The 212,853-nt window shown below is 50.8% G+C and overlaps 7 protein-coding genes and 1 long non-coding RNA gene across 21 annotated transcripts in view; 5 read left to right on the top strand and 3 right to left on the bottom strand.

Annotated features, from left to right (window-relative positions):
* The window catches only part of MAP2K5 (mitogen-activated protein kinase kinase 5), a 129,535-nt gene extending 96,252 nt beyond the window's left edge, over positions 1-33,283 (top strand). For all 7 annotated transcript variants that reach the window (XM_083851239.1, XM_083851244.1, XM_083851243.1 and 4 more), the window contains 3 exons: positions 10,285-10,346; positions 12,975-13,020; positions 32,633-33,283. In XM_083851239.1, the coding sequence (XP_083707365.1) occupies positions 10,285-10,346; positions 12,975-13,020; positions 32,633-32,737 (213 nt within the window). In that variant the 3' untranslated portion in view covers positions 32,738-33,283. The remainder of the gene's footprint in view (positions 1-10,284; positions 10,347-12,974; positions 13,021-32,632) is intronic.
* Positions 33,284-41,376: 8,093 nt separating this feature from the next.
* SKOR1 (SKI family transcriptional corepressor 1) lies at positions 41,377-47,206 on the top strand. Its single transcript, XM_083851228.1, has 9 exons — positions 41,377-41,528; positions 42,143-44,138; positions 44,226-44,325; positions 44,781-44,888; positions 44,979-45,050; positions 45,337-45,411; positions 45,509-45,583; positions 45,894-45,959; positions 46,083-47,206. The coding sequence occupies exons 2-9, from the start codon at positions 42,159-42,161 to the stop codon at positions 46,178-46,180; spliced, it is 2,574 nt and encodes an 857-aa protein (XP_083707354.1). The 5' UTR covers positions 41,377-41,528; positions 42,143-42,158; the 3' UTR covers positions 46,181-47,206.
* A 195-nt stretch (positions 47,207-47,401) lies between these two features.
* On the top strand, positions 47,402-59,070 carry LOC310904652. Of its 3 annotated transcripts, XR_014588500.1 has the most exons (5): positions 47,402-47,800; positions 51,179-51,380; positions 54,668-56,363; positions 57,678-57,823; positions 58,201-59,070. It is a non-coding gene; the product is annotated as an uncharacterized lncRNA (long non-coding RNA). The 3 variants fall into 3 exon arrangements; XR_014588501.1 differs by lacking the exon at positions 54,668-56,363 and having other exon boundaries at positions 47,682-47,800; XR_014588502.1 differs by lacking the exon at positions 54,668-56,363 and having other exon boundaries at positions 47,682-47,800; positions 51,179-51,414.
* Positions 59,071-65,829: 6,759 nt separating this feature from the next.
* Positions 65,830-121,631, top strand: PIAS1 (protein inhibitor of activated STAT 1). 4 transcript variants are annotated; one of them, XM_083849708.1, is made up of 14 exons: positions 65,830-65,895; positions 86,541-86,985; positions 100,363-100,447; positions 101,050-101,097; positions 101,569-101,659; positions 102,307-102,441; positions 105,336-105,441; positions 106,943-107,016; positions 112,285-112,445; positions 114,023-114,153; positions 114,469-114,646; positions 115,556-115,698; positions 116,022-116,059; positions 117,753-121,631. In XM_083849708.1, exons 1-14 carry the CDS (start codon positions 65,872-65,874, stop codon positions 117,786-117,788), a joined length of 1,695 nt encoding a protein of 564 aa, XP_083705834.1. In that variant the 5' UTR covers positions 65,830-65,871; the 3' UTR covers positions 117,789-121,631. The 4 variants fall into 4 exon arrangements, with proteins under 4 accessions (XP_083705834.1, XP_083705831.1, XP_083705833.1 ...); XM_083849705.1 differs by having other exon boundaries at positions 117,553-121,631; XM_083849707.1 differs by lacking the exon at positions 65,830-65,895 and adding an exon at positions 65,921-66,195 and having other exon boundaries at positions 117,553-121,631.
* A 1,025-nt stretch (positions 121,632-122,656) lies between these two features.
* CALML4 (calmodulin like 4) lies at positions 122,657-127,832 on the bottom strand. The gene is made up of 5 exons (XM_083849711.1): positions 127,311-127,832; positions 127,160-127,190; positions 126,176-126,316; positions 125,530-125,718; positions 122,657-122,957 (listed from the first exon to the last, which is right to left on the bottom strand). Exons 1-5 carry the CDS (start codon positions 127,311-127,313, stop codon positions 122,860-122,862), a joined length of 462 nt encoding a protein of 153 aa, XP_083705837.1. The 5' UTR covers positions 127,314-127,832; the 3' UTR covers positions 122,657-122,859.
* A 140-nt stretch (positions 127,833-127,972) lies between these two features.
* Positions 127,973-136,548, bottom strand: CLN6 (CLN6 transmembrane ER protein). Of its 2 annotated transcripts, XM_083849709.1 has the most exons (8): positions 136,324-136,458; positions 135,079-135,271; positions 134,731-134,845; positions 133,960-134,058; positions 131,341-131,529; positions 131,169-131,224; positions 129,823-129,945; positions 127,973-128,641 (listed from the first exon to the last, which is right to left on the bottom strand). In XM_083849709.1, the coding sequence occupies exons 2-8, from the start codon at positions 135,246-135,248 to the stop codon at positions 128,353-128,355; spliced, it is 1,041 nt and encodes a 346-aa protein (XP_083705835.1). In that variant the 5' UTR covers positions 135,249-135,271; positions 136,324-136,458; the 3' UTR covers positions 127,973-128,352. The 2 variants fall into 2 exon arrangements, with proteins under 2 accessions (XP_083705835.1, XP_083705836.1); XM_083849710.1 differs by lacking the exon at positions 135,079-135,271 and having other exon boundaries at positions 136,324-136,548.
* A 2,741-nt stretch (positions 136,549-139,289) lies between these two features.
* Positions 139,290-146,428, top strand: FEM1B (fem-1 homolog B). The gene is made up of 2 exons (XM_083849697.1): positions 139,290-140,106; positions 143,344-146,428. Exons 1-2 carry the CDS (start codon positions 139,859-139,861, stop codon positions 144,977-144,979), a joined length of 1,884 nt encoding a protein of 627 aa, XP_083705823.1. The 5' UTR covers positions 139,290-139,858; the 3' UTR covers positions 144,980-146,428.
* ITGA11 (integrin subunit alpha 11) lies at positions 145,489-193,367 on the bottom strand. 2 transcript variants are annotated; one of them, XM_083849696.1, is made up of 30 exons: positions 192,554-193,367; positions 186,723-186,834; positions 175,693-175,802; positions 173,783-173,874; positions 173,378-173,492; positions 172,337-172,464; positions 171,093-171,241; positions 170,250-170,394; positions 169,829-169,994; positions 169,063-169,133; positions 168,099-168,243; positions 165,966-166,114; positions 165,637-165,777; positions 164,695-164,898; positions 164,031-164,161; positions 163,210-163,376; positions 161,929-162,071; positions 160,933-161,043; positions 160,264-160,349; positions 159,062-159,269; positions 157,786-157,884; positions 156,812-156,888; positions 155,872-155,961; positions 154,648-154,738; positions 154,452-154,565; positions 153,442-153,528; positions 153,148-153,258; positions 152,670-152,765; positions 152,316-152,429; positions 145,489-147,683 (listed from the first exon to the last, which is right to left on the bottom strand). In XM_083849696.1, exons 1-30 carry the CDS (start codon positions 192,603-192,605, stop codon positions 147,669-147,671), a joined length of 3,519 nt encoding a protein of 1,172 aa, XP_083705822.1. In that variant the 5' UTR covers positions 192,606-193,367; the 3' UTR covers positions 145,489-147,668. The 2 variants fall into 2 exon arrangements, with proteins under 2 accessions (XP_083705822.1, XP_083705821.1); XM_083849695.1 differs by lacking the exon at positions 145,489-147,683 and adding an exon at positions 151,157-151,955 and having other exon boundaries at positions 192,554-193,366.
* Between the last annotated feature and the right edge of the window lie 19,486 nt (positions 193,368-212,853).

The raw sequence follows: 212,853 nt of genomic DNA, 5'->3' as shown, positions 1-212,853 counted from the left end.
TAAAACTCACAGGAGGCAGGATCAGAGCCCCTCTCCTGCAGCCGCGCTGTGCAGCCCATCCCCAGGGGAGCCCCAGAATCCCCCACCTCGCCTAATGACGGTCGTGACAGCGAGGGGTGATGGTCTGTAGCTTGCTGCTTCCTCCAAGCAGATAGTGCACAGCAGTGGTCCTGTAACGGGGTGTTTCCTAGAACTTGTTTCTCAAGCCCCTTAATAAATATTTTTATGTGACAGAACATGTTTGGGACTTTTGGCTCCTGAAATTTGTGGTTAAATAGCTCATACTGAATATCTCTTTGCACAACTATTTTATCTCTTCACATAGCTTGGAACAGAGCATACGAATCCAAGAAGGAATCATATCCCCAGTGCCCCAGGCTGGCTCCAGGCTCACCCAGATAGATGGGGAGACAGCACCAATGGCTAAGACCGGTGGGGAAGGCTTTCAGCAGGCAAGGTGGTTATCAGAGGCCTTTGAATAGACCCGAAGTACTTGATAGAAACATTTTTTTTTTATGTTCCATTATTGGAGGCCTAAATTGAGCAAATAACCAGGTATGTTGATCTTAATTTATAAAAATTTGGCAGCAACAAGACTTAAGCATCTGCCTTCATTAATTCGGTGTTACATTATATGTGTGATGAACTTCATTTTCATAGATCTGATTAAAAAATTATACAAGTAGATTAGAAAAAAGTAATGATATCTTCTCGTGTTTTGGTCAGTTTGAACAGCAATTTTAAGAATATATTTTTGGGAGATGGAAATTTATTCTGCTCTGTTTTTAACATAAGAAATGATCCAAAAAATCCAACTTCTCTTGAAGTTCAATATACAGAAACTAAAACAGGTTGTCTTTAAAAATGATGAAACAGAAGTAACATTAAGGCCTTGATTCTTGATAAAAGTTGCTTATTTTATTGGCAGTTGATGTGTTGTTTTTTTAGAACTGGCCCACATTCTACCAAAATGTAGAGGTAATCCAAAAGTTAATGTTCTGCTCATTCATAATCATCTTTAATTCGTAGGATTTGTCGATGACTGAACTAGTCAAGAGGTTGCTTGTGTGTTACCTACCTATCCTGGACTTACCATGCTCTGTAAGGTGGCACACGATGGAACAAAAACCATCCATGGGAGTTTTTAGACGTTCTGCAGTAGTGAGATTTTTTAAGCCGGCCTTTTTTTTATTCTTTAAACTCTCAGTGAAATATGTGAGACGTAGCAGGTGACTTTTGCAGTTTAAAAAGTCTGCCTGTTCATTTCCTAGGACTTAAATTTACTTTGCAGAAATTCTGCAGAATGAGCAAGTGATTTGAGAAGCATTGTAAACTCTGCCTGACAAATTTTTGTTAAATTATGTTATCGGGCTTTTAATGACATTGTTTCTGGGATGTTTTTTTTAATGCCAAAATTAGCGAGAATCATTGTGTGAATGGGATGCATGCCTGCCAGGACCTTTATTTTTTAACATGTGGTAACTTACAGTGAAATCTGATCCAGCTACAAATAAGACACGCTCATTTAAGCAACAGTCCTAATCATAGCAGCATCTCCCACCATGAGAAGACTCCTGCTTCTGGTCCAAAGATGAGGACAGACTAGTTGTTAATGTGGTTCATCCTGCAATACAGCCAGCAATAAAGGCAGTCTGCTGTTATTTGAGATCTGAGAGTAATTTAATATTCTAGCACTCAACTTAGTTTGTCTCCAACTCACCGAAATGGTATATGGAAAGCACTGAGCAGTGCAGATGAATCCCTATTGGGAAGGACATGCATCGCTTGCTGTGCACAGGGTCTTTCCAGAAACACTCCAACATGAAGGAGAATGGAGTCCTGCTGGAAGCAGGAGCCACTGCCTGGCTTGGAAGATGTCCTAGATGTGCCCCTATGTTTCAGGATCACGCAGCCAAAGAATTTGCAATGCAGTCTACTCAGCAACAGGACCATGCTCCAAAAGCTCTAGGTGCATAAAAAAAAAAGTTTGTGTCATCTGAGTCTATTCCAGGCAATAAATTAGAAATATAAACAGCAGAACCCCAGAAAAAATGCCATTAATATTGCAGGCCCAGAAGAGATGCATCAGAGAAATGCAGGCCGCCCAATTTCGCTTAGTGGGTTGACTCTGAAACCTGAAGATTGCAATTAAAATTAGCGTGCTCTTTAGCCTTTCTTGCTGCTCACAGTCTCAGAATGCCTCCCGTGATTTTTTAATTGACAAAACACCTTAACTGCTCCCTGCCCAGCCTCCAGAACTCCAGCAACCTCCCAGGCACCAGCATGGTCTGGTTTTGTGCTCACTTTGCTGATGTTTGCAGGAGTCACTCGGTAAATCAAATTCCACTTCCAAGCAGAGATTGAGAACCTTAGCTTTGATTATAATTATGCATTTTCCTTTTAATTCGTTAGAAGATTCTAAGTTTAAAAGGTAAATGAGGATGCTGTAAATGTCCAGTTCAGTAAGCAGTGGGTTACTGGGCTCTGCAACCCTGCAGCAGAAGGCAGGTTTAAGTTTTCAGGAAAAACAGGGCTATGATCATAGCGTATTTTTGTAGTCAGTTGAAAAGTAGCATTGTTTTCGAGCTTCTCCTGACCTGTAGTTATTCATTTCACTGTTATCTTGGTGTCAGAATGTATTATGTCGGAAATTACTGTTTAGTTGCTTCCTCAGTTGCGTTCCAGATGCAGTATTTCTAAAACCTTCTAAAAATGTCATTTTTCCTGATTGCCAGTCAGATCAGCAGTTAGTAAAACACGTAGGTGATTGCAGGCTTGCAGATGAAGATCCCAAAAGGCCAAACCCGACAGCTCTCAGTTTTTCAGCACGTCAGCTTCCCAGCCTTTCCGTCCTGTGGTTTCTGGCTTGGCAGGTAGCTGCTCTGTAGCTGGAGATGGCTGGATAAACAAAACTTGCCCTGTGGAATGCATCCAGTATGCTGCCCTCCTGATTTAAGCAACTACTTCAAATTTTCCTTAAGCTCTCCAGGGCTATTTTGTTTGACCTTTATTTAGTTAGAGTATCCCTACTAGGAAACCAATTATTGCCAGCCCCTTGGGTGGTTGCTGTAAACTGGGTTTCTCTGTACTGGAGCAGTTGTGGTCACAAGCTCTGTAGTTAAGCATCAGCTCTAGTTTGTAACCCTTTCTTCTTCATAATCTGAAACAAATTAATTTTGATTTCAAAGTTTCCATAGCTTGTCTCAGTGTAATAGTGTCTTAGGTGTTGGTTTTGGTTTGTTTGTTTGTTTGTTTGTTTTTTAATATGTTGAAGTAGAAAAAAAGAACCTTATTTTTGTCCATCAATTTTAGTTAACATACTGGGATTAGTGGACATCCAAATTAATTACATTAGAAGCTTTAGGAGGAAAGGCTTTCAGGAGCAAGTCCTATTTTTGCACATAGGAGACAGCATTGAAAAATATTCATATTTTGATGAGTCAGGCAGAAATTTAAAAGAAAAATTAATTAGTTGTACTCGTGAATCCTCACCGTGACAGCTTCATGAGTGAGTAGTGAGAAGCTTTCCATGAGTTTCTTGAACATTTCTGTTAAGCGCCCCCACAGAGATACTCGGTCTCACAAGACTGCAGTTTAATCTAGCTCAAGGACTTTACAAACTTCACAAATCAAAGACCTCTTTTTTTCTTTTTAAATTCATACTCGAGAAACATTTAGCAGCATCAGTTAATGCTAGCGTAGTGTTAATGTTGAGCTATAAAGCATTTCAATGTCAATAAATTTTCAAATTTTTTCATGGAAAAAATAACTTGGACTTAATACATGTATCCTGTATAGTTATTTCTATTCCCTTTTTTTCCTCCTGGTTAAATACATCCCTCTATTTATTGCTACAGCATAGCCTTAAAAATTCACAGTATGTTCAGCTTGATCAAATAACACAATGAAGACCATTGCCTCTTGAGTGCTGAATTTCTTAACCTTATGCATCAGTGCTACATTTTGCTATTTCTATAAATGAAGTAGAAAACTTGACAGGCTCTGAATGAAACAAGATTTTGTTTTTTCTTTGGGAATTTCTTCTTAGAGTCTCATGAATTGGTTCGAATGTATGGATATCTCTATTTAACCCTGAAAATTGCTGGAGTTTTGAAGATTTCCATACAAGAAAAGGTGGTGTTAGGGGATACCCACATGTGTGTGCATGTGTACGCATACCCACCGTAATTTGTCCTGTGGATAAGTTGTTTTGGGGTATGCTTTTATTGAGACAAAAACTGTGACCTTACTAGTGTATGAGATTCAGGGACTTATATAGGAACAAGGTAAAACCACAGGTAGGAATTGCTGAATAATTACCTTTAGACCAACCTGAGCAAGAACCTTCCCAAGAGGGCAAGCTCATTTAATGGTTCCTAAAACTCAATCTTGTGGATGTCAATGGTCATGCTTGATTATTTGCAGCAGTGTTTTATGAAAAAGCAATAAAAATGCATTGGGAGTGTACAGAGGAAAAAGGGAACAATAAATGGGTTTAGTTTTTCAATTGAGTCCCTTTGGTGCAAACAGGTAGAGGCTACGTTTCATGCTGCTGTGCCTTAGCTATTTGAAATGTGCGTATGTGTGTGTATCTACCCAAAACACTGCTGTGCTCTGCTAGCTTATGATCGACAAGAGACCAGCAATGAGAAGAAAAAATTCTTATGTTTGTTTTAGAGAGAAAGCAATTACAGTTACGGTTAAAGGATTAACCTGTTTTCCAGCTACCTGTACACTTATCTGCAAGGCCCTTTAGAGAGCCTCACTAACAAGTACAAAGCTTGGTGAGAGGTAGAAAATGTCATGTTGTACAGTCTAGATTATTCCTAATGTTAATTACACTCCTCGGCTTCTTTCCTTGCCTGTCCTGGGCTCTGAAAAACATCCCACAGCAGCCAGTGCTGCAGAAGTGACAAGCGAATAGCTCCAAGTACCTGCCGACGAATTTAACCACGAATGTCTGCGTGCCTCCCGTACAAATGTAGGTTACTCATATGGTGTATTTTCAAGAACTTGGGGTGCACGTAGTTCTGCCTGAGAGAACAGCTGGTTCTCACGTGATTTGAGGTGTTAGAGGTAGGCTGAGGGTTTTGGTGGATAAAACACTGGCCTTTCGACCTTGGTTCCAGTCCAGCTAGAGATCTGGAAATAAATGAGTTTACTGCTGACACTCCAATCCCAGCAGACAGAAGTTCACAACAAAATGCCCCCACATATAATTTGTCACATTTGGCATCTGCTACTAAGAAAAGAGCAAGAAGCGACCTGGCGCAGAGATGTAATCATCTTTCACCTTCCTGCTAGGGGTGGGAGTATAATGGGGACAATCCAGAAATTCTTTTAAGTCTGGGCCTCTGAGCCCCCTCCAGACATCCTTGCTTTCTGCAAACTTGTTACTTGTAAGAGTTCACCTGCCATTAGGCTGGTGCAGGGCTTTTGAAGTAGATGGCTAAAAGTCAGCAATGGAATTTTTTTTGTTAGGAATGCTGTAAAAGGAAGTTGACCTTGAAGGAGTAAATCTGAACATGTACAATATTGTAATTCGCTGGTCTCGTTGAAACAGCTCTGTAACTGCAGTGCGGTTATTACACATAATTGCAACTGGCAGCATTTCTGGTACAGCTAAAACTTAAGTTTGTCTGAAAAAAAATCACTATTTGGCCACAAAGTAAAAAACAAGTAAGTGTATTATGTGAAAGCTTTAGCAACAGGGAAGCAGGAGTGCATACAAATTCTTCAGTCCTAGAGATTTGTCTAGGCTGAAGTGATAAGCCAAAAATGCTTTGTAAAGCGCACACATGATTTATTAAATGCTGCCATTTCGGCGTCAATGGACAAGTTGCAGAATAGGAATATCTGCCCAGAGGAGATGATAATTTCAAAGACAGGGTGTGCTGGGGAAACCCAGAGGAGAGAGTAACTGAAGTTTGGTTTACTCGGTTCTGCTAACTTCCCTCTTGTGGCCATGGAGCCATAGGACCATGGCATTTCCTTCTGCACAAGCACGCACACTGAGGAGAGAGTATTGCAAAATCGCAGTAGCTCTGGAGCTGTGGGGAATGGGGAATTTTAACCCTTCATGGAGAGGGAGTTAGCAGATGAGGAGGCAAAACTACTTGTGAGCTGTATCTGTTGATTGAATTTGGGTTTACCCAGACAAACTTTCAAGTTGGACAGAAAGGAGAGGAAGGTGCCTCATCCATATTTATTCTTCTTTCCATCATTTGTGAGTTTGCTGTACATTGTTTTTCCCTGAGCCTCAGCAGAATCTCTGCTACTGCTCTGCTTGATGAGAGCAAAACAGATCAAAAGACATTTCGGGTAGCAGATTTGAGAAGCAGGTGAGAATAATGCTCAGACCTGTCATTTGAACTCTTATTGCACAGACGGGAAAGGATTGGTTGACTTCTGGACACATTACTAGGTTGTTCACTCTTTGTTCAGACCTGTGGGGGAAAAAAAAAAAAGACGCAGATAGTAATGCCATCAGTCCCTTCAAAAGAGAGGGCTTTTGAAGGGATTGTCACAGTGTTCATCTTCCCATGTCTTCATCTAAATAATGTGACTTCCCTTAACTCCATGGAAGTCAATAAGGTTTATACCAGAGCATTGGCACTCCATAAATTAAATATTAGGATCAGTGTTTGAAGTTTAAAGCCCTCCCTCCTCCTGCTAGCTCAGATTTTCTGCTGCTGTGCTTTTTTCTTTATGCCTGAGCACCTTGCTGACAAGTGCTAATAACAAAATGCCAAGAGAGGGTCCAGTCGGAGTTACCACACATTAAACATTCTGAACTTGTCCTTTTGCTCATAGATTGTGCATAATTAATAATTAAACGGTTTCAGTTGTAATGGGTTGACCTTCTTGAACTGTTCATTATTCACAAGGTAAAGGCATCACTCAAACTTTTTTTCCTATTGCCCTTCCCCGTTCGCACCGTATGTGCACGGTTTGGCTGGTTTTGAGGCTGATCACGGAGAAATCATAGAGGCTGATCCTGTCTTCTCCTGCAGCAGATCCCAGTTGCAGAAATGTTGCTCGGAGGCTTGGGACAATAGCCAGCCTTGGGAATAAGCAGCCAGGGGATGTAAGAGGCAATGAGTACGTTGCCCTTTGCAACCATTTGTGACTCTACTGCCATTTTTGCGGCATCCTCGATATATTGTTCTTCAAGATATTGGTTAAATATGTGGTCTTTAATGAAAATGAAATGTTCTCATTCCTTTGAGAGTTAGCCAGAGTCATAGTCTGGAGAATATCATGATAAAATATAGGCTGTACTTATTTTGTGTAGTTTGGGAAATTTTTGCTTTATACCTGATGCAACAACATCGTAATTGCTCAAGTTTCAGAGGCAGCAATAGGAACACTTCTCTCACTGGAATAGCTCAAAGTACAAAATACTCTCATCTTTCTACTACTCAAATGTTCTTGAACAGAACAATGGCAGAAACAGAAATATTTCAGTCACCAGTTTCCCTGGGTAGATATCGTAACTGAAGGGATGTTTTCTGTTTTGAGTTGTTTTAAAAAGGGAACTTTTCAGTATTTACCTTCGTAAGTAGTTGAGAGCCCATGCTTTCCTGGTTCACCTAAACCCAAAATCTGCAGCCTCCTCCCCTGACTTACCTAGTGCTGTAAAGTAAGAACTGGCTCATATTTACTGGAGTGGAATTATTTCTTTCCACTGATCTGTTTGCCCTCAAACGCACTTCCTAGCGAGTATTTTCTTGAGATCGATGTATCATCCCAAAAGACTTGCAATTCATCAAGTGAACGACCAACAAATGTGTGGGACGTGCAGTCTGAAATCCTTGGGAAGGCTGCATGAAAGCATCTTGTTTTCATACTGCTGAGATGTAGGTGGTGTTTATCTCCCTGCCTCCACAACCTCTTCCTGAGCTCCCGAAGGAAGGCCAGCGGAGGCCTGGCCACGGCCGCCAGGCCTGGGCAGAAGAGGCTACGCCCAGATCAGGTTAAAATGCTTGCGTTTTGACAGAAAGCTGTGCCAAAATGTAGCGTTTGGGGTTTACTTTCACCTGCCTGTGCCAGAGCACCTCATTTTCTGGCTGTGCTGCGGTTCGGGAGCCGCTGGGTGAAGGCACCCGTGCGGGTCTTCATGACCTGGTCCTTGCCACCGGCTTCGCTTGGCGTAGCCCAAGGCTGGTGGCTTCAGAGCAGTTCATCAGCCTCTCTTCGGCTCTCATAATGAAGCTTCGCTCTATTACGGGTCCGTCATCTCTCTGCGATTGCAGAAATTATCACCTACCAAATTGGTGCGAAGTGCCGCGTGCCCGTCCTGCTCCCCCAGCGCGCACCATCCGCGCTGGCAGCCCCGCCAGAGGGACGCTCGTGAGGAGCTCCTCGCTCCCATTGTGCTGAAACAGCGGGGGAACATGGCTGGGCAGGGCCACTTCCCCACGGAGAGGGCTCCGGTAGCTTTGCCGTACAGTTTTCAGTGATCTGTGATGTGTGCCCAGCATCTTTCGTACGTTCCTGCCCCATGGGGACCGCGGTGTTTGCCACCTCGGGTGGCAGCGCGGGGAAGACTTCTGCAGGACGAGAGAAAAGGATGGGGAGAGGCTAAACCTGCTGGGCTCCACGCAGTGGAAGCAAGCCTGACACTTGGCTCTGCGTTCTCTGTGTTAATATGAATAATTTTCATGCACGGTTCTTTGAAGTGGAGAAAGTTTAATTGCGCTGTTTATTTCCTTGTGTTCCTTCCGCTCTCCAGTGCAAACCTTCCTATATTGATGTCATTTATAAGTTTAGAAACAATAACCTCTCCCTCGCCCGGGCTAAGTTCAAAGAGAATTTGGGCATGTTATATCAAACAGTCCTTGTATTTAATAGAACTCTTTGAAAATTGTAAAGCAATTTTGGCTTCTCCTTTTACTCTTCACTTACTTTTGATTTAATTGTATTTTCCAGCAGTTTCCAATTGTTTGAATTGGAAACAAAGCCTTAATAAGAGTTCTAGTTAATTTTCTGTCTTGTAATTACCGATCTCATTTTTCTGATAATTGGCCACAGCAATTATATGTATATTTACTAATCACATAGGAGGCTCTGCAGTTGTGTCTATCTGCCACCATTGATAATGGCACACACATTGCAGAGGTGCTTTTATCATCTTCTTTTTTCCACTACATCAAAGCTATTTCCTCACATTCTCAATAATGAATACATGCATGCATTTGACACAGTTGTGTGCTAGAGAAATTGTTTGGCTCCCACCAAATGCTGCACGCTCTGAGTTTCTTGCCTGCAGCGCTGGAAGGTTGTATGTAATGATATATTGCTCATCCAAATGGCCAAAGCACTCCAAAGCACAGTGAGATTAAAATAAGTCATTCCTTTGTTAATTTAAATAGGTGCATGTATCATACTTTGCAGGGTACTTTGTGTAGGGATGTCAGGGAGGAAAAAAGCCGCCGAAAGGTATTTTTAATAGCAAATGAGAATAGATGAGAATGGAGTCATTTGCAGCTGCCTGTTTTATGTGGCTCTCTTGTTCCAACTGTAGGTCTAATGAGATGACACTGTTAAAGTACTCTGCAGTGTAATTTCATTACATCCTGAGCTGTTACACTATAAACACAGTGGAGCTCTCTGTCATTCTTGGAAAAACTCCTAAATTCGTAAAGCCCTTCTTTGCAAATGGTGATGTTGTTTGTTCCCCATTTCTATATTTTTTCCTTGTGCTCTTAATTTTTTTTTTCTTTCATAAACACTGAGTGGTTATTTTCACTAGACTGGTAAATCTTGCATATTTTCCCCCTAAAAATTATTTCGTCTTTTAAATCTAGAACAGACTGCGAATTAGGAGAGCCTCTAAAATGAATAAGTGTAAATAAACATGAGTGTAAATAAATAGCAAATGCAGTGAAAGAAACAAAGGTCAACACAAGAATAATTTCACAGCTCTTTGTTAATTACAAGACCATTTGTGTGTTACTTAAATAATCATTAATTTCTCATTTACACTTTCCCTACCTTCCTTTTTACCCTGTGGCTATCATTGTCCTTTTTTCACCTCCCCTCAGTGTCTTTCCACATGTTTTTACCCATTGTGTAATACTCATTAGTTGAAATTCAGTGTTTTATAACACATTCTCGGAAGAATTTGTACCTTTCTCCCTCAAATTCTCTGTGTGAAAAGGAGGCTTTGTTGATTCCTTTTTTTTTTTTTTTTGGCTGTTGTTGTCGCTGTTATATTATTCTCCTTCTAAAAAATTGTCTTCTCTGCTTCTGACTCTGCTTCTTGTTTCAATCCAATCCCAGGAATCGCCCGTCCTTCCAGTCGGGGAGTTCTCTGAGCCATTTGTACACTTCATCACTCAATGGTAAGCTCAGTTTGCAAACATGCCATGCCCTCAATGTAAATGATACATGCCATTAACTCTGCAGCTCTGCGAGACCTTATGGCTTTCCTTGCATCCTTTCTGAGAGAAGAGGGACTTGGGGGCCTTGGGCAGATGGGGCAGCAAAGCTAAGCAAACTGTTTAAATTATGTAAACGTTATTTACACAAAGGGTCGTAAAAGTACTTACAAGGGTTTTTCCTGTTTTAATAAACCTGCCCTGGATGTGGGTGCAGTCTTGTGCAATGAGACTCTTAAGAATTCATCTGAGGGTAAAGAGGCCACAAAAACCCAGGTGTATAATATCATTATTTAGGGCTTTTTAAAATATTACTTATAAAATTGCCACAATGTTTAGAAAGGCAAGTAGCCTTGATTAATTCATTGGCTTTTCAGTAAGTAATTTTTACTGGGAATCGTATTTTAAAACACACCATTGGGTATATTTTCTTTCCTTAAACTGAATAGTTCTTTGAAGACCATTTAAATTAAAGGAGAATAGGCAAGGAGGAATTTGTAGAATAAAGAATACACTTCTCTAGTGACAAGAGAATGGAAGTCTTATGGGTAAGCTATCCTAAAGAAACGGAATGAAGGGAATATCTTTTTAAACATTCATTCACTTTAATAATAATAATAATTAATAATTAATAATTAATAATTAATAATTAATAATTAATAATAATAATAATAGGCAGTCATTTATGTATGGCAGAAGAAACAAGCTTGAATTTTGTACAGATAAGATTTGTTTGACAGAGAAGTATCCCTTTTGTGAGCATGCACTTCCAGGATGCTCAGCTGTGCTAAATCAGATGGAGCCATCTCAGTGTGTGCCACTGAGAGCAGCAGCCGCGTGGACGAGAGGACTACTTCAGGGATGCTTTCTCAGTGAAAACAAGGCACTCGAAACCCTTGGCTCCACGCAGATCTGTAGGTCGGGCTTCACAGCGTTTTCCAATTCTCTGTACTGCGTGCGAGAGCCACTGCAGAAAAAGCCATCTAAAATATTTCTATTTTGAATACCTAACCTAGGAGAGAGTGCCTTCCAGGTCTGGCACAGTATGTAACAATCAATACAGAAACAAAAAGCAGTCTGATTATCAGTTAATTAAAGCAAATAAATAATTCAAGTTTGCATAACGTAGGCCTCCTTTTTCAATAGTTTCAGTTTACAAAGAGCACCTCCATTCGGGGGATTCTGCACCACAACTGATGTGCATGAAGCTGTATATTTTTAATCCCTTCAAAAAGTAATGACAGGCTGGTTTTTTTTGTTGTTTTTTTTTAAAAAAAAAATCTCATTGAGGCTGGGGGAGGGATAACCTGTGTTAAAATTTCCACAGATGTCAAACTGAAGCATAACTGATGGTGGCTAATAGCCTTGTTTTCCCTGGGGACGCAGCTACTTTGGACTGTCAGATTAGAACTGTTACCAACCTACTCGTCAGACAGCTTGCTTTACTTGCTCATGCCTGCATTATTTGAGGTGCGTGTAGTTATTTGTAGGGAAGGTAAATCGTGTAGTTATTTGTAGGGAAGGTAAATCGTATCATCAATGCAACCTAACTGCTTCACAGATTATCTAATATTTTAGATATAGTGTTATGTAGGCTGTACAGCACACAGCTCTTTTTAGAATGAGGCGTTACTGTTTAAAAAAGCAAACAAACGCAAAGAAATTCCGAACGCTATTTAAGCAATCAATTTCTAATAAGCATTAGAGATGTCAAGTGAGCAGCATATCAGATGTTATGACTTTATACCAGAGACGCCATAAACACTGGCTGTTTGGATGTAATCCAATTAGTCAGTAGGCAGCTCCTGATGGTCACCTCTGTGCCATGTTATTGTGTTCCTTCATGCAGCTAAGCACAGTCTTCAATAGCTAATTGCACCTGTTGCACAGAAAACTAGGACTATTTGGATGAGAAACATGATCTTATAAACAGCTTAATGCTGTGTAATGAACTATCACCCTGCAGTGTAATGGAAATGAATGTGAAAAAATTAAGGTAGAAACCCCAGGGTATTGTGTGTTTTCCTGAAGCTGTTTAGTGTTAGAGTTAAATTTCCCACCTGTTTGTATAATATGTTGTGTCAAGCTATGTAATAATCCCTAGCAAAATGAGAATCAACTTACTATACCTTCTGAGCTGGTTGGTTTTCAATGATCTTTATATTTACACATATTCATGGTTACAAGCAGTATAGACCTATAAATAAAAGGGAAACGGTTGTCTCTACGTCTCATTCAGAGGAAGGCATTAGTAGGTATGACGTCTTTCGAAAATGATGAGAGAAACCTAGACATTTGTAGGGAACTTCAAAGACACGCACATACAGAAAAGATGAAAATTGGCTAACAGTCAACAAAATATTAATAACAGAGAAACATTGACCGCGAGGGAGGGAGAGGAGAGGAGAAGTTGATTAACGTCTTGGCCACCGTTAGTAACCCTGTCTTCCATCGCTATGTGATGAAGTTAAGAAATACATTGAAATTCTAGACACAGTCTGTCTCTGTTAAGGGAGGATGTCTTCGCTATTTAAGCAAATGGAATAAATAAACACTTGTTTATATGTGAACATTTTGTTTTATGTCACATAGCATGAAAAAGCAACCAAAGGAAAGACCAGCTCCCGAAGATTTAATGGTAAGTAAAACTTCAGAGCCCTCCAGTGTGGTTTTCATATGAATGCTTTTTATTAACGTATAGGGAAGTGGAGTTTTTGCCATTTTTTGTGTTGAGTTTTTTTTCAGCATGTACAAATTTAAATCTGAACTGTTTCTGGCTTGTGCAGCAATTACACACTTAGAGAGAACACCCAAACAAAAGGTGGAATTCTGATTCCACTCAAGTTAGTGGATATTTTGCTGTTACATTCGTTGTGGCCAAAGCTTCACTTGTGATTTGGGGAGTTAATACAGAACTTTCACAGCCCGTATCAAGTTTCGATCAAAAAGATTTTGATGCTTAATACACATTTTTTTCAGTCTGTATGTCCAGGGATTACAGCTTAATGTAGGTCACTCCTTGTCATCGTTTGCTAGTCTTAACCTTTCATACTCTGAAGATTGAAAACATGGGATATGGTCAAAATATTGTATATTTAATGAAATGCAGAAGCTACTGTTTTCACTTATATTCATGTAAAATGAAATTAGTTTGGCTACAGAAGATTGAGTTAATATGTGGCTTTGGTCTTCCCATAGAAAGACTGTCAGTGTTGGAATCTGAGCTCAGAGACCACTTCTTTTTCTAGCAAGAGTCGTTTTTTCAGTAAGGCTATAATGGGGTACCTGCTCTTGAGCTGGTCCCTTGTGGCTGTGCATTTAGTGCAGAGTACTGTTTTTTAGCTACTAGAAAAATACAGAATCAAACAATTGCTTTAAGTATTTACAATAATTTATATTGGAGATAGGAGTTGTAGTTGAGAATCTTCTGATTTGCAACAAATCTTTGTTTTTTAAGTGTTTCATTACTTTTTGTATGTGCTATGTTTCCTGTCACTTGGAGATTTCTGTAAAATCATTGTAATTTATTTTCTGTGCATTGAATATGTAGGAATAATTTTAGCAGACTTCAACGACATACGGAACACGTTTGCGTCATTTCCTTTCTTGCTTACATGCTACGAACTACAAGTAAAATAAACAATTGTTTCTACTGCAGCGATTCTCTAGTTAAAGGCTAATCTCCGCAGATGCCCTGGGGCAGATATCTCACAATCCAGACTAGTCTCAGTGTAGACCCTGGTTAGTAAAGTATTTAACTGTGAATCTCATTTTAAGGATATTAACTTAAATAGATCCACATTTGAAGTTAGGCACCTGCTTAAATACCTTGGCAAAATGAGGCCTTGAAGTTTATCAGAGCCCCTCCACTTTGTGGTGGTGTGCGTCTCGTCTGAAAGGCTTACTCTGCCTTATTTTGTCTTTTTTATTAACTTTTGATGGTTGGAAAATTCTTGCAGTTAGTCACATCTGAGAAAACTTGGAACAGGTTCTAGAGATGTAGACACATTTACCTTGTGCACTATTATGCTATGGCTGGATAGCTTAGCTATTAAAACAACGGAATAGGGTTTCATAAAACCTGTATCTGTTTGTAAATGCATGTTTCAGTGATGCAATAGGCCTGCCACTTATAAATAAAACATCTGCAGATCGCACATACCCCCATAAGTATATATGTATGTTTGTAAGCAATAACACCACTCCAGGGTGTAGAGTCATAAAAATGAGGCCAAAGGGTGAGTGCCTGCAGTACCAGGGAAGTGCACAGATTTATCTTTACAACTACATGCCCTGGAGTGTGCTAGTCCCCTTTTAAGGAGTTATTTTGTAAAATAATTTTAAAATTATAGCAGCCCAGGAAAAAGAAACAAAAAAAAATTCCTACTTTTTAAACAAAACCTTTTGTTTAACACATTTTTTCCCTCATGCTACTTTCTATTCAATTATAAATGAACTTGCAAGAGCAAATACTAAAGCATGAAGTAGACTGCTGCTGAAATAGAGAAGTGACCCAGTCCTTGCCTGCGATGTGGCTGACCCCCATAAGCTGGCCTAAATTCCCTCTCCCAGCCGGATGGGCTCAGAGCACCCTGCGCTTTCCTGCAGCAGGCTCACTGCTAGCTCAGTAGTTGCTCTCCGGTCGGGTCCTTTGCATTCTTGCACTGACCCAGCCTTGTCAAGGAGCACTTTATTTCTGATATTAATATGCATGTCTACATTTGCATATGTATGTAATAAATACACATACATAGGCATATCAGAACATGCATATACATATGTGTACGTGTATTTCCCTGCTTAGCTGGAAAACGGGGCCAACACTGTTAAACATCCTCTGAATTCTGGAATTTGTGACCGCAGTAGCCTTTCTAATTCCCCGTCTTCTGTTTCTGAAGCCCCTGTTGTAATTCTGATGGCTGTCTCTGTGTTAACTAGCAGTAGCAGGTAGAGGGTTGCAGATACTATCAGTGAAATCCTGGACCTCTCAAGGTCAGCTTGCCGTTGATTTCACTGAGAGCAGGATTTCACGTTGTTCGCTGTTTGTTTTGATTTAAAGGAAATGTACTAGCAAGGACGAAAGGTGTAACATGTAATCATCGTTAGCTTCAGACAAAACAGCAGAGTGCAAGTTTTCTCCCCTATGGACATTAACCGTACTGGAAGTCACTATTTTGTAACCAATTTAGTATAATTAAAGACTGGAAGCAAAATGAAGGGAGCAGAACATCAATCTTTTTCTGCTCTCCTGATAATCAGTGAATTGTTAAATGCATTTTAAGAGCCAACTAACAATACCTGGAGTGCCAGATTGGCAACTCCAGTGAAGTCACAGGGTTACATCAGGGATGGATTTACCCCGTCTATCATGCTAAGAAGCCCTTTTTTTTTTCCTTTTTTTTTTCTTTTTATAAAAGTCACTGCACACATTTTGTTAGAAAATAGGGCCAAAGCCAAGGCTGTATGAAATTCCTGTATAATATCAGGCTTTCTAGTACCATAGGTATTCTTGTGGAAGCGAACACCAGATTTCCATTACAGCTGACAAAAATTAACTTCCTCTGTTTACACCCAGTCTTCCTTACACCTGTCCACAAAAAAAAAAGATATATTTATAACACCAGTTTCTCTGTGTAGACATAATCAGCAATTTAGTTGATTCAAAGTATTTCCAATTAGCAGACTTTTTCCACGGAAGTGTTTAAAAAAAAAAAAAAATGTAATTTCACCAGGCAATGGGAAAATTGTCCATTCTGTGGAAGGAATGATCTTTATAATTCACCAGTGGTTATTCTGAACATTGTTCTTACTGCGTCTGCTCTTTTGTTTCCAATTTGTTCCTTCTTAAGACAAGAAGAGCACAGAGTCAATTAAATTGAACCTGCTCCTGTTTCAGCACCACGGAAATCTGCACATCTTAGTGTATTCCTCTGTCTCTCTTCTCTCCCCTTCCAACAAGAAAAGGAAGATCTCAGCAATTCTTCTCTGTAAAGATAATTTTTTCCGTGAACTTCCTGCTCTCATTTAAACCACGGAGCCATCTGGCATTGCAAGCCGGGCTGCCGGGGAAGCACGGACAGGCACGAGTGGGGTGCGTGCAGTTAGCGGGCGCGACGTGGCAGCACGGGGAAGGTTCGAGCTCCTGCTTGTGCCGAGTGTATGGGTAGGCATCCGCACGCTGGTTTGGCTCAGGAAGCTGTAGATCTGACTGTATTTACGGTATTTTTCAGAAGCTTTCCATTCTAAGCTCTATTTAATGGAATCTATGCATAGTAAGTAATCAGGTCAGAGAGAAGCAACATCCCCTGTTTGAGATCAATCGCTGGCTAATACTTTATCTAGGCCACTTTATTATCTCATGCTGATTCCATTCCCATTCTCCTCCTCCTTTGTACATGCACTTCAGCTGTGGTAAAAGTACGTATCGCATACATATTAAAAACATATACCCATTCTATCTGTATGTAAATGTGTGAGACACAGCTGGATATTGCAGGAGTTTGATTTACTAATAGTTATTATCTGTTCTAGCTGTTCAGAGGCAAAGAGAGTTTCAGAAAACAAGCTAGCGCAGAAATTGCCTTTATGATATCACTATCCCGCTTTGGTAATTGTTTAAAATCTCTTCTTTAGCTGGAAGCTTGGCCTTTTATTTTGCAGATTGTATGTGCTTTTCAAAAAACCAGCAGATTTGTTGAAGTCTCCGGTTGAGTTTTTTTGTTAGTACAGCACTGAACTCTGCTATGCTACATATTGCTGTATAAATGAGGGCGATTTACTTAAGGAAATTGTATTTGAAATACTAAAAGTCAAGCATGTAGCATTTATTTCTTTATGCTTTCCCATGGATGCCTAAAAGTACAGTCATTAAGATGCCATTTGGATTTCTTGAGGGACATACTGGGCAAATAGAGGCCATGTTTTTGGCCAAAGATCCAGTCAGCTTCCGCACTTGATTCCTTTTGTACAGATCTTCTCATTTTTGTTTAGGTCTCCAAATAGGAATTACAACTTCTAGCTTTTCTCCTTTTTTAACTTTAAATTACTGATGCTGCTTATGTTGGCATGCGATTAATTCAGAATTGTGTGATAAAATTGTACATCATCTGTGTCAAAACCACTGACTTGCTGAAAACGTTTTTTATTTTTTTTAATTATTATTATTATGTTGTTGTTGTTTGTTTGTTTGTTTAAATGCCTAATGCAATATTGAAGTTCCCTATTCCTATGCATTCAGCAATCCCTCTGTACACTTCAGGAATGGCATTTAGATCAGGCACCTTGGTCTTATTAGCTACAGTGGGCATTTTTTCTCATAGATCACTTGTTATATTTAAATATGTTTTCATAAACATTGCAGACTGTCAAAAATGGATTCTGGTTCTGTGTTCCCCTACCTGCAACAAATACAGGGAATCAGAAATGAGACGCATTTAAGTAGCACTATTTTAAGTAGTCATTTCCTAGAGAGTCTGACCAGTAGCAGTTCTTACCAGGTAGAGCTAAACTTGTTTGCAGCTTGTTGTGTTAAACCATGGTTTGCAGCCTGTGGGAAATACTTTTTCGCTTTAAGCAAACAAGTGGAGGATCAGTGTAATCCTACCTGAATTTCCATGTAAACCTTCAGAATAAAGCCAATAGCGTACTTCCACTCGTCTTTGTCAATAACAGTGTTTTCCCCCAACAGCTAATTTGGCTTTGCGTTATAGCAGTGGCATCACTGAGTAGCTGAGAGCACTGAACAGGCTGGGTTTTTTGATGACCTTACATTTTGACAAAAAGCAGAGGGCTGTCTGCACTTTGCTTTTCATAGATGCATCCAGTAAATCTTCTGAAGACAGCTTACAGATAAATGTTTTCTGTCTCTATCTGTCTAGATGTTTATGCATCATTGCTGGATCACATTGAGCCAAGAATTTTCACTCTTTGGCTACTTACAAGCATATTTTTTTTCCCGAGCCAGTGCAGGATCACCTATCAGAGATGATTTGTCCAGCATAAAATTGTCAGTGCTTGAACCTGTGATGGATAGCTTTGTTTGCAAACATTTAGGCTGTCCTCTGTCACAATGATCCCAGTTCATTCACCCCATGACAAGGAGAAATTCTGACAGACGCCAAAACACATACCAGATGTAAAGGAAAGGGCTTTTTCCTGACTTCCGAAGGAAAAATAAAGTACAAAGCCAGGTATTTCAGCTGCTGTAAACATGATAAATATTAATCTGTGTCCTCAATCGATCACAGACACACAGTGGACAAGGAGTCCTGGATGAAATCCTGGCTACGCTGTCAATGAAGAATTTAGATTGACTTCACTGTTGCTGGGATTTCACACTAGGATTTGGGGTGTTCCTGTTACTGTGTGTTTGTCGTCTTCCTTGGTCAGAGTAGTTGAAGATTTGGAGGAAAAAAGTATATTATTTCAGGAGGCTGCATTACTCAACACACTGCTGAAATAGGGGAAGGTGGGTTATGGATCTTCCCTTCTCTCTCTTTCCTTCGCTCTCTCTCTGCTATTCCTGTCCTTAGGGATATGATTTGCTCTTCTTTGTCACTTGAGAAATCAGCTATCGAAATGGAGAAATATATTCTATCAGTGTCACTAAATCCAGCAATTACAGAAGACTAAGATTGTGACAAGGTTAACTTGTTAACATTAGAGTTTTAAGGTGTTATATTCATTCACTGTCTTCTGCAGTCCCATTGCTCATACCACTGCTGCTTTTTTACGGAAAATGTGAAAATCTGACTCTGTCTTTCTAACATGCCCTAAAGCTGCACAATATAGTGGCACTTTTCAGTGAAATGTGAAAAGAAGTAACTTGAGCTGGCACAAAGAAGTATTGAAAATCTAAGGAAACTGGGCAAAAACAAATTGGCAACAGCTTAGAGTGATGCAGCTTAGATGATAGTTAATATTTTTGGTGACTGGAGTCTCTTGGGCTTTGCAGTTTAATTTGAGCAAATGTTTCATTTGGCACTTCTAGTTGTTCTGTAGTTCTCCAGACACTTAGGCAAATATTTACATCTCACTCATTTTGGTAGCAGAATTAGAAGTCTTTGAATTATGATACACTGAGAAGTTGTGCATTTATGATATTAGTATTTCTATGTCAATTGTCTTTCCTACGTATTTCTTTTTTAAAAATGAAAGAAAATGTTAATGGTTCCAAAATAAGAGGCATATCTGTAACTCCTAGAATACTATCTTTCCTTTTTGTTCCAAATTCATCACAGAATTTGCTGTAATGGGCGGCTCTGGAAATCTATGTACAGTATTTATTTGGGTAATGAAACTGGAATTTTAAATTGATTCAGACCTGCTGGATAGATTGAAATTGCTGAAATCGGTATAGTACCAGCAACAGTGGGCCTGCGTTCTGATTAGCACCTCAAGATTCTCCTGCAGTATTAAGTAAGAGTAGTAATTGCCTATGAATGAGCAGAGTATAAAGCAGGAGATACAGATATGGCTTCCTATGACCTGTGTGCATTATGCCTCAAATCCCTAAATCAGATTTGTGCCAGTTGATTCTTACATCCACAGAAATTCAGCTGGAGGATCAGGGCCTAAAGTAGTAAAAAATCAATTAATACGACTTTCTAATTTGTGCAGTTGACAAAAACGCATATAAATAGGGAACATTTTTCTACTTAAGAGGGCTGCACTGAAAGATTTTTAATTGGATTTTCATTGTGATTGACAGCACTTGATTATGACAGTAACTTTATTTGGCTGGACTGTTATAGCCCTCTTGTTCGGATTTTTTCCATCAAAGCTCTTTTTTATCCGCTGAATTCCCAGCGGAGCAGCAGTGGCTGTGAAAGAGCCTTTTAGCACCTTTGTTGCAGCCATCCCTGGTGATGATTGGACCCAGCTGGTAGCAGATAAGAAAATGTCCCTCTCACAAAGAGGTTGCATCTCCCGTCCCCATGGCTTCAATAATTTTAAGAGCCCCAGAAACCTGTTGAGGATTAGAAGTAGCTTTAGATGTGAAATGAGTGTTAAGTATTAGTAATCGGGAGATTAGGGCCCCGGGGACAATGGGAGATAAACAACTGCAATTAAGGCAAATCTGCCAGAGTAAACAAAATTTAGCAGAAACAGATGCCCTAACCATTTTGGGGGATTGATTGGAGGGCACCGAGGAATCGATTTTTGTCTTGTTTACACTTTCAAACCCCTGTGATAAACTGGGAGGCTAAATATTTCATACAGCCTGATTTTAGTTAATTTTTTTCCAGCTCCTCACAGTAGGTCTGCTCTCTTCTAACAGTGACCAGGCCTGAGTTTATTCAGCGTTCACAGGGAGCAGCTAATTGTCTATGAAGGGCCCCTGTGTTTAAATGGGCTTGACAGGAATTTAAATTTTGTTTCAATCAACCTCTGCGCTCACAGCCTGCTCCAGTTTCTAATTTTTAAATTAAACATGATTTTTTGAAGCCGCGGCCTCTCCTCTGGAAGCGGCTGCCCGCGCTCCCGCCGAAGGCAGCTGCCGCAGAGCGGGAGCGCGCGGGTTTATTAAGGCCGTAACGGCAAAGCGCGACGAGCCGCGGCCCTGGAAAAGTTCATTGTCCCATAAACACGCATCTGCCCGTTCCAGTTTAATGGGGGATGCTGGGGTGGATGCTCAGCTGGTGTAGGCCCTGCCAGAGCCTGCCTCTGCCATGGGGAGCCCAGCCCTGCCGGCCTCAGAGCCGAGCTTGGCTCCCAGTGGGGTCTGGGGGAAGTGGTCGAGGTGGCCCTGGTCGTTTGCGCGCTGACCTTGTGAGGGATTCAAAGGATTTTTTTTTTTTTTTTGCCAAGCCAACTAGTGGTTATTTATTGTATGGCCTTCTCTGTATTTTTAGTAGGGTTCCATACATTTATTTACACATAGTTTTATACCTGTTCGTCAGCTCCTGACACAGTATGATTTGACTGTATGTTTGTGCTTCGTCATTTAATATTTATTCTATTTAGTCCTTTTACTGAAACCTGGCAAACATAGGTGTGTTATTTTGCGCTAGATGGTGTTTAGGCATGTAATGGGATGTGATCTTGTGGAGTACTTTTAAAAACAACTTGTTCGTGTGCAGAAACTTCCCTATCCCAGTGAAGTGTGGGATGGTTCTTTATTAGTTTTTGTTTCCAGTCAAATCATCTTCTGTTTTGTTGTCATTGTTTTGGTTGTTGTCAGCGTGTATGTGTACGCACACACGTGTATTCACACAGCATTTTCTACTCCAAGGTTGGAGGATACTGTTCAAATTTATTTCAACTCAGTCAGTAGAAAAGTTTCTCGAAACTTGGAGAAAACATATTTTTTTCTCCCTTCTTTCCCTGTCTGGGAAATTTGTTTGAAGGAAATACTACATCAGTTTTTAGTGTTTGACTCTGTCTGCTTGGTGTCAACAAGACTGTCGCAGTAAGCCAAGAGCTAAAGTACAATGCTGAGGATGCATCTGAATTAACATTAGAGTTTAGGTCAGGTGTGCATTTTGGTTTGAATCTACAGATCTTTCAGAGCTACTGCGCTTTCATTCTCATCACAGATGGGTCTTGAAGCTCATGAATTGAATCAATTTCAAATGAAACCAAAGCAGAAGATGTGCTCCGGGCACACACCTCATGTGCTCCAGCTACTAATAGGCGCTGCATCCATAGACCAGACCAGAGCTGGTCAAAAGTAAAACCTCTTCCATCCCTGAAACACTGCACCAACCATTTCACTCTGCAGATCTGCTTCTGTTGTCGACAGCTTGCTAATGTTGACATACTCTATCAGCCTTGGGCCACTCTCTCTATTCCTCTTCTACAGCTCTTCTTAACCTCAGCAACACTTGCAAAAGCACGTTCCAATTACATTTCGGTTGCCTTAGTTTTTTTTAAGAGTCATCATGAAAAATACCTTTGCTGGGAGTTAGCTCATTTTGTTAGCTAAGCACCAAGAAGCATGCCAAGCACAGTTATTGGTTTAACGGCAAATATCAAAAGCAAAACTGCTGTGGAAAGAATGATCTGCAGATGGGTGAATAGATTTGCCTGTGCCACAGCCAAAACCAAAACTCCATTGCACATTTAAGACGAGTATGCACAACAGAAAGAGCGTAGCAAAAATCAGACTCACTCGTGCGCACCCTGGGGTTCTGCAGTATGGGGGAATTGAATTACAAAGTCAAGTCCGTACTACAGAAGTCAGAGGAGCTGTACTTGTTCCTGCTAACCTGATCTGAAAGCAAATCACCTCTTGACTCCAAGTCTGGTGATGAGTTGCTGTCCTGAGTGGCCAGCCCAGACACACTGGTCAGGGCTGCTTTTAGGGCCACCAGCACGTTATTCGGCTATGGCCAACATCCAGAGCTTCAGAAGAAGGTTAAAAAAGGGGTTTTAATCATAATGGAAGATGTATCTTACTGTTTAAAAGTGGAAATTTGGGTGTGATTTGTGCACAGCTTGTCTTCAGGTTAAGGTTTTCAGGTTCAAGTTAGGCTGTTGTTCCTCTGGGTCCATCCATTGTGCTTGGAAACTGTTATTATGTAAAGACAAGTTCTGCAAATCGCAGAAGAATTTTGGTGCATCAATAAAACTACTAAACCTGCTGAAAATCACTTGCCATTAACTTTATTGTATAAAAACTAAAAGTGCACTGGAAAAAGTTCATCTACATTCAGAGAAGTAACATGGAAAAAAGTGAAAGGAGTCTTCATCAGAGGAAAAAAAACTATATATATAGGAAATAGAGCTCCAAGACTTCAGCATTTCATAGTGTTACTCACTTATCATTGTTTAATACATTTTGTATCATCTCTTCACTATCTTAAATATTATCAGAGGGATAAAATCATTAGTGTGCTAATCTAGATAGCCGCAGTTCTAGCACTGACCTAGGCTAATCTGCCTTTGCAATTTCAAGAACTATGTTTGACTCCTCTGAAAGTAACCTTAAATTGTAGTCTTGTAAGAATTCCAGAGCTGTATCCTTCACTCCTTCTCCTAATGAGGTTATGACCAAATGCTCATTATAATTGCTTTAGACTCCTTTTAATTTTCAAGCTTATTAATCATAAGAAGAGTTATTTAAAATTGCATAAATTAATCTTAGATTAAAAGCCCATCAAAGCCTCGAAACAATTAAGAATAAGTAGGATTTCCCTGGGGCAGCAAGTTTTATTTTAATAGTGTAGTCAGGTGGATATCAGAACATTGAAGTATGGTAGTGATTAATGTATGCAAAATTTAAATGAGAGTTTTTAAATGGCAAATCTAAATCACATATTGACCTAACTGTAGGCTTTAACTGCATTGTCTGTCATATATTTAAACTGTTTAGTAATCAACATTTTAATTACAGTGTATGTTAGGGAGGCCATGCAACAAACAAAACTCACCACTTTCCGACGCTCCGCGTGGAACTGTTTAGCAGGTGAGGGCTGTGCTATTAACTGCTCAGAATAAGGAATGAGGAAAGAGAGCACAACCTTCAAGGAGACTAATGATACTTGATTTTGCTTATAGATGTGCTCTTGTCCCTGCTTCATCTACACCCAGGAAAAGCCACTGATCAGTGCATTTTCTGACCTACTTCGATACCCCCACCATACCCTAGACAAATGGGTCCTTTCTCCAAGCTGGCAGAAGCTACAGGTGATGTCCCCATGGGGTGGGAAATTCTGGGAAAACATTATCTTCTGGATGCTTTCATCTTCTGATTCCTGAAGTCTCTCTGCCATCCACAGATTTGTAGGTCTATTTGAAGACCTCTGTCTTTGGCCCCTGCTATGGGACATTTTGCTGTAGCAGCCAGTTGAGGATGGGCTTGTGGGCGTGCTGAGTTCTTCGCCAAGTGCAGTGAGAGGCAGCGCTTGCCCAGAGTAGTCAATGTGCTGAGGGTGGCAACTTGGGGAGAGATCTTGGCCAGTAAACACTTGGTACCAAATCAAACACAGCCATGCAAGTACATATGCAAAGCTGATACTTTATGGCTAAACTTGCTGTCATCTGGCATATGGGGACCCGTCACTGCAGGTATTGCGTGAGAGACAAGGAGGTGACATTTCTGGGTAGCTGTGTCTATTAAAGCAGGGGCTGACCTTGCTGGAGCTTTAGGTAACTGGGGGCTTGCTTTCTAGACACTCATGCTAAGCCTCTCGGTCACTGATGTTTCAAGCACTTCAGCACCCACCCTTTTCTCTAAAGGGTTGCCTGCCATGGGCAAAACACATCCTAAAATTGCAAAAGTGAAGCAAGGGATGCAACAGCCAGATCATACTTAAGTAGTGTCTGGCAGGGTCTTCCCACTCGTGTATGTATCCGGTGTCTCCACGGATCAATGTGAGCATGTGAAGCCTTCAGATTTTTTACCCCACTTGAGCCTTAGAAGAGAGCGATGGAAGGAAGGCAGCTGCGTGGCGCAGCCCCTGAGAAGGACTCTGACACCTTCTGTGCCTGTGAATTAATGTTTTGGGAGTCAGCAGTAGAGTATTGGCCTGAGGATTCCTCGCTGCTATTCCTGGCTGTGGGAGCAGAAATCGGCCTTGTGGATAGCTAGCACAGATAATTAGAACAGCGTTTAGTTTGGCTTGTCCTTGGAGGCAGAAGCTCTAGATGTAAAATCCTCCACTACTGGAGGCAGTAGTAATGAAATCCTGCGTGTGCGGAGGGGGACGCAGGGTCAGTTTGGGGTAGTTTGGGTTACTTGAGCACTTCTTTGTCTCTCCAGGCATCCGGGGAGGTAAAACAGCTCCAGAGCTGAGGTTCGTATTTGTCATTTTGGAGGTCTGACTTGTATTCCCACTAAAGATGGGAATGGGCAAGAATTTCCTCTTGAATATGTGCCCTCATTTAATTATAAGAGCTGTAAATAGCATAAAAACGTCAGTAGCAATCGGAGAACTAGCTGGGATGATAACTGTGGTGCACTAGTTTACAGCCAAGTTCTTGTCTTCCAGAATTGCAGGGCTTGCACTCCTTCAGACAGCTAGGGAAGAGTTGCCAAGCAGACTTTTTACAATCTGATCAAGCCTGCCTTCAAACAGAGGGCACCTCCAGTGGAATAAGACATGAGACATCCCAGCTGATTCAGGAGCAAAAGTGGTGTGGGGTGGAAACGGGTCGCAGGTGTCCTGCGGGCAGCGATGGGGCTGTGCAGGGCTGGGGCAGAGGAAGTTCTCCCTAGGTCTTAACTCCACCTGCCAGGGAAGCCTTACCCGTGTCATCAGGGATGAGGGAAGGGCAATGATTTTTTCATTTTTTTCCTAAAAGATGCCCCAGCGCTCAGAGCTGCCATGTTTTTGCAGGAAAAGCTCTGTGTTGAAGCATCTGATGCACCACGGAGATACTCGGTGCTGCAGAGCAGTGACATGCCGGTTCTAATATTGCCTAATAAACTGCTGCATTGTCTTTTCCCTCCCCCTTTAAAAAATGGCATCAGAATCGCGTGTTGAGCGGAGAGTGAGCTTCCCTTAAAGCAGCCTGTAGCCATCAGTAATATTTATTTTCTCTATTTGTTTTAAGCCTGTGAAGACTGTGGTTTCCTCCATACTGTCCTGATGGAGCCCTGACCAGAAAGCGTGCAATGCCCCTAGCCCTAATGTGCCATTAATGATAGGTTAATGTACAGTATAATGTTTTTTGGACTATGGGTTCATTACACTTCTGAGTGCAAGGTCCTTCTGCAGAGCGCCCAAGGTCCCATTGCATTATATCATGCAATAAAAATACCCTTTTCATATCACAGGCTAATAAACTGTATTTGAAATGCTGTCTAAGGGCACTGCCATCGTCTTGATAGTCTATGTCTGCAACAGTTGGGATCTTTTTATTATATTTTTTGTTACGCTGAATTCAAATTTTTAAATGAAATGCATAATTTGTCTGTGCCTCTCCGTAATAAATGGAGCACAGTGCTTTTACTACACAATCTGGGAGGATTCCTGTAAAAGAGAGCGTGAAAAGGCTCGCGCTGGTGCAACCAACAGCAACGCTGCCTATTTCCTAACATCCCTTGCGTAAGCGTCAAGTCTTTTATTGTCGTTTCTAATTTGCCAGGTGTTGTGGTTACGTTGGGGTGGCAGACAGTTGTTGCCATGAGGCTTTGGGCCCTGAAGAGGTGTCCCTCCTTCCTCCTCCGTACCCCTCAGGTTCACAGTAAGGTCTGTCTTTGCAGCTCGCTTCTGGCTGTAGGGAGGACCGCTTGCAGGACGCCAAGAGGCAGCCCCAAGCGCTGGCCCTGGCCACGCAGGATTGAAAGTCAGGGCATGGCTCTTTTTGGCCGGGAGGAGGAAGGAGGGAGGGTGGGCATTACCCCAGGAACCCGCTGCTGCTTTACGCCACCACCGAAGTCAGAGGCGCCGAGGTGGTGCCGTGGGGGCACCTGGCTGTGATCCTGGCAGTGGTATGGGCAGGACAGGCACAGCGCTGCTCATCCCTGTGCAATCTGCTGCTCTGGCCAGAGCCATCCCTAAGCTCGAGGGGCCACGGGATGGCATTCCCAGGTGTCCTCCCCTTAACCTTCGTGTCCTCCTGCGGGGATGCAGCTCTCCGTGCAGGTTTGAAGGCTCACGTGCCCCTGAGTAATGAAGTGAGCCAGCCCTGATCCCAGCACGTTCTCCAGGATAGCCAGGAGCAAGTTGTGCTGCCCCAATTAACCTCTCACCGCCCAGCAAAAAAAATTAAGGAGGTGATGCTGGGGTTGGATCTGACCGTATTATCAAAATAAGAGCAGTGTCCCTGGGCACCGTTTGGAACTAACGTTTGTCTCCGTGTCCTCCATGTACCCGCCATGTCTTCTGCTCCAGGAGACCCCACCTAGCCATTTTTGCAGATTTGCAAGGAGATAGGTGGCTGACGAGTATTTCAAATTGGGAATCTGCTTTTTCACCATCCTGGCTAAGGTCAGCAGCTGCATATCTCATGGACCCTTTAAACCAGCCTGACCCACACTTGCTTTGTGCTCGGAAAGTCCTCTGAAATCACAGGAGCATTGCTCAAGCAACGTTATTTATTGTCTGCCTGTCCTGTGGCAGTGGTTAGGGACCTGGGTGTAGGTCTAAACCTCCGTGGTGCTATCCAAACGTGGACAGTTTGTAGTCAGTGGCAGAGGAGATACAAGCAGAGCCACAGCAGAGCTGCCCCTGGGTGCAGGAAGCGCCCCATGTGCCTGCAGCCCTGCCAAGGACGAGATTCAGGGTCCGCAGCGATAAGCTCTGCACAGGTTAATATCAAAAATGAAGATTTCTTAGGCCGGAGGAGAAGACCACAAAAGCAGATTACTGAATTTTAAGGGTAGGTAAAATTACGGAACTTTTACCCTTGAATAATGGCGATTTAATTGACTGGGCTAAATGATTGATGGTGTGTGGGCAACGAGTTCGAATTACCAGGGCTGCATGTTCAGGGGGCGCTGCCCTTTTAATTTCATGTCAGATATTTAAATCATTTATATCCCCCTCTGCGAGGTGCTCCCCTTTGAAAGAGTTAACCTGTCTGATGGGACACTGCAACTCGAGAAATGTACCCTTTATCAAGAGAACGAGATGAGACAAGTTCATTTAAAAAGCCTGGTTTGTCATTGTTTATCTAATTTTCAGAGTTGACACACAAAATTAGGCTGGCTGACACTCACTCTCTGGCTATCCCCGGCCCCGTCCTGCCTGACCTTTTCTGCTCCGAGCCACCGGCAGCAGAAATCGCTGCGGGCTGTGCCCAGCCAGACCCCAGGGCTGGGGCAAGGCGGGTCAGTGCCTGGCCGGGATGGGGGAGCGGTTTGGTGGTGGCTTTTGGGCGTATTTTCTGCTGCTTGGGTCTGTTGGGCGTGCTGATCGCCGAGTGTTTGTCACGGTGAGTATTTAAGAATTGGCATTTGCAAGAATGAAATGTGTCCCAAAAAGGGTGGCAGCTGCAGCAAGGTAGGTACGCCACCCAAACCGAGAGTGCCGTCCTACTGCTGATAACCATCCACTGCAACAAAAGAACCCCACACATTTCAAGCCTCCATGCGCTCCCCCTTCATCGGTGTTAGCTTGCAAAGCAAAGTAAATCTACGTGGGGATTTTAAGTCCAGTAGGTTTGTGTTTATTTTAGAAGGCATTGCTCACTGTTGTAGCGAGGGCTGGGATCCTTGTTTGCTGCTGAGACGCTCAGTGGCCAGAATTCACTAATAGCTGGCCTCCGAGCTGTTGCAGCTTGCCTTGGCTTTTTTGTTTCCTCAAGTGACAGTTCAACCCAAGCCCTGTCCTGCAGCCTGGGCATGCACTGGAGCAGTGCAGCTGCATTTCTCCTCCAGCAGTGTTTTTTTTTTTACCTTTTTTCCCTCGTTTCTTCCTTCCCCCCCTCACCTAATCTCCCTTCCCCTTCTTTCCACACTCCCTTCCAAAAACGTCTCCAGTTTAATTCGCCGCTTTCTGAGGTGCGTGGTTTGGTCTGTGGGATTTAATGGTTGCTGTTCTCTCGGTGCCTGAAAAGGGAGGGAGTCAGGGACTGGATGCTCTGGATGCTGAATAGTGGCAGAATGTGGAGAACCCGTCAGGGTGACCTTGTGAAGAAGTTGCGAAGAGTAGAGGAGACCGCTGCTGGTGCAACTATGGTGATTTGAGCCTTCGGAGGAAACTTTAATTGTTCTCCCCGCGACATTTCTGGACGCCGAGCTGACTACAAGCACCTCTTGCATAGTTTGTATTGCATCGCGACTTAAACGTTGCTGTAAGCAGGCCAAGGGCAAGTTTGATGAATTTGAGTGCGTGCATTGTCCACAGTTCTGTGCTCTTGGTGTGTTTTTGTTGCAGTTGCAGGTGTGACTGCAGCAGCAAGGGGCTTCTGAGCGAGGTGTGGTCTGGTGAGGCCAGCTATTAGAAGCAGGAAAGTGATTTGGGGCCATCCCGTGGGCCTTGTGCACCCTGTGCTCGTGACTTCCCTGCTTGATGTGCTTGACCTCAACGTGCCATGGGCTGGCTACCAAGATCTGCAAATACAGGTCCCACTGACACTGTAGTCTTAGCTTTGGTGGAGATGTCTGTTCTCAAATTCCCCAGTAAAAAAAAATCAGCAACAACAAAGAAAGAGCCTGGTAAAAACATCCCTTCAGCCTGAGAGAAATCCTCGCTAGGGCAGTATAAAAACAGGAGAAATCTAAACAGTGGTTTCAAGTGAAACTTATTTCTAGGGAGAAAAATGAGTGCGTAAAACCCAAGGCTTCAACGGAATAGCCTCACAAAACAAAGCAAACAGGGCGAGCAGCGTGGCTAGCTGGCGGTTTGAGCCTTGCGCAGCCTGCAGTTCTCCCTGCGTGTTGTGAGCAGCGTAACTGCAAGGATGTAGTGGGTGTGAGATGTCTCCTCTGCGGGGAGCCTCTCCGTCGTAAAGGAGATTCATGGGAGAAGCGGACTGTCTTTTAATAGCTTTTTTTTAATTGCCCCAATGCATCTGCTCTTCCTTGTCTGTGGGCTCAGTTGTTTTTCCCTAGTTCTAACTGGTGTCCTTGGCTGCTGTTTAGTGTAAGAGGCGAAGCAGCTACCTCTGGGCTGTGTTGCTAATAATAAGCCTTTCCCTTCGTCTTGCACCTTTTGCACCCGAAAAGGTGGTAGCGCTGTGCAAAACACGCTTGCACTGATCCTTCCAGCACTCCCATGAGAGAGCAGGATCACGTATTCCCTTTTAGCCGTAAGGCTGCGGGAGATGAAGCAGCCATGGGAAGGTCGCGCTGGAAAGTCTGCGGCAGCCTGGGGAGAAACTCCAGGACTCCTGCCTCCAGGTCCCAGGTCGTGCTCCCTCCCGGATTGTGTCCTAGGTATGAATCGAGGCAGATTTCAAAACCAGGAACGTTTCAGATTGCATTTGTTTACTTAAACAGTAAAACCCAAATGTTTGTGGGATATCTGCAGTGAGGAAAAAAACAGAGGGTGCAGTCTTTCTCCATCGTTGTTCCTGACGTTAGACATTCAAGACCAAAGCTAAAGATTTTTAGTAGCCAGGTGTTGGAAGGGAAAAGACGTTGTCCATATGCTCAGTGCCGCGAGCGTCTGTGTACTCAAATGCATCATTTGAAGATCATCCATCTTCTCTCGGTAGCATTGAAGTGTCTGCTGCCATCCTCCGAGCTCTCGAATGGACTCCGGTACCTCTGGGCATGTTCTTCGTCCTCGGCGGGCCGTTTTCCCGGCAGTGACGGGGGCTGAGCTCACACGTGTCTGCCTGCATGTGAAATTCAGAGCCCTCAAACAAACTTAAAGTTGCTCTCTGAAGCCAGGCATGCCTGAAAGGAGGCGGTTCGCTTCAAGAAAATTGAATATTGGGGGGAAAATATCTACTTCTGTAGCAGTTAAAAAGAGCAAATTTGGAGCACGGCTGTGGCTGGCAGGGGCTCGTGCTTCAGAGAAACGCGGCGCCGGGGCTGTTAGGCAGCTGTCAGGGCACCAGAGGCCGGGCTGTGAAACAAAACACTTGAGACATTTGTAGCTCTTGGTGGCACGGTCTGCGTGTGGTGTTCCCCTGGTGGTGGACCTCCAGCTCAGCCGAGCGCCTCCACCAGAGGATTCCTTCCATCTCCTCCCCAAGGTGAACTGGGAAAGCAGTCGAACTGGTCCCAGTAAGACTCGAAGAAGGGCTCCCCACGTCTCCGACTTGTCCCCAAAAAGTTGTAGCCGAGACTCCGGCCGTCCCAAAGGGTTGAAGCAACAGCGTCTCGCCCTTCCTGCCTGCATCTTGCAGATGACGGTGTATTTTATTCCTGCGCCTCCCGCGTTTGCTGGCCCTGGCCCGCCGAGTGTTTTATTGCTTCAAGCTGGTGCTGCGAGGATTTATTGTGCTCTATTTAGCCCAGTCGCTTCTTCATTGTTCCGCTCAGTGCCATCCTACCCCGGCCGACCGCAGGCATCCCGGGCCCCGCGTCAGACCCACTCTCGCTCTCAGCGTGCCGACCGCCGCCGCTCGCCGCGGTGCTCCGCGCCGGTAATTCCCGCATGTACGTCACCGTCCCCACGGGCTCCCCGGCAGATCGACTCTGATTACTTTCAGGCACTGTTTGCGAGAACCATGAAGTTTAGTGTTGCAAAAACTAAGCTGCTTTTGAGTGATTTGGAGGAGAGGTTTTCATCATCTGTGATGGTTTCTCCTGGCGATTGCTTTCTTTCAGCCATTTATGTAATTGCGGTACTTGGTTTCCTGTGGATTTTTATACTTCATTTGAGATTCATCTGAAGATGGCATGTTCCCATCTCTAGGAATGGGGCCAGATTGAGGCATGAGCTGCCTAAGCTGGCTGCTGAAATTGCAGGCCATATTTTTGTTTAATCCTGAGATGCTGTTCTGATTTTCGGAGGTGTCTAACTCTTCCGCGGTGTCTGCGGTAGCCGTATAATTTCATGGGTGAGAATATTTTATCGTCGTCCCTCTTCCCATCATACTCTGGTTCTTGCAGTAGCTTCTCCTGAAGGCCTGTTAGGAGTTCTGCTTAGGTGAGATTTCAATTTCTTTGTCAAATGATCGCTCCAAAGGACTTGTGCTTGCACGCGTGTGCATGAGCAATGCCTCTCCTGATGGCTGCTGAGTGCTGCAGAGGCTGGAGCCTGGTCCTGCTGCATCTGCAAGCACAGAGCTCGTTGACCAAGGAATTGGAGGAATTTAACACCGGGAAGGGCATCGCTTTTCCTAGGTAGTTCATATAGCCATCCGTGTAAGGGTGAGGGATGTACGCAAGGTGGGGAGGAAGGTTCCTACTGGCAGAAGTCAGGGGTCTTACAAGTCCGCTGCACAAGGGATTGCATTTTGTTAATGAGCGGGAGAGTTGCACCGAGGGGATGTTAGAGAGGGAAACCTAAGAGATCGTGGACCTTTACAAACAGACTGGTGGGTTAGTGTTTTTGTCAGAATATCTTCATATTAAAACGTGATTGTGTAGTTGAAGAGCCTAGCAGGCTGTTCTAGTAAGGCGCTGTTCTAAACCATGGTGAGCTCAAAATGTTTTTTAAAAAAAAAACAAAAACCTAGTGTTTTCAAGGCATGCTAGGCTAAGGCCTCAGGAGAGAGCTTGGGTTCTCCCAGCCTTCCCTTTCCTGTATAAATGATGTACATGGATAATATGGATCCAGCTGAAAGTCCAACCAGTCACCTACTGGTTTGAATGGATGTTTTATTGCATTTTTATGAATGTAACTGCAGCATGTTCCAATGTATTTTTTCCAAACATAAAAGACAATAATAAAGCAACTATTTGGGTTCTGTTTGGAAGAGTTGTGTTCCTCTTGGCTAACTCTGCCTGTCCCGTTCTCCAGGGCCACCCGTTCATCATGCAGTACAACGACGGGAACGCAGAAGTGGTGTCCATGTGGGTGTGCAGGATGCTGGAGGAGCGGCGATCGACGCAAGGACCACAGTGAGCTGGGCGGCTCACGGCGGCGCCCACGACTGCAGCTCGCCGGGGACTAGCACAACCAGTCCCTCGCTTCGGACTCTCGGTCTTTCTGGATCATATTTTGCTAAAAATATTTTCTAGAAGCATCAACAAAATCTTTCAGGATGTTTGTTGATGCCTTCCTCCCTCCCATACACACATTAAGGAATTTCCTTCACACATTTCTTTTATTGCTGAGCAATTTAATGTCCTCAAATTAATCTTCAGTTAAACTGTACACAGCCTTAAAGCAAGTATTTTTATCTATATTTTTTGTTATCGAATGTACTGTATATTTCATGGCTCCAGAGTATTTTTTAACTGTTAGTCTTTTGCTATTGTAAGAATGACGCGCTGACGGTTTGGAGGATTTCGTAAGGAGTTGTTGGCTGTCTTCTGAGTGCAGACATCCACAAAAGGCTTGTTTGAGATTGTTTGTTTTTTTAAGGAAAAAAAAAAAAATAAGAAAGTGTCCGGATTTGCCCATCCTGCGAGGAGGTGAGGGAATAAAAGCATGTCAGGTGTATCAGCAGTCGGGCTCTCGTGTGGCGGGCGGCGCTCTGTGCTCCCGGGTGCTTGCTGCTGTGGCTCGGGCTTGCTAGGAGAGCCACGCAGGAAAGGCAGCGCCCAGCTCTGCGCGGAGAGCACCCAGCCGTGGCTTGGGCACCTCGGGGTGCTCCACGTGTGCAGGAAGGTGACTTCAGCCCCCGCCCCACCGACGTGGTGGCTTTGCGGAGGTGCAGAGGGAGCAACCGCGGGCAGCCCTCTCCTACAAGGGGAGCACCAGGCGGGCACGGGGAGCTGGCAGCAGCGCAGAGTGGCTGTGAGGTGCCGCTGCCGCATGCACGAGGAGGCTGAGAGCATGGCACAGGCTCACGGCATCCCCTGACCTCGTGGGGGAAACAGAACTGCACGGAGGGGCACGAGCCGTGCTGTGCTGCTTGCCCTCAGGGCCAGAGCGCGGGCTGCAGTGTTGTACTGATCATCACAGCAGTTCGTGGCTTGCTTGGAAATGCCTCGCCTCTCTCCGCTCTACCTTGATCACTTCTTTTCTTATGCCCAAGCAGCTGCAGGATGGGTGGGGGGAGCACCCAGCAGCCCCAGCCACGCAACAGGAGCTGCTGGCGATGTAGGACAAGGCGCGAGCAGCAGGGGCGAAGCTGGCCCAGTGCTCCCCACGTGCCCCCGCTGCCTGGGCTGGGGAAGGGGCTTGGCACGGGGGGGACGAGCGAGCGCGGTGGCCGCCAGCAGCCGGGGAGCACCGCTCGCCGCTGCGGCATCGCTGCCACGGAGCAAAGCTCCTGGCCTTGCTCTTACCGCACAGGAAAAAAGGACGATCGCATTTCTGCTGTGTTTGTCAACCCTGCAGCGTCTGTGTGTGTTTTCACAACAGGTTGGCACCCGTTTAATCACTCCTTGTGTTAGGTGCTTCCTGCAAAAACACAGCAGAGAGGAGGAGGGTGACAGGCAGGCTTGGTGTGTAAACGGAGGGTTAGGTCAGCAAATCGAGCACTGGTGCGACGTGGGCAGGGGAGGAGGTTGGGGGTTTTGTTTGCTTGTTTCTGCATTAGAAATAAACTTTTGCTAAAAGGAAAGCTCAGGTAGTTTATTATGTACCAGCAGCCTGAAAAACACGCAGTGAAAAATTCCCACCGATCCGCTACAAATCCTAAATGTTACTTTGGAAGCAGCCTGGAAAATATTTGTTTCCTTCCTTGGAGGGATCGTTTGTCTTCTTTTGATGTATAGAGGTTGCAGGCATGAACTTATAGACTAAAGTTTGTCTTAATTGCTCTGATGTCACAACCTCCCTGGCAGATAACAGTACAATGAATGAGTCGACAGGACCAATACCTTCAGGTCCTTTTTCTAAAGTGAGACAAATTTCTTCCCTTTGAGCCAACCAGACTACAAGCAGCCCTTTCATTTATTTATCTCTAACAGTTTGCATTAGCTTTCTCTGGTTAAAAAGTCTCTCCCTCAGATTTAGTTAAAAAGTCAGTAAAACCAAGGCTTTTCCTCTCACTCGTGCTGGCAGGGAGGTCGGGAGGGGAAGACGTCGCCCTGAAAACCTGCGCTGGATGCCAGCTGATGGAGACGTGAAAAATCTGCCAGCTAGCAGAGTGACAGTGTTGTAATTCACCGGCACGTGTATTAACCTTGCCGTCTTCATCAGTGTACTTAATCAACCCAGCGATCGTGGGGGAAGTGTGGGGCCTCTGTCCTCTTTCCCTCCCCAAGTCCTTGAATTCGGTCCTGGCCTCCCCGAGCTCCCTCCTCGTGCCTGGGGGTGGTGGTGGCTCTGGGTGGCCGCGGGGACCCGGGCACCAGGAGAGCCTGGTCTGGGGTCTGGGTGGCTGCGGGGCCCCCCGGCACGGCTCCTTCCACCCCATGTCCTGGCCCTGCTTTGCACGCGCGTGTGCAAGCCCTCAGCACCCAGAGCACCCAACTCGAGCAGTTCTGTGCCGTTCTCACCACCGCCCACCAGCGCCAAGGGGCCAAAGTAGCGGGGGGAGCGATGAAATCGGGCCAGGATCTGGGCGGATGGAGCTCCGCTGGGTGCTCCCAGCCGCGGCAGGTGGGTACCTGCTCCTCTGGGCTCCTCTCCCTGCAGCAAGTGGGTGCTGAGCCCACACCGGTGCTGTGTGGGGCAGCGGGAGCTGGGATAAGCCTGGGGGGGGGCACCCATGCAGAGGGACAAAGGAGCCCCCCCGGCATGCACCCTGCAAGCCGCCGTGCTGCATTTCAGCCGAGGAAATCCTGCCTCGGCCGGGCTCTGCGCGCACGCAGAGGTGACTTTGCTCTCAGCAGGACACGCACAACGTGCTGCTGCGAGCCCAGCCCCGGGCTGCTCTGCCTCCAGCCCTGCGCCTAACGTCATCCCAGCCCTGAAACCCGCTCCAGGGATGGGAAACGAACAGGCAGGGAGAATTCCCCAGCCACAAGGCAGAGCTCGAGGCGCTGGGTGCTGCTGCAGGCGCTGGGTGCTGCCCTCCGTGCGCGGGGGCTGAGCTGGGGCTGCCGGGGGATGGAGGCCGCTGTTCCCCTTTGCTCCTCCCTGCTGCCGCTGCCTGGGCTCTGCCTCGGGGCTTTTCTTGGCTGAAAACCTTCTGGAAAATGCAACACGGATACACCCCACGGCCAAGTCACAGCAGTGGCTGCTAGAGGTGCGTTAACCCCCTCTTTACCCCCCCCCAGTCCCATTCCTCATTTTACCAGCTCATGGGGACTCCACCGGCGGCCCCACACCAGCCCCGCCGTGCTTTGTCGCCTCTCCCCCTAAGTCACAGCGGTACCGGGGGGGGGGGGTATGGGGAGCCCCCAGGCTCTGGGAAAAACTGGGCATGCCCGTCGGTGCCAGGGCCTCAACTTTTCCAGCTTTCTCTGCCCGTGATCCTTGCCAGGTGAAGCTCATCCTCTGAGACGAGCCCGGGGTGGTTCGCCCTTAAACGCGGCGCAGAATTAGAGAAGATTTTGTTCCTTGTGTCCTGTGGCCAAGTCCATCCTGCTGTCAGCTTTCCAAAGGCAAAGCGGCAGGCTTTGTTTTCTGAATAACAGCCTGAAAAGCTGCCCGTGTGTGTCTGCGTGCACGCGTACATCTGGCAAAGACACCACAAAGTGGGGACCGCGGCCGGCTGCGGCTTCGAGGGCTGCGTGCTGTCCCCAGCCCGTCCCTCGCCGTGGGCTTTTAACGTCTGTCGGGCAGGGACAGCACCGACCTGCCGCCCGCTCGGATTAATAACCGAGCAATCACTGGAGACAGCGCTGAGGAGCTTCGTTTGATCCTTCTGACATCAGAGAGCAAAAGGAAACCGGAGCGTGGAATCCGGGAGCAGGTCGTGGAGCTCTGTGGTCCTACAGGGAAAGTTCAACTGGAGGCGGCAAGGGGAAGGGGATGGACCGCGGGGGACCCTCCCCGTGATGCAGGGAGCATGGGGGGCATGTCTGAAGTAAAACCTGGGGATTTGGGTCTTTGTGGCAACAGAAAATAAAATAATCTAGCCTGCAGGGAGCCGAACCTGCTGGCTGAGAGCGAAGGCTCAGGGCAGGAGCTGCAGCCTGGTGGAGGGGGGCTTGGGCTGCCTGGGGGGGGGGGGGGGGGGGCAATGATGCTGGTGCTGGTGCTGCACGCTCCGCGCTCAGCACCCATCCATGCTCCTGCTGCCTTGGGGCAGGATGGAAGAGGGGAGCCACCGGCATCCAGCCCCCAGGGCTGCACCCAAGGCCCCCAGGCAGGCTGCGGCCTCAGCCGGAGAGGAAGAGGAGGGAGGAGGCAGGCGGGGGCTGCTGCAGGAGCCACGGTGCCCCCAGCCAGCAGTCGGCTCGGGGGGGGTCACTGTCGGTGGCTGCTCCCTGCAGCGCAGGGGCCAAGGGCAATGGAGGCACCCTCGGGCTCAGGGAATCGGAGCCGCAAATCCTTTGCCTTTGCAGGGATTTGGAAGCAGGCGGCCCCCGCGCTGCTCCCTGCAAGAGCTCCGCAAGGCGCAGAGCGGCTCGGCCTCCCGGGGACAAAGCGTCTTTGTGCAGAGGCTCGTCCTCCGCTCGCACGAAGGTGTGCAGCCAGCAGACCCCACGGGTGAGACCCCCACGGGTGAGACCCCCCGCTTAAGGAGCACCGCCAGGAGCCGGCCTGTGCAGGGCTTGGCACCCGCTGGGCTCCGACGGTGCCGAGTTAGAGGCGTTACAGACGTCCCCAGCACCTGGAGAGCCGCAGAACAACAAGCTCCGGACTCCCACCTTCTCCAGAGGGTGCTCAGGGTCCCTCTTCGGTTGCGTGAGGTTATTTGTGGGTGGCTTTCCATTGCCCGCTGCGGCACAGGAGCAGGGCTGCAGCCCCGCACAACGCCCTTTTGTCCACTTTCCCTCGGCCCCCCTGCCCCGCACAGCCCCCCCCTGCCCTGAGCAGAACCAGCCTGACCCCAAAAGCCCCAGCCGGGGGGGCAGCAGCAGGAGCCGGGCCCTGGGCAGCGGAGGGAGCTCTGTGGCCCCGAGCAGGAGCCGTGCCCCGCAGCGTGGCGGTGGGGTGCTGAGTCACAGCAGTTATTTTTGGATAACCCATCCTCAGCCTCCGCTGGGGACTATTTCAAGCTGTGGGACTCGCGGGGCACAAATCCAGAGGGATCCGAGGCTGACCCCGCTCACCCAGCTTGGCGGTGCTGCAGTGCCAGGTGGGTGAAAGTCTGGTGGGGGAGGAAAAAAAAAAAAATAGAAAAAAAAGAAAAATCTCCAAATATTTTGGGCCGCAGGAGGCTGCAGCGGGAGTGCTGCGGTGTGGCCGCCGCGCTGCCCCGGGGCTGTTTTTACCTCCAGCCAGTAAAGGGACGGCCATAAAGCACCGGGGGGCGCCCAGCCGGGATTTATGGGGTGAGCCTCACTGCCTCCCCGAGCGGCTGCCGCTTCCCCGGTCCCCCCCCCGCCACCGCGGCTGCTCTCGCCGCGGGGTCCTGCAGCGAAAGTTCAAGGTTTATAAGGAGCCGCTCAGCCCCGGAGCCGCTTAATGGCAAATGGGTGGCGGGGGCTGGCCGGGGGCTTGTTGGGGCGCGGGGGGGGGGGGGAAACTTCGTGGCAGCGGAGACAAAGCTGCAGGGGCGGCGCCTCCCGGCCCGTCCCGTCGGGGGCCGCAGCTGCGGGGTGCCGGGAGCTCGGGAACGGCCCCGCAGCCCCCGAAGAAATGAGGGGGGGGTGGTCCCGAGGCAGGGCCCGAGAGGTTCGGGGGGGTCGCAAAGGTGAGGGGCAGCGCTGCCGTCGGGGGGCGAGGTGGGAAAGCAGAGGGGGGCGAGGGGCTGAGGAGCATCAATAGGGGTGCCTGCGGGGGGGGAGGTGCAGAAAGGGGGGCATCGTGGGGGGGGGAGCAGCCGGGGGGGGTCACAGTCAGGGTGCTGGGAGGGGGCCCCGGGGGTACCCCCGCGCCCCCCCCGCCCAGCGGGAGCTGAGCACGTCGGGGCGGGCGGAGTGTGCCCGGCTTGCAGAGAGCCGCCGCCCGCTTCCTTTGTCAATGTCCAGTAATTAAAATGTCACCGTTTAATTTTCAGGCCTCTCGGAGCAATCTTTTCCTAATAAAGAGTCTAATCGAAACGCTCCTTCCCCCCCCCCCCCGCCTCCCCGGGAAGGGCCGCGGAAGAGGCTGTAAATGCGCAGAGCCGCTGCGGATCGATAGAGAGAAGCCCGGATTGATCGGCCTCTAAAATTAAATTTATTGGGGTCATGGTTTTATATGGTGCTGATACAACTGTTAAATGGGGAACATTCATTTCCAATAGGAGGCGTTTATTAAACTTCCACTGAATTAGACCGCCGTGATTTATGTGGCAATCTCGGCGCAGCCCTCCAGGAGAGAAGGGCCTTTCGCGGCCGGCCCCGGGTGATTATTTATTTATACACCCGTGACACGGCTCCCTAAGTTTTAACCTAAATTATCCGCCGGCCTCGCCCGCCAGCGGCACGGGCGCGGGGGTCCCGTCGGGGCGCAGCTCCCTGCCCGCAGCCCCTCGGCGGCCGCGCACCCCCGGGCCGGGGGGGGGCTCCCGGGGGGGGGGCCCGGGGCGGCGGCGGCGCCCGCAAACGTCCCGGCTCTCGCGTGCGGCGATCGTTGAGCGTTAATTAGAAATTCATTACAATTAAAAGCCGCGCGCACACGCCTTAATTACATCTGATTTTTAATTCCGAATCCGTGTTTACACAGTAAGCGAGACGTACCTCCTGATTATCCCCAATACTCTTTATACTGTACTAATTATGTAAATTAAACCTAATTAACTGACAAAAACTGCAGTCAATTCAACTGTTAAAAGATACGGCGAGGAGCGGGGCGCCGGCGGGGAGAGCGGCCGGACCGGAGCGGCGGGGCCGGAGCGGAGCTTCCCCGGCCCGGGGCTCCGCGCTGTCGGGGCGGCCGCGGCCGGCTCCGGTGCGGGGAGCGGCGCCGTGCGGGGAACGGAGCCCTGCGGGGAGCGGGGACGGCCGGGGCACGGCCGAGGGGGCCGGGGCACAGCCGCAGCTCCCGGCCCCTTGGGGACCCCCGACGTGCCGCCCCCCACCCAGCCCGGGAAGGGGCCGCCGGTGCCTCGCAGCCCGGCGAGGAGCGGCAAAAGGGACCGGAGCCGGGCTGCCGCGGCGCGGAGAGGGGGGGGCTCGGCAGGCACTGCGGGCATCCAGCCCCCGGGGACCACCCGGAGCCGGCGGCGAGAGGGGCAGCGCCGCCAGGTCTCCCGCCGCCGGCTCCCGCGTCCGCCCGGCTGGAGGACGGGGAGCGGATAAATAATTAAAAGGCGAGGAATAATTACCGGCTCGGGTTGCCATCACCGCGGGAAGGCCGCGCTGCAAGGCCCGGCCGGCAGCACCCATCCCGTGTCACCCCCCCCACACCCCCCGACGGGGCGTCCCGGCCCCCCGGTGCGGCGGGGCCCCGGGGGCAGCGGCGGCGGCCGCGCTCCGGCCCCGTGCTGCGGGGAGCGGGGGGCGCGGAGTGGGGTCGGCCCCGGCCCCGCAGCCTCCGGGACCGCGGCATCGGCGGCTCCGCACCTGCGTTTCGCTCCGCGCCGGCTCCGCCGCATCCTCCCGGCGCCGGGGACAGAAGTGATAGCTGGGGGCGATCCGCGCCGTTATTAACTTCTGTTTGATCAGTGTAATTGCGCCGATCGCGGCCGGACGCGATGATTAATTACAGTTTAATTAACGTGGCCGTGACGAACGCTGCATGCGGGAACCCACCCAGGGCGGAGACGCGGCTGCGGGGCCCCCTCCGCGCCGGTAGGACCTGGGGTCCCCCCCCCGCTCCGGTGGCCGCCGGTGCTGCCGGCGTGGAGGGGGCCCCCGGAGCGAACGAAAACCCGCGGCCGTGCCCCCCCCGCCGCCTCCGCCCGGCGATTTCGTTGCCGGCCCGGTGCCCCCCCCCCTCCTCCCATCCCCGCCCGCATCCCCCCGCGGCCGGTCCCGCAGCCGCGCAGCCCCGGCGGAGCGCTCAGCCCGGGGGCGGCGGCGGCGGCGGGGGGGGCCCGGCGGCAGCAGCGCGGCGGCGATTTCGATGGGGCCCCTCCGCCGCCCCCCCCGGGCTCCTCTTTTCGTTGCCTCCCTCGCCCCTCGCCAACTCGCAACGAGCCGCGGCCCCCCGCGGCTGCCCCCGCCGAGCCCCTCCCGGTGGCGGCTGCCGGGGGGCGCGGGGGGGGGGCTCGGCGGGGGGGGGACCCCCGGAGCCCCGCGCAGGTGGGGCCGGGGCCGGGCCGCGCTCTTACCTCGGGCAGCCCGGGCGGGTCCCCGCTCGGTGGCGGCCCCCCGCGCCCCCCCCGTGCCTGGGAGCCGCGCCGTGATTGACTGGAGCGCGTCGGTGATTGACGGCCGCGGGGTCCCGGAGGCAGTTAATGTAAATATGCTGGTGCTAAGTGGGTGTGTCTTCCCGTTATTTTAGCTGTCACCGGATCAATGTGCGGCGGCTCCAAGTACGGCTCCGGATCCTCCCTCGGCGGCGCGGCTGGCCACTCGCTCTTGTTGCATCTCGCCCGGGCGGACGCGGCGCCGGGGCGGGCGGCGGCCCCGGAGAGCGGCCGGGAGCCTTCAGCGGGTGCCCGAGGCCCGCCCGGCTCCCCGCGGGGGCGGCTCGGCGGGGCCGGGGCCGGGGCCGGAGCCGGGGCGCCCCCCCCGCCCGCCCGCCGCTCGGCGGAGCGCGGCCCCCGGCGGATGGCGGCCCCGGCGGCGGGCAGCGGAGCTCCGGGGCTGCGCGGCGGCCGCTAGCCCCGAGGAGAGCCCGCCCGGCCGCCCGTCCAGCCGGGCTCGGCGCCCCGGTAAGTGCCGCGGGGCGGCGGGGGGCCGGGGGGGGGGGGTCTCGCGGGGCCGGGCGCGTCCCGGGGAGCCGCTCCCGGCGGTTCGCGTGATGGCCGCGGAAGCCGCTTAGTGCCCGGCTAAGCCCATTTGTTGTCGTCCCCCCCCACCTCGGGCTCCGTGCGGAGGCTGCTGCCCGCCCCGGGCCCTGATCCGCCGGCACCGGGAGAAGGGGCGCCCGCCCCGCTCCGAGCGGCAAGTTTCGGCCCCGCCGCGCCGGGACGCGCCGGGACCCACCGGCAGCCTCCGCCGGTGCCTTTCGTTGGAGCCCTCCCGGGGCTCCCGGCAACGGCCCGGCTCGGTTCGGCTCGGCACGGCTCGGCGAGCCGGCACAAAGGGACGCGGCACGACCCCCCGGGGCGAGCAGCGGGGTCCCCCCGCACCCCCCGGGCCGTCCTTGCCCCGGGCGGCCGCTGCCCCCCCCCGGGCTCCCGGGGCCGCCCGGCTGCGGCGGGGCCGGTACCGGCGGCGCTGGGGATGCGCGGCGGCCCCGGGCCGGGCCGGGATGGGGGCGGCGGCGGCGGCGGGGCCCCGGGAGCGGTGGTAACCCGCGCCTTTCCCCGATTTTGTTTCGCAGGGGCGTTTTGGGGGGAATGGAGGCGATCGCCAGTCAGATGGGAAATGGGAGAGATGCAAGCTCCTCCCCAAATTCAAAGCAAGAGCTGCAGCCGTACCAGGGCTCCAATACCCTCAAGCCCAACCAAGTGGGTGAGACCTCTCTGTACGGAGTGCCCATCGTGTCCCTGGTCATCGACGGGCAGGAGCGGCTGTGCCTGGCGCAGATCTCCAACACGCTGCTCAAGAACTACAGCTACAATGAGATCCACAACCGGCGGGTGGCCCTGGGCATCACCTGCGTGCAGTGCACGCCGGTGCAGCTGGAGATCCTGCGGCGGGCCGGGGCCATGCCCATCTCCTCCCGCCGCTGCGGCATGATCACCAAGCGGGAGGCGGAGCGGCTCTGCAAGTCCTTCCTGGGCGAGCACAAGCCGCCCAAGCTGCCCGAGAACTTCGCCTTCGACGTGGTGCACGAGTGCGCCTGGGGCTCGCGGGGCAGCTTCATCCCGGCGCGCTACAACAGCTCCCGCGCCAAGTGCATCAAGTGCAGCTACTGCAGCATGTACTTCTCCCCCAACAAGTTCATCTTCCACTCGCACCGCACCCCGGACTCCAAGTACACGCAGCCCGACGCCGCCAACTTCAACTCGTGGCGCCGCCACCTCAAGCTCAGCGACAAGACGGCCACGGAGGAGCTGTCGCACGCCTGGGAGGATGTCAAGGCCATGTTCAACGGCGGCACCCGCAAGCGGACCTTCTCCCTGCAAGGCGCCCCCGCCGCCGGCCCCGGCGGCGGCTCGCCGGCGGCCAAGGCCTCGCTGCACCCGCCGCCTCCCGCCGGCCCCGAGCTGGCCCCGGCGCACAAGAGCCTGCGCTGCAGCGGGCAGGAGCCGGCGGGCGAGCGCGGAGCGCTGGGGCTGCCCGCGGCGCACGGCGGGGCGGCGGGGGCGCACGGCGGGGCGGGCGCGGTGCGCAGCTACCCGGTGATCCCGGTGCCCAGCAAGGGTTTCGGCATGCTGCAGAAGCTGCCGCCGCCGCTCTTCCCCCACCCGTACGGCTTCCCGGCCGCCGCTTTCGGACTGTGCCCCAAGAAGCAGGAGGACGCGCTGGGCGGCGCGGGCGGCGGCGAGCCGGGCAAGGGCGGCGCGCTGCCGTCGGGGATGTTCTGGGGGCCGCCGCACCCGCACCCGCACCAGCCGGCGCAGCCGCCGCACCAGCCCGGCGCCGCCAAGGACGGCGGCGTCTACCCGTCCTTCCCCATGTTCTGGCCGGCCGCCGGCAGCCTGCCCGTGCCGCCCTACCCGGCGCAGAGCCAGGCCAAGGCGGCGGCCACGGCCGTCGTGGTGGCGGCGGCGGCCGCGGCGGCGGCGGCGGCGGCCGAGCCGTCGGGGCTGGCGGGGCGGCACGGCGAGCCGGAGGGCTCGGAGCCGTCGGGCAGCGGGCGGAGCAGCGCCACGCCGCAGGAGGGCTCCGGGGCCGACGGCGAGCGCTGCTCCAGCGCGCTGTCGAGGGCGGCCGGCGAGGAGGAGCGCTCCGGGGACGAGGCGCTGCTCGGCCCGCTGCCCCTGCCCAGGAAGGGCAGCTACCTGTCCGCCTTCCGCCCGGTGGTGAAGGACACCGAGAGCATCGCCAAGCTCTACGGCACCCGCGAGGCGTACGGCGGCGGCGGCGGGGCCGCCCGCGGGCCCGGCTACCTCTCCCCGGACTTCCTCAGCGAGGGCAGCTCCAGCTACCGCTCGCTCTCCCCCGGGGGGGACACGGCCGAGGAGCCCGAGGTGGACGTGGAGTCCAACCGCTTCCCGGAGGACGACGACGAGGACGCCGCCGCCGCCGCCTCCGCCGCGGCCCCGGAGGAGCGGGAGCCGCCGCCGCCCCGGCTGCTGGCCGGGCCCGAGGAGCCGCTGCCCGCCGCCGCCGACGGGCCCGAGGAGAAAGCGGGCGAGGCGGCGGCGGAGGAGGGCGGCCAGCCCCCCGACGGCAGCCCCGAGCGGAGCAGCAGCGGCAGCGCCTACGAGGTGCGGGGCCGGCCGGGCTCTGCCCCGGGGGGGGGGGGGGGGCGGGCTGCGTCCGGACCCCCCCGGCCCTGACTCGCTCTTTTGTAGGTGTACGCGCCGGAGCGGGGGGAGCAGCACCTGCAGCCGCTGAAGACCGCCGCCTCCCTGGGAGCCTCGGCCGCTTACCTGTGCACCCCCGAGGCCAAGGGTAAAGCGCGCCGCGGGGGCTGGGGGGCGCCCGGCCGGGGCCCCGCGGGGGGTGGCGGCGCGGTGCCCATCGACGGCGCGGCCCCGGGCACCGCCTCCCCCCGCCGCTCGGCCCCGGGGGGGCGCCCCGGCCGCCGCTTTCGTTTTGGGGGGCTTAAGGGAGAATAGCGAGAGCAAACGGTTTCCGGAGAGGGGCCGGGCCGAGGCCCCCCGCCGGGCCCGGGGGTGCCCCCGCCGGCGGCGTCGGACGGGGCCGGGGCTGCGGGGCCGGGCTGCGGGGCCGCGCGGCGCGGCGGGGCCGAGCTCCCGGCAGCAAGCTACTTTCCAGCGGCAAAGCGATTAGGATGTCCGCTAAGAAGGCTTTAACGAGGGCTTTGTCCTTAATTATGTAATTAAGGATATATCAGGACCATACTTTCATTGCTTATGGTTGAAAAGCGGTTTATTAACTTTAAGAGCAAGATAAAGAAGACAATCACTCGACGGCAGAGGATTTAGAGACCAGAAAATCCTATCAGGACCAAAGGAACGTCTCGCATCCCAGCCCTGTAAATACCGACAGAGGTAAGCGCCGGCCCCTCCGCGGGGCTCTGCGCGGCCGCGGCTCCCCCGACGGCGGCGGCGCTGACCCCGTGCGCGCCCCCGACCCCGCAGGAGAGGACGGCCTCGGCATGGACGTGGCGGGGACGCAGCTGGTGGAAAAGGACATCGAAAACTTGGCCCGAGGTGAGGCGGGGGGCGGCGGCCCCCGACGGGGCGGGCTGGGGGGGGCGGCCGCTCCGCGGAGCTCCGCGCCCCGACGGCGCCCGTTGCGGCCGCCCCCTCCCGCCGGGCCGGGGGCGGGCAGGAGGGACCCCCCGGCGTCTCCTCGCGGCTCGAGGTATTTAGGTTTTCGGCAGGAGCGATTAACTCCTGTGATTAATGTAACGTAATGCGATTAGCGCCGCGCTGAGCCGCCTCCATATGGGAAGGCGCGGGCTGCCCCCCGACCCCGCCATGTATTTTTAAACAGACGAGTTGCAAAAACTGGTCCTGGAGCAAATGGAGCTGAGGAAGAAGCTGGAGAGGGACTTCCAGAGCCTGAAAGGTACCGGCGAGCCCCCCTCGCTGCCCCCCGCCCGCCCCGCGCCGGGCAGCGGGAGCCGGGCCGGGGGCGGGCGGCGCTGACCCCCCCTGCCCCGCAGACAACTTCCAGGACCAGATGAAGCGGGAGCTGGCGTACCGCGAGGAGATGGTGCAGCAGCTCCAGATCGTCCGAGGTATTTTTTTTTCCTTTTATTTATTTTTTTTTAATTTTACGCCTGTTTTTGTTTCCCTCCGCACCCTTCCGTGCGCTCTGATTCCCTCGGCAGCTGCGAGGCGCCGTCACGCTGCGAACCTTCCGAAGGCAGCGATCTCCCTCCCGGCTTCAATGCCAAAAATTAAAATCCGAGCCGCAAAATGAGCCGGGAGCGGTGCCCGGCCGTCCCCCCCCGCCCCCCCCCGGCGGCCGCGCAGCCCGCTCCCCCCGACGGGGCGGTCGCACCGCGCTCCCCCCAGCCCCGTTGTGATGCTCCCCCCCCCCCCCAGATACGCTGTGCAACGAGCTGGACCAGGAGAGGAAAGCGCGCTACGCCATCCAGCAGAAGTTGAAAGGTACCGGGGGCAGCACGGGGGGGGGGGGGGGCGCGCAGCAGCCGTCTAAGGAGAGGGGAGAGACCCCCCCCCACCCCCCTCGACCCCTCCCGGCGGTGGGGTGACGGCGTTGTCGCTTTGCAGAGGCCCACGACGCGCTGCACCACTTCTCCTGCAAAATGCTGACCCCGCGGCACTGCACGGGGAACTGCTCCTTCAAGCCGCCGCTGCTGCCCCAGTGAGCCCCCCCCCCCCCCCCCTCCGGTGTCCGTCGTGTCCCGTCGCCCCCCCTCCGCCCCCCCCCCGAAGCCATGCGCCCTGCGGCGCGCCGCAGCCGAGGGCAGAGCCCACACAAGCCATTTCCACGAGGAGACACTTGTACATAGAGGACTCGGAGCTCGGCCCTCTCGGACTGGCAATACGGCGGGGAGAGGCCCCGGGACGGCAGGGGGGGGGCCGCCGTGCCCCCCCCACCCCGCCTCCGCCCCGCGTCCCCCCCGCTCCGCGTCTTCCCCTCCTTCCCTGTGTGTCCGCTTCTTCCACCACCCTCGTCCAGACTGGAAACAAAAGTGGCTATGTGCAATGGATATAAATGTACTGTGATTCTCTTGGTACAGTATTTGTTGGATTTTAATTTATTTATGATGTATATTTATTTTTCGCCCTCCCCCCCCCATCCCTCCATCCCCCCCCCCCCCCCCCCCCCGTACGTTTATGGATGTAACAGCACTTTAACGGGCGGTTCGCGACTCCGCAGACAGAGACACCACCGCGCTCGCCCGCCCGAGGGAGAGGCACCTCTGTACGCGGTTTGGGTTCTTTAATAAAAGCCGACTTTACGAAGCCGCCTGGTCCGTGGGGCCGTCCCCGGGGGTCGTGGCCGTGGGGTCCCCGCGGGCACTGCGCGGGGAGGGCGGGGGGAGGGGGAGGGAATCGCGGTGGCCCCGCACGGCCCCGGTGCGGAGGACGCGGACGGGGCCGCCCCGTCGGGGCGCGCACCCCGGGGGCTCCGGCGGTGCCTCCCCGGGCCCGGGGGGGGGTCCGGCTCCGGCTCTGCAGCCTCGGGGGGGCCGCCCGCTCCCCCGCCAGGTTCCCCGCTCCCCCTCCTCCTCCTCGCCGCAGCCGGGAGCTCATTAATGCCCATTTATATGCTCGTTTCACACATGAAAGTATTACGTTAATGAGCTCCGGGAGCGGGCTGGGAGGGGGCTCGCACACCTATTAGCCCGAAATACCTGCTTCCAGCCCAGGATTAACCTAGCACGGCCCTCCCCCCCCCCCCAACCCTCCCCCCCCCCCGGCGGCAGGGGGTCGGGGGTCGGCCCGGGGAGAGGGGCTGCGAGCCGGGGTCCCGCGGCGCCCCCGGGCTGCGGTACCGGGAGCGCCCCCGGGGGTCGGGGCCGGGGGTGGGGGCACCGACGGGGCCGGGGGTGTGTGTATGGGGGGGGTGAGGGGGTGTTCGGGGGGCGGGGGGGTGCGCCGCGCCTTGCCCGGTCCCGCAGCGCGGAGCTGCCGCAATTAGCGGCTCGCACTCATTAAGCATCCCGGGATCCGCGGGGCTGCGTCGCCACCGCGTGGGCAGAGCCGGCGGTGCAGCCCCCCCCCGGCGGGCAGGGGGCTTCGGGAGAGGCTTTGGGGGGGTCCGGGGGCTCTCCCCACGAAAACGACCGGGCCGGGCCGGGCCGGGACAGGGCAGGGGGGGGGCGGTGCCCCCGCACCTGCCCGGCACCACCTGGGGTGGGGGCGACTGCGTACAAAAGGGGGGGTCGAGGGGGGTGGCTGCCTCTCCTGGGCTCCCCTCGGGGCCCCAGCGAGGCTCTGAGGGACTCTCCGAGGACTTCTCCTGGGACAGACCCGAGCAGGTGCCTGCGGTGCGGGACCCCGGTGGGATATCTCGGGGGGGGGGGCGTCCTGCTGGGGCGCAGGAGGGGGGCTGAGCTGGGGAGGCTCTGGCAAAGAAGTAAAGAGAAAGTTAGAGCCGAGCTCTGCACGTCGAGAGGTTGGTGGCTCGTGGGGATGGGGTGGTTGGGCCTTGGGAGCTGGCGGGGGGGGTGGCTGAGACTTTCCTCGAGTGCCTCCCCTGCTGCTCTCTGGGGTTTGCTGCTCCCCCGGGGGCTGGATGTGGCGCAGGGCGACCCTAGGGGGGAACTGCGCAGGATTTTGCCCCCAGCTCCCATCCCTCGCTGCGGGGAGAAGCGTGCCGCAGCACCCCCAGGGGCTCCTCTTTGGGGTCCCAGGAGAGGGGTGATGGAAGGGCCCCATCCCCTCCCTGCTCCTCTTTTCCCAGCTCCAGGCACCCGGGGCCGTGTCCCTGCTGCTCCCTGGCGCTCACCTGCCCCGCACGCTGCGCGTGGCACCGGCGCATACCAGCGTGGGTGCAAAAATCAACTCTTGCCTTGTATTAATATTTTCACACTACTTAGCTCTCATTAAAATGTACTTTGCTGAATTTAATATGCGACTTCAAATGACACAACGTATTAAGTGCTTAATATACTAGAAATTATGAAACTATTATAGTCTAAGTAATATGAAATAATTAGAGTGAATTAAACTTCAGTAGCAGAATGAGGGAGAGGCTTCAAATATTTTTTTTTTTTTTGGTCTTAAAATAATTGAACGCAGTAACAGTCCATGAAAATAAACAGTCAGAGTTAGGATTTTTAAATAATTAAAGCAGGAAAAAGCCTGGAGTGTCTGTATTTGAGCCTGTGATGAATTCTGAATTGGGGGAAGCAGAAGGTCTGCTTGCTGCAGCTGATGGAGTTGTTCTTTCAGGCCAGTGGCAGAGCAGCTCCAAGGAGCTGATCACCAGACCTCCAGCCTTGCCAAGGCTTCTCCCCATATGCTATTTCCCTCTTGTGCGAAGGCTGTTTGTTTGGAGGCAAGCAGACGTGATGGCTCCCAGTGACGGAGCGGCGCCTGCTCTGGGTTTTGCTGCCACGCTGCCTCTTAGCTGAGAGCCCCCCTTTGCAGAGCCGCTCTCAGAGGGGATGCAAATGCCAGAGACCCCAGCGTTAAACTCCTGGCAGCTGGCTGGAGCCTGGCCTCGTGTTCCGAGAGGTGCTCAAAGCCCTCGGGGTGAAGCTGGGGTGCCACCGCAGGTGGGAGCGTGGGCGCACGCCGGGGCTGCTGGAGGCCCTCGAGCAGGTCTGCGGCAGCGATGCGAAGCATCCCGGACATCCCCTCTCCGCTTCAGGCTCCCGCGGAGGATGCGGGATGTTCGCGCTGTCGTGCGAGCGCGTGCTGGGACCAGCCGAGTGTCCCCACGTGGCGTGGGGTCCTTGAGCTTGGCCACCAACCTGCGCGCAGTGGGGTCAGCTCAGCCGTGGCTGCCTCGCTGGCTGGAGGCAGAGGACGCCAGGAGATGGCGTTCCCAGCGCCGCGCTGGGCTGCTGCTCGCTCCTGCCAGGGCTCTCGGCCAAGGGGCTCTGCAGGCTCCTTGGAAAAATACTAAAATTACCCCTCGAGGAAGCAGCCTGGGCCTGGGGGGGAGCAGGCAGAGCACCCCGGCTGGGCAGCGCTGGGCCATCGCCCCCGGGTGAACAGCGAGGGAGGTGTCGAGTCCCTCCTGAAGCAGCTTCAGGGGCAGGAAAGGGAATGGGGGCACAGGAGCTTGCTGTATGTGGGGTTTTGGGGTGATGGGTGTTGCCCCTACGATGTGGGGCAGCGGCCATCAGCGAGTAAAAGCATGCTTGTGAAATATTCTGCATGAGGGGAGGAAAAAGAGCAGTGGGTGGATGTAGGTTCCTGTCTGTGCGGTGCTGTGCTCCCTGTCCTGAGAGGTTCCTGCGTCCCTCACGGGTTTGCTGAGCCCCCAACACCTCAGAGAGGGACAAGCAGCTCTCCTGTGAAATGCTGGTGTCAGGCGAAACCCAGGCTGAACCGAGGTCACGGACCTGGCTCTGGGCATGGCCCAGCAGTCCTGCTATGGATAACTTCAGATTCTCTGTCCCCAGGTGAGGAGTGATCGTTCTTTAGTAAGGGTATTAGGCTCCTAGCAGATCTGTGGAGCAGTGTCAGAGAAGCAGTGCTGTTCTCTAAGTCAAGTTAAAAGTGAAGAAAATGATCCTTAATTTGCCTTCTTGGATTATTTAGGTTCTACCAACTGTATCATCAAAAGACATGTTTGCTTGGAAAGTCTAATCATTAAGTACAAAGAACTTGCCGGCAAGCATCTTAGAAGTGTTAAATTTTTATATATGGCTCTTTGATTTCCAGCTCCTATTTGCTGTTGGTGACAGGGAGGAAAAATAATCACCTGTTCTTTTTTTTTTTTTTGAAAATGAGTCGGTCTAATCTTCAGCTAGCGTGGTATGCTTCTGTAAAGCATAAAAGAGAGGTGCTTGTAAGATTCATCCGACTTGGAGTGTGCCCTTCCCGTGCAGTTTTACTGCTGTAGGAGGTGCTGTCCCAGGCTCTGGGCCCATGAGTTGCCTCTCACCATGCTCCTGTAAGAGTCAGGCTCCATCTCATCTGCACCCTCCCATTTGGGACGCGCGGACAGCAGCGAGCCCTCCCCTTCCCCTTTTATTCTCTGGGCTGAACAAAGCGGCTCCCTCTGCATCTCCCCATCCATCGTGTGCTCCTGCCCCGGCATCACGTCCCACCGGGACCCTTCCCGTGGGGCTGCTCTCCAGCCGCTCACCCCCAGGGGCAGGACGCGGCGTTGGCCTCCCCGAGGCCGCGTCACTTCTCCAGCCTCCCCAGCACCGACTGCTCCTCCCGGTTTGCTGTCACCTGCCGGCACGGTGGCACCCTGGCACCGTGGGCGTTCGTTTGCCTGGGTGGCCACGGCGGAGCCGAAACCTGCAGCTGCGGCAGAAACGGCCCTTTTTTTTAGGGGGAAAATCCCATCTAGTCCAGGGTCCGGTCCTTGCCGGGCTGGAGGCTGCTCCTGCCCTCATCTCGAGTGCTTTGGGTGAACCAACTTGGTCTGGCTTGTGCAGGGGGCGTGTGGCTGGGCTCCTCTGGGTTTAAGTCAAGTATGTCAGGGACAAGTGTGAACAGGACGGCCGTGAGCTGTACGTAAACAGGCTGGGGCGTCCGCGTGCAGGGAGGAATGGCTTTGATTAACTTGGCGGAGGTTTGGGCGCAAACAGGACTTTGCGTCGTACGGATGAGAGGCTGGCGCGTGGCAGCTCCGCGCTGCTTCCAAAATCGCACGTTTACGCTCATGTAACAGTGAACTCTGCGGTTTCTTGGAAACTTAAAACATGTTTTCCCGTTTTTTTTTTAAGCTGAGAACTCCTTCCTTTGATCTCCTCTCCGACTCGTAATGAAGTTGCAGGCTCTGACATCCCGCGCTGTGCCCGTCGTATGCGCTTCACTTCGCTGCCTGCGCGCCGCGGCGCTGAGCTCGCCGCTCCGAGCATCTCACACCTCCCAGCGCCGCCCGGCTTCAAAGCGCGCTGCAGACACCGAAGGCCCACGTCGGCACAGGTGAAGGCCAGGCTTTCATTGAAGTCCGTACGAGGTGAACACGCGCATCCGAAGGCATAATTTGACACTAACAAATTAATTCTCACTATTTTTTCTGTGCGGGAATTAAGGCGCTGCCGCCCTGGTGTAGGTGGATTCCCGAGGAGGGGAGGGCTGGGGAAGGGATGCTCTCCAGCTCTCCAGCCCATCACGCGTTGGATGCAGCAGCAGGATGACTCTGACAGTGGCTTCTCTCCCATTGCAGCTAAATTAGTGCTAATTGCCCCCCTAGGAAACGAGCAGCGGGCACCGTGCATTGCGTGGGGCTTGCACGGAGAGCTGTGGGGATGTTGCTCCTGCTTTGCTCGTGGCCAAAGCCCCCTGTGGGGGGACTTCTGGTTTGCCCCCACCCCTGGCCTGTCTGGGGGTGATTTGTGGTGGGTTCCCCATCCTGAGTTGCCAGCAGGGAGGACACAGGCTCACGGTGCCACAGCAGCTCTTGCACCCAAGGCAAAACCCTTCTGGGAGAGGAAAGGAGTGCTTTTAGGGAAGGCTTTGCTGCTCCTGCTTGTGCTATCCCAGCTCTGGAAGAAAGAGCGGCCTTCAGCTGCTAGGGCCGTTAATGTCACCTTTCACGAGTGCTACGCTTGCAAAGGAACCTGCCAAGTATAGCACGTTTTAATTTGCTCTTTTCCCATGCATTCCTGGATTTATGGCTTAGTTTAGTCTGGTTACTGCTTGCTGCGGAGATGTAAAGCCCCTCCAGAGGGTCGCTCCGTGCTGCAAGCCCCGTGGGTTCCCTGGAGGAAACCCATGTGCTATTCCCTGAAGGGCGTCCACCTAGAAAGGGGGTCCGCGTTTGATTTTGCAGAAACTTGATCTTAGAAAGCTGCCGGGGAGATGTGTCTATCCAGTGCTTACACCTAACAGCCTTCTGTCTGAACACTGATGTGTTACTCTGCATTCTCTCCGTGCCTCTAAATGCTTAGCTGTTTTTAGGTAGTACGGGTTTGGCAACACGTTAATAATGTGTAAAATGACGAGGAAAACAGCTTAGACGAAATGCGTTTTCAGTGATGCCTGCACCAGGCTGGGAAGTACATTTGCAGTTGCCTGCCATCTGTAGCAACTTGTCCAAAGCAAACATTACCAGTCAGTCCAGGTTTGGCTGCATAATTGCCATAAACCATCGCAAGGGCATCCAGCATAGCACAGCCCTGGAACTACTTCTAGGATTAGGTCCTACTCCCTTGAAAAATAAACCTTGGCAAAACCTCAGTTCTCCCTAATAAAAATTCCATTTTCACAGCTCTAATCAAGTTTTCCAGAGCTGTGGTCCAAATTAGAAACTGCATGCAGAATATCTGACCCAGGAGAACAAGATGGAGATTTTCATTTAAAGCAGTGCCAGGCTGGAAATTTCCAAAGTTCTCAGCAGTTCACCTACAGCAAGAGCACGGACTGTGTCCGAATAACCCCGTCCCTTCCACGGCAGAGCTCTGGCAGACCCAAGCTCCTGCTCTCCCGTGCGATAGTCTCCGCGGGGGGATCCTCTATGAGAAATGACCTCTCCCCTGACAGCACTGCAGCTATTTCTGGACTGATGTTGGGGCCAGCTGTTCATGGCCTTTTGAACGGGGGGGGAAAAGGGGTGATGGAGCTGAAGGCACCTTGCGGAGCAGCAGTGGGCATACCAGGGTCAGGCGCACCCATGGGTGCTGTGCTGAACCCTGCCTGCCCAGGTGGCGCTCAGCGTCACAGACCTCCGAGATCCACGCCGTGGTTCCCTGAGCCCTCGTCTGCATGAGATGCTGCTTTTCCCTTAGGATCCCTCCTCGTTTCTCCCCCACCCGCCTTCCTCGCCCAGGCGCTGGGGTGTTGCTGGGGTGTGATGAGTGCTGGCTGTGCGTGCTGCCCCCAGCCTGGCTAAAGAGCAAATCCCCACATTTTCTGGAGAGGGACGTTCAGAAATACAGGGCTGTCTCCCGGGAGGGTTCCGAGGTTTTTGGGTAGTCATCTGGAGCTGGGAAGCACCGAGTGTTGTAAGGGCTGCTCGTCAAGTGAACAGCAAGGGCAGTTTTATATTTCACCCCCAGAACTGTTTTCTACCATTGTCTTTCCAGCCTTAGGTCCAACTGTCCATCAGCAGCTTTCAGAGCAAATGTATTTTGCTTTTAACGTGGTAAATGCTTGTCTTGCAATAATTTCCGAACAACGAACCTGTTAGTGTCTTGACAGATAATCCAGCTATATGTAACCGTGGGGTAAATCTCTGTTTGTTCTGGTGAACAGCGCACAGGATTCAAACAAAGTATGTTTATTTTTTTTAAATGCAAATGCAGAGGAGATCCGTGCTGCACGGGCCACAGTTGAACTTGGCCGTCAGTAAATGGCAGCGTAGTTTGCAGCAGAGCAGAGGAAACCGCAGCCACAGCTCATCTCTGTATCTTGGGCTGGCTGGGCTGAAAGATTCGCAGAAAAACCCTGGGCAAGATCATTGCTTAAATGCTCACGTGGACTCCTAATTGTGGAAACATGCTGAATTATGTGATACAATGCAAAGTTATATAACACCTTTTATGAAATTCTTGGCAATAAAATAATGCATAAAAATAACAGATGTGGCAAATCACGACCACGTTCTGAAATCTTTCTGTAGTTCAGTTTAGTGAAAACAATGGAGTTGATTTAAGTGGATTTTTTTTCCCTTTCCCCAAAATGTCCATGGGCAAAGAAATATTTGAAAGAAAAGCGAAAAGGCTAAAAGTGCAAGCGGGGTTTCTTGTAAAGAAATCTGTGCGCGCCTGTTAACTCCAGCACAGCGCAGGGAGGGCTGCGGGAGGGAGCAGAGGCTCCAGCCCTGCTCGTGTGGCTCCTGCTCCCTTCAGCGTGGCCACCCTCGTGGGCCAGGCAAGGGAGTTGCGTCCCCAGTGGTAAACTGGCACGAGCACCCTGAGCAACACCGGAGCGTGCAATAGTCTTTGTAGGGTCCTTGCTTCAGCCAAACCTAGCGGGGTGCCCGAGGCGAGCTGTGGGGGCTCCTGCAAGGGCAGAGAAGGGCTTGCGGGGTCAGTGTTGATGGCTGAGACCTGGTGGATTTCCGTGGGTTAAATAACAAGAGCTTTGCCACGGTGAAAGGGCTGAAGCTGTGGGCTGGCTACCCGATTGCGCAGTGATCGCAGCGCTGGCTGTGGTCAAATGGGGCACGCAGCCCCGGTGCAGGGCCCTGAGGGTACGCGGGCCTGATCCTGCTCTTTGGGGGGGAAACAGGTATGTGAAATAGGGGCTCTCCATCTTCCTATTTTTAGGACGGAGCGCCCTTTGCCGAGCTGCCGTTTGCGTCAGGCACTAAAGCAGTAGAAGGAAAGCCTGGTGCCACCGCAGCGCAGATCCACTGCCGAGGAGCACGCGGGGCTCTGGCTGTGCCCTCGGCCCCTCGCCGTCCCCAGAGGCTGCCAGGGGGACACCAGAGGAGGGCTGGCGGTGCCCCAGGGGACAGGTCTGGGGCTCAGCTCTGCCTGTGCTGCTGTGGAGCTGCGTGGTGATAACGGGCTCTAATCAGGGCAGCATCTGCACGCGAGCGAACGCTCTGAGACTCCACGGAGCTGATAAAGAGGAACAGGCCCCAGTTAAACACTGACCATTTACTCCTGTTTGCTGGGGGACACGGTGTGCTGAACACGGACAGCCCACAGCTCGGGAACGCCTAAAAGCAGACCCAGAGCTTTAAACCATGAGGCAACTCTGTGCCGCTGCTGTGCATGCGGGAGGACATCGAATATTGCTGATATTTATTGCTTTATTATTTTTTTTAATCCTCTTTTTTGCTTTTTGGCTATTAGCCTTGTCTACAGCTGATTTTAACATCAGCTCAAGACCTGGCCCCATGCGGGACCATCCCTGACACGGTATCTCCGCAATAACCGTGCTTCCCAAAACAGAATTTGGCCCCAGGTCTGCTCCGTGGTGTCCCAGTAGCACCCTGAGCACTGCCTGGCAGCCCAGATGTGGGCACAGGACCGTTTCTGAGCGATCTGCCTAAGAGGTGCCAATTATTTCTTGGTATCATTTTAAGAATTTTTGTTCCTAGACGGAAGAAAACGGCAGGACATCTTCAATGAAAGAGGGGAAAAATGGTATTAATAGCTGACTTTTAATAGTGGAGAAAAGAAAGACCTTTCGGTGAAAGGCTTCCAACTTTAAAAGAGGAAATTTCAACCAAAAGAGAGAACTTACTGTTTTGAAAGAGTTTGCTGGGTGGAGACGTCAGAATGAAAGGATCTTGTGCAACCCTGCTTTTTAGGCCTAATACTAAATTCACCCATTTATTCCTTTGCTTCGCACAGGAAAATCACTGCGGAATGCTACGGGGAAGGCAGATTTCTGGTCATGTTGAGAGCACTTCCAGGGTCAGGAAGGCCACGCAAGACGTGTGGGGGGTGCTCTGTGCAGGTGGTGGGAGCTGGGGGACTGGGGCACTGTGTGCCTGCCCCTAACCCCGAGGATGGAGAGGTTCGTAACGTGAGAGGCGCTGCTGGTGCAGGGTTTCCCCTTCTCTGCCCGGCACGTTGAGCTTTGGGCTTGCTGCCCGTCCTCCCCCTTGCGCCACCCCAGCGTGGCCCGGCTGCCAGGCTCTGATAAGGCTGAGGGGAGATAAGAGGCTCGTTGCCTTCTCCCTCGTCTGCAGCACCGGCGAATGGCGAGGGTCAGCTCTCAAAACCCTGCGAGTTCTGTGAAATACAAGGGAAAGTGGCTCCCGAGTGAGACGGGTCACACACAGCCCAGTCTGTGGGGGACGGGTTTGTTAAACACAAAGCCTCGGTGAAAGAATTGAAAGGGGAAAAGGAATTAAAGGGCACTAGAAGAGAGCAGGTTCCCCTTTTCCCCTGCACACCACCACGTCCCTCAAGAAGACGCCTTGAAGCTCCGGGACGGTTTCACCTTGAGCAAAACCCCAGGTCGCTGGTGTGGCAGAGGGGCGAAGGCACACCCTGAGAGACACAGGTAGGAATTTGGCTCTGGAGCTGTTTCCGCTGGAAAACAAAGGGGTTTCTGTGACAGTAGGGAACGAGTGCCAGTTAAAGGGCATGAGCTCCTCTCGTGCTGCGTTCAGCCGCAGAACCTCAGCAGCGAGGTTCACCCAAGCCAGCAGCAGCCCTCTGCGCCCTCCTTCCTTAGGCAGGCTGAGCGCCACGTGGCGCTGCGCTCCAGCAAGCTGAGAAAGCTTGCTTCTTACTGCCTCTCGGCTTCTTCCTCGGCAGTGCGTTTTTGGGGTGACTGGGAAAGTCCTGTTCTCTGCCCAGAACACGGCGTTTCGCCGCACTGCATCCGCGGCAGGGCTTTAGGGAGCAGCGCACACGGAAACGGCGGCGGGGCGCGGAGCTTTGGGGCCAGTGCGGTTTCTCCTGCAGCACGTGCTGCCTCCCGAGGAGGCACGAGAGGCAGAGCATAAAGCAGCAGCAGCTACGGACTGCCTGGGGTCTTCCCTGCCCTGAGCTGTGGTGTTGGAGGCTGCTGTCGTTGCAGTGCCCGTGGCGGTGCCCGTGGCACCAGCGCCGGAGTGGATCGGGTTCAAGGGCTTTTTGCCAGTAGAGCTGCACAAGGGATGAATTATGATGTCAAAACAGAGCGATGTTGTCACACAACCACCTCCCCTCCTGGGGTCAAGGTCCTGTTTTATAGCTTGGGAGCCCATTAGTCCGTTTAAAAGCATACGGCCAAGCACGGCCACAAAAATCTGGTGTGTTTGGGTCGGAGCTGCGGACAAAAGGCTCTTTGTGCGAAGAGCTGACAATGACAAATAAAGAGGAACCTGTTGATCTAGGAGAGAAATGGAGGATTATGAAAAGATCACATGGTTATAAAAAGACCTTGGCTGTTTGTCTGGATGTCAGTCTTGTCTGTCATTAAACTGCTTTCTGCAGCTATTTGCTAATAGAAATACTGTCTCCTGCCCGTGCGTTTTGTCTGTCCTGCAAGATGCTACCTGTGTCTAAGCGTGCCAGCCTCGTGAGACCGCATCAGAGAGGAGATATGCTCTTAACTGGATCCTTGCCATGTGCTAGGTGTTGCATAAAATAGTTAATGCTTGCAAATTCTTCTGAAAGCCCTGGTAGTACCAGAAACAGTAAATGCTAAAAAACAGCGCCTGTCCAACCGTGATACATCAGCACAGGACACACGGACACACACACAAAACACCAATAACAAAACCCTTATAATTCAGCAAAGTTATTGGAGGCTAAACCAAGAGCTATGTCTAATGCTAATAACAAGCATATTTCCCAAAGGTAACATTTGATTTCTATCCAAACCCAGACATATTTGAAGCTTTGCCTGAAAGTCGTTGCATCGCAGATTAACTGGGACAATGTACTCTGTGAATAACTTTGCAAAGCCTTCAGCCAGCTCTGAAGAAACAGCAATACAGTCTTGACGAGACTGGGCTACAAAACACTTCACAGGTAATGTGTTTTTTTTTTTTTTTTTTCACAGTAAGTCTGGAGAAAATAGAGAATTGCTTTGGCTTTGTGGGACACACATCTGGCAAGTGCGTAGTTCTGATCGGCGTGCAGAAAACACTCTGAACAAAACCATTTATATCGAGCATTGATGGGCTGCCTAAAATGACCTCCAGAGTCTATGAAGTGCAGCATAGATTTAAAAAAAAAAATCTATTATAGTCCATTATGTTCTGGAATGTATCCGAGCACATCATGCTAGAGAATGCAGCGACTCTGTATTTCCTGGAGTAAAGGAGACCCATGGAAACGTGTTTAATTCAAAATAAACGGGGTAAAATAACAGAATGCCTTTTCTCTGCTTTTATTTATCTTTACAGCTGAAGAAACTGAGAGGGGGAAGGTGGCTGGAAGTTGAAGCACAGAGGGAGATGTCCCTTGCTGTTCTTTAAGCACTGGTTTGAAATCAATGCAGATAATGCACTTGGACGGACTGCCTCATTTACTGGTTTTCAGTAAATTGCTGGGCTGTGTTTCCCAGTGATAACGTGATAGTGATGTCTATGCCGGTAAGAATATACTTTAGAAAGAAAAAAAAAAAAAGTCTGCAATTCCTTGCAAGCAACGTTTGGCTAGTTTAGTCTGGGATGCCCTGAATTCTGTACGTTGACAGTAAATATCTAGGGCTGCTGCATGTCGCTCCCGGTAGCACAACGTGCTTCTGAGTTATCTGCGGCTTCTTCCAAAGACACAACAAACCCTGTTTCAGCACAATAGCCTCCTGCAGTGTCAGGCAGCGAGAAATGCCGTTGCCTGCTCACTGCAGCCTTGCACAACCCTCCCCAGCACAGCAGAGGTGTCTTCTAACCAGGGCTCTTCCTTCTTCCTTAGTCCTGATTTTTTTCCCTGGAAGTCAGTGATAAACTCCCAGTGACTTCACTGCTGCTGGATTAGACCTGGGGTCCAATTATCCTCCTTAAAAGTACAAACTAATAATTCATAGTTCTAAGTAGGCTTGCTATGGACAGCACCACTAGGGATTTAGTGCACAACACTGGCGTTGGTGCTTGTGTTTTCTCCTAATAATATTTTTTAACTGGAGGCAGGTCTATTTATATATGCACTGGGAGAATAATTTTATGAGTAAATATGACCTTCATTAATATTTTTTTGTTAATTCACTGATGCTAGTAAAGAACTTTGAAGATGAAAGCACTGTATGCAATAAACATTAAGATTATTTGAATTTATTTTAATGTTGCCAGCATTCCAGCTCCATCATCTTTCATCCAAGAATCTCAAAGTACTTTCCAAGTGCTAATAAATTTTCTCTCAACAGTCCCGGGAGATATTTATTATCATCATCCCCATTTCATAAAGGAGTCCTTCTGAGTGCATTTTACTTGGTCAAAATCGGGTCGTATGGCAGGAATCTATTTGGGAAGGAGCCAGCAATCCCTGATTCCCATTCTCCTGCTCTTGCTGCTAGACCACATTCCCTTCTGGGGAGTGTGGTGCGACACTCACCCGCGGCGCTTGCCTTCCTTTGTCAGGTGGTTGCTCTTAAAACAAAAAAATAGACAACAATAACATGCCCCACCCAGGATGGGAGAGGAAATGAGACTCTGCAAAGTCAGAATGATCGCAGTCGTTCATCGCACCCGGTGGGCTAGGGTGAGGTTTGCTGGGAGTCCTGGTGCCCACCCGCCTGCCTGGTAAGCGTGGGGACGAAGGGGCTGCTTGGAGGGACAGAATGGACACGCGTCCTCTAACGTGCAGGAGTAAACCTTAACTGGAGGCTGTTTTAGAGCCCTGTTGTCATGTCAGAGTCTTATAATCCATACTCAAAAGACAGTTAAAATGGAAATGTTTTCTCAAACATGGCATAGGTGAGGGTGTATAGAGGTGGAGAGTGCAGCCAAGCATAAAAGATCTGGGCTAAATAGCACACGGTGCAGCTGCGCTTCTAAAGCGCTCTCCCCAAACCAGAGGCTAAGCTAATGATGAGAAGACCGTTTAGAGACAGCATGACTCCAGCAATCCATGAGAACAATGCAAAGTTCAAAAATAGCAGTATCGACTGGTGGAAAAACAGCATACATATAATTTTCAGGTAATTACTATAGTATAATTAGCTCTGTTGTTTTCATAAGAGCCATCTGAAATGAACTCTACTTGCTACTGGAACCCAGCTTTATTTACAGCGTTCCCAGGACTAAAGTGATTCTTTAAAAATAGAGATTAGGTTAAAAAAAAAATAAAGATGCGAGTGCTTTGTGTGTGATACCATCTGCATGCAGTGGGTGGAGGCTACCTGCTGACGTCTCGCTCAGCGTTTCATCCGCCCTACTCCGAGCCACGTTAGGCAACACGAGAGCTGAAGGACTGAGGAGCAGAAGCAAAATCGACTCCTAGGCTGTCCGTATGAGGGGGAGTAACGTGTAGCATCGTAACAGGCACTTACTCTCAATGCTACGGAAAATTTAGCACCTTGATTTATTTCTTTTTATTTTTTATTTTTTCTTTGCCACAGAACTTTGCTTGTTAGGAATTATTCAGTATCAGTAGAAAGTAACTTCTTGAGCGCTGGGGCCTTGCAGTCTCACGTAAAAACACTTTTTATTGGAATGAAAGAGTTTGTCACAGTTAAAACTTGTTTTTTTGTCCGTGTCATAAGTCCGTGCGGCTTAATTATAAACCTGCCTCACCTCTCTGAAGATATCCTGGAAGTAGATGTAACTTTCTGTAGTTTTCTGTCATTGTGTTCGAATTGTTCTTGGCCAGTTTTGAGCTCCTGAACGCTCTGACACTCGAGGTGGTGCTTGGCTTTGGTACAGCACTGCACACTTCACGGCTCACTCTGAATCGGTTACGGCCTGCTGCAGTTGCTTTACTCTTTCGTCTTGTACTGTGCCTACGTGTTATGAAAATGGGTGCTAATGGGGAAAAAAATCACAATTGTGACTCAGTGAAGTGGAATTTTGTTGACAAAATCCGAATTCAGCTCAGCCAAAGGAAATGCTTTTTGAAGTGTAGATGAATATCTCAGGAATGACCATTTCTTCTAGCTTTCATGGAAAGAAAAATAAAGGAAAGAAAGAAAGAAACGCAAATTCAAATAAAAGACCAGAGAAAAGTGAGAAATGTATGTACAGAAATAGATCCACTCCACAGGGGCAGTTTTCCTCGGATACAAGCTACAGAAGTTAACTGTTGGTAAGTTAATGTTGGAAGGCCAGTGGGATGCTGTCACCTTCTTAGCTAGGACTGTCTGTAGCTCCTGTGCCTCCTCTCAGTACAGACCACAGTTCTCCTACGGCATAAAATCACCTCGTGTAAACACGTTTTGCTGTTGGGACTACTGTCATCCTGCACAAAATCCAACAAGGCTGCACGAATGCCTTTTCTTGTGAACCCTTGGCTCCTGAACCCTTTTTTCCCCCCGCACCTTGCTTTATGAAGGTGTAAAGCCCCAAACGCCCCAGAGAGCAGCAAACCACCGCTGGGATCCGGGGGCTACGTGGTGCGGTGGGACTGGTCCCCAGGGAGCACCGCGGGGAGACCTCCTCCTCTTCGGCCTCGCCGAAAACCGTGGTCTCCGCTTGACATCACCGATGCTTCCTTTGACACAATCCAAATATAGAATAGGTTAATTATGAAGGACGGGCCTTAAGGACATCAGCAGGGCTATGAGCAAGCACATATCACCCGCTGATATTAGGGCGGAAAGGGCTAAGCAAATAGTTGTAGAGAATGGGCTAATTGTTGTGCCTATTACTATTGTCCTGCAGCTGCAACACTTTGTATGGCAGCAAAGCACACAGGGAGCCGGGCTGGACTTGGCATCCGTAATTCCAGGCAGGGAACACAATATACAGGGCATTCAAATAGCAGCGAGCACAATTAAAATTTTGAAAGATTAAAGAAAAATTGCAATGTGAAAAGAGTTTTGTATCATGGCCAAGGTAGGCTACGGGTGCTTGGTGTTGTAAGCTGCACTCGTATGTGTACAGTAATAAGGCAAGGTGATATTTAGGAACTGAAAAAACAGGAAATACGCAGATGAAGCTTGTATGTGTCACACTGTAACGCTGCATATGTAATTAAAGATTATAGTAACTCATTTACATACGCTTTCCATACTGCAATAACATTGTTATACTAGCAAGTCTAAGGATATAAAATAGGTAATGTTAACAAAATGCTTCGGTATCTTTTTCTAATTTAGGATTTTAGGTGATTAACTACCTCTCTGTAAATTTTAATAACACTGCTGGCAACGATGTAGTGAATGTTCTTTTTCTAAATAAGCAGCAGCCCTTGTTTTTGGCCTAATTGGAGAGAGGGTGATACTATATGATATGATATGATATTGCACTTGGATGTGCATTTAGAAGGAGATGTGTATACCAGCTGAATTTGAGTTACTCTACCTTGTTGAACTTATGGTATAGCACATTGGTCAATTCCACGTGTATTTCATGTAAAGAATTAAATGGACTTATCTTATAACCTGATGTACTGGCTACTCCATTATTCAATTTCTTCACATATATTGAAGTAATTTCCACTAAAATGTACCTCTGCAGCCTTTTTATTTTTATTTTTATTTTTATTTTTATTTTTATTTTTATTTTTATTTTTATTTTTATTTTTTCACCAGTGACACATCTAACAATTTTTTATGCTTCCAATAATCTCAGGAATAAAAGATGGTTTTGATTGTTTTTAATGGCTTGATTGTGTTTTTTCTATCAAAAAAGACAGTCATTGAGAATCTTTCTTTAAGTGACTTTTAACATTTATATTTAGGACCAAAAATGCTCCCCCTCCTCTGCTTTTGAGCAGAAAGCAAGTTTGGACTACTGGAAAAAGGGGAAAGTCTTGGAGACTCAGATTAATGAAAACAACATGTCAGTAGAAAAACTGCATATCTGTATAAAAATGTTATTGCACCTGAACATGGTTCTCAGAAGGTGAGTTATGTGACATGGAGCATTTTTGGGAAGGTTACAGAGTAGGGAAATGGAAGATATCAGGGTGAAAGGTATATTTTGGCAGTCATTTACCGCAGTCTGGCAAAAAGCAGGAAATGAACTTCTGAAAATTGAAAATTTTAAATACCCAAACTTTGAATGTTTGAGGAAAACCCTTGATCTTCATATTCATCTCTCTTCTCCTCCCTTGGCGGATGTTTGTGTGTGTGTGTGAGGTTAAAAGAAGGAAATATTGCAGTTTTTGCTCAGAAAAACAGAGGTGACTAACAAGTGGAAGTCTGTTTTGTAGGTGTTCTTAACCTGCTCTGGTAGCAGCCTTGTTGCACTGCTTGAGGGCCATGTCCTCTTGAAATGAAGACAGAATTGTGACAAATCTGAACGTTGCTATCACTGACAGAACTGCAGTAGAGCTGGAACAACTGAGAGCATCTCTGGAAATTACTGTCTGTTGACAAAGTCTTTTCTTGGCAAAGAAACCATCATTTAAGTCTCAGGAGTAGAGAGGAACAAAGTTTCATTACTTGTAAATAATTGTGTAAAAATAGAAGCACAGATTGTTTTTCACATTAAGTTCCTTCTTCAAACCAAAGTCTATACTGCATTAAAAAAGAAGGGACTATCAAAAGTCTTAACTCAAGAACAAAGGGCCTGTACTAGCTTTGTTTGTAAAAATACAGTACTTAGGGAGGACTATTTTGAACTGAATATTCTGTACCCTCTCATTTAGTTTGCTTCCTGATTTTAATGTATCTGAAGACATTCTCAGCCTGTTTTATTTAAAGCGATTTTTGAAAGAGGACACGGTGGTTTATGGCCATGTGTCAGGTTTGATAGTGTTATGCCATGATTTAGCAAAGCACTTAAGCACATGTCCACATCCCACTGAATTTGGTAGGAAGTGAAGAAGCAGAGAAAAAAACTGTTTGCTGTGCAGCAAGCTTCTTTCAGGGAAAAAATAAATGAAAAGAGGATTCATCTTTATATGATTGTAGATCTTTTTGCCAAATTCTTTAAATTAGACACAAACTAACATATTAAGATCGTGTTTATTAAACATATTCAATCAATTGAAATGAAATATTCTAAACTGGGCTGGTTCAGACCACTGAAATAGATCAGCTAATTATGGTACATGTGGGTGTACTGGGTAGTCATCTGACTTTTATTTTTTTAGATATCTTGCCTAGCGCCCTCCCCCTTCCCCAAACCAGCCTTTTAGACACCAAGATAACTCTTCATTACATGCAGTATTAAGCCAGAGTATCTGAGTATCACTTATCAGCCTTTGCTAATTGCTCCTCATTTTCTGAATGTTTTATTCAATATGCCAATGCTGAACACCAAAAATGGTAAAAGAAATCAATGAAAATGGTGGCTACTTGGCGTATCTGCAACAGAAATGGGATGTACACATGACCTGGAGAAGAAAGTGGGGTACCAGAGTAGTCAAAAAATGCACCCGGGACTTTCTGTCAATCTGGTCTTGAGACCAAGCTAGGTAATGTTTCTGGATGAAATGCTTAGAAATTAAATGTTTGTGAAGAGATGGAGGTTGTTTTCCCTTGTTCAGAGAAACAGGACTTCGCCTATATTCTTACCGATAACAGGATGGTATCAAAAAGCTACTTAGTAGAAAGATATTTGATACTGCTATCACATTTTTCCCTCAGTGGAAACTGCCTAATTTTAAATTGTGGCTAACTATTCAGGTCATATGGGAGATATAAATTATAATTCAGTAATAATCATGAGTGGTAATCTCTTCACCACTGATTCCCTGTGTGGCCTCAAGCATGCTTTCTTCAATCTGTAGAGTGGAGACATTAATGCTTTTATATCTGGCAATGCAGATAATGTGAGTGCTTTCTGAATGCATGATGATGAATTTTATAGAAGCTATGGAAAACTAGCAAATTTGGTCTCTATCGCACACTTAAAAGGATGTACAATATTGACCTTGTGTTCCAGAAAACTTTTTCATCCTATACTCTGAGGTGAAGGCCAAGTGGAGAAAGTGTCATGGTGATCAGTAATTAGAGTAAGCCACAAGTAGAAGGCAGCCGAATCGAGGTAAGGTGCATGACAGATGCTAGCGTTGAAGCTGATTGACTTCACAACTGCTGCAGTCATCTTGTCAGACAGCATTTCTGGTGTGTATTTTTCCCTCTATATTATCTGGTGTGCTGTTGTACAGCTTCTACCCCAAAATGATATGACATGGTCAATTACAGACCTTAAAGCTCTGCTCTGGTTCTTTAGGCCTTCCTAAAAAGATGCGAACAGCAGGCACTCGTCGCTTTTTGCGATTTAAGAGAAAAAGCCAGGGAAGCTTGTATCGATTCCCCAAACCTCCTGTGCAGTGGCTCAGGAAAATAAAACGATCGTGTCCCCTGTTTTCGGATCCAGGTACTGGGGGACGGAGGGCAGCCCCAGCAGGGCACCCCGCTCCCTCAGCCCGCAGCTCGGCCGCCAGGCTTTGGGCTCCCCGGCTCGCCCCGGGTTGTTTCACTCCTCAGGCATTTAAAGCCGCCGATGAAGTAGCAGGAAGCGGAGTTGCGAATTCCAATTTTAATCAACTTATAACTGCAGGAACGCGTATCCACCTCTCCCCTCCGGTGCTCCGCTTCGGGAGCCCCAGCACCCCGGGGGCGCGGGGGGGAAAGGCTCTGCCCGGCGCCTCTGAGGAGAGCCCGGGGAGCCCTCAGCGCCCCTCACGGCACCGGGGGGGGGGGGGGGCTGCATTGCCGGGGTGTGTGTGTGGGGGGAAACTTTCCACACTGGGCTCTGCCCGAGGGGCTGGGGGGGGGGGGGGGCTCATCGGCCTCCTTCCACAGACCCCAGCACCAAGAGCGGGCACCCAGGAGGGGACGGTGTGCGGCGAGGGGGGGGGTGCTGCGATGGCCGCCCCCCCCGGTGGGGAGGCACAAAATGGCGCCGCGATTCAAACGCTGCGTGCCGCCGGGGGGGCGGCGAGGCAAGGCGGGGAGGGGATGGGGGGGGGGGGGGGGGCGGTGTCCCGGCGGGGTTCACTGCGCCTGCGCCCGGACTTGCAAGATGGCGGACAGTGCGGAACTAAAGGTAGAGCGCAGCGCCAGTCCCCCCGCCGAGCCCCCCGCGGCCGCTTCGTCCCCGCTCCGTGCCCCGTGGGGGGGGCGAAGCGAGCCGCTGCCGGCCGAGCTGCCCCGCCGGGGGGACGGGGGGGCTGTGGAAGGGCCCTGCCGGCTGAGCGGGGGCTGAGGGACGGAGCGGGGCGGGGAAGGAAGGGAGCTGTCCTCCGCTCCCTGCCGGGCAGTGCCCCCCGCGCGCGGGGAGCCGCTGTCGCCGGTGGTGGTGGTGGTGGCGGCGACGGGGGACAGTGCCTGAGTCGCTCCGGGCAGGGTGTGGAGGGCGGAGGGGGAGGTTGGGCTCGGGCCGGGCCGGGCAACCGGGGCGAGGGCGGCGGCCGGGAGCCCCCGGGGGCGGCTGGTCAGGGGGTGGCGGGGTGCGGGGGGGGACACCGGCACCGCTCCCGGTATCCCCGTAAAGTTTCCAGGGGGGGCTCCGTGAGCGGCCCCGGGCCGGGGGAAGCCTCCGGGCAGGGGCCGGTGGGCGCTGACAGGCGGCCTGAGCCGGGGATGGGGTGGTGGGCAGCCCCCGGCGGGGTGTCAGAGCGGAGTTATTCGTGCCCTAAACGCCCCGAAACAAAGTTATTTCTGCCCTAAACGCCCCGGAGCGAAGTTATTTCTGCCCTAAATGCGTGAAACTTGGCGGGGGCCGCCCCGCTGGGCGGCGGAGGCTCGGTAGGAGCCGGCCGGGGATGGAGGAGAGGATGCGGCTCGTCAGGGACTTAGAGCGGGGTGGGTGGCGGGGGAGACACGCTGTGCGAGGGGGGAAAAAAAAAAAGAAAATTAAAAAAAAAAAGCAAAACTTTCCAGTCGCTTTGCGTTGGCGAGGCGGGGGTGCGGGCTCTGTCTTGCACGCATGTGTTGGAAAGTTTGAGAATTTCACTGCGGTTGTCGCAGGGTCGCTATTCGGCAGGAGGGCTTCGTTTTGGGAGCCTTAAAGTTAGTGTGACAGAAGACGCGCAGATCAGAAGCGTACCAAACATAGCACGGACTTCAGAACCTATAAAGTATGAGCAGGGAACCCTTTGTCTTTCCCTAGAAACTCTCAGCTCTCTGCACCAGAGGTCCTTGTGCTTTCATTTTGAGGTGCTTGTAGAGCCGGCAGGATGTAAAGAAGTAGAAATATTGTGTGCGTGTTCCACCTTTTTGGGGTCTGTGTCTGCCAGGTCAGGACAAACGCTTACAATTCCTCCTCTGTTCTTTGTTTTTCAGGGTGTCTTGCAGGGTATGTTGCCCCCGAGATTTTTTTTTTTTCTTTTAAATTATGCTTCCCACATAATGGGATAAAGGGTTGAGGTTTAATTCCAGCGTTAAACTTTTGTTAATCTTGGCATGCCAAGTGGAGTAGTTTGTTTTGGTAGCTGGCTCTAGAGCTTTCGGTGCACAATAGCTGGTTTGGGTACGCGCGATGCCTTTATGAGCAAGGCTGACCTGAGTGGAGCGAGAAGAGGCAGGAACTAGGGGATGAAGTTTTTTCTTTTAATATGCGATAAGGTGGCAGGATGGTGGTCCATGGACAGTGCTAAAAGGCATGGTTTTACTATGAAAATCAACAACTTATTGATCTCGGGAGCTTTGAAATATGAAGCCTCTCGTCCCTCGCAGGGCCGCCGGGCTCTGCGTCCATCTACGTGTTGCAGAGCTGTCTGCCAGCACGGCGGAGAGGAGAGGCCCGTCCTGCTCTCCCTCTGCAGTTAGAGCTCTCCTAGAAGTGTGTTTGAGTCCGCTTGTCATCCCTGACTTCTTTATTGATCTCTTTCTGAAACCTGCTTCTCGAGAACCAGTGGAGGGAAGTTATGATTTTTTTTTTTTAAAGTACTGTTGCTACCTCAGGGAGCTGAAGGGTAAATGTCAAGCTGACTAGTTTATTTTCAATTTCGCTTTGCTGCTCAGGACATTTAGTGGTACTTGCAAGCTGGGACTGTAGGATGGTAGCTCTGCGTTCCGTGAAAAGATGTTTTTTGGTAGCTATGAGGGCTTGGCAGTTTACATAAGGGGGGAAAAAAGTTAGTTCGTAAATCCCTACTTGAAAGACTTCAGCGTGGAGGGGCCTGAATGCATTTTTTCTCTAGTCTGTACAAATTAAAAGAGGCGTGTGGATGTGTGCCTGCCTGGGGTGTGAGGAAAAGATGGGGGGCATGATGCTTCTGCCCAGAGATGTGGCTGTCACATACCGGGCTTTCCAGAATTAGTCCAGCTGGGTTATCGGGCACTGGGTGAGGTGGGTGATCCTTGGAAAAATGAGGCTAATGGAGAGCTGTTACCTGCTGCACCCAGCTCCGAGGTATTTGCAGGCAGGAGTACATCCCCAGAAAGCGCACTTCTACATTTTTTGGGTTTTGAATGTTGAAAGGAGACGTAACTAGGAGAGGGTTTGTGATAAAGGCTCTGCTATTTGAAGAATGAACGGCAAATTCCTTTCATTATTTTAATTTTCTTAGGTAGAATCTTTCCACATTTCTCTTCTGATCAATTAGCGAGCGGCATTGATTTTAGATCTAGTGACCTTTAAAACTAAAATCAAAGGTAAGAGCTGCACGGCAACTCACTTGGCTGGGCAAGGTAAAGTTTGTCAGAGAAACTTGGTCAAATTTTTGTCTCTAAAACTTTCTCGTCTTCCTGTGTAAAGAACCGTGGGGTAACGTGTGGGTGTAGTGGACGTGTGTAAATAGGAGAATGACATACAACACGTGTTGTATGTCAAATGCACAAGGTAAAATAAAAGGTTTTGCTTCCTCGAGGAAGAATAGCAGTCGTTCTTGCTTGCCACAATTTTAAATCACAAAATGATGTTTCCTGTAATGTATTCTTGCCATGATCAGGAGTGTTTCAGCGTTTTGCCCCGTTTGAGAATGTTTGTCCTGCTGGAAAAAGAAGAAAATGAGATAAGATCAAACGTACTTTGCAGATCCCAGACTTGTGAGGTTGCTGAATTCCTTGGTACTCTCGAAGTTTTGGATTAATTGAACCAATATGTTTTCATTATTGTTGATGAAACAAGGTAACTGGAAAGTCTGTTCTTCTCAGGATTACCTTCCTAACTATAGGCAGAGACATATGTGAATTTTCCTGATCTTAATTACTATTCCTGTATAATTGCATACAGACTCTAATTTATCTCAAGGTAAGCTATTTAAAGCTCTTTCTAATTGGAAGGAGTATACTTGAGTGATTAAATCTTTCCTTCAATATTTCTTACATCTCCTTAAATTGGTTATTAGATTGTTGTGATCTTTGCCTTCTACTCAAGTCTTTTGGAAATCATTACACAGTTTGCAATAATCAATTCAATTATACATGGATCAAAGAATGAAAAAGAAAAGCTAATGTTCCAGTATTGTCATTCTTGATACTGTCCTAAGAAGCTGGTTTGGAAAGCACATGCTGGGAGGTTTTCTCCTTTGTTCTCTCTCCTTTTAAGAAAGTGCCTTTGGGGATTGAAGAGATCCCTGGTGTGTTTCTTGTTAGACACAATTTATACTTTTAAAAAAAAAAAAAAGTGAGCCAAGAGTTTGAATGAAAATTCATAATAGCATTTCCACACAATGGTGATGAAAACAAGCCATTTAAAAGCGTGCGGTTGGGAAATACCCCTCCCCTAAATGCAGGGGAGCAGTTCGGTGAGGGGAGCGGCCAGCTGCCTGGCTTTCAGGTGGGGGTGGTGGTGGTGCCAAGTGGATCTCCGGTATGGAAATGCGTTTGTGCTAGACTACGTTGTCAATGCTAATAAGCATAAGCTACCTATTTCAGCGTTCAGTTAGAATTTTACTCTTCTGTATTATGAGCTATTTTTGCTTAATCCTTTTATAAGTTGCTGGGGTTGCGTGCTTCTGTGATTAAAGGCAATATAATCCACTTTTCATTGTTATGTGAGTCCACGGATTACGTTACTTTCGTTCCTATAATTTGGCGTGTGCCACTATAATTGTATTTTTAACTGTATTTTGGTCTAAGTATCTTTTTTCTGTGTTTTTTGGTCTTCAGTGCTGGAATTGCAGATATCAGACGACTAAAATTGGCAGCTGTGCATCACTGTTTAGCTGTCAGATTCCCAATCCATAACACTTCTTTATGGCCGATAAAAACAGATTGCTTATTGTACACACGTAAATACGGTGTCAGCACATTTCTCGTACAAACCCCTCCCAGGCGCTAGGGGCCATCCTGGAAGTATTTCTAGGCTGTGCAAATAGAGTTCTTATTTATTGCCACTTGTGAGGAGGAGGAGGAGGAGAGGTACAACAGCCAGTCGGTCAGAGTAGTGGGCTTCTGGTTGGTTTGGGTTGCAAAGGTATGTAGTGATCACGGTTAAAAAGCTTAGGTGGTAAGAAATGAGCAGGTAAAAAGGCACTTCGTTTAGCTTTATGCCGTTAAAAAAGGGAAAAGTGCCACCCTAGGTATTGGAGAGGCTGAGGACAGCTTGTCTGCTGGTGAGGATGGGTATGGATCAGCCACAGAAGAGCAATATTTGAAAGCATCCCTTGAAGCAGCATGTAGATGTTGAAGATGTCTTCAGATACCGGGGGTATTTGTAGGGCGGCAGATGATCGGTATGGTTCAGACTCCGACCCGCGCTTGTGCGGAGCACACAGATAAGCGCAGACCTGTCGCTAATGTGCTTGGCACGGCGGGTTTTGTTTCCTGTCATCTCTTCTTGTAGAAATCAACATCTGATCATTTTTCTCTTTAGTGCCATTATAGTGAAAAACAAAAGGGAGCTTCTGAACGCTTGAGACCTGAGCGCTGCTGTAATTGTTCTGAGATACCCCGGCCCCTGCTGCGCTTCCCTGGTCCTGAGCCCCGCGGCCGCTGGGCTCCGTCCCCTGCAGCAGCTGGTTTTGGGGCACTTGTACCTGTCTTGCTCTGACTCAGTGCTTTGGAAGGGTTGCTTGTGGGGCCTCGGGGTTGCCTGTTGTTCAGGGGATTCGTGGCTGGGAAACGGATCGGGTCTCTTGCAGCTCTTCTCTTACACCGTGATCCTGGTGTTTGGCCCTTCGGCTCCACGGGGAGGGCGTGCTACCTGCAGGCATCGAGTTGTCTCGGAAACGTTTGTTTGCTGCTGTGCTTCCACTTCAGAAACTTCTGCTTTGATGTAAGACGTTACAGGTGCCCTTCTAGAGGAAGGCTCTGCTTTATTGGCCTCCATAAAAAGAAATAAAAGTCTTAAGAAAGCTGTGAGTTCCATGAAGAATGTGGATGTGGTTTTATGTTAAAGAGTGGTCGATATTTACTGTGTGCGCTTTGCAGTCCAGCTGCCTCAGCTCGGGCTGTCCGCGGTAAGTGGGAACTTCACCGTTGGGTAACACACAGATGTGCCTGCAAGAATCAGAAGTGTTTGTCCTGGTCTTAACAGGAGATAAAAGGGAAATTGTGTTGTTTGGGTGGCTGCTGGGACGTGCTCGAGCAGCTTTGGAGTCCTCCGTCAAGCTCAGGTACTGATCGTCTCGTTGCTCTGTCACTATTCCAGCTCTGTGTAGACCAGTAAGTGCGTGGAGTGTGGATTTGGGCTTTTTGAAGTGAAACTAGCTGGATTTTACAATGCAAAAATTGCATATAGTACCTTCATGAAAATAAATGCTCGTCTTAAAAGTAGATTCTTTTGCTAGTAAAAATGATGGGGGGGTGAGGAGAAGAAAGGACTTCAAGTACTTTACAAAAGGGTGTTCATTTCTGTAGCTTAACTCGATGCTATCAAAGCTATTTCAAACAACTACCGTCATTGCCAAACTTGTGGCTATTTCAGAATAAATTAGAAGCTTTGGGGCAAGACAAAAAGTGGAGGATGTTAAAACCTTTGAAAATGAGAATATACAGAGGAGGATGCATGGGATGGGAGGTGCTGGCTTATCCAGACTTGCTCAGATCTTCCAAAATTTTCAGTAGCAGTCAGGACCAAATTAAACCAGGTAACGTTACACCGTTGCTCACTGTGTGCTGTGATACGGGCCTTTATCGTCGTTTCTGTTCTTACTCCTTTGCTGATACGCCTGTGGCTGTTACGGTTTTATTGATCCAAGAATTTCTCAGCTAGTTGCTTAATCTTATTCTCCTGCTGGGATTAGGGATGCCACGTCCCTGCTGTTATCTTCTGTCCCTTAGCATGTACTGGAGGGACACCAGAGCCTCTGTAAACAAGCACCGCATCCGGAGACTAAGGAGGTGCCTCAGTCTACTCGTGAGTAAGGCAGGCGGCAGCAGGAGGTGAGTATTACGGGGCTCATCTAGCACAAGTGAAGCAAAGAAATGCAAAGCTGGTACAGAACTAGCCCAAAGGTCAGCCTGAGCTTGACCTTTATGTCTATAGGAGACGATAGATGAGAGATTTATACAGGAATTAGAGTGGTAATTAAGGGAGAAGGAAAAGGAGCATCTTAAATCCATCACTTGATGTGGATGGCGCGTGAGGCTGTGCAGCAGAGCAAAGACTGCGTGGATGTGGTGAAGTTTGTTCAGCAAGGCAAACGTGGTTTCCTTCTTCAGAACATCTTTAGAACAGCTTCTTGGCTTGCTTGCTTCCACTCTCTTGCCACACAAAGAAATTTACCCTCACCTAGGGTGGGACGGTCAGTTGGGAATCATTCAGAGCCGAAACCTCTTGCTTAACTTCATTTATAGTCTTCTGCAAGATGTTCCTCCGCTCCCTTTGTGCAGTAGGGTCTGAACTTAATCAGGCTCTTCGACTGAAAACAGCGCTTGCTAGCAGGCAAAATGCAACGTAGGATGGAAATAGCGGTGAGCCTGGTTTTGCTTGGCAATTTAGCATGGGTGCAGCCTTTTTAAAAAAAAAAAAAAAAAACAAAAGAGACACAAAAGCAGAGGTTAAATCCGATAGGGATAATATGTTTGGTTCAGGTAAAAGCTCGTAATCTGAGCTGCAGAAGTGTGCCGTAAAAAGTTGTGTGGATGAGAAAGTATGAGGAATGAATATATCAGAAAACAGTTTCTTGAGACTCCCCTGACAAAATGATCTCACTTTTGTGCAGATGTTGTATCTCGTTTCCCTGGTGCAAAATAAGAGTCTTTGAAAGAGTCCAAGTATTTGTGTAGATTTTTTTCAGCTTATTGAAAAATCTGTTGGAGACAGCTCTGCTCAGGCTATCTATGGAGTTGTTAGTACACCTATAAATATATTGCACCAAAACGAAAAATGTAGGAACTTGAGCAGTGGAACAGAAACAAAGCTGTTCTTTTTCTTCGCTTCCATGTTGATTTAGCAGTATCTCCGCAGTGAATCTGCTGAGGCCACTTGATGGCAGGACTTCAAATTTTTTTTAATCAAGTACCAGAGCTATTGTCGGGTTGAATTGCAAGTACTTGGGATAATATTTTTCTAAGGGGTGTACACCCAGGTTTTCATGCAGTTCTGAACTTTCGCTTCTACCTCTTTGTTGCTAAAACTCGACTGTTTCAGTTGAGAAGTAGCATTTTTGAGAGCTCTTGACAGTGTCACTTGGAAATGGCTAAAAATAGGCATGGGTTATAAACAGAAGTTTAAGAATATAAGGCCGAGTGTACAGCTAGCCCCATGCTGTCTCCTTACAGCTTGCAGAAGTGAATGTCTAGGGAAGGGCGAAAGAGGGACGAGCATGAGAAATAATTCCCCTCTCCCAGGCTCAGTGCTCTGAACCTGCTGGGGGCTGCGAGCGGGGCAAGCTGTGGCAGAGCTTTCCCCAGTGCTCGTAGGGGTTCCTCCCGAACCTTTACAAGCTGCTTTTTTGTTCCCAGCATTTTGACAGGCGTTTCTGTTGTTCTGCTGCTGGCGGCGTGAAGGCCCTTCTCGTCTCGAGTCTTCTCGTTTGAGCTTCATGCTGCTCGCTGTTTGGTGGGACGACGAGGCTGAACAGCTGATCCCTGTCCACTCTCCTTGTGCTCTGTGGCTTTATAAATTGCTGTCATGTACATCCCTACGTTCTCTATTTTCAAGGTTGAGTAGTCTTAGCTTTTGCCAGATGACTTCTGTCATCCTTCTGTGAACCTTGTCACTTCTAAACTTTTTTTTAAGGTGAGCCCACCAAAGCCACCTGCGCTTTGCGATCTGGGTGACCCAGGGATTTGCATAGCGTATAATGATTTATGGCTTGTTCTGTTTCTTTTTCTAATAATTTCTGGCAATGATTTGTGTGCTTGACTGCTGCTGAGCTGATGTTTCCGTCTGTCTATTTATCTTGGGTCCGGAAGCTTGCTCTAGAGTGGGAAAGGTCACTGCGGAGCCCATCATTTCGCATGGAGAGCGAGGGCCGTCTGCCTCCACGGGCATCGCTTTCCCTTTATGTGCATTGTATTGCTTTCGGTCTGAGGTCTTTCAGTGGTTCTTCAGCGTGCCTTCATCCTTACAGCCACGTCGTAATGTCAGCAACTTTGTCAACCCACTGATTGCTTCATTTTCTAGGTCATTAACGAACGGGTTAAGCTCCATGCTCCAGCATAGTCCCTGCAGAACTCCCCGCCTGACCTCTTCCTCTCTTGTTTGGACAACTTGGACACATTGGTGATAGAAGAATTTTGAATAGCAAGCTGAGGATCTCTGGACTGTTATGTTGTGTTTTTTTTTTTTAAATAATGCTCTAAGAATACCTGGTTTGTACGTGCAGAGTAGATTTCCATCGTTTCCTTCAACCTGCACTATTCTGTTGTTTTGAAACATATGTACAACTCGGAGGTGTTGCCAAGCTGTTTTAAGGGGAAGCAGAGATGTGTTGGAACTTGTTTCCCATGTTCAGTTAATTAGATAAGTTTTCTTTAAATGTACCTCATGTTTTCCAGCATGCATTCACACAGCTCAGTAAAGGACTTGAGCTAAATGTTAGTTGAAGCACTGTCCACTTCATTCCTTGAGGCCTTTGTTACTGTTTTTTTCCTGATACAAGGCTGCTCTTTACTTCTGATATAGAGGCTGAGCAAGGTTGTGAAATAATACGATGCTTACAACTTCTTTACCTGGAAGTGGAAGCTATGCGCTATCGAGTGAGTGCGTCAGGAGGCAGAGGGGTGAAGACACTGTACTAAAATGCTGGGCTGAAACCCAGAAGATGCTTCTTTTGCCATGAGATCCGAACTCTTTATTTTCCTTACTGCCTTTGACCTGTATCTGTGAAAAGGGACAGGCAGAGTACAAGTTCATGGACGTGCGAGAGTCACTCGGGTGACATTAATGAGCTACAAAAGGCTGGTGTGTATGCAAATTCCTGTTCAGATTGGGATTTGGACGAGTGCGGCTAATGAGGTGGGGCAGTGGTTTGGTGGCTGGAGCAGCGTCCCCCCTCCTGCCCCCTGCCTGGGGCTGGGAGGGCGAAGGGAGCTCCGTGTCTGCGGGCGGTGCTGCGGGGCCGCCCCGCGCCCTCCGCTTCCACTTGCTCAGGATTTCCGTGGAAGTTTCAGTTCGCTATCAAAGTTTTCTTAGGCAGCTCTTTCAAGTCTGGCTGTTCTCGTGGGTAAAGCCAAGTTAAATGCCGGATCGTTTCTGGAGTTTACTCGCAATGGTTTTAATGTATTTTAGATCATAGGCGTGGCTGGAACTTGGCTTATAAAAACCTTCATTCCATCATGCAGCTCGTTTCCAGGCAGGGCAGGGGTTATTGTGCGAACAGATTAATTTTGTTCGGTCTTATTTTGATCCTAAGAAAAATGTGGTGCTCGAGGGATGAAGCAGCAGGGCAGGTGTCAGTGTGCCCAACTGATGGCGCAGGGAAATGGGGTGTCCCTCGTCCTGCTGAGCACGGATCCGTAGCACGTCCCCGTAACGTGCACCAGCATGGTTTTGGAGGGAGTGCTCCTATAGGCCCCATCTGCGCTGTGTGTGCCAGGAAAATATTGCATAGGGAATGTATTCTTAGCCTTCTTTCTAACTCACTGCTGAATGTTTTGTCCTGGGATTAACCATTGCTAACTAATGGGTTCTTAAGCACTGCGTGCTCGTCTCTGAGCGTGTAGGTAACACGATGCAGCTAACACAAGTGAAAGTTCATTTTTCTGTTGTAGACAACCCCGGGAGGCAGGAGGACAGCACCTCGGATTCTGCGGGGTGAGGTTGGGTTGGGGGTTTAGGGTCAGCTCTGTGAGGAGTCTGGATGCCTCTTGGCAGTCTGTGGCTGTCTGGTGGTGTCACTTGAAGCTTTTCTTTATCCTCGTCTGAATGCAGAAGAAAGGCAGGAAGGTCTGCTTCCTCTCCTATTATTCCATCATCTCTCTGCATTTTCGCATAGTGAGAAGAAACCAGTCGTCGTGGGGGCTATGAAAAACGGAGCTTCCTGCTTGCTCTGCCTTTGTCCCCTGCCTCTTTTAGAGAGATGGCTTTCCCAGGCTCTGGTGGGCTGCTGCCCACCGCGCTGAAATTGCCGTGATTCCTGGCAGTCGTGTGGTGGTAGCGCCGGGAGCAGCCGCTGCAAAAATCATCCACGTCTCGTCTCTGGACTCAGCCGGGATCCCAAACCTGGCTCGGTGGGGACTAGGTTGAGTCTGACACAGGGAGGCTGTGGAGGCAGGAGGTGAGCTGCCGAGTTCGGCATCTTCACCTGCCTTCGTACGAGTGACGTACGGGTTTTGTAGCCAGGTACTGATTCCGCCTCTACAGTAATAAATGTATTTTGGCACTTCAAAATTGATCTGCCTCTATCTGATGTAAATGTGAATTCTGTGTCATGTTGTTGCATGCAATAAATAATTCATTTTTTAAATGCGTCCCTACAGTTAGGAATGAATTAGCTTTTAGTGTACATTCAACTGCTCTGTAACTAGTCAGACCTGTGATTTGTGTTTCATCTTGTGCTGTGACTGACAGCGGTTCTTCGGCGTTTGGAAAACTCCCTTCTCTGGAGTTACTGGGTGGCCACGTGTGGTTCAGGCACAGCTTTCCTGCTAGCACCCTGCCGATCTGTTGCTTCTCTCTAGATGCCTTGCTGAGACAGGGCATAAAATGGGTGAGAGTGACTTTACTGGGTGACTCTCGGGTCTGGTCGGATGCGTAGCCCCGTGCATTCCTCCAGTAAGTGTCACTGGTCCTGTTCCAGTGCTGGACCGTTCCCCGGTTGATGCCCTCTCCTCCTTCGCTAGAACATGCCTGAAATCAATACCTCATCGAAGCAGAGGAGAACGTACCGATAAGCTGTGCTTTGACAACACCGATACGCGGACTCGAGGCTTCCTCGGCTTCCAGCTGCGCTAGGCAGCCTCTGCAGAGCCGGGGAGATGATATTTCACTGCGTGGTGCACCTTACCTGATACTCCGAGGAACAGGAAAAGGAGAATTTCTCAGTATTCTTCAAGCTTTCAATTCATCCTGATGACTTACTGCTATATGCCTACTTAAAGAGAGTGTGTGCTTTGGCTTCCTTACATACTTACTATGTACGACTCTGAAGACCACAATGGGAGACTTTTAAAATAAAGAAATCATGTGCAGAATGACTAGCTTTTTTTTTTTTAATTAAGGAAAAAAGACTATAGTGATGCCAGTATGATTGCTCGATGGAATATTTGTTTTTCGGTTTATTGACACAGTGGGAACTTTTGGCTCCACTGCTTATTTCTGCCATAACAATTAAGACTAATTGTTAGTGGTAATAAATTATTATCCTCGGTGGACCAGTATTAGAAGGGAATAGGGTATTTGGGCAGTGTATTTCGTAAGTATTTGTTGTCAGGAGATTTATTTCCTTTGGGTTCCGTTTCTCCCTTTGGAACGGGAGATCTTTTAAAGATAAATCACCGAGTGTTTCCCATACACAATGTTTCATCTGATCTCTTATTCTCGTGTTCTTCTCCCTTCCGTCTTTGCTTCCTCCAGAGCTTCCTTTTCCCAGTTTTCGTTCTTGACGGACTTACTGTTGTGGCAGTCCCTTGTATGCTCACATCTTTGCAGATGAAAGCACCGAACGTTTCCATGCCTTTGGTGAGAAGGAGGTGATGCTGCTTTGTGGCGCACGGTGCCAAGGCTGATGCAGCTGTGGCGCTGCCTGAGCAAGGGCTTCCAGCCGCCTCTGTCCTTAGCGCTGTGCACGGATCCTGCCTGCGTGGTGCAGCTTGCTGCCTCCCGGCCGCTGCTCCAACATGGAGTTACAAAGCCTGGGAGCGCGTTTTTCACAGAGGAGCTTTCTGAGGAGGGTTGCTTTAAAATCTAATAGAAGATACTAATTTTATCGCATGCTGTTTTGGCTTTTTTATTTTTTATGTTAATGAGAACTGTGAACGGATTATTCCAGTTTTTAAATTTCCCTTCTCTGGGGGCACAATTGGTTACTTTCAAGGGAAAGGAGAATCAATTACGCACTGGCTTCAGTCTGCTGTTCAATATTCTGCAAATCGTTATCCAAATTTAATATGGTTGCTAATGAAAACTTTTTTCAGATGTCAGTATGAAAGTCAGTCATGATGCAGCCTGTATCTTGTATTATGTCCTAGGAAAATGGGGCAAATGAGGGAGGAAAACCCCCAAACAACGAAACGGTAGTTCACAGAAGTCTTTTTCTAGGCATCTCTCTGTATAATTTCATACCCTGAAGTGTTATCTCACACAAAGCTAACTCAGTAGCGAAACTTGCATTATTTACAGTGGACAACTAACTCTTCAGCGCTCGCTGATAACTTACGGCGTGTGCAGAATAGAGCTCTTTGCGGTTTTGTAATGTACAGAAATAGTTTTTTTTAAAAAAACCTGCATCAGTCGTGGCAATAATCTGTTTTAATCGAGTGATGCCGAAGTTAGCTGGCACGCATGAAGGAATAATGCCTGTCGATGCAGCGCGGGCTTAAATAGCTGCTGCAAGCAAGTAGCAAAACCGAATGCAAGCGTGGAAGCCTTGAAGCTGTGGCGTGGCCTGCTGCGAGGAGGTTCTGTGAGCTGCTCGAGGAAGCCGCCTCTTTATCCTTGCTGCAGTGCGAGTGCATTCATTGCATTCCAGGTACATTCTTCTCCAGCTCTCCTTCGGCATCGACTTCCAAAAGCTACATGTGCTTCAGGCAGATATTTTAGATATTTAGAAACTAACCAGAGCTTAATTCTCTAGCGTTCTGCTGACACACGATAGCTGAACAGACCCTCGCTTAGTAACTCAAATCTGTAAATCCCCAATCAGTCAAATTGTTTATGTAACCATTGTTTGGTTTAATTGCATATTTAAAAGAAAAAAAGTGTATATTTTTTAACTTAAATCACTGGGTTTAGGAATAAATGTGTGTTGATGTCCCATGTGGCTTCCAGAAGCTGAAACTTCTTGGCCCTAATTGTGTGTGGGTTTGGGTTTTTTTGGTGTTTCTTTTTTTTTGGTTAAGCGAAGAGATAATCTTTTGGACTATTGTTGAATGCTGCAGAAGTTATATTTTGATTTTATTTTTTTCTTCTACCAGTGTAGGCTTTTTGCGTTACAGCTTAGGTTATAATAGGGCACTCTGTGTTCGGGCAGGTCTTTGGACAGCTGTGTTTGCGGCTGGCTTGGGCTCCGCTGAAGTTTATTGCGTTGGAATTAGCTCTTCTGTCAGCCGGTTGAAAGGCTTAGTTAAGGATAAGAACACGGTTAATAAAAAGTAAATTTGTCTGGCAATGACCCTCTCCCAAATAGCTGCAAATAATTGTCTTCATAATTAGCCTTAGGTGTAAGCTGTTTGTCTTGAGAGGCGTGTTGTTTTGTATCCAGAGATTGTCTAAACTAGGATTTCTGCAATTACTTGTCATGAAAATTATGCTAGCGCATAGCTCTGTAAAAATAATTCCCATCTGCAGGGATAAATACACGAGGGACAATTAAGTCTGAGCGCGGCTGAAAAAAACCTTTGAGTCTCCAAGACCTGGAATGAAGATTACTACTGTCAGCAATCTTATTTAATAGCAAAAGTACTAATATAGCTCACCTAGTGGATAAAATCCCTTGAGAGCGATAAAACTTTTGTTACGGATTAAGGTAAAAATGTGCCTTGCTTTAAATCAAACCCGGCTGAAACGTGATGGAAGTGTCGGGCGGGCTTCCTGCAGCACATCCAGCGTGCTGGGGCGCTGCTGTGCGGGACGCGGCGGGGTTGGCACGTACCGTGTTAAAACAACAGCAAAAAGAACTCGGGGTTTGAGTGTTCGGGCACCGAAGCGGCGTTTTGGGCACACCGTCTGTTCTGCTGTTCTCTTGCAGGAGCACTGGGAAACGGGATGGAGGGGGAGATCTGGGGGCATCCCCCTGCACCAGGGTGTGTGTCAAGGTTTTAGAGGGTATGTCACATTTATGGTAGTGTAACAAATACTCTACCACCTCAAAAAAAAAAAAAAAAAACCAACACACAACCATGCCACCACCTAAAAATGAAAACCAAACAACGGGTGAGGGAGGCAAAAAATAAAAATTAAAAAAAAAAACAGCCATAAGCAACTTCTAACATGTGGTGATTATATTAAAAATCCTCAGCTTTGCCTGCTTGTTGTTACCAGCAGCCAGTTCGGTGAGGCCAGATCTTAGTGTCTTCCCTCCCGCTCTCCCAGTGAGTTTTGCCGTTGGGCACTGTGGGGTTTCCTGTCTCCGGTAAGCAATGGACACGGAGAAATTGGTAACGCTGCTGCTGCAGGGTGAGACGGAGGCCTCGGGGGGCTGCAGGGAGAGCTCCGACTCATTGGTGAGCGCGTACGGAGCAGCACTGCTGTCACCAGGCTGGCTGAATCTGCGGGTAGTCAGGTTTGAGAGAGTTGGGCGGTCGTGGTGCTCTCGGGTAGTGGGCACGTGAGCCAAGTCCAGGGGGACAGTGGCGGATGCAGGACCTCCTGTCTGGAAGCCCTTTGGGAACGAAGCACTGCAGCGAGTTTCCAGGTGACCTGCTCGCTGCAAGAGAGGGGTTCCTGGTGTTAAAAGTTGCTTGAAGCGGAGGGAGGCTGGTTCCAGGGTCCTAATGTTTGTACTAGAAGATACGCAGCCGTGTCAGTAGCGAGGGAGCACATCGTCAGCACGCTCAGGTAAGTAACACCCAGCAGCTTGAGCTTTGCATTGCGCTCACTTTGCTAGCATGGGAAGAAATACGTGAGCTGGGGGAAGTCATGAATACAGCGTCTGACCTTAGGAAGCGCACAAAAGGAGATAAAACCGGCCTGGATTGACTGTTAGTGGCATTTGCAGCGTGTGGTCGTCATATTGATGCACTCCGAGTGGATTAAAATGAGTTTGTATCGCCAACTAGGTGAACGTGTAGCTTTGGTCATGCAATTGTGAAATGTTCTTTATGAGCACAGATATACTGGGTAAACATTGAGTGCTTCTTAACCAAAGAAACCCTGTCTCCCTGGGCATGTAATAAAAGGCAAATAAAACTTGTACCTGCCATTGGTTTGCACCTATTCTTTTAGTGCTGCCCTGCTTGCCAAGCCGTGGTGCGTACCACGCTGGCGGACAGCTGAGTTTTTCATTATGAAAACCAATAGCCTCCTGAAAGGCTGCAGCGCGTTGCATATTTACGGCTGTTCCTCTGTGCTTTTGCCTCCCTTCCCTCCTGACTTACGGTGGCTTCAACCTTTTAGTGTTTCGGTTGCGTTAGACAAATGCAGGGAGTTACAGCCTGCCACAGAGGCGCTTGAGCTTCCATGAATTGGTGGTTTCACTCCCTCTTGCAGCTTTTCTGTAGACTGATTTCTTTTTTTTATAGTCTAGCCTTGATAGTTTCCGTGTGGAAGTCTTGCAGATAGAAACGAGGGGATGTGCCTTCATAAAAGACGGGAATATTTTTCCCTTCGTGATCTCTCATTTTCACAAATCTGAAGTGTCTAGGAGCCCAGGAGTTTAGTCTGTGTCGAGAGCTGATGTAGCTCATGTGCAGCTTCCTTCTCCAGAAGATTTATGTCACGGGTTAAAGAGCCCGTTCATGGCGTGCAGGAACTCTCCTGTATTTTTACAGCTGGATGTTGGAAACACGCTGAGATTAATTCAAGACCATTTCCATAGTAATCTAATGCTTCCTAGTTGCTTTTGTTAGGGGGGGAAAAAAAGAACAATGCCGATTCTTTCTTCTTTTTTCTATCTTCTGGCTAGTGCGAGGTGCGTTCTCTTTTTCTCCCTCCTTCAGCATTCATGTTAATGGCTAGGGAGCCGTGGCGGACCTGTTGCATAGCTCTAGGCACACAGTGTGGTGTGGTACCCGGCCAAATGGTTCTGGTTGTCCTGGCAGATACTTCGAATGTGTTTTGGAGCTTGTTCACAGCTTCTAGTTATCACAAGCATCCGGAAATAACTGAAGTTCTCCAGATAGGTCCTGGGGCTGATTCCTGGCAGTCGAGAAATAACCCTTTCCAGAAAGCTTTCGTCTGACGGATGGGGCTCTAAACGCTGCTGGTTGGGTCGGCTGCTCTGAAGGGGGTGCCTCGTGTGCTGGGCTTTGTGACCAGTTGTCAGCGTTGTCTACCCGAGACCTAAAAGCCAGGCAGCTTTAAAGGTATCTTAGCTCCCAGGTAAATCCTTCCCCCAAAAAACAGGAGGGGAAAAGCGAAGGCTTGCCATCTGTGGTGCTGGGAAGGGCTGGGCTGCGCTAGCCAGGAGGCTGCCGGCCTGGCACTGTGCCTCGATGGGTGGGCTGGCTCGTGGGGAAAGCCCTTCTGCAAAGATTGCTCCGCTCTCCTCTGTTCGGAGAGAAATCACGGCGAATTCACAGTAAGTGAGGCTTAACGTCAGCGGCTCCGGTGCTTTTCTACACGTTTGTTCTCTAGAAGTTAAGGTTCCTAGGAAAGCGGTTTTTCTGCCTAAATAGCACTCACAAAACCAAGTGGTTCGGTGCCTGGTGCTCTTTGTGTCATAGCGCTGTTGTGGATGTCTCGGAAAAAACACCGACTTGTTCCTTTTTACCCCAGGTGTGTCTAGATTTTTTGTTTCGGGGACTTAAACAGTTTTCACAGCTGGTATTTTGGTGTAGCCATTAAAGGAGCAGCAACTCGTGAAGGAGCTGGAGGCAGAACGCCCTTTCCTATCGCCAGCCCCGGGGGAGAAGTGGGTGGCTGACGAAGGATGACGCCCGTGGGTTGCTTTTGCATCCTTAAGCTGCTTTTTTTTTTTCAGCCCTGGCCGGTTACCTGAAGCAGGCGTGGAGAAGGATGCGTCCTCGGTTCCGGATGAGGTGGTTGAGCTTGGTTTCCTCAGCGCGCGGGAACGGGGCCGTACCCGCTCGTGCAGCAGGAACTGGATCGAATGGTTGGGCTGCTGCCACCTGGCAGCCAGAGCCGTGGCCCCGATTCGGGAACGGGGGGGGAATAAAGCGGCCTCTGGATGCTTCTGTGGCCCTCCTCTGTGATATATAAAATGTGGCAGCCTGTCTCGGGACAGCGAAGGGCTCTGCTGGCTTCGGGAGGGATGGACGGCGGTGGGGAGCCCTGGGCGAGGGGCTGTGGGTTGTGTGTGTGTGGGGGGGTGTATGCAACCAGCCAGGCAGCCTGGTGACTAATGCAACCTCTGTGGGGGAACGCGTGGCTGTGTTGTGCCGTCGAGCAGGAAATGTCAGCTGTGTGTTTACAGATCGGGGTTACCTTCTAAACTCTCTGAAGGTCCTTTACAGGGAGTCAAAAAAAGCGCTCTGCTAAACGGCGATAAGTCGAGGCTCTGTGCAGCTGGTTTTGACTCTTCTACTCCTTGAAAATTTTTCCCGTTTTGCTCACCCTCTCTTCAAATTTTTGGATGCCGGGTATCGAAATGCACGCTACCATCAGCACAGCCCGTGTGTTTGATGCCGGGGTTTGCTGGCTGCGCAGCTGCCTCGCAGTCGCAGTGCTGCTTCTCACGCTGGAGTTACGCAAGCGGCAAGCGGCTTAACCTTTTCTTGGCCAAATGGCATCGATTCCTCCTGCACCGGTGCGACGTCTGGGGGAACATGGGTGTACTCGAGGACGTGACACCTCGTTACCTGTAACCGCACTTCGCAAACCATCTTTCAGTCTCTGATACCCGTGTTTAACTTGAACCAACCTTGATATTTTTTTTTTTTTGCCTGTTACTTCCTTTAGCATTAGGAAAGAGAAAACAAGCGTCTTGATTGCGTTGATAAACAGCCGGCGGCAGGGCCGGTTCCCCGCTGCACACCGTCGTGGTTATCCCAGCGGCAGGAGGCCGGGTCTCCGGGGTGGCTTTTGCAGCTTGCTGCAGCTGCGCTGCCCCAAGTGAGCCGTGGCCGCCCCAGCCGGCGGGAGGACCGACAAGGCTTCCCGAAGCAAAACGCCTCGTGGTTTTGCCGATGTAGTTCAGCCAGCAAAGGGCCTGAATCGCCACGAGGTGCGGCAGAAAGAAGCGTATGGGCTGGCGCTGCCTGCGGGGGGCTGCTGCCCTGGCAGGGAGGCTGGCCAGGAAAAGGAAAACCGGAGCGAAACCACAAACCTCTGTTGCTGCTTGTGACGGACTGTTTCTAATTGACCGATCTGTTAGTGCCCCTAACGTTGCAAGCAAAATTCTTCTCTGTAAGGACTGTTTCAGGGTGGGGAAAATCGGAGGAATTTTGTTTGCTTTGGTTCGAGAGCCTGGCTGCGCGATGGGCCCTGCTGTCGGTGTACTTACTTCTTATTGCCTGTAATTTAAAAAATGGAGAACTTCCAGAGCGTAGCAGGAGTTTCTCATTTAGCTCAATTATTTCTTATTCCTCATCATTTTTGCAAACGGGGCCTGTAAGTTTATAGCGAAACAAGCCCACGGTGCAGCTCCGGGAGCCGGCTGCCCAGGAAGGGATGTTTGATGGTGACGGTCACGGGCGGAGCCCTTCACTGCAACTCCTCGTTCTGCTGAAGAAATATTTGTTAAGCATCGTAGTGTGCTTCTCTGTGTTTCAGAGCTGTTTGTTTCACTTTCCTTTCAGCTGTCAACACTTCAGCCCGTAACAGAGGTGTCTTGAAAGAGTAAGGCGTTGCGGTTCTTACGGAGCGCCTCGTCTGTTCCCGTTCGTAGCTCCGTGGCAGGCCCATAGTTGGAAGTGTGAAGTAGGTTTTCGGGGCTTGGGGAAGGGATGTCAGCAGCCTCCTGTGGGCAGGGGATGGCAGCAGGCTCCTGTTAGAGCTGAAGTCTTCGTGCCGGTCTGCAGCGAGGCTTCTCCCGGACTTGCAGCACGGTTGTTCGGTGCGGTTCGTCAGAGCACAAGGGTTGTGGCAAAGCTAGGTAAATCTCTCTGGGTGCACGCCTCATTAAGCACATGAATCATCTAATCTAGGGCCATTAAATAACGTGACCTATTTCAGTGTAGGGAAAGAGCTCCTTTGGACACCCTTTTAGTGAAGACCTGGAGGTTTCAGGAGCTGACAGGCGTTTCAGGCCGTTTTTGCTAAAGCGGGGATTGTGTGCTCCCTAATAGGGGCACTTCAGCTGTAAGAATTGATGGGCAAAGGCCTTGAGTAATACATGTCTGAGTATTTAACGCAGTGAAGAACTGGAGAGGATGAGACCGTTTGTACTCTGAAGGCTGTTTGCAAACGCACAGGCTGAGTTTGGTTATTCAGCAGCGGGTGTGTTGCAGGACCCCGATATGCCGAATTAACTGCTGTAGCGCACACAGCATACTGCGAGTACTATTTAGAATTTGATCTTTTGGAATCGATGACAAAGTATTCAGGGTATTTAATGGCTTCACGCGGAAGGTCCGGATAGCCACTTGTGGCAACAGGCTGTAGGCGTTTTACTCTCATGGGATTTTTTGCGAGTCCAAAATTCCAGAGGAATACCATTTCAGCCCGTGTCGTGGGCCTTGTTGTGGTGAGTAAGCCACTATCAGGCGCTGAAACAGGCTTTAAAATAGAAACCAGGCTGGTAAGCTGACTTTCTGGCTCCTGCTTGACCGGCGGGGAAGTACTTAGTGCGCGCAGGCGATTGCTGGTTTCACTGCTTTGCATAGTGCTTTTCTCAGTTCCTCAAGAAGTGAAGCAGTTTACAAGTCCTACCAGTTGGATTCATTAGCCCATACTGGGAGACAGTAAAAGACTGCAAATGAAGATGTTAATTACCAGAGGGCAGAGCCAAGCTCCCCTATCCAAAACAGAACATGCGGCTCTGATGGGAGAAGAGGAGTTAGCAACTCGAAACTGAAGAAGTTCCCTTTAACTCAGTAGTGGTCATATGGGGTTACACATGACTCAAGTTATAATTTTTTTTAGCATCAATCATTTCTCTCCTTTCCTTTGAACCTGTGTGGAATAGTTATGCTGCATGGCAAAAAGTGAGAGAGGGACTTGAAAGTGAAGTAGGGTCCTGGAGTTAAGGACTGGCGCTGCTTCTAAGTGCAAGTGCTGGAAACTTAGATCTTGTCAATCTGTGATTTTTTTTTTTCTTGACTTTCAACTGGATGAATAAAATTGTTAATGTTACAGATGTTAGCAGAAAACTGATTAGAAAATAGTTCTGCTTACAAGTTTCATTTTTTGTACTGGCAAGTTGTCCCTGCCTCAGTTTTTCACCAGTATTGCGGTCCTGAATTGCTTATGGCAAATGAAAATCCCTTTAAAATTGCTCGTTACAGACTTTGGAAGTCGATGCACCTCTCTGTGAGCAAGTCCTGGTTTCACTACATGTCAGATAATTAGTGGGAGAAGAGCAGTGGTGGTGTGCCTTGAAAAATGTTATGCTTAACAGGCGTAAGCCACAGTCTGATGTTAGTGTTGAAGATGATGTAACTCGAATACTAATTTTTTGTTTTGTTTCTTTTAAGCAAATGGTTATGAGCCTTAGAGTTTCTGAACTGCAAGTACTTCTGGGCTACGCGGGGAGGAACAAGCACGGACGAAAACACGAACTTCTCACAAAAGCACTGCATTTGTTAAAGGCTGGCTGCAGTCCCGCTGTACAAATGAAAATCAAAGAACTCTATAGGCGAAGGTTCCCTCAGAAAATCATGACGCCTGCAGACTTATCTATCCCCAGCGTACACTCGAGCTCCATGCCAGCAGCTTTGTCTCCGTCTACCATTCCACAGCTCAGTTACGATGGCCACCCCGCCACGTCACCGTTGCTTCCCGTTTCGCTCCTGGGACCTAAACACGAACTGGAACTCCCCCACCTCACATCTGCGCTCCACCCTGTCCATCCCGACATAAAACTCCAGAAGTTACCTTTCTATGATTTGTTGGATGAGCTGATAAAGCCTACCAGCCTAGGTAAGGATGCAAATAATATCTGAAGGCTTTTTAAACTAGTAATGGATGAATTAATCTGCTCATGCAGTAACTGGTTAAATATTGCATCACATCGGTGTTTAGAGAATTGCTATTTTTGGTAACTTTTGGAACAGATTGCTCTACATGGAGAAGCATCTTACGTAACGCTCATTAGTTGCTTTAGCTGAGCCCCTAAATGTGGTTCAAAGTTCTGTTATATTTAAGGGGTGAGTTTGAGAGGAAACAACTGAACCTTAGAAAAAGGAACTTAGACAGATGTGAGTTGTTTTTTTGTTTGCTTTGGGTAGTTTTTAAAAAACGTGGAGCTTAATTATAAAAAAAACAAACCTTGAGTCCATCAGGCCCGCAAAAATCTTCTCATCTGTGCTGGGAAAGAATGCCAAGCTAGATATTTGCTGTGGTTCCTTAGGGCCTGGACATCGAGTTCAGGATGACTTATGGTTCTTTCGCCGTTGTAGCGACTCTTTAAATGTTTTTTTGGATTAAGGTATAAATCACTCGTGTAGCTGCTGAGAATCATCTGATGCTTACAGAGCGTTATGTAACAATGGGTGATTTTTCTGCTGTTGACTCCGTGTAGCACTTAAGAGCGTGGCTAACTTTTAATACCCGTAACTACTGCTTAAATACAACAGTCCTGTTGATTCCCGGAGGGGCTGCTTGGACGTTGGAGCCTTCTGCTGTCTTGAAGCCCTGCAAAAAAATCTCTGCGAATAGCTAGTAGGAGGAAGAGATTTGACAGAGAGGAATGGGAAGGTGGTAGGTGGCTGAAAAGATCGTCCTTTGCAGAAGGGACCCCTCGTAAGCCAAAATGAGCAGGTAATCCACACTAATAACTACACCAGTAGTCTGAACTGCTGCAGGGCTGAAGGAGGCCCGATAGCGAGCGGTGCTGGTTGTCTGCAGACTTCGGAAGCATTGTGCACAGTTGTCGCATGTGTTTTAACTGTTGCATCTGAGACATTGTGAGGAAAAATAGATTGCTTTTGATAGTCACGCATTCCGGTCCAGGTATTCTTTTCGGAGGTATGCTGTATCTATTTAGCTTTAGCCTAAAACCTGATTGATGGATAAGCATTCCAGGCAGTGCTGGTGGTACGGGATAATTAGGTACTTGGAATGTGTTTCATCACTTTTACATTATAAATACTTAAAAATAATGCTGTAATTTCAACAAGACATTCCAATACAGGAATTATGGCATGCATTTATTCCTAGATGCGGTAAGAACGCTTGGCTGTCAGCACCGTGCCTGCCAAACCAGCCCCGAATTAAGAGATCATAATTCACGCTCTGTCATTGCTTAGTGCTTGAGGAGTTCAGATACAATAGGAGATTTTTTTTCCACTTTGTGGACTCTGAGTGCTAGGGTAAGAAAATGGAAGTGGATGAAACTCCCACCAAGCACCTTTTAAGTAATCTGTTTGGTTTTTTTCAGTTAACGTTTGGGGTTTTTGTTTTGCACGTGCATTCTTTGTCTTTCTGTTTGTCTGAAGCAGTTCTATTAAAAAGCTGATTTACCCTGTGCTTTTTGGGGAAGAAAGCTTCAGTGTCCATGCATGTGAGAAACATTTGTTTGTTTCCTTTTGTAATGGAAAGTAACGTGGCTACAGACTGTAAAATTGCTAACTGTAAATGTCATGAGGGTACTTTAAAGTAATTAATGTATATGTTAGTGACAAAAACTATTGGATTAATAACCAGCGATATGCATTTTTAAGCACTTTCAGAGTACCCCCAGAATGGCTGAGGTTGGAGGCACCTCTGGCTCCATCTGGCCCTCTCCAGGTGGTCCAGGCAGGGCCACCTGTAGGGGTTGCCCAGGGCAGAACAACTTGGAGCAGTGGGCTGTGCAGCTCTGAGGCTTTAGATGGGAGTGCAGAGCGGACTTGGATTTCTAACTACAGAAAATAAGTTTAAAAAAAAAAAAAAACACCTATGATTAATTTTCTCCATTTCTACAGTTACTGGTATTCCAGTTAAAAAGTCCTAAATGGTTTTTTTTGAATATTTACCCCAAATGGTTCGAGCTTCCTCAGTGCTGCAAGCGGTGCGAGTTTCCTCAAATACCGAATTTCGAGGTTCTCCGGCTCTGTTTCCGAACGGCAGATGCATGCTGCACACTCAGAACTTCTCCTTGGCACCTGGCCAGCGTTGCAGGCTCTCCTGCTTGCTTTTCCCCAGCAGATTCATCGTGAGGTGGCACAAGAAACTTTGATTTTACTTCGTTTCCCTGCGCCGCAAGAACAAACTTAGGAGCTGACGAGGGATTTTGGATGATTGTCTCCCTGCTGAAATGGAGCCTGCTGGGATAGCAGAAATGTGTGAGAGAGAATGAGGAAAACCCCACTGGTCTGGCAGTATTTGGATTCTTCTGAAATAATAGTTGTTGCATAGAGATTGGGTGAAGCACATCTTCGGATGTGATTCTCCCCTGGTCTTTCTCTATTCGAGGTAGGGCTGTTTGAAGATTGCCTGTGGTAGTCTTCTGTCTCCTCCAGAAGTAATTGTTAATTTGACAAACAATAATTTGACAAAGCCGTGAGGAAGGGAGTTGCACATCAGGGCACTCGAGCATGCATTCTGTACCCAAATACTGTACGCAGGTAGGCAGTATGCAAGCTAATGTGAATAACAGATAAGGAAATTAAGTCTGCTAACCATTATTTTCGATGCTAAGAACAAAAGGAGGAAATGGATGTTACCTTCTTACACTCGCTTCCTCAAAATGTAGCTCTGAAGCGCGATAAGATCCCCATGCTGGCAGCTAGCTGGGCAGGACTCGCAGCGAGGAGGAAGCGCGGTGCTTTATCACCCGTACCCTGCTCACCAGCAGCTGCTGAGGAGCCTTTCTGCAGCGCGTCTGCCTGAAACATGTGCAATAAGTGAAGGGTAGAAGGCTCCTGGCTAACTTCTTAAATTTTTTTTTACTCTCTCTGGCTCCAGCAGCCCATAAAAGTGGAAGCAGCGAGTGGGATGCTTGCAGAGCTGCCTAGCTAGTTGAGCTTGTAAACTCGGCCTCTGCTACTTCAACCTGCTCGTCTTTTGAAGAGCCGAAAATAGCAACTGGGTCCTGCTGACGGTGGGACTCCTCTCCTGCTGCTGCCCTGCTCGGTTAGCACAGTCCCTTGCTTTGCCTTCCGAGCGTTTCAAGTACAAAACCCTTGCATGGCTCTCTCGGAGCCGTGCAGCTAATGCCGGCAGTCACGGTTGTGCCGGCTGGGCTCGAGGGGTGACGGCGTTCTCCTTGCTCCCAAGAAGACTGTCAGGGGCCTTGCTTAGCTCGGAGGGGGAGCAGTCCCCCCAAATGCAGTGGAGCAGTGGAGTTTGATCCATATTTGATTAGTCATCCTCATTGCAAAATTGAGGAAGCACCCGTGTTTGGCGTTTTTGTGTACAAGGCGATTAAGGATGCTCTGTTTTGAAAATGTGTGGTGGTGGGTGAATCTGTGTAGTGAGCTCGTGCAGCGCTAAGGAGAGCCTGGGCGCACTGCTCTACGGTGAACGATTCCATGTCTATAACTTTTTTTGGAGGAAAAGAGATCCCGTTTGGCCTTGGTGAACGTATGAAAACTGCTTCTCTCCTTTGTTTTCTCTGTAGGAACGCCTTTAAGTAGGAGAAGTTCGGTTGTTACTTTCTCAAGCGAAGCTGCAGCTTTCACTTATTTTTTCCTTATTTTCAGCCATCAGTGAGTGTAGACACACTGCTGATTGGTTGTTTTTTAAGCATGGGGCCAATTTTCTAAAAGAACCTTCTATCACAGATAATATCTCGTGTGTGGTGAAATGTGTTTACTATGAGATGAGTAATGAGTACCCAAATTCTGCCAGATGATTATGGAAGGGACATTAGATCGTTAAACAACATCTTAAAAATACTTCTTGTTATGGCATATGTCATTCCTAATTGCTTTAGCTATGTAGTTGTTCCAAAAAGCGCTGTAACTAGGTTACAGGGCTTTGTTTACCTGTTTGTAATGGGAGATTAACCTTTTCTTTGCAATTTCAGGGATTAAAGAGGTTATGGGCTATGCCGGATACGTACACGCTCTTACAGAGCTGTCTGAACGGCGTAGGGATGGCCAGCCTGCCATTTGTTTGCTGTGCTTCCGTGCTGAGTGATGCGGAACGCGACAGTGGGCCTTAAATCTGGGCCCTAAATCGGAGCCGTGGGGATTGGGCTTTTTGCCTGCGTGTCTCAGCCTCCTGGAAGAAAGGGACAAAAATGGGCCTTTCTGGGGAGTCCGAGCATCGCTTCCACAAACCCGTGTCCTGTCTGCCAGACTCCCGATGGTGCCTCCATCAGGTGAAAGGAGCTTCACTGCCTCTACTGAGGCTTCTCTTGCTTTGCCCAGGTCCTGGTTTAACTTCTTCATCCGTGGGCTCTCAGTTTACTGGAGAAACCCTGTAAATTTCCCTCCTGGTGCCCAGCCTGAAGAGAGTAAAGTTATGTGCTTATGAACATATCCTCACTGCTTATCCTTATCCAGCCTGCTTCTGTCTTGCATTTAGCTCAAAATTTTCTTTCTGCGTGTGATTGATCACGGTTACTGGGACATGATGCGGTCCTGAAGGCAGATCTTGAAACTGAACTGACCAAAAATCATTAGGGTGTCTGTAGATCCAGTTACAGCCGATAAACAAGTAAATCAGTTAGAAATGTAGGTTGGAAGGGATAAAAGTTTTGTTTGGCAAGTGTTTCACCCTTTCGTGTATCAGCGAGCTGATCTGTTGCTGTGTCTAATCAGTATCATGGTTTATATGAAAGTCACGCTTTTACTGTCTTCTATGTTTATTTTTTTTAAACGTGCTTTGTGGGAGGAAGTTCAACAAAATACTCCATTCTCAGCTCGGGCCTGAGCCGTCTGACTTCCGGCTCTACAGCGTTTAATTGTGCAAGAGTGAGCTGAAATCTTAGCTCCTGCTTTGTGCTGTAGCAGAACTAGAACTAGCAGAACTAGCGCTGGGTTTTCTCTTTTTTGGCTTCAGCTTTTATTTGCACGTGGTGTGCTTCAGGTTCACATATAGAGAATCTTTCCATAGACTGCAGCCTGTTTCTCCTGAGTCTGAGGTAGTTTTACCCAGCTGTGTAGCTCTTGTGCTACAAGAAAAGGAGAATTATTTCTTCCTGTTCACCTCAGCAGATTTCTGCCTCCCCATGCTTGGAGCTGAGACCGCCCGGGTTCCAGGACCGTGCAGGATATGGACGCTTTCAGACACCGCAGCTCTGATGTGAATGGATCTAGGAAGCTGCTTTGCTTCCCAAGATCAGATTAGGGTATCTTTTTGATAATTAAAGCTTTTAGTGGAAGGAATTACGGCAGACCACACGGTTGACTCAAAGCATGCGAGTAATCCATGAATACTCGGTGGATAAGCTCGGAGTGGTATCCCGTTGAGTGTGCTGAGGCTTGGGAGTGCTGCTCGCACAGCATGAGGGAGGAAGCTGTGCTATTGCAGGATGTATTTTTAAGACTTCCACTTGCAGCTGAGACATCGGTATCGCTTCACAGATGCTCGAAGCGCTTTGAGAAGGGACTTTGAGTCTTCAACTTGGACTCTTCCAGATACTTTAACCTCCCATTAGGGTGGCTTTTAGGAAAAGGCGTTGCGGGTTGCGCTGCTCGTAGTAGAGAGCTCAGCATGGGCTCTGTTATCTAACCATAAACTTTGTATTTATTGTTTTGCCTTCCTATTAGGATTATAAAACTCGTTGCTAGCTTGTTAAAAAGCATGCTAGAATCGGGGTGGGCCTTGCAGTGACGTGGCAGTGCCAGCTTTGTAGCACTGCTCCCTCGGAGTCCTTACCCGCTGCCCATGCTCATAGGGACAGAAGCTAAGACTCTCCAGCCCGAATGGCAGCAGGGGAGTTCTGGGACGTTCAGTGAGGTGTCTGGATAAATCAAGTGGCTGGAGCAGGGTCTGGAGGCTCCGGTGGGCTCCTTCCCTCCAGCAGCGTGACGGAGGAGGTCTGCAGCGGGGAGCTGTGGGCACCACAGGGGCAGCGGTGCCAGGTCGGTGGCCGCTTGCAGCGTGGGGTGGGATGGCAGGGGGAGAGCCCTGGCACTGACAGTCGGCGTGGAGCTGGGCCCTGTAGGTCGCCAGAAATCCGTGTTGCTCAGAAACGCTGCAATACGTGACCGACGTAAAGAAAACAAAACAGAAACCCCATAAATATCTGTCCAATTGCATGGAGCTTCCAGCTGATCTATTCTTTTTATACAGCATATCATGAAAAGTTATAAAATGCATAATACTTATGAATTAATTGTAGCCCTTGGAGTATTTCCAGGCTATTTTTGTATATGTATATTTAGGCACTGTTTCAAATAAGCTCTCTTTACTCCCTGCCTTTCCCACCCCCACTCTAGCTATGCCTATTGCTTCTGAGTATTAACTGTTAAAAGCGGTGACTTAAGTCAAGTAGAATCTGGAAACGGTCTTAAGAGATGAGTGCAGCAGACTGACCGGAACCCAAGGTCATTTTTTTGTCAGTTTTAAGCCCCAGAATGCGATGCTGTCACTTGACAGCAATGCCGTGCATTTGCGAGGGCAGCTGTAAGCCGTGGAAGTGGGTTGGGAGCTGGTTGCTGCTGTCGAGGGCAGAACGGGTTTATCCGTCCTTAAAACGCTTCCCTCTGAGGGGTCTTGAAGCGCCTCGAGGCGTTAAGGTTGTGTGGTGTGTGCTGGGGTAAGTGGGTGGGGTGAAGCAAAGCGGCCGAGCGGTGACAGCAAGCAGGGGTGCTGCAGAAGTGGCGGTCGGGGACGTGTGGGATGTCAGGGCCTCAGCTTGGGGGGGTTCCCGGTGCCCACAGCACAGGTAGGAAGAGCCCTGTGCATCCCCATGGCCCTGCTTTGACCTGCCTGGCACCAGGTCCTGCTTCAACCGGGGCTGACGCAGCTCTGGTGATCCGCAGGAGCCGGGTACGAGGCAGGAGCTCTCCACCGTGAGGGTGGCGAGGCCCGCAGCGGGTTGCCCGGAGAGGTGGCGGTGGGTGCCCCGTGGCTGGAGGTGTCCAAAGGAGGGCTGGTGGGCGCTGTGGGTGGCCTGGGCCCGTGACAGGGCCTCGGGGCAGGGTCCCTGCCACCCCCAGCACCTCTGTGCCCGCTTGGTGTGGCGTTCGGCGGGGGGCAGGCCCTCGCGGGCGGTGCTGCTAGGCGCTGAAAGGCTGCGGTTAATGGAAAGGAAGTGCTGGCGGATAAACACTTGCATTACCCCCGAGCTTCATAAATTGTGGTGGTTTTAAAAGCGCTAGTGGTGCATCCGGAGATGCTGCGGGTCCCCAGTGAAGGTGTATCGGTGTCTCCTCTCCTCGGTTCTGCCCCACGCAGCAGCTTGCTTTATGTCTCTGTATGGCTATTACGAGGTGCTGTAGCAGGCATTCGGCCTCACCTCCAAAAAATCTCCAAAAATCAGGTGTGCAACTGAACCCCTTTCTGGATCGATGCAAGAGGACTCGGGCGAGCTACATTACGAGTATTTATGTACGCTGTGTTATGAATTTTCTGGTCCTTTTGCTATTGAGCATAATCCAAAGCTTGTCTGAATTTTACCTTTTTAAAAGGTAAATGTTTTCTGTGCCTTTATCTGAGCACAGCAATTTTCTTCCTAGCTTGGAGCCAGCGTATTAAATTTTCAGTGGTGCTATTTGAAAGGGGCTTGAACATCAATTGGTACAACGCCTTCTCTACGAGCTGAAAAGAACGAAAAAACAAAATGTCTGGTGCAACAAAATGAGGCACCTTACGTGTGTGGGGAAGATGCACACGAATATTTATGTAGGGTTGACAGCTTCTACAGTGCTTAGGCTTTTCTGGTCAATATTTTGACAAAATTAACTGATCAAAATTGCGTACTCTATTAGCTCAGTGAATAACCAATTAGACAGCTCTTGTTTAGCTTACAGCATCGAGCAAAAATTTGCTGTAGTGCTGATACTCTTGCTTAACATAACTATTTCTGCTCTCAGAAATAAACATGCGATTATTCCCAATCGTTGGTAAAAGGCCAATTCAGAGAGAGCTCAGGCCAACAGAAAAGCTAAGGTAATTATAACGGTATAAAATGCAAGCTTAATTTTAGTCGGTGTGTTTCTCTGTTAGAAATTAATGTGTTCCCTTCGCTATTTAATAAGCCGCACTCTGTGCAGACGGATGAAGATTAACCTTAGTTTATTGCCAGCCTGATGGCCAGCTGCTGTTGCATTAGGAAGCATCGGCACCTCAGCGGCGCGGTGACTGCAGTTTCATTAAAGGTGTGCAGGTATCTGGGTTTGAATGGAACTTTAAAGGCTGGCTTTTTCCTCAAGACAGCGAGAGGTATTTTACTGCAGAAAGATTGTGTGGCTATTTTTAGCTGTGGGTACTGGTGAGGTGGAACAGAATATTTTTAGAGCTGGAGAAAATGCAGCCACTTGAGCTGCATTCGAGCCACTTCTTTTTTCACTCTGATGCTGTAGATTTTTTTCAAAATAAAGAGTAGAATTGGTAGATTTTTTTGCCATTATTATTATATTCATTATCTTTATATATAAATATTCCTATAGAATTTTAAGTGTTTTAGACCTGTGAATGGTATTCCAATGTATTAAACTAGTTTTTGCTCAAATTTTGAAAACTCATCACTCACGTGAAATGTTCAATAAAATATGCAAGCAGCAAGGCGTAATTGAGTCACTCTCACTTAATGCATACCAATCCCATATGTTCTTTGGATCATTACTTGAAGGAGGAAAGCACGAAATAATTCAGGAGACTGTGGTGAGAGTGAATTGGTAAAAAAGAATTCTTCTGAAGAAGAAACACTGCTCTGCAATGTTTGTGCAACATTTAGGCGTTTTAGTGCGTCTTGCACTGATGGTAGGGACCTGCAGAGGCAACAGATCTGAGCATGTGCTGATTCCTGATAAGTCTATGGACGTGTCCACGAGAAAACGTGCATTTTGTTCGTTGCTTTTCCCGGATTGAAGCTGGATGAATGAAGTAGTAGCAAATAGTTCCCTCCAGCACCCCCTGTAAGCTGAGAAGTGGGTATTTGTATGGCTCGTCTGAAACCGTTCTCGTTGATGCTCATTTAATTATACACGTTTGCTTGGAAAGCTTTTTTCTTATGCACTTTCAAAAATCTACCCTTTCAAATTCCTGAATTATTCAGGAAACTTTCTAGCAGCAAGGTAAAGCGATACTTGCAATTCATGGCATTTTTTTGAAATTCTTTGTTCTTAATATGTAAATGCAGAACAAAACCCATCCGCTAGACGTTTGCGTCGTGCCTCCTCTCTGAGATTGCAAAGGAGAAGTGGCCTATAAACTGCTCCTGCAAGCTCTAGCGTTCAAAGAGTGCTGAAGAAAAGGTTATAAAATTTAATAATTTATAATTATGGGGGAAAAAAAGCTTCTGGCAACTTTTGTCAGGGTGTTCGTATTAACTGTTGCCTCGGCTAGATTCCAGCTTTATTAGATTACAAATTCTGTTTTAATCCGCTCAGTTTTCAGTTGGGGATCTATTTTTGCTTTTCTTTTGTTAAATAATAGTAGCTGTTTGCAGGGCATGGTTGGAGGTTTTTAGCCATTAAAAAAAAAGGATTTTCTAATATGAAACTGTATTTTCTTATTTCTGGTTTTAATCATGCTCCAGAACTGTAAAAATAAACTGTGTTTGTCTCGTCAGGATCTGTTTGGTGTTCCTAAATCCAGCAAATACACCAGATGAAGTAATAGAAATCTGTTATCTTTTCTACACTCTCAAAGTCCAGGCTTCCAATATCTTTTCTATGAGAAATCTGAAAGCCTTAGAAATGGGAGCTTGTACAGTGAGAGGTGAGCTTGGAAGCCTAGCATTGAATAATGGAGCTGCTGAATTAGCTCCGTTTAATTTGTTTTGTTGAAACTTTCATGCATCGTTTGTAGGGTAAATAGATATAGAAATAACAGATAAAGATATAAAAAGATAGCGAGGAAATGCATGGGAGATCAGAGAAAACCACAAATTAAAAAAATAAGGTAAAATTGTCCTTCCCCTCCCAGGAGAGGCTCTCGCTTTGTTTGCAGCACGCCGCGAGGACGCGGGAGCTGTCACCCCAGCACCCCCTAAAAACAGGAGGGGGAAGGAAACAACCTGAAAACCAAACCCCAAACCTTACAGCTCTGCTTCCACGGGCGTGTGGGGTAGCAAAACGAAATAGCCAGCTGGCTTTCAAGCATGGAGGAGTCTGTCTGCAGCTGTTGGCTCTTCCCTGCCGTACCCCACCTCACCCTGCAAAGAGCGTGATGTCGAGGTGCTGGAGCTCGGGCTGGGCAGCGTGGCCGTACGCCTTCCTCCTCTTTCTGTGCTGCTCCGTCTGTCAAGGGTTTTGAAGTCTTTTAAGATCAGCGTTTGGATCATCTTGCTCTAATTAACGAGTTGTTTCTTCCTTCTTTGCATCTTGGCCTTGCTCCCACGGTAATCGCAACGCTTGCTTGTACGCAAAGCAGCAGATTGAAAACGCTGCGAGGGGGCATTAATGCCGCTTCCCAGCTACGGAAGGAGAAGCGGCGTGTGGTGAAGCCCGTCGCTGATCACTGGGGCCCGCAGACTTGTGCTTACAGATGTTAGGATGAGTGCATACGAAGGTAATAGCCACCGTAAGAGGTACTGCTGGGGGCTGGCTTGCTCTTGGAGCCTCAGCTGGCAGTGTTAGGAAGAAACCAGCCCAGCCCCAAAGCCTTCCTCCGTCCCTTTTTTGCTGGAGCTGGGCTCTAGTTAAGGGTCAGTTTGTTAGATGTAACGTGTGCAGCACAGTTCTTGGTAACGCTCGCATGTCTGTGATGTCTTAAAGCTGATGAGTTTCTGTTGCAAAAGAATTTGATTGAAGCAGTGGCTATTCACTGCCTTACTTCTACAACTGCAGCTTGCGAAGACGACTTGAATGAGGAAAGCTCCGTGTCAGCACTGAGGAAGGAACTTTCTGATTTTCTGCCATGTTAACATATAATGCTTTAGCTTGACCGACACAGGAGCACGATGAAACTGAAGCTGGAAACTCACTTCGCAGAATCATAGAACGTCTCGGGCTGGAAGGGACCTCAAAGACCATCCCGTTCCAACCCCCTGCCGTGGGTGGGGATGACACCCGCTAGATCACGTTGCCCAGGGCCTCATCAAACTCATCTAACCTGGCCTTGAACACCTCCAGGGATGGGGCATCCACAGCTTCTCTGGGCAAAATCACACTATTTAACAAAAATAAGCATTGCTTTAATACTAGCCAGTAAAGAACAGAGGGAAGGGAATGTATTTTGGGACCACTTCTGCTGGTCTGCTTTTTGTTCCTCACTACACCAGAAAGCCTTGGCAGAAATTGGTATTAATTAATTAATCTGCCCTTAAATTGGGAATGCTGCAAAACTGGGGCAGGCCAAAAGTTGAGCAGCTGAGAGGGGGGGGAAAAAAAAGATTACTTGGGGAATCTGGTTTTAGACTTTCCTTTTGTGGTTTTTGATAACTGCTGTTTAACTTTCTTAGGTAGGTTTTTAGTGAAGGTAGCCTTAGCTCAGTGCTCAGTAGCCTTGTCCTTCAGTTAAAGGCATTGGAGTTAGCAACAGAAGCTTCCAGAGACCCTCCAGAACTAGAAGAAAACCAGAGCCGCCAATTTCTAGGATAAAGCAAGTAATACATAGGAAGAAAACAAAAATAAGAGATTCAGGCCACCTTTAAACATGTAAAAAAATGTGAAATAATTCATATTCATTCCATTCTCTGGCCCGCAATGCATTATGTAACATAACTGACTTATCTCGTGTTGATTACAGTGCATAACTCTGGTCTTGCCTTTTGTAACTAAAAATAGCTATAACTTTTATTGTTTGTGGTCCACGTATAATATCTTTTATAACATATTGTGTTAAGTTGTGTTTGTATTTCCTGCAAACTTTTACACTGTGATATTACGGCTGGCTGTCATCTTAAGTCCTGCATGTTTTCACTTGAAGAAATGGATTGGAGAATATATTAAAATAAAAATGGTGCTGGATGCTACTGCGGGCATGAGTATAAGTAAACATTCACTTGAGGCTGTGCTGCACCCCAGCCCAGCGAGAGCTTTTGGACCTGACAGCAGAACCTTTTATTAACACCTGTGCTTTATTTCCTATGTATGCACTCCAGGGAGCACTCACAGTATGCCCATTATGGTATTTGTGTAGGAAATGACCAGTAAAAAAAAAAAAAATGTACATAAAAAATAAGTATTTTGTCATATAACTTAATGCTGTTAAAAACACTGACTATAGCTAATATTTTCACCAAAATAGTGGTTCAGTTTATATTGCCTATTCTTGCCCATCTGGCTTTAGAGCAGCTGATAAATGAACTGCATGTGGTTGCTGCATATAATGTAATAAAATGCACAGGTCTTGTAGCACTGTCATACGAGAAAGGTATAAATGTAATTTTGTGAGATCGCTGCTGTTAATATTTATACGAAGTCAGCGTCTCTCCTTTTGTTGGTTCCAGCCTACCACATGCTGTTTTTAACGAAGTATCTGAAGTATCACCCTGAAGTATTCACTCAGCTGTCACTTAAGAATGAGTCAGGAAATGTATTGTAGTAAAACAAAAAAAGATAAATTTGTATTAGGTTACGAACAATTGTTCTGTACTGAGCATTCAAATGTTAAGAATAATTAAATTGAATGGTGAACTTGCTCATCAATATGGCTATTGGAATGAAAGTTGTCACCTGTCAGACACTTCTCTGGGAAGATGATGCTTTTGGTGTGTGTTTTTTTCATTTTCATAGCCACTGGGTATGGTTCTGCTCGGTGGTGGTGCCCGCAGCCCCCCAGAAGGGGTGTCTTTGATATAAGCACTCTATTGGAGTTGCTTACATATTATATATTTCGTGCATCTACCTCCATAAAATAGCTTCTGGAAACGTGAGAAGTTGCACACCTTGTGCTTCAGTCCTTCTGTAAGCTTTTACAGGGTAATCCGTGATCTCATGTGTTAAAGCAAATGAAGTGATTGAGATTTCCTAAGAGATTTCTTAAATTTAATATCAAAGAACACTTAATGTTGAGTTAGCATGATGGTCTTAAGCTGATTTATCTCAGGTCTGCTGTTGTCTGTATCGCTTTTTTAATATATACTTTATGTATGAATATAACATCTGTTTATTGTGTTTTTATTTACAAGAGGGATTAAATGGCAAACTTGTTGGCTCTAAAACTGCTTACAGAAACAGATGTAAGCCAAACTATTGGGCTTGCTATAAAAATGTGTGTATGTATATATAAACGCTTTAATGAAAGGAGATTGTTCTATTAATTATTCCCTATTTGCTGTTTTTAAAGTGATGATCTCTTGTTCTCTTCTAGCATCAGATAATAGTCAGCGATTTCGAGAAACCTGCTTTGCGTTTGCACTGACGCCACAGCAAGTGCAACAAATCAGCAGTTCAATGTAAGTGAGTTTGACCAAAAATGCAGTATTTAAATTTAAAGGGGAAAAAAAAAGCTTGAAAATACCAAACCTAGCTCACCCCACATAAACCTAGCTCACTCCACATCTTTCATTTTAAAATGTGACCTTCAGGAACACAAAGGTATGCAAAGTGTCTCAGAATGCTCGTGTGGGGAATGTTTTTCTCCTTTGCATGGATGCTGATGGAGAAGAAAAGGGTGAGGAACTAAATGCCACCACTGTCCGGTGGTTTCCTTTGTACTGAGTGCTGTATAAATGCAGAACTGCCCTACCCGCAGCCCTTCCTCACCCTCAGTCAGATCCTTTAAGTTCTATGTTGATTTGGTGTAAAGATGTTCCTCATAGTGACCAACAGAATTTTTCTTTATAGTATACAAAAAAAGGTAGGCAGATGAGAATGTAGCTGGATTATTCACCTTGGAAAAATAAAAATTGCGTTGTATCTTGAGTGGTGTTCTGACTGACCAGAAGGAGAGTGTGGCACGTAAAGGGGTTTATGTACATCTTACAGCAAACTGACAAAACATTGAAGAACCTGTTACACAAACGACATGTTGTAACCTGTTTTCTCTCTTTGGTAGGGATATTTCTGGGACCAAATGTGACTTCACAGTGCAGGTCCAGCTAAGGTATGTATTCCTGTGACCTGTTCTTGGTGTTGTTGATTTAGGGAAAAAAAAAAAAGCCAGATATTTACTCCCCAACATGTCAGACTTTCCTTTTTGGAGAAGAGTCTCATCCTGCTGTAAAGCTTGCTGTTGGCCCCCTTGGAAAGAGGGCAGACTTCACTACTTGTCCACTACGTGGATGATCCATCGCTTGTAACAGGAGCCTGCACATCTGAATGAGTCCATTGTTAGGCAGAGCCAGCCTGAGGAATTCGGGACATCTGAGGAGAAACCTCTGACAACCTAGATCCAAACCTGTAATTTTGGGGTGCTTTCCTGCTTAATGATCCATACAGCTATTTTGGGAACTTTGTTTAGCAAGATTTGGCATGTTTTCGCAACACAGTGCGAGGAAAAAAATGTTCATTCTAGCAGGTGGTGGTCTTTAAATTACTTTAGAAATGAATGGTGATGGAAGCTCTTTGCTTTTAGGTTTTGTTTATCAGAAACCAGTTGTCCACAAGAAGATCATTTCCCACCCAATCTGTGTGTGAAAGTAAATGGGAAACCATGCAGCCTTCCAGTAAGTAAGATGTTATTTTGACATACATAATTGGATAGCATTGGTAAGAGCTGTCTGTCAGGAGTTTGCCTGAGAATTTATCCTAACCTTTGTTTTCACGTTTTGGAGCATTTGAATGAAGATGGATAGATGAATGAAAAAGGTAATTAAGTAAATTGTTTCTCAGGAGACCAGCCAGTAGATCAAGAAGATTAATACTCTGAAAGCATGACAGTAAATTTTTGTTTGACAAGCATCCACTGAGTCTGGCTAAAATTGGACTATTTTGGAGGTTGCGTGTGCTGGGAACAGAGCATCAGTGACCAGCAGGACTAAAGAGGCTTGTAGTCCTGGGGCAAAGCACGGGGTTGCGTTGAGCAATGTTAGCTAGGCAGGTTGAATAAGAGCACCGAGAGACAGCAAAGCTGCCTTTTAATACTCCAGCGGGCAGGGTTAGGGTTTGGAAAGTGTGAGGCTTAGTGTAAAGAAGGAGGACTTGTGAAATATCTCGTGTTTTGCTGTCTGGTAGGTGTGTTCTTAAACTGAAGAGGGAGCCTGGTTCAGGTGGGATGCAGCAGATACTGCTGTAGGGTTAGGGGGAGAGGGGAGGGAGAAGGCAGAAGCACCCTTTCTTATTTTGCTGAAATAAAAAGTACTTTGTTTCCTAGGGCTATCTTCCACCAACCAAAAATGGTGTTGAACCAAAGCGACCTAGCAGACCAATCAACATTACCTCACTCGTCAGATTATCGACGACGGTACCAAACACAATCGTTGTTTCGTGGACTGCAGAAATTGGAAGAGTAAGTAACTTTGCTTGGTACATGATGCTGTCTAAAGCTTACTAATTTCTGCTCTGGCATCTGTTTGAAAGATTTGAAAGATAAGCAAGTTTAATTGTGCAGAAAATACTTCATGGTTGAACAGTAGGATGTTCCTCCTTTTGGTTGTATTTCTCTGTTACTTTATCGAGGCACATAGGACATGCTCCCTTAGATCAGCGGTCCTCAAATTTCTTGACAGTGCGAGCTCTCCTTCGCCCCCCGCCCACCTGCCTCTGTGGCTTGGTGAGGGCACAGGTAACAAGTTCAAGAAACAAAACTTCTTTTTGTCCTAACTTCAGGCATGAAGCAATTCCCGACTTGGGGACTTGACAAAAATCAACTTCAATAAGTCAGTCCTTGAATCAGCGCATTGCTTGCGCTGATGACAAAATGCTGGATATGCAAAAATGCTGGATACGCACTGTGGCATCTATATGTGCTTGAAAAATTCTGGCTGTACAATTGCAGCCATGCTGTTTTTTGAAGTCCCGAGAATTGTCCCAAGATGGAACTTTGTCCAAGAACTTGTCTGCGTGTAAAGCCCAGGATTCCTGAACCAGTGTGGAAAAATGCTCACAGCCCAACCATGCACAATAGGCAGCCGTAAAACATCCCGGTGGTATTTCACTCCCTCTGTGTCACGATGGATTTCTTGTGGAGCGTAAAACAGCCTCCAGTTACATCTCAGAATAAATAATGGCAGAATGATTTTTTTCCAAAGTTGTCATTTATCTAATGAGAACCGCAGGTATCAGAAATAATGACTTAAAAATATACCTCTTTTGGTTTGTTGCAGAAGTATCTGCACACAAATTGATGAATCTGATTGCTGCTTTCAGTAAAGAGCTGTGCTTTTTCTTAAGAAAAACACAAATTTAAGGAAAAGAAACGTCAAGTCTGCATGGACTCCAAGCTGTTCCCGTGTGAACTAGCTCTTTTCTCAGCTTTCATAGATATTTCAGCTATAAAGGAATATAATGGCTAACTTCTAACTCACAATATGAAATCAAAGATGGGCAAATTCTTTGTGTACTTGATGAGAATTATGTGCTGGTCAGAACTTTCCCCCTCATAGGATCTAATGCTTCCTAATGTGATTGTTTGAGGCCCTGACAGTTAAATGTGGGGAATTTTAGTTTTAGATGTGCCTGTGTGGAACAAAATTTGAATTCCCCTCCTCCCCTTCCCTTAAGAGTCAGTTGCATGTCTCAACTAGTGTACTCTACCTTTCCTGAAGTCATAATTGTGATTTTTACACAATCTGTTTCAGGAGCCTTCTGTACAAGATGCCTTGGGCAAGTTCCTAGCTTTGTAGATTCAAGCTGTCTGTAAATAATTTCACAATGTTAATTAGCTTTTTTCTAACTTCTATACTAATTGAGGCATTAAACAAACAAGTTAAAGCAGTAGTGGTTTTTAACGATGTGAGAGGCATTCGTTGCAAGAATAAAATATTTAAAATGTGTTTCTGATGCTATTTCCATTTGTGTAATTTTATACTAAGATGTATGACTGAAATCCCGTCTTCAGATTCTGGTGGCATCCTAAATGGTGGTAGATGTCACAACTGTATGGATTTTTTTGGATTTGTTTTGTTAGTGGAACCCTACGTGACAGTTATTGGGGGGGGGGTGAGGGAACAGCCCTTTCATTTTTCAATTTAAAAGTATATGAATGCAGCTACAGGGTTGGAGAACATGCTTTTTATCAAAAAGTAAGTGTGAGCATGTGAATTCTGTCCTTTTTTTTTTCTAGGGTGTGGGGGTGGTAGTGATGTCGCTGTTGAATGCATAGTACAATATTGCATTTTTAGAAAGAGGGTCTTACCTGCTGTTAGTAGCTTGCAAGAAAAATAAAAGCTTCAGAAGCCTTAGGTGGTGGTCTAAGGTCCCTTAGGGATGCCAGCAGGGAGCACCGTGCCGCTCCTGCCTGCCCTGTCCCTCTAGCGAAGGGGGAGCTGGCGGGGAGGTGTTTGCCGTGCAGCTGCCCTGCTTGCAAGCCAAGTCGCCTTCTGGAGTGGCAGAAGCGAAGATCTCCGGCGCTTTGCTGACACCAGTAAGGAACATTTGTGTGGTCTGGTGTGCTGGCTCGGAGGGGGAAGTACCCAAACCCCTGCCAAAGGGGAAGGGCAGACGGTGGGGAGCGGCAATTTCCTGCCCCCCCTGGCTGGATCCCGAGAGTATGCCTTGGCCCCCTGGAACTCCTGAGCCCTTGCTGCCTTACTGCAGCTGAGCTTCGGCAGTGAAGTAGTCGTAGCATAAGTAGCCGTAGCATTTCACAGACAGTAAGTGCAGGAAGATAGGAAAGGAAGGTTGAATAGTGCTTCCAGACCGAGTAGGGGATGCTCCAGATGATGCATCTCAGTTATTACTTTTGGAGAGACACAACTGTTGTTTTTTTCCTATTTTGAAAAAGAAATAAGCTTTTATTTTTAAAAAGAAAAAAAGTTTTGATCATATTTGGTCTGACAGCTTCCCTTGGATGTGTTGCACAGCTGTAGCACCTAACATAATTTATGTGAAATTACCCTTTTAAAATGGGCTGTAGGCTACATGCCCTGATTTAGATGCAAGACTTATAGAAGAGCCCTAAGTGCTCTTTTGATAGCTGAAGGAATAGCTTGTATTGCAGCTAAATCTAATCTCAGTGAAGCCCGAAGTCACTCTTGTTACATCTCTAAAACTGCAGCCCTGTGAGCTTCCTGCAGCACCATGGGTTTTGTTTAGCTTGAAAACTGCCTTCTGACGTTCTCTAGCTGCTTTAGAATTGCAGGGCCCTGTCATCGTGTAACAAAGTGCATAAACATTGCATGAGATGCAAGCTATCTCTTGATTAAAACAGTTTTTACTTTGATTTTTTGTTCTGTTTTCCAGAACTATTCCATGGCAGTCTATCTTGTAAAGCAGCTATCCTCTACGGTGTTACTGCAGAGGTTGCGAGCAAAAGGAATACGGAACCCCGATCATTCTCGAGCACTAAGTATGTCTGATGTACTTCTCGTTTAAAAAGGAAAAATAGCTTTTGTAAACGGAGATTTGAAATAGAAATAGAAATACTAACGGAGGTTTGGACTTCCTACAATTCTCTGAGTTTCGAGAATCTGATAGTGGTGTTCTTTGTATTCAGTTCCAATTCAAAGACTCAGAGGCTTTTGTTTGTACTAGGAGCCAGTCCAGGAACCCTGTTGACACTGTGTAGGGAAAAATGCAAGAGAATCTCTTTCACTTCAGTCGTGCTGGCTTTGTTTCTTCAGAATACAACAACTGTATTTACATAGTTAACTGGTAATTCAGTACCTCGAGCAAGCTGAACTAAATGGCAAATACTGAGCCTTGATGCCGAAGGGCTGGGGGAAGGTCGTCGTCAACATGATTTCTGTTCCTTTGGCACAGTACTGTTGGAGTGGGCTCCTGGAGATGAGATAGAGTCTGGCACAGTACTCCCTCCACTCCCCTCCTTCCAAATTTAGCGTGAGGTTTGCTGCTTTGTTGTTTTCTCTGACAAGTACACAGTGGTATAATAAAAATGCAAACAGAATCTGCTACACACCTTTTTTTCCAAGGGAAGGGATGAAAAGACCAACACCTTCCAGCAGCTGTTGATCAGACTCGTTCATGCCCTGTTGGGAGATGCTCAGATAATGTGCGCTGTGCACAGCACAAGGCCTTCCACAGGAGGGAAGAAATTAGCCCGCCAGTAAATGCAGTGCTACAAAGCCAGCAGTATATAGCACTGGGCGTTAGCTTGTGCTAATCCAGTATGATGCACAAAAATCCAGAGTTTTTCCAGGTGGCTCCTGCTTTTTGTCTACAAGGGGACAATGGGTGTAGGTACGGTTCATAGAGCAGGAAGAATGTGGAACCGTGACTTGTTCATTTAAACAAAAGCTGCTTATAAAACACTCCTTATAGATAAAAATAGAGGCTGGGTAGAGATGAAAGACTTCTGTAGTGTTAGTATTTCACTGCAGTTATTTAAAACAAATTTTGTCAGGGTACTTCTGTAACTTTCTGTTTCTCAATTTGCTCTTCAGTCTTGAATCACAGGATTGCTTGATGAGTATTTCAGAGGTTTACACAGGCTTGTCCACGTTAGAATTACCAATGTTTTTTTTTAATGCTCTTGAAGTTAGCAGTAGTGTTAATGTTGCTCATCTTGTTGATGGATTTTAAGTAACTTCCAGCTCTATGTTTGTGTATATATGGAAAGACACATCTCTGTATAAATATTTTTTTTCTAGGGATCTTGGTTTAAGATGAACTTTTCCTGCTTTTAGCTTAAATTATCATTCATGATCTTTCCAGACAGTAAAGATTACTTAAGTTACATATTCATTGTGCAGGTTTGAAACAGTAGTTACTGCTGTTTGCTTCCAGTAGATATGGCAAATTGCTTAGCACAGAGTTTTAAATTTGTTTTATTTGTCATCTTTTTTTTTAATCCACTATAAAGTTAACTCTTTTTTTCTTCCAAATAACAGTTAAAGAGAAACTGACTGCAGATCCTGACAGCGAAATAGCAACAACAAGCTTAAGAGTTTCTCTTCTTTGTCCAGTAAGTGTTTTTAATACCTTCAGAACTGGTTCTGATTAAAAGGAAAAAAGTAGCTGTTCACAGACAAGTGTTTGGTAGAGGTTAGCTTGCACACTAACTTTGTGGGGATGGGATTCTGTACTGAACTTAAGCATGTGATTTGGCCCTGACCAGATGAGCATTCCCTGTACTTGAAAATGCTATTCAAAATTACATGTAAGCATACATTTAACTCTATCACTAGATCATGTGAGTGTGCAGCTTGGGTCCTTGGTGCTTGGTTGTGATAAAACCACTCAGCGGTAAGGTAGGTCAATCTGTCTGTTAAAAACAGCTCTTCGCTCTTCAGATGGCGTCTGCAGCCAGAGTTGAGCATCTATTAGCTGAAGTTGATTATATGCATGTGTACACTTAGAATATTTCATGATCTTAGGTGAAAAATGAAGCAGTGTTCTAGAGGATGTTCAAACAAAATTTGTCCCAGCTTTGAAGTGGGAGCGTCTAATTCCAGTGAATGTGGAAGTGGCAGGCTTAATGTTTCTTGACCTGTTAATTGTTTAACCAAATACACGCAGGGATAAGCAGTAGTTCATACCTGGGTTTGTTATCGTTGGCTGAACTGCACAATACTAATGTTATGTGCACTTTCTTTTAAGCTTTGGGTCATGGTGCTATTCTTGTTTTAAACATCACGCACCTTCAGAATACTGAATTGTTCTCTGTGTTGATTGACACCTTGTCTTTATTGCAGTATAACTTTTTAACCTCTCGTCAAGATTAAGGATGCATCTGTTTCCTGGTTTGGCTCAATCCACTCAAGCTTGACACAAAATTCTCAGTTCTGAAATCTAAAGAAAGTTGACTTAATTTATTCTTAGAAAAATTATTTTTCAAGTTACTAAATACCTGCTTACACTCTAACAATGTAAAGATAAACTTTTTACGAAGCAAACCTTTTATATCTAAAGGCACATTTAACACAGTGGTTACTTTTTATTCAAAAAAAAAAAGTAGATTATTGTACATCTTTGTGTGGTATTTGCACAATCGTCAGTCTTAAGACTTACCATCAATGTTAATATGGAGAACTGCAAGTAATATGTTTACTTACAAAGGTGTTCTGTCTTTCTACAAGATTTAGGAGTTGCCTTTAAGATAAAATCCTGATCTGTAAACTTATAACCTCATAACTTGAAATCTTAGAAACAGATGACCCTATGAAGCACATCGAAACTGCTGCAGATGTGGAACGCTGAAGTGTTTCAGGTCCACACCTGGTAGTCAGTTTTGCTGAGTCGCTTTAGTTGAATTTTTATTTTGCAGTCAGTACTTAGTTATTCTAGGAAATATCACAATGATAACCCTGCTGCTTTTTACGTCATTCTTCAGGCATGCTGTTTTGACCACTTTATTAGTTTCGAATACAGACAAAAGTAATGATCAATTAGTAGGAATTAAATGACTCTAAGAGTTCAGAAGTACCTACGTATGAACTCGTTATCCTAATCTTCATGCATCTTCTGGAATATTTTTTTTTTGTTTCAGCCACACTTGGTGTGTCAAAACTTCCACTTCATGCAGTCAGGTTTCTGTTCTGTCTTAATTTTCTGACTGACTTCAGTTTGCCCTAATTGTGTCCGTTCGATTTCTAGATGCGTCTTTCTTCTTGCTGACTGTGATTCAGATCAGTTAATATTAAAGCAGGAAGATACAAGATTAGGTATTTGTAAACTTGCAATCCTAAAAACGAACGTGTCAGATTCTACTCTTCTTTATCAGTTTTGTCAGGGATGAAAACAAAATGCTAATCAACCATTAGGCTGTAGCTTATCAGAAGTCCTGCCTTCTTCAGTATTTCCTCTTTAAAATGTAGTTCTTATCTGATAGCCGTACAAGACGGTCTGTGGCAACATATTTGTCTCTGTCATTTTAATACTGTTTACAAAACGTGCGTGCTTGATTTTTTTCCAGCACGTTCCGAATTCTGTGCTGTTTGATCTCACTGTAGCTCTTGGAATAATCCATCACTGCAAAAGCTCTTTGGGACAGAGCCTGGGCCTTTCAAACTGTCCTGTGAATAGAAGGATTGCTAGCAGGATTCAGACTGTCCTCAGGTCTGAATGCGATTTTGTTATAAGCTCCATATTTTCACCTGCTGACTTGTAATCACTTAGCGCAGGCAGAAATTTTGTCTGTATTTTGTGCTCGCTTTCTAATGCTCGAATGGAAAGCGTATGCCTTGAAAGTATGCATTGAATATGTGTTAGTCTCCAACAGCAGAACCAAAACCTAAAAATCTAATGCATCTTCGGGTCTGTTGATGTGAAGATGCCGTTCCTCGTATCTCATTCATTATGGGTGTGATTCTGTCCTGTTATGTACACGCGTGTACTAGCAAAATAAGTGGAATTGGATATCTGGATAAGTGGGGGTGGCAGATTTAGATTTTATAACCTTTATTTTGCCCTAAGAAAAAGCACAGGGCGAGACAGCTTCCTGCGAATGTGTTTTGGATTGCTGCTGAGCTTTTTTTAGCACAGAGGCCTGCTCTCCCTCAGAGACCATGTAGCACAGAGAAAAAGCTGCCCTTAACTGCTGGCTGAATCTAAAATTCAGCAGGCAACTAGGCTGGAATGAATCTGCATTTCAGGAAGGCACTTGGATTCATGTTCCCCCCCTTCCCCCCGGAATAAAAATAAATAAATCCTGAGGCTCTGCAGCAGGACCAAATATTTAGCTGAACAAAAATTCCAAATCTAGCATTTTACTGTAGGTTTTGCAGCGTTGTTTACAAATCCTTAACTCCTGTTCTGGGTGCATTTTTTAACATGAAGAGATAGCAATGTTTTGCAAGCTAGTAAAAAAAAAAAATAATAATGCAGTGTTTCTTTGGCTGATGGGAGGCAGGGATCAAACAATAACAGTATTGGGAAAGAGTTTTTCAAAACTTGGGATGCATCCTTTCTTTTATGACCTTTTTTTTTTGTCAGTTCTGACACAGCTTGGCCAGTGTGGCAGAGCTGATCCGGGATGTTCGGTGCCAAAAATGGGGAAAGGAGGCATCGCTTGTTAACGCTGTGTGCGCTGTTCCTACCCGCGCGCGTACAGCTTCTGTCAAAGCCAACTGCTGCGTGGAAGTTACAGGCACAGTTCTTGTACCAAAAGGTTGTGATTTTTTTTTTCTGGTTTAAATCAGCCTTTTTTTTTTATTTACTTAGGAGTATTTGTTCTCCCTGCAGCACGGGTTTTTGACCTGTTTGTTTTTGTTTTGCATCGCATAGAAGCATCCAAGTTTTATCTCCGCTACCCTTACTCGTGCTCCTTGCCGAGCTAGGAGACTCTTTTTGTGCCCGGAAGACAAATGAGCCATTGACCTGCCATCTGGGAGATGAGAATCCGTAACAGACATGGATCAGGGGGCCTTGCTTTGTTGGGGGTTGATTATGTGATGGAAATAATGTGCTTGGTCATGGATTTGGGGGGAGGGGGTGCCAACCACATGGCACATCCAGCACCTCCTGCTGCCTGAGCTCTCCAGCACCATTACTGCAGACTCCCCAGGGAGTTCTCTGCTCCCCTCCCATCTGGTGGCAAGTTTTGTGACAGTGACTGAAAGCCAGGGGGGAAGAAAAATAAGCGAGATCTTGTAACTGAGCTGAATTTGCTGAGAACAGGGTGGAGGGATTTCTGCTTACAGGAGATGCAAAAAAAAAAAAAAGTGCATCATGGAGGAAGTAGTGGGCTGTGAGGAGAGCCTTTGTTCTTGATATTGTTTTTAGTTTTTTGATATTCTGAGATTGAGTGCCATCCTGTGGCATCCGTCTTGTATTGCTCGTAATCAGTATGCATGACCACATTGCTTGCTTAAGCCAAACCAAAAACACTTCCTCCTTCTAGCTACTGCTGGAACTGGCTGAAGGTTTTCAAATCAAGTAATCGTGTATTTTGGTCAATTATATATAACTTCAAAATCCTTGGTATAAATAATTCTTAATAAATCATTTTTGGTTTTGTTTTTGTTTTTCCCCCACAGAGGGAAAAGTCCTGTTTAGATGTTTCTACTTCTTAGTTTCGGTGAGGTCAGTTAAAGCCCTTCCTAAACTGCAGCCTAAGCACTTCACGAGCAAACAGCTGCTTGTTTTTTGAGGACAAGAAAAAACTTTTTTTAAAAAAAAAAACAAAACTGATTAATGAGAGAGGGCTTTCACTGCCTAATCAGTTTTGCATTCGTTGTAATCATATGTCAGTGTTTGATGGTTTGGGTTGTCATTGATCTATCTAATCCAAGTCGAGATATTCCTGGTCTTAAATTTAGTCTGGACACCTCCTGTGTGTAGCGCTTGTGTTTGTCTGCTCTGCGTAAGCACCCAGCTGGGCTTTCTGTAGTAAGCTTGGCGAAGCTCTGCTGGCCTGCAGACCCCTGCTGCCCTCCTGGTCTTCTACAAACATGAAGGAAGGGTGCTCCCCATCTGAAAGCTTATTTTGGAACTTGTTTTCTCCTGTGTCACCTTCCACTAACATTTGCAGACACTTTATAAAGTTGAAAAGATACGATGTGTGATAGGGGATAGTCAACTGTTTTTTTCTGATGTAAAATACATCAAAATTTCAGGGTAACTCAAGTGTATGCATAGCAGTGGTGTTTATCACAGGGGAAGATGTATAAAATAGCTTCTTAAGAGTTAACAGGTGTGACTTATTTCAAGAGTAGTCACTTTCTGACAGTTCCTTGGAGAAGATAGTGAAAATAGCAGAGAAAAGCATCAGGAAATGAGCTGTAACACTGCAAATGCATTTCTGTATGCTTGCTTCTGAGTGTAAAGTTGAATAGTTATAGTAGTGCCCTGATGGATAGAATGTGGACAGCAGTTTGAATACACTCTGTCAATTGTCAGCTGTGAGTGAATAGGCGAGGACTGACCCACGTTCCCAAATTTTAAAACCCTAATGATCGTGGAGAACTATTTTCTTGTGGTTTGTCCGGGACACTGGTATGCTACAGGTGGTTGGTGGGCTCTGCATGTTGATGAGGGGACTATAGAGGATGTAGTCCTCAGTTTCCTTGATCAAATGTAGTTGAAAAATTGATTTTTAGTAACATTTGTGTTGACGATCAAACCTACAAGTGAGGAAGGAGTAATGTATTACGGCACGTGTTTTAAGTGAAACTTAAATTTGTGAGAGTTCTTAGTCAAGTAGAATTCATCCTGTCCCTGTATCTTTTCAGACAGAAGACTGCTTGTTAACTTAATGACAAAGTGATTCAATCTTGTTTTTTTTCTCTTAAAGCTTGGCAAAATGCGGCTAACTATACCATGTAGGGCCTTGACTTGTTCGCACCTGCAATGTTTTGATGCCACTCTGTATATTCAAATGAACGAAAAGAAACCAACTTGGGTTTGCCCTGTCTGTGACAAGAAGGCTCCCTATGAACATCTCATTATTGATGGGTAAGTACAGCTTAAACCAAAACAAAGGGTATAATTTACACGTTGTGTTCCTGCATTTGTGCAGTACAGAATGCATTGCTCTGCAGTCTTGGTTATCTGGCTATGAGCTGTTTTACGCTACCTCGTCTTTTAATTTCCCTGCTGTTAAGAACTACTAACGAGTTGCATCTTCGTTCAGTATTCTGGAAGGGTTGTGGTGATCAGACTGTTACAAGTAATAGTAACGAAAGATGTTCTTTTTAGTCCCAGGTAGATCTTTTTTGAGCTATTGTGCCTAAAGGACGGTTATTCTTTTTAATATTCCGTATTTCTGGATTTTTGGGTGAAAACAGCACATTCCATTTTTTTCTTTTTTTAAATGGGGCAACTGCACAGATCTGACAATTGATAAGACATTCATGTTAGATCAAATTGATACTGCCACCTTGCCCCCAGGATGTACATACGATTTCACACTTGAGGGGTTGCTATATAGAGAAAGTGACAGAGATTGATTCCCTGGTACTGGCTACCTGCAGAACACTAGGAATGCAAGTATTGGTCTTCATGAGGAAATGCTAGATACAAATTCCTGAGTTTGCAGTTTGATTCCTTAGACAGGAGCCTTCTTTCCACAGTGTGATAAAGGAGGAGAACAAGTAGAGTTTCTTGGAGAACTATCTATGAATGTTTTATGGAGAAGGAAAAAAACGGAAAACCACCTGCCAGCCTTTTTGGAGACACTTAAGGCTTCCACAGGCTGCTTTAGATTCAGGGAGCCCTGGACTTACATGTCCTCTGCTTTGGATCGAGGAACTGTGGGGTTCCTTCTTCTAGCTTTACAGCCTATACCAATAAGGGCTAACAGTAAACAATTAAAACAGTGTATCATCCTTATTTCTTCTCGTGTTGCCCAGTGTGGATGGTGAAGTTTAGGTGACATAGCAGCAGCATCCCAGAGAGAAAGTTCTTTCTAGAAAATCTTTTAATCTGGGAAAAAGCAAACTTTCTCACTAATTAAAGCAACACTCTTTGCTAGGCAAGAACCACATGAATAGTGTTGGTCAAAAGCTGGAATTCCCTCTGGGAGTGATGTTGTGCCAGGATCCTAGACGTTTTAGGAGGCACAGCTAGGAGAAGAGTCTGAGTTTAGATTCCCATGCTCAGACTTTGTTAGGAAGTTTTCACTTAAAAAGGAAAAATAGGAAATAACTAGCCTTGAAATATTCAGCTGTAGGATTGCTTTAATTACTTCCTCAGTTAAATATTGTTGAATATAAATAGGAGTAACTAAGATTTTTTTCCTTCTTCTTTCGTTTTGGGAAATGGAGGGTTCTGTGTTGTGAGATCTGGAGGATCCTACACCTGTCTCTTAATTGAATGTGCAGATTTGTATTTTAAATTTATTTTTTTTTTATTTTTCAATAATTCCTTTTCCTCAAGGAATCAGATGAGGGAAGGTTAGAACAACAAAAGTTCTGAAGTCTTTTTTCAAAAATTATTCAAACTTATGCTAATAATAAAGATACTGAATTTACTGAATTAGAGATGAGCTAAGCTCTTTCTGAGGACTAATATTAAAAGTTTTTGATCGACAGGTTGTTCATGGAAATCCTGAAGTATTGTACAGACTGTGATGAAATTCAGTTTAAGGAGGATGGATCGTGGGCTCCTATGAGATCGAAGAAGGAGGTGCAGGAAGTAACTACATCTTACAATGGAGTTGATGGTAAGTCATGTTTTGGGACATACGGACTGAATGTCATTCTGTTGAACTGCGCAGTTGCTGGTATTCCTTTAACTTTGATACAAGGTGCTTATTTTTGTATGTTGTAGCTTTTCATAAACATTTGTGGGAAAGATTACTTGAATATACCTGTTTAGGGCTGATGTTATTTTAAGGTATAAGCAATATTACATAATATTGTTGTCTTCTATTCCAAGTTGTAAGCTTTGTGTATGAGAGCATATAATAATTGTGATGTTATGATGATTGTAGGGTTGTTGTAAGCTAAAGCTTATATCGTTGATTGACTTTGTGTAGGATGCATAAGCTCTTCCTTGGAACATCAGGTGTCTTCTCACCAACAATCAAATAAAAATAAGAAAGTAGAAGTGATCGATTTAACCATTGATAGCTCATCAGATGAAGAAGAGGAAGAACCATCTGCGAAGAGAAGCTGTCCTTCCATATCTCCAGCATCACCGTTGAATAATAAGGGGTGAGAATTAAGTATGCAGACCAATGCAGAGAGAACATATTCACCATGGAAATACTGATGAATTCCAAGAGAAATTGTATCTAGAAAGTTCCATATTCAGATTATATCCTAAGTTAGAAGTTCATAGCAAAGGAATTCAGTCTCTCCTCGGAAAGCCTGAAAGGATTGCAATACAAGAATGTTACATGTGTTGTGCATAACAGAAGGTATCATACATATAATATTACATATATAAGGGATATACAGCACAAAAAGTTAAATATATACAAATTTCTATAGTTGTGCAAAAGTAACTGAGTTGTTAGGTGTGTAACAATACAGGTTTTTAATTGCATTTGTGAAAATGAGTATAAAACCATGCAAGAGGTGGCTTAGAAGTATGTTTTTGTGGGTTTGAAAGTGGTTTTGTTCTATGGAGAAAAAAAAGCAGCACATTTGGAGAGAGCACTGAGAAACGACCTTGGGTGTGGTATGGGAGTGTGCAGGTTTTGCCAGTGATTACTACCAGTAGCATAGTGATAAAGAATGCTGGAATAACCTGATTGTACCTAAGTAGCCAAGCTGTTAATAGCACCCTGTTTAGACAAACATGTAGGGATGAAAACTGAGGCTGAATCTAAGGGATTGTGCAGACTCATTGAGGTGCTGGAGCACTGGAGATTGTGCAAGACTCATTGAGGTGCTGGAGCAGCATCTCGTTACTTTCTAGTGAAGCTTTGAGATTTAGTAGGGGAGTTGTTGCGCATCTCTCACAATGTTCATTATGTGTATTGAGAAGTTGACTTTGTGTTAAATTTGAGAATAGGTACAGCCTGCATGGGACAGCAATAGAAATTTTCAAATGCTGCACTTTTAGCCTTAAAGTCAAGACTACCTTTTACACTCATAACAATCCCGTGTTTCTTCCAGCATTTTAAACTTACCACATCAAGCATCTCCTGTGTCAAGAACACCAAGCCTTCCAGCTGTTGACACCAGTTACATCAATACATCGCTTATCCAAGACTACAGGCATCCATTCCATATGACACCTATGCCTTATGACTTGCAAGGTAAGCTGATTGCTCACAGCTGTAAATACAGCTCTCTAAGCAATACTATTGCAAAAGGATTTAAACAGTCATTTTACAATCCAGTACTACAAAATACTATTTTACACCCACAGAAGATGAAATGATATTTTAAAAGAAAGTAAGTTCAGGTTAGTGTCTCAAGGTTTTAAAAGCCTGACTTCAGACTCTCTTCATTACCAGAGGTTGCAAGAAGTGTCACCAGTTTTATGCTGATTAAATTTATTTCATTTGAAAATAGGGTGGAAAAAAATGAGAGGTGCTTGTTTTGAGAAGCTGAACTTTTTTTCTTTGGCTCTTTACAGGTTTAGATTTCTTCCCTTTCCTGTCAGGAGACAATCAGGTAAGTTGAGGAGAATCAAGTCATACGGCAGATTTCTTTTCTGACTTTTCTGAGAAGGGCTTGCTGGCATGAGTGTATAGGTGAGGAAGGAGCAGACTTATGATGCAGGTGTGAGTGCAGGCAGGCTGCAGCTTTCTCATATACAGAGAAACTGTAAGCAAACATAAGCATTGCCACCCTATGGGTGTAGGATAAGGCATAAAACAGATGAACACTTGACTTCTCAAGGGTTTTAAGCTAGTCATCTGCAGCTGGGCCTTCAGCCATGGCTGAGGATCGTTCTACAATACACCAGCCACCTCCTGAGTTTTTCAGACCTTACATCTGGCCTTTTGGTGCTTGACTATGCTGGGCCCCACCACTGGGACTCTTGACAGTCCTCCACACAATTCTGAGAGTCAGGGCAGCTCTGTTTTTTCTGAGGTCATTTGCCTGTTCACACTGCCATTTTTTTGTAAGTGCTTACTGAAACAGGCTAGATTGGTGCTGTCTCCTCCAGTTTTGGGTACTAAACGGATCATTCTCAAAGGGAGTGTGGGTTGGCAAGCTCTCTCCTTTGGTTGCTTTTCTCCTGTGCCTTCAAGAAGAGAGGGGGCCTGGGGTAGTTCACCTTCCATTTTGTCCCTTCGTGCCTGTTTTGCAATCCCAGGTAGGAGAATTCTATTAAATGTAGAAGGGATACTTCCATAACGTAACTAATTAGGACCAGAGCCTGTGTAGTAGAACTTAAATTCAGAAAAGCTATCTTGATATTCAGTAAAAACACAAACATGAGAATTACTCTGAAATGTGTACTCCAGAAGTCTGGCATAACTATACCAGTGCACGAGTGTCAGGGAACAAGGCTGAATAGCCTGCTTGATGTTCCATCATAGTGGGGAGAAATATCAAAGGCAAAATTACCTTACAGGTAGATTGCATTTAAAATCCGATTCTTGATAGCTGAAGTTCTTGTGTTTTGGGGGCTGCCTATCAAATAGTTTAACTTCAGACAGCCCTTGCTGCCTTCTAATGGGGCTAAACGTGCTATTTCTAAATGTATTTTTCACAGAAGTATGCTTTCCTCCACCAGCAGTGATTAGCACACAGTTTCACCAGCTGTGCTTGGTGACTTCTGAGTGGAGGAGAGGGATGGCAAAATGATTCTTTGAATTTTGGGGATTTTTTCCAACAAGGAATTTTATGAAGAGGTAAAAGAGTGCTGCTGCTTACAACTTCTGTTTTGGTGTCTTACAATACTGTTACCTTTCTAGTGATTATTCTTACTAATGCCAGTATTTCCAATTTCTTTTGGCTTCAGAAATCAGGGGCTACAGAGGTGTAAAAGTTCACTGCGTCGGCCCACTTACCTTACAGAAAGGTTGAGTAGACGAGCTGGTGTGAAATCCAGAAGCTGTCAGAGCTATAGCTTACAAGTATATTCTCTTGTGCTGGTCTGAATCAAAACTGTGGTGTCTGAAATGTAACTTGAAAATGTTGTTTTTCCCCCCCAGCATTACAACACATCCCTTCTTGCTGCTGCAGCTGCGGCAGTTTCCGCATCAGATGATCAAGAACTCTTACACTCTCGTTTTTTCCCATATACTTCATCTCAGATGTTTCTCGATCAGCTAAATGCAGGAGGAAGCAGTTCTCTGCCAGCCACAAATGGTAGCAATAGTGGCAGTAACAGCAGTCTTGTTTCCTCCAACAGCCTGCGAGAGAGTCATGGTCATCCAGTTGCAAGTAGGAGCAGCACGGACACGGCGTCTATCTTTGGTATCATACCAGACATTATTTCATTGGACTGATTTTTGGAGCAAATGAACTTGTTAGAGGAAGTCTTTGTGCTTGATTTTACTTTATGTTAGAAACATAGACAAGTTTTTTTCCTTTTTTAGGGAAAAAAATTTACATGTACAGAGAACAAAACTATATTTTCAGTTTTACTTTTGTATATAAACCTAAAATGGCCTCACTGGTAAAAATAACAAAAAAAAAAACAAAAACAAAAACAAAAAAACAAAAACAAGGAACTTCAGTTCAATTTTATGGATGCTGAAGATTTTACACCTGTGCATTTGTCATGTGAGTTACTTTTTTTTTCCCCTTAGTTTGGACACAAATGGCATTATGTTTCTTCACAGTAACATAAATGGGAAAGGAACTGAACTTTTGAAGTTCAAACTTGTAGGAGGATTTTTTTTTTTTGCCTCTTAGAGACATTTATATATGGTGGTGGAATCTAATTCCCCCATCTCATTTTTAGTGCAGATTTTATTATGCTTGAAGTGGAATAAACCCTACCCAGACTGTTCCATACCATTCCCTCTGTTTGCAGGACATAGCCTTTCAGGACTGTGTTTTGTCACTTCTGCTTCTATGTGACCCTCTGTTCAGATGACATTTTTTTGGAACTCCGTGCTTTAATCAAGCATGTTGCAAGCTCATTAGTGCACCAATTATTCTTGAGGGCCAGACTCAATAAAATTCTAGGCTGAGAAATTATTTGGCTGTGCTTACGTGGGACAAGACAGAATTTTTTATAGAATCTAGCCCCGAATAAAAGCATTGACATATTTGACTGTAGGTTTTTGTTTCTAATAACTTACTATGAAATCCTTTTAAAATAACTTAAAATTCTAATCGAAATATTAAGCATGTGTCAGTTTTAACTTCGTGGAACTGCTTGTGCTTTAAAGTTAGCCATGCGTGTATAAGTGGCCTACTGAACCGAGGCCTATCTCGTTCTGTCTGGGAAAACCTACTTTTAGCTGCCGTAGATCAAATTTCTGCTTAGAAGTGAACTTTTCAACAAAAGGAAGAAAATACAAATACCAATGCACTATTGCATGGTTTGTGCAGCTGGTAATGGTTCTGGTACACTGTCTCTTGATTTCACATTCATCAAAATTACGTTGATATTAAATGTTCAATGCGAGTCTGTTAAACCAAAAACCAATCCCAAATGCCCTACCCTGCACTTAACTGAATCTCTACCTATTGAAGTCTCTTAGGGTAGTGGGTTTCATATTCAGTTTTCTCTTTTTGGACTTGCAATTACTGAATTCCCAGTTTTTCAGTATGTTTATGTTGAACTTTTGAGCCACACTTACTTCCTGGTTTCTTTTCTGTTTTTTTTTTAGGTTGTGCATGACATAGGAAAATCTTTTTTTAAGAACTGGTGGATCATTTGGGCTGATCCATTCTTGTTACAGAGAGAAATGTGTAAATAGCTGGAATGCAGTTTTTCAGGAGATTCTTTAAAGTAAGAGTGGGGGGAGGGAAGGAGGTGATTCTCTTGCGTCCCAAAGTCCACGTCAGAGAGAGTAAATATTTCCTCTGGTGTGAAAAATATTTTTTTAACTGGTTGAAAGTGCAGGTAACAAGTTTATCAGGAAAGAGAGTAAGGAATACTAAAAATAGCAGATTGTCTGAATTTTTAATGTCCAAAGCTGTTGATTGCAGCTAGTTGCTTTGAGCATTGACAAGGGCCACCTTTTGCCTATGAAGTTGTCTCAAAATCTTGCATTACTTAAAAAAGAAAAAAAAAAGAAAAAAAAAGAAAAAAAAAAGAAAAAAAACTTTAATCCAAGTAGCATTAGGTATTGCTGTATGATCAGTTGTATGGTTATTTGAAAGGTTCACATGATTATGTGGCATCAAAATTGTTTTTAGTGTTTTTACAGCATCCCTCTGCCACTAAATAGTTGACTTGAATTTTGAAAACAAATGTTTGTGTTTATATGTATATGTGTGTGTATATATGTATTTATAGATCTGTGTGTGTGAGTTAAAAGTGAGTTAAATAGTTTTTCCCATGCATGTGTATTTCATACATATCTGGCTGATATATATATATATATATTTCACCATACACCAGTTTTATAATTTATTAAATGTCAGTTAAAAAATAAATAAAAGGATAGAAAATGGGAAATACTTATTTTTTAAACTCAGTCTGATTTTGAAGTGATTAAACCTACATTAGGAATATGTCTCATACATTTTAGTCATGAATACTAACCCGGTAACTTCAGAGCATATGCTTTGCTGTGATACCTCTTGTAAATCTGGGGTAACTCTGGTCCTTCCCGACTGCCATCCGTGTAGCTGGGAGCGTGCGTGTCCCCAGCTGCTGGAGCACCTAAGAGAAATTCTGGAGAGCTTTTGCCGATGATTGCACAACGTTTCCATTGACTGTATTGTTCGAGGTGAGCTGAAAATCAGCTTGCGTCAGTTCTGACGATGGTATTAAAATCTTGTTAATTCACATATAAAATTAATGGTGGCAAGTGTATGGCAACACAGAATCTGGCACCTTTATGCGTGTGTTAGTTTTTGGAAAGTGAGGTCAACTGATGATGTCTTCCGCTTCCTCACAAGTTCCCCCGAAGGGAAGGAAGGCCGCTCAGTTCTCTGCTAACTCATTTCCTAACCTCATTGCTCTACAAAGAAGGGGGAGAAGTGTTCTCAAGGCCTCCTTTGTGGTATTAATCCCATATGCTTTGTGAGTTTTCCTATTTCACGCTAGGGTGTTCTTTATAGTTGATAATTCTCTGTGCCTCTGACCACAGTTAACATTACTTGGTAGAAGTCTCAGTCTGAGTTCTCGAAGTTCCCTGCAAATGTATCTCCAGAAGTTAATCCCCGTTAGTTTGCAGTAACTGAAGGTGCAGTAAGGTGACCCAGCACGTGCCTGGCTTGCGGTACTGCTCGCTTCGCTGTCGCTTCCAAAGCTTCTGTAATCCTTGGACCGGTGGCTTCGTGTCCTCAATTCTTCCCTGGAGGGGTTTGGGGTGTGCACGTCTGCGTGATGTGTGTAGGTACATATACGCATGGCGTGGGGAAATGCTGCTCTTCGAAGAGCAGGGTGGAAGCAGCTTTGAATCACTCTCGTGGGCGTTACTGGTGCATCTTTTGAAAGAAGAACATACGGAACGTACCGAACTATAACCTAGAGCGTGTGTTAAAAGCACCGTGGTCCTTCCACAGTTACAGGCGAGATAGCGATTCCAGGCTTGCCCATCCCTCTCCGTGGCAAGGATTCAGTAAGCCTTCCAAGGACGGGCTGGCTGATAGGTTTGCCTTGGACTGTCCTGGAGCTAAGGACTGGGAGGGGAGAACGAGTCGGAAGTTAATTCTTTGCTGCAGTTCAACATTTCAGGGTTTTAAGCACACTTTAAATATTTTCAGAAAGGATTTTTTTCGTCAGTGTAACTGTTTTTTCTTTTTTTTTTTTTTTAAACAGAGCTTAGATTTCTAACAAGGGAAAATTGCTGGTGGTCCCCAAAAGTGCTGCTGTTAATTGTTTTAATTAACAAAGGGAAAAATGTATATAAGCAGAATATTAAAATTACCATTAATTCCATGAATTTAAATCTGTCATTCATTGCCTTAAAACTTTCTCTTAGTTTCCATACGGCATGCCAAACCAGTAAATGGCTTTTAAAAATGTATAGTAGACCAATGTCAGTTTGTATAAAAGTACCAAGTGAAAATATTTATTATATGCATTGGAAAAAATGGTTTACCTATTGAATGTTACCTGTTTATGTAGAAATCTTTAGATGTAATAAAAAGCATTCAGCTATGTTGTGTTTACTAAAAAAAAAAAAGGGGGGGGGGTTTGCAGGGTGCTTTCTGTGAACTCAGAGTTGCAGAGGACCCTCTTGAGCAGGAATGCTTTGCTTGGAAATGTTTTGTGGCATGGAGTGGTTCAGGCTTGACTCTCCAAGCTCTGACAATGCTGCTTTGTTTTGTGAGTACGTGTGAAGTGCGGTTCCCTTTTGTTAGCTTTTCTGCTTTTATTTGGGTAGCGTTCACCCAGCCAGAGAGGGCAGTACCAGCCTGCTATGATACAGGTGTGTTCTGGGGTGATCCCAAGTGATGCTGAGCTGATCAGTCCCCGCGACATCCGAGCATTTATTTTGTCTGCAGCTGAACAGATTTGTTAATCAGCTGTTCTGGTCAGTAGGGGAGAAATTAAGCGCGGTGTTGGATCTTTTCTAATTTGGCTATTGATGCATATTGGAAACACGCTTCTGAATGAACTCCTTGTTTCATGAAATAATTGCACTCACGCAAAGCGAGTGAGGGTCTTGCTCCCTTGCCCTGGTACGAAGCACCGAAGCTCTGGAGCAGCTCCGGCGGGCGGGAGGCTGCAGCCTGCGGGCGGCCTCGGGGTGCCCAGAGGCCCTGCACCAAGGTAGGTGAGGTTTTGGGCAAGCGTCTTCGAGATGAACAGGGCATAGCGGGGACAGTTACAGGGAAACAGTGTCCCTGCTGTTAGCTGGAACCTGCTCCTTTTCTAGGGAGTCCTGTCTCTGTTTCTCTGTGTCCTGCTTCTCTGGAGCGTAATCAGTGTTGAGCTGCTTGCAGCGTTTGTACTAAACGACCCCGTGCGACATAACTGCGCCTCCTGAGGAATCTGTTCCTACACAAAGCGGTACCGGGGTGTGTGGGGACAGCAAACAGCCACGGGTGTTGCTGACTCCTCGGAGTGCAGCCGCAGGAGGACGTGAACCCTAAACCATACGGCACGCCGCGAGCCGTGGAGCTAAGTGCGCTTTTTGAAATTAGAGTTGTTTTTTCAGCGTGACACATTTGACACAAGGGAATGTTACATCCAGTTTATTTAAATATCAGCTCACACTTTGCAGCAGCGTTTCTCTGGAAATGGGGTGGGAACCTGTGTAAGTGCAATCATCAAGGCAGAACAGGGGTTCTTAAAGGCAAATGATTCCCGAGTCCAAACAGTAAGGAGGAAAAAATTAAAAAAATAGTTTCAGGTCCTGCCCTTATCCAATCCCTTCTGAATTTCAGTAGTCGACTGTAGGAATACAAATGGTGTGGGCAAATTCTTCGTATTTTATTGTTCCATTTGGTCCAATTTTAGCCTCTTTTAGCAGATCATCAACTGAAAGAAAGCACAAAAGAAAATACAAAGATCAGATTTGGTATATAGGAGAGTTGTTGGGATACGAGTGATTTGGGTTTTCAAAGTGGTGGTTTCCAGGATCACTTGGAGGCGCCAGCCAGTTTTAAACTAGAATTGCACTTTGATTTTGGTGTCAGTGTGCAACTTCTTAATAAAACTTTGGAGCAGACGTTTTCATCTCTGAGTTCCTGTGAAGTGTGGTGCCGGTAATGAAGTTCTTGCTGGGTCACGCCAGCTGAAGATAAGTTCCTGAGACTTCCCCATGGAAAAGATTCACAGATTTAATCCAAATCAGTTTATAACCACTCTTGGTAGGTTGGGTCGTTGGGTTTGAATAACAAAATTGTTCCTATTCAATTTAGCTGAACTAAGTGCTTATGCAGATTATATGCCCGACTTTAAGTAGACTGTGTGCCACTTCTAATATCAGCTTTGTGTCTGAAAGCAAAGCATCCCTTCTTGGCTGTGGCTCCAGCTGAAACCTGTTCCTGGAGAAGCGGTAACTGCGGTCACCGCCTGGCAGCAGCGATGCTCCTCGGGCTGGCGTTGGGAATGCCTTGGCGGTGATGTCAGTTATTGGACTTAAAATGTTCCTTTCTGCAACAACTAAACCACTAAGAGGTATTTTCCCGTAAAATAGTAAACGTCAGTAAAATAAGAAGCACATGAGAAATTATGCATAGAAAAATAGTAAATGTTGCTGGATGAAGCTGCTGCTGGGGGTTAGATGCTGTATTCCTTCCTTTGGGTGATGGGAGAGGAGGTGAGTTCCCTCGCTTTGCTTTACCTGTAACATATAGCACTAAAAGAGATGTAAGAGAACCCCGGCAGCTTTTATTTGATAAGGTTTTGGGCAGCAGCTTCCTTTGATAAGGTATTTAATGCAGCCCAGGAGAGGGTTTTGGTCCCATGATGCTGATGTTGAGCCATGTCTCCTTGCTCAAGTGTGTTGCTGGTCTTTGTGCCAGCAGTGTAGAGCGGTGCCGTGATGGGACACTAAGAGCGTGGGGCAGGCGGTCTGCGGGAGGAGAAGCAGGTGGCTTGGGCACCTGCGTTCATTGCTTGATATTCCATCAGCAGGACACCTCCTGGGTGTCTAGAGCCTGTTGATGGACTGTCAGAACAGATGGGTCTGAAGTGGCTACGTGGTAATTCAGTCCTCGCTCTGTCTCCTGCCCGGGCAGGCTGGAGCCACATGTCTTACTGTAAGCAGCTGTGGGAGGTCTGCGAGCAGCACTGCATTTTTTGTGCCTGCTCTCCGGAGTTTTGTGCCTGCTGTCCGGAGCGGTGTGGGCTGAGATGCTGCTCTGCCCCGCTGTTTGCAGCCAGGTATCAGTGTATGAATGAGGGACGAACTCATTTAGCACTGGGCCAGCAAGGAGCTACGGGGAGCTGCAGACACGGAAGGTAAGGAACGATCCCTTGCTTCCAGGAGATCTAATCCTCTCAAAGAGAATATCCTGATGGTAATAGAATGCTTCTAATGGCATAAATTCAAAAATAATTATTCCCAGAACACTTAAAAATAACACAGAAGAAAAACGTGTCAGTTCTCATTTGGTAAGAGTACATTAAATGAAAACGAAGCGCAAGCTTTTCTGGAAGCGCTGTAAATGAAGGTATGTGCCAGTAGTTACTGAACAGCCGCAGATGCTAATGAAATTGAGTCTGCTCTGGCATCAAATATTTATAGCAGCTTAGCAAGCTGGAGTTCAGCGTGTCAAGCCAAAGGGGGAATTTCTTGTTGAGAAGAAGCATCGCTTGCTACGTAGGATCCATGGTGCTTTGTTAGGAGCTGGCGGATGGGCTGCACATTTCTGCACATTTACTCCCAAAGTAATGGGAAATCCCCCCGCGCCTCCCGAAGCTTCTCTGTGTAATAGTGGTTCTTGCTGGGATGCCTTTAATTAGGGTTAATGTCTCCGTGTCTTCACTGTTTGTTCAGCTCTCATAATAGCTCCGAAAGTGTTTTCAGATGTAAATAGCTGCATAAACTATTATTCCAGTTAAACAATTGAGGAAAATGCTCAACGACGTGCCTTGCTGGCACATCACCCGTAACGCTGGCTCAGCTGATGAGTGCACCAGGACGGGCAAACCTTGTCCTGATGAAATCCAACTCTCCTTCACCATAAGGAAGGCCCTCAAGGAGCCAGACAGGGCCTACACAAACCCCAGAACCTTGGTAAAACTCCCCCCTTGCCTGCCTCAAACCGCTGATAGGGGTTTCTGGTGCCCCACCTTCGGCAGAGGGGAGCAGCTTTCAGACAGGCAGGACTATTTTTACTTTTTTTTAAGAATCTTAATTAAAATGTCCTTCTCTCTTACGATTTGCACTTGCCATGGCGGTGCTCTCGGGGGAATCGGGCAATTCCCTGAGCCCTGCCCTGCCGAGGGTGCTCAGCACCCACCTCGCTGGCAGGCGCTGCTCCTGTGCTCCCAGCTGGAAGCTTCTGGCCCTGCCTCGGCTGCAGCGGGAGAGCAGGGAGGAAGGGACCAGAAGCTCAGGAGCACACGCTACCACAGACTACGTCTCTGTGTGGTGAAATACCTTCTTCCTCGGAGAGTTTTTCTCCCAAGTTTGTCAGCTTGGCCCTCAGCTCTGAGACGGCGATGACCCCTCTCTTCTGCCTGTCTATCATGGACAAGGCCGTGATGATTTCCTTCTCGGGCTCCTCCTGCTTCGTTTGCCTGTACATTATATTCAGGAAAGTGGAGAAGTCCAGTTCTGCATTTCGCTCTGGAAGAACAAGAGCACATTCTTTATGAGGGGCTCGGTGCTGTAGTCCCCATCCAGCCCTAACCCCCTCCTGTGTCCTCCCCAGTTTCCCGAAGCAGCCGCAGGATGCCTTCCCTGCTCCGGAAGCTTTTTTAATGGCACTGCTTCGATCTGTGGCTGCGTTGGCTCCGTTTGCCAGCAGTGCCTTGGGGCTGGGCTTTGGTGACTGCTCCTGGCTGTGCTGCAGGGCCTGGGCTGCTTCACCCCGGAGCAGGAAAGTGCCCGGCCTGCAGCCAGCCTCCTCTTCCTTGCATATTGTCTCCTGAGTACTGAAACACTGAATTTTAACACCAAAAAAAAAAACCAAAAAACAACAAAGCAAAAACTCCTGCCAGGACTAGATAGCTTAACTTCGATGTGCTCATCAATTTTTTCTGGCCGTAGCCCAGCTCGGTTCCCTCGGCTGCCCCGGACTCACCGATCTTGTGCAGGTGAAGGTGCCTCTGCACCTCCCCTGGCGTCGGGCTGGCTCCCAGGCACCGCATCACGGCCATCAGGTCGCTGGCTTTGATCTTGCCTTTTTGTTTCTTGTCGTACAGGGAGAAGCATTCCTTGAACTCTAATTAAAAACCAAAACTCTCCGTTATGTCATGTAAGGTTACCTCGAGCTGCAGCCGTGGTCCTGCCGCCTGCGGGGCGGCGTTGGTCGGGTTCCAGCGGGGATATTGTGTCTGCCTCCGGTGTCTTCTTTCACAGAGGTACTGGATGGGGGGGATTGGAGAGGAGGGGGGGGGGGAAGGACCCGGAATAAAGTGCCAAGGGTAATTAAAAGTCCAGGCTTACAACTAACTGAGCTGATTAGGGTCCTTCGGTCTAATGAGGGAAGTCTGAAAGTGGAGCCTGGTCTGCAACCGAGTTAAGGACCATCAGAAAGCGCTTTTCTCCCCGTTCCTGGGGGCAGGAGGGGGTGCTGGAGGCATGGTTCGGTCCCTGCCGGCATCGCCCCGCAGGTGGACAGCTGGATCTTAAAATGGCAGATGAAGGAAGGGATAACGCAAAGCACAGCGGGGGTTGCAGAGCAGCTGGGAGACCCCAAACCAGCCTCTTCCATCCTCCTTGCCCTTCGTGCTGTGGGTGCCCGTGGGTGCTGGGTGCCTGTGTGGGTGCTGGGTGCCCGTGGGGGGCTGTGGCCCCGGCTGCCCCCTCCCGCGCTGCTGAGCCACAGAGCACTGCAGCTTAACGGCTTTGCAATAATACTCTTACTCCAGCTCTCTTCCGTGTTTCTTGTAGCAAACTCTTCCTGCTAAAGGCAGGGGCCCCTTCCCCAAAAGCCAGCCCCGATTTCTCGCCCCGAGCCCCCGCTGCCCCGGGCTGGCAGTGAGGGGGGTTTGTCCCCTTGCCCCCCTTTGCTCTGATCGGAGGTGAAATGATTGTAGGTGGGGAAAAAAAAAAAAGTACTTACCGTTAATTTGATCCTGCGACAGAAATTTTGCCTGCAGCGAGAAAGGGGGGGGGCGGGGGGGGGGAGAAGGAGAGAACAGCAACACAACTTTAAAATCTGGAAGGGGGGGGCACGGGGGGTGCGCTTTGTATCAGCCCAAACCCTCGCTCACCATTGCTTTGGGGCCTTCCGTGTGTTTCAGGCTGTGGGGACGGGCGGCTGCTGCGTTCGGTGTGGAGAAGGGCTAAAGTCCGCCAGCCCTGGGTGGCGAGGCAGGGCTGTAATAAATACCCCGCTGCCATGGCTACCGGGCCTGATCCCTGCAGGCCGCGGGGCCCTGAGCTGTTAGACGGAGCTGGGCGAGGAGGATCCGTGCCTGGATGCTGAAACAGAGCGGGGGGCTGCAGGAGGTGGTTGGGTTTTAAACCTTTTTTTGGGGAGGAGGCAGCAACCTCCAGCTTCTGGGGCCTAGCCCGGGTAGCTGCGCTGTGTCTTACAGCCCCTTCTGGTGCCAGGCTTCTGGCACTTGGTTGACATTCAGGGCATTAAAAGGCAAGGATTATGTACAAAAATGCTGAGCAGAACTCAATGTTTTGTCCCAAAATAATAAAAACGGAGCCAGCAGCTCAGCTGGGCGCTGCTCTGCCTCGCCGGATCCACCGGCAATGCCAGCCCAGGGCTGGGCTCCAGGACCCCGAACATTGCTGCTCCAGGGGCCGCATCCTTCCCAGCACAGCCCCAGCCTCCTACACCCTGAGGTACGGGTCCCTGCGTCTCGTGGGATGACGATTATCCCCTCAGGGAACAGCTGCTTCAAGTATGGCAAGTCACTCAGCTTTTATCAAACGTTTTTATTCAGTCTGTTTTGCTATTAACTTTATTGTTTTTAACCGCTTGGGTTCTGTCACACCGGGGTTTGATACAGCCTTCATGGACATGAACTGTTACAGGGATTCAGCCGGGGTTGGAGGAGCTCAGCTCCATCACCTGAGTAGTGAGCGGGTACAGAAAATGATGCTACTGGGGGGGCGTAGGGGACCTGCAGGATCAGCCCTTTGTGCCTGGGGGCTTGTACAAAACCTCCCCTCCTTAGCTGGGTCTGGGTAACACAGGACATGCCTTGCACCTACATCAGTCAAGGAATTTATTTGAAATACCTCTACATTAGAAAAAACTATTTTTTTTTTCTTTGAATCACTCAGAAATATCAAAACTTATAAACTTTCCTTTCCTGCGTGGAGGTTGTTCATGTGCAGGGTGTAAAAAGCCCACGGCTCGGGGATATAGATCACGCCAGGGTACTTCTTCCTGAGGATTTTGTCGTTCCACAGCCAAATCACCCAGACAGCAATGAGGACCAGCGTTATGATGAACGAGTAGAAGAGGAAAAGCCCATTGCTGTCCAGGACGAGTCCTTTGCGTTTCTGGTGCATCACCAAAGCCATCATGGCAAAGAAAGTGAAAATGTAGAGGATGAAGATCTGCCCCTCTGTCACGAGATACCTGCAAAGCAAAAGCACCCGTTAGTGCTCTTCGTGGGGAGCGGGGCTCTGCAGCCAGGTGACAGCAAGTGACAGCTCCTAACAGCAAGTACCCTAAATATTTTTCCTTCATTAAAGCAGGAATTGGGAGAGAGGCAGCAAACTCATCGGGAGTGGAAGAAACCAGATGTTTGGGGTGCCAGCTCCTGGGAGAGCCCACGTGGATGAAGGGGCAGGTGGAGTTAGCAAATGGGTGCCTCCTTGCAGAGACCTGGCTGAGAAGCTGCTGGGCTGCCAGGAGGAAGGAGGAATTGTACTGGACGGGTCTTAAATCGCTAGCACACAAATTGCAGAGACTCACGCTGATGTATTTAAAGGAAGTGCAGTGGGGTAACTGGGAACTGACCAAATCATCCTGATGATTTTGACTATCAAAAATTAATTTACTGTATAAGAACAGTCTCAGCAGGGGGGCAAAGCCACGGGCAAGAGAGAACATCATCTCTGAAGATGAATGGAAAGTTGTTTGACTACCATCAGGGAAACAGTTTGGGAAGATGAGGCTACTGAAAATGAGAAATAAATAAGACCTCTCTCAAAAGGCTATTTGGACCCGCAGGGCAAGCCACGGAGGCAGCGTAAGAGCATCACGCAGGCAGCCTGGGCTCTACGTAAAATCTCTGCACCACTGGTGAGAGCATCCCCGCTACCACAACTGGCCTGAGACCAGGTGGATGCGCTGTGGGCACCAGGTGACCACCCCAAAATCATCCAGGATCTGTCTACCTGGGCAGTGACTGGCTTTGAAGAGCGGGCAGACAGCAAGCAGAGGCTGAAAGCCTGGGCTCCAGCAACATCACCCTGTGCCAGGCTTCCTGAGACAGAGGTGGAGGAGCAGGAGAACCACGGAGCACTGAGCAGGTGGGGCTGGGACAACCGGTGCCCAGAACTCAACGGGGGAATGACAGCGTGGTTGAGGAAACACCCCCCAGCAGGGAAAAGGACACGCTGTGCTGAAGCTGTCCCAGCTGGTAAAGGCTGAAGAGGCTGCCCATTTAAACGAGATTTCATTTTCCAGACTTGCACAGGAGAAACTGCAGCAACTTCTGCTCTGGGGAAGGGGGAGCTCCTGCTGCACGCTGCAGAGCCTCCTGTGCTCTTCCCTCCATCCCGCACCTCCCTGAGAGGACAGAAGTCACTTACCAGTAATAAAGGCTGCTCGGCCCCATCAGAAGCAAGGCAGCCACTGGCATCCTGCTCTCATCTTCAACAGGAGTGAAGCAGCCGGTGAAATATATGAACAGTATCAGAAAGAAAGGGATGTACCTGTGAGCAGAGACAGAGCTCCCGTGGGTTGTGTGACCCCGCAAAGCGGCACCGCGATGCACCAAGCCCTGGTTTACCCCCCCCTCCTGTACCGTGGTGGCTGTGAAGGTGCAACCAGTGTCACAGCTGCTGAAAACTGCTGTCAAATTGCTGAAAACAGCCTGCTGTGGGGCTGCTGAAGATAATGAGACTTGTGGGGCTGATTAGGTCAAACGCTGGGCTCCAGTGCTCAGCCCAACACTTGTGGTTGTTGCCCTCGCAGGCTCAGAAGGCCGCGCGAGGGCAGTGGGGTGAGCTGTGATGTGCTCAAAGCCGAACGGCAGGCAAGCAGGATGTGGACCAGGATCTGAACGAACTAAAAGTTTAGTTTTTAATTTTGGGATTTGCTTCACGCTGCCTGAGGAACAGCAAACCAACCTGAAAAGGGGCGAGAGCTCCCTGTCCCCTCCCTGGGACATGTAAGGATGACCCGGCAGCAGGTAAAGGACAGAGCTCTGGGGCTGCAGATCTGCGACAGCAGCACACCCAGGGCAGGGGACGTGTCCACACTTCATGCTGCTTGGGTGTGCTTGCACTGGGGGTGAGGTGTGCTCCAACAGGGACACAGGCAGCACGCGGTCACACAGGACCAGGCCCACGGTGCTTCTAGGACCAGCCTGGGGCAGTATTGCTGCTGCGGTGGTGAAATCAGTCCCTGAATTACCATGGGAGCAGTGTGGCCAAGCAGCCTCTGCCACTGCAGACACAAGGGCGCCTGCCCCCTGGCCGCAGGGTCACTGAACGGATGCGTGGTGAAGGCAGAGAATAAGCACAGGGCTAGTGAGACCGGGCAAAATCAGGCTGTTTCAGAGTCCAGCTCGAGAGGAGCAAAACCCTCAACGAGTCTTCAGCAGCCTCAGCCTGGCACTGTAGCTGGCCTGGGAAAGGTGGCTGAGGGAAGAGAAGAGCAGAGCCGCTCCTGCTGCTCCCTACAGCTGTCAAACAAGCTGCACATCCTCGAAACATCAGTGAGAATGACAGGGACAGAAAAAAAAAAAAACCTAGCAGGAATGGGCAATTTTCCAAGGGAGAGAGCCACTGTAATTACACTAGCTGTGAGAATATTATCCCTAGCCGGCTCTCATCAGCTGTGCTTTATTTTTTACGTATTAACCTACAAAGAGCCCTGGCCTGCCTTTCCTCGCTTTGTTCTGGGGCCACCAGATACGCTGGAAATTGCTTACCACATCGAGTGACCTAAATATTCATCGTAGTAGTACAGCAGCTCAAAGGAATCAATCTGCAATGCAATGAAACAGATTTAAAAGGGCAAAGGGAAACAGAGCACCACGAAACGAGAACACGCAGTTAATATTTGTTTTAAGTGCTTGTATAAAAACGTCCTCTTTACTTTACCAGTGTCTCTGGCTTCAGGTTCTTGATGATTGGGTTCTCCCTTACAGACAGATGGTGCTGGTAGCCACTGAAGATCAGGCGATGGTTTACGGAGTCCCCAACCAGGTGGATGCTTGCTCCCATGACGAACATGATGATGCTGACGTACACCATGGAGCGCGGCAAGGTCTTAGGGGAGCGTTCGATGAGCTGAAACCGCGGAGATGGTGAACAGTCAGGAGGCGCGAGCAGAGGTGGGTGGTGCTGTGACAAACTCTGCCCTCTCCCGCTTTACAAGGGCTTGAAAACGTCACCTTAAGCCCTGCAGAGACCTGCAGAGAGCCGAAGGTTGCACTGTCATAGCAGAGGTGAGCTGCTGCCAGCACCCTGCCTGGATTTGTCCACCCCGGGCAGATCAGTGTGACCGACCCCAAAGGAATGCACTTCCCTGACCGCAGCTGCTTCCCCTACAAACATCTCAGACGTGTTTCTACTAGCCTGGGTGGTTTTTCAGTTTCTAGTACACACTCCTCTTCCTTTTTGCAACAAACAAACCACATTTTTGGCCTTGTTGAAGCTTTCTGCAAAGCAGCACCCTCACCTGAGCCAAGGCTTAGGCTGCAGCAGTGTTCCGGCACTTCTAATGCAGCACTCAAAGCAGCTCAGCCACCAGATGTGATCAAACCGTGATTAATTAGAAACAAAAAGGCAGCTGCTTTCTGTAGCTCCTTTCCTCTTTGAAAGCCTCCCTGTGCCCTCCAGTGGCGAGCAGAACCTCCAGCAGCACTCCCAGCGCGCTCGGCACAGACACTTGTTCCTTTGTACTTCTCTGCTGGATCACTTTCAGAGGCCTCTTGGTGAGTTGGTGGTGGTTTTTTTTTTTTTCTTCCTAATGGAATTTGACTCAACCCTCCCCGTGTGTTTGGCTCTAAAGAGGAGGCTTAAACTAATCTGCTACGTAAGAAAAATCTGCCCGCTGACAAACCAGGCCTGTGGGTGAGGCACCCCTGGGAACACCAGCGCCAGATTTAATGACGAGCTCTCCCTGTCCCATCTTGTGGTCTGCTCGGGTCTGGGTGGAGGCAGGCACGTGAGGCTGACGTGGAGCCCAGCGAGCCTGCGGCAGGATCCTGCAAGCCCGGTTGGGGAAGAGAAACAAGGGTGGTTTAATCCACACGGAGCCCCCTGCTCAGCTTGCAAAGCGGGGAAGGTCTCGAAATACACCGCTTCAGCCTTCGGGACCCAGCCCCTCCGAGCATCTGCTGGGGCATCCTCTGCCTCCCCGTGCTGCCAGAGCAGCTTTGCAGCCCTTCGTCTGCATAAACACGGAAAAGCTCCTTATTTGTATTTAATTTTGAGACTTAGCTTTCCCTTTCTCCGTAACTGCTGTAGGAACGTCAGAGGATTCAGAGAGAGGGGAGGAGAACAAAAGGCTCAGGGAAGCTCTCCTCTGCCGGAGGGAGAAGGCTGGAGGTGTCCTTCAGGGGGGACAGCAGGTAACAGAAATGCACCAAAGGCAGCAGGTTTTAACCTGACAAGTACTGAGCCTGCAGAAATCAGCTCTGTCAGGCTAGGACAGGTCTGACCAAGTTTCACAGCATTAGGTTCCCCCAGAGGACCAGGTACTGAATATTCCTTTCTGGCCACAGTGGTGTTTAAAACCTCCCAGGCAGACTCGGGAGAGAGAGAGAAGCATTTACATCTTGGGACATAATTTACTTTCTAGCTAATGAAGGTTAAAATACATTTATAATTGCTTTCTCCTATCTTCTGGCTGCTAAGTATTTAATATGAAAAGATTTCTAATGATACAAGAGTCTTTAACCTCATAAACGGTCTGCACGATCCGGTGGCTGGCAGATGAAGCTAGATAAAGTCAAGCTAAAGATACGATTCTAATGTCAGAGAGCAAGTGTAATTAAGTACTGGGCAATTTAGAAAATCTACTACAGCTCCAGCTGTCTGAGAAGGTCTTTAAGTTGTGGATGCACGTCATCTTACAGACACACGTTGGGTCAGCCAGGGTGAAGGGCTCTGAATTCTCCTGAACGTGGAGTTCCCGAGCAAAGCGCCTTGCTTTGTACACTCAGGCAACGCGAGTAACGAGCGAAAGGCTTTCTGCTGGGCTGGAATTTCCACAGCCTTCTCCTCGAATCTGTGCTGCTGTCAAAGGCAGGAGGCTGAGCTGCAAGGGTAACGTGCAGAGCTCAGTCTGCCCAGGTTTGTTCCAGTCCGCAAAACACAGGCAGAGCAGCCAGCCTGGTCTCCTACTGCTTCACCGTCAACACACCGCACAAAAGAAAGAGGCTACGTGATTTGTCTCATCTGTGGCCTACGGCTGGCTGATGGAAAATCCTTAAAAATGTTTTTTTCCAGCATGCAGAGAGGTGGGGAGATGGTCCATGAGCTGCATTAAAATGGGCACTGCCTCAGTCCTTAACAGCTGGCATCATAAATTCTTCCTGGAGTAGAAAACCTCGAGGGTACAGCAGGACCAGCTCACTTGCAGGAGTGTGTGAGTAACTTCTCCTTTGTTCAGTAAGTTCCTAAAGAACTCCTAGCCCTTACAAAACAGTTACTTGCCCTGCTTTTACAACTAGTGATATTTAAAAAAATTAACACATAAGCCTTGAGGTTTACCTTTAGCAGAAGAAATGGTGTGATAACGTTGTAAGCCATGTGAAAATAATCTCCAGCACTCGGTTTGTTTAGAGGAAACCACTCCAAAGGCAGGATTATCTGAGGAGAGGGGAAAAAGGCACATCAGGACATCCCCGTGACCCAGCTCGCAGCTACCGTGCTTTGCTTTCGAAGCACCTGCAGCCCCGTAACCAGCTACAGGACAAGGAAGGAGAAGAGCTTTGCTCTGGACTTAAACCTCAGCCCCTCGCTCCTGCAGTGCTGCCAAAAGCCGAGGCCGTGATGTTGTGTGGCCCAGCGAGTGAGAAAGCACCAGGGAATCCGACAGCAGCGGATCTCTGCTAACGTGCCGTCACGTTCAGGTGTCAGCAGGAAAAAACAAAACATCACATTTCTGAGGGCAGAGACCACTTTTGTCCTGCCCCATGCTAACCGGACAGCAGGAGCCCAGGCTCAGGGTGTCCACATACAGGGAAGAGCAGCAGAAACCTCTCCAGGTAACATTTATACTACAAAAATGTAAATTTGTGGGACAGGCGGTGCAGAACCGCGTTACCCAGATACCTTCCCTGTGACTGGAACCCTACACTTGCTTACAGCTACATGAAGACCTTGTGGTGGTCCTCGTTTCAAGGACAGCTCCTCGAGGGTGTCCCTTGGGTGCAGAAATCAGCTCACTGCTCCGCAGGGGAAGTTCTGGGCCACCCCAATCCGCCACCCCAAATGAGTGCGAGGCCAGCAAAGCAGCGGGCCTGCCCTCGCCACGCTCACCATAGCAATGGGACGGCCGAAGTCCAGCACCCAGTTCTGCAGCGTGAAGTAGAACCAGAGATCGAGGTGAAACTGGGAGCTCTTGAAGTTGTCCTCGCTCTTGACAGCTCCATGCCTGGAGGGGACAGAAGTCGCGGTGTCAGCCCAGCACCGCCGCTTTCTGGCTGGGAATCGCTCCAGTTTTGCACCACTAAGATTATTTCTCCCCCTCCTCAACATTTTTCTCGAGTTAAGTGTTCTGGGTGAGCTGTTCGGGTGGATCAGAGCCCTGCTGGCTCTGTGCAGCAGCAATGCCACCGCCTGCTGCGGACGTGCAGCAGATAAGGGACGGGGAAACAGCCCAAATACCTGGGGTCAGGCAACAGGTCCCTGAGGAGGCAGGGAGCAGGCTCCAGGTCTGTGTCCCCGCCCAAAACCTGTGCTGTCCTGGCAGATGTTTGGAGATCTGCGGCACATTTACAAAGTTGAGGCTCCAAAGAGAGGAGGAGACAAAGCATCATGAGTAAAAACTGGCCCATCCCTGTACGAAGGCTCTCCCCGGCTGAGAAGGGAGCATAAAGGCAGGATGAAAAGCTTAAGTGCTGAATTAAGTGCACCTATTTTTAACTTTTGCATGACAAAGCAACATTAAACTCCCAGGGCGCTTCTGCCGAACGCTAAAAAAGTATCCGCGCCCGGTGGTGCTCGAGCCCGGGGATGCTCTGGATGCGCTGTCACCTTCATCCTCCTCTCTGAAGATCGTTCTGTCCTCTACCTCTGCAGAGCAGGGCCCGGTCCACCCCAAATGAAGTCTTTCCATCGAGCAGCCCTCCAGCTCCCTGCAGGAAAGCAGCCGCTTCTCCTCGGCTCTTCCCTGGCGCTGAGACCGGCCCCGAGCTGAGCTATGGGAGCCCAGGGTCCTCACCAAGGGCTGGGCAGGGTGGTGGTGCCCCGCACAAGCCTGGGTGTCCTGGGAGAGCCAGGACAGCCCCTGAGAGCTGGGGTTCCTGGGGAGAAGCTGTCAAAGCCCTGAGAAGTCGGGGGTCCCTCGGCAAGCTGTGGCTGAGCCTGCACGAGGCTGGGGACCCCAAACACGTGGGGTACCCTGGACCGCTGCAGGACCCGGGACAAGAGCCCAGGGAGCACAGGGTGAGCTGGGACAGGGGGGGCTGGATGGGGCTGGGGTATCCGAGGGGGACCTATAATGATCCCAGGGGAGTCAGGACGGCCGGGTGCAGGGGGGGAGATGGGGTACCCTAACCCGGGTTGGGGTGCAGGGGGGAGGGTGCATGAAGCTGGGGTACCCTAACCCGGGTGTGGGGTCAGGGTGATGCGGGGGGGGGCTCAGTACGACAGCGGGGGGTCCTGGGGGGGGGTTCAGGCTAACCCAGAGGCAGCTGGATGGGGCTGGGGTACCCGAACGGAGCCAGGGCACGCTGCGGGGGGGAGGCTCCGGATGATGCTGGGGGGTCCCGGAGGGGCTGGGGCAGCCGGGACGGGGCTCTGGGGGGCGGCTGCTCCCTGGGCATTGCGGGGGGGGGAGGTCCCGCATCCCCACCCCCCCTTCCCCATCCCTAAAACCGTCCCGGTCCCGTCCCCGTCCCCGCCGCTCACCTGCCCGGGTAGAGCGGCCCTGGGGGCTGCGGGGAGCCCGGGGCCGCCGCCGGGAACGGCCTCCGCCGCGCCGAGCCCTGCATGAGCCCGGGGAGCCCGGCTCGGCCCGGCCCGGCCCGGCTCGGCCCGGCCCGGCCCGGCTCGGCCCGGCTCGGCTCGGCTCGGCCCGGCTCGGCTCGGCTCGGAGCGGCTCCGCCCGGGCCCCGCCTCGGCGCCGGGGGCGGGCGGCGGCTGCGCGGCCGGGGGGGGGGGGGGCGGCACCCGGCGGGGCCCTGCGAGGCCCTTAGGGGCTTCGTTACTGCTCCTGTAATTAATTTGGGGTCCTGCAATTAATTTGGGTGTGTGTGTGTGTGTGTAACGTTTTATTTTTTCATTACTTTGTTTTCGTTATTTTATTTCTCGTTATTTGTGTTTTTATTGCTTTTAGTTCCGTTCCTGTAGTTTTATTATTTTTAGTTCCGTTCCTGTAATTTTATTATTATTCTATTCCTGTATTTTTATTGTTTTTGTTATTGCTGTTACCGTAAGCACCAAGCAGGCGCAGTTGCACTTGTCCTGGGAAGCAGCCAGCCGCTGCGTCTGCACGCGGGGCTGCCCCAGAGGATCAGCGCCGGGGCCGAAATCCCGTGGTTCAGCCCCAAACCGGGGAGCAGCCTGGCTGGGGAGCGCTCTGTGGGCCCGGTGCCGCCCTGCTGCCTCCTCCTGCTGGGCAGCCTTGTGCTGGGGAAGGGCCGTGAGGAGGAAAAGCCCCAAGTGCTGTTATTTCCTGGAGCCGAGCACAAGAAGTCGCAGCATTTCCATGGCGTTTGCTCCGGCTTTCGCCTACACCCGGTGGACCGAAGAGACCCCCACCACCGGGAGCAGGATGGGCCCAGAAAGGAGCTGCAGCGGTGTCGAAGAGGAGCTGTGATCCCAGCTTACTGGAGGGGCAGTGCACGGGGAATCCGCCGTGCCCACGGCCTTCCCCTCGGCCTTCTGTCCCTGTATTCCATAGGGAAAATCCGGGCAGTTTACTTGCCTTCCCTGTCCAAAGCACACTCAGATAATCTTTGCTATTTTTAAAGTAGAGGAAGGGGAGAAGGACAACGTTTAACTCTTTAAGGGCTCCTCAGATAAAGAAACAAAACCCGCTGGCCCTGAAGTACCTCCACGTGCCTTGCTGCGAGTCCTCACCTGACCAAAAAAATTAGATTGGAAAGCGGGAAGAGGCTGACGGAGTGGAAAATGCAGACTGCCTCCTGCAATCGGTGTGTCATTGTGAGCGCGAGGTTTAATCGGAGGGTCAGGGAGCAGAGCGTGGCTCTGCCCCAGCTTTGGCCGACCGCCACGAGCGAATCCCTAGACGTGAGGTGAGCTGCCTGCCCGCACCACGGCCGTGAGGCAGACAGACAACAAACCCTGACGGGTTGGAGATGCTGGGGCTGTGCTCCCTGCTGTGTGCCTGGCCCGAATAAATGCGACCGGGTTGGGACGGCGGAGTGCTCGCTGTGCTGGCAGTCGGAGCAGGAGGCTGGGAGTATTTCAGTGACTGACATTTGAGGGCTAAGCACAGCCGAGGGCAGCGAGTTAGGCTCACGCACGCTCAGGATCAGCCCCTTGCTGGCTGCACTGCGGTAATTCCACTGAAACATTCACATTTTTGTTTCTTTGGCTGTCTAAGTCCACGTAGTTGAGAGGGTAACTGTGGAATAACAACTTGAAACCATGCCACGCTGACAAACTGTGGTCCTGACTGCAACGAGCTTGGAGCGAGGGCTTTCCTGCTGAAGTCGATGAGGCTGCAGAACACAGAGCCGGGCTCTCTGCTCAGGGACGCTGCCCACGAGGGACAGTGGCAGTGCTTCATCACAGGCACCTTCTTGTACGCCGGGGAAAACGAGCGGCGCTTGGGCAGCTGTGGCTTTTGTTGGTTAAAAAAGAAAAAAAAAAAAAGGCCTGCAAAGTGGAGATCATTGAGGTAATGGAGACAGGCTCCACTTACACTTAGCGTGAACCCTGCTCGTCGGGCTGTAGCTCGGGGGCGCGCGTGCCTGTCAGAAGCTGATCCCCGTTGACTGAACACCGCCGCGCTGACCGCCTGCAGCCCGGCATCGCCCTCGCCCCCTCGGCGCTCATTTTGGCGATTGCCCGCAGCGCGGCCCGGCCAGCGCTGCCATGCATAATGCAGGGGGCCCAGCTGCCACGAAACTTTCCACCAGGCTCTAGTTGCACGACTTTAAATTAACTATTAATACGGCCGACACCGTATCCCCTTCAGCACAATGGCAGGCGGCGGCGCAGGCTGGGGGTCGCCTATCGCTTTACTCGACGTGCCCTCAGCGGCACCTTGGGGTGCGGTCAGGGGCTGCCTGGGGGCCTGGTTCGGTGGCGGGGGCTGCCGGGGGTCCCAGTTTGGTGGCGGGGGCTGCCAGGGGTCCTGGTTTGGTGGCAGGGGCTGCCGGGGGTCCCAGTTTGGTGGCGGGGGCTGCCGGGGGTCCTGGTTTGGTGGCCACGATGTGCTGAGGGGAATGGCGGGGGCACGCCACCGATGGGCTGCACAGCAAGGACTTGGAACTGGGGGTGAGGCTCTGAGGCTGGGCACACGCAGCCCACAGGTGGGTGGATAAAAGCTGCTGGCCCCGTTCTGTGAAAATAAACACACACACAAAAAAAAAACAAATCCAGCCTGAACCCAACTGCAAACAAATCCAACCCAAACCCAATCTGAGGTACGGGGCCTAGGCCTGAGGCGGGCACGGGGAGCCCCGCAGCCCCCCGGGAGACCCCCGGGCGAGGCAGCCCCGGGGCTGGGGATGTGCCCGGGCCGGGCAGCACCGGGCTGGGGCGAGCCGGGGCTGGGGGGAGCACGGTCCCGGCCCCCCTAGGACCACGCGGCGCCTGGAACGCCCGTTCGCTGCCTCCCGTTGCCGGGAGGGACCACGAAGAACCCGTGCACGCCGCGGCCCTTCCGCTTTCGCTTCCGGAGTCGGCGGCGGGGGCGGAGCGGCCGCGGACGCCCCGTGCCCGCCGCGCTCCCCGCGGGGCCCTGCCGGCGACCCGTAGCGGTGCCCCCCCCCACCCAGCCCCGGCCCCCCTTCTCCCGGCGGCCGCGGCCCCGCTCTCGAGGCCCCGGCGGGCTCCGCTAGGGCGGGGGTCGCGGGTTCGAATCCCGCCCGGGGGCAGCAGCGGCGGCGGAGTCCGCGGGTTCGAATCCCCCCGGGGGGCAGCGGCCCTAGGGCGGGGGCCGCGGGTTCGAATCCCCCCCCCCCCCCCCTCGGGGGCAGCAGCGGCGGGGGCCGCGGGTTCGAATCCCGCCGTGGGCAGCGGCGGCCTGGGGATGGGCCGTGGGTGAGGCGGCGGGCACCGGGCACCGGGTCCGGTCCCCGCTTGGCTCCCAGCCCTCACCGTGGGGCTGGCCGGGCCCGGGGACGGGCCGCATGTTCCCCTCGGCAGCACGGAGCCGCAGCCCGAGCCAGGAGCCGGCCCGTCGGCAGCGGGCGGTGGGCCCGGGGTGGTGGTGGCGGAGGAGAAGGAGAAGGAGGAGAAGGAGGCGGCGATGGAGGGGCTGGCCGGGTACGTGTACAAAGCGGCGAGCGAGGGGCGAGTGCTGACCCTGGCCGCCCTGCTGCTGAACCGTTCCGAGAGCGACATCAAGTACCTGCTGGGCTACGTCAGCCAGCACGGCGGGCAGCGCTCCACGCCCCTCATCATCGCCGCCCGCAACGGCCACGCCAAGGTGGTGCGCCTGCTCCTCGAGCACTACCGCGTGCAGACGCAGCAGACCGGCACGGTGCGCTTCGACGGGTAGGTGGGGCGGCTTTGGGCGCGCCACGGCACGCGCAGCTCCTCGCCCCGTCGGTCGAGGCTGGGCGCCCGGATGGGTTTTGTTTTTGTTTTGTTTTGTTTTTTTCTGTGGTGTCACGCGCAGGTAGGGCGCGTGCGGTGCGGTGCTGAGCGCCTCTGCGCGCCCGAAGCGAGGGTTTGGCTGCATCCGGGTCAGGGAAGGGCACGAGCTGCACGAGGGGGGCGTCGATTCTTCACCGCCACCCATCACTGTGGGGATAGCCAGGAGGGGAAGGTGGCGACCAGGAGGGGAAGGTGGCGACCAGGAGGGGAAGGTGGCGACCAGGAGGGGAAGGTGGCGACCAGGAGGGGAAAGTGGCAGCCAGGAGGGAAAGGTGGTGACCAGGAGGGGAAGGTGGCAGCCAGGGGGGAAAGGTGGCGACCAGGAGGGGAAGGTGGCGACCAGGAGGGGAAAGTGGCAGCCAGGAGGGAAAGGTGGTGACCAGGAGAGAAAGGTGGTGAACAGGAAAGAAAGGTGGCAGCAAGGAGGGAAAGGTGGCGACCAGGAGGGGAAAGGTGGCGACCAGGAGGGGAAGGTGGCGACCAGGAGGGAAAGGTGGTGACCAGGAGAGAAAGGTGGCAGCAAGGAAGGAAAGGTGGTGACCAGGGGGGAAAGGTGGTGACCAGGAGGGAAAGGTGGTGACCAGGAGGGGAAAGTGATGACCAGGGGGGAAAGGTGGCGACCAGGAGGGGAAGGTGGTGACCAGGAGAGAAAGGTGGCAGCAAGGAAGGAAAGGTGGTGACCAGGAGGGGAAAGTGGCATCCAGGAGGGAAAGGTGGTGAGCAGGAGGGAAAGGTGTCCAGGAGGGGAAGGCGGCGACCAGGAAGGACATGTGGCATTTTAGGGCAGGAGCTGCGCAGGGAGCTGGGTACACTGACACAAACACCAAGCCCAGCTCTGGTGTGCAGTGGTGGTGAGAGGCAGGAGGAATGAGCACTGCTCTGCCACGGGCACTGCTGCTGAGCCTTCTGAATGGTTTGGTTTGGGGAGATGCGGCCAGGTCATACAGAAAGCCTGTTTCTAGACATTTCTTAGTCTCTTCACAGTCCTGCCGTGTACTTTTTGGCACATCACTGAGCAGCATTGTCACTGTTTTGTTGGATTTTTGGAGTGATGCTGCTCGTCCTCACGTTAAGTCTGCACGCTGTTGTACTTACACCTTCCCGAGCTGTGCTGTCATGACCTTCGTTACCTCTCTTGTTTTTAAAATCACCCACAACGCTCGTCAAGTACTTGCCCCTACGTCATTCTTAAAAATAAGGCTGACTCAGCCCGCAGGTACGTTGTTGGCCTTTTGAACAGCTTCAGGTTTTGCAGGTAGCTGACTGCGTGCGGAGCTCCCATCAGATACCGGGAGGGATCACACCGGGCCCCCCCTGGTATCTTTCATCTGGCTCCAGCTTTATGGGCCGTAGCTGTGTCTGCACAGCTCCACCTAACGCAGGGAAAGACCGATTTGGTTCTTGCTTGCTGAATGAGGGGGCAGGAACTGGCTCCCTTCTGTCTTTCTGTTCCCTCTTCCAGCCCTCTTTTCGCAAGCAAAAAGTGGTTGAGACTCCCTAGGGCTGTGTCTGCCCTGATGTCAGGTGAAGGAAGGGCCTGTGTTGGCAGAGCAGACAGGGAGAGCTGTTGCCCCCTCTGCCGCTGAATTTTCTCGCCTGCTGTGCATCGATGGGATGGCGATCTGCCTGCCGGAGCCTCTGCCTGACAGAGACACAGCTTAAAGGAGGTGTTGTTTGGGATACAATGGGCGCAGTGTGCCGTTACCTCTTCCCTGGCCTCAGTAGGAGTCACAGCCTGGTGAGAAGAAAGGCAGCACATGATCCCAGCTCATGCCTGGCATTATTTTCATTTTTGTGATAAGGTGGCACAGAAACCCCGCTTGGTTGGGCTCCGGGCTTTTGACTTGTAACTGGACCTGCAGCACACCAATAAATTACCTTGTGTTCGCTAGCGGGCCTTAGAGCCTGACTTACTACTGCTCTAATACAAAAGTACTTTAATGTGGTTATGTTTGTGCAAAATAAGGAACTTCTTACTGCGAACAAAGGTAGCCCCGTCTGTTACACAGCCATCTCTGCGTGCCAGAGCTCTTAAACAGCCTCTGAAGCGTTGTCCAGAGGTGCTGGGCTTACAGACGGCCAGGCAGCTGCCCCTGGGGAGCCACGCGAGGGCTTTGGAAAATGATACAAATTGCAGCTCAACTTAACGTTGAGTTGGTGTCTTGTGATATTTTAATTTTGGAAACTGTGACTCTCTGGACGTAAGGAAATGAGATATTTGTCCCTCCTCTGCGCTTTGGGATGTGCCTTGAATGTATATTAACTGCACCGCCTGCTTCTACGTTTAAGGGCTACTTCAAAGGGCTGGGGGAATGGAAAGGCCATCAGCCTTATCTGTGTAGTTACACAGCGCGGAGCTGCCTTTGGGGATGAAAACAGCTCAAGAAGCTGTGAGGTTTTGCTGAAGTTAACTGTCCCCACGTTCACGAGTGCCAGCAAGCTGTCCGCGAGGCCGTAATGTAAAACAGATCTCTGAAGCAGCCCGGCTTCGAATAGCTTCTGCTTTTGTGAATTTTACTTTATTCCTCGAGTTCTGCATTCTTAACCCGATCACCGGTCTGCTTCGCAGCGTGCTGCCTCAAACAGAAAGCGTCGGCACAGCGGAAGGGGTGGCAATTGTAGAGACCCAGAGAAGTGATTTGAAATCCTTAGGCCAGCCTTGCTGCCACAGCCGGCGTGTTGCCCAGCTGTGCTGTTACCCGTGCCCGAGTTGGGGGTCTCTTTGTCAGGAGGAGAATTTCAGCTTTATCTGTTCCTCTAACGTGCCAGCTTCTGGCACGGGGGATCAAAGGAGCGGTAATTTTCCCTAGGCTGGGGGCTGGAGCTCGCAGGTAGGATCTTCAAAGCAGCCCGGGGAGTACTAGTGCGAGATGTGGCTAAATCCCCGGGCTGCTTTGAAGTTTCAGCTTCCATCGCTTCTTCCTTGAGGAGGTCCCTGTGCTGGGTAAGGCTCTTGTTCTTTCACGTTGGCTAATCCGCCACGTCCCCTCGCTTTTAGATACAGGGTAGCTGTAAAATACCTCCCGGTGGCTGGGTGCGTGCCTGCGGCACGGCGCTCAGCTCTCTTTCAAAGACCCCTCGCTCTTTTTCGAAGAGCAGCCCTCTGACTGCTTGTTTCTGCCTTTCCCTCCTCAGCTTTGTCATTGATGGAGCGACAGCTCTCTGGTGCGCAGCGGGGGCCGGACACTTCGAGGTGGTCAAGCTGCTGGTGAGCCACGGCGCCAACGTGAACCACACCACGGTGACCAACTCGACTCCCCTGAGGGCCGCGTGTTTCGACGGCAGGCTGGACATCGTCAAGTACCTGGTGGAAAACAACGCCAACATCAGCATCGCCAACAAGTACGACAACACCTGCCTTATGATCGCGGCGTACAAAGGCCACACGGACGTGGTGAGGTACCTCCTCGAGCAGCACGCAGACCCCAACGCCAAAGCCCACTGCGGCGCCACGGCCTTGCACTTCGCGGCCGAGGCCGGCCACCTGGAGATCGTGAGGGAGCTGGTCAAGTGGAAGGCGGCGATGATGGTCAACGGGCACGGCATGACCCCGCTGAAAGTGGCCGCCGAGAGCTGCAAGGCAGACGTGGTGGAGCTGCTGCTGGCTCACGCCGACTGCGACCGGAGGAGCCGGATCGAGGCACTGGAGCTGCTGGGCGCCTCGTTCGCGAACGACAGGGAAAACTACGACATCATGAAGACGTACCACTACTTGTATTTGGCGATGCTGGAGAGGTACAGAGACAGCGAGAACATCATCGAGAAAGAAGTTCTTCCGCAAATCGAAGCCTATGGAAACAGGACTGAATGCAGAACTCCTCAGGAATTAGAGTCTATAAGGCAGGACAGAGATGCTCTTCACATGGAAGGCCTCATTGTGCGGGAGAGAATTCTGGGCTCGGACAACATCGATGTGTCTCACCCCATTATTTACCGGGGGGCTGTTTATGCAGACAACATGGAGTTTGAGCAGTGTATTAAGCTGTGGCTCCACGCCTTGCATCTGAGGCAAAAAGGCAACAGGAACACGCATAAGGACCTCCTGAGGTTTGCCCAGGTCTTTTCTCAGATGATACACTTAAACGAGCCCGTTAAAGCCAAGGACATCGAGAGCGTCCTGAGGTGCAGCGTCTTGGAAATAGAGCAGGGCATGTCCCGGATCAAAACCACCCAGGACGCCGACATCCACACAGCCATGGACAACTACGAATGCAATATTTTTACCTTCCTCTACTTAGTCTGCATCTCTACCAAGACCCAGTGCAGCGAGGAGGATCAGTCGCGGATCAACAAGCAGATTTATAACCTGATTCATCTCGATCCCAGGACGCGGGACGGCTCGAGCTTGCTGCATCACGCCGTCAATTCCAGCACGCCCGTGGACGACTTCCACACGAATGATGTCTGCAGCTTTCCGAACGCGCTCGTCACAAAACTCTTGCTGGATTGTGGTGCCGACGTGAACGCTGTGGACAACGAAGGAAACAGCCCGCTCCACATCATCGTCCAGTACCACAGGCCCATCAGCGACTTCTTGACATTGCATTCCATCATCATTAGCCTGGTGGAGGCTGGTGCTCACACAGACATGACGAATAAGCAGAAGAAAACTCCCCTTGATAAAAGTACAACGGGGGTGTCTGAAATACTCCTTAAAACTCAAATGAAGCTGAGTCTCAAGTGCCTGGCTGCCCGAGCAGTACGGATCTATAACATCAGCTACCAAAACCAGATCCCCAGAACTCTGGAAGAATTTGTCAAGTTTCACTAGGCTACATAAGATCTTTCATGGTGGTGCTATCCCATGACGACATCCACTGCAGACCACAGAATATATGTGTGTACATGGAGTTGTGTTTCTCTCTTCTGTCACTTTGGTTCCTTTGGATTCAGTCTGCAGCCTCAGTTCTCATGCAGATCTCGGGGAAAAAAAAAGCCACACAATTTTCCTGTAGTCAAATCTGGTGTTGGAGGTTTTGGTCATTTCTTTTAATTAAAAAAAAATAATAACTGTTTTGTTATCTCTTGTTTTTATAAACAAAAGGAAAAGATTCCCGATATAACTGGTGCAGAATGTTTTGTTTCAAACACACATCTCTGCTGAAGATTGCTTTAAGTAGTTATACGCAAAGGCACTTCTGAAGGCCCTTGTCACGCTGCTACTGAGGCAGTAGCTTTGCAAATTTTAAAACTTCTTGAAGTGAGGTAGGATAAAAAAAAAAAAGGAAATTACACGGTAGTTAAAAGTGAAGTCTCAACACACAGAGCAGTCCGTTGCTCTCATACCTCACCGTCTTTTTATGCCTTTCAGTTAATGCTGAAGATGTTGGTAACGTCTGATTTTTATTTTTATTTTTAAATTAAATTTTGAACAGCAGTTATCAGCAGCTACAGAAGTAAGGAATGCTCTGTTAGGAAATACAGGTTTAAATTCAGCTATGGTGTATTCATCCAATAAGAGTTGAAACGTCAAGCTCTTCGCTTACAATGCTACAGTAAATACTGAATAACTTTTGAAAAATGAACTTGCACATTGATCTGAACGAACCAGAACCATGGTTTCTTTTTACGTAGCTAAGTTCCTCATATATAAAGAACATGCATGGATACCTAGAAATTTTATAGGGTATTTGTGTTTGTGTGTGTCCCAACATTTCAAAATGCTTTTAACTTGTTTTTGTTGTTTCAATGATCAACACGCACCTTTTTTTGACTCAAAGTATGTAAAACTGCACTCTGGATTCCAAATGCTGTATCTTCCTAATGGAGTAGTCTGTCGCCAAAGAGAGTCTTCCTCTGGAGCGTGATACTGCTTGAAGCTGGTTTTTCCAACAAGCGTGGAGTCTGTGCCTCCCCAAATTGGACTGGAGAATTTTTCATGATTTTTACTCCTTTCATTATGAAAATCTCTATTAAAACTGATTTTTAAAAAATTGTCCTATCATAAGATCTTTTATGATAAGCAACTGATTGTATATTAAAACTGTTGCTTGAGAAAGTACTTCTCCTTGGTAGAAGTTGCAGATGCTCCAACAGTAAAATGTCACTTGTTTTGACAGGCTACTGAGAACTCTGTTTATTTTAAATGCAGCTTTTTAACTGTCAGAAGATGAAAGAATGTTCTGTAGGTTTTTTTTAAACTATCCGGGTAGAACTTCAAGGCAAGATTTGGGCACACGTTTCTATTTGTATTACAAATAAATAAACATTGAATGTGGAATTAGTTTGTAGCTCTAATTTTTGCCTAGTGCCAAGAAGAATAGTGTCGCTTAGATTATGCGATGCTGTCAGCCTTGGCTGTTGTGTCTCCTGAATGGGAAGTGCTTTAGAAATACACCGGCTTCCAAGCTGCAAACTTTATTCTGCTGGAAGCTGGCTCCTAAAGTGAAAATGTGTCTGTCACTTATATCTCAGGTAGGTTGGGAGTTTAAAAGACATGACGACTTGCAGCTGAAGGTCAGTCAAAATGGCAAAGCCACGCTCGGCCACCTGAGGCCTTATGGCATAAGCAGATGTTCCCGAACAGTTAGGAAGGGGTTCGTGTTCCTGCAAGGGGCTGCCCCAGATGTCTTCCCCATGCTGAAATGCATCAGGAAAGCTGCGGTTTTGTGTTTTGCCGAGGAGCTACCGCGGTGATTTTTAGCCTGACGGGTGGAAACGCAAAAAATACTTAACTCTCTGTGGCTCCTGGAGGCCCGGGGAGTGCTTTTATCTCCCTCTTGAGGACCATGTCTACTGTTGCTGAAGCTTTGACCCCGCACCTCAAGCACCTTGCGAGCAGGCACCAGCTGGTTCTTGGCAATGCTGCTGGTGGCTGGCTCGGTTAAAATGAACCAATACCTGAATCAACGTCTGTGTGCTGCACAAAAAGTCTTCTGTTAAACCGTGCCACGTGCTTGGAAGCCAACCTTGATGCCGTGCTCTGCCTTTCTACATTTGCACACGTATAATTGATAACGTGCATACAGCTAAAATGAGGGCCGGTAGTCCTTGAATGAATTTGACCTGGGAAAGGCGGTGGGAGGTGGGGAGAGGGCTGAAAGCTTTTAGGAACTGATGCTGCTCGCTGTGTAACAACGTTCTGGATTGCTCTACTGGAAATCATCACGAGTTGCTGTGCTGTTTATTAAGACAGTATTTCCTTGCACTGTTTTTCTCAGGACCTGTTTCTGACATGGAACAATCTCGGTGTTGTGTTCTTGTGAAATACCTGTGTAAAACCGTCCTTGGAACAAGCGTGCATGCTGAAATGTCTGTGGGTAACAATAAGGTAAAGGAAGCTGCTCCTCCCACAACTCTGCTTTTTAATAAGAAAAAAAAAAAAGTTACACCAAACAATCTTGTGGACAAGCTGCTTCTTCCTCCCCTCCTGTAGCTTTGGCCTGATCCTTTCCTGCTTGGGCTGCGTTGCAGGATATTTTCAGAGGTTCTGCTTTGTTCATGCCATTCCTGGGATGATTTCAGTATGTGAAGACCTGAAGAGAGAGTATGCCGTTACTAGGAGCAGCGATAAAACGTGTCAGGGGGTTGGAAAGCATGTTATGGAGAGGGGAAGAGCCTGAGTCCCTGTGCTAGGGCAGGAGTCTGCGTGGCGTTAAAGCTGTTCGTGCACGCCTGAGGGTGCGGCACAGCCCGGCCCGGCTCCCCCATCCTGGGACCTTCCTGCTCCTTAGTCTGGAAATCTCTCTTTTGAGCATTAAAAGCTGAAAAAGTGCCCTTGCTGTCTTTGTGGGAGTTATTTAAAGCTCTTTATAAAGCTCTGTGTGAGACGCACAGGAAGAAGGAGTCTTGTGCTGTCTCCTCCGGCAGCCATGACTGGGTGGGTGCCTCAATTTTTTTTATTTATTTTTTTTCCCAGGTTTTGGGGTTGGCAGGGTCTGTGCCTAAGCCCTGCTGCTGTGGGGACACTGTATGGGGCCAGGTCTTCCCCACAGCTGGCCCAGTTCTTGCTGGACGAGGGAGGTGCAGGATCAGGCCCCAGCCCCGCCATGGCCGCGGCTCCGGCTGTGCCAATTTGCAGAACTAAGGAGATTATTGAAGAGAAGGAGGCGGTGAATTTCTGTCCAACGGGGTTAGCAGGGCTCATTTTATTTTGTTATGCCTTCCCCAGGTGCCATGGGGTGGGGAAACAAATGGTGACCCAAAGTAACTGCATAGAGCAGCTTGTCTGCCATCCTGCGCTGCCGGAGGTGCAGTGACAGACCCCAGTGGTGTAAATGGGTGGGCACTGGCTTTAACCACAGCCCCCGATGGGGTAAATGGGTGGGCACTGGCTTTAACCAGGTTGCAGCTGGGGGGCTACAAATCCTCGCCTCATGTTAACACGGGCACCAAGGCTTTAAAGTGGCGCACTGGGTGCAGCCTCCCCGTGTGGAAATCTTGTGAGAGCCAAGCCAGAAATGTCTCTAAAGGGTACTGATGACTTCATAGCGCAAATTTTACCAAAATGCCCTGTTTTGGCCCTGCATGGGGACCTTGTTCTCGCCTCAGCCGGTGCCCAGCCCAGGCCCAGGGGGTCAGGCCTCTGCCTGCAGGCATCGGCTGCTGGGCGGGGGGGCGATGTGGGTGTAAACGTATAGATGTGTAAGGGAGTGTTTGTATGTATAAATATAGATACACAGGCACAGACATAAACAGCTCTGTGTATACACATGTAGATACACACATCATAGACATATTTTTACATACACACGCATACATACACATAAAAATATGTATATTTAGCTGCATATGCACACATATATGGAAATACACCCCCATATATCCCTGCATACACATGCACACATACCCATGTTCCTATTTACACATACATGTATGCACACACAAATACACATACAGGTATATATACATACACACAGGCACATATATATATATGCGCGCATATGTACAGCTATCCAAACACATACTATATATATGTATACACACAGACAAGTATATACATTATGTATGTACATATCTGTATACACACACATCTGTGTGTATGCATACATGTACACACGTTTTATTATATAATAGTACACGTATACATACACATATATACATGTATCTATATCTATCTATATGACTATCTATATCTGTATCTACTGCAGCTATAGCTATCTGTAGCTATATGTACAGCTATATCTAGATCTCTTTATTTTCCACAGCTTCCAGCTCTGGGAAGTCTTGTTCACGTGGGAGACTGTGTTCCATATTGAAGATGATGTGGGTGTGTATTTATGTGTGTGTATCCCACAGCTTTATTTATGTGTGTATATAAATATATATATATATATATAAAGTAAAATACACTCATATATATGTGTGTATATATATATATATATATAAAATACAGTCTTTCCTGTGATCACAGCTCCTCATGGCTGGAGGGGTGTCCGTGTATTTATGTACACGTGTGTGCCCCCCCAATGTGTACGTACACCCCTGCCCTCCCCAGAGCCCCCCCACACGCTCACCCTTGCTGCTGGGTGGCCGCGTGCGGGGCAGCAGGGCCGTGGGCAGGGCAAGGGCTGGGCCCTGCTTTTTGCAGCCCTGGGAGGAAATCCCTGCTGCTGCCACGCTGATTTTGTGGCATTGCAGAGCCACCCTGGTGTAAGACATCTTTAAAAACAATCCAGGAATAGCTACTCTGCGCTGAACATGCAGGCCATGTGGCTGAAGTTTAACATTATAGTTCAGTGTTGACAAGGTTAACGGAAATATCTGAGCGCATTTGCACGCTCTGTGCACAAACACACAGCTTGCACGTCAGCCGCATGCCCTGGAATAAAACCCCCCAACTCACCACCCGTCCCGTCACAGAGCACCCAGGGGTGCCATGAGCTTGGATTTCACCTCTCGTGGGAGCTTTCCTTGGCCATTGCCTGCTGAAAGATACGGCCCTGCCACTGCCGACCTTGAGCTATTTTTTTTTTTTTTACAACCTGCATTGCAATTAATGTGGCTGCTATTTTCATAGCATCAAGGCCTGGGATGCTTGGGCAAAGCCTTGAAAAGCAGTGAGACTGTTTCCCCAGGAATAAAGCTCTAGACTGATTTCAGTAGCCCCCATGTACCCAATGGATGGTGCTTTCTACAGCATTAAGGAAAATTGGATGATCCTAAGAAAGGAAAAAAAATTAAGCTGCAAAATTAAAGGACTTTGGTGAAGGCAGCTGGTGCCAGCACCGCACCAGATTTTGGCTCTCCGGGGCAGCCCTGCACCCCCGCCGGTCCCAGGGGCAGCCAGCAGCTGTGACATTTAGGATTTCCACCCCAGGTGACGATGCCAGCAATTAAAACCTTATCCCTCCCCGTTTTATACTGTCAGTGGGGCTGATTCTGCAACACGCTGGGCCCAGACCCGCAACCCCTGGCCGCTCGTCCCACCTGGCAGCGTCCCTTTAAAAGAAGGCTGCAAACCCCTGGCAGCCCATAATAAATCAGTGGCGAACCTCAGCCCCGTGGTCCTCATCCCAGGGGTAGGAGCAACACCCCGAGTGCGTTGGGGTAGCACAGAATGGGAGCAGAGGCTCTTTGTTTTGTTTTGTTTTTTTTTAAAATACCGTATTTTTAATCCTTAAAAAATACTAGGACAGTATTTAACAAACTTCATTACACATCAGGTGGACATATGCTTTCTTTTCCTTCATAAAATTAATATTAGCATAAATAATTCTGTTATGCAAAAAGAAAGATTTTTGTCAAACAGCACTGACCATCTGGCTTGGCGTGACACCAAATATATACAGTTATAGTACACGTGCGGACCCTTGCTGGACGCAAGCTCTTCGAAACTGCTCTCAGTTTGTAGAAAACACTTTGAACTGGTTTGTGATTGTTCTTTTTTTTCCTTTTTTTTTTTGATTTTTTTTAAAAAGATTTTTAAAAAGATTTCTTGATTTTTTTTCTCCTTTGCTTAAACAGGCAAATATTTCTAGAATAAGTATGTACAGCTGGACGCTGGAGATATGCATTAAGGTGCTTTAATTTGCTATTATTCGTATTCAGTGCATCAAGAAGGCAAATTAAAACCTCCAGCCGATCGCTCATTTAGCTGGTGCAGAGCAGTCTGAGAGCTGCAGCTTCGCTGCGCCCCGCGGGAGCCCCCCCAGACCCTGCAGCCCCTCGGGACGGTTTCAGTATTTCCATCCAAGTTTGCTCTTTTTCCCCCCAACCGAGAGATTCCCCTTCCTTGGGGCAGGTGAGCCCTGGGGTTTGATACAGTCCCACTATGGAAATTAAAAAAAAAAAAAAATCATTAAAAAATGGAAATTGCTAAAGATTGTTCCCCTCGGGATGCTGCACCTGGTTCACCCCAGGTTATGGGGTGCGCGCTTGCCCCGTCCCTTCTGCACCACTGCCGGCCCCGGTAGGGCAGGGCTGTCCTAAAAGCAGTTTGAACCCAAGGCATAGGGCCACCAAACAGGGGCTGGGTTTGTCTGCTGCTTTTTTTTTTTCTTTTTGGTGTTTTTTTTCGTGTCATTGGTTGTTATTTTTTTTGTTTTTTTTTTTTTGGTGTTTGTCTGTTTTGGACCTGTTTAGGCGATTTCACACAAAGGGGTGCGTTCTCGTCTCGATGCAGCCCGAGCTCAGCACCCAAGTCCCTCGGCATCGAGACGAGCATCTACCGGTGAGCAGCGAGCGCCGAGGAGGGCGGCGAGAGGGGGCCGAGCCCCCCGGCCCCGCCGGGAGCATCACTCCAGCACCTTGGCGCTCTGCTCCTCCTCCGCCTCTCTCCTGCGGCTGCCGCTTTTAAAAAATCCGAGCTGTAGGGATCAAAGAGAAGACAAGAGAAAACCCCGCCGTTACTTCAGCTGGCTGCGTGGAGGTGCCTTGCTTTTAAAGGGGTGTTGTCAGGCAGTTCAGGCCCTGGATATAAATACAGGGGAGGTGGAAAGAGGCTGGAGAAGCTTTTGCGATGCCCGATGGAGCATCCCCGGAGCTGGGACTGGAGGGTCCAAAGCTGCGTTTGCTTCCCAGGGCCCCGGTGAGAGGAGGACGAGGCGGTGCTGGGGGGCTGTGGGTATGGAGCTGGGGGCCAGGGGTCCTTCCAGTGTGGGACACCACAGCTGGGGTCTCCGCCGAGCCACAGCCACCCAAAACGCATGGCCCAAGGGGCTGCTCACCTTCCAGAGCGCGAGCACGAGCAGCGCCAGGAGCAGGAGCCCCCCTAACGTGCTCCCCAGGATGATCCAGATGGGGATCTGCGACTCCTCCGGCTTGGAGATTTCAAACGTTATCTGCGAAGAGCACAGAAACGTGATGGTGGGGATGCTGAGGGTGCCCTAAATTTTGGGGAGGACGCTGAAGGTGCTGGAGCTGCCGGTGCCCGGCTCCAGCCCTTCTGCCATCCACGGGGCTTTGCCCAGCGGGGTCAGGGCACGGTGCTGCAGCCTCCCCGGAGCTGCTGGGTCCGTGCGGCACCGTCCTGCCCCGTGGTTTTTGTGGGTTTCCCAGCCCGGGGGCTGGCCCTGGCTCACCTGGCGGCTGGGGTCCTCCTCGCGGAAGACGAAGGGGCTCCCGAAGCGTCGCTGGAGGGCGGCGTTCGTGGTGAGCTTCAGTGACTTGAACTTCAGCTGCACAAAGAGAGGCTGGAGCTGAGCACCAAGCGTGGCAGAGGGCCCAGCACCCCGGCTGGGTGCCCCCTGCTGCCCCCATGGCCTTGCCCCACAGTTCCCATGCCAGGGATGCTGCACGGCGGAAGGATCGTGCAGCTCGGTTAGTGAGGGTGGTTAATTGCAGCAAGAAGGATTGCTTGGGATTAAATTCCCTGTGATGAGGTGCTGTGCAGGATGCATGCACCGATGGAATAAATAAGATTTGAAAGCAGAAGTCACCCCACACATACCCAGACTTCCTGGGAGGGAGAGCAATAGCAGGAGAGGAAAAAAAAACACACAGTGAGGGCTCCTTTGGGGTATTTCTCAAAAGCCACGCGTCTGCTTTTGGAGGACTTACTGCTTTCAGTGACTTCATCCACAGATTGCCACGCAAGTGCAAGTTCATCTCCTCGTTGGGGGCTAATTTCACATTGCAGTCGATGGAAACGACGTCGGAGTTGCTGTGGTTCTGCAAGGGGGGAAGTTGGTGAGGTTGGAGCATCACCCCTGCGGGCTCCATGCTGTCCCCACGCCCCCACTGTGCCACCGAGAAGGGGACAACCCGTGGGGCACCCCTTCCATGGGGTTTCTCTCTGGTTTGGGGAGGCAGGGCTCAGCACGGGGCCAGGATCTGGCCCGTGAGGACACGTACCAGGAGCGGGGTGCGGGACAGGTCCTCCTCGGCGGGCGTGCTGCGGTAGTCGGTGGTGTTCCCCCAGACGTTGCAGGTCGCGTTCTCCTGCGGGAGGAGCAGGCGGGGATGGGGACGGGGACACCCTGGTGCCACCGCCCCATGTCCCGCACCCATCCCGGTGGGACCTCCCGGGGCTTTGCTGATGTTTGGGGATCTCATCACTGCACCACGGCCCCGCAGGGAGGACATGGGGGTGACCATGGTGTGGGGCACCACACGTGGCTCTCCCAGCTGCCCTGGTCAGGCTGCGGTGTTGCCGTCACCGGAGGAGGCATTGGCTGGGCTCCTGAGAGCCTCCTCCCAGCACCACAGGGCACAGACCACTCCTGCTTCTGCATTCACACTGCCTGCTGCAGGGTGCTCATGGGCTGGTTTTGCTTTTTCTCCGGAATACTGCCCCAAGGGTGCCGGCCAGCCTCCTGGTTGAATTAATTCCTGTGCTTTGTGCCTCTTCGCAGCACAACTGAGCCTGGCCGACAGCCCTGCCCTGCACCTTGGCCACGCGCTGGGGCATTACAGGTGGCACGGGGACTTCGCCAGGGCTGGGGGCACAAAACACCTCGATGGAGGCTGAGCTGCCCTCGATGCCCGTCCCTTGCACAGCTCTCCCCCTCAGGGTCTGCTCCGGGCTCTGTCGCGGCTTCTGCAGCCGCTCAAGCCTCCGGCGCGCCCCAGGCACAGGCGACTCCTTCAAGACCCTCAAGAATTCATTCCATACCGGAGGGAGGTCCAGCAGGGAGAGCTACTTGGACCAAACCCTTTGGCTGCTGCCATTTTCCACGTCTCCAGCCAAGTGAACGCAGAGTGGAGAAGCGCAGGGCATGAGCCAAGATTTTAATACAGGCGTCCACACCGGTGTGAGCACGGGAGGGGAGCTTGCAGAGAATGGGACATCTCCATCCCCACCTCCACGCCCACTGCCGAGGGACCCACCTGGATTTTTGGGGACCAAACCCCCCCTTTCCTACCTGGTCCACCATGAACTGGGTCAGGAGCAGGAGGCGGTTGCCCGCCCTGGTGGCCACGGGGACGGTGAGCTTGACGGTCACCCCCTCCACGGGGAAGAAGCCCAGGTTCTGCAGCTGCGAGGACAAAGGACGGGGATGGGGGACAGGGGACGGGCAGGGTGACCACGTCCCAGCCCGGGACATCGCCCTGCTTTACCTTGAAGGAGCAGTGGAAGGGAGGGCCGATGCTGTCGTATCTCTCCAGGGAGCTGTTGGACTTGATTTCGTAGTAGTCCAGGCTGGACGCCCTGTCGTGACCGAGGAGGACAAGTCGTGATGGGGGCTCGGAGCAAGCAGAGAACAAGGCAGCCCCTCTGCACCACCCCGCAGCTCCAGCACCTTGATAAGAGCACCAAAACCACCCGGAGCAGGGCCACCCCAGGCCAATGTCCCAAGGAGAGGACCGTGGGTCCGTCTGGCTGCTTCTGGGATGGAAACCATTGCTTGCCTCTGCCTCACGTAAAGAAGACGGAGGATTTTCACGCTCTTCTGCTTCTGCAGTATTTTCCCCTTCTTTGTAGATTTTTTTTTTTTTTTTTTATTATAACAGAGACATCCAAGGCCCTGCTCGGTGCTTTGAATCTCACATAAATCTGAGGAGGCAAATCGCATTTATATCTGGAGGCTGGAGAGCTGGGAGAGGAGCCAGGAGCACCCGATGGGCGAGCTGCCCCGGCACAGGGCCCCAAACCTGCTTGAAACAATTCCCCCTTTTCCTCCCCAGGATGCCCAAACTTGAGGCTTTTGTGCCGTTACCCTTCCTCCAAGTTCTCCCTTCTCCCATAAAGGTGATTTTTGGCATTTGTTAAATTGAGAATCCCTCCCCCCCTGGAAAATTTATGTAGTGAAGTGGCTTTATTTTCTGTGCCCCGCTGCCTCTCGCATTAAAAAAAAGAGTGGCTGAAGGTCTCCAAAACCTGCTAAGAATTACAGCGAGCAGTGCCAGGGAATGTGCTGCTTGGGCCCGTATTTCTTCTTGTAATCGGGTTAATAAATCATCATCTGTGCCTGAGCTCCCTTCTTGCTTTGGACAGCGGACAGACACTGCTCTAGTTGGTGCCGATGCCCAAACCCCCTCCATGCACACCCTTTCTGCGTCCTTTTGGAGAGATGATTTTAAGTGGCGTGGCTACCGGCCCAGACGCAGCTTTACAGCCACGGCACGGGCTGCTAACACATGTTATGAACATTATTACCTACAAAAAGTAGATTTTCCCCCTTAAAAAAAATTGCACTCGCACCTTATTTAATAACACCCCCGCATTTAAGTGTCGTGAAACGCGCAGCACCTCCCTGCTTCTGGCTGTCGGTTTTTTCTTCTTTTTTCCCCCAATTTTCTGCTTCCTTTGCCCCCCCCCCCGAGCCCTGTCCCCCCACACACCTGGTGAAGAGCAGGTCGGCTTCGTACTTGAGGTGGAAATTGAGGTGGGCGACGTTGTCCTCCTTGGTGCTCTCCTTCTCCTCGCTGTCGCTGAAACACCAGCAGGGCACGGGGTGAGCACCTCCTGGAGGTTTATTTTTTTTGGGGGGGGGTGTGGGAAGCACATGGGGAAGGGCTCAACTTCTGCTTTATGGCCAAGGCTCAAAGAGAAGCAATTTTACTCCCTAACTTTTATTAGCCCAAGGCCATAAAAGCAAAGCATTTGGTGGAAGGTTTCACACGCAGCAGCAGCAGCAAAGCGCTCCCGCGCGCACCGGCCCCGGCAGAGAAAACCCTTGGCTGCTCTCTGCCACGGTGATTGATGGAAACGAAAAACAAACCCTAACGAGGTTTCACTTGGCTGTCAGAAAAATTTACCTGTGCAGGGCAAGTGAGCGAGGAGGGTTTGGCAGGAGTGCTAGGAGAGGTTTTTTTTCCTGGGAATATTTGCAGCTGAGCAAGCGGCTGCAGGGAGCAGCGGTGGCCAGAGACCCCTTCTGCTCAGCACAGGACCCGGCAGCGACTGCCTGGCCCTCCCATAGAGGGGAAAATGACGGTTATAATATATCGGTAAATAAAAATAAAAATAAATAAATAAAATAAAAATGCAGGGCTCTGCAATAACCTATAGAAATTGGGTTTCCATGTGGTTACTCCCTGAGGACGGTTTCTGGGTGCCTCCAGCACCACCTACAGCTATGGAAGCAGCAAGCTCAGCACCAAGCAAAGCACCGTAGGGTCTGCCCCCCCCCAGCAAAACAGCTCCGGCTGCAAATGGAGAGGGGGGGGAAGGCAGCAGCGGCTCGGCTGCAGTGGGAAAGGTGGCAGGATCAGGGCAGGCGACGTCCCGCCAGCATTGCAGACCCGTGCGAAGGCGGCAGAGGGAAGAAGAAGCATGAACCTGTTGGCGATCAGGTAGATCTCCATGCTCTGCAGGAAAATCGACTTGCTGAATTCAAAATCCAGGCGAAAAGCTACCTGCGGGGGTTGGAAACAGATGGGAGAAAATATTAAGGGGGAAAAACCCCCCAGCGCCAGCCGGGGGATGCTGCTGGGCTTTGGGCAGCCTTGCCTCCCCCACGGGAAGTGAGGCCGAGCCGGGGATTTGCAGGATTTGCTCTCTGCCTACGACGACGTGCTGCATTTTTTGCTCTGAGGCTGGAGAACAAAAAAAGCATCCCCTTAAAAGAGGAAAATCTCCGGGGAAGCGGCAGCGAGGGGCCGGCACCGCACATCTGCAGCACGGGGTCCGCTGGCGGGGGACGGAGGCCAACAACAATAAAATGTGATAAATGTCACATCTGCGCGAGCCGTGGCAATGACCTCAAACTGTCTGGGACGGCACAGCTGATTATAATATTAACGCTCCTGCTGCTCGCCGGCCAAATTTCCATTTCCAGCTTGTCTTTGTCTTGGCAGGACCTGGCCTACCTGATGCCACGCAGATGCATTCCCAGCCCCCGTAGGTCATGGGGAGCCGGGCTGCTCCCTCCTCGCTTACGGCCACAGGCATCCAAGAGGGCTTTTTTTTTTTTGGGGGGGGAGCTTTAAAGCCCAGAGAGGTGCCTGGAGCTCGTCTGTCATTTCTGAGCTCCTGACGGGCGAAGGCTCCGGCCGGACACGGTGGTTGGAAAGATTTCATCACGAGCGGCTTCGTCTGATGCCTGCAGGCACGTGGGGCGGGCAGGTGGCGTTTCACGGGGGGGGAGTGGTGGCCTTGTGTTTGTTAATTCAGGAAAAGTCAGGAAAAGGTGCAGTGGAAAGGCAGAGCGGAAAACGTGGATCCCGCTCTCGAAAATGAAGTGGTTCCCCCCCCCTCACCCTGCACACCTGGGGCTCCCAAAAGCAAGCTGGTTTTGGGGGGAGCTGCCTTACCTTGGCTTTAGCTCGGAAGAAGGGGTAGCTCACGTTGCAGACTCTCCTGTTGGGGTGCTTCTCGTCGCTCATGCAGTCGATGTTGATGTCGGTGTCGTCCTAAAACGGGATGCGGAGTGTTCGAGACACGGGGCTTGGCCACGGGCACCAGCCCCACGGCCGCGACTCCGTGAAGCCAGCAAACGTGCCTCGGGAGAGGGGCAGTAGCTTTCGGGGAACACAAACAAGCAAGCAAAAGCCTCCCCGTGCTTGTTGCAGGCTGGCAGGGCCATCCCTGGAGAGCAGCACCTCTAAGCTGCACCTTCCAGCTTCCCCACTTAAATCCTCCGTCAAAATTCAGCTACGGAGATGAATGAATAACACCGATTATTCTTGGCACTGTGGTCAGGAAGACGATTTTTCTGTGATCTCGGGTCACAGGGAAGCATGAGATAACTACAGATATTATTCTGCAGGGCCACCGGCTAGGGAGTAAAAATTAATTAGCTCGTCTCAATAATTGGGTGCCTGCTGCTGGAACGCCCTCCAGCTCGCCGGCGGGGCTGGGAAGCTTTCGCCCATTGCTCCCGACCGTCTCCCTCTGCTCGGCGAGCTGCTTGTTTGGCAGCACAAGGCTTCTGTAACCAGATGAAAATGTTTTCTGTGACCGCTGCTGCGTTGCGCTCTCCGTTACCTAGCACCGTAGGTTTTTCTTCCTCTGTTAATTTGGAGGAACCTATCACAAAACGCACTTCTCTTAGTTTGCGGGCGGCGTGCCCCACAATTTTCTGTTGGCACAGGGCTTAAGAAAACAAAACGAGGGCCACGCCATCCGCCGGTGGGTATGAAGTCACTGGGGGGACGAGCCGGGGCTCAGCACCATCAGCAGCTTTCCCAGACCTCAATGGGAGAGGCGAGGGTTTGCATAGGGCTGGGTGGACAAGGGGCAGGAGCGGTGCCTGGGCAGGGTGCCTATGGCACGGAGCAGCGCTGGCCATGTGGCTACTGGCCCCTGTATGCAGGAGGTGGACCTCAGCTGCAGCAATGCATCCCTGACGGGAACTTGGCCACGTGCAGCAAGTATTTCTAAACCTTTAGAGTAGGAAAATAAAGGGGAAAATTGGTTCGTCTGCATCTGACCTTATTTCAGGCTCGGGAGACGAAAACGTTTCTGTGTTTCCAAAATAAAGAGGCCGCGGATGCTTAGGAGCCAAGCCCGTAGGCATGCCAAATTTACGAGGGGCAGAGAGGTTTGGGGCTCTGGTTTTGGGCTCCCCGCACAGCCCCGGCGCCGCACCTTGGGGATCAGGCTGGCGAACTGGAGGTTCCTGGAGAAGGAGATGTTGAGCACGGTGCTGTAGGCGTTCTCACCGCGGTTCTCCAGCGTCGCCTCCACGGCCACCCTCCTCCTGGTGCTCTCGATGACGAAGACGGAGGCGTCGAAGGAGAGGCTGAAGGTGGAGCAGGCAGGGGCAGCCCGGCGCAGAGCCTTCCTGCAGTACTCCCTGCGGGACGAGGGCGGCCGTGAATCCCACGGGACTCGGGCACCGACCCTGCCCCTGCCCTGGGGGGCTTTAGGAATCACAGCTTCCTCGTGTAGACCAGAGAGGAACGCTGTTTTCCTTCCGATTTTTCGAATAATGGTGTCTAGCTGTCTGGGACCCAGTCACCCACCCTTAACACAGCTGAGGTGTAAAAATAAAATAGATCTGATGGCACTGACAAAGGGTAAGGAGGGCGTTTAGCTCCAGCCAGGCTGAGATCGCCGTCCAGGGAAGTTCGCCAACAGACTGCAGAGGCAGCACGCTGCGTGGTTTTGCAGACTTGATGGGTGTTTGGGCCTTAATTTTCTTTATAAAAAACACGGGGAAAGGAAATTATAAAAGGTTTCACATCAGGGCCGCCTGCTCCCTTTAACAGCAGAGCAGCCAGGGCGCCGCTTTGAGGGAACATGTCTATTCCAACGAGTAACCCCAAAAGTGATTTTCTCAGCAGAAATCACCCTTGTATCAGCTCTGAGTTTGGTCCAGAGCCCGCTGCCATCAGCGTGAGCAGAGATTTGGGCTCCTGCGCTCCTCAGGGACAACCTTTAAAAGCTCTTTAAGGGATCAGACACAGCGTGTAATTATTTCTGCTGGGTGAGTCAAGCCTGCGACCGCCAGGCGGGTAACGCCAGCCTCGCATTTAGTCCCCTGTTATTTCCTGATTTGTCTTTGGGGCCCATCACCATGGCACCAGATATCAGTAGTTTTGCGGGCTCCCTGAACAAACACCAGTTTGTTCCACGTAGGGAGCAGACGAACCCCGAGAGCACAGCGGGACGACTCTGCTCACCGCCAGCCCGCTGCCACCAGCAGCAGGAGCAGAATTGTCCCCGGGGACCGGGTCCCAGCTGCTGGTGCTCACTGGGGCTGTGGGACGAGGGACCCCGAGCAATGCTGGAGCACAGCCCCGGGGTTTGTGAGCCCAAGGGGAGGATGCTCGGTGTGACCCACTCACATGGCGCTGGGCACGTCGCTTCGAGCGTCGAGGACCAGGTCAGGGACGCAGTGCTCATCCTCGTTGCACCCGTTCCAGAACGGGACCTGGTGGGGACAATGAGACAGCTGGGTGATGCTCTGTGTCCCTGGCCGTGAGCTGCAGGCTGCAGCGGGTCCCGAACATCTTGTGATCGCAGGAGGGACGGGGGGGTCGCAGCCCCAAGACAAAGCAGCAGATGGCTCCTCCAGAGATAAGCCCAATGGCCAAGCTTAGCACCAAATTGGCTTTTCAGTTCCAGCTACAGGCACCGGTGTCCTCTACAGTCCCTGAGCCCCTCCAGCGCCCCTGTGGGACGCTAATCATTCCTGATATGCACCCAGCCTTCAGCAGCTAAGCTCCCCTTTTCTCCCTCCATTTAAAGCCGCACAAACTGGGCAGGCTCAGACCCTGCTTGCTGCAGCCCCCACATTTCAGCACCCCCACCTGCTGGGCAGCCAGAGCCCTGAAATCCCACAGCAAAACCACCCAGCAGGGAAACAAGAAACGGAGATGCTCAGCCTCTGGAAGAGCTTTGCAGGATTGCCCTTGCTGGGTGGATTTTGCTCAGCTCCGGCTGACAGCAAGGGTTCCTCGCCTGCTGCCTTGCAGGCACCTGGCAAGACCCCCAGGGGAGGGAGCTGCACGTACCGAGACCTTGAGCGAGGTGGGCCAGCCGTCGTCCAGCATGGGGCCGCTCTCGGGGTGCTCCAGCTCGTAGTCGACCGAGAACGTCACCGGCTTCACGTAGTCAGCCGTGTCCTGGGACAGGCAGAGAGCACGGTTGAAGAGGGCAGGACTCCTACAAAGTCAGGTAGCACTGGGGCCACGTGTGGTTATTTCACGAAATAATAATGTGTCCGGCCGGTGACCGAGCTGCGCCTTCCCTGTACCTCTCCCTGAGCCTCTCCCGGCTCTCCCCATGCCTTGCCCCTAACACACGAGGTGCACTGGGCTGCTCTGCACCGAGCTCCTTCTGGAGCTCAACCCCCGGCTCCGTCTCTAGAACCGAGTTTCCCAGAAGTTCATGGCAGTTCAGGCTGGGGCTTGGGGCCGGGCCAGTCTGGCAGCTCGGCCCTCGCTGGCTTCCGAAGAATTCTCATCATTCTCTGGGAATGTTTGATTTTGGCCAGGTTTGTGCATCAGCTGTTCCCCACGAGCCATGCCGAGGGTTTTGCTGGCTTCTGCGCCTAGGGAGATGAACCTGATGGTCTGGGCTGCAGAGGATGAGAGCAGCGGGGGCTGGCATGGAGATGCAATGGCTCCCGACGGAAAATAAAAAGAGAATTTTCATTGATTTTGGAGCAGGAGGACCAGTCTGGTCCAGGCACTGAGTGCGTGCTGTCCCTGGTGGCACGGTTAGTGGCTTGCAGAGGAGCGCACGGAGGAAGCTGGGGTGTGATGCAGCCAGTGCTGCAGCGTGCTGGCGGCTCCGTGGCCCCGGTCCACCCCTGACCACATCAAACCCGGTGTGAATAAATCCAGGCTCGTGGCCCAGGCTTGTTTCCAGCCACGTGAGGCCATCGACACCCCTGCCGTCGCCCTGTTGATGCCTCCCACTGCTTTGTGCAAGCAGAACGGCTTCGCTCGGGCGGCTGCAGCCCCGCAGCAGAGGCTCCCGTCCCGTCCTGTCCTGTCCCCACTTACCAGCACGTGGAAGTGGAGCCTGTCGCAGTGCTCCTGCCCCGCCGGCAGCACCAGCGCCTGGTGAGCGTGCCGCTCCCCGCTCTCGTCCAGGAGAGCCCGCGGCGTGTACCGCCGCTCGTCGATGGTGGCATTGTAGTGCAGCGCTGCAACGAGAGCAGGGCGGCTCAGCGCTCTCCCCGTCCTTACAGCTCCTGTACACCGACACCGGGCCAAAAATTGGGCTCTCGTGCACTCCACGTCCTGCCGCCCCGCTGGCAAGGGGGGCTGCGCTGAGATGCCTCTGGGGGTGGACGGCATGGGCACACCATGGGGAAATGGGGCTGGGCTGCTGTTGCCTTTAACCCGAATTTCTTTGGAATAAGCATCCGCTTTCCAGGTCAAACCAGGAACTTCAGCACTGAGTAAAATTAGTGCAGGATATATAAATATTTGGCTCATATATCCACGTGCTGGCCTGTAACCCTTCTGGAGGTACTGCTGTGCTCTCCCCGCGGCTTTGCCGCAGACGTTTGCATCCTGCAGCGCAGGGGCAGCAGCCGAGGGTCCCCAGCCGGTGCTGAGCAGGAGGAAGCTGCACCCACCACAGCGCCATGACGCAAAACATGCAGGGAAGCAAAGAGCTGGCAGCAGCACTGCCCACAGGGAGGCTTTTCTGGGTAGAAATCATGTGAAAAATGAATAAATTTGGCTCTGCTCGTGACCTGCTTTTTCCCGTGCCGGAACGCCCTTCAAGAGCGATTGCTGCCGGGTCCCGGGGGCTGAGCCGCCCTCGTCTCCTCCCGCAGAGCCACGGGCACCCGCCGGGTCACGGCAACACGCGGGGCTTTCAAAGCAGAGCTGGCCAACCCGGCCGTAAAGATCCCCCGAGCCTTTCGGCAGGGCGCACATCTGGTCCGCAGATGTGTCCTGCGGCAGGGGGAGGACGGAGGAGCTCTGCGGGATGGCCACGTCCCCTCCTGCCCTGCCCCGGGGGCTGCGAGGTGCTGGGGACAGCGCTGTCACACGCACCGTGGCCAGGCAAGCCTGGGACAGAGGGGGGAGATGAGGCCGAGCCCCGCCAAGCGTTTGTCCTTGGGGAGCTCCTCGGCACAGCGCGGCGGCGGAGCGGGGTCCCTGCTATGCTAGCCGGGGGCAAAAAGGGTTTGAGGCCGCTCGCGGTGTGCACACCCCAAACACACCGAGCTCCTGGCTGGTTCCCCGAGCTGGGATCTCCCTCGGGGCTGGAGAGCCCTTGTAACGAGCAAACCGAGGGTTTGCAGCGCCAGCAGCCCCGCTGCTTACCCACGCTGGCCGTCTGGAAGTGGGCCGAGAGGAAGACGGCGGTGAAGCAGATGAAGGCCGACATGCAGGTGGCATCCTTCCCGTTCCGCTTGCAGTCCTTGGTGAAGATGTTGATTTTGGAGGGCTCGAAGCGGATGCTGGCGTTGATCTGGACGACGCTGCGGGACCTGCGGGGCGAACGAGGGCCAGGAGGTCGCTGCAGCACGGGGCACCCACGCACGGCTCAGCAGCCCCCAGGGGGCTCCCACGTCTCCAGGGGAGCCCTTTTCACACGTTTCCCAAAGGCCACCACAAGGTGCTGACCTGCCCTCAGCTCGGCTGTGTAGCGTTGGAGGAATAAGATCTCCAGCATGCACTGGCCTCCTGCTTATGGCAGTGAAGGGGCTCAGCGCTGAGGGCAGGATTTGGCCCCTTGCACGCACATCAGTGTGTTTGAAGCAGCCCCAGGGTGGGTGCAGGTGGCACATCTCTGCTGGGGCTGCTACCTCCGTCCTAACAGCCTCAAGGGACCATGCAAGTATTAATCAGTGTTCGAAAATATCGAGTTGCTTTGTTAAATAAGGACAGAGGGAATCTGAGCGAATCATCGGATGAAATCACTGCTTTGAAGCTCTTGGGGAACTAACAAGGAAATTCCACGCAAAACAACCCTGATGTCTTTCTAGGGCTCTGCTACATCTTAAATCCCCTGGCCCTGCTGGAGAGGGGTTGTAATTCTGGAAAGACGGGTCGGATTTTTGGGAGGTTACTACTCCCCTGGAAACGTGAGCGCATCGCAGCGGACTTGGGGCAGGGGCAGTGCCAAAAGAGACGCAGCTAACCAGAGCAGCACGGCGTTCCCAAGAGAGCCGATGGCTAAGTCCACGAGCCCGTCTTCGTTCATGTCCAGCTGTCCGTGGATGCTGCATCCAAAATACATCAGGCCTGGTCCGAGGTCTGCAGCTGCTATCCGCTGAAAAAGCAAAAAAAGAGGAAAAAAAAAAAAAAATCCAGCCTGGTTTCCGTCAGGAGCACCTCTGCCTGCGGAGCTGGCGCCCAGCCGCAGCCGCACGGAGGAGGCTTCGCACGTGAGCAGGGGCGCGCTGAGGTTTGCTGTGCCAGTCCCCGCCACGTTACTGGGTTCTTAATTTAAAAAACTTAATTTGCCAGGGAGTGAGAGCAGTTTCCCCTCGGAGACACCGTCCAAAGATTTCTGCTGACATTTACTGTTTCTCACAAGTGTTTCTAATATTTTACCCAAGGCAAGTCACTGCACTGAGCGCTAAGCATCCCCCCTAATTTCAAGCGTGTTTTCCATACCATACGCTTGTTTTGTCTCGGGCCCACCAAAACAGAAGCTATCTAGTGACTGTGCGAGGAGGAAATGCTGAGCACGAATTCCTGACCCTCTGACTGCGCTGGTGCCCAGGGACGTCGCTGGACGTCGACTTCACGCTGGGTTTGGTTAATGCAGGATGGGGCCGACCAAAGCCCCGGGAGCTGTACCTGCTTGTACTTCTTCAGGACGGTCTCCTCGAAGCCGAGGAAGATGTATATCGCTCCTTGGTGGTCGTCCTCCAAAGGCGCCCCGACCACGACGTCGTTGTAGGAGTCCTGGTTGAGGTCGGGCACGGCGGCGATGCAGGAGCCGAAGCGGGAGTTCTGGTAGCTCTGCAGGTCCCCCAGGGCCCCGCTGGAAACAAAGCGGTTCTGTGGGGATAAAAGGGAAAAAAACAACCTCAGCAGCAAGCCTGGAGAGCCAGGAAAACCCCCAAAGGCAAACAGACAAGAAGCAACCCCTTGGAGTCCTGTAAAACAAAGAGCCCGACACCTATCCACGGAGCCTTTCACCCGCTGGGTTTCTGGCGCGTGGGTGCCGGGATGGACGGAGGTGCCGCGGGGTGGAAACGTGCCCCTGGCAGCGGGGGCAGCTCGGGGGCTGCTCTGCTGCTCCTCTGCAAAGCCCGGCTCATGCACAAGCTTGGGGAGAGCCAGGAGCCCGCAAAGAGGAGCCCGGGAAGGGGGTTGCTGAGTCGGCACGAGGAGGAAACGGGGTGAGCCTTCAGCTGTGGTGTGGGTGAGTCCCATGCTGATGGCTGCTTTGCCTTCCTTTTAGAGCAACATAAAGAATTGCATGAAAATTTTGCTTTAGATATGGGGATCCCTGCTGTGCTGGGCAGCACGCGCAGCCCTGGATTTTGAGCACGATCTTCTTGCTGCTCCTGAATCCCCAGGGCCCGTCAGAATTGGGTCAGAAACTACATTTTTTTTTTACCAGGATTTGAGGGTGGCAGGGCAGCAGGCAGGAAAACCAGTATGATACGTCCTACCTGTGCCCCAAAGTGCTGGTGGAGGGGACAACATCTCCCTGTGCATCCCATCCCGGGGGCTGTGGGCGAGGGGACCCCGGGGACCCAGACCCGTGGTGGCGGCCGGTTGTGCCCGTACCTCTCGCAGGGCGTAGACGTAGACCTTGCCCCTCTCCCTGCCCTCGCTGAAGTACATGGGGGCTCCCACCAGCAGCACGTCCGTGACACCGTCGCCGTTCACGTCCAGGGAGTTGATCTCGCTTCCGTAGTAGGAGCCGATCTGGGGGAGACAGGAGGGGATGGGAGCAGCGCCGCCAGCACGCAGGGACCGCGACCCTCGCTGGCAAGGACGGCTCAAGCCCCCTCTTATCCCATGCTTTGGAGCCTTGGGTGCAGGAGGTCCCTGACCACGGGCACGTTGCGCTGCTGAGCCTCTTAAGCACCCTTAACACCGTGCCCCGGCGTTACCTGCTCTCCCTTCAGCGCCTGGTGGATGGTGAGGTTGCGGTTGTTGTGCATGGTGAAGATGATCACCTTCCCCGTGTGGTTGAACCGCGGCGCTCCCGCGACGTAGAGCCGCTCGCGTGCGGTGGACACGACGGAGGAGACGGTGTAACCTGCGTTTTGGGAGGGGGGGGGTGAGCAGGATCCAGCCCCTTGCTCGCCCCCCCATCCCACAGCCTGCCTGGGGTCACCTCTGTGCTGCCGGCACAGCCCTGGCCAGCTCTGAACCAAGGCTTTGCCGGCGATGCAGTCACGCAGGTAAACCCCTGTCATCATGCACGGAAGGTTTTGCTGATGCTGGACGTGAAAATTCAGGGCGCAATAAAAGCTGTGCACCCACCCCGACCATTGCTCACAAATATTTATGCCAAGCTAACGACCCCCAGCGATCCCAATTTCTGACCCCGCAGGATTATTTTCTGTGCTGGCATCAGCAGCGCTGCATGTCACACGCTGCGCTGTTCCACTTGCTCACGGATGCAGGTGGGCTTACACGGGAATATAATGCTGGGGTTGCAAAATCCCCTCTTTCAGACTTGCAGGCAGCTCCAGGCTTCTGCACATTCACAGTCGGTTTTAAATGCTAATTAAATTTTTAGACACTCAAAGCACAGCCAACTGTAAAGCTGGATCAGATCCCTCAGGGTCACAGCAAGCTGAGTTTTGAGTAAGAGAGGGGCTGGTGGGGCTTACAGAGCCCTTTCCCTGGGCACTGACCGTACCTTAGTCTCTGCCTTCCCATATATTCCTCTCCTGGGACAATATTTCTAAGCAGAACATCAGCCCTGAAGCACCCAGGTCCCGGAGCTGGGCTGCCGTGCCGCAGGATGCACCAGGGCTTTCTTAATATTCCTGTCTTTACCATTGCTTCCAGTAAGAAAAACAGCACCCGGGGCAGTTCGTGTCCCCATCCACAGAGGGAAGAGCCTCCACGTGCCGGGGGGTGACCCCGCAGCCCCCAGACCCCGCTCTGTGCCCAGGCGGACACGCACAGCCCGGGCAGAGGCTTCGTTTTGCAACCAGCCTGGGATCCTCACTGCGGGGCTCCCACACATGGAACGGATTAGCACAGCAGGTATTTCCTCCCCGGGCATGAAATTTCATCAGTGTTTCTTAAACTGTTCCAGTAAGCACTGCGAATGACCCGGGCTGGATGGGGTCTGAGCCGCTTCTGCACTCGAGTCGTGTTTGTGCGGCACGAAGCAGGCGCCGCGGGGCTCTCCCCGGGTGCCAGGGGCAGGGCAGGTCCAAATATTAAGCAAATATTAAGCACCCAAATATTAAGAGCCCAAATATTAAGAACCCAAATAGAAAGCAAATATTAAGCGCCCAAATATTAAGCGCTCAAATATTAAGCACCCAAATATTAAATGCCCAAATATTAAACAAATATTAAGCAATCAAATGTCAAGCACCCAAATATGAAGCACCCAAATATTAAGCAAATATGAAGCACCCAAATATTAAGCGCCCAAATACTAACCCCCCAAATATTAAGCAAATATTAAGCATCCAAATATTAAGAGCCCAAATACAAAGCAAAAAATCAGCACCCAAATATAAAGCAAATATTAAGCACCCAAATATAAAGCAAATATTAAGCACCCAAATATTAAGCGTCCAAATATTAAGCGCCCAAATATTAAACAAATATTAAGCAATCACATATCAAGCACCCAAATATGAAGCACCCAAATATTAAGCAAATATGAAGCACCCAAATATTAAGAGCCCAAATACTAACCCCCCAAATATTAAGCAAATATGAAGCATCCAAATATTAAGAGCCCAAATACAAAGCAAAAAATAAGCACCCAAATATAAAGCAAATATTAAGCATTCAGATATTAAGAGCCCAAATATAAAGCAAATATTAACCACCCAAATATTAAGCGCCCAAATATTAAGCGCCCAAATATTAAGCAAATATTAAGCATTCAAATATTAAGAGCCCAAATATAAAGCAAATATTAAGCACCCAAAAATTAAGCGCCCAAATATTAAGCGCCCAAATATCAAGCAAATATTAATCACCCAAATACGAAGCACCCAACCACGACCGCGTCCCAGCGATTGTGCCCGGCGGGGCTCCCTCACCCAGGTAGGCGCCGTGGTTCTTCAGCTCCTCGGGGAACTCCTGGAGGTAGGACTCGCGCAGCGGGATCACCTTCCCGCTGCTGGTCTCCTTCAGCACGGCCCCGTTCCAGTCGTAGGCGCCCACGGCCCCCAGCAGGATCCCGTCCTGGGGGGGGGACGGCAGCCGTCAGCACAGAGCCAGAGCAAAGGCACCGAACATCCCCTGCCAAAGCTCATCAGGTGGCCTTGGGGATGGGTTTTGGGCCTCTTTTTGTGTTATTTTTCTCCTATCGGAAGCAATTCTTGCCCAGAGGGGTGAAGGTGATGCATGCTGAGGGTGGGACGGGTGAGGGCCCGGTGGGTTGGTTTTGTGGGGGAATGCTCGTGGGGGTCCCTAAAAGCCCCGCTCCCGGGCTGTGTACCTACTGGGGGCTGCAGAGTGCGGGGAGGGAAAACAGCAAATGGTCCCTGCCAGAAATCACGGGTTTTGCAGGAAGGGGCAGGAGGAGGGTCCCTTCTCAGAAAATAAAATAAAATAAAATAAAATAAAATAAAATAAAATAAAATAAAATAAAATAAAATAAAATAAAATAAAATAAAGTAAAGTAAAGTAAAGTAAAGTAAAGTAAAGTAAAGTAAAGTAAAATAAAATAAAATAAAATAAAATAAAATAAAATAAAATAAAATAAAATAAAAATAAAATAAAAATAAAAATAAAAATAAAAATAAAAATAAAAATATAAAAATAAAAATAAAAATAAAAATAAAAATAAAAATAAAAATAAAAATAAAAATAAAAATAAAATGAAATGAAATGAAATAGCTGCATTTACTGCCTGCTCGGCGGGCAGGCAGTAATGCAGTTGAACAGCCCGAATTCACAGCCTGAACTCATCCTCTGCGCTCCCTCCCCCCCGTTTTCCACCGGTCAGCCGCCCACAGCAAACGCGCAGGCGGGAGCAGAGCGAAGAGGTCACCCTCTTACTTCCACGATGTGCGATGAGAAGCCGGTCTGGGACATCTCCAGTCCAAAGGAGATTTCGTTCTTGTTGGTTCCTTCAATACAAACAAACAAAGACTCTGTCGTTAAGGGAAAGCTTTCCAGGAGGTGACCTGTGGGTCTGGCCGGGCTGGAGAGCCACCTCCACCCTGCTGGAGCACAAAGGTGCCCGCGCCCCCCCCTAAATCCCCCCAGCTACACACGCTCGTGCTGCCAATGAGCCACTGAATAAACGCAGAATTAATAAACAGCGGGAGTGCTGCCTCCTTTCCTAGATACAAACTGCAGGAGCACATAAAAGTGCGGATTCGGAGGATCTCGCTTAATTATTGCAGCTGGCTGAAATTCCTCGCCCAGTGAAATATTCTTCCACAGAAGCGCTGGGCTGGCTGAGATTACTGGGGGGGAGTTTATGGGCTGGTTTGCCCAATATTCCCCCAAACGCTGAGACGTTCAGTGAAAACCCTCCATCTTTTGTTTCAAGGCTTTGTCCCAATATGCCATTTTAGTATGAAATTTAGACAAATGTAGTTTTGAAGACCAGCAAGCGTGGAAGGAAAAAGGAAAAAAAAAAAAAGCCTTTTATCGGACAAAACGTGCGTGCTGGGGTGCGTGCATCAAGTGGAGGCTCCGTGTTCCTGCCCCCCCAGCACGAACCGTTCCAGAAAGGACCCGGCACAGCGAATCTGGCTGGGGTGTGCGGTGCTGAGCAGCGCGTCCCTGGGGGGTGCAGGGGAGGCGCCCCGCTCACCTTCCAGGCTAAATATCCTTTCCCCCAGCGCGTCCACGATGTCTTTGAGCGCTGCCTCGTCGGTGACGTTGAAGAAGTGCTTGTCATCCGGGTCGCTCGCTATGAATTTTATCTCGTTCAGAAAGGCTTCGGGATTGATCCCTCTTCTGTTATAATAACCCAGAACCTGGGTTTGGGAGAGGAAGGCAGTGTCAGGTGTTTTCACGCGGTGGATAAAGCCGTCCCAGAGCATCCCAGGTCTGTTCTTCCCCTTTGCGCCTGGCACCCCGCGATGGGAGCAGGCTGGGGGGGGGGCTGTAAGGACGGATGCCATTTGGGTGCCTCGCAGGGTCCTGCCCCTCCCCAGCACCTCCTTGGGCAGCCACGTCCCGCCGTGAGCGTCTCTCACCGCCTCCTGCAGCGGCAGGGCCCCGCTACTCACCGCCACCGCGTATCTGGTGACGTTGTCCTTCTCGCTGTCCTCGATCACCTTCTCCAGGTCTGGGCTGTCGTGCGACTCTCCATCTGTGATTACAATCATTACTCTCTTTGCCCCTTTCCGGCCACCTTTCTGAAACGCTTCCGAGCTGCAATTGAAGAGATGCCCTGGGCTGCTCAGCGTCGCCGGCGGGGTCGTGGCAGCCCCCGCGCGCTCGCCCGTGTCCCCGAGGTGTCGCCCTGCATGCCCTGCGGTGGGACACGAGCCCCAGCGGTCAGGTCACAAAGCACGGGGGGGGATCGGGGGGCTGCTGGCACACAGGGAGGTGCAGTGGGGTGCGGGATGCTCAGGGAATGCTTCAGGACTTTGAAAGGGGGCTTTTCCTCTAGCGGAGCTGGCTTTTTGCAGAGAGCATCCTTTAGCTCGGCAGGATGCACTAAATCCGGAATACGGGTCAGGCTGTGGTAAAAATATGCAGGGACAGAGTTAGCCCTGGGTAAATGAGGAGACAGAGCTGTGGGTCGGGGCCATGCTGGGCTCCCCAGTACACACCGGGTGTGCAGAAGAGCTGGGCCAGCTGCAGGGCAGTGCTGGGGGTGATGTCTGAGCTTTGGGTGCTTTCAGAAAGAGGAGACACGTTCGGGATCTGCTCCTGTGCCCACCCCCGGCCCCTCTGCAGCTCGGGGCTCAGCCCTTGCAGAGCATCAGATGAGGACTGGGCATTTTTGGAGAAGCATGCTGCGCCCCTGCCTTGCACACAGCAAGGAGGGCAGGAGCGTGGTGGGGGGAGGAGGGAATTAAAACAGCCACTGCAAACTTCTCGGGGTGAACGTGAGAAATTTTTACCGAGCAAACTCTATCCCATAGGCAGTCCTGGTTTCTGTGCCTCCTCTTTGCTCTATGTGACTGGCAGCTGCCACCACGTCTTTTACAGACCTGTAGTCATTTAAGTGAAACTCGTGGACCACGTCCTCTCCGTACTGAACCACGCCGACCTAGGGATTACAGACAGGTCACGCCGACAGCCTGCCGTGTGGCAGGGCACAGCAGCGCAGAGGGCACGCGCCCCCCCTCACGGGGAGCAGCACCAGGGCTGCATTTTGGGCACAGCGGTGCTGAGCGCTGACTGGGAACCACGGGCGGCCTGGTGCCTGCTCTGCAACCCCAAAACTGCGCTATGACATTGCATGATCGAGCATCCGTTTGCACGCGCAAGCAAAAAACACGCGTTGCTTGCTTGCACACGAGCTGCCGCAGGGGGATTTGCCGCAAATGCCTCCTAAAATTGGGCCAGGCAAGAGGGTAAAATAAAAGCGGTAAAAGTGCAGCAGGAACCGGATGGTATTTTGGCAGCGTGTGGGGCTAGCAGTGACAATAAATATCAGGGCCCAACAGTGTTTGCAGTTGTGTTCACCAGCCGAAGAGGAAGCCACTGGGAACAGGGATTCAGCAGGAGCCAGCAGCTGAGCATCCCTACTTGTGTTCCTGCTGGTACTGGGACCTGACCTCCCTGGCTGTCCACGGCCACCAGTAAAATCTCGATTTGCTCCAGTTTTCCCTCTATGGGACCACTGATTGGGAGCAATCTCTGGGACCCTCTGTGGGACCAGTGCTCGATTCTGTTTCCATTTTCTGCCTGCTGTTGCCCCCTGGTACACAGATACGGGACGATGCGGCCGTGCTGTGCTGTGTTGTGGCCCCACAGCAGCCCCGGGGTTTATTTCTGCCAAGTGCTGAGGACTCAGGAGCAGCCCAAACACATCTGTCCTCCCTTTCTTTGTTTGTCATGGAGCTGAGCACAGTCCCTGCGCAAATAAGCGCACGATTGCAGGGCAATACTTCGATATTTCCATATGATTTCATCCTCCCCGTGCCTGGCCGGGGTGTGGGTTGCTGCTCTCCCCGTAGCTCATCTAAGGACATTGATGTGAGCATTATTTCCACGGGCTCAGCTTTAGAATTCATACGTTGGAAGTTTATTTTGAAAAAGCACAGGGCTAAGTTACGGTACTTTTGGCAGAAAAGAGGCTTTGAGAAAAGCCGGAGGAATCTACGTGAGACGGGAACGCACGAGCCGTGCACGGGCTTACTTGTATCTGGCCGGGGCCGATGTAAAATTTTTTCAAGATGTTTATCAGGAAGTGCTGAACTTCAACCCAAGGATATATGCTGTTTGATCCGTCCAGGACTATGATTATGTCCATGTACGTCTGGCATCCTGTGAAAAATACGCAGTGCGTTATTGAAAGGCCTTGGCAGCACTTGTGAAGGGGGGATTTATGGCTTCATTCCTCGCAGTCAGGTACTTGCTCTTGTGATTTGTTCGAGAAAAGAAATCCTACTTCAATCGCTCATAAAGCCCTTCACTCCAATATTCACTGCAGTAGGGTAGAAAGAAGCCACGTGCATCCTCTCTGCCAAGAGAAGTCTGGATAACTTTCTAAGAATAACGCCCCGCGGTATCTTCTCTGATTCAGATTTGGACCTCTATCCGGTCTCATACGCTACGTACATCAAAGGGCACCCCCTGCGGGCAGGATCCGGCCCCTGCTCCCCCCGCGGCGCCGTGCTGCGCTCCCGAGCCCTTTCTGCCTCTGCCACCCAAAAGTCCCATTTCTCTCCCAAGCCAGGATGGGGAGAAGGAGCGCTTGCAGAGGCTGGTCCAGGGCAGCCCTCTGTAGTTTCCTACCACCCACGGGAAAGCCAGGAAGCTCATTTTATTACCTCAAAATCAAATCGTGCCCCCAAATCTACAAATTTGGGCCAGAATATTTAGCATCCCGTCAATGAGCTCTTTGTTTTGTGCGGCCAAGCTCTGAATTCTTCCCCTATTTTTCCTTCCGAGCTGCGCTGATAAAATATTCTGGATGCTTTTTGTTCTGTTTTTGGGAGAATAAGGTATTTTTTGTCTTCCTCGAGTGTCAGTCGGAAAGAAAATGTTTACCAGATGTCTGCGTTTGTGACCCCCTTTGAATCACTTCCCTGCAATAATTTCCTCCGCTATCTCGCCTTCTGGCAAGCACCGACGGAGCTTTGTTTGCTCAATGGTACCGAAGTGCTCAGGGCACGGAAATTTGGGCTAGCTTTGAGCTCGGGGTGAGGGTTAGAGGCTACACGAGAGTTTCTCCTACTCTGCAGAGCCGGGGCCACGGTCTTGGCGAATCTGAAGTTGGCGTTGACGCGGGAGCACATCCCCGTGGTGTAGTAGGAGCTGCCGCACTCGTGGGACCAGAGCGGGCTGCAGGCCTGGGGAAAAACAAAAAGAAAGCATCAGGGATGGGCCTGGAAACGCCACTTTTTCGCTGCCTGGATGCCGAGAGGCTGTGCAGGACGAGGTGGGGAGAGCAGGGGCTCAGAGCATCGCCGCCAGGCACGGCTAAACCCCGAAAGAGCAGAGAGGGGTGGCAAAGACCTGGAAAAAGACTGGCCCGCATGCAGATATCCGAACATGCACATAAAGACGCGCTGTCTGCGTGCACTTGTACACGCGCGTACCGCAGAGGGTCCCCGGGCTGTGCCGGCCCCTCGGCCCTCACCAGGAAGCTGCTGTCCTTGGGGTTGGTGGCCAGGCTGAGCCCCAGGCGCATGTTGTCCTTCCGCTCGGACACGTTGGACAGCGTGACTCTTCCTTCGGAGAGAGGACCCGGTTAGCGGGGCGCAGCACGCCTCGGTGCCGTGGGGTTTTTGCTTTCCCTTGTGTTTTTGCAGCAGTCGTCAAGATAAGACTTTTTTTTGTTTTTTTTCTCCTTTTTTTTTTTTTTTTTTCCTTGCCACAGCCAACAAAGAGAAATTTCTTCTGGAAATTATACCGTGAGTCACAGACTCTTACGCGGTAAATCCTTAGGAAAGAAACCCTTCTGAGCAGCTCTAGCACCTCATCCTTTATTGTCAGGCCAGCACGCACTTAGTGGCTGATTGATGCTTGTGCCTTTCTCTCATTTCCCATGTCACAGTCCAGAAACCAGAAATGGCCCATGGGGCCACCCTTTATTTAGGTTAACAGGAATAGCATTTAGCCCTGACAAAACCACTGCCTAACCCATCCGTTCCCCCAGCGCAACTCCGTGAGGGCGCCCAAGCTTCCTCTGCCCCGGCTGGCGATGCTTAACCCTCGCTGATGGCCAGGTGGGGACCGTGGGGGTGACAAGGACGATGGGGACGATGGGGACAATGGGGATGAGGCTCCTGCCGGCCTTGCTGGCTCCCGGGACTGCTCTGCGTGAGCGGCACAGGACAGAGCCACAATGGTCACCTCGGCCACACGTGCACCTGGCATCCCTGCGCCTGCTTTTACTCAAATGACCTCAAGGGATTGTGCAAGACAAGTTAATCAAAAATAAAATAAAATAGAGTGTGCTCACGGAACTGATCTTTTCATTTGAAACTGGTTTCCAATGGGAAAAGATTGCTTTTTAGCAAGACTCGAATTTGCACACGAAAGAGATTTATTCCCTGGAAAAATCTTGGTGTTCTCATAGAGAAAGCCAACCGACTGAACAAAAAACCCCAAACAACAACAACAACAGAAAACACCGCCGCAAAACAAAACAAAACAAAAGCCAAAGCAAAACAAAAAAAAAATGCCCAACAAACCCACAATGCTTTCAGACAAAGACATATTTGGTTCCAATCAATCAAATGCTGCAGATGAGCCAAAGTTCCTCCTCTCTTATCAGCCCTGGTAGAAACCCAGAACAGTCCGGATTAATGATGATGACAAATCAAGTGGGAACTGCTGCTCCAGCGGGAAACCTCCCCAGACTTTGCCCCCGAGCCCCACCAGTGCTCCTCAAGACCCTGGGAAAGTCCCCGGCTCCCACGTCCCCCACTGACACGGCGATGCGGGGCTTTGTCCCCTTTGGCCTCGCTGGCAGACAGAGACAGAGGAACCCTGATAAAGAGCTGGGTATTTCCCCCTCCTCGGGGCTGGCTGAGGACGTGTGAGACCCCCCGGATCTCTCCTCCTGCCATGGCAGGGCCCCAGGGGTGGTGGAGCTGAGCACCAATTCCCGCAGTAGCTGAGCAGGATGGGTGCTGGAGGCGAAACTTGCCTCCTGCCGGGGTGCCTGCACCCCCTGAGCATCCCCCAGTGGGACCACAGACTCCATGATACATCATAAGGTGTCTGATAGTGGGGTTGTTACCCGCTGCTAGCTCTGTCCTGATCGAATAAACTGAACACTTTAAGCTCCGTTAAATAAATCACTTTTTCACTCTCGCCTGACTTGCTTCGTTTTACCCTGCCGATGCTTAAAGCCCGGCACCGGGAGTCATATGAACACCTGAGCTAATGACCTCATTCAAAAATCCTCCTCAAATGTGGTCCTTCTGCTTTTGGGAGCAATCCGGGCAAAGCACCAGGGTGAATTTTAAAGAATAAAGCCGTGACAAGGAGCACACGGCGTGCTAGAAGCGCCCAGCTCCCCTCGCGCCCCGCGCCCCGTACCTAGGTTGAGCTTGGTGCAGTTGCTGGGGGTGTCGCTGGTCACCGGGCACTTGTAGACGTCTCCCGTCTTCTGCTGCCCGTTGGTCTCGTAGGGGGCCCCCACCACCAGCCTGCGGGAAAGAGGTGCCTGTCAGTACCCCTGGGCTGGACGGGGTGGCCTTCAGAAAATGGGACACGTTCCTGCAAGGATGGGGTCCCAACGCTCTCGTCTGTTGCCTCTTGCAGGATGAGACCCGGTCCCCGCCAGCCCCAGGGAACCCTCCAAGCTGGCCAGATGAATCGTGGAATCATAGAGCGGCTTGGGACGGAAGGGACCTTAAAGATCATCCAGTTCCCACCCCCGACCCCAGATGACTCACTTGGAAGCAATGCCCACCAGGTTATGGGGTTACGAGGCCTGCAAACCCATCTGCAGCCCCTCGCCCCCTCCTCTTGATGCATTTTCGTGGCTGGCGCCGGCAGCGGGACCAGCACCGATGCCCTCAGCATCCACCTGAGGTCCCCAGGGTGGGCACAGCTGTCCCTGGGATGGGGACAGGAGGTAGCACTTCCCGCTGCTGGGATCACCTCTGGGACGTGGGTGTGTGCAAAGGAGTCCTGGCTCCTTCCAAGACACCCAAAGCGATAGGCAGTTGTAGCTCTCACTGGGGTCCGTGGGGAATTTTCCCCACTGAAAAGCTAAAAACGTGAATTTCCGGGGGTTTTGCTCCAAGCTGGGGTTGCTCGCTAACAAACAGCCTGGAGCTGGTGGTGGGGTCACCAGCCAGTGCAGGCGAGGACGCTGGCACCCATCTGCACTTTAAAATAAGCGGAGGTTTATCAGCTGATAAAAGCACAAAGAGCCAGCGAGGGTGTGGGATGTATCTGGGACATTGCAAGCATTTTTCTCACTTTTTCCTGTGGACTTGACCAGACCAGTCGAAAGCAGCAAACCGAAGGAGGAGGAGAGCAGGACCTGAGGAATTTGGCTGTCCCTTCCAGGCTAGTTCAAAAATACCCCGAACCGCGGGTTCCTGGCATCTCCTGCTCCCAACGTGTTAGCCCAAAATAAACCTAGTCCACTGCATTTTGATTTTACAGCCCGCTTGGTGGATGCAGCCGTCCCTGTCCGGATTGCTGAATAAACAGGACCTCTTTTGTTCTGGGTTGCCCTATACAACAGCTGGCGAAGCGACCGCTCCCAGCACAGATGTTCCCTGTTAGGCCAGAAATGGCCTTTTTTCTTTTTTTTTCTCTTTTTTTTTGTTTTTTTGTTTTTAAGCACTGCTTCTACAAAGACACTAAACACTCATTCTTTTATCCCTTCACTATAAAATGGGATTGCTCGCCAACTGAAAACCTCCAAAATCTAAGAAGCATTTAAGGATTCTCATGGAAATACTTCCTGTCTTACAGCTTCGCTGCTAACGAGGAGACTAATTAGGGCAAAATAACAACCATCTGGACCCGTCCCCAGTAGCACCCAGAGGCTCAGGCAGATCCGGTGCCTGCCCCTGAACCTGGACGAGGAGTTTTGCTCGCGTCTCCCTGCCGCTGCCATGCGATTGATGCTCACGGTCAGAAAGGGGGATGGCAGCAGATGTGAAAAGACATTGGGGGCGAGGAGGGAAAAAACCCTTGAAGATGGGAAGGAAAAAAGGTTGAGGCACCTCAAAGGATGGTGTCCTCTTGTTTTCCACTCTTCGTCCCCCGAGGATTTAACACAAAGAGGATATTGTGATTGTTGGGGCATCCCCACCCGGCTGGCTCCCACAGCTTTCCCACCGCCGTGCCCAGGTACCCACAGGATTTGTGCTCCCCTGCCCCCCGAATTACCCCACCATAAGAAAGGCCAAGACGGGAATCTCCCAGTAATTCTCCCTCCCTTATTAACAGTGTCACACCACCCGTTAATTCGCTCAGCAGCACCGAACTGCGGCGTTTATGAGGACGAAGCAACTTGGTAAAACACGAGACGATGACGACTGCACGGCAGCCCATTCCACCCATTCCCCGGCCCTACGTCAGGCCTCGAGGCTCAAAAAAAGCCCAAATATTTACAGCCGCTGCCATAAACGCAGCAGAAATGCATGAAGGGGTCGCGAAGCTCGCAGAAACAGATTTTTTCGTCTCCCCAAGACAATGGCATTGTTTTCCCTTTTGGGTTAAATTGAAATGATTAATTAGCTGAAGCTGTCGAATTCCCATGGAAAGTTGGCAGCTCGGGAGAAGGCTTCTCCAGCTGTCGGGAAGGTGACGGTGCTGGCGGCAGGGCTGGGAAAAGGTTCCCCAAAGCTGGCTGGCAGTGATGCTGCCGCTTGCACCGGCTCACAGGTGACAGACCCCCTCCTTTATTTCGTGGTTTAGAAACTTGTGGTCTAAATAGTTCGTCTTTTTTTTTTTTTTTGCTTCTTTGCTTTGCTTTTTTTGTGTTTGGTTGGCTGGTTGGTCCCATCCCAAATGACCCAAATCTACTGAGAGCATCCTGAGCATCCACAGGGAGCCGGCCCCCTCCCCATACGCACCCCAAATCTCCCCCCTCGCCCTCCCTCGAGGGTTGCAGCCCCCGGTCCTGAGCAAGCAAAGCCCTCCGCAGAGACCCGAGCGGCAGGCCTTGAGTCACGCTTTGGCTAATAAAGGAAGATTTAAAAGAAAATAAGAACCAAACAGGCCCTCCCTCGCCTTCCTTTTTCATGCGCTCCTTATGGGGAAAACAAAAGCAAAAAAAAAAAAAAAAAAAGGAATTAAATGTGAAGCGCGCAGACTGCTCAGAGCAACATGTCTGAGGACATATTTTTAACTTTTATCCTGGGAAAAAAAAATGGAAAACCAAGATGTCAGTGGAAATGCCTGAGGAGCATCTGCTCCGCCAGTGCAGGAAGGGGAGCAGGGGCCGAACTCCTCCTGCTGGTCCTGCAGGAGCCGCGCGCTGGGGCGGCTGGGGCTGGGGCCGCAGGCTGCGCGAGTCCCACCTCAAGCACCAAAAGGAAGCATCAAAGCCAAACTGGGAATTTGCAGGGTTTTTTTTTTTTTGCACCTTTTTAAATGGTTTTGTCTCACGTGAATGTCAATGGCATGCACGGTGCCCTGCTTCTAGCCCAGCGGAGCAGCACAGACCCTGAAAGGCTGCGGCACTTCGGTGTCTAGAAAACCTGGTACTGAGTCATCGCTCGTTTTTTTTTTTCCCTTGGCCCAATTATCTGGTGAAATTTCCTGTGCCACAGGCATTAATTCATGCCTACTGTCTTGGTAGTGAACCCAGCAAAGGGTGCTTCTTGGCTGGAGAATATCTCCCTGAAAACCATCCATCCGTGCTTCGAAGGCATCGAGCGCGGGAGAATCCGTCCTTTCCCTGGGGAATTTGTAGAAGAGCTTCAGCCTCAGCCTTCAGCCTCATCCCTTCAGCCTCATCCCTTCAGCCTCAGCCTTCAGCCTCATCCTCCCAACCTTCAGCCTCATCCCTTCAGCCTCAGGCTCCAGCGCTGAGCTGAAGGCACCGCGTGCGGCCACATCTCCTAGCGAGGGGGCACCACGCCACCAGGTCGCCTTGTGATGCCCCCAAACCTCACCCCTGTGGTTCTGCTTCGGCTGCACGGTCTCTATTTCTCTTCATTTATCAGTCTCTATTTCATAATTATTTTTTTTTTTAATTTCTGCCTATTGCCCATAATGTGCTACTGGTCCCCGCCTATCCTGCCCTCCTGCCTGTACCGTGGACCACCCTGCACAGAGCTGCTCCCCCCAGCACCTTCTCCCAGGCTCAGATCACCTCCAGGCAGCAGGGAGGTGCAGTCACCACTGGTGCTGTGCACCCCGAACTAGGGATGCCTGGGAGCCCCCCGAGACTTTCTGCAGCCAGCCAGTTCCTGGCTTCTTCAGGCGGCGATCCCCCGGCACACCGGGCTCTCTGCGCGCACGGCGGAGAGGTTGCGAAGCTCATTTGGAGACCCAAAATGTTTTGATTAAATGGCAAGGAGTCAGGAAAAGAAGGTATGTCTAGCTGGTGATCCGGGAATGCAGGGATTAGGGAGGAATGGAGAAGAAACTATGCTTTTCACAGGATTTTTCAATCAATGGAACACTTAATCTCCTGCAAGGCAAATTCGCTTGTAGTTAATTTATTCAAGATGGGCCTGGATGAAGAAGTGATTAAGGAGGTTCAGGAAAAGGAGAGTTCAGCTGTGGAAAACTTTAAATTGCTTTGTGGCTCCTTGGACAGGACGTGGCAGGGGAATGGACTTCGAGATGTTTTTCTCTACATTGGCAAGGGTGGAAAAAAAAAAAAAAAGACCTGGTGGGAGTCCAGGGGGAGGCAGAGCCGGCAGAGGGATCACGGCATGGGAGGACGCGGGGCCTGGAACCAAGTCCTAGACCTGGCTCTAGCCGAGCGTGCTGCCAGCCCGTGGCCACGGCCTTGACTTTGGGATGCCAGCAATGCCATCCAGCCCCTCGCACGGGGACCGTCCCATCGCACGGCGTGGGCAGGGGCAGGCGGCTCCCAGCCGCTCCGGCTCACCTCGAGCAGCCAAAGCCCGCGTGTCGGTGACCGAATGCGTCTACAAAAACACATCTGGGACAAACGGCTGTGGCCGAGCTCCACCACGCTCTGACAGAGGGGGTTGGAGCCAGCGGCTGGTTTGTTTTCAGGCCCAGAGCCATCCCCTAGCACGCTCTGAGGCACTGCCCAACGCCTGGCGAGGTGCAGCAGGGCCAGGAGATGACCGAGTGAATGTCTGTGTCCAAGTTAATTGGTTAATTTTGGAAAAGCAGGTTTGAAAAAGGATGGTGCGCAAGGCCAGGAGCGAGGCAGGCCGTTGCTTTCCTGCGTGATGGCAGCGAGAGGGCTCACCCAGCCTCCACCCGAGGCAGGGTGCGCGGCGGGGAGGTGGAGGATGAGGATGGCCACCACCAGCTCAGGGCTGAGCTAGCAGTGGCCGCAGGGGAATGCCACACCCTTTGCAAGACTCTTCTGTCCATTGAATACCTGCTAGCTCATCCCTCAGCAGAAGTATTCCTGGCTTCAGAGCTCCCAGTTCACTCCCGGTTAACAGACGGCAGAGCAGTTGCAGAGCTCTGTCCCCACGGTTTGAGGGTTTCAAGGGGTTTCTCTCCCAAGACACGGTGCTTCCTTGCTCTGAGGTTTGGGGTTTGGGACACACCAGCCCCACGGGGATCAGACCCAGACCTGCTCCTGGGCATGAGGCTTGTCCCTGTCCCCTTCTGGCCACCTCCTGCCCGGGGACAGCCTGCGGGAAGCTGTCCTGCCACCGATGGGCACAGACACCCTCGGCGGTTGTTTTCCTAAGGGCCGATCGGTGTTCTCCCTGCTGTACAACAAACCCTCTCATTGCAAAACAAAACATAAACGCGGCTGTAATTTAACCAGCTGCTCAGGCCGAGCCAGGATGCTCCGAATTGCAGAGCCCGATCCCGCGGCTCCAAACGCACCCCACGGTCGTGCCGGACCCGGGGGGGCTGCCTCCATCCATCCAGTACCCATGTAACGGGAAGGGGGCCACCACCAGGACACGGGACCAAGGGACCAGAGCCCAAGGCAGGCAGTGGCCGAGGCGAGGGAGCCGCCGCTTCTGCCGTAGGAACCCCAGAGCCGTCGCAGTGAGCGCAGCTCCCGGAGCTCTCCTTAAAATAGCACATGACGGGTGTGCTGCAGAACACGGCCGAGGAGCTCGCAGAATGGTGTGGTTAGAAATAATGATACTTTCTTATTTTTCTTGGTGTCATTTTTTCCCTTTTACTTAGGGATATCGTAACCCTGAGGTGTTTACAGGCGAGGCCCCTCGGCGGTTCTTGCCCGGGCTGTGGGTTTCCAGCACTGGTTGATGCTTTTTGTCGGCATCAGGCACCCTTTTCATCCAGACCCGTGTGATTTCCGACTTTCTGCTGGAGGTTTCCAAAGCAAACCCCAATCTCCAACTCCAGTTCTTGCCGGATGCCTCTCGCTTTCCCAAAGTGCCCGTTATCGCCAGCTCACGGCGTTCGTGGGGGTTCCCACACCCCCGGTAGGTCACCGGCTCCATCCTGCTAACCTGCGGTGCTCCGAGACCACCCAACCCTAAATAATAAAGATGTGACCGCAGAAGCCTTTTCTTGGTCGAGCAATATAAGATGGGAAGGAGCAACACCCCTCCCATTCGTAAAGGTCTGCTGCAAAATATCTCTAGCCTCACTTTTCCTCCATCCTGATTCCTGGAGGGCTGTGAGAGCGTGCGGAGCGCTGCAGCTGCGGAGTGGGAGATCACGGCTATTTTCCTGCTTGGGCCAAAATCTTTCTAAAAATAAATTAAATAAAAGCTGAAGAGCCTAACCTTATAGCTGATGCACACCAGCCCTGGAGCTGGTGACAACCGTGCTGCTTCGTGGCAAGGAAGATGTGCCCCGAGGACGTCAGATGTCCCCTGTCCTCCTTGGTGCCCCAGGGGAGGTGCCAGGCAGTGGGGGACGGCCCCCAAAAGCCCCATGATGCTGGTAACAGAGCCCCTGCGATTCCCAGCTAAATCCCCCGGAATGACACCCACAATAACACCAAAGCGGGGACGACCCCGGAGCATGGGAGATGGGAAAAGGGAAGAGCGGGGCCGCGGCGCGTCCCGCAGCCCTGGCACGGTGGGAGGGAGAGCCGGGAGCAGACACGGTCCCCGCGCCGAAGGAATGCTCTGCAGCTATGTACCCTTTCACCAAAATAATCCCAGCGCTCGGGTACCGGCCAAACCACAGGAGAATTGCAGCCAAGAAAGCCTCGCAGTAGTAGGGAAACAGCAAACCCTTTAACTGTTTTTCCAGATCAGCACAATTACAGCTCAAAGTCCACCGAGCAGACTTTTCTCTCCTCTCCCTCCTCCTTCTCCCTTCGGTTGTGCTCAGACTGGAAACGTCACGTCTGTGCCTGGAGCTGCCGGGCACCCAGGGGGGTTTAACCACGGGGGTCCCCACTGTGGTTGAGGGGCCAAATCCTGCACCCAGGCTTCGCAGCACCCCACCTGGTGCTGCTGCACGGCGGGGCTGGGGCAGCACGAGCTCCAGCAGCCAGGGATGCGCTCCCGGGCAATGCCATCTTGCCAGCAGCATCAGCGAAGCCCTGGCCCCAGCCAGCTCAGCGATGCTATATTTATTATTTTTATGGCTTCTGAAGGCTAATGGCTGTTTATTCCCAGGCCTTTCCTTCCACAGCAAGTTTTCCTCAAGCATTATTATTTTTTTTTTTTGCATAGCTGGAAATGTGCAGCCCGCAGACACGAGCCAGTGCAGGGCCCTGGTGATGCTCCGGCACAGCCCGGCCCCTGCCTCCTATTCCCGAATTTTTGATTTAGAGGGGAAAGGTGGGGATGGAAAGCCGGGGGCGACAGCTGGGCTTTCTGCCTGGCAATGGACTCGCTGCCTACAGGGACGGTGATCCATCTCAGGTGGTGAAGTGCACCATTGCTGCTTGGGCTGCACCCCAAAAAATCTGTGCCCGCCACAGCCCCCGTCCTGCCAGCATGGGGACCTGTCCCCACTCCAGCTGGGGCACAGAAACAGAGGGGGGCTAATTTGAGATACCTGGTGGCACAGCCTGCAAGGAAAGTGCTGGAAAAGCTTCCAGGACAGCACGAGAGCCAGCACGTGAGCAGAGCAGGGAGTGGGGTTCTCCTTCCCCAGGGAGTGACACTAAGGCCGGGATGGCGGGGAGTCGAAAGAAGCCAACAGGAGAGGGGAGGTGAAAGAGGGAGAGAAACTTTTCCCCCTTTTCCCTCTTACCCCCCTGATCTTGGACCTCTGAGAACTTTTCACCCCGAACTCCAGGTGATTCTGGTCTGTTTGACCCCCCTGACCCCCCAAACCTGCACGGACCAGGGTGGGGCAGAGGAGCAGCTCCAGGCCCTTTGGGACACCACCACCATCACCTCTGCCCTTAAAACTCCTCCGTCTCCTTCAACCCGAGCTTCTGCCAGGCCACTTCACCCTGCCTGCATCAGCCTGGGGGAGCACTGATCCCCCCGGCTTCACGGTGCCACCTGGGGCACCAGCACCACGGTGCTGGGATGCTCAAACCCCTTCACTCCAGGCAGAATTTGGCCCCAGCTGCAGCAGGAGCGCTGGGTTGTTGCCACCGTGTTGCACGTCTGGGTGAGTTTCGGTAGCCAGCTGTCCTTTTTTTTCCATTCACATACTTGGAAAAAGTACACATCGCACCTCCTGCTCGATGAAAAAGGGAGAGAAAGCGGCGAGAGGGAGGTCTGAAAGTCAGCCGCTGACTGCCAGCAGGAGAAGCGACCCCCCGAAGCGGCGAGCTGTTAGAGCAGTATATTTCCAAGTGCTTTTTTTCCCCTGGAGTTTAATAATCCGAATTCTTTCCTCCCAGGTTTTCCACTATCAGGGCTGCAGTTATAGCCCCCACGTGCAAGCTATCTGGCTCCCTCCTGAAAGGCTGGAGAAAGAGAAATAGCCACAAGGAAAAATACGCCTGCAGAATATTTTATGTGTGTGTGTACGTCCATACACACAAATACGCCTATACGCTCACACACACACATATAGGAGCTGCTTTGAAAGCCTTCTGAAGCCCTCCACCCTGGCCAAAAGCAGCATTAAACGGTTCAGACCGGAGCAGAGGTGCCAAAGTCCTTGGATTCCACATTTGGTATTTGGCAGCCGGCTCCCTGCGTGTTGTTAGAGCAATCCCTCCTGCAGGAGCCACGTTTCTGAGACGGCCATTCAGCTCCTCCGAGCTCTGCTGTATTTTGGGGGATTTTGCCGAAATCCTCAGGGCCAACATTCGATGATGCTTGCCTGGCTTCTGCCTTAGCAGCTGCCGGGATTTCGTCTTATCATCCCCTTTTCTTCTGTTTTCTGGCAGCTCCTGAGCCTGGCCGAGGCTCTGCACAATTATCATCATGTGGCGGAGCTGCTCCCTCTCTACGTCCTCGGTTTATACTACAGACGTTTTGTTTGTTCAGTCATTTATCCTTTAACCAGAGTGAGTCATGGTGGCTGCAGTTTTTAACTATGTACACATTTAATAGGCATTCTATACTATGTAATTGCATACTACAACGCACACTGTATTTATGTATGTACCTACGCTTACTCATCGCAGCGAGCATCCATTTTTGCGTGCAGAGCAACTGACAGTGGGGAGAAGCTCCAGCTCTGCCCTGGCCAACGGTGGCTGGGGAGATGCAGGAGATGCCAAAGCCAGACCTCGTCACCCTCTGCTGCTCCCAGCAGTGACGGTGGCACCTGACCGTGGCCGAGCTCTTCTGTCTTCCTCCGTGACGCTGATGTCCCGCGCAGACGGACGTTGGGTTATTGCTCGAGGAACACCAAGCAGTAGCACGCCCTTGTGCTGTCCTCGTTGGGTTACGCTGCTCTCCACCAAGGTTTTTGGTGCTTGATGGATGAAATGAGATATGGAAGTGATGTTTTTTAGCAGCAGAGGGGGCAGGAATGTGATGGCAGGGACACACGGCTCCTGTTCCTTATCTCCTTTGGAGAACCGCGGGCTCCGATCTGCATTTCCCAGGCTGAGCCTAAGCTGGGTAGTGCAGGGCCAGAGCCTCCTGTGGGGGCAGCTCAAAACCCGCTGATGTGGGGTTTTGGATCCGCTCCTGGGAGGAGATATTTCACAGCAGAATCCGGTGCAAACAAGAGGCTTGAATACACTGGAGCTGCCATGGAGAGGCAGTCCCCATCCTGCCGATGTGCTGGCCTACATGGGCAGGAGGATGGAGGCTGTGCTGACGTGCCCTGAGAAGCCACCCTGCGACTTTTGGCAAGGTTCTGCCTCCTTTCCTGGCCCTACCGGCATGCTGACAGCCATCTGCTGCACCTCTGCACACCACCACAGCTTGCATTTGGGTTGTGGCCCTAGTGTATAAAGACCATGAGGGTTTGGGGCCAGAAAATGGGCTAAGAAACGATTCTTTTGGGCTCAAAGCAGCTGTTCCTGCAGGGGCACCCGCTCCAGCATCGCATGGAATGAGACCACAAACGAAAACTTGCCTGAGCGAAGCAGCTTCGCTCGCGGACGTGAGCTGCCCCAGCCTGGCCTCGTGCAGGAATTTGATGTATTTACTGGAACCGCTCGGTGGCCGTGTTTGCTCCCTGCTCTGGTGGCTTTGGCCATGAACAGTCGTGCTGTCAGGCTGCCCAAAATTCCTTACCCCTCCAAAAAAACCCATCGCTTAGGTTCACGGGCAACGGGGATGGAAAGGATGGCGAGACCGCCGCGATCAGGGGCAGCTCTAAGAAAAAGCTCCCTGGTGCCACGTGCAGACCTGCTCACGGACCGTGAGCACTCCACGAGGATGCTCCAGTGCCCGGCATGGCAGCACTTTGCACCCACCCCCGGGTGCTACAGTACCTGCTCAGGACCCGGCTGCAATGGGGCTGAGGTGGCCTCACGGGCTGCACCTTCCCCTTTCTGCCCCATCCCCAAGCACAATCTCCTGCTGCATAGCTGAACTTTATCCCACCACTCAGAGCTTTTTGGTATTGATCAGCATTAATGACGTGCTCGCTCGCTGCCCTAAGCCTGGCTGTAGAGCACCCGTAGGGTGGTACCTGGCTGTGCCCGTGGAGAGCACCCAGCGTCTCCCCAGCCTCGCTGGCTGGCCACATCATCCCCCCCAGCACCTTAGCGAGCAGCACAATGCCGCAGAAATCCAAAATCCGAGCAAAACCCCGAGCAAAACCCATCCCAGCTTCACCCCGCACCCCCGACAGCCGCAGGCGGCTCTGATCACTTCTGCAGACCTGTCTTCTTGGAAACTCTATAAAAAGGGATGGCCTTGGCCCAAAACCCCGACGGGTTTCCAGCAAGTGCTGGAGCCTGAGCAGCACCAGGGAGCCGTGAACCTGCCCGGGGCAGCTCCTCGCAGCACCTGCAAGCCCTGATCTGCGCACACCAGCTTGGCCCCAGCACCACCAGCACCAAATCTCGCTTTCCTGCCAAGCCTGGACGCTGCCGACCCCAAAAAGGTGGTTGGGAAGAGCAGGAGACATTCAGCATTCCTGTAGGTTGCTGTAACCCCCCGTCTTTGGGGCTCACTCACCATTTCTTGCCCCCGATGTCATGCTGCTGCACCGTGTAGCCGAAATAGGCGTCCTTAGAGCCAGCTATGATTTTGGGCCTCTTGGTGTCGATGTTGAAGCTGTCACTGAACCCTGGGGAGAGAGGAGAAGGATCCCGTCAGGCAGGGTGCTGAGGTGCTAGGGGAAAGCACCTTTACGGTGCGGGGAGGGCCAGGCCCCAAAGGGGTCATCCTGAGGGGTGCAGAGCCTCCATCCGTGGAGCCGTTCATGTTGGCCTGCCAGAGCAGGGTTGGGCCCAGAAGCCTCCAGAGGAGCCTCCACCCCAACCATCCCCTGAATTCTGCTCCCCCCAGTGCCTATCACGTCCCAGGAAGGCCCTAAGAGACACAGGGGTGGTTTGACCCCATCACAGCACCTCTGGGGCACCTCGCCAGCTGCGACGGAGGGAGGCTGGGACCCAAAACCCACTGCCGGCCTCCGAGGGGCTGGAATCCAGCACCCGGCCATCCCCAGCGCCCACCTCCTGCCTTCCCCAGGGGCATTACAGCACCAAAGGGCAAAGTGTGGATTCATTTCTCCCGTGCAAGCAAAAGCTGGTGTCATGGGGGGGGTTTGCTAAGGGGAAGGAGTCCGGGGGGGTCTCCTGGGGATGGATGCTCAGACCCAGACGGGGCAGATTTGGGTTTGCCTCAGGGATGCTCTCAAGCCCTCCATGGGTACAAATGCTGCACGTCTTCTAAGAAGAGTTTTTTTTTCTATACAGTATTATTTTCCCTGCTGGTCTGTGGAAGTGCAGGGGGGCACAGATCAGGGCCCAGGGTGGCTCTGCTGCAGGGAGGGACACGGGACGGCCCGCATGTCCCAGCTCTTTGCTCGCCCTCGGGCAGCAAGCAGGTGCTGGATGGCTCGTCCCTCTGCAAATAACAGGTCCTGGCATCATGGCAAGGACGGCTTTAAAGGCAGCAGAAGGCTCACATTTGGTATTTGTGTGGGTATAAAGGGGATGTCAACAGGAGAGGCCGGGAATGCCGCTTCCCAGGCAGAAAGTTCAGGATGGAAAGTGCTTTCATAGGTAGGAATGTTAGGAATAAACCTGAGTTTTTTTGCAGTCATAGAAACAAATTGGCGACGTTGGCTTGGTAAACAGAGAAGAGCAGAGTCTCGCCAAGGAGAGCTGAGGTAAGAAGCTTTAAAGTCCTACAAAAAGAAATTCTAGAAAGCAAGGGAAAAAAAGGAGACGGGGGAGATCAGAGCCAGCACATTTTGTGGTAGATTGACCTTATTTAACATTGCAAAACAAATTAAAACCTCCTCTGAGTCAACCATTACCCAGTGGCAACATCGCGAAATTGAGTTTTGGCCTTGGAGAGAGGCGATGGGCAAAGAGGGTACAGGGGGGAACAGGGCAGATGGGGCATCACGGGGGGCATGGGGGGGCACGGGGGGCACGGGGGTCTGGCTGGAAGAGGGGGCTCGGGGGCATTTCAAGCACCAACCAACAAGGCTCAATTCCAGGTGATGCAGAAGCATCTGCAGTGAGTGAGCAGAGCAAGTGTCACAGAGAATATCACAGATGTTCCTCCCATTTATGCAGAGTTTCTCTGAATTTGCCCCAAAAAGACATTTTCCTAGGTAAGCCTAGCTGACAGGAAAGCAGATGTCTTTGGCGAGTTGGGGATGCCCATCCCACGGCTCCTTGCTTTAGGCCTTCGCTGCAGCTCTGGCCTCCTGGAGCAGTAAAATGCAACCAAATTGTTTGCAAAAGGCATCTTAGAGGGGCAAAAAATCATGAAAAAGAAAAAAGATAACTAGTGGCTTACTAAATGCAAATGTCTCTAAATCAGGAGAAGCAGGGATAAGTGTGAGATGAGCAAATTAATGCAGGTGGAAAATGTGAAGAAAAAAGCAATTTCCCACCCCTTTTGGTTGGCTACCTCCCCAAAGGACAGCGCAATGCAAAATGAGGGGCCAGGCTGGGAGTCAGGGTGGCCTGGTTATACTGCACTAGGGCTGGAAAAGACAAAAAAAGGAGAGGAAGGGAAAAAAAAAAAAAAAAACAAAACCCTTGATAGCTGATCCTCTGGAAAGCTTCAGGACCGTAGGGAGCTGCTGCCCAAGGTGGCCAAATCCCCACCCTGGAGCACGGCGTGGGCTCCAGCCTGCTGGTCCTTCTCTTTAAAAGTACCCAAATGCTCATTTTTAACCAGAAATAAAGCCCATGTGGACATGAGGGCCCGCAGCCATCCTTGGCCCACTCCCATAGCACAAATCCGTCGGATCCCAAAATTGCAGAGAGGGGGCTCTGAGGGCTGCAATGCCCGGTGCTGGTGGCAGGCAGCAGGCAGAGAAATGAAGTGGTCGGGAGCAAAGGTTGCAGACAGCGGTTGGCAAAGCCCCTGGTATGTGGGCACGGGAGGGAAGGAATTGACGTGGGTGCATTCGAGGCAGAAAGACAAAAAACCTGACAGAGTTTAAACCGTCTTAAATTAATGGGATCTTTTTGAAAGGCTGTCAAGGAGACTTAGCAACCCGGAGAACTCAGTCTCGTTTTCTTGTCAGGAGTGACATCACTGTCATAAATAAGTGACCAAAACCCACATGTTTTGCTTGCGATCGTGCCAAGGCAGGAAGCCTCAAATACCTCCTCTCCGAAGTGGAACTTCGGCTGAGGCCAAACCTTTGATTCTTGTCAGGTCAAATATTGAAAAGGAAAAACAACAAAAAAAACCCAACACAATTGGGAAACAATACTGGGAGTAAAAGGCACCTTTCCTGCCAAAAAGAATAAAAACAAATCCTCCCTGTGCCTTGAGGTTGATCCTGCTGCCGTAAGAGGTTGGTGGCTTTAGCTGGTTGCTTTGCTCCAACCCTTGGTGATTTGAGGAGACCTGAGCAGGGCAGCGGAGCTGCCGGAAGAATTTCATTTTAATTTAATTTAATTTTGTATTTGACTGCAGGCATAACAGCACAGTGCAACCCTAAACCCCAAACTGGTGTTTTCATGGCTCTAGACGGAGGCATCGCGGGGTGAGGGCTGTGGCTCTGGTGCCCAAGAGCTGTCCTTGCAACCCTCCCTTCCTCACCACTCGCACCCACATGGGAGATGCAACCCCCGTGGTGGGACAGCGTGTCCAAAGACCCTGCCATTGCCACCAAGAGCCACCATGCAGTGGTGACCCGTGCCACCCCAACGTCCCCAGGGCTGCTGGCCACGTTCAGCCAGGCTCCTGTGATGGGTCCCCACTGCCATGTGGGCTTTGGAGGCTTGGGACTCTCCTCTGCAACCCATCTGTCGCACACATCGTTTGTTTTTATATTTAGGATTGCCTTAGAAAAGCCTTTGAGCTTGATACGGGGTATTTGGGCAAAAGCTAGCAGGCCCCGAGATGGAGCAGGGCAGACCAGATGTTCCCAGGCATCCCTCTAGCCTCAGCCCCTATCGCGCTCTCTGTGCAGACTGAAATGCTGAAAGCACCAAATTCCTCCCCAGGTCGCTATCTCGAAGCCAGCATTTGTCATCAGCTATTAGGAAACAAACGGGGTTTGGTGGCTGCCGAGGCTGCGGACGGAGAGCCAGGGAATAGTGAAGATGACCAGGAGATCAGTCATCGCGGGTGCGTGTGCTGTAACATTCCTGGTTACCCACAGAGTCTCGAACAAAGAGCCCCGGGGCAGCAGCGACAGAAGTACCTTGTGCTTCCACCGTGCCAGCTCTCTGGCCCCCCAAAAAACGGGGAGGAGCTGTCTGGCTGCTTTAATAGCAGCAGCCCACGTTTAACAGCATCAAGGAACGCGTTGAGCATTCGTTTGCAGCATGTCCTACAGCCAAAGGCACCACGGCGCTTGGGGTTTTGAATACCACGGACCCTCCCTGGCCAAATCTCAGCTAGTGGATGGAGGATGTTAGGTGTGGGATGTCCCAGCACTGCTCTTCGGGCCGTGCAGCCACCCAGGACTTAGTTCCCATCACCAAATCCCCAGGCAGAACTGACAGGTCCCTTGTGAACCCACCTGGGCCAGCCCAAGCACCCCCCACGGAGCAAGCACCGCGGTTTTACTGCTTGGTGACCCTCCTGTGAGGGACCAGCAGACCCCCCCCCCCCTTGTCTGGACAAAGCATCTGATGAAGGGAAACAACTGCGTGGTGTGGGACAAGGGAAGTCATCCCAGGGCAGACACCCGGTCCCCATGGCCATGGGTCACAGCTTCCCTGCGATCTGACCCCTGGACGGCTGCTGCTGGGAGGTGTGTGTTTCAGCAAGTCCTTGGCTGGGCTCTCCTAATTCAGAGCTGCACCCCGCTTGCCCCAAAACCCTGGGGGAGAGGAACCGGCCTGGACCTTAGGGACAGCTCGGTTTGTCCCCCGGTTGTGCGCAGACATCGCAGTGCCTCCAGGGACTCCCAGCCTGGGAAAGTGGCTTGCAGACCATGCCGTGCTCCAGGGCACGCGGGGGCTGCCTGCGCAGCAAAGGGACAGTTCCCGAGGCCACACGTCCCATCCCGGTGCCAGGGGCCTCCCACGTGTGTCCCAAACTTGCTTCGAGTTCAGCTGATGAAACACCAGCATTAGTCCCCTGCGAAATATATCGCCCCACGGCCACAAAGCGTCCCAGGCCACGGGGACCACCACGTCGCCCTGGAAGCTGTGCCTTAACCCTCCCGCCGGCACAGGGCTCATGGGGCAGCACCATCGCCCGTGGGCATGGCAAAACCGCGTGGGCAAAAACGTTCTCCTGGAGGATTTTTGTTCAGCCCGAAGCCGGGGATTCACCACGTCTACTGCAGCAGCCCTGCAAGCAGCAGCCCTTGAAGGGGGAGCTCGCTTGAGGGACTGCTGCCCACGTAAGCAGGGCCCCGGCAGCCCCGCAGCCCCCCGCGGGCAGCCCCGCGCCCCGCTCGCCCGCCGCCATGCGAGGCACGCACACATGTTCCCCATTAGGCAAAGAAAGGCAGCTCCGCCGCGGCTGGCTTCAGACGATCGAGCAACAGTGCAATTAGAAAGGGGGGGGGAAAAAAAAAGAAAAAAAAAAAGGAAAAAAAAAAAGAAAAAAGAAAATTCTGGCGTGCTTTTCCACCAGGATGTTTAGAGATGTTTACAGTGGCGTTAGCGCTCGGCGCTGCTGGCTGCCGGGGGTGCGTTAGCGGGCGGCGGCGCTCCTGGTAGTGGTAACCAGCTCTTTTTTTTTTTTTTTTTCACTTCAAAGCTAAGAGAGGTCCCAGCCTTGCTGCTGCCAGCCTGGGAGGATGCCAGACGTGGTCAGAGCCCAAACGGAGCCTCCTGCTCCCAGCACCCGGCCAGCGAGGGACCAGCGGGACGCCGAGCTCTGCTCCCAGCCCTGGTCGCGCTCGTCCCGCCGCGCACCGAGCCGAGCAGGGGGAGGCTGCGAGAGCACGTCCTTAAGCCAAACATCGACCCAAAGCCCCTCGTGGCTTGTTTAAACCCAAGCACTTCTCTTTTGCGCTGACCCCTCACGTGCAGCAGGACGAACCACCTGAGGGATGCAAAAATTAACCCTGCTTAAGAGGGTCGGGATGGCTGGGGGACTTTTTTCCCCTCCGTCCGATGCTCCAGAACACTTCTAACTAATCCGCTCGTGCCTGCAGCCCAGCGCTGGGAGGAAGGCAGCGCTCCCCGCTCCGTCCCAGGAGCCCATCAAAGCCCTTCATCCCTTTCAACCCCTCTTCGCCTGCCTTGAAGGCGCCCGGCTCGCTCCCTCCCTCCTGCTCCCGACTTTTCCAGCAGCCTCATTAAGCCTGGGCATTCCCAGGCACCTTTCCCTCCTCGCCTAAATAAGCAGAAAGTATTTCCCCGTTGCTGGCAGCAGCCGTGGGGAAGGCAGCGGGTGCTTACCGGGCAGGAGGCAGAGGGAGCAGGCGAGGAGCAGCCCGCTGGGAAGGTCCATGGGAGCACGGGGGGCCCCGCTCCCCGGCCCCGAGCATCCGCCGGAGGCACCCAGCCAGACTGGTAGCCCTGCTCGGAAAACCCTTTCCTTATCCCCAGCCTTCCCCGGCTCCCTGACAGAAGGCGAGCATTGGGAGGGAGTGGGAGGGACGAGCGGGACTTGTAGGAGGTACAGCAGGAGAGGACGGCAGAGGGGACAGCCTGCGTGCAGCCGTGGCACCCTTTAGGGATCAGCTCCGTGCCGGGGCTCTGCTGGCTCGGACCCGTGGCCCTGTGGCCGTGCCGGCCCCACAGCACCCGCCGGGGTCCCTTGGGTGCCCTCGCCCTGATGGGAGGGTGGTGGTGGAAAGCCTGCGTGGTGCCACTGGTGGTGGCGGGTGCCACTGGTGGTGGCGGGTGCCACCTCTGCCCCAGTGCCACCTAAAATCAGCTGCCACATCCCCTCGCACGCAGACGGCGACGTAGCAGGGTGCTAACAAGTGCTTTCTTCCCCGCTGCCAGGGCTGGCCCCATGCACAACGGGGTGCTCCAAATACCCACAGCCCTTGGGCCAGATTCCCAATGCCCCCTCCAACAGCCACGAGATGTCATTTAGGGCCCCGTCACCTCCAGCCCAAAACCTCTAATGCACCACAGCATCCCCAGGGCAGGATTTTCTCCCTCCATCCTATTCCTCCCTGATACAGGGACACCCTTTGGAGGAGGCACCCCAGGGCAGCTCCAGCAGGAGCTCAGCTGCCACCACGGCAGGGCTTTGGGGCTGGGACACAGCCCCGAGCACCCGTGGACCAGACCCCAGAGCCCCAGGATGCCCACAGCTTGCTCCTAGCTGGGGTGGGGACAGCCTGGGGGGGCTCTGCTGGGGAGGCAGGACCTGCCAACACCTTGCTACGTGCCCTCCCTCTTCCCAGTGGGAAAGATAAATACAGTTTTTGGTTTATTTTCAGAGCAGACGTGACCCCAGAGGTTCTTTCTGACTTTTTCTCCAAGCCCTCTGTGCTAAAGGAACACCCTGAGCGTGCCGGTGCCACCTGCACGGACCAAGCCCCGAGCCCAACATCACCGCTGGGAGAGAAGAAAAAGTCTGGGGGCTGCAGCTGCGCTGTGCCAGCTCTCCATCCGGCCGAGCAGAGGAGCCAGCAAAGGTCTCAGATAGCTTTCTGTCCCTCCTACCCCAAACTTGAGAGGGAAGACCTTTAGAAATGGGTCCAAACGTTAACATCTCTGCCTATGGAGTCTGTCAGACAGCTCGGGGCTGCAGGAGGAAGATCAGCTCTGCTCGAGGCACTCTCCTGGATGAGAGGGAGTGCCTGGGAGACCCAGCTCCTTCCCATTCCCCCCCTTTCCCTCCTGAGTCGATACGTTTTGGGTCTCCAGGCGGGAGAGGACACACGTCTGGAACAGAGATCAAAGCAGCAGTAGGTTCCAAAACATCTCGGAGACGCGGATGCTCAGTCGCTTGTTTGTATAGCACCCCTTCCCCCAGCGAAACGTTTTGACAAAATCAGAGATTTGCAGTCCTAACTATGTTTTCCAGCTGTCTCACCCATACCTTACTCTGGAACTAAAATCAGAATTTCAGGGGGTAGCAGAAGCTGAAGGGCTTTTGTTGTTGTTATTTTTGGTTTTGGTGAAAGTTAAAAGGGTTTTTAGGGACTAGAAGGGAATATTAAAAAGCTCCGGCAGAAAACACAGAGGAGATTTACAACACGGTGTAACCAGAGCACAGGGGGAGCGACTGCTGCTTCTCCCGAGCACAAACAATCCTTCAGGATGAAGGAAGCATCCCAGGGCCTTTCCCTGCTCCTGAGCCTTGCTGTTCCTGCAGCACCCGGGGTGCCAGCGGGACCCCTGCCCTTGCGGCTTCACTCGGGGCACGCGAGCGCTTCCGAGCAGCTGGAGAAATGTCCCGCTGGGAACTAACGTCTTCCACTCCACTGAAAGCAAAACCATTTTATTTTTTTTCCCCACGGGGAAAAATAAAAAATACAAAACACCCGTGTGATCTGGAGGTTTGCAGCTTGGGGCAGTTTTCGGAGCGGTGGCTTGGAGGCAGACCCCTGGGAGCAGCCAGCCTGAGGGCGGCAGAGGTAGGGCAGGAAAAGGAAGGGCAGGGAAAGGGACGGGGGCCTTACACCGCCCACCCCTCCCCGTGCAGACCCGAGGGGTCTCAAGCACAATAATTCAGAAATTAAAAAGCTCCGTGGAGAGCAGAGCTCCTGCCTTGAACCCCCCGACCTGGAAACCAGCCCCAGGTGGGATTTATGGGGCTCTGAGCCTCCCCTTGTACCAGCGGCCTGGTACCTGGAGCAGGCAGCACTGGGGGACATGCCAGCACCTCTGCCCGTCCCCAAAACAGGACCACCACCAAATGCTGACCCTAAGTTTGGGGAAAGCGGAGAGGTTTTTGCCCTTTTTTTGTCCCCTATCATTATCTGACAGAGTTCCACTTTGCTTTGCCAGTGGTCCCCCAGCAGCTTGCAAACCGCCCAGGGTCTCTCATTACCCTGGACACATTTGGGTGGCGGGAGGCCAGGGTCCTGTTGGCCTGATCTTTTACAGAACTGGCAAAAACTGCAGCCACTGACAGGGCTGTGATGCTGCGGGGAGGGGGGGGGATATCAGCATCCCCCTCCCCTGCCACCAGCGCGGCCACGCTGCTTCGCTCGGGGAGAGACGCCGCGGGGCGAGGGGAGAGGAGCTGTGCTGCAATACCATTGATGTAATGCTTCCAAAATGCAAACAGCTGTCACTGGAAGTGATATAGGGGAAAACAAGGAAATGATAGTATTTCACCCCCTTGCAAAAAAAAAAAAAAAAAAATTATTTGAGGAAAGCCAAGTTGTTACAGGACGTCCCATGATATTCCAGCAGAAAATGCAGCAGTGGGGCTCTTTAACATCCAAAAAGCCTACAGAAGATAATTCTCATGCATTCATCATATGATATTAATCCTGCAAAAAGGAAAAAGCTGGGCTCGCATTAAAAGCCTCCTTCCCATTTCGTTTTGGATCCCGCTGCGATTCGAGCGCTGTTTCGGCCAGCCCAGGCAGCGCCTTCCAAAAAGCCTCGCCTGCAGCAGCGCGGTTGCAGGGGGGGCACAAACCCTCCCCTGGCAAGATGCACAGCACCACGGAAGCTTTTGGGGGCAATTTGGTGACTTCCTTGAGTTTCATTTGGTTTTTACCCTTCCCCACGTCCCAGCTGCTGGCAGCGCAGCAGCCAGCTCCAGCAGAGAGCGGCGGGGCTGGAAACAAACAGCCGGCCCCAGCCCCGCACAGCCGCTTGGAAGAGAGCTAGGAAAAGATGTGCTGCGATCTCTGCCTGGCTCTCAGCGAGCCCTTGTGACGGGTTTCTTTAGTTTGGGGTTTGCTGGGGGTGAAGAAGGGGCAGGGGGGTCCTCGGGGCAGGGGTGTTTGCTTCGCAGGTGCGTGCAGGATCAGTCCCGCTGGCGACTCGGGCATCCCACTGGGCTGCAAAACCAATCCAGTGAGACACAGGGAGCACTCAGCAGCCAGGAATAATCTGGTGGAGAAAGCAAGAGGAGGAACTTTCCCTTGAAAACGGAGGAAAGCGACAGCTCTCGGTGGTGACAGCAGCCCCCAGCTTCAGCCCCCCCAAAATTCCGTCTCAGGTGCCAGAAGTTTGTGACCAAAACCCTCGTATTGTCTCTGTAAGGCAGGCGCCTGCCAAGAAAAGTGCCAAAGAACAAAAAAAGACCCAGGCACGCTGGCACAGTCGGTGCTCTGTGGCCAGACACCGCCGGGATTAAGCCACCCCCTCCCCTCAGCAGGTGAAGCAAAACCCCCGAGCTGAGCCCTGCACCTGAGCCCCGGGCAGGGTTTCGCATCGGGACCTTCGGCGTTTCCTGCCAGGTTCCACCGCCTCTCCAAGAGCTTCTGAGAGCTGGTAAAAAGCAAGGGGAGAGCAGGCAGGGACAGCTTCGACCCAGGCAGCAAGTTCATCTGGCTGCGGGGCTGCTCGGAGAATTACACAAGCTGTTTCTCAGCCGTTCCCGAAGGGAAGGTCTCGTGTCTTCCCCAAGCGAAGATCTTTGGATGGGCTTCTTAAAAAAAGCTGGAGAGGAGGAAAGTGCGCTGACCGTGCCCTTGCTCGGAGCCAGGAGGCAGCACCAGATGACCCCGAGTCCTCTCCTGAAGCAAGCAAAGCTTTGTACCCCTCTTATAAAGAAAATCCTACACGCACCAGACTTCAGCATCCATCCCCGCATCCCAGCCGAGCCCCAGCTCAAGCTTTTTTTTTGCCCCAGTGACTCCAGTGCCAAAAGCAAAGGCCAGCTGACCCACTGGTGACCTGACCTTACTTCCCCTGTGTTTTGAAGTCAACCTACACATTGCTGGTGTGTTTTCCCCACACGTGGTCATCTTTTCCTAAATTCAGCCTTTCCCTGCAGCAGATGCCTCCTTGAGCCTGACCTTTGGGAGGGTGTCATGCGCTGGACGCTACCGCTCTGTGAGTTTCAGAAGATTTAAGCTAGGATACAAGGAATGTAAACAGAGTCCAGGAATGAAAACAAAATCCCCAATTCCCTAAAATAAGCGGAGGAAGGGCTGACGGTGTTGTATGGGGTATTTCATGGCGAGCTGCCCCAGCCCCGACGCGACGGCGCTGCGGTACCGGGCGCCGCCAGGGCTGCTTCTCCCAAAATCCGGGGGCAGGATTGGTACGGGGAGGGGGTGCTCAGCACAAAGCCAAACCGGCAGCAGCCCCCTGGGGTCTGGACACACTCGGAGCCCCAGGCGGGCAGGCGATTGTCACCTTTGGGTGGCAGGGAGCAGCCCGAAGCTGCCTGCCGAGGGGGCGCGTGGTGCCGCCCCGCCTGGCCGTCACACGGCCCCGGTGAGCTAAGAGCTCTGGAGACTCGGTTGTCCAAAACAAAAGCTGATGTAAACAGAAAGCCACGCTCTTCCAAGATTACCAGCTCCACGCGACGCCAGGAAACGTTATGTCTTGCAAGATCACAAGGCTGGAAGTGAAAGCATTAAACCCGAGCAGGAAGGTTGCAAGCAAAGGGGCTGAAAAGCCCCAGAGCGCAATCAAAAAATGTCCCAGCGCAGGAGCTCAGCCCCTTCCCCGTCCCCTTTGCTGCCTGCAGCACAGTGTGGGAGCCACCTCGAGCATCCCCACGTGGGGATGCTGCAGGGCTCCGCGTGCCCTGGGGTCTCCCCACAGCTCGTGCTACCCCAGGGCAGGACTAAAGGCACGGCTGGGTGAGGTTTGGGGAGGGAAAAGGGACCCCAGGGTGGCAAAGAGGGGAACCCCCCCAAGCTCTCAGCGTACAAAGCAAGAGCAGAGCGGTGCAGGGAAATGGTTTCACCTCCGGAAAGCAGAGCCTTGGAACGGGCGCAGTGTTTGCAGGAACTTTGGCCCCGAGCTCCCAGCACTCAGTTAGCACGGGCTGTGTTTGTGAGCCCTCGCCAAAACGCTTCTCTCCTCCTCCTCCGTGCCACCAGACCGGCACGCACCAGGGCTCCCACCAGCTCACACGATCTTTTACCCGTGGGTTTAGGACGGTGCCAGGCTGATTTACGCAGCAAAGGCCCCCACCAGGTGACATTTCTGCAAGAAACCACACAGAATCCCAGTAGCCCAGGCGTTTGCTGCCGGGTGTTCCCTAGCTGGCTTGGCAGTCGGGACCCAGCTATAAACACCCACCTCCCGACAGATCACTTCGCACTCAAAAAGCCACTTCCCGAGCAGGTTAAGCCCCGCCGGAGGAGCTGGAGCCCGGCTCCATCCCTCCCCAGGTGCCTGCTGCTGCTCGGTGACTTCACCCTTCAAGCAGCTCCCCCAGCATCACCCTTACAGGGCGCTAACCTTAAAAGTAGCGTTTGTTACTGAGGAATGTCTTTGTTTGCTTAGCTAGCATTATTTTTCCTATTTATTTAGTCTCTCCCTGTTTATTTCTTACTTCTGATGAACTTCGAGCTCCCAAGCATCCCAAGCACTTAACCTGCCGCAAACCAAGTCAGATGTGAAGCTTTGGGCTTTTGCACTAACCTGGATGAGGCTCAGGGCACCCACGTGGGAAGCGTGGGGCACAAGGAGCCAGGACAGGGCAGGGCATCGCACGGCCCTGCTGCCGAGGGGCTCATCACGCTCCACCACCCCCTCGTCTACTTTTAATTAAAAAAAAGAAATTAAATACCTCACCAATAAAACCAGAATATTTCCCCTGGGAAGCTCTGCACGGTAGGAAAAAAAAACCCTCTTGCGTAACCCTCCCGAACTATTATTAATATTCCTTTATCTCCTGCTCCACAGAAGCACTATTTACAGCTGCGCGTTTCTGCCGTCTCCGTTTGCCCACATACAGAGATTCCTCTCCGTCTGGAGAGAATTGCAGTGCAATACGAGTCCTGGGTATTTTTTTCCAGGTTAATTCTCCTGAAGTGACACACGCAGCTAAGCCCCACACACAAATGGTAAAGCCATTCGAAGCGTGATGTGTTAGAGAGGACGCCAAACTGGCTGTGTGCAGTTGGCAGCCCGTAAAAAATCACAACATCAGAGGAGACCTTGATTAATACACTGCCGAACATAATGGAGGGGAAAATATGCAACAGTAGAAGTAACTCTGGGCACACTCGTTTGCAAAGAAGAAGAAAAAAATGTCTTTCAAACTCGCTTTTTCCTTTCTGCTGTGTGAAATGGGGAGGCAGGGCAGGGAGCAGGGCGCTGTGTGCATCTCCCATGCACCCGTATTTTCCCAGGGATCGGACAAGGGGCACTGTTTGTACCCACACAGCTCCGTGCCTTCCCACCCCAGCCCTGCCAACACGGGGACGATGCTCGTGACGGGGTCAGGAGCATCATCACACCTCAGCCACCCCAAATTCTCCCCCTCTGCTCACTTTCAAGCACATCCAAACCACGGCCGGTGAGGCGGGGACCCAGCCCTCTCCTCGCTTTTACGGGATTTATTGCTTCTCCCAATTCAGGTTGGGGACTGAAGAGCTTCGGTCACCTCTGAGAGCAGTCTGTAGCAGGGAATAAGCACGTTGCCCGCTCCAGGGCACAGCCTGGCTGCTACAAGCAGCCCTCTGCGATCACAATTCTTCCTCCGAGTTCCTCCTTCCAAAGCAGGAGCGAGCGGGCCAACGCCAGATCCGCAGCTCCCCGTTCGCCTGACCCCAAGGCCGCCCGGTGCTGGCCTTCCTTACCCATTCCTCTATAAAAAGAGGAGGATGAGCCGTTTTTAGACCCTGGAGATGGAGGTGACACATTCCAGGCGTCTGGAGAGCGCTGGGCTCCGCCAGCCGCGCTCTGCTAAGGCCATTACTGGCCCGGTGCTCCGGGGAGGGCGAGCACCGCGGTCCCTGCCTCGCAGACACCGATGGCCAGGAGCCGGGGCCGCATCCTGTGCCCAGGTGGCACTGGGGACATTGCAAAGCCGCGGTGGACCTCGGTCACGCCGTGGTTTGTCACCTGCATCGGGGCAAAAGCCCTGGACGGAGCGGTCGGTGCAGGCAGGGTGCCCAGCTCGCAGCCAAGTGAGCCGTGAGAGCATCCCGCTGGCTTTTGTGTCCCCACCGTGCTCCTGAAGAAGGCGCTCGCCTCTTCCAAGTGCCCCTGCACGCACCGCTGTGGGGCTTCCAAAGCTTCCCCCTCCGGTTCGTTTCACCTGCTTGCAGGTGGCTTTGCAGCTTCGCGCCCCTTCGGGGATGTCAAAGCATCCGAAGCCTTTCCGCTGCAGGAAGTTTAAAGCACAGACAAGCCCCTTACGCTGCATTTGCTGGCCCTTTGACCGCCGACTTTGAAACCAATAGGCTTTGATCCCTCCAAAATTGTGATTCCCAAATCACAATACAAACTGTGCCCAATATCGGAAACGCAGCAGTCTAGCAGCAGGAGTGCTAAAAACAAGAGAGGCACCCCCAGACCCGTGTCCTGTGAGAGCACAGGGGTGGCACCGCCACACGGAGCAGTGCTGCCAGGCAGGTGCTGGGGACGGCAGAGACACAAGGGGACGAACGCGGTCGTCGTGGCACCCCCAGCCCCGCAGCTATAACCAGGGACCGAGTTAGTGCAAAGCTCCCTGCTCCTGCCAAAGAGGAATTTGCAAGCTGGATTTTTAAGCAAGGAGCAGCCAAGGGAAGGTGCTTTCTTTGTTAATGAAATTTGAGGTTTTATTACAAAGCTAAACGCCAGCACATTCTCAGCTCTTTTTTTTTTTTTTTAATGTATATTTTATTTTGGAAAAAAAAAAGGTTGAAGGCATTAAAAAGAAAGGGAGTTCTTTTTAGGGAATGCTGACCCCACTTTTCCCCCCTCCCCGAGATGCTGAGCTGTCTCCTGGCCGCCTGCCCCGGCCGCAGCAGCCGCTCTGCCATGCAGCGTTGTCTGCAGACCAGGAAATACCAGCCCAAGGCATCCAATTAAAGGAACCAAGAAGGACGGAGAAAGGAAAATGTGAGAGCGCTTAGCACTGCGGCCATCAGACCGGTTCTCCCCAAAAACAGCCTCCGTATCTAAACAAATGACTCGCAGATTCTGGAGATACACACCGGGAATATTTCAGATCTCGCTGCCTTGCCAAGCAGGTGGCTTCCCCTCCTCCAGTCCCTAAAGCCAGCCCCGAGCTGTCCCAGTACGAGACTGCTCTGAAACCCCCCAGCGTCCTTCCACACCAGAGCTGCTCGCTCTGCCCACGAATTCACTGGAAGTTTCACTCTGCCACTCGCCCAAAGTCACGTAACAGCCTTGCTAAGTTTTTTTTCCCTTGTCGTTTGCTTGGATTTTGGCTTTCTCCTTGGCATTTACCACAAAATGGGGTGGGGGGGAAAGGCTCCCCCCTTTGCCACAGTGGCTGCAGGGTAGAAATTCCCCAGCCGTGGGGTCCGTGCTCACACTCCCTTTCTGCCCACCAGCAGAAGCTCCCAAACTACGTTTTCCTCTGGCTTCCCCCACCTCTTCCCACGTATTATTTTAGCTCTGTTATTTTCCACCGTGCTCCCTGATCGCCGGGCATGTGCAGGAGGCGCGCGGGGGCCGGGCGGCGTGGAAGCGACTGCCTGTCGGGAGCGGGGTGAGTCAGTGGCACGGAAATGCCGGCTCACCGGGGAGGATGCAGCATCAGCAAGAAACCTGCCCTGGCTTGTAACGAGAAAAAGATGTTGTGCTGCCCGACCCGGCCCACGGGCTGGCAGCGGGTGAGGAGCAGAGGAAGCTCCTGGCCGGAGCACACCAGGGATTGCCGGCGGCTGCAGCGGGCTGGTGCTGGCTCGTGTTGGCCGGGGAGCACAGAGCAGGGATTAGCTCATTCTTGCTCTTTTAACCCAGACTCCAGCCTCTCCTCCAGCAGACGGAGCCGCACATCACCCACTGGGCCTCTCCACATCTCCCTGCAGCTGTGCCATGTTTCTGCTTCGCAAGCCTTCCCCAAAGCAGGGGACAGCCCCCGTGCCCCCACCTGGGGATGGTGCAGAGCAGCACACGCAAACATCCCCGGCGCTTGTAACACTGCACACCACCGATAAAGTCATTGATTCGTGCACCCAAATGAAATAAGAGTACAGAAAGCAGGCTGCCCGCCCCATCTTCCAAGTTATGACACGAAAAACAGCTCCATTCACAGGAGATATTTATATCAAACGCAGTGCCACAAGAAACGAGCACCTTCCCAGACGAAATCTGTCCGGAAGCAGGTTTTAAGATCTTCCTTTCAGCAGACAAGCAGATTTTTACGTGCCATCTGTGGGCCACATTTGAGGTGGAGCTGAGCACAGCGCGTGCAGAGGCCCCGCTCGCCGCACCGGGAGCCGCTGCGGGCTCCGGAGCCAGCCCCCAGCGCAGCCGAGCCATGCGCAGCCTGGCTGGGTACACGGAGGAAAATTCCTCTAACAGAGGAAGATGACTTGGGTTTCAGATCAGAAAAGGGTGTTGCAATTGAACGGCAGCTCCAGCAGAGCTCGTTTTGCACAGCTCTCCAAGCAGGAGTCAGGACCCACACCCATGCAGAGCTGTGCTTGGGGCAAAGCGGCGCTGACGGCTTGCGGCGCATCCCCACCCTCTCTGCCTTTGCTTTCAGCTCCTTGTTAGTAAGAAGCTCTATTTTCTGTTTTTAGGCACTCAACACCTTTTGGTGGTTACAGATTTAAAAGGCTTGAAACCATCTTGTAAACCTGGGGGTTTAATTGCTTCCACTTTTCTTTTAGAGCCAGCCTTCTCCAGCACGCCAGGGGACTGCAGAGCTGACCCTCGCTCGGTGGGGGGGTTCATGAGCACCTCACTTGCTTCCTTTTTAATTAAGCACATAAGGAAGGACAGCATCCACCCTCTGCAAACACTCCCCATATTAAAGCAGACTTCAGCCTTTTTTCTCGCTCCTGCCCAACGTGCAGCACATCCACCCGCTGCTCCCACGGGGCGCGCGCCTTTCTCCTTACTCCTGAGTGGGCAGAAGCCATCCCACTCTTGACTCAAAAAAAAAGACAACTATATTTAGCACTTTGAGGGGAAAAAAAAAATACAGTTTTGCAAACTGTAACTAGAAGAGCACGTCATTCTGCAGACGTTTTCCTCCAGGCCAGACTGCTGGGAAAACATGTGCTCCATTAGCTGCGGCAGCTCGCGCAGGTGGTCAGCTCGGGGGGGGAGCCAGCCCCCTGGCAGGCAGCCTTGCTTGTTGTTTGGGGAGGGGAGCAGCCGCAAATGATGTCAGGAAACCTCTGGACATCACGCTCGCAGTTCTCAAGAAGTGAGGTGGGAGTTGCCAAACCCTTTAAAGGTGATTTTCCGCCTCCCCCCCCCCCCCCCCCAGCACCACCAGAATTTTGCAGGAAGGAGATGGCAGGAGTTCAGTGCGCCCAGGTGCAGGCACCACCTGGCTCTGTAAATCCCTGCTCCCCGGGGACAGTGCAGCCCCAAGGGAGCAGATCCTCGTGGATCAGCTCTGTATTAGATGCGCAGCAAGAGCAAGGGCAAGCAGGGAGGGGAAGGGGCTGGATACCACAGCCGGAGGCCAAGCACCAGGGCACGGCGATGGGGACCAGGCACGGCACCGCCCTTTGCCCAAAGCGCATCCTCCCCAGCAGGTCAGTAAGAGCTTCACACCCCAAGCCCACCGTGGTCCTGCAGCGTCATCCAGCCCTTGGCATGATCCCACAGCCCCCACAGAGCCAGCTGGGGACAGCCAGGGACCTTCCTGCAGCAGGTGCCTTCAGTGGGACCATCCTCACTTCAGCTCAGGCACCAGGAGCCAGCTCCAGGCTCAGCCGGAGATCCCCTGCTATATCCATCACCGCAGGGCCTCTCGAGTGTAAAATTACTTCTACTTTTTTTTTTCCATACTCCTATCATGTAAAAAAGTATCTTGTTTTATGTATCCAGGTCTCTATTACTCTTAAGCATGATGTATTGGTAATACAGCTATGGAAGCGGAGCCGTGCCTTTCATTTAGTATTACAGCCCCTGTTACGCTACCGAGTCACACCTGAAAGCCATTTAGGGGAGCTCTAAATTATCGTGCTGCTGCTGCGTTAGCCAGGGTCTGTTAGAAAGATCAGACCAGAGCAAGCAGAGTGATTTCTCCTCTGCAGCACTTGGCAGTCCGTCCCAGGCCCCGTTTCAGCTGGGTGAAACGGCAGAGGAATCTTTTACAGCATTTTTCACTGAGGCACGCAGCCTCTTTTAATCGCCCTTCCAAGTGGTAAGCGGGTCTGTACCGAATGTGAGCACCTTTGATCCCAAGGCAAGGGGAGTTTCCAAAGCCCCTGCAAAAGGGAAAATTTAAAGCGAAGCAGGGAACACCCCGAGAAGAAGCTTTGCAGCTATTTCTGGTGTTTTGGAGGCTGCGCTGACCTCCCCAGCACCACGGCTGGACCTGCAGCAGGGCTGCCCCGTGCCCGAGGGGCTTTTCTTTTGCTGGCAGAGCCTACAGCTGAGGACAGCAGCAGTAAACGTCTGCATGAACCAGACTTCTCATCACCTCTTCTCCAAGGGTGGGACAGGAGGGGGATTAAAGCTCCATTTTTTGCTCGCTGGGCAGGGTGGGATGGGCTGTGCTCCTTCTTGCTGCCCTGCTGGGGAGGACGGAGGGGCAGGTTCACATCCCCACACCAGCACCCTCCTCAGCAGCGACCTACGAGGAGGACAACCCAGTTATCAGCACAACTGGCCCCAAAGCACTTGGGAGGGGACCAGAGATCCCCACGTTTGTTTGGTCATTTCCACTCCCCCCGCTCTCCTCCAACGTCTGCGCATCCACAGACTTGCGTGAACGATTTTGCTGTTAGAACTCCCAAGTTTATTCACAGGAAAGCGCATAATACCTAAAATATGACAGTGCTGGCTCCCCTGCTGCCTGCAGGCAGCTCTCCCCAGCTCGCTCTTGCTCACAGGAAGGGAAATCGCTCGCAGCCACCCTCTGAGCAGCAGCTGGCCCGTAGCAGGCAGCCTCTCCTACCACAAAGCCCTTCAGGGATGATCGAGCTGGAAGAAGGGGGGTGCTGGCCCCAGGGTGCCCTCAGCCATGGTTTATGTTAGCTTAGAGCAAGAACAGGGATCGAGACATCTCACTCTACAGAGATGTCATGTTTGAGAGGGGAAAGGGAATCTCCAGCAGGTGGCTGAGAAGAAAATGCACCCAGGGCGAGCAGCAGCAGCTCCCTCCTGCCTTCTCCTCCCCTACACAGACCAGTAAGGCCACAAAGCATCGCCCAGAGGAGAAGCCACCTCTGCAGCACCCAGACAGGTAACCAGCACCAGGATGAGCCCCCAGGGCTCCAGCAGCACAGTGCTCAGAGCTGCCAGGCACCCATGGGTGCCGCAGCACCCAGTGGGGCCCAGCAGGCTTTACTGAACAGCCCCAGAGCAACCAGGATGAATCCAGGGAGCACTGCTCAACACCTCCCACACTCAAACAGCCCCAGACCCCAATACTCACCCCCAAAACACCACAGCTCCAACCAACCACCCTGACTCCAGCTCCAACCCTTTTAAGCAAAGGCCACCAATTAGCACTTTCAGCCTAACGAGCCCATTTGCCTTTGAGCTCGCAGCTGGCGGCACACTCCTGTTACACCCTGAAGTGGAGCATCAAGGTGCAGCCCTGCGGACAAGGACAAGGGGACGTAGGGAGGTGAAACAGCCCGAGGTCCCCAAGCCAGACGGGACAGACAGCAAAAGCAAGAGCGCTTGGGCAAAGATGCCCCCAGACTCCCTGTTTGAGCTCTTAGATGGGCTCCTTCCTACATCAATGGCAATAAAAGGTGATGAAAATAAGCAAGAAGGGGGAATCATAGGGAAAAAAAAATAAAACTGGTACAGAGCAGCAGCAGTGAGACCTTTCTCAGCAGTACTTGGCAGAGCTGTGAGCTGCACACGGATGTGCTTCCAGTGTGAATCACCCCACGGAAGCGGGCTCTGTGTCGCCAGCCCCCGAACCACGTTTCCAGCAGGACCCCGCTGACTTTTTCCAGAAAATTAAGCCGGGGGCTGCACAAAATATGTGCGGCATGTGTGGGTGGGCTGGGAGCACTTCTGGTGGAGGAGAGGGGTCAAAGAGCCTTAAAGCTGCTGGGAGAGGCGAGAGCTGATGCGCTTTCTCCACGTGTTAGGCACCCAACGTCTGCCCTCGCTGCCTGGCTTGGCCTGGAGACTGCAGACAGTAGGAACAAAACTCGCCTCTCCTGGGCAGCAAAAGCGTGTGTTTAAATAAATCATTTAGCAAATAAACACATCTGCTAGCAATGATGCTCAGGACTTTGTGCGTGTGAAGGGTTCTCCAGCCAACGTGTCCCAGGCACTGCAGAAACCCTGCGCCTGCCCAAAGTCAGTGCCTGAAGGCTGCGGCTCCTGGGGGCTGTCGGGGTAAACTGAGGCATGGGAGGGCTCGCAGCACCACTGGGTCAGCAATTACAACGTGTGAAGCACGTCTGAGCTCTGGCAGGGCTGGCGGAGCTGCTGGAAACACACCTCAGCATCACAGCGCCTTGCTCCCGCTTTATGGCTTTCCTGGGAGGAGCCTTGTTTGCTTTTATTTCGCTCGAAAGTATTGGCAAAAAACTTTGGAAATGCAAATGGCCGTATAGCAATGGGGTCAGGTGTGGTGGGAATGCGGTGAATGGTATTTAACATCAGGCTGTGGCATTGCCGGGACTCTCCTGGAGTGTCTTGTCCCATCCCATCCCATCCCGTCCCGTCCCATCCCATCCCATCCCGTCCCGTCCCATCCCATCCCATCCCATCCTATCCCGTCCCATCCCCATCCCATCCCCAACCCCATCCCATCCCCATTCCATCCCTATCCCCATCCCCATCCCATCCCACCCCATCCCATCTCCATCCCATCCCCATCCCCATCCCCATCCCCATCCCCATCCCCATCCCCATCCCCATCCCATCCCACCCCACCCCATCCCATCCCCAACCCCATCCCATCCCCATCCCCATCCCATCCCCATCCCCATCCCCATCCCATCCCACCCCATCCCATCTCCATCCCATCCCCATCCCCATCCCCATCCCCATCCCCATCCCCACCCCACCCCATCCCATCCCCATCCCCGTGCCTGCCCCTGCAGGGGCTCTGCCCCGTGCCATCGCCCCACGCACCATTATCCCGGCTGCCTCAAGCCCTCCCCTCCCTGGCTTAAAATACCTGCCGGCGGGGGAAGAGCGATACGTTTTATCCTAGAACCATAGAATTTCGTTAAAAATACCCACCCCTTTCATAGCCTTGGGGGGCACTGTGGTGGCTGGAGCACGCCCCAGCGAGCCCCCCCCCCAGGGCGGTCCGGGTGCGGCGCTGCGCAGGGCGGCTGCGGGCGCTAGAGGGCAAACGCGGCCGCCGATGCTGCGGAGCCTGGGCTGGGCCCTTCGTACGCTGCCGTGCCTGGGGCTCGGTCCCCCCAAAAGGCTGCTGAGCCCCACGATCAGCCCCGTAAGCACGGTGCTGCGCACCCCGGGGCAGCCCCCGGGGACCCAGAGGTGCCGCGGCGCGCGTAGGCGCAGCACCCGACGCGCTGCATCAGCCCCAGGGGCTGCTCTGCCCCACCGAGGGGGCGGCACACAAAAACCACTGGGAAAAGGGCTCGGTTTGGGGCTGTGCTCAGCACCCAAGGGGCTGGGGCAGCCGGGATTCCCCAGGCAGGGCCGGGCAGTGCAGGGAACCCAGCCCTGAGCACCCCTCACCGGGAGGTGCCCTCCCGGTGCCAACCCCGTCTCCATCCCACTGCACGTCATGGGGAGTTGTGGGGATGCTGCAGAGGTTGGGGGAGCTGGGGGGGACGAGGGGCTTCAGTGGGGTGGTTCCTGAGTGCTGGATGTGGCTCTGTGATGGCCCTGGGGATCCCTGGTCAGCAGCCCATGGGCACCAGCGGGAGCGATGGAGGGGTCCTGGCCGTTTCACCCCCCCCGGGGGCTGACAGGGACGTGGTGGACAATTGTCAGCGGTGCCACCACTCCCTGCTGCCCCCGAGCCCAGGGAGTTTGGGGCTGCTCGTGCTGTGAGGGGAAAAAGAGCAAGTGGGCCAGGCGTTTCGTGTTTCCCTTTAAAATGCGCGTTGGATGCAAGTGCCAAACGCGCTCACCAAACAACAGACACGAGCTATGGAAAACCCTTCTTAAATTGCCCGGGCTGGCTTCCCACAGCCCAGGACTCCTGCCAGGGCTCTCTGCTTAAAATGGAGTCCTATTTCCACATCCTCCTCCCTGCAGGGAGAGCTCCCGAGTCCTGCCACTTTCCGATCTGCCACTGGATCCTCCATGTTTCCAAATCCAACCCGTGCCTCTCCCCAGCAGGAGATGCGGCTCAGAGCAGCCTTGAATCTGGCCTCAGCTTAAATATAAATCACCGTCAGGCGTGCGACTGTCTGAGCCGTCACAGCTCAGCCAGGGGGACGCAGAATGATGAGGGGCAGAAAATGAGCTCACGGGGACTCAGCCTGTGCCCTGCTGGGAGACTTTGCCTTGCACCTGCCTGTCACTTCTGCGTGTTCTTCCCAGACAATATTAAGACCCCGGGAACCTTTCGGGATGCATCCACAGCCCGTGGGTCCCACGTCACCCAAATGCTGCTGGGCAGGGCGCAGCCCCTGTAAGAGCTGAGAGGCTGAGGCTGGAGCCCGGAGCATGGTTTTAACCTGATATTTTCCCCCTGTTCTCCTGTGCTTCAGCCATGGGCACTAGAAGAAGAGAAGAAATGCGAGGGAAATGCTGGGGATACCACCAAGCACAGCCATCAGTGCGAGGAGGGCTGCCCACCTCGGGCAGGCTGGGGAAAAGCTGTTTCCAAATGATCTTTTTAAATGCCTTGGGTTTTCCCACTCATTATTCATTTACTCCTTTGTCTGTGCTCCCGGGGAGCTCATCCATCCCAGCTGGTGGCCAGGAGCATCTCCAGCAGGAGAGCACAGGAGCAGGAAGGGCACTGCTGCACCTCAGGCAGAAAGGAGGAGGGGGGGCTCTGCCTTCACACCTCCCTGGGCAGCAGCGTCTGACCCAGGCTCGGGATCCAGCACCCATTGACGGGCACCCAGAGGTGAGATCTGATTCCAGCTCTCAGCATTGCACATGTTGGGTTTTCCGAACCAGGAAAGCTCTTCCCACCAAACGCCCAGCAGCCCTCTCCTTGCCGAAGGGCAGCAAACCTCCCCAAAACACAGTGAGGGTGGGTGGCGCAGGGGGACGCTGCCCGGTCCTTTGTCTGTGACCAGAGCTGCCGACATCAATAGCGATTGTGCACGGGAGGAGCCGTAAATCCATCCCTGGGCGGCGTGTCGGGGAGGTCACCAGGAACACAGCGTGTTTCCTTGTTGGGACACGAGCCACAAAACCCACAACACGCCCAGCACATCAAAAGAGAGCGAGCACTGTCAGAGGGCTCCTTTTGGGAAATAATTGTGAGGTCTTGTGTGCCGCCAGCCACAAAGCCCCGGCTGAGCAGGCAGAGCCCAGCCTCCTCCTGAAAACCCGTGGAAAACACGCCGACCTCAGGGGGGTTTCCACCCCGCTTAGCCCAGCGCCCACAGATCACAGCAGCCAGGGGGGAGCTGAGATGCAGGGGAAGGAATGCTTGAGAGCAGAGGGATGCTCCATGTGGCACCTGGAGACGGTGATGAGCCACCACCAGGGCCACCCATGGGTGCTGCTGCAAACCAGTGGCTCTGCTGAACAGGGGAATGTGGGTGGGGACATCTTGTGACCACGGGGACGGGGTGAAACAGGTTCAAAGGTGGAGACCAGCTTGTCTTGCTGGAGAAATCTCCCTCCCCAAGACATTTTTCAAAAGTCACTGCCAACAGGAAAAGTTTTCTTTGCTAACTGGCACCTGATGAAGCCGAGCTCAGAGTGCTTTGCCTGCTGCAAATAACACCCAAACACCTGCAATTGGCTTCGGGTAGAGTGGAAAACTAAAAGCGCAACGGCTGCCCTGCAGGTAACGCACACCGTGGCTGTTCTGCAGAGAGCTGGGGCCATTTCAGACCCATGTCCAGGCAGCGACCCGAGGCAGGACACAGACTCCAGGCAGGTGGCTGTTTCTGCCGCGTTCAGGAGCGCCGGCACACGTTGAATTGCTCCCCTGGGGCTCGAGGACTTCAGCTCTTCGCTTGCAGCAAGTGACCGTCCTTCCCTTCGCGTGCTGCTGCTCAGGTGCAGGAGGTGGCACTGCTCTGCAGGCTCTTTGCTTTACATGTACGATGCTCAGGCACTGCTACGACCACCGACCCACGCATATGGGCCAAGCTGAGCACCCGTAATGGGGATATATGTATAAATACAGTATTTATTAGCCCTCCATCTCCCCCAAATCCACGCATTTCTTTTCACCCTCTCTCGTTGTGCTCCGTTCCGTGACGCGGTGGCAGTTCCCCCTGTTTCTGCACAGCCTTTCCCATTCATCACATGCTATCAAATTAGCAGCTATGGCAAGAGCCGGCTGGGAGCAGGCGCTATGTAAACAACAAGCCACAAGAAGCTGCCGGAGCTGTTCGGAGGCTCCCTCTCCGTTGGCTTCTCTTGGGAGCAGCGTTTCCCCGAGGCTCTGCCCCCAAGGCAGCCACAGAGGTGGGTGAGGAGGGGGCTGTGGGGCTGCTCCTGGACCCTGCCCGAGCTTGCCAGGAGCCTTATGGGGCCAGGAGGTGATGGGAGCCAGGGGTGCAGGTTGGGAGCCTCCCAGGGTAGAGCAGGGAACCCCCAAACCTGCACCTCGCCTGCAGCATCCCCTTGCCAAGAATCATTTCTACGGGTCCTGGTGGTTTTCTGTGATCTGGGGCTGCTCCGAGGTGGACGAGCTCCCACCATCCACCTCCGGCGCTGCTGGAAGGGGTCTTCCACCGGGAGGAGCTGCGACGTCTCTTTGATTCCCCTCGCCTGCCGGAGCTCATTTTGTCTGCGTTTGGGCGCCACGTTCAGCTCACATTTGCGACGAGCAGAACAAGCTCCAAGTTCCCCTCCTAGTTCCTTGAGCAGAGCGGGACCTTATCCAGTCCTAATCCGAACCAGATGACTGCAGCGGAGAGGAGCAGCGAGAGGCAGCAACAGGGAGATGTTTGTTCCTGCTAACAGTGTTTTTAAATGGAAACATCTTGCTTTCAGGCACAAGGGCCTGGGTTTGCAGCGCGATCCAAGCACTAGGTTCTACCAAGTATTGTTATTCCAGATGAACTTTCATCAAAGCAGATAAAAGCCCGTCCCTGGACTTCGCTATAAATTATCTGGTATGAAACCCAAACATTAACCTCCATATCACTCACAGCTGCACTAACTCTGGGGATAATCCGGGATAATTTGCCATGCACAGGCTGCATGTAGTCTCTACGCTGTATTTATTTCAATGCAATTTTAGCCAGCGCGAACAACGCGCTCGGTTTTGGCCACCCCACCAGGCTGGTGGTGGGAACATCGCTGGGCGCTGCACTTCATTTCCAGCAGGGCAAGGACCCAACACCGAGGATTTCTCCTTAAGAATCACCGATGGAGGAGCAGACTTTCCTCATTTAAGGGGCATTGGGGTGCTGCTGAGACCCAGCACGGACCTGGGAAGTCAAGGACTTGCTTCCCCGCAGCCAGGAGCTCGGCACACCTGGCACAGGGACGAGGACCTGGCCGGTGTCACCGCAGCAGAGCCACTGGGGGCTGGCAGCGAGCGACTCGCCCCGTGCCATTCGTGAATCATCTCATGACCAGGGCTCTCTGGGGGCACGGGAATTACGTGCTGCCTCCCCGTTAGCCTCAGACATCCGCGAGCACAGACCCATGCAGAGGAGTTGTGTCTTTCCAAGGGTTTCATCAAACGAAGAGCCAAACTGGTCCCTGGGGTAACCGGGTCAGCCTTGGAGCTCACCCCGGAGCTGAGCCCAGCTCAGGCTTGCCAAATATTGAGTAACGGGCTGGTGGAGTCTGCAGACTTACGATTCGGGATGGGCTCAGCAATATTTCTCTCCGGAGCTTCTCTTGAGCAAGGTGATGCATTGTGCTGGGGATGGATGCGAACGGCTCGGCCACGGGGGCCATACTCCTTGCACCACCGTGCCCACGCCGTGCGGCCAGCCAGGCAGGCTCCAACCTTCCCAATTCTCGCTTTAATTGCTCGCATCCAGCCAGGCAGCATCTCCTTTCTGCCGCTCAGCAGCAGCAGTGACTTAAAGGCACAGATAAATAAAGGGGTGGGATGAGCGGCGCGGCAGGAAGGGCGGAAACGCAGCAGAGCTCCGTGCTTGGGCGCCAGATGCAGCGAGATGGGAGGGGGGGCACACGCGCACACCCCCCCCCAAGCTGGGTTTCCAAAAAATCTTTTGTTAATTAGCCCAGCTCAGGCCCCTGAGCACCGTCTGCCCAGGGTGGGTGTGCTTTGCTAGAGCAATGCCTGGGGACTTGGCTCGCCCTGAGGGATGTGCCTCCTCCCCCAATGTCCCCAGGGTCCCCTGATATCCAGCTGCACAAAGACCCCCCCCTCCTTCCCACTCTTTTCCACCCCTGCACCACCCATTGCAGCGGCTGCGTGCTCGTGGGCTTGCAAGGCCATTGCCCAGCATCCTGCCCCCGGGGCAGGATGGCCCCATCGTGGGGCTGGGGGACCCCAACCCGCATCCTGCCCCAAATTTCACCTGCAGATAACACCAGGGCAGAGCCCCTCCGAGGGGCTCGAGGACTTCGTGGCACCGCAGGCTTCTGCGCCAGCTCCTCTCTGAGCATCACCCATGGGACGTGCTGTGCACGGGTGATCCAGGCTCCCTCCCAGCAAGGGCTCTGCTGGGCAGCAGAGGCAGGGTTTGGGCTGCGTG

Source organism: Anser anser (genome assembly GCF_964211835.1).
Source record: "Anser anser genome assembly, chromosome: 10".
NCBI lineage: Eukaryota > Metazoa > Chordata > Aves > Anseriformes > Anatidae > Anser > Anser anser.
This window is presented reverse-complemented; position numbering and strand designations above follow the sequence as displayed.

Excerpts from the sequence above, each read along its gene's own strand:
- SKOR1 (XM_083851228.1), top strand. The coding sequence starts at position 42,159 with ATGGAGGCGATCGCCAGTCAGATGGGAAATGGGAGAGATGCAAGCTCC. Across the intron at positions 44,326-44,780 it reads GTGCACCCCCGAGGCCAAGG|AGCAAGATAAAGAAGACAAT; the intron begins GTAAAGCGCGCC and ends ATTAACTTTAAG. Across the intron at positions 45,412-45,508 it reads GGACTTCCAGAGCCTGAAAG|ACAACTTCCAGGACCAGATG; the intron begins GTACCGGCGAGC and ends CCTGCCCCGCAG.
- PIAS1 (XM_083849705.1), top strand. The coding sequence starts at position 65,872 with ATGGCGGACAGTGCGGAACTAAAG. Across the intron at positions 115,699-116,021 it reads TATGCCTTATGACTTGCAAG|GTTTAGATTTCTTCCCTTTC; the intron begins GTAAGCTGATTG and ends GGCTCTTTACAG. Across the intron at positions 116,060-117,552 it reads TCCTGTCAGGAGACAATCAG|CATTACAACACATCCCTTCT; the intron begins GTAAGTTGAGGA and ends TTTCCCCCCCAG.
- CALML4 (XM_083849711.1), bottom strand. Across the intron at positions 126,317-127,159 it reads GTCGCAGGATCAAATTAACG|AGTTCAAGGAATGCTTCTCC; the intron begins GTAAGTACTTTT and ends GTTTTTAATTAG. Across the intron at positions 125,719-126,175 it reads CCTTCACCTGCACAAGATCG|AGCGAAATGCAGAACTGGAC; the intron begins GTGAGTCCGGGG and ends TTGTTCTTCCAG.
- CLN6 (XM_083849709.1), bottom strand. The coding sequence starts at position 135,248 with ATGGGCCAGTTTTTACTCATGATGCTTTGTCTCCTCCTCTCTTTGGAG. Across the intron at positions 131,530-133,959 it reads CACCATTTCTTCTGCTAAAG|CTCATCGAACGCTCCCCTAA; the intron begins GTAAACCTCAAG and ends CCGCGGTTTCAG. Across the intron at positions 129,946-131,168 it reads TATTTAGGTCACTCGATGTG|GTACATCCCTTTCTTTCTGA; the intron begins GTAAGCAATTTC and ends CTCTGCTCACAG.
- FEM1B (XM_083849697.1), top strand. The coding sequence starts at position 139,859 with ATGGAGGGGCTGGCCGGGTACGTGTACAAAGCGGCGAGCGAGGGGCGA. Across the intron at positions 140,107-143,343 it reads GGCACGGTGCGCTTCGACGG|CTTTGTCATTGATGGAGCGA; the intron begins GTAGGTGGGGCG and ends TTCCCTCCTCAG.
- ITGA11 (XM_083849695.1), bottom strand. The coding sequence starts at position 192,605 with ATGGACCTTCCCAGCGGGCTGCTCCTCGCCTGCTCCCTCTGCCTCCTG. Across the intron at positions 173,493-173,782 it reads CCAAGGACAGCAGCTTCCTG|GCCTGCAGCCCGCTCTGGTC; the intron begins GTGAGGGCCGAG and ends GTTTTTCCCCAG. Across the intron at positions 164,162-164,694 it reads TCCTGAAGAAGTACAAGCAG|CGGATAGCAGCTGCAGACCT; the intron begins GTACAGCTCCCG and ends TTGCTTTTTCAG.